The sequence below is a fragment of the Eumetopias jubatus genome, unplaced genomic scaffold (genome assembly GCF_037043125.1).
Source record: "Eumetopias jubatus isolate StellerSeaLion01/CBP00866 unplaced genomic scaffold, mEumJub1_p1.0 scaffold_15, whole genome shotgun sequence".
Classification (NCBI taxonomy): Eukaryota; Metazoa; Chordata; class Mammalia; order Carnivora; family Otariidae; genus Eumetopias; species Eumetopias jubatus.
In genome coordinates, this window is record NW_028274821.1 from 31,659,249 (window position 1) to 31,908,239 (window position 248,991).

Genomic DNA, 248,991 nt, shown 5'->3' on the forward strand with positions numbered 1-248,991 from the left:
GCCTGGGGAGTGGGGCCCAGCAGACCTCCAAGGGAGAATGAAGCATGGGCCCAAGACGCCTCTCGAATCAACACCACTTTCCTGAAGCTAGGTCGTCTGCCCCCTGTGTGCGTTTACTCCGAAGCGCCACCCGCCCAGCCGACAGCAACAAGACGGATGGAGACCCCCACGCCTCGGCCGAGAAGGCCCTTCCTGAGCGCAAACGTCATCTGCTGTGTGTTTGTGTGAGAGCAGGGAAATGGGCCCTGAACGTGTCTCGGACAGTGGAAGCAGCCTGTGAGGAAGGCTGCTCTCGGCTCACCCCTTGTTTTAGGAGCTTAGCACCGCTGGACCCTGTGTGCCTGCCTCGATGCATACGTTCCCGGGTACCACCATGAAGAATCCGAGCTGCAGCGTTACCTAGCGGCAAGTGTTAACCGTGGGGTACAGGGGCCGTGTGGTAGACAGCATCACCCGTGCGGAGGGTGGAAACCCTTTCAAGGGGTGTGCGTGAGAGTCTGGGAAACGATTCTCCTAAACCCCCGGGCGAGAGAAACGTTTCATGCGGAGGCACCGCTCGCCTCAGCTCTAGTTTCTGAAGCCAGCCTTCCTCCGGCATGTGTCCGTGGAGGTCTCCGTTCCAGACACCTCAGTCGAAGGCACAACACGGAGGAGAAACCGTGCTTCAGCTCCCGCCGTTCACCAGCTGGGAGGACGCCGGAGCCTGTGTCCTGGGACTGAGAGCAAGGGGAAAGGCTTCCCTACGTATACCCGAGGGAGGAAAAGGCCAGGGCCGCTGAAGACCCCTCTCGAACTCGGCTCTTATCTCCGGAGCCAGTACCGTTGCCCCCGTCTCTGCGTGCAGGCCGAACGCATACCACCTAACCCGAAGGAATCACACTGTGGAGAGTACTTGCTTCAGCCATAAAGTCGTTCCTGACGGTGGAAGCATCTTGCTCTGGGCATGCAGGCGAGCACTGCCAGCGAGTCCAAAAGCCATCTTCTGAGTGAGAGTCAGGCCGCGGCACAAGACAGAACACGGCTTCCAAATTGAATCATGAAGGCAGGACTGCAGCCCCACTCTTGCCTGCAAATCTAATTGCCAGCGTACCGACTAGAAGCAACAACAGTGGCGAGAAAGCGTGCCCTAGCCACCGTCCACCGCTCTGAGGGCGGAAGCCGTGTACAGTGTACCGTGCGCGAGAGCCCGGGGAACGGGTTCCAGGCGGCAGAGCGACGGCGAAAGAGGCCTGTAGCAGAAGGCACCTCTCGGCTCAGCACCTGCTCCCTGAGGCTCCCGATACTAAATTGCCCCACGAGTGTTTGCAACGCTCAGTGCTCACCACTGACGTGGAAGAAACTAGCCTGTGCCGGAGCCCGGCTGCAGCTTCACGTCGCCTCCCCGGAGGGTGGCCACGATTTTCAATGGTGCTTTTGGACCCGCCTGGGGAGTGCCCCCCAGCAGAACTCCACGGGCGAAAGAAGCATGGACCCACGGGGCCTCTCGACTCAACCCCGTTTCCGTGTAGCCAGGTCGTCTGCCCCTTGTGTGCGTTTAGTCCGAAGCGCCACCCCCCCAGCGCAGAGCAACAAGACGGATCGGATCCCCCACGCCTCGGCCGAGGAAACCCTTCCCGAGCGCAAACGTCATCTGCTGTGTGTTTGTGGGAGAGCAGGAGAAACGGGCCCTGAACGTAACTCTGACTGGGGAAGCAGCTTGTGAGGAAGGTTGCTCTCGGCTCAGCCCTTGTTTTAGGTTGGCATCGCCATCCACTTGTGTGCCAGCCTGGATGCCTAGGTCCCCAGCCACCACCACGAAGAATCCGAGCTGTAGCGTTACCTAGCGGCAGGTGTTAAACGTGGGGTACAGGGGCCGTGTGGTAGACAGCATCCCCCCTGCGGAGGGTGGAAACCCTTTCAAGGGCTGTGCGTGAGAGCCTGGGAAACAATTCCCTAAAAGCACGGGAGAGAGAAACGGCTTCGTGCAGAGGCAGTGCGCGCCTCAGCTGTAGTTCCCGAAGCCAGCCCTCCTCCGGCATGTGTGTGTGGAGGCCTCCCTTCCAGGCACCTCCCTCGAAGGCACAACACGGTGGAGAAACCGTGCTTCAGCTTCCGCCGGTCACCGGCTGGGAGGACGCGGTTGCCTGTGTACTGGGGCTGAGAGCCCTGAGAACGACTTCCCTAAGTAAACCCGAGGGCGGAAAAGGCCGCCGCCACCACCAAACGCCAAGGAACCACACTGAGGAGAGAACGTGCTTCAGCCTGAGGAGCCTTTCCTGAGGGTGGAAGTATCTTGCTGTGTGCATGTGGGCGAGCACTGCCAGCGAATGCAATACCCATCTTCTGCGTGAGAGGCCGTGGCAGAAGGCAGAACACGGCTCCCCACTTGTTTCATGAAGCCAGCACTGCGGCCCTACTCTTGCCTGCAAATCTAATTGCCAGCGTACTGACTTGAAGCCACAACAGTGGAGAGAAAGCGTGCCTTAGCCAACTTCGACCGCTCTGAGGGAGGAAGCCGTGTGCCGGAGCACAGCTTCAGGTTCAGGTCGCCTCCCCGGAGGGTGGGCACATTATTCAATGGTGCTTGTGTGCCCGCCTGCGGAGTGGGGCCCAGAAGACCTCTAAGGGAGAGAGAAGCATGGGCCCAGGCGCCTCTCGAATCAACTCCACTTTCGTGAAGCTAGGACGTCTGCCCACTGTGTGCGTTTACTCCGAAGCGCCACCCGCCCAGCGCAAAGCAACAAGACGGATGGAGACCCCAGCGCCCCGGCCGAGAAGGCCCTTCCTTAGCGCAAAGGTCATCTGCTGTGTGTTTGTGTGAGAGCAGGGAAATGGGCCCTGAACGTGGCTCGGACAGGGGAAGCGGCCTGTGAGGAAGGCTGCTCTCGGCTCACCCCTTGTTTTAGGAGGTTAGCACCGCCGTACCCTGTGTGCCTGCCAGGAAGCCCAGGTCCCCGGCCACCACCACGAAGAATCCGAGCTGTAGCGTTACCGAGCGGCAGGTGTTAGGTGTTACAGCCCTTAGATTTGCAGGCAAGAGTGGGGCTGCAGTCCTGGCTTCATGATTCAATTTGGGAGCTGTGTTCTGCCTTCTGCCGTGGCCTGTCTCTCACTCAGAAGATGGGTTTTGGACTCGCTGGCAGTGTTCGCCCACATGCACACAGCAAGATGCTTCCACTGTCAGGAACGACTTTATGGCTGAAGCACGGACTCTCCACCTTGGGGTTCCTTCGAGTCAGGTGGTATGAGTTCGGCCTGCACGCACAGACGGGGGCAACGGTACTGGCTCCAGAAACAAGAGCCGAGTCGAGAGAGGTCTTCGGCGGCCCCGGCCTTTTCGTCCCTCGGGTTTACGTAGGGAAGCCGTTCCCCGTGCTCTGAGCCCCAGTACACAGATTACCGGGTCCTCCCAGCCGGTGACCGGCGGGAGCTGAAGTACGGTTTCTCCACCGTGTTGTGCCTTCGAGCGTGGTGCCTGGAACAGAGCCCTCCACGGACACATGCCGGAGGAGGGCTGGCTTCGCGAAGCTAGAGCTGAGGCGAGCGGTGCCTCTGCACGAAGCCGTTTCTCTCGCCCGGGGGTTTAGGGGAATCGTTTCCCAGGCTCTCACGCACACCCCCTGAAAGGGTTTCCACCCTCCGCAGGCGTGATGCTGTCTAACACTCGTCCCCTCTACCCCGCCGTTAACACCAGCCGCTCGGTAACGCTACAGCTCAGATTATTCGTGGTGGTGGCCGGGGACCTGGGCATCCTGGCAGGCACACAGGGTACGGCGGTGTTAACCTCCTAAAACAAGGGGTGAGGCAAGAGCAGCCTTCCTCACAGGCCGCTTCCCCTGTCCGAGCCACGTTCAGGGCCCATTTCCCTGCTCTCACACAAGCACACAGCAGATGACGTTTGCGATCAAGAAGGGCCTTCTTGGCCGGGGCGCTGGGGTCTCCATCCGTCTTGTTGCTTTGCGCTGGGCGGGTGGCGCTTCGGAGTAAACGCACACAGGGGGCAGACGACCTAGCTTCACGAAAGTGGAGTTGATTCGAGAGGCGCCTTGGGCCCAAGCTTCTCTCTCCCTTGGAGGTCTGCTGGGCCCCACTACCCAGGCGGGCACACAAGCACCGTTGAATAATGTGGCCCCCCTCCAGGGATGCGACCTGAAGCTGAAGCTGTGCTCCGGCACACGGATTCCTCCCTCAGAGCGGTCGAAGTTGGCTAAGGCACGCTTTCTCTCCACTGTTGTGGCTTCGAGTCAGTACGCTGGCAATTAGATTTGCAGGCAAGAGTAGGGTCGCAGTGCTGGCTTCATGAAAGAAGTGGGGAGCCGTGTTCTGCCTTCTGCCACGGCCTCTCACGCAGAAGATGGGTATTGCATTCGCTGGCAGTGCTCGCCCACATGCACACAGCAAGATACTTCCACCCTCAGGAAAGGCTCTTCAGGCTGAAGCACGTTCTCTCCACAGTGTGGTTTCTTCGCGTTCGGTGGTGGCGACGGCCTTTTCCTCCCTTGGGTTTACTTAGGGAAGTCGTTCTCAGGGCTCTCAGCCCCCGTACACAGGCTACCGCGTCCTCCCAGGCGGTGAGCGGCCGAAGCTGAAGCACGGTTTCTCCACCTTGTTGTGACTTTGAGGGAGGTGCCTGGAACGGAGGCCTCCACGCATACATGCCGGAGGAGGGCTGGCTTCGCGAACTAGAGCTGAGGCGAGCAGTGCCTCTGCACGAAGCCGTTTCTCTCGCCCGGGCTTTTAGGGGAATCGTTTCCCAGGCTCTCACGCACAGCCATTGAAAGGGTTTCCACCCTCCGCAGGGGTGATGCTCTCTACCACACGGCCCCTGTACCCCGTGGTTAACACCTGCCGCTAGGTAACGCTACAGCTCGGTTTCTTCGTGGTGGTGGTCGGGACCTAGGCATTCAGGCAGGCACACAAGTGGACGGCGGTGCTAACCTAAAACAAGGACTGAGCTGAGAGCAACCTTCCTCAAACGCTGCTTCCCCAGGCAGAGTTACGTTCGGGGCCCATCTCTCCTGCTCTCACACCAACTCACAGCAGATGACGTTTGCGCTCGGGAAGGGCCTCCTCGGCCGAGCCGCAGGGGTCTCGATCCGTCTTGTTGTTCTTCGCTGGGTGGGTGGCGTTTCGGACTAAACGCACACGGGGGACAGACGACCTAGCTACACGGAAGCGGGGTTGAGTCGAGAGGCCCCGTGGGTCCATGCTTCTTTCGCCCATGGAGTTCTGCTGGGGGGCACTCCCCAGGCGGGTCCAAAAGCACCGTTGAAAAACGTGGCCACCCTCCGGGGAGGCGACGTGAAGCTGCAGCCCGGCTCCGGCACAGGTTCGTTTCTTCCAGGTCAGTGCTGAGCACTGAGCGTTCCAAACACACGTGGGGCAATTTAGTGTCAGGAGCCTCAGGGAGCAGGTGCTGAGCTGAGCGGTGCCTTCTGCTACATGCCTCTTTCGCCGTCGCTCTGCCGCCTGGAATCCGTTCCCCGGGCTCTCGCGCACAGTACAGTGTACACGGTTACTGCCCTCAGACCAGTGGAGGGTAGCTAAGGCACGCTTTCTCTCCACTGTTGTTGCTTCTAGTCGGTACGCTGGCAAGTAGATTTGCAGGCAAGAGTGGGGCTGCAGTCCTGCCTTCATTATTCAATTTGGAAGCCATGTTCTGCCTTCTGCCGAGGCCTGACTGTCATTCAGAAGATTGGTTTTGGACTCGCTGGTAGTGCTCGCCCGCATGCACCCATCAAGGTGCTTCCACCCTCAGGAACGGCTTTAAGGCTGAAGCACGGATATCAACAGTTTGATTCCTTCGGTTTAAGTGGTATGCTTTCGGCCTGCATGCACAGACGGGGCGACGGTACTGTCTCCGGAGACAAGAGCCGAGTTCGAGAGGGGTCTTCGGCCGCCCTGGCCTTTTCCTCCCTCGGTATATGTAAGGAAGCCGTTCCCCTTCCTCTCAGCCCCAGGACACAGGCCTCGGCGTCCTCCCAGCTGGTGACCGGCGGGAGCTGAAGCACGGTCTCTCCACCGTGTTGTGCCTTCAAGCGAGGTGTCTGGAACGGAGACCTCCACGGACACATGCCGGAGGAAGGCTGGCTTCTGAAACTAGAGGTGAGGCGAGTGGTACCTCTGCATGAAACGTTTCTCTTGCCCGGGGGTTTAGGAGAATCGTTTCCCAGACTCTCACGCACACCCCTTGAAAGTGTTTTCACCCTCCACACGGGTGATGCTGTCTACCACACGGCCCCTGTACCCCACGGTTAACACTTGCCTCTAGGTAATGCTACAGGTAGGATTCCTCGTGGTGGTCGCCGGGCACCTATGCATACAGGCAGGCACACAGTGTACAGCGGTGCTTACCTCCTAAAACAAGGGGTGAGCCGAGAGCAGCCTTCCTCACAGGCCGTTTCCCCTGTCCGAGACACGTTCACGGCCCATATCCCCGCTTTCTCACAAACACACAGCAGATGACATTTGCGCTCAGGAAGGGCCTTCTCGGCCGAGGCGCGGGGGTCTCCATCTGTCTTGTTGCTTTGCGTTGGGCGGGTGGTGCTTCGGACTAAATGCACACAAGGGCCAGACAACCTAGCTTCACGAAAGCGGGGTTGAGTCGAGAGTCGCCATGGGTCCATGCTTCTTTCGCCCTTGGAGTTCTGCTGGGGGGCACTCCCCAGGCGGGTACAAAAGCACCGTTGAAAAAACGTGGCCACCCTCCGGGGAGGCGATGTTGAAGCTGCAGCCGGGCTCTGGCACAGGCTCGTTTCTTCCAAGTCAGTGGTGAGCACTGAGCGTTGCAAACACACGTGGGTCAATTTAGTGTCAGGAGCCTCAGGGAGCAGGTGCTGAGCCGAGAGGTGCCTTCTGCTACAGGCCTCTTTCGCCGTCGCTCTGCCGCCTGGACCCCGTTCCCCGGGCTCTCGCACATGGTACACTGTACACGGCTTCCGCCCTCAGAGCGGTGGACGGTGGCTAAGGCACGCTTTCTCTCCACTGTTGTTGCTTTTAGTCGGTACGCTGGCAATTAGATTTGCAGGCAAGAGTGGGGCTGCAGTCCTGGCTTCATGATTCAATTTGGGAGCTGTGTTCTGCCTCCTGCCGCGGCCTGACTCTCACTCAGAAGTTGGGTTTTGGACTCCCTGGCAGTGCTTGCCCACATGCACACAGCAAGATGCTTCCACAGTCAGGAACGACTTTATGGCTGAAGCATGGACTCTCCACAGTGTAGTTCCTTCGAGTCAGGTTGTATGAGTTCGGCCTGCACGCACAGACGGGGGCAACGGTACTGGCTCCGGAAACCAGAGCCGAGTCGAGAGGGGTCTTCGGCGGCCCCGGCCTTTTCCTCCCTCGTGTTTACATAGGGAAGCCGTTCCCCGTGCTCTGAGCCCCAGTACACAGACGACCGCGTCCTCCCAGCCGGTGACCGGTGGGAGCTGAAGAACGGTTTCTCCACCGTGTTGTGCCTTCGAGGGAGGTGCCTGGAACGGAGACCTCCATGGACATATGCCGGAGGAGGGCTGGTTTCGCGAAACTAGAGTTGAGGCGAGCGGTGCCTCTGCACGAAACCGTTTCTCTCGCCTGGGGGTTTAGGGGAATCATTTCCCAGGCTCTCATGCACACCCCCTGAAAGGGTTTCCACCCTCTGCAGGGGTGATGCTGTCTACCACTCGTCCCCTCTACCCCGCAGTTAACACCTGCCGCTCGGTGACGCTACAGCTCGAATTCTTCGTTGTGGTTGCCGGGGACCTGGGCATCCTGGCAGGCTCACAGGGTACGGCGGTGCTAACCTCCTAAAACAAGGGGTGAGCCGAAAGCAGCCTTCCTCACCGCCCACTTCCCCTGTCCGAGACACGTTCAAGGCCCATTTCCCTGCTCTCACAGAAACACACAGCAGATGACGTTTGCGCTCAGGAAGGGCCTTCTCGGCCGAGGCGCGGGGGTCTCCATCCGTCTGGTTGCTTTGCTTTGGGCGGGTGGCGCTTCGGAATAAACGCACACAGGGGGCAGACGACCTAGCTTCACGAAAGTGGAGTTGATTCGAGAGGCGCCTTGGGCCCATGCTTCTTTCTCCCTTGGACGTCTGCTGGGCCCCACTCCCCAGTCGGGCACACAAGCACCGTTGAATAATGTGGCCACCCTCCGGGGAGGCGACCTGAGGCTGAGGTGTGCTCCGGCACTCGGCTTCCTCCCTCAGAGCGGTCGAAGTTGGCCAAGGCACGCTTTCTCTCCACTGTTGTGGCTTCGAGTCAGTACGCTGGCAATTAGATTTGTAGGCAAGAGTAGGGCCGCAGTGCTGGCTTCATGAAACAAGTGGGGAGCCGTGTTCTGCCTTCTGCCACGGCCTCTCACTCAGAAGATGGGTATTGCATTCGCTGGCACTGCTCGCCCACATGCACACAGCAAGATGCTTCCACCCTCAGGAAAGGCTCTTCAGGCTGAAGCACGTTCTCTCTACAGTGTGGTTCCTTGGCGTTTGGTGGTGGCGGCGGCCTTTTCCTCCGTCGGGTTTACTTAGGGAAGTCGTTCTCAGGGCTCTCAGCCCCAGTACACAGGCTAGCGCGTCCTCCCAACCGCTGACCGGCGGAAGCTGAAGCACGGTTTCTCCACCGTGTTGTGCCTTCGAGGGAGGTGCCTGGAACAGAGGCCTCCACGCACACATGCCGGAGGAGGGCTGGCTTCGGAAACTAGAGCTGAGGCGAGCAGTGCCTCTGCACGAAGCCGTTTCTCTCTCCCAGGCATTTAGGGGAATCGTTTCCCAGGGTCTCTGGCACAGCCCTTGAAAGGGTTTCCACCCTCCGAAGGGGTGATGCTGTCTACCACACGGGCCCTGTACCCCGCTGTTAACACCTGCCGCTAGGTAACGCTGCAGCTGGGATTCTTCGTGGTGGTGGCCAGTGACCTAGGCATCCAGGCAGGCACAGAGGTTTCAGTGGTTCTAACCTCCTAAAACAAGGGGTGAGCCGAGGGTAGCCTTCCTCAGAGGTCACTTCCCCCGTCAGAGTCACGTTCTGGTCCCATTTCTCCCGCTTTCACACAAACACACAACACATGACGTTTGCGCTCAGTAAGGGTCTTCTCGGCCGAGGCGCGGGGGTCTCAAACCGTCTTGTTGCTTTGCGCTGGGTGAGTGGCCCTTCGTTCTAAATGCACACAGGGGGCAGACGACCTAGCTTCACGAAAGCGGTGTTGAGCGAGAGCTGCCTTGGGCCCATGCTTCTTTCTCCCTTGGAGTTCTCCTGGGGCCCACCCACCAGGCGGGCACACAAGCACCGTTGCAAAATATGGCCACACTGTGGTGAAGCGACGAGAGTCGAAGCTGGGCTCTGGCACAGGCTTGTTTCTTCCAAGTGAGGTTTCAGCACTGACGATACTGTACTGCGCATCTTCCATCCCCAGGCTAGCCACTGGTGTGACGTCCCTCAGCGGAGCTGACTTCTAAAAGTTCCGCTATTGTGCTCCAGTGCTCTATCATTTGCCAGAATCGGCCCACGACGGGCCCCTCCCCCGCCGTCTGTCCTCTCGATAATCGCAGTGGATTCACTTCTCTGCACATCCTATCTTCCAGAACGTGGTCGCTTTTCTCTTAGAGAGTTGTTGCTATTCTTTTCTTCGAACTCTTGTTGAGTTCATAGGTGTTCAGAATGGTGTGATCCCTATCCAGCTCAATTCCTGAGACCAGATAAAATCCAGGTCTCCACACCTTTGTCATCTCGCTCCCAAAAACCCCAAAACCATTTTCTGAGTGAGACTCAGGCCATTGGAGAAGGCCAAACACGACTCCCCACTTGTTTCATGAAGGCAGCCTTTTGGCCCTACTTTTGCATGCAAGTCTAATTGCTAGCATACTAACTCGAGGAAACAGCAGTGTAGAGGGACCGTGTTTTAGATCTCATCACTCTTCCCAACGGTGGAAACGCTTTCAGTGTGTGTGCATGAAAGCCTGGGAAACGATTCCTCTAAATCACTGGGCGAGAGGAACGGCTTCGTGCAGAGGCACCCCTCGCATCAGCTCTAGTTTCACGAATCTAGCACTCCTTTTGCATGTGTGCGTTGAGGCCTGAGTTCCAGGCACTTCCCTTGAAGGCACAACACTGTGGAGAAACCGTGCTGTAGCTCCCACTGATCATTGGGTGGGAGGAAGCTGTATACTGTGTACTGTGGCTGTCAGCCCAGGGAACTCTTCCCTATGTAAACCCAAGGGAGAAAAAGGCTGTTGCCGAAGACATCTCTCAATTCAGCTCTTGTTTCTTAGGCTAGTACCATTTCCCTGTGTGTGCGTGTAGGCGGAAAGCCAACCACCTGGCTCAAAGGAACCACAGTGTAGAGAATCCTTGCTTCAGCCAGAATAGCCGTTCCTGAGGGTGGAAGCATTTTGCTGTGTGCATGCGTGCGAACACTGCCAGCGAGTCCAAAACCATTTTCTGAGTGAGACTCAGGCTGCGGCAGAAGGCAGAACAAGACTCCCCACTTGTTTCATGAAGCCAGCACTGCGGCCCCACTTTTGCATGCAAGTCTAATTGCTAGCGTACTAACTTGAAGCAACAACAGTGTAGAGAACCCATGCTTTAGCTACCGTTGACTTCTCTGAGGGAGGAACCCAGTGTAACATGGGTGAGAGCCTGGGGAACGGGTTCCATACGTCAAAGCAAGGGAGAAAGAGGCCGGTGAGGAAGGCACCTCTTGGCTCAGCTCTTGCTATGTGAATCTACTAACACTATACTGCTCCATGTGCATTTGGAACACTCAGTGCTCAACACTGTTGGAAGAAACAAGCCTGTGAAGAAGCCCAGCTTCAACTCTCATCGCCTCTGCACAGGGTGGCCACATTTTCAACTGTGCTTTTGTGCCCCCCTGGGGAGTGGGTCCCAGCTGATTTCCAAGGGAAAAAGAAGCATGGGCACAAGTCGCCCCTCGACTCAACTCCTCTTTCGTGAAGCTAGGTCGTCTGCCCTGTGTGCATTTAGTCCTAAGTGCCATCCGCCTAGCGCAAAGGAACAAGACGGTAGAGACCCCCATGCCTCAGCTAAGAACACCCTTCCTGAGGGCAAACTTCATCTGTTGTGTGTGTGAAAGCAGGAGAAATGGGATCTAAACGTTACTCTGACCGAGAAACAGGCCTGTGAAGAAGGCTGCTCTCGACTCACGTCTTGTTTTAGGAGGTTAGCACTGCTCTACCCTGTGTGCCTGCCTGGATGCCTAGGTTCCTGGCCATTATCACAAAGATTCCAAGCTTTAGACTTACCGAACTTTAGCTAACATTGCTGTTCTTGAAGCTCAGGAATTTGCAGTGTTCGTGTATGAGAGACATGGGAATGGGTTTTTTGTCAAATTTTGTCTTGTGATTGACTTCCAGTTTTAAAGCATCATGTTCTGAGAATATGCAGGTATTAGTTAAGACCTGATTTTTGACCCAGTATGTGGTCTATTCTGGAGAAAGTTCCTTGTGCACTCGAGAAAAATGAGTCTTGTGGTGTTTTAGGGTGGAATGTTCTGTAAATATCTATGAGGACCTTCTGGTCCAGTGTATCATTCAAAGCTCTTGTTTCCTTGTTGATTTGCTGCTTAGATGATGTGTTCATTGCTGAGAGTGGAGTATTGAGGTGTCCTACAATTAACGTATTGTTATTAATATGACTCTTTATTTTGGTTAACAGTTGGCTTATGTAGATGGCTGCTCCCATGTTGGGGGCAAAGATATTTACAATTGCTAGATCTTCTTGTTGGAAAGACTCTTTAAGAATGATATTGTGTCCTTCTGCTTCTCTAATTACAGACTTTAGTTTAAAATCTAATTTGTCTGATAGAACAATTGCTACCCCAGCTTTCCTTTGAGGTCTGCTGGCCTGGAAAATGGATCTCCATCCCTTCACTTTCAGTCTGGATGTATTTTAAGTTCAAAATGAGTCTCTTGTAGGCAGAACATGGGTGGATCCTGTCTTTTTATCCAATCTGCAACCCTGTGCCATTTTATGGGAGCATTTAGGCCATTCACGTTGAGAGTGATTATTGAAATATATGCATTAATTGTCATCATGTTGCCTGTGAAGACGTTGTTTTCATAGATTGTCCCTGTTAATTTCTGTTGTATATCACTCTTGGGGTCTTTCTCCTTTCAAGGAACCCCCCTTAATATTTCTTGCCGGGCTGCTTAGTGGTCACATATTCTTTCAGTTTCTGCCGGTCATTGAAGCTCTGCATCTCTCCGTCCATTCTAAATGACAGCCTTGCTGGATAAAGTATTCTTGGCTGCATGTTCTTCTCATTTAGTACCCTATATATGTCTTGCCAGGACTTTCTGGCTTGCCAGGTCTCTGTGGATGGGTCTAATGTTATTCTGATGTTCCTCCCTCTGTACATAAGGAATCTCTTCTGCCTAACTGCCCTTAAGATGGTTTCCTTGGTTCTAAGATTTGCAAGTTTTACTATTACATGCCGGGGTGTTGGCCTGTTTTCCTTGATCTTGGGAGGGGTCCTCTCTGCCTCTAGGACATGAACGTTGTTTTCATTCCCCAGGTTAGGGAAGTTCTCAGCTACGACTTGCTCAAATACATCTTCTAGTCCTCCCTCTCTCTCCACTCCCTCTGGGATTACTATTATTCTGACATCAGAATGCTTCATGGTGTCACTTATTTCTCTGATTCTCTTTTCATGGATTCTGAGTTGCTTTTCCCTTGGCCTTCTCTTTTCCCTTTTTGTCTATTATATTGTCTTCCAGGTCCCTTATTCGTTCTTCTACCTCACTTACCCTACCTGTTAGATCATCCAGATTGGATTGGATCTCATTGATAGCATTTTTAAATTCTGCCAATTCAGCTTTCATTTCTGCCCTTAGAGACTCTATGTTGCCATTAATTGATTTCTCCATTCTAGCCATTGTCTTCACAATTGCTAGCCTGAATTCCATCTCTGACATCTTGGTTATATCTGCATCCATTTGTAAATCTGTGGCATAAGTAATAATCGATGAGTCTTTCCTATTTTGGGGGCTCCTCCTCCCAGTCATTCTGTAATGGCTGTTTGAGGGAATGTATAGAGTCCAAATTATTGACCAGAACCCAAGCAAGATGCACCTGTTTTCTTGGGACATTAGGGTTGTTGGCCTCTTGTTTTCCCAGCCTGTCTTCTGGGGGAGGGGCCAACCGCGCTGTTCCTCAGGCAACCCTGTTTGGGCAGAGTTGCCCTGCCCCCCTGTGGCGGGGGATGGGCTCAGCAGGGATCAGTTTTGGGGGCTTTTGTTCTCTGAGGGTTTTCCCTGGCGGCTTTCCGCGTCTCTTCCGCGAGTCAGAGCAGAAGAGACCGTTTCCAACTTTCTGCCTCAGAGCCGAGAGACCGCAGTCTCTTCTTCAGTGAGCTCTCCAGGCCGCACTGTCTCCGTTTCTGTGGGGGCTGCTATAAACTGTAGCGTCCTGGGTTGTGCACACTTCCGCAGTGCCCCCAATCCTGCCTCCAGGTCGGAGCACGTCTCTGCCCTTTGTGCTTCTAAAACCGCCAGCTGCTCCCAGTTCACACATGCGACCCCGCCGCTCTGGGTTTCCGTCCTGGGGACTGCCCTAAAGTCCTTTCCCCACCACTACCGGTGTGCGAGTCTGTGCCCTGACCCCAGTGCACGAGGCTGTCGCTCACCGGCAGTGTAGGATTCCCACACCAGGCACCCTCCTGCTGCCGTTTATCCTCCAAAATCTGCCCGTGGAATCAGGGCTTCCCACTTCATACCTCAAAAACAACCGCCTGCGATATTCTGTTTGTAGAGATCCAGATCTTCTCACATCTCAGGCTGATTCCGTGGGTGCTCGGAGTGGTTTGGGAGATATCCAGCTCAATTCTGGGGACCAGTTGAAATAGGGTCCCCTACTCCTCTGCCATCTTTCCTTCCCCTCAAATGAGACCTTTCAGATACTGCCCCAAAGCCTGGTTCCAGACACCTGAGACGTAGCCTGAGCAACCACCTGATAGAACTGAACTAACACTGCCTAGATCCCCTGGTTGGAAGGGCAGGAAAAAACTGCAAGGGCCAGAAGCTTTCCTTCTCTTCCCGAAGGAAGAATGCGGGATTTTTCTAACAGGGTTCCCAGGTGTGGTCAATGGAGGTTACCCTTTGCACTTGCCTGCCACTCTTTCTTAGTCTAGTGACAGCCAGCTCCCTAGGAAATTGTGCTAGTCACTTCATTTTCAACATTATTCCATGCTCCTGTCTAACGAAGGACTATGGCTTCCCAAGTATTTTGTTTCCATCCCTTTGATGTTTTCTCAATCTAGGTCTTCCCTGGGTGCCATCAAGACCCAATGTCTCAGAGCGATACCCTCTGCATTCAACTGGGAATCTGGCCAAGTCCTTGAGACTGTGGGACAGTTTGGGCCACAGGGCCCCTCTTACCATGGCTTCTGAACTATTCTGACCGTGGCAGGATTAGGCATTTGAAGGTACCCAACAGTGAATATTTGTGTGTAGGCATGGCCAGAGGATTAGGGATGGGGAGCTGCCTTCATTTGTAGGGTAAGGAAAGCAAAGACCCCTCATTCCCAGATTTATTTTACTCCCATTTGAAAGGTAGAACTTTGACTCTCATTGCAGATATTCCCATTTTCTTGCTATTATTTTCTAATGAGGTCTTGGGTCACCATCCGGGGCCATGGTGCTGTCACTCACACAGCCAGTACCCTGGGAGGGGTGGAAAGTTTCCAGTCTGGTCATGTGCTAAACAACAGCAGTCAGTAACATATTCCCAGAGGCTCTATGGCACTCCTGTTGCTGAGCCCTTGGTTCTTTGCCAGGAAGGTAAGTGCAGTGGTGGGTAGCCAGCTTGCCTCCACCCCCTGGTTGATTGAGATGCCTTCATTTTGAAGAACAGACCATTCCCACATGAGCAGCATGCCCCTGGGAGCTGGTCAGTGCCGAAAGAACTTTTCCAAGGCATATTGCACCAAGAAACACTTCAGAATACTTGGTCATCAGGTGGGAGAACCAACATGCTATCCCTGAATCACTGCTACTTTAAAAAGCAGGAATAATAGCCACCACCAGAAACATGCCTTCCCTTCATGGAGGAAGAATGTGGGCCTCTGGCTAAAGCTTTTCTGGTGTAGCAAATGGACGTTTCCCTTAACCCAAGTCTCTCTTTCCCCAGACTGCCAACTTGTGAGGACATTGTGCTAGTCACTACATGCTCAACATGATCCCATTTTCATCCCAAATGGAGAACTTTGCTCTCTTTTTTCAAACTAGGGTCTCCCTAGAGGCCGGCCTAGTGTCCCAGAGCTATATCTTCTGCTTGAAACTGAACGGTATGGATGAATGCTTGCCACGATGGGTTAAGTTAGGTCCAAACACCTCTGGTAATCTGGGTTCCAAAGTGCACTGGCATCAGGAAGACTAGGGAATTTGAAGGGGCCCAGCAAAGAGTGTTTGTGTGTAGGCTCCAGCAGAGGTTTTAAGGAGGGAGCTGGACTCATTCTGGGGGCAAGTGGAAGCAGAGGTAGATATCGCCTTGCCATTCCCACTTTGGCCCTCTTTGTAGTTATTCCTATGTCTTTACTCTTTCTCTAACAAGTTCTTGGGTCATCTTCATGAGCCATGGTGTTTTAACTCACACAGCACCCAGGCATTGGTGATGAGTTCCCACCCTGGACCTGTGCTAAGTTATGCAGTCAGTGTCTAATATTGGAAGGGAAAGTTTGTCCTTCTGTCCCTGCGCACTTGGTTCTTGGCCAGCTGAGGAAGAACAGAGATGAAGATCTAGCTTGCCACATTCTCCTGGCTTGTGTGATGCCTGCTGTGCTCAAGGACCTGTTCAGTGCAGAGGTAGCTTTTTCAAGAAATAATGCTCCAAGTAGCGGTTCCAAACATTTTATCATCAGTTGGGAGTTGCAGCCTGGTACCTCTGAATCACTGCTGCCTCTGTGCACTGATGAAAATGCAGGGAAACCTCCAATGTCAGAAGATTTCCCTTTCTTGGTGAAGGAAGAATGAAGGCATCTTGGCGCACCTGAGTGACTCAGGTGGTTAAGCACCTCACTCTTGATTTGGGCTCAGGTCACGATTTCAAGGTTGTGAGATCGAGCCCCACCTAGGCTCTGTGGTGGGGGTGGAGCCTGCTTGAGATTCTCTCTCACCCTACCTCTCCCCTACCCTGAATGCTCTCTCTGTCTGTCTCCTAAAAAATAGACATGAAGGCCACTTCTTTACTTGGTTCCCAAATAGAGCATTTCATTTTGAGCAAAAGAACTGGTGTTTCTTAGTCGTAAAACAGCCAGATGGTAAGGACATTGCGCTAGACACTTCTTTCTCAATTATTATCTCACTGTCTTCTCCATGAGGCACTTTGGCCTTTCATGTGTCCATTTCCACTTCTTTGCTCCCTTTTTCCCCCAAATCGATTCAATCTAGGGGGCCATTCGGGAGAAGTGCCTCAGAACCATATTTTCTGCTTTAATCTAGGGTGTCTGCCACAGTTCTTGGGGCTGTGGGGTACCTTGAACCACAGGGCTGCTTGATGTTGAGTTTCAGAACTCTGCAGACATCATGAAACTTAGGGCATTTGAAGGTGCCCACCAGAGAATGTGTGTAGGTTGGGCCAGAGGATTCAGAAGGGAGCTGGTGTCATTTCTGGGGTGAGGACAACTTAAGTTAGACAGTTGCATCCCGAATTTATTCCATTCCCATTTGAAATGTAGATTTTCCTCCTTGGAGCAATAAAGAACCTTGCCTCCTTGCACACATCCATACATCCTGGTGCTCTTTTTTCTCAAACTACGTTCTCTTTGGAGACCATGGAGAGGCGCCAGTGTTCTCAGAGCAATATTTTCAGATTGAGACTGGGGAATCTGAGTCCGTGTGGCTCTGAAACAGGTTGTGCCACAGGGCCCCTTGTAATTTGGCTTCAGAACCATGTTGACACCAGGAAGGCTAGAGTGTTTGAGTGAGCTCAAAAAGATTGTCTGTGTATAGGCACGGCCAGGGATTTTGGGTGGGAGCTTCCCTTTCTTTGGAGGCAAGGGCAGATGAAGTCAGACATCTCAATCCCAGATAACTTTCATTTCCATTTGAAATGTGGAAATTTGGTTTTCCTTGAAGCCATTCCCAAACTCTTGTTGTTTTGTAAGCTAAGTTGGTTCACATTTCAGGGTAATAGGGTTGGCATTACACATTCATTGCTCAGTGTTGGTGGCAAGTTCCCACTCGGATCCTCTGCTGCTATGTGAGAGCAGTAACTGCCTAATAGCCAAAAGGGAAGATTCCCCTCCTGCCTCTGAGTGCTTTGTTCTTGTCCTGCTGTTTTAAATGCTGTGAGTGGTAACCAATCAGCTGGGAGAACAAATCTGTGAACCTTAAATCACTTGAGTTTTTTCCCCCACTATAGGAAAGGCAAGGGAAATCCAAATCCAGAAGGAAGACTGAGGGCCTCTTGCTTACTTGGTGCCCAGATCGTAGCCAAAGGAGGTTTCCCATTGCCCAAGCCAACAGGCCTTTCTTAGTCCTGAGATTGCCAGCTTGCGAAGAGATTTTGCTGGACACTTTATTCTCAATATTATTTTATTCTTAACACTAAGAAAGTCCTCATTCCCTTGGTGTCCATTTCCATTTTTTGAGCTTTTTTCAAACTCGGTTCTCTGGAATGAAGCCATCTCACTCAGCCAGGGGCGAGGGGTGCCCTGACTATCCATCCACACATTTATCCAAGGCAGCCACACAGGCTCAGGGACAAGAGGACCAACCGTTTTTTATTCGCATCCAGATACTAATTTTCTCACTTCACACAGGACCAGAAGGGGAACTTACCAGTAATCCCTAGGTGCTGGCTGTGAGTAAAAGCACCATCAGGCCTGAATGTGAACCGGTAGATAGACAGAAAATCAACAAGACTATAGGAATGTAAAATGGGAATGGACTAACTCTGTAGTGAGATGTCTAGTTTTTTCCACCACTGAAGAAATGAGGCCAGCACCTTCTAAAATCCTCTGGCCAAGCCTAAACACACACAGGCACACACACACACACACACACACACACACACACATACACACACACCACACACACATACACATTCACTCTTTGGAACCTTACAAGCCTTACGTCTCTTCATGCAAATGTAGTTCTGAAACTAAATTTCAAGGGGGCCCTTTGGCCCATACTTCCCCACAGTCACAAGGAACCTTCCAGACTTCCCAGTTTAAAGAAGAGGATATAGCTCTGAGACACTGGATCTGAATCGCCCACAGGGTTACAAAGAGCAAGAGGATGGAATTTGACCAAATGTGTTTATTAGAGGTGTCTCAATCTGAGACATAGTGTTTTGACTGAAGTGACAAGGACAATCTCCTAGCAACCCAATTCTCACTCCCAGGAATGAGAAACAACTTGGGGCTTAGGTGAAGGGAAATCTCCATTGCCTACACCTGGGAGCTCTGTCAGCAAGAACTCTTCCTTCAGAAAGAGAGAGAAATCCTGTGTTAGGGTCTTTTAATTGCCCTTCCCATGAATGAGTAGAAGCTGCAGTGGTTCAAGTGTAGTAGGTTGAGACTCCCAGGTGATGCTCAAGCTTTTGGATGCAGGCCGTGGTGCAATATGTCTTGAAGGGGCCTTTCCTGAGCTCACCACATCCTATAGCATGCAGCATATTCGTGACAGTTCTGTTCAGAAGGAGGGCATCTCAAGCTCAAGGAGAGGATGGCTACCTTTCCTTTGGGATATCAGACATGGATGCTCTTACATAGCACAGGACTCACAACCAATCCTTGGGTGCTGGCTCTGTGGGTAAAATCCCCTGGGGCCCCCATATGTAGACCAACCCTAAATAAAAAATCAGCAAGGGGATGGAAATTTTACAAGGAAGGCCAAAAATCTACAATAAAATTGGGAATAGGGAATTGGTTTAGGTATTGTGGACTTTGCTGCCATAAACATGTGGGTGCATGTGCCCTTTCAAATCAGTATATGTGCATCCTTTGGGTAAACACCTAGGGATGAAATCGATGAGTCAAAGGGTAGTTCTCTTTGTAACATTTTTGAGGAACTTCCATACAGTTTTCCGGAGGGCTGCACCAGTTTGCCTTCCCACCAACAGTGTTAGATGGTTCCCCTTTCTCCATATCGTCGCCAACATCTGTTGTTTCCACAGTTGTTCATTTTAGCCATTCTGTTTGGGGTGAGGTGGTATCTCACTGTGGTTTTGATTTGTATTTTCCTGATGCCAAGTGATGTTGAGCATCTTTTCATATCACCTCTAGGGGTGTCCTAGGGGCGAACACAAGCAGAAACCTGTTCGACAAATTCTTGCTAGACACATCTCCAAAGGCAAAGGAAACGCATCCCAAAATGAACAATTGGGACTTTATCAAGATAAAAAAGTTTTTGCACAGCAAAGGAAATGGTCGACAAAACCAAAAGACAACGTAAAGAATGGGAGAAAATGCTTAAGCAGCATAGTCGTTAGCATGTGGATAGTCCTGTCTGTGGAACCTGGCATTCCACAAAGCCCACAGATGCCATTCTGATTTTGGGGTCCAAATGGAGCACTGAAATAGGGATGAATGGGCTCGAAGAACCTTACTGACAATTGCGTGAGAAGGGAGAGACACGGAAGGGTTTTAGTCAAGGAACCTGAGAGCTAGTTCATCTGAACACACAGGAAGCCTCCCTGGGTGCTATTCTAGGTGTTCGACCTTTCAGGACAGACTGTGAGATTCGCCAACTGCAGGAAGAAGCCAGCTCCTGGCTTTGCCAGATCTCTTGTGATCTTGGGACAAATCTCACGTGCCCTCAGTCCAAATCCCGTGAGATGTCATTCAAGCCCCATGAGACCTCGGGCCAGCCAGCAAGATTGAGGCCTGAAACTCGTGAGGTTTCTGGCCAAAGCTCTCAGGCCCCTGATGGAACTGGAACTCCCTAGCAGAGCCTGCCTTTGCCCCTTAGGTAAGTAGGGATGGCACATGCCAGAAGTGGACACAACGTCCAATATATTTCTCCAGTTGTAGAAATGCTCCCAGGCACGACATAAGGGAAGAAACAAACTGTTTCACACCTGAATTCCTGGTGTTGCAGCATCCTGGGGGGGGAGAGGTGGGTATTAAGGGAGCATGGAATTCACACCTCTGAAGATCTCAGTTGAAATCTTGAGAGTTCTCGTCCAAATCTCGTGATATCTCTGGCCCAGCCATTGACACCCAGGGCAAAACCCGATGGATCTGTGGCCAAACACCCAGGCCATTGGGGGAAACTGGCACTCCCTTCCCAAGTCTTCTTGGCACTCCTTAGTTCAGCATTGAATGCACATGCCAGGATTGCACAGAATTTCCAGTATGTCAGGTTGAATAATTGGTCCCAGACTTGAGGAGCTGCTGGAAGCAACAAGGGGTCTCCCACCAAATCCCTGGACTTCAAGCATCCTGGCGAAAAGCAGCTATGATGGGAGCATTGAATTTAGAAGGATTGAGCCTTGTATAGTCTTAATCACCCTCAACCAGAGGTGATAGACCCAGGAGAGCACCACTGGGATGTAGAAAAAATGTCCCCCATCTCCCCCTCTCCAAGCATGACAAGTGAGCACACAGGAAGGCTCCCTGAAAAAGAAACCAGCGCCTATCAAAGACAACTCATAGGGTGATGTGACATGGTTCTTGGGTATCCTGTTCGCAGCTCTTTTAGCCATTACTGCTGCACACGCTACCATGGCAACCACTGCCATATCCCTGGCTATCTCCCCCCAGATGGCACAAGTGCAATCATATAAGCAAAACCCTACAACAGATTTAGAAGAAGAGATCAAAATGGATCAACAAATTTCAGCCTACTTGCAGGCTCTAGAAGCAGCCGTTGTCTGGCTAGGAGGAACACCAACAGACACTATGGAACTGATCTCCATTGGCTTGTGATTCGGAGTTGACCTCCTACCGAATTACTTCCACTCCCTGTAACAAGACTTGGGGGCAATTGAAAACTCATCTTAAGCAAGTCTTTTCCTCCCCCTTAAATCTCTCCATTAAAAAAAAAAAATCTAAAACTTAGGTTACAAGTACAAATACAGGAACTCCAACAAGAAATTCAACAAGCTACCACTACTATTCACGACCGTATCTCTACCTGGCTCTAGCCAAATAGCTGGATCACTGAGCTCCATCTCCACTCTTAATGATCTCTCCCGTCATAGGCATCAAGGCAAGGCTCTCCTGGTGTTCTGCTTGGAGGAACAGAAGGACACTTCTAACGACCACACAGATCCGCGCCACCCTCTTCGATAGCCCATCTACAAATCCCAAGAAGCAAAAAGGGGGAACTAAGGAGTTATTCTTAGAAAAATGTATTGTCAGACCCACGGGGTAACTGGAAGCAGCTGAAACGTCAGCCGTGTTCCTGTTCTCGGGCTATGGAATGCAATAGCCTGGTCCAAACAGGATCCCCTGAGACCCTGGGGCAGGGCTATAAAAGAATGTAGCCCTCAGGCCCCCTTCCTGTACCTGACGATTGCTGGCTCAAACATCCCACTCCTCCCTAATCCCAGGACTACCTCCCTGCCTGCTGGCGCATAAGGGAGGGTGCAAACCTGCGTTAAGGCTTTCAGATAATTGCCATCCCTTTGTCCTCCTTTCCCATGCTTTGTTACATCTGTCCTCACTTTTCTGATAAAAAATAAGAGATATGTGCGGCATTGAAGTGCTGCTGATCTCCCTTGCAGAGGCAGTCGTGCCCGGCCACTCAGATCCTCATCTGAGAACTTTATTTCAGTGTGTGAGGACATTAGTCTTCCAAACAGGGACTTCTCCAGGACTCGATAGAATCCTCGACCCACACGGCACTCCTTAGGACAGGGAAAGGCAAATGAACTCCGCTCATCCAGGTAGGAACCACAGCACTGGATGCCTAAGATGGAGTGAGGATTGAACTCATTTTTCTTTCCTTACAAGCACGCAGCATTTACTTTTGATTTCTCTCTGATCGATTTTTCTTCTGTTATAAACTTGTTAGTTCTGGGAACACTTTAATAAGCAACAGGTTGTCCATAAGGAGCAACTGGGTAAGCTGCTGCACTCTACGGAGTGGCAAATAACTGATAAAGACAATACAATTGTCGGTAATCTATCAGCATTGTCCATGGTACACCCCCGAAGGCTTTCTTTCAGTTGAGGACTTAGGAGCGTATAGATGGCTGAAAAATCCACTGGGTCCTGTTAGACTTTCTCATTTGCATACATGGAAACTTTGAGGGACAGCTATCCACTCTTTACAGAAAAAAATAGCTAAAACTGGTTGGCAAGGCCTGATTCCTCCCCCTTCAGATCCACCGCCGCTACCAGTTGCGGCAACAGCCCCTAAGAAGGTAACATTTAACACCCTAACAGAGGCTCCAATATTATCCCCTGATAAATGGCCTCCTCCTCCACCCTCTCTAGCATTTGAAGATAAAGCTGCTAAAAACGATGCCTCCTTTCAAAAAAAAAAAAAAAGTTAAAGGAAGCCCAAGAACCAAAAGGCATTATTGGAGCATTCCTTGTCCTAGAAGCCCAGGGACAATTCCATGGTACAATCCCTTGCCATTACATGTCTTCAAAGAGCTCCTTAGGAGCCTCCATTAAAATGGGCTCTCAAGTACTTTCACAAAGGGAAAACCCCAGTTTTTGTGTCTCCCAGAGAAATCAGGCAAATGGAGATTGTTACATGATTTACAGGCAGTTAATGCTTCAGCGATTCCGACGGGCCCTTGCAGTTTGATCTTCCAAATCCCTCCTTACTTCCTTCAACTCACAATCTCATTGTGATTGATCTCAAAGATTGCTGCTTTACTATTCCTTTGCACACTGAGGATAAAAAAAAAACAACCTGCCGTTTCAAAACTCTCCACAATCAACAATCACAGACCTATTTAAAAAGACACCAATGGAGGGGCGCCTGGGTGGCTCAGTCGTTAAGCATCTGCCTTTGGCTCCGGTCATTATCCCAGGGTCCTGGGATCGAGTCCCGCATCGGGCTCCCTGCTCGGCGGAAGCCTGCTTCTCCCTCTCCCAATCCCCCTGCTTGTGTTCCTGCTCTCTCTCTCTCTCTCTCTCTCTCTGTCAAATAAATAAATAAAAATTTAAAAAAAGATACCAATGGAAATATCTGCCTCGAGGGAGGTAGATATCAGCCCCTCCGCGTCAGTGTTTTGTTATTGCAGCCCTTCAAACTACCACAAATAGATTCCCACAAATACTTAGCATTACATGGATGATACCCCACTTGCTTCAGATAATAACACCCTTCTCCATACATGTGTACAATTTCTTATTGGTTCAGTCACCACTGTCTGTTTGCTCGTCGCTCTTGAAAAAAATACAACAAACAGCTCCATGGGGATATCTGGGGTATAAGCTCATGTCCCACACATTCACTCCTCAACAGATCGCTATCCATTTTCTGTCGCCTCTTCCTCTTAGCTCACTGCAGCAATTCCTCAGGCACATTAATTGACTGCGTCCCATTTTCAGAATTCCTACTTATCAATTGACCTCCCTTTCTAATTTCTTACAGGGAGATCCAAATCCCACAGCCATGTGATCGGTGACGCTTGAAACAGAACAACTAGATCTTCTATCCCAAGAAATAACCTCTGCATCATTTGACCGCAGACATCTCTCTACTCCTATAACTTTTCTGGTCTTAAAGTATGCTTTATTCCCCTACGGGGGTAATCTGCCAGGGGCTGCCTAAAAATACCTTATTCTTAAATGGCTTTTCCTCTCAGCCCAACCCGAACACTCTTACTTTTCTCTCTGATTGCAGCTCCTATTAGATGGTTGGAAAAGAACAATTAACTGGCTTTAGTCCCCATATGTGGATTTAAATACAAGCCAAAAATTTAAATAATCTATAAATACACAAACAGCTCCAAATCAAATGGCAAATTTTTTTGGTCAATTTATCTTCGAATAAATGTATCCAGAGACTTCAATTTTTCCACCTGTTCTCCTATCTCTCATTTCTAATAAATCCTAAATTCTGTACAGAACCACAAAAGACCCTGAATCACCAGAGGATTGTTAAGAAGGAAAACCAAAGCTGGGGGGACTCACAGTGCCTCACTTCAAGCTGTATTACAAAACTGTGATCATCAACACTGCACAGAAACAGACACACTGATCAATGGAACACAATAAGAGCCCAGAAGTAGACCCTCAACTCTATGGTCAACTAATCTTCAACAAAGCAGGAAAAAAAAAATACAGTCCATCCTTACTTCAATAAATGGTTTTTTAGGAATGTAGGACGCCCACAAGTTGTCTAATTGTTATTGAATTTTTAAAAAAAGAAAAAGAAAGGAAAAGGAGGATGGTTTCTGAACTCTGTTCTTAGAATTCACTATATGATACTTTCCTTAAGAGTCCACACCTAAATTTTTTAGTTAAATTCAATTAGACAACATAGAATACATCCATATGGTCCACTCTAGCAATAGTAGGGGCCGATTGGAAGGCAGTACAGAGACCTGCCCTGGGGAGTCACCTGAGGACTACCATGTTTGAGGTTGTTTTCAATGATTCATTATTTGCATATAACACCCAGTGCTCGTTGGATCATGTGCTACACATACATTCGAAAACACCTCTATCTTCACAAATCAAGGTAAAATTTAAAGATACTTTCTATACAGACTTTTTTCTCAAATATGTGGCATCTTTCTTATTCTTCACACAAACAATTCAAAACATTTCTACCTGCATGAAAAAAAAGTCGGTGATAGAAAATCGGTTTCTACCGAAAAACAATGCTTTTACTTAGAGTTATGTACTGTCACAAGCTTTATGTGTTTACACATACATTTGAAAATATCTCTACCTTCATGATAGATGTTATTTGAAAGAGAGTGTCTATAGAACGTTTTTCTTAATGATCCTTATATGGCACTTAAATAGGCTTGCACGTATACACATTTCTATACGTTCTTCCTTTTTAGAGTAGGTAATTGGCATGATCCTTGTGCTTCCACACATACATTGGATATTGTTGTCTTAATGAAGACTGTGTTATTGAAAGTGGCTTTCTACGCACCTTTTCTCAGCGTTCAGTATAGAGCACATTCCTTATGGTTTCGCACATGCATAGAAAAAGCTTCAATCCTCATGAAAAATGTGTTAGTTTGACGAGGTTTTTTATATAATATATACTCTCAGAGTACATTTTATGGCACTTTCCTTATGTTTCACACACACACTCGTAAATGTTTCTAACTTCATGATAGAAGGTGTTAGTTGAAAGATGGTTTCCACACTGTCTTTTCTTAGCATTAACTATATGGTACTTCCCTTACACTTCCATATGTACATTTGAAAATGCTTCTATCTTCCTGAAAGACTTTAATTCAAGTATGATTTCTATTCAGTGTTCTTATTAGACATAAGCACATGGCAATTTGCTTACATTTCCACACATACATTCAAAACACTTCTGTTTTAATTGTGTCAAATCCCTTGTGCCTTTATTCCTAGAGCTCAGGCCCTTTTTGCCCCCACAAGGCTTTTTAGGGTTAGAATGATTGCCCCCGAAGTATTTGTGGCTTATCTGATGGCAGCGCAGAGATCTGCCATGAAGGCTGATTTGAAGACTAGTATTAGGGTGGGTTTCTGGCTTTTAGTGTGGCCTCAGGGGGATGTTGATGGCTGTGGTAAGGGTTTGATATTTGCTAAAATCTTGCTCTTCCACTCAATTCTCGGCGTTGCATGTGGTATTGTTTCCTTCTGTATTACTGCTTGAGCACTCTGACATTCGCCAGATGTCCCAAATCCATGGTGCTGCCAGACTTATGGTTCAGTTCTGGTCATGGCCTCAGACAGTGCTAGGGTTAGGGGTCCACTCTAGCAATAGTAGGGGCCAATTGGAAGGCAGTACAGAGATCTGCCCTGGGGACTCACCTGAGGACTACCATTAAGGTGAAACTGTCTTCAGTTTTGATCAAACCCCAAACCGTCTCAATGTAAGACCTTTGAGAATGAGAGAAATTAGCTTTGCTTGTCTCATGGCTGCTTCTAATAATTTTGAAATCCTCAAAAACATGTAAAACTAAGACTGGTGAGGTGTAAAGGAATCTGAGGGATGTCTTATCCATGGCACGTAGATGAGATGCTGGAGTATCACACAGTGCTCTTGTGAGGAAGCAGGATGAGGGTCTGAGAGACATGGATACAAGCTGAACTCTTTCCTAGTGACCCCTTCCTTCACCAGGAAATCAAAGGCTGATGTAAATAAAAACTCCTATGCAAAGAGTAGATTCCAAGGAATCTGAATCCTGGGCTCCCACTGAAACTGGCTCGGGTCACTCTGTACTTTGGGAAAGTGCTGCTCACTCATTTGCTCTACTGGAACTCCCCTGTCAGCCTCATTTTGGGGCTGGTGACAACCTAAATGAAGACAGACTTGCACCCAAAATAACAGAAGCTGAAGCCAATCCTGATGACATCTGCTGAGGAGACACAGTAAGAGGGTATAATTTTAATTTAGAGAGAGTGGGGTAATGCCTTGGGGTTCCCCAGAAGCCTTAGATCAAGTCCCCTAAGCAGGGAGATCCATGGTCATGGCTCCAAGATCAGAGCTTTCATATGGTACACAGGCTCTAGAGGGTTTGTGCACCTGTGTCCAGCCGGGGTTGCTCTGGGGCTATCTTGAGAAGCAATGGTTCTCTACTCCTGAAGACTGGAAATTTCTCAGGGCTTGGCATGTCTTTTCATCTGGAAACATTTTTAAATCTCTTCCTATTTAAAATAGATCTGTCCACTTCTTATAGCTCTCAGTGTATTTGTTGTTCTAGTCCCTGAAGAGGTGCTGTAGGAGGAGAACTAAGAGTGTAGCAATGGCAGCCCTGGGGGTAGATACCTGTGTGGGGATGGCTCTAGGGGTGGGGAGTTGGGCCCAGGAGGCTTCCTCAATGGGAATAATGTCTAATTTTGGATTTGAAGATTAAGAAGGAGTGAGATAGATGGATGGATGCCCAAAGGACCTGAAAATGCTAATGAGAGCAGAATTTAACATGGGACATTTGGTCGTTACATCAATGGGGAAATCGCAGTGTCCTCTTCCTGGAGGACTGGAGTGCGGGAGATGTGTGATTGTAACAGAAATAAAAAAGCAAATCTGTCATTATAGCTCCTCCGTGCTTGTCCAATGTGCTGGGGAAGGTGGATATACGTTTTTTTAAGTCGTCTTTATTGGCTTATGTATGATTTCATTCAGAAATACTTTTTGCTAACTACTAAGTGACTGCAAGCTTCAGGGCTTGAGGGCCACCACGGTGAAACCAGGTGGTCAAGACCATGGGCATCTTATGGGTTTTGGTTTGAGTCAGTGTTAGAGAAGTTAAGAAGATGATGTTTTCTGTGATTTCTTCAGACCCATTTAACATAGAGGAAGAGATTACAGAAATCCGAGGTAAAAGGCAAGTGTTTGGCTGCAAATACAAGCATAAAATCTATTGCACTTTATTCATGTGATTGTAACCACACACTGGAAGAAATAACAATGTCAATATTGTAAAGTAAGTAGGATATTATCTATCACATGGCAAGTGCCCAGAAGGCTCTCTAAGTCTTAAGACTTGCTCAGACTTACACAACCTTCTGGCTCAGTTAAAAATAATATGTGGACTGTGAGTAGATGGCTTAGGCAAAAACCTCTGGACCTTCTGTGTCATCTTATTCTTGCCTTGCAATTTCAACTCTCCTGTACTCCCTAAGATGCCCAGTCCCACCCTGATACAGACCCCATGTCTTGTGCAGGAGATCCACTCACTCCTATGTCCACTCTTAGGGCAGTGGGCTCCTGGCTGCCTCCTGCGATGGTTGGTGACCTTGATCATCTTCCTCAAAGTAGAAATATTATAGTATTCCCTTTCCTCAGATGGGTAGAATCAGAAACGAAAGGCCTAACAAGTGTCATAGCTGGGGACATTTCTCAAACATGGTCAGAATGGAGAAGTATCGGGAAGATATTTTAGTCCATTTCATAACATCATCATTAGCCTTAAAAAGTGCTCCACTCTTGTAAGCCCACACTGAAGGGTCAACGACAAATGAGAACTCTAAATAAAGAATTGTCATTAGTTTGTTGCCCACCCCCCGCGTTGCATATCTCTTGCACGGCCAGGTAGATAGTGTCAGCTCTCATGCCAGGAATCCCCTCCGTAATGAACTTGCCACTTACAAAGTGACGCCTGGGAGAATGGGTCCTCATTGACACAATGGACAAATACACTTTCCACAGAAAAGGAAGATTGGAAAGAAATAGTCCTTCTTTGATGGTGTCCATTTTGAAAGGCAGCGACGTCACTATGTTGAAATCTTGTATATTTGATTTTCCTTATAATAAATGATTAGTGAATAAATATAAAACTGTAGGGTTATTTTCCGAGGATTGATTGCAGACTATCAATACAGTGTTCTTTTAATGAATTACAATATTATAGAAGAGATGAGGAGATGAAATATAGATAAGAGCAGCAGCGGTGTGTGTATGAGGTGTATGCCTTGTGTGTGTTTGGTCCCTTTTTCTATGGTACAAGCATTGTGAGTTTCTGGTATATAACAGTTATGTATAATATGTGATCTCTGTGTATTTACTAAATGCATGTGATTTATGTTGCATATGTTGTGCGTGTATAGTGTTTTTGTGTATGTTGGGTTTTGTGTGGTGTATCTGTGTGTTTGGCATGTGTCTGGTGTGTGTTATATATGTTGTATTTCTGTGGTAAGTGTATGGCATGTGTGAGGCATGCATGAGGGGTACAGGGGTCATGTGTGGACGGTGTATGAGGGTGCTGTATATGTGGTGATTATTTTGCATGTGTGGTGTGTGAGGGGACTATGTGGCATGTTTTGATATAGGTGTGTGTATTGTATTTGTGGTGTATTTGTGTTTTGCCTGTGTGTCATGTGCGTTTGAGATATAGATTATATGTGTAGTGCATGTGTTGTGTATGGCTGTTTGTGTGGTACATGTGAGGTGTGCAAGTGTATGTGGTATATGTGTTGTATGTGTCGTGTATGTGTTGTTTGTAATGAACATTTGGTAAATGGGTCAACTATGTGTGGAATGAATCTGGTGTGTGCCTGTGCGTTATAGGAATGGTTTAAGTGTGGAATGTAGATGGTGTTTTCTGTTGTTCATTGTGTGTTGGTGAGTTTTTGTGGTGTATGTGTGCTATGTCCATGATGGAGGTGTGAATGTTTGGTGTCTTTTCGGTGTGTGAGTACTCTATGTGTTTTGTGTGGTGTTCATGTGTTTGCGTGCTGCAAGTGAGAGTGTGGTATTTACCTGTGGCAGCTGTGTGTTATTTACATGTGGTGTTGTTGTATGTCTGTTTTTATTATTTTTTATTATGTTAATCACCATACGTTACATCATTAGTTTTTGATGTAGTGTTCCATGATTCATTGTTTGATAACACCAAGTGCTCCACGCAGAATGTGCCCTCTTTAATACCCATCACCAGGCTAACCGATCCCCCCTCCCCTCTAGAACCCTCAGTTTGTTTTTCAGAGTCCATCATCTCTCATGGTTCATCTCCCCCTCCAACTTATTCCCCTTCATTCTGCCCCTCCTGCTATCTTCTTCTTTTTTTTTCTTAACATATATTGCATTATTTGTTTCAGAAGTACAGATCTGTGATTCAACAGTCTTGCACAAGTCACAGCGCTCACCATAGCACATATCCTCCCAATGTCTATCACCCAGCCACCCCATCCCCCCACCCCCACCACTCCAGCAACCCTCAGTTTGTTTCCTGAGATTAAAGAATTCCTCATATCAGTGAGGTCATATGATACATGTCTTTCGCTGATTGACTTATTTCACTCAGCATAACACCCTCCAGTTCTATCCACATCGTTGCAAATGGCAAGATCTCATTCCTTTTGATGGCTGCATAATATTCCATTGTGTATATACACCACTTCTTCTTTATCCATTCATTTGTCGATGGACATCTTGGCTCTTTCCACAGTTTGGCTATTGTGGACATTGCTGCTATAAACATTGGGGTGCACGTACCCCTTTGGATCCCTACATTTGTATCTTTGGGGTAAATACCCAGTAGTGCAATTGCTGGATCGTATGGTAGCTCTATTTTCAACTGTTTGAGGAACCTCCCTACTGTTTTCCAGAGAGGTTGCACCAGCTTGCATTCCCACCAACAGTGTAGGAGGGTTCCCCTTTCTCCGCATCCTGGCCAACATCTGTCGTTTCCTGACTTGTTAATTTTAACCATTCTGACTGGTGTGAGGTGGTATCTCACTGAGGTTTTGATTTGGATTTCCCTGATGCCAAGCAATGTTGAGCACTTTTTCATGTGTCTGTTGGCCATTTGGATGTCATCTTTGGAAAAATGTCTGTTCATGTCTTCTGCCCATTTCTTGATTGGATTATTTGTTCTTTGGGTGTTGAGTTTCATCAGTTCATTATAGATTTTGGATACTAGCCCTTTATTGATATGTCATTTGCCAATATTTTCTCCCATTCTGTCGGTTGTCTTTTGGTTTTGTGGACTGTTCTTTTTCTGTGCAAAAGCTTTTTATCTTGATGAAGTCCCAATTGTTCATTTTGGGGTTTGTTTCCCTTGCCTTTGAAGACATGTCTAGCAAGAATTTGTCGAACAAGTTTCTCCCTGTGTTCTCTCCTAGGATTATAAAAAGATGCTCAACATCACTTGGCATCAGGGAAATACAAGTCTCCAAAGACTAGTGAAGCAAAAGCAAAAATGAACTTTTGGGACGTCATCAAAATAAAAAGCTTCTGCATAGCAAAGGAAACTGTCAACAAAACAAAGAGGCAACCCATAGAATGAGAGAAGATATTTGCAAATGACACTATAGACAAAGTGCTGATTTCCAAGATATATAAAGAACTTCTCAAACTCAACACCCAAAAAACAAATAATCAAATCAAAAAATGGGCAGAAGACATGACCAGACACTTCTCCAAAGAAGACATACAAATGGCTAACAGACACATGAAAAATGTTCATCATCATTAGCCCTCAGGGAAATTCAAATCAAAACCACATTGAGATACCACCTTACACCAGTTAAAATGGCAAATGTTGACAAGGCAAGAAACAACAAATGTTGGAGAGGTTGTGGAGAAAGGGGAACCCTCTTACACTGTTGGTGGCAATGCAAGTTGGTACAACCACTTCGGAAAGCAGTGTGGAGGTGCCTCAGAAAATTAAAAATAGAGCTACCTTATGACCCAGAAATTGTACTCCTGGGTATTTACCCCAAAGACACAGATATAGTGAAAAGAAGGGCCACATGCACCCCAATGTTCATAGCAGGAATGTCTGCAATAGCCAAATTGTGGAAAGAGCTGAGATGCCTTTCAACAGATGAATGGACAAAGAAGATGTGTTCCATATATACAACACAACATTACTCAGCCATCAGAAAGGATGAATACCCAACTTTTACATCAACATGGATGGGGCTGGAGGAGATTATGCTAAGTGAAATAAGTCAAGCAAAGAAAGTCTATTATCATATGGTTTCCCTTATTTGTGGAACATAAGGAATAACATGGAAGATATTAGGAGAAGGAAGGGAAAAATGAAGGAGGGGAAATTGGAGGGAGAGATGAACCATGCGCAACTATGGACTCTGAGAAATAAACTGAGGGTTTTAGAGAGGAGGGGGTGGGGGATGGGTTAGCCCAGTAATGGGTATTAAGGAGGGCACGTACTGCATGGAACACTGGGTGTTATATGAAAACAATGAATCATTGATCACTACATCAAAAACAAATGATGTATTGTATGAGGACTAACATAACAATAAAATAAAATAAAAAAATACAAATCAAAACCACCATGAGATACCACCTCATCCCAATCAGAATGGCTAAAATAAACAACTGTGGAAACAATAGATGTTGGAGAGGATGTGGAGAAAGGGGAACAATCTTACACTGTTGGTGGGAAATCAAACTGTGCAGCCTTCTGGAAAACTGTATGGAGGTTCCTCAAAACATTACAAATAGAGCTACCCTTTGACCCATCGTTGTACGCCTAGGTGTTTATCCAAAGGATGCACCCATACTGATTTGAAAGGGCACATGCACGCCAATGTTTATGGCAGCAATGTCCACAATACCCAAACCAATTCCCTATTCCCAATTTTATTGTAGATTTTTCCCTTCTTTGTACCATTTCCATCCCCTTGCTGATTTTTTATTTAGAGTTGGTCTGCTTATGGGGGTCTGGGGGACTTTACCCACATAGCTAGCACCCAAGGATTGGTTGTGAGTTCCCACTTCAGTCCTGTGCTATCTGAGAACATCCATGTCTGATACTCCAAAGGAAAAGTGGCTGTCCTCTCCTTGAGCTTGAGAAGCCCTCCTGTTGAAGAACAGAACTGTCACCAATATGCTGCATGCTGAAGGATCTGGTGAGCTTAGGAAGGGCCCTTTCAAGGCATATTGTACAACGGCCTGAATCCAAAAGCTTGAGCATCAGTTGGGATTCTCAACCTACTATACCTGAATCACTGCAGCCTCTACCCATTCATGGGAAGGGCAATTAAAGAAGCTAACACAGGATTTCTCTCTCTTTCTGAAGGAAGAATGCAGAGTTCTTGCTGACAGGGCTCCCAGGTGTAGGCAATGGAGATGTCCCTTCACCCAACCCCCCCCCCCACAGTTGTTTCTCATTCCTGGGAATGAGAATTGGGTTGCTAGGAGATTGTCCTAGTCACTTCAATCAAAACATTATGTCTCATCTCACCTCTCATAAACATATTTGGTCCACCATATATCCATTTCCATCCTCTTGCTCTTTGTTGGTCTAGGTTCACCCTGTGGGCCATTCAGATCCAGTGTCTTAGAGCAATATCCTCTTCTTTAAACTGGGAAGTCTGGAAGACTCCTTGTGACTGTGGGGAAGTGTGGGCCACAGGGACCCCTTGAAATTTAATTTCAGAACTGTATTCACATGAGGAGATCTAAGGCATTTGAAGGCATTCCATCAGTGAGTGTGTGGTGTGTGTGTGTGTGTGTGTGTGTGTGTGTGTGTGTGTGTGTGTGTGTGTGTGTAGGCTTGGCCAGAGAATTTTAGAAGGTGCTGGCTTCATTTCTTGGGTAGGGGAAAAAATTAGACATCTCATTACAGATTTAGTCCATTCCCATTTTAAATGTAGATTATTGGCCTTTCTTATATGCATTCCTATAATCTTGTTGATTTTCTATCTAGCCCCTGGTTCACATTTGGGCTGGAATGTGCTTTTACTCACAGCCAGCACCTAGGGATTACTAATGAGTTCCCCCTCTGGTCCTGTGTGAAGTGAGAGAATTAGTGTCTGGCATGCGAGTAAAAAAAACAGTTGGTCCTCTTGTCCCTGAGCCTATGTGGCTACCTTGGATAAATGTGTGGATGGGTAGTCAGGGCACCTCTCTCCGCTGGCTGACTGAGAAAACTTCATTCTGGAAAACCAAGTTTGAAAAAAGATCAGAGGAATGGAAATGGACACAGAGGAAATGAGGACTTTCTAAGTATTGAGAATAAAATAATGTTGAGAATAAGGTGTCTGGCAAAATCTCTTCATAAGTCCTCTTTCTCAGGACTAAGAAAGGCCTGTTGGCTTGGGCAATGGGAAACCTCCATTGGCTACACCTGGGGGCCAAATAAGCAAGAGGCCTTCAGTCTTCCTTCTGGATTTGGATTTCCCTTGCCTTTCCTATCATGGGGGAAAAAACACAAGTGATTTGGGGTTCACAGATTGGTTCTCCCAGCTGATGATGTATTGGAAATGGTCATTGGAGCAGTAGTCCTTGAAAGAGCTCTTTCTACACTGATCAGGTCCCGGAGCATAGTGCACATGTGTGAACAATCTGCTCTTCAGAATGAAGACATCTCTGTCACTCAGGGGAGGGAGACAAGCTGGCTATCAATCACGACATTTAAAACAGCAGGACAAGAAACAAACACTCAGAGGCAGGAGGGGAATCTTTCCTTTTGGCAATCAGACATTTATTGCTCTCACATAGCAGAGGATCTGAGTGGGAACATGCAACCAACACTGGGCACTGGTTGTGTGATGCCAACCCTATTACCCCAAAATGGAGACCAACCTAGCTACAAAAACAAGAGGATGGGAATGGCTTCAAGGAACACCCAAGTTCCACATTTCAAATGGAAATGAAAGTTTTCTGGGATTAAGATATCTAACTTCATCTGCCCTTGCCCCTGAAAAAAGGCAAGCTCCCACCCAAAATCTCTGGCCATGCTTAAATACAGACAATCTTTTGAGCTCATTCAAACCCTCTAGTCTTCCTGATGTCAACATAGTTCTGAAGCCAAATTACAAGGGGCCCTGTAACACAACCTGTTTCAGAGCCACAGGGACTCAGTCAGATTCCCCAGTTTCAATCTGAAAATATTACTCTGAGAACACTGGCTCCTCTCCATAGCCTCCAGAAAGAACCTAGTTTGAAAAAAGAGCACAGAGATGTATGGATGTGTGCAAGGAGACAAAGTTCTTTATTGCTCCAAGAAAGAAAAAGTTCTACATTTCAAATGGGAATAGAATAAATTTGGGATGCATATGTCTAACTTAATTTCTACTTACCCCAGAAATGACACCAGCTCCCTTCCAAATCCTCTGGCCCAACCTACACACATTCTCTGGTGGGCACCTTCAAATGCCCTAGGTTTCATGATGTCCATGGAATTCTGAAACTCAATGTCAGGGGGCCCTGTGGTCCAAGGTATCCCACAGGCCCAAGAACTGTGCCAGACACCCTAGATTAAAGCAGAAAATATGGTTCTGAGACACTTCTTCTAAATGGCCCCCTAGATTGAATAGATTTTGGGGAAAAAAGAGCAAATAAATGAAAATGGACACATGGAAAGCCAAAGTGCCCATGAAGACGACAATGGGATAATATTGAGAATGAAGTGGCTAGCACAATGTCCTAACCATCTGACCATTTTAGGAATAAGAAATTCCAATGCTTTTGCACAAAGGGAAAAATCCATTGGCTCTACCTGGGAACTGAGTAAACAAGAGGGCTTCATTCCTATTTTTTTAAGAGAGAGAGTGCCCTCTGGGTGGGGGAGAGGCAGAGGGAGAGAGAAACTCAAGCAGACCCTACGCCCAGCACAGAGCCTATAAGGGGCTCAATCTCACAACCCTGAAATCATGACCTGAGCCCAAATCAAGAGTGAGGTGCTTAACCACCTGAGTCACCCAGGTGCCCCAAGACACCTTCATTCTTCCTTCACCAAGAAAGGGAAAGCTGACATTGGAGGTTTTCCTGCATTTCCATCAGGGCATAGAGGCAGCAGTGATTCAGAGGTACCAGGCAGCAACTCCCAACTGATGATCAAATGTTTGGAACTGCTACTTGGAGCATTATCCCTTGAAAAATCTATATCTGCACTGAAGAGATCCTGGAGCATAATAGGCCACACACAATACATCTGTTCTTCAGAATGAAGGCATCTCAATCAGCCAGAAGATTGTGGCAAGCTAGATCCTCATCTCTGTGCTTCCTCAGCTGGCCAAGAATCAAGTGCTCAGGGACAGAAGGGCAAAGTTTCCTTTCCAATATTAGACACTGATTGTTCTAACTTAGCAGAGGTCCAGGGTGGGAAATCACCACCAATACCTGGGTGCTGTGTGAGTTAAACCACCATGGCTCATGAAGATGACCCAAGACCTTGTTAGAGAAACAGTAAAGACATGGGAATAACTACAAACAGTGCCAAAGTTCTACATGTCAAGTGGGAATGGGATGCATCTTATAAGACGATATCTAACTTTGCTTCCACTTGCGCCCAAATGAGGCCAGCTCCCTCCCTAAAACCTCTGCTGGAGCCTACACACAAACATTCTCTACTTCAAATTCAAATTCAAATTCAAATTCAAATTCAAATTCAAATTCCCTAGTCCTCCTGATATCAATGCACTTCTGAAGCCAAGTTATCAGAGGTGTTTTTACCTAACCTATCCCACAGTGGCAAGCATTCATCCACATGGTTCAGTATCAAGCACAAGATATAGCTCTGAAACACTAGGCCAGCCTCCAGGGAGAACCTAGTTTGAAAGATCAAAGGAATGGAAATAGATACAGAGAGGGCCAAAGTTCTTCATTAAGGATGAAAATGGGATCATGCTGAGCATGAAATGACTAGCACAATGTCCTCACAAGTTGGCAGTTTGGGGAAAGAGAGACTTGGGTTAAGGGAAACATCCATTCGCTACACCAGAAAAGCTTTAGCCAGAGGCTTGCATTCTTTCTCCATGAAGAGGAGGAATGTTTCTGGTGGTGGCTGTTATTCCTGGTTTTTAAAGGTAGCAGTGATTCAGGGATAGCAGGTTAGTTCTCCCACCTGATGACCAAGTATTTGGAAATGTTTCTTGGTGCAATATGCCTTGGAAAAGTTCTTTCTGCACTGACCAGGTCCAGGGGGCATGCTGCCCATGTGGGAATGGTTTGTTCTTCAAAATGAAGGCATCTCAATCAACCAGGGGGTAGAAGCAAGCTGGCTACCCACCACTGCACTTACCTACCTGGCAAAGAACCAAGTGCTCAGCAACAGGAGTACCATAGTGCCTTTGGGAATATCAGTTATTGACTGCTCTTGCTTAGAACAGGACCAGACTGGAAACTTTCCACTGCTCCCTGGGTGCTGGCTATGTGAGTGACAGCACCATGGCCCCGGATGGTGACCTAAGACCTCATTAGAAAATAATAGCAAGAAAATGGGAATATCTGCAATGAGAGTCAAAGTTCTACCTTTCAAATGGGAGTGAAATAAATCTAGGAATGAGGTGTCTAACTTTGTTTTCCCTTACCCTACAATGAAGGCAGCTCCCCACTCCAAATCCTCTGGCCATGCCCACACACAAATATTCACTGTTGGGTACCTTCAAATGCCTAATACTGCCATGGTCAAAATAGTTCAGGAGCCATGGTAAGAGGGGCCCTGTGGCCCAAACTGTCCCACAGTCTCAAAGACTTGGCCAGATTCCCAGTTGAATGCAGAGGGTATTGCTCTGAGACATTGGATCAAGATGGCCCCCAGAGAGAACCTATATCGAGAAAACATCAAAGAGATGGAAATGAAATAGTGGGGAAGCCAAAGTCCTTCATTAGACATGAGAACGGGATAATGTTGAAAATGAAGTGACTAGCACAATTTCCTAGCAAGCTGGCTGTCTCAAGACTAAGAAAGAGTGGCAGGCTTGAACAAAGGGAAACCTCCATTGACCACACCTGGGAACCCTGTTAGAAAAATCCTGCATTCTTCCTTCAGGAAGAGAAGGAAAGCTTCTGGCCCTTGCATTTTTCCTGCCCTTTCAACCAGCGGATCCAGGCAGTGTTAGTTCAGTTCTATCAGGTGGTTGCTCAGGCTAAGTCTCAAGTGTTTGGAACCAGGCTTTGGGGTAGCATCTGAAAGGGCTCTTTTGGCACTGACCAGGTCCTGGAGCACTCTGCATGTGCAAACCATCTGCTGTTCAGAATGAAAACACCTTGGGCAGCCAGGGGTGAAAGCAAGCTGGCTACCCATACCTGGGCTTACTCCAGCTGGCCAAGAAGCCAGTGCTCTGGGACAGGAAGGCCATCTTTTCTGGAGTTATCAGATGCTGATTGCTCTTGCTTGGCATAGGAACACAGCTGAAATGGTCTACAGTTTCTACATGCTGTATGCATGAGTTACAGCCCCATCACCCCTGAATATGAATGAAGATCAAGTTAGAAAGACAGCAAGAGAATGAGAATTGCAACCAGAAGGGCCATGTCCTACTTTTCACATAGTAATGGAATAAATCTGGGAAGCAAATGTCTCAATTCATTTTCTTTTATCACAGAAATGAGGCCACCTCGCTGCCAAATCCTGTGGCCCAATCTATACACAATCACTGTCTGCTGGGCACCTTCAAGTGTGCTAGACCTCCTGATATCCACAACCTTCTGAAACCAAATTTTGAGGGACCCTCTTGCCCTACCTATCCTACAGTCCCAAGGACTCAGCTGGACTGCTCAGTTTAAAGCAGAGGATATTGCTCTAAGACACTGTCATTTATGGATGTTGAAAATGATGTTACTAGCCCAATCTCCTAGCAAGCTGGCCATCTCAGGAATAAGAAACACCAGTGTGTTTTGGTTAAAGGAAACCCCCATTGGCTACACCTGGGAAGTCTGTCAGCAAAATGCCTGCATTGTTCATTCACCAAAAGAGAGAATGCTTTCAACCTTGCCTCTTCCTCCTGCAATTCCCATCAGTAGATAGAGGCAGCAGTGGATCAGAGGTAGCAGGTGGGTGCTTGCGCCTGATGCTCAAGTGTTTGGAACTGGGGTTTGGGGCAGTATTCTTTGACAGGGCTTTTTCTGTATTAAGCAGTTGTGAAAGCAGTTCTAAGAGCATACTTCACAGGCGTGAACCTCCTGCTTTTCAGAATGCAGGCATCTAGGTCAGTTAAGAGTGGTCTGGAAGCTGGCTGCCAATCACCACCTTTGTTGCAGCTGGTTAAGCAGCAAGTATTCAGGGACCACACAGCCAGCTTTGTTTTGTTTTGTTTTGTTTTTGTTTTTGTTTTTGCTTTCTATGGTGGGGAAGATATTGGACACTGATTCACTTGCATAGCAGAAGACTAGAATGCGAACTCACCAGCAGTCCCTGAGGGTTGGATCTGTGAGTCCGATCCCATTGTCATGGAACATAAACCAAGAACTTGTTAGAAACATAGCAAGGTGGTGGGAATGGCCACAGGAAGACCAAAGTTCTACATTTCGAACAGGAATGGAATACATCTGGAAATGAGATCTCTAAATGTGTTTGTATTGCCCTAGAAATGAGGCCAGCACCCTCATAAAACCTCTTGCCCAGCCTACACATAAACATGCTTTGCTGGGCACCTTCACATTCCATAGGCCTCTCACCATCCAGATAGTCCTAGAACCAAACTTTGAGGGGCCCAGTGGCCACACATATCCCCCATTCCCAAGGACTCTGCCAGATTCCCTAGTTTAAAGTAGGTGAAATTGCTGAGACAATGGCTCACAAATTGCTCGAAAGGTGAGTCTAGTTGTGAAAAAGAGCAAAGGGATGGAAAGGGCTACTTAAAATGCCACAATTCTTCATGACAGGGGAAAATGGGATAATGTTCAGCATGGAACTACTAGCACAATCTCCTCATGAGTTGGCTTTCCCAGGAATAAGAAACACCTCTGGGCTCAGACAAAGGGAGACCTCCACTGACTACACCAGAGAGTTAGTCAGAAAGAGGCTTCCATTCTTCTTTCAGAAATAGAGGGAAAACTTCTGGTCTTGGATATTTTTCCTGCCCTTCAAGTCAGTGAATAGAGACAGCAGTAGTTCAAGGGAAACAGGTGAGTCCTCTCTGCTGATGCTCATGTGTTTGGAACTGGGCCTTCAGGCAATATTCCTTGGATATGCTCTTTCTGCACTCACCAGGACCAGGAGAATACTCTACCTGCCCATACCATCTGGTCTTCAGAGTTAGAGGCATGTCAGTGAGTCAAAAAATAGAGCAAGATGACTACCCATTACAGTACTAAAATTAGAAGAAAGAGCACCGATTTCCTTGGCGATATCAGATACTGATTGCCCTCATTTAGGGCAGAACCAGAATGGAAGCTTGCTGCCAACTGGGTGGTGACTGTATGAGTGACAGCAACATATCTATCCCAAGAATGTGAAACAACGTCTAGTTGGAAATACAGCAAGTTTATGAGAATGGCTACCAGGAGGGCCAAAGTTCCCCATTCCAATGGGAATGAAATAAATCTGGCAAGATGTTTAACTTTGTTTTCCTTTGCTACAGAAATGTGACCAGTTGCCTCTCAGAACCTCTGGCCCAGACTACACACAAACATCCTATGCTGACATATTAAAATCTCCTATCCATCCCAATGTCCATATTTTTCTGAGACCAAATTGCAAGTGATCCTGTGGCCCAACTAATGCACAGGCCCAAGGATTTGGCCAGACTCCCAGTTTAAAGGAGAGAATATTTCTCTGAGACACAGGATCTGAATGGCCTCAAGGCTGAACCTAGTATGGAAAAAGAACCAAAGGATGGAAATGGTACAGAGGTCCAGAGTTCTTCAATAGAGATGAGAATGTGAGTATGATGAAAACGAAGTGACTAGCACAATTTCCTAGTGAGCTAACATATCAGAAATAAGAAACACCTGTGGGTTTGGGCAAAGGGACCCTCCATTGGCTACACCTGGGAGCCCTGTCAGCAAGAGGTCTGAATTCTTCCTGTCAAAAGAGAGAGAAAGCTTCTGGCCTTGGCTCCTTTTCCTGTCCTTCACATTAGTGAAGGAATACAGGTAGCAGTGGCTCAGGGATAGCAGGGGTGCTTTGGGGTGAATATCAAGTGATTTTTTTTTTTTAATTGGGCCCCAGTGCAGGATTCTATGAATGAGCTCTTTCTGTGCAGGCCATGCCGTGAAATGTTCTGTGCATGGGAAACCACTTACTCTTCATAGTGAAAGCCTGTCTAACAGCCAGGGGAGGGAGACAAGCTGGCTACCTATCATCACGCTTAGACTAGCCAACAAAGAACTATGGTATGAGTGTGTGTCTGTGTTTGTCTGTGTTCATTATATGTGTAGTGTGTGGTGTGGTGTATGTGTCTGTGTAGTCAGGGTTGTTTTGTTTCAGTATGATGTAAGTCTGATTGGAGTCTTGCTTGTGTGGTGAGTGTGTGGTATGCATAGGCGTGTTGAATATGTGGGAGTAAATGTGTGTGCAGTTATTGAGTGGTGTGTATGTCGTCTGTGTTTCGTGTGTTGTATGTGTGGTTTGTGTGTGATAGAGATGTGTTTTTTTATGGTGTATATTTGGTGTTTGTGTAGTGTATATATGTGGGGGTATGTGTTGTGTGTATGTATATGTGCAGTGCGTTTGCAGTGTATTTGTTGCGTGTGAGTTATTTGTGTGCTATGTGCATGGTGTATGTGTGGTGTGTTTTTGTGTAGTGTGTGTGCTGAGTACGGTGCATCTGTGGTGTGTGCATGGTGTGTGTGTGGTGCCTTTTTAGTGGTATATCTGTGGTGTGTTAGTGGTAGATGCGTGGTGTTTGTGGTATACTGTGGTGTGTGTATGTGGTGTGTGCCTTGTGTGTGTTTGGTCTGTTTTTCTATGGTGTAAGCATTGTGAGTTTCCGGCATATAGGTGGTATGTATTATATGTGATCTATGTGTATGTAGTATATGCATGTGATTTATATTGCATGTGTGGTGTGCGTGTATACTGTGTATAGTATTTTTGTGTATGTTGGTTTTAGTGTGGTGTATGTGTGTGTGTTTGGCGCAAGTCTGGTGTGTGTGTGATATATGTTGTATTACTTTTTTTAGTTTTTTGTTTTGTTTTTTACTTTTTATTATGTTACTCACCATACAGTACATCATTAGTTTTTGATGTAGTGTTCCATGATTCATTGTTTGCATATAACACCCAGTGTTCCATGGAATACATGCCCTCCTTAATACCCATCACCAAGCTAACCCATCCCCCCTTCCCTCTAAAACCCTCAGTTTGTTTCTCAGAGTCCATAGTCGCTCATGGCTCATCTCTCCCTCTGATTCCCCCCCTTCATTATTCCCTTCCTTCTCCTAATGTCCTCCATGCTATTCCTTATGTTCCACAAATAAGTGAAACCATATGATAATTGACATTCTCTGCTTGACTTATTTCATTAGCATAATCTCCTCCAGTCCCATCCATGTTGATGTAAAAGTTGGGTATTCATCCTTTCTGATGGCTGAGTAATATTGCATTGTATATATGGAACACATCTTTATCCATTCATCTGTTGAAGGGCATTTTGGCTCTTTCCACAGTTTGGCTATTGCAGACATTGCTGCTATGAACATTGGGGTGCATATGGCCCTTCTTTTCACTACATCTGTCTTTGGGGTAAATACCCAGGAGTGCAATTCCTGGGTCATAGGGTAGCTCTATTTTTAATTTTCTGAGGCACCTCCACACTGTTTTCCAAGGTGGCTGTACCAACTTGCATTGCCACCAACAGTGTAAGAGGGTTCCCCTTTCTCCACAACCTCTCCAACATTTGTTGTTTCTTGCCTTGTCAACATTTGCCATTTTAACTGGTGTAAGGTGGTATCTCAATGTGGTTTTGATTTGAATTTCCCTGAGGGCTAATGATGATGAACACTTTTCATGTGTCTGTTAGCCATTTGTATGTCTTCTTTGGAGAAGTGTCTGGTCATGTCTTCTGCCCATTTTTTTACTTACTTGTTTTTTGGGTGTTGAGTTTGAGAAGTTCCTTATAGATCTTGGATATCAGTGCTTTGTCTATAGTGTCATTTGCAAAAATCTCCAATTCCGTGGGTTGCCTCTTTGTTTTGTTAACTGTTTCCTTTGCTGTGCAGAAGTTTTTATCCTGATGAAGTCTCAAAGGTTCATTTTTGCTTTTATTTCTCTTGCCTTTGGAGACGTGTCTTGAGAGAAGTTGCTGTGGCCAATGTCAAAGAGGTTACTGCCTATGTTGTCCTCTAGGATTTTGAGGGATTCCTGTCTCAGATTGAGGTCTTTCATCCATTTTGAGTTTATCTTTGTATATGGTGTAAGAGGATGGTCGAGTTTCATTCTTCTGTATATAGCTGTCCATTTTCCCAGTCACTTTTTGAAGTGACTGTCTTTTTTCCATTGCATGTTTTTTCCTGCTTTGTCAAAGATTATTTGACCATAGAGTTGAGGGTCCATATCTGGGCTCTCTATTCTGTCCCATTGGTCTATGTGTCTGTTTTTGTGCCAGTACCATGCTGTCTTGGTGATCACTACTTTGTAATATAGCTTGAAATTGGGCAACATGATGCCCCCAGCTTTGTTTTTCTTTTTCAATATTTCCTTGGTGATTCGGGGTCTTTTCTGATTCCATACAAATTTTAGGATTGTTTGTTCCAGCACTTTGAAAAATGTCATTGGAATTTTGACTGGGATGGCGTTAAAGGTATAGATTGCTCTGAGTAGCATAGACATTTTAACAATGTTTATTCTTCTAATCCATGAGCATGGAATGCTTTTCCATCTTTCTGTGTCTTCTTCAATTTTTCATGAGTATTCTGCAGTTCCTAGAATATAGATACTTTACCTCTTTGGTTAGGTTTATTCCGAGGTATCTTATGGTTTTTGGTGTTATTGTAAATGGAATCTTTTCTCTAATTTCTCTTTCTACAGTTGCATTGTTAGTGTACAAGAAAGCAACTGATTTCTGTGCATTGATATTGTATCCTTCCACATTACTGAATTGCTATATGAGTTTTGGTAATTTGGGGGTGGAGTCTTTTGGATTTTCCACATAAAGTATCATGTCATCTGTGAAGAGAGTTTGACTTCTTCTTTGCCAATCTGAATACATTTTATTTCTTTTTGTTGTCTGGTTGCTGTTGCTAGGACTTCTAGTACTATGTTGAACAAAAGTGGCAAGAGTGGGCAACCTTGTGTTCCTGATCTTAAGGGAAAGGCTCTCAGCTCTTCCCCATTGAGGATGATATTCACTGTGGGTTTTTCATAGATGGATTTATGAACTTGAGGAATGTTCCCTCTATCCCTATACTGTGAAGAGTTTTAGCCAGGAAAGGATGTTGTATTTTGTCAAATGCTTTTTTTCTGCATCAATTGAAAGGTTCTTCTCTCACCTCTTATTAATGTGTTCTATCACATTGATTGATTTGTGAATGTTGTGAATGTTGAACCACCCTTGCATCCCAGGGATAAATCCCACTTGGTCGTGGTGGATGATCCTTTTAATGTACTGTTGGGTCTATTAGCTAGGATTTTGTTGAGGATTTTGGCATGCATATTCATCAAGGATATTGGTTTAAAATTCTCCTTTTTGATGGGGTCTTTGCCTGGTTTGGGGATCAAGGTAATGCTGGCCTCATAGAATGAGTTTGGAAGTTTTCCTTCTGTTTCTATTTTTTGAAATGCTTCAGGAGAATAGGTATTATTTCTTCTTTGAATGTTTGGTAGAATTTCCCAGGAATCCATCAGGCCCTGGACTCTTGTTTTTGGGGGAGGCTTTTGATCACTGCTTCAATCTCGTTACTGGTTATTGGTTTATTCAGGTTGTCAGTTTCTTCCTGTTTCAGTATTGGCATTTTATAGGTTTCCAGGAAAGCAGTCATTTCATCCAGGTTGCTCAGTTTATTTGCATATAGTTGTTGATAATAATTTCTAATAATTGTTTCTATTTCCTTGGTGTTAGTCATGATATCTCCCCTTTCATTCATAATTTTATTAATTTGGGTCCTTTCTCTTTTCTTTTGGATGAGTCTGGCCAGTGGTTTAATGGTTTTATTAATTCTTTCACAGAACCAGCTTTTAGTTTTGTTGATCTGCTCTACTGTGTTTCTGGTTTCTAATTCATTGATCTCTGCTCTAATCTTAATTATTTCTCTTCTAATGTGTGGCTTAGGCATCGTTTGTTGCTTTTTCTCTAGTTCTTTAACATGTAAAGAATTAGTTGGTGAATTCAGGATTTTTCTATTTTTTTTGGCATGAGGCTTGGATGGCTATGTATTTCCCCCTTAGGACCATCTTTGCAGTATCCCATAGGTTTTGGACCAATGTGTTTTTATTCTCATTCGTTTCCATGAATTGTTTGAGTTCTTCTTTGATTTCCTGGTTGACCCAAACATTGTTGAGTAGAGTGGTCTTTAGTTTCCAAGTGTTTGAATTTCTCCCAAAATTTTCTTGTGATTGAGTTCCAGTTTTAAAACATTATGGTCTGAGAATATACAGGGAAAATCTCAGTCTTTCGGTGTTGGTTGACACCTGATTTGTGACCCAGTATATGGTGTATTCTGGAGAATGTTCTGTGTATGCTTGAGAAGAATGAGTATTCTGGTGTTTTAGGGTGGAATGTTCTGTATATATCTATGAGGTCCGTCTGGTCCACCCATCTATACCAATTCCCACCCACCTCCCTCCATCAACCCCCTGCTCCTCGCTGAGCAGGGAGCCTGATGCAGGACTCGATCCTGGGACTCCAGGATCATGACCTGAGCTGAAGGCAGTTGCTTAACCAACTGAGCCACCCAGGTGCCCAATGGGATTGTTTTCTTAATTTCTCTTTCTGCTGTTTCATTATTGGTGTATAGAAGTGCAACAGTTTTCTGTACCTTCATTTTTCTTTCTTGAATTCATTTATCAGTTCTAGCAGTTATTTGGTAGAGTCTTTCAGGTTTTCTGTATAGAGTATCATGCCATCTGCAAATAGTAAAATTTGCAAATTTTCCCTACCAAATTTGAATGCCTTTCATTTCTTTATGTTGTCCGATTGGTGAGGCTAAGAATTCCAGTACTATGTAGAATAAAAGTGGGGGGACAGGACATCCTTGTCTTGTTCCTGACTTTAGGGAAAAAGCTCTCAGTTTTTTCCCATTGAGTATGACGTTAGCTGTGGGTATTTCATATATGGTCTTTATAATGTTGAGTCTTGTTCCACCTAACTTACTTTGTTGAGGATTTTTATCATCCATGGACGTGATACTTTGGCAAATGCTTTTTTTTTTTTGCATCTATTGAAATGATCATGTGGTAATTATCTTTTCCCTTAATGAAGTGATATATCATGTTGATTGATTGGCAAATATTGAACCACCTTGCAACCCAGGAATAAATCCCACATGATTGTGGCTTTTTAAAATGTATTTTAGTGTACTGTTTAATGATTTTTAGAAAGCGTATCGTTGAATTTGGCTTGCTAGCATTTTTTTGAGGATTTTTGAATCTATGCTAGTCAGGGATATTCACCTGCACCTCCCTTTTTTAGTGATGTCTTTATCCAGTGTTGGTATTGGTAATGCTGCCCTCATAGAGTGAATTTAGAAGTTTTCCTTCCTTTTCTATTTTTTTTGGACTAGCTTGAGAATAGTGGTCTTTTTTTTTTTTTTTTCAACTTCAAAGAAGGTTTCATTTTCTGGGACAAGCTGGCACAGGCCACAGCACAGCAAGACCCTCTCCCAGAGAATAAAAAAGGCCATACCATTGGAGACTTTGAAGTTTAGAGTTTTGAAACAGAGCTGTGCCTGAGATAAAACACAGGTATGCTGGACCATCTGTCAGCTGGACAACTTGGACAGAGACAAGGTGAAGGCTTGTCTTCAGGAAGCTGGTGGCAAAGGAGGGATAATTGTTTTGCTCATTTGTGAGGGCTTCCTCAGGAGTGGTGGGTATGAACTCTCAGCTCCCTGGCCAAGAAGGGGTTGAAGCCATTTTCACCCCCTGCCCTCCACAGCCCAGACTAACCTCAGTGGGCTAAACAGCACCACCAAGTGGAGATCAGAGCTGCTGCACCACGCCCTACACCCCTGCACCCTGCAGGTGCTTCTCCACTAGGGCAACCTGACAATCAGCACAACAGGTCCCTCATCCAGAAGACCACAGGGTCTCACCCACACCAAGTCTTCTGATCATAGAGTGCTACAAACCTTCAGCTCTAGGGGAAATAGGAAGTAACTTCCTTTTAATTTAAATTTTTAAATTTTTTAAATTTTTACTTTTTTGGTTTCATTATTTAATTTTTTATTTTCTAAATTTTATATTTTTTAACTTGTATTTTATTATATGTATATATTTTTAGTTTTACTTTTCGGATCTAGCTTCTTTTTTCTTTTTATTTTATTTACATTCTAGTTACTTGACATACAATTCAATATTGGTTTCAGAAGTACAGTTCAGTGGTTTATTACTTACATATAACACCCAGTGCTCATCATAACAAGTGCCCTCCTTAACACCCATCACCCATCTATACCAATTCCCACCCACCTCCCTCCATCAACCCTCAGTTTGTTTTCCACAGTTAAGTGTCTCTCGTGATTTGTTTCCCTCTCCTTTTTCCCCCCTCCCAAATGTTGATCCCTCTTGTTTCTTAAATTCCACAAATGAGTGAATCACATGGTATTTGTCTTTCTCTGACTGACTTATTTCGCTTAGCATAAAACACTTTAGCCCAACCACATGATTGCAAATGGCAAGATTTCATTCTTTTTGATGGCAGAGTAGTATTCCAGTGTGTGTGTGTGTGTGTGTGTGTGTGTGTGTACTACTTCTTTATCCATTCATTAGTCGATGGACATTTGGGCTCTTTCCATAGTTTGGCTACTGTTAATAATGCTGCTATAAACATCAGGGTGCATGTACTCCTTCAAATGTGTATTTTTGTATTCTTTGGGTAAACACCTAGTAGTGCAATTGCTGGATCATATGATAGTTCTCTTTTTAGCTTTTTCAGGAACTGCCATACTGTTCTCCAGAGTGGCTGCACCAGGATGCATTCCCGCCAACAGTGCAAGGGAGTTCCTCTTTCTCTGCATCCTCACCAACATCTGTTGTTTCTTGTGTTAATTTTAACCATTCTGACAGATGTGAGGTGGTATCTTATTGTAGTTTAGATTTGTATTTCCCTGATACCAACTGATGTTCAACATCTTTTTGTGTATCTGTTAGGCCTCTGGATGTCTTCTTTGGAAAAATATTTATTCATGTCTTGTGCCCATTTCTTAACTGGATTATTTGTTTTTTGGGTGTTGAGTTTGTTATGTTATTTATAGATTTTGGATACTAACCCTTTACCTGATATGTCATTTGCAAATATCTTTTCCCATTCCATAGGCCGCCTTTTTATTTTGTTGATTATTGCCTTCACTGTGCAGAAGCTTTTTATCTTGAAATCCCAATGGTTTGTTTTTGCTTTTGGTTTCCTTGCCTGCAGCAACATTTCTAATAAGAAATTCCTCCATCCCAGGTCAAAGGGGTTGCTGCCTGTGTTCTCATCCAGAATTCTGACAGTTTTCTGTCTTACATTTACGTCCTTCATTGATTTTGAATTTATTTTTGTGTAGAGTGTAAGCAAATGGTCCAGTTTTAGTCGTCTGCATGTTGCTGTCCAGTTTTTCCACACCCTTTGTTGAAGAGACTGTCTTTTCCATTGGATACTTTCTTTTTTTTTAAGATTTTATTTATTTATTTGACACAGAGAGAGAGAGATAGCGAGAGAGGGAACACAAGCAGGGCGAGTGGGAGCAGGAGAAGCAGGCTTCCCACTGAACAGGGAGCCTGATGTGGGGCTCAATCCCAGGACCCTGGGATCATGACCTGAGCCAAAGGCAGACACTTAATGACTGAACCACCCAGGTGCCCCTGGATATTCTTTCTTGCTTTGTCAAGGAATAGTTGCCCATTGAGTTGTGAATCTATTTTCAGGTTTTCTAATCTGCTCCATTGATCTATGTGTCTGTTTTTGTGCCAGTATCATACTGTCTTGATGACTGCAGCTTTGCAATATATCTTGAAGTCCAGAATCATGATGCTTCCAGCTTTGCATCTCTTTTTCAAGGTTGCTTTGGTTATCCAGGGCTTTTGTGGTTCCATACAAATTTTAGGATTGTTTGTTCTATCTCTATGAAAAATGCTGTTTTATTTTGATAGGGATTGCATTAAATGTGTAGATTGCTTTGGGTATTATAGACATTTTAACATTTGTTCTTCCAATTCATGAGCATGGAATGATTTTCAGTTATTTTGTATCCTCTTTGATTTCTTTCATTAGTGTTCTGTAGTTTTCAGAGTACAGATCTTTTACCTCTTTGGTTAGATTTATTCCTAGGTATCTTATTGTTTTTGATGCAATTGTAAATGGATCGATTCCTTGACTTCTGTTTCCTTAAAGGAAAAGCTGCCAGTTTTTCCCCATTGAGAATAATATTAGCCGTGGGTCATTCATATATAGCTCTTATGATGTTGAGGTATGTTTGTTATATCCCTACTTTGTTGAGAGTTTTTATCAATAATGGATGCTGCATTTTGTCAAGTTATTTTTCTGCATCTATGGAGAGGATCATATGGTTCTTATCCTCTTTCATTACTGTGGTTTATCACGTTGATCGATTTGCAAATGTTGAACCACCCCTGCAGCCCAAGAATAAATTCCACTTGATCATGGTGAATAATTCTTTTAATACACTGTGGGATTAGACTTGCTAGTATCTTGTTGAGAATTTTTGCACCCGTGTTCATCAGGGATATTGGCCAATAATTCTCCTTTATAGTGGGGTCTTTGTTTGGTTTTGGAATCAAGGTAATGCTGGCCTTATAGAATGAGTTTGGAAGTTTTCTTTCCATTTCTATTTTTTGGAATAGTTTGAGAAGAATAGGTATTAACTCTTTTTTATTTATTTTTATTTTTTTATTATTATGTTAATGTCTGGTAGAATGCCCCTGGGAAGCCATCTGGCCCTGGACAGAGGGATATTTGTTGGGAGATTCTGATTACTGATTCAGTTTCTTTGCTGGTTATGCATCTGTTCAAATTTTCCACTTCATCCTGTTTCAATTTTGGTAGTTTGCATATTTCTAGGAATTTGTCAATTTCTTCCTGATTGCCCAGGTTTTTGGCATATAATTTTTTATAATATTCTCTTATGATTTTTTGTATTTCTGTGGTGTTGGTTGTGATCTCTCCTTTTTCATTCATGATTTTATTTATCTGGGTCCTTTGTCTTTTCTTTTTGATAATTATGGCTAGGAGTTTATCAATTTTATTAATTCTTTCAAAGAACCAGCTCTTAGTTTCATTGGTCTATTCTACAATTATTTTATTTCAATATTGTTTATTTGAGCTCCAATTTTTATTATTTTCTTCTGCTGCTGGCTGTAGGCTTTATTTGCTGTTTTTTTCCTAGCTTCTTTAGGTATAAGATTCAGTTGTGTATTTGAGACTTTTCTTGCTTCTTGAAGTAGGACTATATTGCTATATACTGCCCTCTTAGGATCACATATGCTACAACGCAAAGGTTTTGGACTGTTGTGTTTTCATTTTCATTTGTTTCCATGTACTTTTTAATTTCTTCTTTAATTTCCTGGTTAACCCATTCATTCTTTAGTAGGATGTTCTTTAACCTCCATGTATTGTGGACTTCCAAATTTTTCTTGTGGTTGGCTTCAAGTTTCAGTGTTGTGGTCTGAAAATACCCAAAAATATGCCTGGTATGATCTCAGTCTTTTTACTTATTGAGGGCTGATTTGTGACCTACTATGTCATCCATTCCATGTTTACTCAAAAAGACGTGTATTCTACTGCTTTAGGATGAAATGCTCTGAATATATCTGTTAAGTCCATCTTATCCAGTGTGTCATTCAATGCCATTGTTTCCTTATTGATTTTCTGCTTAGATGATCTGTCCATTGCTGTAAGTGGGGTGTTAAAGTCCCCTACTATTATTCTAAAGTTGGTGTTTCTGGTGATGTACTCTGGTTCTTTCTAGTCTGTATTGCTTTTGGTCTTCTTTCTTCCCCACTCAAAGAGACCCCGTTAATATTTCTTGCAGGGCTGGTTAAGTGATCACAAATTCTTTCAGTTTCTGTTTGTCCTGGAAGCTCTTTATGTCCCCTTCTATTCTGAATGACAGCCTTGCTGGATAAAGCATTCTTGGCTGCATATTTTTCCCATTCAGCACGTTGAATATGTCATGACACTCTCTTCTGGCCTGCTAGGTCTCTGTGGATATGTCTTCTGCTAGACTTATGTATTTACCCTTGTAGGTTAAGGACCTTTTGTCCCTAGCTGCTTTCAGAATTCTCTCTTTATCTTTGCATTTTGCAAGTTTCACTATGATATGTCTAGGTGTATACCTGCTTTTGTTGATTTTGAGGGGAGTTCTGTATCTCTTGGGCTAGAATGCCTCTTTCCTTTCCCAGATTATGGAAGGTCTCCACTATAATTTGTTTAAGTATACCTTCCATCTCTTTTTCCTGCTCTTCTTCTTCTGGGACTCCTATGATAAGGATATTATTTCTCTTTATAGAATCACTCATTCCCTGAGTCTATATTAATGATCTAATTTAATAGTTTTCTTTCCCTCTTCCTTTCAGCTTCATTATTTTCCATAATTATATCTTCTTCTTCATCGTCTTCTTTTTATTTTAAGATTTTATTTATTTTGTCAGAGAGCACAAACAGGGGGAGTGGCGGGCAGATGGAGAAGCAGGATCCCCGCTGAGCAAGGAGCCCAATGCGAGATTCGATCCCAGGACCCTGGGATCATGACCTGAGCTGAAGGCAGATGCTCAACCAATTGAGCCACCCAGGCATCCCTATAATTTTATCTTCTATATCACTTATTTGTTCCTCTGCAGCTTCCACCCTCATTATGATTACCTCCAATGGGATTGGATCCTGGTTATAGCATTTTTAATTTCAGCTTGACTAGATTTTAGTTCTTATCTCTGCAGCAAGGGTTTCTCTGAAGTCTTCTATATTTTGTTCAAGCCCCGCTAGTATTTCTTATGACTTTATTTTAATTCTTGTTCAGATATATTACTTATATCTGTTTTGAAGAAATCCCTGGCTGTGGTTTATTCTTGCTCTTTCTTTTGGGGACAGTTTCTCCATCTTGTCATTTTGTGCTGATCAAAGAAAAGAAAAGAAGAAAGAGAGAGAGAAAATAAAAATATATAAAAAAGAAAATAATGTGAGAATTTTAAAAATAGTGATAAAAATAAGAATAAAATAAGACTGAAAAGAAAGCTAGATCCTATTTCCCTTAGAGCTAACGTTTGGAGCACTCTTTGATCAGTAGATTTGGTGTGTGCAAGGGGTGTGTGTTGGTCTTCTCGGGGAAGGGCCTGCTACACTGCCTCTCAGGAGAGCTTGCTCTAGTGGAGATGCATCTGCTGGGGTTTGGTGTAATTGGCTCTGTTCTCCACTGAGGGGCACTGTTTAGCTGATATGCAGGGATCCAATCCCACTGGAGGTAATGCAGGGAGAAAAATGGCATAGCCCCACTCTCTGGTCCCTAGAGTGGAAAGCTCTAAGCAGCCACTCTTCAGAAAGCCCTCACAGAACAATATGCAATCACCCCTCTCATGTCCTGCCTTCTGTCGGGTCTCTGTCCGCACCCTGTCTGTATTCCAGCCATCCACTTACCAGGCAGTACAGCCTTCCTTTTTATCTTAGGTGCACGGCTGGGTTTCAAAACTCTAAATATTAGGGACTCCCAAGGTGCAAACCCACACTGTTCCTCCAGGAGATGGACACCACTTTTGCTGTTTGCTGATTTGTTTCAGAAAAGTGGACCAATGACTGATTTGGAGTTTGTGGTAAAGCACAGGAGCAAACCTGATCCAAGGCTTAAGCAAGGTCCCTGGAGAAGCCCTGCCTCCACTCCCAAATGTACTCCAAGCAGGGGAAGTGTTTTTCCCTGTGCAACTGCCCTCCTGTATCATATATCAGGGGCACAGCTGCAGATTTTAGAGATCCAGTCTAATGTGCACCCGTTTTGACCTCTTTGAGGGGAGGTCTCACAGCACTGTGGCCTTCCACTCATTTTGTCCAAGAAATTACTTGTGTTCTCATGCAGCAGCTCAGAATTTCTGGCATAGCCAAGCTGCAAGCCTCTATCAAGATTAGCTGCCTTCCAGAAGCAACCTGTATCTGTGGTAGTGAAAGGGGCTGCTCAGTGGTGACTGTCAGGTCCCTCATCCCTGGAAAGTCAGTCCCCACTCCCAAATATTCTCCACGCTGGGGAAGTGCCTTACCCTGTGCAACCCAGGGTATCCTCAGACCACTTTGTTCCCCCAAGTCTCCACCCTCATTCCCCACTGGACCACCACTGATGTCCCAGACCTCTGAAACTAAAGACTGCTTTCTGCTGTTTATAAAAACTCACAATAGTCCACAGCTCTCCTTTTCTACTCAGTAGTTTTGGTGAGGAGTTTTTCTTTTAATTCGTTATTTAAATTCAATTTAGTTATCATAATGTGTTAATAGTTGCAAGGGTAGGATTTAGTGATTCATCAGTTATATATACCACCCAATGCTCATTACCTCAAGTGCCCTCCTTAATGCCCATCACCCAATTACCCCATCCCCCCACTCACATCCCCTCCAGCAACCCTCAGTTTGTTTCCTATAGTTAAGAGGCTCTTATGGTTTACCTCACTCTCTGTTTTTATCTTATTTTTCCTTCTTACCACTATGTACATCTTTTTGTTTCTTAAATTCCACACATGAGTGAAATCATATGGTATTTGTCTTTCTCTGACTGACTTATTTCACTTAGCATAATGCCCTCTAGTTCCATTTCATTCTTATTGATGGCTGAGTAATATTCCATTGTGTATATATATATATATATCATTTCTTCTTTAACTATTCATCTGTCGATATGGGCTCTTTCCATATCTTCGCTATTGTGGACATTGCTACTATAAACATTGGGGGGTATGTGCCCCTTAAAATCACTACTTTGTATCCTTTGGATAAATACCTAGTAGTGCAATTGTTGGGTCATAGGGTAGTTTTATTTTGAACTTTTTGAGAAACCTCCATACCATTTTCCAGAGTGACCACAACAGTTTGCATTCCCACCAACAGTGTAAGAGGATTCCCCTTTCTCCGCATCTTTACCAACATCTGTTGTTTCCTGAGTTGTTCATTTTAGCCATTCTGATGGGTATGAGGTGGTATCTCATTAGGGTTTTGATTTGTATTTCCCTGATGCCCAGTAATGTTGAGCATTTTTTCATGTGTCTGTTAGCCATCTGGATGTCTTCTTTGGAGAAATGCCTCTTTATGTCTTCCGCCCATTTCTTGACCGGAGTTTTTGTTTTTTGGATGCTGAGTTTCTTTATAGATTTTGGATACTAGCCCTTTATCTGGTAAGTCATTTGCTAAAATCTTCTCCAATTCCGTAGGTCGCCTTTTAGTTTTGTTGACTGCTTCCTTTGCCCTGCAAAAGCTTTTTATCCTGATGAGGTCCCAATAATTCATTTTTGCTTTTGCTTCCCTTGCCTTTGGACACACGTCTAGCAAGAAGTTGCTGTGGCCGAGGTTGAAGAGGTTGCTGCCTGTGTTATCCTGTAGGATTTTGATGGATCCCTGTCTCACATTTGGGTCTTTCATCCATTCTGAATTTATGTCTGTGTATAGTGTAAGAAAATGGTCCAGATTCATTCTTCTGCATGTGGCTGTCCAATTTTCCCAACACCATTTGTTGAAAAGACTGTCTTTTTTCCATTGGATATTCTTTTCTGCTTTGTCAAAGGTTAGTTGACCATAGAGTTGAAGGTCCATTAATGGGTTCTCTATTCGGCTCCATTGGCCTATGTGTCTATTTTTGTGCTACTACCAAACTATCTTGATGATTATAGCTTTGTAACACAGATTGAAGTCTAGAATTGTGATGCCACCCACTTTGGTTTTCCTTTTCAACAATACTTTGGTTATTCAGGGTCTTTCCTGGTTCCACACACATTTTAGGATTTTTTGTTCCAGCTCTGTGAAAAATGCTGATGGCATTTTGATAGGGATTTCATTGACTATGTAGATTGCTTTGGTTAGCATAGACATTTTAACACTTTTTTTCCCCAATCCTGTTTGGGAATGTTTTTCCTTCTCTTTGAGTCTTCATCAATATCTTTCATAAGTGTTCTATAGTTTTCAGAGTATAGATCCTTTACCATTTTGCTTAGATTTATTCTTAGGTATCTTATGGTTTTTAGTGTAACTGTAAATGGGATCAATTTCTTGATTTCTCTTTCTTCTGCTTCAGTGTTAGTGCATAGAAATGCAACTTACTTCTGTGCAGTGATTTTATATCCTGCGATTTTACTGAATTCCTGTATCAGTTCTAGAATTTTTCATGGACTCATTTGTGTTTTCTACATAGAGTATCAAGTTGTCTGTGAAGAGTGAAACTGACTTCTTTGCTGATCTGGATGCATTTTATTGCTTTTTGTTGTGTGATTGCTGAAGCTTAGACTTCCAGTACTACGGTGAACAACAGTGGACATCCTGTCATGTTCCTGACTTTAGGGGAAAAGCTCTGTTTTTCCCCTTTGAGGATAATATTTGCTGTGGATCTTTCATATATGCCTTTTAATGACTTTGAGGTATATTCCCTCTATCCCTACACAGAAAAGAGTTTTTATCAAGAAAGAATGCTGTATTTTGTCAAATGGTTTTCTGCATCTATTGAGACAATGATATGGTTCTCATCCTTTCTTTTATTAATATCATGTATCACATTGATTGATATGCAGATGTTGAAACAATCTTGCAGCCCAGGAATAAATCCCACTTAGTCTTGGTGAATAATACTTTTAATGTATTATTGGATCATACTAGCTAGTATCTTGGTGAGAAATTTTATATTCGTGTTCATCAAGGGTATTAGTCTGTAATATTCCCTTTTTTAGTGGGGTCATTGTCTGGTTTTGGGATCAAGGCAAGGATATATCCTTCCTGGATTAGGGAAGGAAATGATAGAGTGTGTTTGGAAGTTGTCCTTCCATTCCTATTTTCAAAACAATTTCAGAATGATGAGTATTAACTCTTCTTTAAATTTTTAGTAGAATTCTGCTGGGAGGCCATCCGGCCCTGGACTCTTGTTTGTGGGAGATTTTTTATTACTGATTCAATTTCTTTCCAATTTCTTTCTGGTTATGGGTCTGATCAGGTTTTCTACTTCTTCCTGTTTCAGTTTTGATAGTTTATATGTTTCTAGGAATGTATCTATTTCTTCCAGATTGCCTAATTTGTTGACATGTAGTTGCTCATAATATGTTCTTATAATTGTATTTCTTCAGTTTTGGTTGTGATCTCTCCTCATTCATTCATGATTTTATTTATTTGGGTTCTTTCTCCTTTCTTTTTGATAAGTCTGTCTAGTGGATTATCAATCTTATTAATTCTTTTAAAGAATCAGCTCTAAGTTTCATTGATCTCTTCTACTGTTTTTATGATTTCTATATCATTGATTCCTGCTCTAATCTTTATTATTTCTCTTTTCTTGCTAAATTTAGGCTTTTTTGGTATTGTTTTTCCAGCTCCTTTAGGTCTAAGGTTATGTTCTGTATTGGAGAATTTTCTTGTTTCTTGAGAAAGGCCTGTATTGCTATACACTACCCTCTTATAACTGTCTTTGCTGCATCCCAAAGGTTTTGGACTGTCAAGTTATAATTTGCATTTGCTTCCATGTATTTTTTTTCTTCTTTAAATTTTTATTGTTATGCTAATGACCATACATTACATCATTAGTTTTTGATGTAGTGTTCCATGATTCATTGTTTGTGCATAACACCCAGTGTTCCATGCAGAACGTGCCCTCTTTAATACCCATCACCGGGCCAACCCATCCTCCCACCCCCCTCCCCTCTAGAACCCGCAGTTTGTTTTTCAGAGTCCATCGTCTCTCATGGTCCTTCTCCCCCTCCGATTTCCCCCCCTTCATTCTTCCCCTCCTGTTATCTTCTCCTTTTTTTTTTCTTGACCTATATCGCATTATTTGTCTCAGAGGTACAGATCTGTTATTCAACAGTCTTGCAAAATTCACAGCGCTTACCATAGCACATACCCTCCCCAATGTCTATCACCCAGCCACCCCATCCCTCCCACCCCCGACCACTCCAGCAACCCTCAGTTTGTTCCTGAGATTAAGAATTTCTCATATCAGTGAGGTCATATGATACATGTCTTTCTCTGATTGACTAATTTCGCTCACCGTAATACCCTCCAGCTCCATCCACGTCATTGCAAAAGGCAAGATCTCATTCCTTTTGATGGCTGCATGATATTCCATTGTGTATATATATATATATACACACCACATCTTCTTTATCCATTCATCTGTCAATGGGCATCTTGGCTCTTTCCAGAGTTTGGCTATTGTGGACATTGCTGCTATAAACATCGGGGTGCACGTACCCCTTCGGATCCTTACATTTGTATCTTTGGGGTAAATACCCAGTAGTGCAATTGTTGGATCATACGGTAGCTCTATTTTCAACTTTTTGAGGAACCTCCATACTGTTTTCCAGAGTGGCAGCACCAGCTTGCATTCCCACCAACAGTGTAGGAGGGTTCACCTTTCTCCGCATCCCTGCCAACGTCTGTCATTTCCTGACTTGTTAATTTTAGCCATTCTGACTGGTGTGAGGTGGTATCTCATTGAGGTTTTGATTTGGATTTCTCTGATGCCGAGTGATGTTGAGCGCTTTTTCATGTGTCTGTTGGCCATTTGGATGTCTTCTTTGGAAAAATGTCTGTCCATGCCTTCTGCCCATTTCTTGGTAGGATTATTTGTTCTTTGGGTGTTGAGTTTGATAAGTTCTTTATAGATTTTGGATACTAGCCCTTTATCTGATATGTCATTTGCAAATATCTTCTCCCATTCTGTCGGTTGTCTTTTGGTTTTGTAGACTGTTTCTTTTGCTGTGCAAAAGCTTTTTATCTTGATGAAATCACAGTAGTTCATTTTTGCCCTTGCTTCCCTTGACTTTGGTGATGTTTCTAGGAAGAAGTTGCTGCAGCTGAGGTCAAAGAGGTTGCTGCCTATGTTCTCCTTTAGGATGTTGATGGACTTCTGTCTCACATTTAGGTCTTTCAACCATTTGGAGTCTATTTTTGTGTGTGCTGTAAGGAAGGGTCCAGTTTTATTCTTCTGCATGTGGCTGTCCAATTTCCCCAACACCATTTGTTGAAGAGACTGTCTTTTTTCCATTGGACATTCTTTCCTGCTTTGTCAAAATTAGCTCACCGGGCGGACCAAGATGGTGGAGGAGTAGGAGACCTGGATTTCGTCTGGTCTCAGGAATTCAGCTGAATAGGGATCAAACCATTCTGAACACCTACGAACTCAACAGGAGATTGAAGGAGAGAGTAGCAACAACTCTCTCAACAGAGAAGCGACCACTTACTAGAAGGTAGGACGTGCAGAGAAGTGAATCCGAGGCGATACTCAGGAGGATAGATGGCGGGGGATGGGGCCTCCATCGGCCGCTTCTGGCAAGTGATAGGGCCACTGAGCACAAAATTGGAACTTTTAGAAGTCGGTTCTGCTGAGGGACGTCACTCCAGTGGCTAAGCGGGAGGTGGAAACCTCGCGGGACAGTGTGGACTCAGGAACCTCGGGGTCACAGAAAGACCGGGGGTGCCTGAGTGCAGCAGAGCTCCCAGGTATCGGAGCGGGGAAGCTGGCTGCAGAGACCGAGCCGAGGCTCGGGCTCGCAGCTTGGGGTGGCCATAAACTATGATCTGCAGCCCAGTTGGGCTGCTGTGCCTCCAGCAGGGACCCAACAAGCAGCAGAGCCGGGGAGACTCCCCTCCCTCCCCCAGGAGGAGCGGCGCGGGAGTGCACCACAGGAATCTGCTGGGTTTGGAGACTCCACATGGGGTCGGGTGCCAGAGTTAGAAATGCTCGGTCACAGGCCGGGTGAGCACGGAGTGCAGCTGGAGACCGGGGAGACGGGAGTGATTGACTGCTTTTCTCTGGGGGCGCACTGAAGAGCGGGGCCCCGAGTTCTCAGCTCCTCCAGGCAGAGAGTGGGAGGCCACCATTTTCACCCTGGTCCTCCAAAGCTGTACCGAGAGCTTGCAGGGAACAAAAGCTCCTGAGAGCAAACCCAAGCAGCTTGCTTAGCCCGGACCGACAAGGGCGGAGCAATTCTGCCTCCGGCAAAGACATTTGGGAACCACAGCAACTGGCCCCTCCCCCAGAAGATCAGCATGAACAGCCAGCAAGCCAAGACCAAGATTACCGATCAAGGAGAATGGGAGAACTCCAGCGCTAGGGGAATACTGCACATAGAATTCATGGCTTTTTTAGCATGATTCATTAGTTTTTCAAAGTTAATTTTTTAACTGTATATTGTTTTGTTTTGGTTTTGAATTTTTCTTTTTCCCTTTTTCAACCAACATCTTATTAATCCCTTTTTTAAGAAAACATTTTTTATTTTTCATTTTTAGAGTCATATTTTATCCCTTCATAGTAGTTACCCTTATCATTGGCATATATATATAAGTTCTTCTCTCTTTAAAATTTTGATATACAGTTTCTTCTAACAGATCAAAATATACCCTAAATCACTAGTGTATGGCTTTGTTCTACTCTCCTGCCTGATCACAGTCTCTCCCATTTTTTTCTTTTCTTTTTTTTAAATCTTCTTTCTTCTTTCAAACAACTTCTTATCAATTCCGTTTATAAAACCTTTTATAAGTTTCATCTTTACAGTCATCTTCCATCCCTTCATTGTATCAACCCTTATTTTGTACGTATATGTCTTCTTTCCTTTAAAATTTTAGAAGGCACTTTCTTCTAACAGACAAAAATACACCCAAAATCTAGTATGTGGCACTGATATATGCACTAGCCTGATCATATTTGATCATATTCTGTTTTTTTTGTTTTGTTCTGTTTTTGTTTGTTTTTATCTTTTTCTTTTTCTTTTTTTTCCTCTTTCTTTTTTCTTTCCCTTTCTTTCCCCATGGTTTTAGGTCTTTTCTGATTTGTATAGAGTATATTTCCTGGGCTGTTGTTAACCTGTTAGCATTTTGTTCTCTCGTTTATCTGTTCTCCTCTGGACAAAATGACAAGACGGAAAAAATCACCTCAGCAAAAAGAACAAGAGGTAGTACCGTCTGCCAGGGACCTACTCAATACAGACATTAGTACAATGTCGGACCTAGAGTTCAGAATCATGACTTTAAAGATACTAGCTAGGCTTGAAAAAAGCATGGAAGTTATTAGAGAAACCCTTTCTGGAGAAATAAAAGAACTAAAATCTAACCAAGTCAAAATCAAAAAGGCTATTAATGAGGGCCAATCAAAAATGGGGGCACTAACTGCTAGGATAAATGAGGCAGAAGAGAGAATCAGCGATACAGAAGACCAAATGATGGAAAATAAAGAGGCTGAGCAAAAGAGAGATAAACAACTACAGGATCACTAGGGCAGAATTCGAGAGATAAGCGATACGATAAGACGAAACAACATTAGAATAATTGGGATCCCAGAAGAAGAAGCAAGAGAGAGAGGAGCAGAAGGTATATTGGAGCAAATTATAGCAGAGAACTTCCCTAATGTCGGGAAGGAAACAGGCATCAAAATCCAGGAGGCACAGAGAACCCCTCTCAAAATCAATAAAAATAGGTCAACACCCCGACATCTAATAGTAAAACTTACGAGTCTCAGAGACAAAGAGAAAAATCCTGAAAGCAGCTCAGGAGAAGAGATATGTAACCTACAATGGTAGAAACATTAGATTGGCAATAGACCTAGCCACAGAGACCTGGCAGGCCAGAAAGGACTGGCATGATATCTTTAGAGCACTAAACGAGAAAAATATGCAGCCAAGAATACTATATCCAGCAAGGCTGTCATTGAAAATAGAAGGAGAGGTAAAAAGCTTCCAGGACAAACAAAAACTAAAGGAATTTGCAAACACGAAACCAGCCCTACAAGAAATATTGAAAGGGGTCCTCTAAGCAAAGAGAGAGCCTAAAAGCAACATAGACCAGAAAGGAACACAGACAATACACAGTAACAGTCACCTTACAGGCAATACAATGGCACTAAATTCATACCTTTCAATAATTACCCTGAATGTAAATGGACTAAATGCCCCAATCAAAAGACATAAGCTATCAGATTGGATTAAAAAACAAGACCCATAGATATGCTGTCTGCAAGAGACTCATTTTAGACCCAAAGACACCCCCAATTTGAAAGTGAGGGGGTGGAAAATGATTTACCATGCTAATGGACACCAAAAGAAAGCTGAGGTGGCAATCCTTACATCAGACAAATTAGATTTTAAAACAAAGACTGTAATAAGAGATGAGGAAGGACACTATATCCTACTTAAGGGGTCTATCCAACAAGAAGATCTAACAATTGTATATATCTATGCCCCGAACATGGGAGCAGCCCATTATATAAGGCAATTAATAACAAAAGCAAAGAAACACATCGACAACAATACAATAATAGTGGGGGACTTTAACACCCCCCTGACTGAAATGGACAGATCATCTAAGCAAAAGATCAACAAGGAAATAAAGACTTTAAATGACACACTGGACCAAACGGACTTCACAGACATATTCTAGAACATTCCATCCCAAAGCAACGGAATACACATTCTTCCCTAGTGCCCATGGAACATTCTCCAGAATAGATCACATCCTAGGTCACAAATCAGGTCTCAGCCGGTACCAAAAGATTGGGATTATTCCCTGCATATTTTCAGACCACACTGCTTTGAAACAAGAAATCAATCACAAGAGGAAAGTCGGAAAGAACTCAAATACATGGAGGCTAAAGAGCATCCTACTGAAGAATGAATGGGTCAACCAGGAAATTAAAGAAGAATTAAAAAAATTCATGGAAACCAATGAAAATGAAAACACAACTGTTCAAAATCTTTGGGATACAGCAAAGGCAGTCTGAAGAGGAAAGTATATAGCAATACAAGCCTTTCTCAAGAAACAAGAAAGGTCTTAAATACACAACCTAACCCTACACCTAAAGGAGCTAGAGAAAAAACAGCAAATAAAGCCTAAACCCACCAGGAGAAGAGAAAAAATAAAGATCAGAGCAGAAATCAATGAAATAGAAACCAAAAGAACAGTAGAACAGATCAACGAAACTAGGAGATGGTTCTTTGAAAGAATTAACAAGATTGGTAAACCCCTGGCCAGACTTACAAAAAGAAAAATGACCCAAATCAACAAAATCATGAATGGAAGAGGAGAGATCACACCAACACCAAAGAAATACAAACAGTTATAAGAACATATTATGAGCAACTCTATGCCAGCAAATTAGATAACCTGGAAGAAATGGATGCATTCCTAGAGATGTATCAACTACTAAAACTGAACCAGGAAGAAATAGAAAACCTGAACAGACCTATAACCACTAAGGAAATTGAAGCAATCATCAAAAATCTCCCAACAAACAAAAGCGCAGGGCCAGATGGCTTCCCAGGGGACTTCTACCAAATATTTAAAGAAGAATTAATACCCATTCTTCTGAAAATGTTCCAAAAAATAGAAATCAGTCTTAATCACTTGTACTTCAGAATATGACCTTAGTTGGAAATAGGGTTGTAGATACAACTAATTAAGATGAGGTCCTATTCCAATAGGTGGTATGGTGAGCCTTTAATGACTGGTGTCCTTATAATGACTGATGTCTTTACAAGAAGACACAGACACACAAACAGGACATCACCATGTGAAGATAGAGACACAAAGCAGACAGACATGTGACAATGAAGGTAGAGACATGTAACAATGAAGGTAGAGACTGAAATGATGCATCTACAAGTCAAGGAATTCCAAGGACTGCCTAACACTGAAGGTGGAAGAAGCAAGGAAGGATTTTCCCCTACATGTTTCCAGGGAGCATGGTCTTGTTGATGTCTTGATTTCAAACAGCCTCCAGAACTGCGAAATAATGAACTTCTGTTTTTGAAGTCTCTCAGCTTCTTTTACTTTGTTAGAGCAGCACTAAGAAACTAATACACACTAGAAGCCAAACTGGACTTAAGCTGTTCTTTCCAGATGACTGCTATTCCTCAAGTGCCATGACTCTAACTGGAAGGACCAAGGAACACTTCCTGAGCCAAAAAGACCTATGGACATGAGGTGGCCTACTGCAAAGATTGCTCAATGGGAGTGCTCTGTTCTGGATAGTGACAAACCAGCCCAGTCAGATCATTTACCTGTGTAAAAGTGATAAGGAGGTAACAAGATGTATCAGCAGAAGTAGTGGGTGCTTTGCTGACAAGTAACCATAACTTCAGTAATCTCTTTAACAAAGATGGGGCTTTCTCCAGACCTCCATGAAGCAGTTCCCAGTTCAGCCTTGGAAATGTCCTGCCCTTCTTAACAATAACTTCTCTGCCTCATCTGAGGCCACTTGTGTGTCTCTCTTTGCAACCTGGAAGAACGTAGATAAATAAGAATAATCCTAAATATTAAAATTATCTCCATTTTACAGTTGAGCAAACTGAGGCTCAGAAAGATAGGGTAACTTATCCAAAGTCACATGGTTAATAAACTGCAAAGATAGGACTTGAACCCCTGACTCCTATTTTGCCACCCATGCCATCATATTATCTCTCATGGGAAAGACTCAAGTAGAGACTCTTGGGGTGAAGTGGATTCTATTGCTAGCATCCAACATTCCAGTCAGTACCCCCAGAAGAGCACAAAGTGGTCACGCCATGGGCCTGAGCAGGGTGTTTAGCACATAGTGACCTTGACAAGCTGCTAAGAAGGTGGTCACTCCCTTTCTGGCTTTGAGGCCCAGAACTTGACTCAATCCTGTGTATCTGCATGCATTTTTCTATTAAACATTGATTACATACCTTCTGTGTTTCCCAGCCTTTGGGTGGTCATGCAATTCTTTCATTGGAGGCATTATCCTTTCAACTCTTAATCATTGCACAATAACCCCCTCTCCCCAATCAACCAATATGGATTTATACTTCTGATGAATTTATACAGGAAAAGAGTGTATGCCTCACACTGTCCCAGTCTGAGAAGGTCATACTTCCCACATGTCACATAATTCTCATGTGACAGAGAGCATTAGAGATTCAGAAAGGGCAAAAGCAACTCAAATTTTTTGGTGACTACTGAATTCAGTCTTTGGCATTTGGTGGGTGTTTAACAAATATTTATTGACTAAATAAATATTTATTTATTGAAAGAATTTGGGCAATGTCTCTGTTAGGAAATATGTACCATCCCACGGTCAGTTGTAAATACATACCTTCTTTCATTTATTATTTTATTCATGCATTCAAGAAATAGTTGTAAAGAATGGGAGAAGATATTTGCAAATGACACTACAGATAAATGGCTGGTATCCAAGATCTATAAAGAACTTCTCAAACTCAACACCCAAAAAACAAATAATCAAGTCAAAAAATGGGCAGAAGACATGAAAAGACACTTCTCTGAAGAAGACATACAAATGGCTAACAGACACAGGAAAAAGTGTTCATCATCATTAGCCATCAGTGAAATTCAAATTAAAAACACATTGAGATACCACCTTACACCAGTTAGAATGGCAAAAATGGACAGGGAAAGAAACAACAAATGTTGAAGAAGTTGTGGAGAAAGGGGAACCCTCTTACACTGTTGGTGGGAATGCAAGTTAGTACAGCCACTTTGGAAAATAGTGTGGAGGTGCCTCAAAAATTTAAAAATAGAGCTACGCTATGACCCAGCAATTGCACTCCTGGGTATTTACCCCAAAGACACAGATGTAGTGAAAAGAAGGGCCATATGCACCCCAATGTTCATAGCAGCAATGTCTGCAATAGCCAAACTGTGGAAAGAGCCAAGATGCCCTTCAACAGATGAATGGATAAAGAAGATGTGGTCCATAGGGGCGCCTGGGTGGCTCAGTTGGTTAAGCGACTGCCTTCGCTCAGGTCATGATCCTGGAGTCCCAGGATCGAGTCCCGCATAGGGCTCCCTGCTCAGTGGGGAGTCTGCTTCTCCCTCCGACCCTCTTCCCTCTCGTGCTCTCTCTCATTCTCTCTCTCTCAAATAAATAAATAAAATCTTAAAAAAAAAAAGATGTGGTCCATATATACAATGGAATATTACTCAGCCATCAGAAAGGATGAATTCCCAACTTTTACATCAACATGGATGGGACTGGAGGTGATTATGCTAAGTGAAATAAGTCAAGCAGAGAAAGTCAATTAACATATGGTTTCACTTATTTGTGGAACATAAGGAATAGCATGGAGGACGTTAGGAGAAGGAAGGGAAAAATGAAGGGGGGGAATCGGAGGGAGAGATGAACCATTAGAGACTATGGACTCTGAGAAACAAACAGGGTTTTAGAGGGGAGGGGGGAGGGGGAGATTGGTTAGCTTGGTGACGGGTATTAAGGAGGGCATGTACTGCATGGAGCACTGGGTGTTATATGAAAACAATTGATTGTGGATCACCACATCAAAAACTAATGATGTATAGTGACTAATAACATAACTTAAAAAAAGAAAAGAAAAGAAATAGCTGTAAAGCTCCTACTTCATGCCAGCAACTGATATTGCAAAGGTGAACAAGACACAGTCCCTGTCCTTGAGAAGGCCAAGGAAATCAACATAGAGAGTTCCTGAACACATGTTCTAAATAAATAACTAAATCTAGGGAAGAGTAACAAGTCTTAAAGCTGTCTTATGCTGGACGGTGTTTAATTCCTGAGCAGTTTTCCTCTAGGTGAGGCACCATGGTAAAGGATCTGTACTCTAGAAACTACAGAACACTTATGAAAGAAATCGAGGAAGACACAAAGAGATGGAAAAGTATTCCAGGCTCATGGGTTGGAAGAATTAACATTGTTAAAATGTCTATGCTGCCCAGAGCAATCTACACATTCAATGTAATCCTTATCAAAATACCATCAACTTTTTTCACAGAAATGGAACAAACAATCCTAAAATTTGTATGGAACCAGCAAAGACCCCAAATAGCAAGAGGAATGTTGAAAAAGAAAACCAAAGCTCGTGGCATCACAATGCCTGACTTCAAGCTCTATTACAAAGCTGTGATCATCAAGACAGCATGGTATTAGAACAAAAACAGACACATGGATCAGTGGAACAGAAAAGAGAGCCCAGAAATGGACCTTCAACTTTATGGTCAACTAATCTTTGACAAAGCAGGAAAAAAATATGCAATGGAAAAAAGACAGTCTCTTCAATAAACGGTGCTGGGAATATTGGACACCCACATGCAGAAGAATGAAACTGGACCATTTCCTTACACCACACACAAAAGTAGACTCAAAATGAAAGACCTCAGTGTGAGACAGTAATCCATCAAAATTCTAGAGAACATAGGCAGTAACCTCTTCGACCTCAGCTGCAGCAAATTCTTGCAAGACACATCTCTAAAGGCAAGGGAAACAAAAGCAAAAATGAACTATGGGACTTCATCAAGATAAAAAGCTTCTGCACAGCAAAGGAAACAGTCAACAAAACTGAAAGGCTACCCACGGAATGGGAGAAGATATTTACAAATGATGTAACAGATAAAGGGCTGGAATCCAAGATCTATAAAGAACTTATGCAACTCAACACCCAAAAAACAAATAACCCAGTCACAAAATGGGCAGAAAGACATGAACAGATACTTCTCCAAAGAAGACATATGAATGGCCAACAGACACATGAAAAAATACTCCACATCACTTGCCATCAGGGAAATACAAATCAAAACCACAATAGGATACCACCTTACACCAGTTAGAATGGCTAAAATTAACAAGACAGGGAACAACAAATGTTGGTGAGGATGTGGAGAAAGGGGAACTCTCTTACACTGCTGGTGGGAATGCAAGGTGGTATAGCCACTCTGGAAAACAGGATCAAGGTTCCTCAAGAAGTTAACAATAGAGCAATTGCACTACCGGTTATTTCCCCCAAAGATACAGATGTAGTGAAATGAAGGGGACACATGCACCCCAATGTTCATAGCAGCAATGTCCACAATAGCCAAATTGGAAGGAGCTAAGATGAGATGTCCTTCAACAGATGACTGGATAAAGATGTGGTTCATATATACAGTGGAATATTACTCAGTTATCAGAAAGAATGAATACCTACCATTTACACTGACATGGATGGGCCTGGAGGGTATTATGCTAAGTGAAATAAGTCAATCAGAGAAAGACAATTATCATTTGGTTTCACTCATATGTGGAATATAAGGAATAGCTCACAGGATCATAGGGGAAGGGTGGAAAAACTGAATGGGAAGAAATCAGAGACAGAGACAAACCATAAGAGATTCTTGATTCAGGGAAACAAACTGAAGAATGGAGGTGGGTGGGGGATGGGTAACTGGGTGATGGACATTAAGGAGGGCACGTGATGTGTTGAGCACTGGGTGTTACATGGAACTAATGAATCATTGAACACTACATCAAAAACTAATGATGTACTATATATTGGCTAATTGAATTAAAAAAAAAAGAATGGGAGTTTGGTCATCTCCATTCTGCCACTTACTATCTAGTAACCTTGAGTAAATTATCCAAACTTCATAGGCCTCAGTCTTCTCCTCCTCTCTTAAGTGGAGGTAATAACAATACCCACTTGACAGTGCTGCTGTGGAGATTCAAGGAGGAAATGAGATAATCAGTTAATCGCTTTACTCAGTTTCTGGCATACAGTAAGAATATAATACATTTAATATACACCTAAGGACTGGACTGACCTCTTTGTGGAAAGGGACTCTGTTGTGGGCTGTTTGTCAAATACTTAAAGAAAAAAGGCCAACCACACAAGAAACTGGATCTATAATGGCTCTTCATTGTGACATGGCCCAAAAGGCATTGTTTCTTGTAGCACTAGTGTTAGTGAAATCTTACACCATGACAAAACAGTTTGAGAAACTCTGTTGGCAATTGTCTTTCCTTGAAGATTTATAAAGTGCACTAGTATATTAAGGATGTTAGAAGAGTTATAATGAGGAAATCTGTTTAAATTTATTTAGCTCAGTAATTTCCAACATTGTTAGTCTAATAACATATTCTAAACAAACAAAAAACAAAACAAAACAAAAAAAAACCAACCAACCAAACAAAAAAAACTCCTGAAATTTAAACTTGGAAGGAAACACTGGATGAGAGAGATGGTTGGATCCAGAGTCCCTACCTCTCCTCTGGTTTTTTTCCCTCTTCTTGGGATTCTCTCAACTTACATTCTGCTATTGACTCCAGGGCGGTTCTGATGCCTCATTAAAACCCTTCAGTTTCTCCTGGTAGAGCTGATACTGACTGCAATATTTAAAAGACTTCAATGAGTACCTCTAGAAAAATATAAAGAAATATCAAAAAACAACCAAGAACCTGATTTCTGGGGTGCAGTTCCCTGATCCCACCATAGCCAGATGCTCTCAGGTATTGTCCCCCTGAGACTCTAGCTGAGCTGGATTCTTTTGATCCCCTAAAGGCTGCACAAACCTATGTGCACAATAACTGGCAAAAGGAAATCTGCTGTTCTTTTGGTCAAATCAACCCCAATCCCCAAAGCCCTGGTCCTCTATAAAGGCTCACTGCAAAACAAAAGCTGAAGGCTTTCACTTTTTTTTTCATAAAAGCAAAAGTCTCTGAGTTTCTTTCAGTTACCAAAGAAAGGTACTAATGTAGATGTTTTGTAAAAGCCAAGTGGTGCAATGTGAGGTTTTGAAAAACAAGGAATACTCATATTCTAAAAAAACAAAACAAAACAAAACAAAACAAAAACAACAACAAAAAAACCCAAGCTGGGCTCTCTCCTTCAGATGATAACTCAAGTCAACTGGATTATTTCTTATCATAACAAAAAAAAAATGCTATGTGGGGATTTCTTTTCAAAAGAAATCAGGGTTGGGTGCCTGGGTGCCTCAGTCATTTAAGTGTCTAACTCTTGGTTTTGGCTCAGGTCATGATCTCAGGGTCATGAGATCAAGCCCCACTCTGGGCTCTGGGCTCAGCATGGAGTCTATTTGAGATGCTCTCCCTCTGCCCCTCCCCCCTGCTCACACATGTGTGCTCTCTCTCTCAAGTAAATAAAAATAAAATCTTAAAAAAAAAAAAAAGAAATCAAGGTTGGAGATCTTGGAAAGATGGCAGCCTAGGAGGACCCTAAGCTCAATCCATCCCATGTTTACAACTAGATATCACTCACATCATGTAAATAACCAGAGAGTGATCCAAAGATTGGAAGAACAAACTCCACAACTAAATGTAAAGAGGAAGCCACATCTGAGAGGTTAGGAAGGGCAGAAACAGTGGTCAGGAGCTGTCTGCAGGAACGAGGGAACTGCTGGCATGGAGAAGGGAAAGAAATGGTCCTTCACACCAAGAAGCCTACTCAGCAAAGATGAATCACCCTAATATCTGGTGTTGAAAACCAGAGGGACTGAATTCCCTAAGTTTGTATAACCAGCAGGACATGGAGCCTGGAGCTTTAAAAGTCAGCTGACTCAGCATTGGGTGAGTCAGAGGTGAGTGATAGCTGGTCCCTGCCCTTAGAGAGACAACAGCCTGCTGAGAGGCAACAGAGAAGTGACAGCTTGCACAATATCTGTGGAAAATGGGAGGAAGATATGTTTATACTGATTTTGGAGCATGTTGGGAGACTTCCAGGAACAAAGGAGCTGGGCAGGCACCATTTTCCTACCCTGTCCCACAGCATAACACAGGGCCAACTGCGGGACTGTACAGACACTTGCTACCGAACCTGCTAGCAGTGTGCCATGCCCACTCCAAGCTGCTGGCCTCAGCCCTGGGTTCAGCACGAATTTTTGTAACACTGAACAAACACACCCTGCCCAGCCACCAGGTACACAGATGCCTCTCCCACCCTCGGAGTCAATGCCTCCACCTCTACATGCTGCACTCCAGGCAGCCACATGCTTCAGGGGATCCAGCCTAGGACTACCAGCACAGCCCAAATTTTGTTAACACTCCTGCCCTGCCCCTGAGCCCTACTGCAGTCATGTGCCCTCAGAGCCCATCTGCCTGGGTTGCACTAACCCTACAGAGAGCAAGTATAGCCCACAACAAGTACAAAGTTAGCGAAGACATCTAGACTGAAAGAAAAAGACTCAGACACAATAGCAGGATATAAGCAACACAGGAGACTCCCCTGAAGTGCTTCATTCTGGTGAATGGGGGACTGCACTGCAGGGCAATACAAGACCTCTTCTTCATAAAACCAACACTTTTAAGAGCAGAAAATGTAGCTGTAGCTGACTTTCCTAACACAGAGAAATAGACACAAAGAGGTAGACAAAATGAGAAAACAGAGGTCCATACTCCAAATCAAAGAACAGAACAAAATCACAGCAGGAGATTTAGGTGAAACAGAAGTAAGTAATATGCCTGATACAGAATTTAAAGTAATGATCATAAAGATACTCACTGGACTTCAGAAAAGTGTGGAGACAAAAATGAGACCCTTGACAAAGAGATGAAAAATAACATATCAGAGATGAAGAACTCAATAAATGAAATTAAAAATACAATAGATGGAATAAATAGTAGGTTATAGGAAACAGAGGAATGTGTCAATGACCTTGAGGATACAGTAATGGAAAACAATCAAGCTGAACAAGGGAAAGACAAAACAAGAACACTGCATAATGAGAATAGAGAACTCACTCCATCAAATGTAGTAACATTCACATTATAGGGCTCTCAGAAAGGAAAAAGAGAGAAGGGAGGGCAGAAACTGTATTTAAGAAATAATAGCTGAAAACTTCCTGAACCTGGAAAGGGAAACAGAGATCCAGATTCAGGAGGCACAGAGATCCCTCAAAAATTCAACCCAAAGAGGTCCACACCAACACATATAGTAATTAAAATGGCAAATAAATAAATAAATAGGCAAAAAATAGTGATAAAGAATTTTAAAAGTTGCAAGAGAAAGGAAGACAGTTACATACAAAGATAATTTCATTCAGCTATTAGCTGATTTTTCATCAGAAATTTTGTAGACCAGAAGAAAGTGTCATGATATATTAACAGTTCTGAAAGGGAAGTCTGTGGCCAAGAATATTCTGTCCAGCAAGGCTATTATTCAGAATAGAAGGAGAGATAGAATTTCCCAGACAGGGCGCCTGGGTGGCTCAGTCAGTTAATCGTCTGCCTTTGGCTCAGGTCATGATCCCCGCATCCTGGGATCGAGTCCCACATCAGGCTCCTTGCTCAGCACAGAGCCTGCTTCTCCCTCTTCCTCTGCCTGCCACTCTGCGCTTGTGCTCTCTCTCTATCTCTCTGTCAGATAAATAAATAAAATCTTTAAAAAAAAAAAGAGTTTCCCAGACAAACAGAAGTTAAAAGAATTCATGATCACTAAACCAGCCCTACAAGCAATTTAGGGGGGACTCTGTGATGGAAAATGAAAACTGTAAGCAAGAGTAAGAAAAACAGGAATCACAAAAATGAAAAAAAGTATATCTATAAAAATCAGTCAAGAGAAGCACAAAATAAAAGGATGCAAATTATGATGCCAAATATCTGAAACATGGAGGAAAAAGAAGAATGAGTTCAAAATTTAGTGACCATCAGCTTAACGTAGACTGATATTTGCAGAAGATGTTATATATAAACTGAATGGTAGCCACAAATCAAAAAATGGTAAGAGGTATTCCAAAAATAGGGATTAAGGAGTCAAAGTATATCACTAGAGAAAACCAGCAAACAATGAAACCATGAAAGAGAGAAAGAGCGGAAAGGATCAGAGAAAAACTACAAAAACAACCACTAAATATGTAACAAAATGGCAATAAATACATATCTATCAATAATTACTTTGAGTGTAAATAGACTATATTCCAAACAAAAGACATAGGGTGGTTAACTTTCCAAGACAGCAGAAGAGTAGGAGACCTTAGTTTTGTTTGGTCCCAGGAATTCAGTCAGCTAAATAGCTATCAAATCATTCTGAACACCTATAAACTCAACCAAAGATCTAAGAAAAGAATAGGTGCGACTCTACACATAGAAAAGCAACCACTTTCTGCAAGGTAGGAGGTGTGGAGAAGTGAATCTGTGGTGATATATCAGAAGATAAACCACAGCGGGGGGGCGGGGAGAGACTCCGTAAGCTGGCTATCAGAAGGTGATATAGCAGCAGAGCACAAAATTGGAACTTTTAGAATCTGTTCCTGTGAGGGACGTCCCTGCCTGAAAGGTGCTCAGGTGTTGAGCAGGGCAGAATCCTAGGTGGAACAGTGTGGTTTCAGGATCCCTGGGGTCACAGAAAGAATGGGGGTGTCTGAGAGTGGCAGAGTTCCAAGGCATCAGAGCAGGGAAACCAGTTGCAATCAGCAAACCCAGGAGTGGGCTTTCAGCTTGGTGTTGCCATATCCACAAACTGCAGCATGGTCAGGAGACAGCTCTCTGACCAGGTGCCCAGCAAACAGCAGAACATCAGTGAGACCCCTGCTTTCTTCCCCCCAAGAGGAGCAGTACGGGTGCATGCTGCAGGAGTCTGCATGGTTTGGAGACTCGAAACAGGGTCACATGCCTGAGATAGAAATGCTCAGTCACAGGCTGGGTGAGCATGGAGTGCAAACGGAGACCACAGAGACAGGAGTTATTGACTCCTTTTCCCTGAGGGCACATATATGTTTTTCTTTCTTTACAATTTTGAGATGCAGTTTCTTGTAACAAACAAAACAAAATACACCCAGGATATATTGTATTGCTCTGAACTGTTCATATTCTGTTTGTATTCTTTCTTTTTTAAAAAAATTTTCATTCTTACAGTTACATTCTATCCTTTCATTGCATTTAATTTTATTTTTGTACATATACAAGTTTTTCTGTCTTTACAATTTTGGGATCTAGTTTTCTAACAAACAGACCACAATACACACAGGATCCTGTGTATTGCTCTGTTCTCTTCACCTGTCTGAACTTCCCTGGTGGTCTAGTGGTTAGGATTTGGCACTCTCTTCACCTGTCTGATTATAGTCTCTCTTTTTTTTAATTTTTTTTTCTCAGTTTTGGGTCTCTTCTGATTTGTTTAGTGTATATTTCTCAGGGGTCATTGTTCCCATTTTAATATTTTGTTTTCTCATCCATCTATACTTCTCTGAACAGAATGACAAGACAGGAAAACTCACCTCAAAAAAGAGAAAAAGAGGCTGTACTGACTGCCAGGGACCTAATCAGTATGGATATAAGTTAGATGTCAGAACTAGAGTTCAGAATAACATAAAGATAATAGCTGGGCTTGAAAAAAGCTTAGAAGACACTACAGAATCCCTTTCTGGAGAAATAAAACAACTAAAATCTAATCAAGTTGAAATAAAAAAAAGGCTATTAATGACGTACAAATAAAAATGGAAACTCTAACTGCTAGGATAAATGAGGCAGAAGAGAGAATTAGTGATATAGAAGACAAAATGATGGAAAATAAAGAAGCTGAGCTAAACAACTATTGGATCAAGAGGAGAGAATTTGAGAGATAAGTGATACCATAGAGCCACACAATATTAGAATAACTGGGATCTCAGAAGAGCAAAGAGAGAGAGGGACAGAAGGTATATTGGAGCAAATTATAGTGAGAACTTCCCTAATCTGGGGAAGGAAACAGGCATTCAAGTCCAGAAGGCACAGAGAACCCCCCTCAAAATCAATAATATAGGTCAACACCCCATCATATAATAGCAAAACTTGTGAATCTTACAGAGTCAAAGAGAAAATCCTGAAAGCAGTTCAGGACAAGAGGTCCATAACCTAAAAGGGTAGGCACATAAAGCTGGCCCCAGATCTATCCAAAGAGATCTGACAGGGCAGAAAGGACTGGCAGGATATATTCAGGGTGCTAAATGAGGAAAATATGCAGCCAAGAAAAATTCATCCAGTAAGACTGTCATTCAAAATAGAAGGAGAGATAAAAAGCCTCCAAGATAAACAGAAACAAAAAGAATTTGTGATCACTAAACCAACCCTGCAAGAAATATTAAAGGGGATCATTTAAGTGAAGAGAAAGCCCCAAAGTGAAATAGACCTGTAGGGAGCAGAGACAAAATACAGAAACAGTGACAATACAGGTAATACAATGGCACCAAATTCATATCTTTAATAGTTACTCTGAATGTAAATGGGTAAATATTCCAAACAAAAGACACAGGGTATCAGATTGGATAAAAAAGCAAGACCCATCAATATGCTGTTTACAAGACTCATTTTATATCCAAAGACAGCTCCAGATTGAAAGTGAGGGGGTGGAGAACCATTTATCATGCTAATGGACATCAAAAGAAAGCTGAGGTAGCTATCCTTAAAATTAGATTTTAAACAAGAGACTGTAATAAAAGATGAGGAAGGACACTATATCATAAAGGGTCTCTCCAACAAGAAGATCTAACAATTATGAATACTTATGTCTCTAAAAGGGGAGCAGCGAATTATATAAGCCAATTAATAATACAATTAAAGAAACACATTGGTAATAATATAATAATAGTTGGGGACTTTAACACCCCACTCACTTCAATGGACAGATCATCTAAGCAGAAGATCAACAGGGAAACGAGGAATTTGAATGACACACTGGACCAGATGGACTTCACACATATATTCAGAGCATTCATTTTAAAGCAACAGACTGCACATTCTTCTCAAGTGCACATGGAACATTCTCCAGAATAGATCACATAGTGGGTCTATATACTGGATCACAAATCAGGTTTCAACTGGTACCAAAAGATTGGAATTATTCCAATGTTCAATTCCAGACCACAATGCTTTGAAACTTGAACTCAATGACAAGAGGAAATTAGGAAGGAACACAAATACATGGAGGTTAAAGAGCATCCTATTAAAGAATGAATTGGTCAACCAGGAAATTAAAGAAAAAATTTTTTAAAATTAATGGAAATGAAAATGAAAGCACCAGTGTTCAAAACCTTTGGGATGCAGCAAAGGTAGTCCTAAGAGGGAAGTATACAGCAATACTAGCCTTTCTCAAGAACCAAGAAAGGTCCCAAATACACAAACTAACCTTATACCTGGAGGAGCTGGAGAAAGAATAGCAAATAAAGCCTAAACCAAGCAGGAAACAAGAGATAATAAAGACTAGAGCAGAAATCAATGAAATAGAAACCAAGAGAACAGTAGAAAAGATCAATGAAACTAGGAGCTGATTCTTTGAAAGAATCAGTAAGATTGATAAACCCCTAGCCAGACTTAACAAAAAGAAAAGACAAAGTACCCAATTTAATAAAATCATGAATGAAATAGGAGAGATCATGTGCAACACCAGGGAAATACAAACAATTTTAAGAACATATTATGAGCAACTATATGCCAACAAATTAGGCAATCTGGAAGAAATGGGTGCAAACTGAAACAGGAAGAAATAGAAAACCTGAACAGACCCATAACCAGCAAGGAAATTGAAGCAGTAATAAAAAATCTCAGCAAACAATAGTTCAGGTCCAGATGGCTTCTCAGGAAAATTCTACCAATCATTAAAGAAGAATTAATACCTATTCTTCTGAAGTTGTTTCAAAAAATAGAATGGAAGGAAGACCTCCAAACTCATTCTATGAGGCCACCATTACCTTGATTCCAAAACCAAAGACCCCATCAAAAAGGAGAACCACAGACCAATATCCCTGATGAACATGGATGCAAAAATTCTCACCAAGACACTAGCCAATAGGATCCAACAGTACATTAAAAGGATTATTCACCACAACCAAGTGGGATTTATTCTGGGCTGCAAGGGTGGTTCAACAAATCAACATGATTTGTGGTTGAAACAAATCAATAAATGTGATACATCACATTAACAAAAGAAAGGACAAGAACCATATGATCTTCTCCATAGATGCAGAAAAAGCATTTGACAAAATACAGCATACTTTTTTGATTAAAACTCTCCACAGTGTAGGGATAGAGGGAACATATCTCAATATCATAGAAGCCATATATGGAAAGCCCACAGCAAATAACATTCTCAATGGAGAAAAATTGAGAATTTTCCTCTAAGGCCAGGAACATGACAGGGATGTCCACTCTCACCACTGTTGGTCAACATAGCAAGTCAATTCAATGACTTGAATGCCAAGTCATTCAAATTGACAAAGAAGTCAAACTCTCAATCTTCTCAGATGACATGATACTTTATGTGGAAAACACAAAGACTCCACCCCAGAATTGCTAGAATTCGTACAGGAATTCAGCAATGTGGCAGGATATAAAGTCAATGCACAGATATCAGTTGCATTTCTATACACTAACAATAAGACAGAAGAAAGAGAAATTAAGGAATCAATCCCATTTACAATCGTACCAAAAACAATGAGTAGTTATTTAATCTAAGTCCTCAGCTGATGAGAACTGTCACATTCCTTTATTCTGGTCATGTTTTGCTTTGTTTGTTTGTCCATAACAGTTACAGAGAGCTGGTGAGCGCTGTTCTGGCCCACTGAAATGCTTCTGGGTTATATACACAGTTGACTCTCAGGGTAGATTATTTTGTCAGGTCAAATCAGCCCGGGTTTCAGTTAGACTTTAGGTAGGTCATATCTACCTTCAAAGAGAAGATTTTGTCTGCCTCTTCCAAATGCACAAAACCCACTCTCCCCAGGGGACAGTTATTTCTGAATAATGTGACAGAGAAATCAGGGAGCTTAGTGTTACAGGATTTTGTGTCCCCTTAGCACCTGTGGTTCTTGGTCACACTGCTTCGAAGTCTGGTAGACCAGACTAAGAGTGGTGGGCAGCAAAGCAAAGTATATTGAGCAAGAGAATAAAGCTTCCAGAGAGGGAGGGGGACCTGAGTGGGTTGTCCCTGGAGTTTCTAAGTTTAGGGGTTATTATGAGCTCTTTTGCAGAACTTTCTTAAGCAATCAGGGTGTGCAGAATAATGCCAATCAGAGCTTTGGTCATGTATCTGTCAACTATTAGGTGAATCTCCGCATGATGACGATCTTCTTTTTTTTCCCCCCTGATATCTGGGGGCTTAGGTCTTAGCTGCCCTTTACCCGTGAAATTGACAAATGTTTTTGTGGTTGTCTTATTTTAGGATGTTTTGCAGAAGTCATTTCTGTGAAGGTTGCAAAGCAAAATGGCAGTGTGGTCGTAAGCTGCAAAACAGGCTGTCAGTGCTATTTTATTTTAGCTGTCCTGACTCCATATTTTCTTGTTGGGGACCCTGGCCCTGACTACCTAATTGTCCAAATCAATCCTAACATTAGGAAGTTTTTAGGAGGCTTTAGGGATCTTCTATTTCCTCTTTTTGATCAGGAGAGGGTGGGACTAGATGGTCTCCAGGTCTGAGACTAAAGTCTCTTTAACTCTTTGAGGTGGGGATGAGGGAGGGTATATATAGGGTGCCCAGTTACATTTGAATTTCAGATAAAATACAAACAGTTTTTTTAAAAAAGAATTTTATTTATTTGAGAGCAAGAGAGAGCATGAGCAGGGGGTGGGGAGACACATAAGGAGAGGGAGAAGCAGACTTCCTGCTGAGCAGGAAGCCCAACACAGGGCTTGATCTCAAAGTTCTGAGATCATGACCTAAGCTGAAAGCAGATGCTTAACTGACTGAGCCACCCAGCCATCTCACAAATAATTTTTTTAATAAAAATATGTCCCATCTAGTAAGCTGGACATAATTATACTAAAATATATTGCAGGGGATGTAGTTTTACTAAAAAGTATTCATTGTTTATCTGAAATCAAAAATAACTGGGCTTGGGGCGCCTGGGTGGCTCAGTTGGTTAAGCAACTGCCTTCGGCTCAGGTCATGATCCTGGAGTCCTGGGATCGAGTCCCACATCAGGCTCCCTTCTCAGCAGGGAGTCTGCTTCTCCCTCTGACCCTCCTCCCTCTCATGCTCTCTGACTCTCATTCTCTCTCTCACAAATAAATAAAATCTTAAAAAAGATTTAAAAAAGTAACTGGGCTTGCTATATTTTATCTGGCTATCCTATGGAGGAGGGACCAATATTTAAAATAAATGCCTTCCCAGGGAGGAAATCCTGAGATTGGGGAAAACAGAGGCCACAATGAACAATGACTTTTTGAGGAGAGGAATGAAGGTGGTTTCTTTCATGCCAATTAAGTAATCACAGATGACCCTGTCAGAAATCCAAACTCATGACTAACATGGGACTGGAGACAAGGAAAAGCAATTTAAAAGATTAAGAGCCAGAGAAGCAATCTTCACACACAGGGCCAGCCAGCAGACAGAACAGTCCCATCCAGAAAGGTAAGAGCATGGCCTTCTCGCCCATTGTTGTTGTCCAAGAAAACAGGTTTTGGGGGATTCTGGTGGGCTCCTCTGCCCTCCCTCATTGCTTCCTGATGCTTGACTGTCAGCAAAATTTCTCCTCACTGTAAGTCTCCAGCTGCTGAGGGCTCATGAAGTCTCCTCCTAAATCCTGTTCCTAGACTGCCAAGAAGAAAAGCAGAGAACAAGGAAAAGCAGTTATTCAGGCTGCATCCTGCTTGTGATTCTGCTTGTGTATTCTCCTGTCACTTGAAAGACTGCTTCTCTTGGTTTGGGATCAGGTACTGATCATGAGCCCTATTCATGAGACTTGAATGAGGGAGAAACAAAAATTTATTTCAGTGGGAGGGAAAACAAATCATTAGACAAAGTCAGGTTATGGAGTCCTCATCTTGTTTTGAGTAGGGTGAATGAACATGGACAAGCCCAGGCATTTCCTTTGTTGGAAGGTGGACTTGGAGGATGCTGTGCTCAGCCACATACTCATATGTTATCTAACTGTCTATATGGCCAAAGATTGATATCAAATTAATATCTTTGGAGAGAAATTCCTTTATTAACCAGTCTTGTGCCAGAGAAAGTAAGGAATGAATAAAAATGCATTTTATGGGGGTACCTGGGTGGCTCAGTTAAGCATCTGATTCTTGATTTCAGCTCAGGTTATGGTCTCAGGGTGGTGAAATCAAGCCCCACATTAGGCTCCATGCTGGGCATGGAGCCTGCTTAAAATTCTCGCTCTCCCTCTGCTCCTCTCCCCCACCTCTCTAAAAATAATATTAATAATAATAATAATAGTAATAAAATGTCATCTTTAAAAAATGTATTTTGTTTCTCTATGTTTGTGGTATAGAGTCAAATTGAAAGCAAATGAAGAGCACTCCCCCAATAATAACTCAATTTCAAAGTTTTTTGCTTTTGTTTGTAGTTTCTTCTTTGAAATTAATTTTCAGTTAGTGGAAGCAGTTAGAAAACTGAGCAATTTCCACTTGATATCAATGAAAAAAGCAAGTACAAATCCTTTCACAGAGAGAAACCAGAGGGTCCCAGCTATCATTAATGTTCACCTGGAGCGAATGTCTTTGTGGCTTTTTATGAAATGCTGAGTGAGGATGTTCTGAATGTGTTAAATGATGCCTGTGTGCCCCTGCTATTAGGTGTCCTGTGGCCTGTCCCCACAAGATGCCAAGAGAAGAGGCTCACTTCATCCTTGGTTACCCCAAGAAGGGGCACAACCACTCCTACATCACAGCTGAAGAGTAAGTTCAAAACTGAACCCAGTGGGGTTTTCAGTTTGCCGTTTGATGACACAGCCTGATGCTTTCCACAAGCACATGCTTGTCAGTAAGTCTCTCTAGTGTTAATTTCTCCAGAAAATAAAATCCCTGGCAATGTGGTGAGGGGACTCCATGGTCCTACAAGGGGCTCAGTCTTCTGAAGCCATATAGGCAAGGAGATAGGAATGATAATAAGTTGGATCTTGGCTTTTTTTTTTTTTGTCTGTATTCTCAGTTATTAGGCATTTGCTATAGGTTCCCCAGCTAGAAAACATCTGTCTGGAACAAAATGACTCTTTCTTCAAGCCTTGTTCTGTCTACTCCACTCAGGCTGCTGGAGATGGTTTGCAGACAGAACAAAGGTGAGTTGCCAAAGAGCTAGTGAGAATGTAGGGCAGGTATGTGCAACTCCACCTGCAGACTGACCCCAGGGTGAAGATGTTGGTCATAACTTCTGCACCATAATTTTATCCTAAGGAAAGTTGTTTAATAGAATGAATTAATTTTAAATAAGTAGTTATATGATTCAGCATTTTAAAGTGCTAAGCAATGTATAGTCAGTCTGAGATGCCATCCCTAACTTTGAAAAAATCTTACAGTATAGTGCAGAATTAGGCTCAAGAATAATTTTAGCAAAATGTAAGTTCTGTAATGGGATGATAGGTTGCTGGGACACACTCTGCATGTACTAGAGTACCCAAGAGTGTGGTGCTCTAAATCTGGTTCCACCCTCTGGGTGGAGACTCCAGTGGAACAAACGAGGTACCAGGTTTTTATTGGACCATGTCTTAAGTGTTCTAGTCAGAACTTCCTGCAAACTTGCTCTCCCTTGGGAAGGAACTATTGAAAAATCTTTACTAGAGTGAACTAGCAGGGGCAAGCAAGATGTAGAACCCATTAAAGGCACTGAGGAAGAATTTAGGCGGGGAGCATTTCCTCAGAAGACCCTACTGGGATTTTCTAACATCCCTGAATGGTCAGTTGGGAATGGGGATCAGGAGATCTTCTGAAAAAATGTCCCAGGAGCAAAAATATACTCTTTGGGGTATGTTTAGGGTACACATGATATTAGGTAGGATGTTTCAGCTTCTTTCTGATGATTCAACAAACTGTGTCTCTGTGAAACCTCAGTAAAAAGAGGTTGAGGGGTTCTCTCAGTCAAGAGGGCATAAGTCACTCGTGGAGCTTGTAAAATGCAGTTTCCCAGGCCTTGCTTCCAGAGAGGCTGATTTGGTAGGTCTGGGGGTGGGGCTCAGAGTCTGCACTTTAACATGCATCTCAGGTGACTGCTGCAGGAGGCATTTGGTGACACTCTGGAGAGTCCTGCCCAGCTGGGTAGTGGGTTCTTTTGGTGTGTCTGGCCATATCCTGATATTTTCCCCTCTATCAGTCACTGGGTACATGTGTGAATGCAATGTGACTGTGCATAAAAAACTGGAACAGAGCTCTGTCTGTGTCAAGATGTCCAAGGGGGTGAACAGACTTGGTGGGTGAAATTGAAGCACAAGCATTCTAGGAATTGAATCAGCTGCCTTCAGTCACAAGAGCCCACTGAATGCTCCTTGTGACAGCTTCAGTTCAGGAAAGGATGATAGAGCAGGAAAGACACCGGTTGAGTATCTTAGGCTAGTCACTGTGAATGCTGGTTCTGCCACTTACCAGTTGTACAGCCTTGGATATTTTACCAGCTTAAAATCATGGGGATACCAGCTGTGACATGAACATCATATCAACCTCAGAGGATTATTGTGAGGATGAAATAAAAGCCTTTATGTGGTGTGCTTGGCACAATGCTTGGCACAAATCAGTGCTCAATGAATTACAGAGTAGCTGCTAAGGTGGTGGTGATGTTGATGAGTCTTGGTAAGTCTCAGCTTCATGATCCACAAAGTGGGTGGACTGAACTGCATAATTAGGTCAGAGTCTTTATCCAGCACTCTCATCCATCCCGTTTAGAGATGGACAGGATAGACTTGATGCCTGAGCTGCCTTGAGAGGGAGGAGGTCAGGTAGGTGGTATAAGGCAAAGATCTCTCCAGGAGAAACCTCAGCTATATCTTGATTCACCTTCTGCTTCTCAATCTCCTATAAATCACCCAGCTCTGCAGAGCCCTTCTTTAGCAAGTCACAGCACTCTCCACTTTGATCAAGCTGTGATGTGGAAAATCAGGCAGATGTTAGCTAATTGATAGTGTTATACAGGGAAAGCACAGCTTCAGGCCCTATTTCCAGGGCCTTTGTGGTAACTAATCATTCCCATGGGCCACTGGACACAGGGCTCAAAAGGCTGGCTTAGATGTCCAGCTTGCATCCTGCTGCTGAGGAGCAGAGCAGTCTCAGTGACGCTACAGCTTTGTTCTAGGTTCAGCTCAGACAGTTCTTCCCAGGGCTGAGCCCCAGTGCTATATCTTTTAATAGTTCATGCCTGGACAATTGGGAGGTGCTTACTGAATATCTGCAGTCTCTGACTGCAAATGTCAGGTGGCATCTCTGACTTGGCAGTCAAGCAGGCTGGAGAGATCAGGCCTCTTATCTCAGCATCCTCAGGGCTCTATCCCCAACTCCATTCTGAAATATCTTTTCCAGATCACTCAGGTGATAACAGAGTAAGCAGGAAGGACTGACCCATCTGGTTTGGTCCTTGGTGATCCTGAACTGGATTCCTGGAGCAAGCAGAGGCCTGAGAGGAGAGAAGCTTGCCTAGTTGAATGTAAATATGAGACACATGTCCCAAGAGCTAGGCTGTGACATGAACATCATATCAACCTCAGAGGATTGATTTCATCAACATGAAATCCCCATGCAATAGTTATAGTCTTGGAGATCTCTAAATCCCACAAGCCCTACTTCCACTCCTTCAGTCGGAATGCCCCAGCTCTAAGCCCTTGGTGGCTGCTTTACATGTTCTCTCCTTCTCTTCATTACATTTTCTCCATCCCCAAATAAAACCTGCTCTGTGGAAAGTTGTGGATCCTCTCATTTTCACTGGAATGTCAATGACCCACAAGAGGCAAAAGTAACAGAGAATTAAGCTGTTAGGACAAGGAAGGATGCATCTTTAAAGATGGTATTTCAGATCTTCAGTTCCAACTGCAAATGGAAAAAAATAATGATGTTGGGGCTAGCATCATGCCCCAAATCCACACATTTGTAAATAGTTATTTTAAAGAAGACATTAAATGGCTCATTCATTTTGCAGTTTGTTCATTTTTTATTAATATGTTTGGCCATCCATCCAACTGTCCATTCATCCATCCATCCATCTTCAAGAAATATTTTTTGAAACACCCAGTATGCCTGACCTTTTCTAGGCATTGAGGACACAAATTAAAAACCAAACCCAGAACCAAAAATCTCATTTGGGAGCTCCTTTCCTAAAAGAGACAGGTAAGCACACTACCGATTACCACTGAGAGAAGCCAGAATGGGTTGCCATCATCCTGGGAGGGGTAATGCTGAGTCTTTAAACATGATATATTAGTTATGGGCAAGGAGTGAGGGGGCGAGTTTCAGACAGAGGACACAAACACAAATGAGACTAACTCAAGTTCAAATCCTGGCTCCATCTTGTGCTACCTCTGTATGCCCATCGGGAAGGCACTTAACATCTGAATCTATTTCCTCATCTGTGAAATGGGGATGATAAGTGGTGCCTACTTTACAGGGTTGTGAGAATTAAATAATCTAATTCATGTAGAATGTTCATCATGGCACCCAGCTTAGAGTAGATCTTAAGTCAAAGTTAATTATTAATCCTTTTTGTGGACTGATAGTTGGGGAAAATATTTTAAACTAGCCCTGATGAAAAGACAAGATAACTCAGTCTCTGTAAATACATTGTTCACATACGGGTCAGTTGCTAGTGCACCTCTTGTGCCTAGAATTTGGGTGCTTAGGCCATGCCAGTTAGCACTACTTGTGTGGGCACACACCTGTGAGGATCCTAAAGAAGCTCCTATCCCTGGATATAGGTGCTGGAGGCCTGGTGTGTGGTCAGTGTGGTGGAGGGTGGGGAGGAAAACTACTTGGGGAATGGGATGTGTGGCTTTGGGCTGTCAAAGTCCCTGTGAAGATTGAAGATTGATGCATGTTTCTTCACAATCTAGAACAAGGTTTCTGTACCCAGATGGATTTGTCTATTTCTTGGGCCAGGGCTGCAGGGATTGGCATCCTGATGGTGATCCTGGGAATTTTGCTGCTCATTGGCTGTTGGTATTGTAGAAGACGAAGTGGATACAGAAGCTTGAGGGTCAGTAAAATTTCCACTGTTGATCCCAACAGATCCAGGACCCCCTTGCCCTTCTTCCTCTGAATTTCTAGGGAGTGGGATAACATTCTCATGATCACCTTTAGCTCCCATTTCTGGTTCTGATTAGTCTTTCTCTACTTTGTACTTCTTGCAGCTCTTCCTTTGCTTCTGCCTTGGCATGAACCTCAACCAGAAACTTGGCCCATCTCTTTGGTTCCACTCACAACAAACTTGAGTGCTTGACTATGTGTGTAGCTGAGCACTAATAATTTGTGGGGTACAGGGGCAGGGGTCCTGATCCTCTTTGCACAGCAAACAGCAGCATGTGAGATGCTCCAGGTCTTACCAATCCTCCTGGGAATTCCCAATGGTTCTGTTCCTCCATTTAGTGGCCTGCTTATCTCACCTTGCTGCCTTACCCCTTTCCTCCCAGGTTCCCTGGGAGTTCCAAGTTCTAACTCTATTATACCAAGCAATTTGGCATACCTAGGGCCCACCCAGCCATCATTACAATGAGGAAAACATCCACCCCTCAGCAGCACAAAGGACCACTGGGTTTTTAAGAGGGTCCATTCTCTTTTGATGGCCAATATGGTTTTGACAGAATTTTTTCTTCTTTTATTTATTTATTTATTTATTTATTTATTTATTTATTTATTTGTTTGTTTGTTTATTTATATTTAAATTCTAGTTAGTTAACATACAATGCAACATTGGCTTTAGAATTCAGTGATTCATCACTTACATACGACACCCAGTGCTCATCACAAATGCCCTCCTTAATGCCCATTAAACATCTAGCCCATTCCCCACCCAACTTTCTCCATCAACCCTCAGTTTGTTCTCTGTCATTAAGAGTCTCTTATGGTTTGTTTCCCTCTCTCCTTTTTTTTTTTAATTTTATTATGTTATGTTAGTCACCATAAAATACATCATTAGGTTTTTTTTATTTTTTTATTGTTATGTTAATCACCATATATTACATCATTTGTTTTGGTGCAGGGTTCCATGATTCACCGTCTGTTCACAACACCCAGCGCTCCATGCAGAACGCGCCCTCCCCAATACCCATCACCAGGCTAACCCATCCCCCTACCCTCCTCCCCTCTAGAAACCTCAGTTTGTTTTTCAGAGTCCATCATCTCTCCTGGTTCGTCTCCCCCTCTGACTTACTCCCCTTCATTCTTCCTCTCCTGCTCTCTTCTTCTTTTTCTTTTTTCTTAAAATATGTTGCGTTATTTGTTTCAGAAGTACAGATCTGTGATTCAACAGTCTTACACAATTCACAGCGCTCACCGTAGCACATACCCTCCCCAATGTCTATCACCCAGCCACCCCATCCCTCCCACCCCCGACCACTCCAGCAACCCTCAGTTTGTTCCTGAGATTAAGAATTCCTCATATCAGTGAGGTCATATGATACATGTCTTTCTCTGATTGACTTATTTCACTAAGCATAACACCCTCCAGTTCCATCCACGTCGTTGCAAATGGCAAGATCTCATTCCTTTTGATGGCTGCATAATATTCCATTGTGTATATATACCACCTCTTCTTTATCCATTCATCTGTCGATGGACATCTTGGCTTTTTCCACAGTTTGGCTATTGTGGACATTGCTGCTATAAACATTGGGGTGCATGTACCCCTTCGGGTCCCTACATTTGTATCTTTGAGGTAAATACCCAGTAGTGCAATTGCTGGATCGTATGGTAGCTCTAATTTCAACTGTTTGAGGAACCTCCATACTGTTTTCCAGAGGGGTTGCACCAGCTTGCATTCCCACCAACAGTGTAGGAGGGTTCCCCTTTCTCCACATCCCCGCCAACATCTGTCGTTCCCTAACTTGTTAATTTTAGCCATTCTGACAGGTGTGAGGTGGTATCTCATTGAGGTTTTGATTTGGATTTCCCTGATGCCGAGCGATGTTGAGCACTTTTTCATCTGCCTGCTGGCCATTTGGATGTCTTCTTTGGAAAAATGTCTGTTCATGTCTTCTGCCCATTTCTTGACTGGATTATTTGTTCTTTGGGTGTTGAGTTTGATAAGTTCTTTATAGATTTTGGATACTAGCCCTTTATCTGATATGTCATTTGCAAATATTTTCTCCCATTCTGTCGGTTGTCTTTTGGTTTTGTGGACTGTTTCTTTTGCTGTGCAAAAGCTTTTTATCTTGATGAAATCCCAATAGTTCATTTTTGCCCTGGCTTCCCGTGCCTTTGGTGATGTTTCTAGGAAGAAGTTGCTGTGGCTGAGGTCGAAGAGGTTGCTGCCTGTGTTCTCCTTTAGGATTTTGATGGACTCCTGTCTCACGTTTAGGTCTTTCAACCATTTGGAGTCTATTTTTGTGTGTGGTGTAAGGAAATGGTCCAGTTTCATTCTTCTGCATGTGGCTGTCCAATTTTCCCAACACCATTTGTTGAAGAGACTGTCTTTTTGCCATTGGACATTCTTTCCTGCTTTGTCAAAGATAAGTTGACCATAGAGTTGAGGGTCCATTTCTGGGCTCTCGATTCTGTTCCATTGATCTATGTGTCTGTTTTTGTGCCAGTACCATACTGTCTTGATGATGACAGCTTTGTAATAGAGCTGGAAGTCCGGAATTGTGATGCCGCCAGCTTTGCTTTTCTTTTTCAATATTCCTCTGGCTATTCGGGGTCTCTTCTGGTTCCATACAAATTTTAGGATTATTTGTTCCATTTCTTTGAAAAAAGTGGATGCTATTTTGATGGGGATTGCATTGAATGTGTAGATTGCTCTAGGTAGCATTGACATCTTTACAATGTTGGTTCTCCCAATCCATGAGCATGGAACGTTTTTCCATTTCTTTGTGTCTTCTTCAATTTCTTTCCTGAGTATTTTATAGTTTTCTGAGTACAGATCCTTTGCCTCTTTAGTTAAATTTATTCCTAGGTATCTTATGGTTTTGGGTGCAATTGTGAATGGGATCGACTCTTTGATTTGTCTCTCTTCTGTCTTGTTGTTGGTGTATAGGAATGCCACTGATTTCTGTGCATTGATTTTTATAGCCTGCTACTTGACTGAATTCTTGTATGAGTTCTAGCAGTTTTGGGGTGGAGTCTTTTGGGTTTTCCACATAAAGTATCATATCATCTGCAAAGAGTGAGAGTTTGACTTCCTCTTTGCCGATTTGGATGCCTTTGATTTCTTTTTGTTGTCTGATTGCTGTGGCTAGGACTTCTAATACTATGTTGAATAGCAGTGGTGAGAGTGGACATCCCTGCCGCGTTCCTGACCTTAGGGGAAAAGCTCTCAGCTTTTCCCCATTGAGAATGATATTCACTGTAGGTTTTTCGTAGATAGCTTTTATGATATTGAAGTATGTACCCTCTATCCCTATACTCTGAAGAGTTTTGATCAAGAAAGGATGCTGTACTTTGTCAAATGCTTTTTCTGCATCTATTGAGAGGATCATATGATTCTTGTTCTTTCTTTTGTTAATGTATTGTATCACGTTGATTGATTTGCCGATGTTGAACCAGCCTTGCAGCCCAGGGATAAATCCCACTTGGTTGTGGTGAATAATCCTTTTAATGTACTGTTGGATCCTATTGGCTAGTATTTTGGTGAGAATTTTTGCATCCATGTTCATCAAGGATATTGGTCTGTAATTCTCCTTTTTGATGGGATCTTTGTCTGGTTTTGGGATCAAGGTAATGGTGGCCTCATAAAATGAATTTGGAAGTTTTCCTTCCATTTCTATTTTTTGGAACAGTTTCAGGAGAATAGGTATTAATTCTTCTTTAAATGTCTGATAGAATTGCCCTGGGAAGCCATCTGGCCCTGGGCTTTTGTTTCTTGGGAGATTTTTGATGACTGCTTCAATTTCCTTAGTGGTTATAGGTCTGTTCAGGTTTTCTATTTCTTCCTGGTTCAGTTTTGGTAGTTGATACATCTCTAGGAATGCATCCATTTCTTCCAGGTTATCTAATTTGCTGGCATAGAGTTGCTCATAATATGTTCTTATAATTGTTTGTATTTCTTTGGTGTTGTTGTGATCTCTCCTCTTTCATTCATGATTTTGTTGATTTGGGTCATTTCTCTTTTCTTTTGGATCAGTCTGGCCAGGGGTTTATGAATCTTGTTAATTCTTTCAAAGAACCAGCTCCTAGTTTCGTTGATCTGTTCTACTGTTCTTTTCGTTTCTAGTTCATTGATTTCTGCTCTGATCTTTATGATTTCTCTTCTCCTGCTGGGTTTAGGCTTTATTTGGTTTTCTTCTCCAGCTCCTTTAGGTGTAGGGTTAGGTGGTTTATTTGAGACCTTTCTTGTTTCTTGAGAAAGGCTTGTATTGCTATATACTTTCCTCTCAGGACTGCCTTTGCTGTATCCCAAAGATTTTGGACAGTTGTGTTTTCATTTTCATTTGTTTCCATGAATTTTTTTAATTCTTCTTTAATTTCCTGGTTGACCCATTCATTCTTTAGTAGGATGCTCTTTAGCCTCCATGTATTTGAGTTCTTTCCGACTGTCCTCTTGTGATTGAGTTCTAGTTTCAAAGCATTGTGGTCTGAAAATATGCAGGGAATGATCCCAATCTTTTGGTACTGGTTGAGACCTGATTTGTGACCTAGGATGTGATCAATTCTGGAGAATGTTCCATGGGCACTAGAGAAGAATGTGTATTCTGTTGCTTTGGGAACGAATGTTCTGAATATGTCTGTGAAGTCCATTTGGTCCAGTGTGTCATTTAAAGTCTTTATTTCCTTGTTGATCTTTTGCTTAGATGATCTGTCCATTTCAATCAGGGGGGTGTTAAAGTCTCCCACTATTATTGTATTGTTGTCAATGTGTTTCTTTGCTTTTGTTATTAATTGCCTTATATAATTGGCTGCTCCCATGTTCGGGGCATAGATATTTACAATTGTTAGATCTTCTTGTTGTATAGACCCTTTAAGTAGGATATAGTGTCCTTCCTCATCTCTTATTACAGTCTTTGTTTTAAAATCTAGTTTGTCTTATATAAGGATTGCCACCCCAGCTTTCTCTTGGTGTCCATTAGCATGGTAAATTGTTTTCCACCCCCTCACTTTCAATCTGGGGGTGTCTTTGGGTCTAAAATGAGTCTCTTGCAGACAGCATATCTATGGGTCTTGTTTTTTAATCCAATCTGATAGCCTGTGTCTTTTGATTGGGGCATTGAGCCCATTTACATTCAGGGTAACTATTGAAAGGTATGAATTTAGTGCCATTGTATTGCCTGTAAGGTGACTGTTACTGTATGTTGTCTGTGTTCCTTTCTGATCTTTGCTGCTTTTAGGCTCTCTCTGCTTAGAGGACCCCTTTCAATATTTCTTGGAGGGCTGGTTTCGTGTTTGCAAATTCCTTTAGTTTTTGTTTGTTCTGGAAGCTTTTTATCTCTCCTTCTATTTTCAATGACAGCCTAGCTGGATATAGTATTCTTGGCTGCATATTTTTCTCGTTTAGCGCTCTGAAGATATCTTGCCAGTCCTTTCTGGCCTGCCAGGTCTCTGTGGATAGGTCTGTTGCCAATCTAATATTTTTACCATTGTAGGTTACATATCTCTTCTCCCGAGCTGCTTTCAGGATTTTCTCTTTGTCTCTGAGACTCGTAAATTTTACTATTAGATGTTGGGGTGTTGACCTATTTTTATTGATTTTGAGAGGGGTTCTCTGTGCCTCCTGGATTTTGATGCCTGTTTCCTTCCTCACATTAGGGAAGTTCTCTGCTATAATTTGCTCCAATATACCTTCTGCCCCTCTCTCTCTTTCTTCTTCTTCTGGGATCCCAATTATTCTAATGTTGTTTCGTCTTATCGAATCACTTATCTCTCGAATTCTGCCCTCGTGATCCTGTAGTTGTTTCTCTCTCTTTTTCTCAGCCTCTTTATTTTCCATCATTTGGTCTTCTATATCACTGATTCTCTCTTCTGCCTCATTTATCCTAGCAGTTAGTGCCGCCATTTTTGATTGCACCTCATCAATAGCCTTTTTGATTTTGACTTGGTTAGATTTTAGTTCTTTTATTTCTCCGGAAAGTGTTTCTCTAATAACTTCCATGCTTTTTTCAAGCCCAGCTAGTATCTTTAAAGTCATGATTCTGAACTCTAGGTCCGACATCGTACTAATGTCCGTATTGAGTAGGTCCCTGGCTGACGGTACTACCTCTTGTTCGTTTTGCTGAGGTGATTTTTTCGTCCTGTCATTTTGTCCAGAGGAGAATAGATGAATGAGAGAACAAAATGCTAACAGGTTTACAACGTCCCCAGCAAATATACTGTATACAAATCAGAGAAGACCTGAAACCAGGGGAAAAGAAAGGGAAAGAAAGAAAAAAGAAAGAGAGAAAAAAAAGATAAAAACAAAAACAGAACAATACAAGAAAAGCAGAATGTGATCAAATATGTTCAGGCTAGTGCATAGATCAGTGCCACACACTAGATTTTAGGCGTATTTTGGTCTGTTAGAAAAAAGTGCCTCCTAAAATTTTAAAGGAAGAAAGACATATATGAACAAAATAAGGGTTGATACAATGAAGGGATAGAAGATGACTGTAAAGATGAAAAGTATAAAAGATTTTATAAAAGGACTTGATAAAATAAGTTGTTTGAAAAAAGAAAGAAGATTTAAAAAAAAAAAAAGAAAAAAGGGAGAGAATGTGATCACGCAGGTGACTAGAACAGAGCCATACACTAGTGATTTAGGGTATATTTTTATCTGTTAGAAGAAACTGTATCTCAAAATTTTAAAGAGAGAACAACTTATATATATATATATGCCAAAAATAAGGGTAACTACTATGAAGGGATAAAATATGACTCTAAAAATGAAAAATAAAAAATGTTTTTTTTTTTTTAAAAGAGATTGATAAGATGTTGGTTGAAAAAGGGAAAAAGAAAAAAAAAACAGTTAACAAAAATTAACTTTGATGAACTAATGAATCATGGTAAAAAAAAAGCCATGAATTCTATGTACAGTATTCCCCTAGCGCTGGAGTTCTCCCATTCTCCTTGATCGGTAAACTTGGTCTTGGCTTGCTGGCTGTTCATGCTGATCTTCTGGGGGAGGGGCCTGTTGCTGTGGTTTCCAAATGTCTTTGCCGGAGGCTGAATTGCCCCGCCCTTGTCGGTCCGGGCTAAGCAAGCTGCTCGGGTTTGATCTCAGGAGCTTTTGTTCCCTGCAAGCTCTCCGTACAGCCTTGGAGGACCAGGGCAAAAATGGTGGCCTCCCAATCTCCACCCGGAGGAGCTGAGAACTCGGGGCCCCGCTCCTCAGTGCGCCCCCAGAGAAAAGCAGTTACTCCCTTGTCCCCAGTCTCCGGCCGCACCCAGTGCTCACCCGGCCTGTGACCGAGCGTTGCTATCTCTGGCACCCGACCCCGTGTGGATTCTCCAAACCCAGCAGATCCCTGCGGTGCGCTCCCGTGCCGCTCCTCCCCGGGAAGGAAGGGGAGTCTCCCCGGATCTGCCGCTTGTTGGGTCCCTGCTGCAGGAGCAGTGGCCTGACTGGGCCGCGGATCACAGTTTATGACAACCCCAAGCTGAGAGCCCGCGCCTCAGCTCCGTCTCTGCAGCCGGCTTCCCCGCTCCGATACCTGGGAGCTCTGGCGCACTCAGGCTCCCCCGGTCTTTCTGTGACCCCAAGGGTCCTGAGACCACACTGTCCCGGGAGGATTCCACCCCCTGCTTAGCCACTGCAGCGACGTCCCTCAGCGGAGCCAACTTCTAACAGTTCCGATTTTGTGGTCCACGACTCTATCACTTGCCAGAAGCGGCCGGCGGAGGCCCCTCCCCCGCCATCTATCCTCCCGAATATCTCCTCCGATTCACTTCTCCGCACGTCCTACCTTCCAGTAAGTGGTCGCTTCTCTGTTCAGATAGTTGTTGCTACTCTCCTCTTTGATCTCCTGTTGAGTTCGTAGGTGTTCAGAATGGTTTGATCCCTATTCAGCTGAATTCCTGAGACCAGACGAAATCTAGGTCTCCTACTCCTCCGCCATCTTGCTCCCACCGCACATCATTAGTTTTTGATGTGGTGATCCACGATCCACTGTTTTCGTATAACACCCAGTGCTCCATGCAATACGTGCCCTCCTTAATACCCATCACCGGGCTAACCAATGCCCCCTCCCTCCTCCCCTCTAAAACCCTGTTTGTTTCTCAGAGTCCATAGTCTCTCATGGTTCATCTCTCCCTCTGATTCCCTGCCCCCTTCATTTTCCCCTCCCTTCTCCTAATGTCCTCCACGCTATTCCTTATGTTCCACAAATAAGTGAAGCCATATGATAATTGACTTTCTCTGCTTGATTTATTTCACTTAGCATAATCTCCTCCAGTCCCATCCATGTTGATGTAAAAGTTCGGTATTCATCCTTTCTGATGGCTGAGTAATATTGCATTGTATATACGGACCACATCTTCTTTATCCATTCATCTGTTGAAGGGCATCTTGGCTCTTTCCACAGTTTGGCTATTGCGGACATTGCTGCTATGAACACTGGGGTGCATATGGCCCTTCTTTTCACTATATCTGTGTCTTTGGGGTAAATACCCAGTAGTGCAATTGCTGGGTCATAGCGTAGCTCTATTTTTAAATTTTCAAAGAACCTCCACACTGTTTTCCAAAGTGGCTGTACCAACTTGCATTCCCACCAACAGCATAAGAGGTTTCCCCTTTCTCCACAACCTCTCCAACATTTGTTGTTTCTTTCCCTGTCCATTTTTGCCATTCTAACTGGGGAAGGGTGGTATCTCAATGCAGTTTTGATTTGAATTTCCCTGACGGCTAATGATGTTGAACATTTTTTTCATGTGTCTCTTAGCCATTTGTATGTCTTCTTCAGGGAAGTGTCTTTTCATACCTTCTGCCCATTTTTTTGACTTGATTATTTGTTTTTTGGGTGTTGAGTTTGAGAAGTTCTTTATAGATCCTGGATACCAGCCCTTTATCTGTAGTGTCATTTGCAAATATCTTCTCCCATTCTGTGGGTTGTCTCTTTGTTTTGTTGACTGTTTGCTGTGCAGAAGCTTTTTATCTTGATGAAGTCCCAAAAGTTCATTTTTCCTTTTGTGTCACTAGCTTTTGGAGATGTATCTTGAAAGAATTTGCTGTGGGCAATGTCAAAGAGGTTACTGCCTATGTTCTTCTCTAGGATTTTGATGGATTCCTGTCTCATATTGAGGTCTTTCATCCATTTTGAGTTTATCTTTGTGTATGGTGTTAGAGAATGGTCGAGTTTCATTCTTCTGCATGTGGCTGTCCAATTTTCCCAGCACCATTTATTGAAGAGACTTTTTTCCATTGCATGTTTTTTCCTGCTTTGTCAAAAATTATTTGACCATAGAGTTGAGGTTCCATATCTGGGTACTCTATTCTGTTCCATTGGCCTATATGTCTGTTTTTGTGCCAGTACCATGCTGTCTTGGTGATCACAGCTTTGGAATATAGCTTGAAATCGGGCAACGTGATGCCCCCAGCTTTGTCTTTCTTTTTCAACATTTCCTTCGTGATTTGGGGTCTTTTCTGATTCCATACAAATTTTAGGATTGTTTGTTCCAGCACTTTGAAAAATGTCATTGGAATTGATCGGGATGGCATTGAAGGTGTAGATTCCTTTGGGTAGCATAGATATTTTAACAATGTTTATTCTTCCAATCTGTGAGCATGCAATATCTTTTCATCTTTTTGTGTCTTCTTCAATTTCTTTCATGAGTGTTCTGTAGTTCTTAGAGTATAGATCCTTTACCTCTTTGGTTAGGTTTATTCTGAGGTGTCTTATGGTTTTTGGTGCTATTGTAAATGGAATCGTTTCTCTAATTTCTCTTTCTACAGTTGCATTGTTAGTGTATAAGAAAGCAACTGACTTCTGTGCATTGATTTTGTATCCTGCCACATTACTGAATTGCTGTATGAGTTCTAGTATTTTGGGAGTGAAGTCTTGGGTTTTCCACATAAAGTATCATGTCATCTGTGAAAAGAGAGAGTTTGATTTCTTCTTTACCAATTTGAATACCCTTTATTTCTTTTTGTTGTCTGATTGCTGTTGCTAGGACTTCTAGTACTATGTTGAACAATAGTGGCAAGAGTGGGCATCCTTGATGTGTTCCTGATCTTAAGGGAAAGGCTCTCAGCTTTTCCCCATTGAGGATGATATTCACGGTGGGTTTCTCATAGATGGAATTTATGAACTTGAGGAATGTTCCCTCTATCCCTATACTCTAAAGAGTTTTAATCAGGAAAGGATGTTGTATTTTGTCAAATGCTTTTTCTGCATTGAGAGGACCATTTGTTCTTCTCTCTCCTCTTATTAATGTATTCTGTCACATTGATTGATTTGCGAATGTTGAACCACCCTTGCATCCCGGGGATAAATCCCACTTGGTTGTGGTGGATGATCCTTTTAATGTATTGTTGGATCCTATTAGCTAGGATTTTGTGAGGATTTTGGAATCCATATTCACCAGGGATATCGGTCTGAAATTCTCCTTTTTGATGGGGTCTTTGCCTGGTTTGGGGATTAAGGTAATGCTGGCCTCATAGAATGAGTTTGGAAGTTTTCCTTCTGTTTCTATTTTTTGAAACAGCTTCAGGAGAATAAGTATTATTTCTTCTTTGAATGCTTGGTAGAATTCCCCAGGGAATCCATCAGGCCCTGGACTCTTGTTTTTTGGGAGGTTTTTGATCACTGCTTCAATCTCGTTACTGGTTATTGGCCTATTCAGGTTGTCAATTTCTTCCTGTTTCAGTCTTGGCGGCTTATAGTTTCCAGGAAGGCCTCCATTTCATCCAGATGGCTCAGTTTATTGGCATATAGTTGTTGATAATAATTTCTAATAATTGTTTCTATTTCCTTGGTGTTAGTCATGATCTCTCCCCTTTCATTCATGATTTTATTAATTTGGGTCCTTTCTCTTTTCTTTTTGGATAAGTCTGGCCAGTGGTTTATCGATCTTATTAATTCTTTCAAAGAACCAACTTCTAGTTTCGTTGATCGGATCTTCTGTATTTCTGGTTTCTAATTCATTGATTTCTGCTCTAATTTTAATTATTTCTCTTCTAATGCATGGCTTAGGCATCGTTTGTTGCTTTTTCTTTAGTTCTTTAAGGTGTAGAGTTAGTTGGTGAATTCGGGATTTTTCTGTTTTTTTGAGTGAGGCTTGGATGGCTCAGTATTTCCCCCTTAGGACTGCCTTTGTTGTATCCCATAGGTTTTGGACCAATGTGTTTTTGTTCTCATCGAATTCCATGAATTGTTTAAGTTCTTCTTTGATTTCCTGGTTGACCCAAACATTCTTGAGCAGAGTGGTCTTTAGCTTCCAAGTGTTTGAATTTCTGCCAAATTTTGTCTTGTGATTGAGTTCCAGTTTAAAGCATTGTGGTCTGAGAAGATGCAGGGAATAATCTCAATCTTTTGGTATCAGTTGAGACCTGATGTGTGACCCAGTATGTGGTCTATTCTGGAGAAAGTTCCATGTGCGCTCGAGAAGAATGAGTATTCTGGTGTTTTAGGGTGGAATGTTCTGTATATATCTATGAGGTCCATCTGGTCCAGTGTATCATCCAAAGCTCTTGTTTCTTTGTTGATTTGCTGCTTAGATGATGTGTCCATTGCTGAGAGTGGAGTATTGAGGTCTCCTACAATTAACATATTGTTATCAATATGACTCTTTATTTTGGTTAACAGTTGGCTTATGTAGATGGCTGCTCCCATGTTGGGGCCATAGATATTTACAACTGTTAGATCTTCTTGTTGGATAGACCCTTTAAGAATGATATTCTGTCCTTCTGTGTCTCTAACTACAGACTTTAGTTTAAAATCTAATTTGTCTGATAGGACAATTGCTACCCCAGCTTTCTTTTGAGGTCCGCTGGCATGGAAGATGGATCTCCATACTTTTACTTTCAATCTGGATGTATCTTTAGGTTCAAAATGAGTCTCTTGTAGGCAGCATATGGCTGGGTCCTGTCTTTTTATCCAGTCTGCAACCCTGTGCCATTTTATGGGAGCATTTAGGCCATTCACGTTGAGAGTGATTATTGAAAGCTATGAATTAATTGTCATCATGTTGCTTGTGAAGACGTTGTTTTTATAGATCGTCCCTGTAAATTTCTGTGTATATCACTCTCGGGGTCTTTCTCCTTTTTTAGAATTCCCCTTAATATTTCTTGCAGGGCCATCTTAGTGGTCACATATTCTTTCAGTTTCTGCCTGTCTGGGAAGCTCTGCATCTCTCCATCCATTCTAAATGACAGCCTTGCTGGATAAAGTATTCTTGGCTGCATGTTCTTCTCGTTTAGTACCCTGAATATGTCTTGCCAGGCCTTTCTGACTTGCCAGGTCTCTGTGTGGATAGGTCTGATGTTATTCTGATGCTCCTCCCTCTGGACGTAAGGAATCTCTTCCCCCTAATTGCCCTTAAGATGGTTTCCTTAGTTCTAAGATTTGTGAGTTTTACTATTACATTCCGGGGTGTTGGCCTATTTTCCTTGATCTTGGGAGGGGTCCTCTCTGCCTCTAGGATGCGAATGTTTGTTTCATTCCCCAGATTAGGGAAGTTCTCAGCTACAATTTGCTCAAATATATCCTCTAGTCCTCTCTCTCTCTCCACTCCCTCCGGGATTCCAATTATTCTGACATTGGAATGCTTCATGGTGTCACTTATTTCTCTGATTCTATTTTCATGGACCTGAGTTGTTTTTCCCTGGCCTCTTCTTTTCCTTTTTTATCTATTGTATTGTCTTCCAGGTCGCTTATTTGTTCTTCTGCCTCCTTTACCCTAGCTGTTAGATTATCTAGATTGGATTGGATCTCATTGATAGCATTTTTAAGTTCTGCCAATTCAGCTTTCATTTCACCCTTAGAGACTCTATGTTGCCATTAATTGATTTCTCCATTCTAGCTATTGTCTTCACATTTGCTAGCTTGAATTCCACGTCCGACATCTTGGTTATATCAGCATCCTTTTGTAAATCTGTGGCATAAGTTATAATCTCTGAGTCTTTTCTATTTGGGGTGTTCCTCCTCCTATCATTCTGTTGATGGGTGGTAGAGGGATTGTACAGAGTCCAAATTATTGACCAGAACCCCAGCAAGATGCACCTGTTTTCTAGGAACCTTAGGGTTGCTGGCCTCTTGTTTTCCCAGCCTGTCTTCTGGGGGAGGGACCTGCTGTGCTGTTACTCAGGCAACCCTGTTTGGGCAGAGTTGCCCTGCCCCCTGTGGCAGGGGATGGGCTCAGTCGGAATAAGTTTTTTGGGTTTTTGTTCTCTGGCGGCTTTCCCTGGTGGCTTTCTGCGTCTTTTCCGAGAGTCAGAGCAGAAGAGAATGTTTCCAACCCTCTGCGTCAGAGCAGAGAGATTGCAGTCTGTTCTTCCATGAGCTCTCCAGGCCACACTGTCTCCATTTCTGTCTGTGCTACTATAAATGCAGCATCCTGGGTTGTGCTCCCCTCCGCAGCGCTCCCAGTCCTGCCTCTAGGTTGGAGCACATCTCTGCCCTTTGTGCTTCTAAAACTGCCAGCCACTCCCAGTTCGCATGCGCGAACCCGCTGCTCTGGGTTTCCGCCCCGGGGGATGCCCTAAAGTCATTTCCCTGCCACTACCGGTCTGCGAGTCTGTGTCTCATCCCCAGCGAGCAAGGCTGTGGCTCACCAGCGGTGTAGGATCCCCATGGCCAGGCACCCTCCCGCTGCTGTTTATCCTCCAATACCTGCCCGCAGAATCATGGCTCCCTGCTTCATACCTTGAAACCAACCACCTGTGATGTTCTGTTTGTAGAGGTCCAGATCTTCTTACATCTCAGGCTGATTTCGTGGGTGCTCAGAGTGGTCTGGTAGATATCCAGCTCAATTCCGGGGACCAGTTGAAATAGGGTCCCCTACTCCTCCACCATCTTTTTGTCCTCTCTCCAATTTTTTCTTCTTTACCCAAATGAGCAGGAAGCTAACAAATTACACAGTCCAGTCTTAGGGCATCAAGGTCTTCCACAAATGGGAAACATCATTTGAGTCTCCAAACTATAAGAACTACAGGTTTCACATCAAAGCCAGGTAGCACTTTAGCTCTTAAGCATCCAAAGGTATTCTCCATAGTGAGCAATGGAATGAAAGAAGAGTTGCAATTTTTCTCTCTGCCTTTTCCCCTTTTTCTTTTTCCCTTCCTCTTTCTTTCCCTCTCTTTCTCACTCCACCCTTCCTTCCCTCTCTCCTTTTTTTATTACACATCTGAAACTTCTGAGTTTATACATAATGGAAAAAATTATCTTAGCAAAAGATGTTGGAAAGTCCCCTTTCTCACTCAACAAACAATTTAGACAAAAGGTTCTGTGATGGAGGGGAGGGTTGGTGTGGGTGGGGGTTTGGAGCTTGGCAGTCTGAAGAGGAGAAGAAGGTGACAGCTATAGCTTTGACTTCTTCTCCTTGCCAGGAAACTTGGACAGTCCTGTGTGTCCCTTTCCTAATGCCCATTTTGCCAATGTCCCAAATACAAATCGTGACAGACAAAGCAAGTTTGGGGGCTGACACAGCCACTGAGCAGCAGCCCTCCAGTATGTTGACATTTAGTGGAAAGGAGAAGTTGCTGAGTCTGAATAAGATTCCAAATCAAGTACCATAGGAAAGCCTTGGACTAGGAGTTTAGGGATGGACCTTGTGCTCTTATGATACCTCACTGTGGCTGTCCCCACAGATAGGAAGGGACTTTGCTCTCTGCCACAGAACTCCATTTGTGCCTCTAGCATGGAGTTAACATTGCCTTGTAATTGGTTATTTACTTTTTGCCTCTTCCACCCCTTTTCTTTCCCCTATTTATGTACTGGGACAGAGTATTTCTTACTCTTCTTTGTACCTCCAGTGCCTGGCAAATAGCAGCCACCCAAATCCTGGTATCAGGATTTGGTCTCATGGTCTGTCATTGACTTACTTGGTGACCTTAGATTTTAACTTCTCTGAGCCTCATTTGTTCTATTCTACACCTAGGCACATGCGATATAACATGATGTATATCAGTCTTTATTTATGTCTTTATTTAATATATATTTTCTTCTATATTTTTATTTCTGTTTGTATACAAAAACATAATGATTTAGTCTTTTAAGGAGTAAAAGCTCTACAAACTCAGTATGTTGGACCCATTTCTTAACTGTCCACAACTACTAGCTTGATGCTACAAAATATAATGATTTTTTTTCCTTTCTGCTTCAATACTCTCATCTTAAATTTAATTAAACCATAACAGAGAGTCTTTAATGTCATAAGCTCAGACACTGTGAACATTTTGCTAAGTAAGTTCAAGTTCAACCTACCATGTCTCCATTGCTCTAGGTCTACATCAGTGCTTTGCAGAGTTTCTGGAATTTTTATGAGATGGAGCTGTGTTTAAATTCTCTGGTTCCCATAGCGTCTAAAAATGCTGTCATTTATTTTTTAAATTAATATTAAAATTTTGTTTTGAGACTTTCACATGTCCTGAAAAGCTAGGTTAGAATCAGTAGTCTAAGAAATTTATGCAAAATTATGTACAATAGCACACTAAATACTGCATTTAATTGCATGATTATCTCCCTGCCTGTCTTTGGAGATTTTTTTTCATTTTATTTTGTTCTGTTTTGTTTGTTTGTTTGTTTATTTATCTATCTATCTATCTATCTATCTATCTATCTATCTATCTATCTATCTATTTATTTGGCTCCACACCCAATGTGAAGGATTCTTTTGATTTCAAAACCAAAGGACATAGGGGTGCCTGGGTGGCTCAGCTGGTTCAGTGTCCGACTCTTGACCTCAGCTCAGCTCTTGATTCTCAGGGTCAGGAGTTCAAGCCCTACATTGGGCTCTACACTCGGTATGGAGCCTACTTAAAAAAATAATACTAGTAAGCCAAAGGATATAAGTGACAATAAATGCAAGCTTCAGATATCTGAGTTACTCCAACTTTAGCAATCTGCTTTAAGCTTTGAAAAATTTACTCTCCCACTTTCATTGGCCATTGAATGGTAGCAAGGTTGGTTGGAATTAAGATTTCTTAAAATGTTTCCACTGACTCACAATTCTCTTTAGCTCTGAAAAACATCTTTTGAATGGAAAGACTGCTTTTTGCAGCAACTTGTTTCAGCAGGAAGATGATTTGTAAGGGGATTAAAGTTATTTTTGTGTTTACCAACTTTATCCTTTCACTTGGAAGTTTAGAACATAATGCTTTTTGATTCTTGGAGAATTTTGAATTCCCTGCTGACAGCTCAGTTTATACTCATTTCTCATATGTTGTGTTTCTCAATGCATGGTCAGGAGACCCTGTACTCAAATCTCCTGGAGCTCTTGCTAAAATGCAGATTCTGGGACCCTCTCTCAAGGTGAGACCCAGGAAGCTGCCTTTTAAAATGCATGCTGAAGGGTGCCTGGGTGGCTCAGTTGGTTAAGCAACTGCCTTCAGCTCAGGTCATGATCCTGGAGTGCCAGGATCGAGTCCCGCATCGGGCTCCCTGCTCAGCAGGGGTCTGCTTCTCCCTCTGACCCTCTTTCCTCTCGTGCTTCCTATCTCTCATTCTCTCTCTCTCAAATAAGTAAAATCTTTAAAAAAATAAATAAAAATAAAATGCATGCTGAAATTTGAATGCAAATGCAGAGAACTGGCAGTGAGCTGGGGGAGTAGATCATGCTCCTATCCTATGGCAGGTGAGAAATTTATAAATAAGAAAAAGAGTAACAGTGATAACTGAGGTAAAGGGAGAAAATGCATTAAATACCTTACCTGCAGTATATTGCTGGGAGTTGGGGAGATACGCAGAAACTTCCTGCATCCTTATATCAAGATTAGGGCCTTGTGCATATATTCTTCCAGAGGGGTAGCATCAATAATAATTTCAGACTAGAGTTAAGGAAAACCACTTCTTTACAGTCTGCAGACTGTGTAGTTATCAGGTCCAATCCATGTCTGGCTTCACCTCATTGATGTTCCAAACAGTTCTCCCTGAGAAACCTACGTTGATGCCCTCTTCCAACCTAGTAAACCCCAATGATCAGTCACAATCTGCAGAAAAGGCTGAAGAGCTGCTCAGCATCTGCACAGCCTCCCTGTTCCAGCTCTTCTCAGCTGGTACCACAGAGTGTGTGCTGCTAATGCCCTACTGGCTGGATTTGGCTCAATGGTATGTTTAGGTCTGTATTTTTAAAAAAATTGAATTAGGTGTCAACCTAGGTACAATTAGGTGTAAAAGTAACATTTTACATGAAAATATTGATTTCTAGTTTCTTTTTTAAAAAAATCAAAAGATCTGGAAAAACTGGCAACTTTACAGTGGTTGTCCCTTTAGATGAGATATACTGCCTCCTTTTCTATGGCCCCTACCTGGCCCCTCTGAGCCCTATGCATTATCTGCCCAGTCCTTCTAAGGATCAGAGTATAGCTGAGTCACCCAGGTGCAGGCGGTGCTTTGTGTGCAGAGCAGTGGTTCTCCATGTGGCCCTGGATCAGCAGTTTTGACAGTATCACCTGGGAACTTGTTAGAAACGCATATTATGGGCCTCACCCTAGATCTACTGTGTCAGAAATTCTGGATGTGGGCCCAGCAATCTGTGTTTAACAACCCCTCAGGTGATACTGATGCATGCTAAAGTTTGAGAACCACCACTGTGGAGAATTTAACGATAATAATAAAAGAAACTAAAAGTTAGTCTTTTTATTATCACAATATGCCAGCAATTTTAAACTATATCAGTGATGAAATACTCCACCTCACCATGGTGGACAACTCCTGAAGTCCCCACTAGGCTATGTGTCTCTGTCCTGTACAATCTGTTGTCATTCCACTCTAGGGATGTAGAATATCACCCCCTAAACCTATGCAAAGCACCAAACTAAGCTTTCACCCACCCCTCCCCACAATAACTCAGGGTGCATAACAGCCTTGGATTGACTTATGTTGCAACTTGACTTGGAAGCTCAGGTTACAACCACAACATTTCTACCACAACATATGCATTTGTAGTGTTCAAATATTTTGTTGTCATTATGGAAAAGGCAGAAATAGGCAGTGTGTCTCTGTTGCTAAGTTTCTCCTATGCTTGCCCTAAGATACCTCACTAATTTGATCACCTCCACTTGCAATCATTCTCTGAGGTTCTGGGGCGCCTTTGTAGCTCAGTCAGTTATGTGTCTGCCTTTGGCTCAGGTCATGAGATCAGGGTCCTGGGGTCAGGCCCTGCATCAGGCTCCCTGCTCAGGAAAGAGTCTGCTTCTCCCTCTCCCTCTGCCCCTAACCCCCTTCATGCACTCTCTCTCAAAGAGATAACAAAATCTTTTAAAAAGATCATTCTCTGAGGTTCATTGTTCAGATTAATTCTTTTTCTCCTTCCCTTCAAAAATATTTATTGACTAACTAATGGGTGTCAGGCACTGTACTAAGTACTTTATCTTTAGTTTTAATTCCTACAACTCTTGAGAGGTAGGTGGTATTATCTTCATTATTACAGATAGGATTCAGAGAGGTAAAGTGACTAGCCTGAGGACACATTACAGGTAAATGGCAGAACCAAGATTAAAACCTATTCTTAAAAATAACTTCAGCTTTCTTCTCTTTTCTTACTGAACTTAATTCTTTTTTTCTCACCCACTGACCTTCATGCCTTCACATTTCAGGATAAAAATATTCATGCTGGCACTCAAAGTACCTTAACAGGAAGATGTCCTTTTGAGGGGTTTGGTCACCGGGACAGCAAATTGCCTTTTCAAGAGAATAACTGTGAACCTGTGGTAGGTTGAGATCCTGCATCTTGGTGTTTATTATACAGCTGCTTTTAACTCAAAGGAATAAAATTATTACAATTTAAAGAGCAAGAGCAATGTGAAAATACTTGATGCTACTAAACTGTACATTTAAAAATGGTTAAAATGGTAAATTTTGTTATGTATATTTTATCATAATAAAAAAATGCAGAGATTTTCTTAAATTGTGTCCTCTCATACCCAGATTTTCCAGGGTCAATGATGAAATCCCTACATGTAAGATCCAAAGGAAGAACTTGATTCTGGATACAATACTTTTGTCTTATGTCTTTAGTATATTTGCCTTTTTCTGAATGTAGATATATATAAGGGAAGAAAAAAAGCATCTGTGACTAATTGTATAAGCTGTTCAGTCCAACAGGGTAGCTGCTGGCCACATGTGGCTATTGAGCACATAGTAGTTTGAATTAAAATGTTCTAATACATACCAGATTTCAAAGACTTGGTATGAGGAAAAGAATATAAATAATTCATTAATGATTTTTATATCAATTACATGTTGAAATGATAATATTTTGATATGTGGGATTAAATAAACTATATAATGAAGATTAATTTTACCTGTTTCTTTTTATTTTTGTAATGCACCTACTAGAAATTTTAAAACCACATATGTGTTATACTCTATTTCTATTGGCCAGCACTGGTACAGATGCAGTATATCATAATGGTTTAAAGAACAGACTCTGGAGCCAAATTACTGAGAAGTTTATGAACTTGGACAAGTAACTTGACTTCCCTGTAACTCAGTTTTCCAACTCGTAACATGAAAACAATGAAAATACTCCTAGAATTGTTGTGAGCATTAAATGAAGGCCTAACACATTTGTGCTATATTGACAATAGCACTGGCCTTTAGACACAACTACAAGGATCTATGTGGTATAAATGTAATGTGTATTAGTGGCTTTAAACAGTGTTCGAGAATTCACCAGTTAGGGCTTGGGACTTCTACTGACAAGGATAATGAAGGTACAAATAAGTTTCTGAGATTTGGGGAAGGCGGTTGGCTCTATTTTTCTCTACTCTTCCCCTCCCCCCAATGTTTCAACATACACACTTGGAACTTTAACAATGATTATCTTGTTGGGTGGGAATTAAATGTGGGCACTTAAAAGTTTCAGTCCAGAGAAGTAGTATAAATATGATGCTGACCACTAACTTTACCCCTCTCCCAGAAACCTATGCACTGTTGCCAAGCCCATACTCTCCCTTTCTCATTCTCACAGGTTCCCAATGCTCCACCTGCCTATGAGAAACTCTCTGTAGAACAGTCACCACCACCTTATTCACCGTGAGAATGCTGAGAGATGAAATGAATTCCTTTACACTTTTGCTGGAATTTAATATGGACATCTAATGTTCTGCTTCAGAATACTGTAGAAACAGTGTACATCATCTCTAATAATAAGCTTAGTGTTAAATTCTTAGTAGAGCAACTGGCAATACTAATTGAGGGAATGATGAGAAATCTTAAAATGGAAAAAACTTTGTCAATAAACATTGTAATGCCTGATACTATCTGTGCTAGTAGTAATTCTAATAAATTTATGGTGTTATTTTCTGAGACAGAGTTCAAGTGTGTATTCTGGGACCATTCATTTTTAGTTGAAATTTGGCTAATACCTAACTACTATTCTGATTTTTGAAGAAGCAACCTTTTGACCAACATGAACTCTTAGCAGAATTGTTGCAGATGAGTCTGTGCCATGAAGTGCTCACAAAGGATACCTTTATAGGTTTAAGACGAAGAGCTGATTGACTTACCAAATTATAGTCAGATTCATCTGATTAGGAAAGTGTCAGTAATGTCTCTTTGTGTTCTAAAATTTCATGATGCTAAAATAACACATTGCAGAGATCCTATATCTTGAGTAATACATATAATACAGTTTTAATTACATTTCACTTCAAGACTCAATGCTATCACAATTAATGACAAAATGCTTTTGTTAAACCAGAAGGTGGTATAAGGTAGTTTGGTTGATGTCTTGCCTAAAATGTTCCAATGGCAATTTAGCTTCTTTGGGCTGCCAAAGCCCTCTCAAGAAAACGTATAGAAGTAATCATAAAGGATCAAAGATTCTAGAATGGTGTGGAATGGTGGAATGGGGCATAACAACATTAAAATTTTTTTGTTGACAACTACATATCACCTATACTATTATTTATCTAATATTTATTCTTTCAGTCAACTCATTTAAAAAAATTTTTTGGCTTAAATTATCACCACCCTAAATGGAAAATCAGGATCATCTTCCATAAGTAGAAGATAACCATAAAAAAGAAGATGATAAAAGTATTTTTATTCAGACCTAGAAGGATACCGATGATCACAGAAGGCTGAGACCTGCTCTTTTTATTTAAAAGGGAGATTAGCAAGAAACAAAGAGCTTTCTTGCAAGAGAAAGAAATTACTTTCTTGCTATGTGACTCAGTGTTATTTAATGCTGAGTCAGTAAACCACCTAAAATCATCTTGTTTCATCAGAAACACCAGTGTAGCATAACTGCTTCATTTTCTACCCAAGATTGCACTGAAGAGAAAAAACACTGAATAAACAGACTTATACACATTGAAAAAAGTCACTGAAATACTGAAATACCTCCCGACGGTTCCTTATTCTGTCCAGTCTTATCACTTAAAACAAGCCCTCTCCCTTTTCAACTAATAAATGAATTCTAAAGTAAACTTCAACAGAATTTGGCCAGCTCCTTTCCTCATCACAAGTCCTAGTCTAAGCCTCAATCCTCCACATCTATAGAACGTATGGCTTGAGTCGCCTGAGTGGCTGCAGTCAGCATTTTCTCCTTGACCAAATGTACTGGACAAATAATATCACTTATCACTATTTTTGCAGTAAGCAGAGCAAAGTTAGAGAGTTCTGTTTTATACAGTCTGGGCTTCCCTCCTCCTGCTCTGCACTAGCCTTTGGATAGTGTTGTCTGATGCTTGAGACAAGGCCCAAGTCGCTATGTGTTTCACAGGAAATTCTATACTGCTTTTTTTTTTTTTTCACACAGTTAACTGAACAGACATACTTTAAGGAGAAAAAGAAAAAAGAAGATCCATCCCAAAGATTTTCTACCTGGGGTTAAAGTAGGTGAAGAGACTAGACTGATTCACAAACCAATGAAGCCCTCAAGTCACCTCCAGTGAAGACCAGTCCTCTGAAATCATAAACACTTTATTTTGTAGCACTTATAAATATCTGGACTGGTCCACCCAACACTTGAGAAAAAAAACCAGAAGTGAGTCCCCTAAACTTCCATTTTCATGGCTTGACTTTAAAGACAGACAGTCACTTGAAGATGCAGCAAAACCCCTCAATCTCAAGTGACTGATGCCAAAACATCTTAAGAGCATCTCAGAAGAACATCCCTCAGAACATCCCTCATGATTGGTTTGGATAAAAACACTCAATTTTAAGAAAGCCTAAAACTGTTATTCTAAGAAGCTGTGCAATGGAAGAAAAAGTGTGGGGAATGAAGGAACAGAAAAGAATGCTTGACAATTTGAAAACACAAATGAAAGAGGCTTTAAATTATAAAAAGAGCCTGTTAAAATCTCTAAAACCACACTGAAGACAAGTTTGCTTGCTCTCTTCAGAGATTATGTGGATGTGGCAACTTGAAATTAGACAAAGAGAAAATCAGAAAACTGAGAATCTCTGGAATGCCAATTAGAAGTCAATTTGAAGAAATACATTGATGCTGTTAATTTTTTCTTAAAAAGGCTTGAAGGAGAAAAACAAGGACAACTTAAAAAGTGAAGGAAAATAAATGAATCAATCACTTTTAATTCATATGAGGGGTCTCCAAAATGAACAAAAATTTTTGCAGTCTAAAAATACGGCTTGAAATTCAAATTAAAAAACTTCAGTTATAGGGCACCTGGGTAGCTCAGTCGCTAAGCGTCTGCCTTTGGCTCAGGTCATGATCCCAGCTTCCTGGGATCAAGCTCCACGTCGGGCTTTCTGCTCAGTAGGGAGACTGCTTCTCCCTCTGCCTGCTGTTCCACCTGCTTTGTACTCTCTCTGTCAAATAAATAAAATCTTAAAAAAAAAATGGAGAAAAGCAAAGAGAGCATTCAGCATTTGTTTTGCAGTGAGCCTTTGTAGAGGCAGCAGGCTCCCCAATGTTTACATGATTTATATATATGTTGTAGAACTATCACCACATTGTCTGGTTAATGTCCGTCCCCACACAGTTACAATTTTTTTTTAAAGACTATTTGTGAGAGAGAGAGAGAGAGAGAGACAGCACAAGCATGGGGAGCAAGCAGGCAGAGGGAGAAGCAGGCTCCCTCCAGGGAGTCTGATGCAGGGCTTGATCCCAGGACCCTGAGATCATGACCTGTGTTGAAGGCAGACACGTAACCGACTCAGGCACCTGGGCGTCCCTACAATTTTCTTCTTATGATGAGAACTTTTAAGATCTACTCTTAGCAACTTTCAAACATGCAGTACAGTATTGTTAACTTCCCTGTGCTTTTCTAAGACTGAGTCCTTGCAAGCCCAATTCTAAATATACTTTTAGTCCCACCACAAATGCCACCTTTTATATGAAACCTCTATCACCTCACTGCTAAATTCCTAAGAGTTCTTTATTCCTCTGACCATTACTTTTAACTTATTGTTATATTCTTTCATTGTGTTTTGTGTTGAGGACAGGGATGGGATCTTACTCATCTATGTTGTTCCTACATCTTCTGTATTACATGGTTCTCAACAAATGTGTAGAATGAATTTACACCTCTTTGAATTTGAAACTTATATTGACAATGTTTTCCATTTACATTGATAATTACTTTAAGAATGATATTGAGGATTACACAATAAAAACATACATTTGATTCTTTAGTACTTTTTCATATATTACTCAACTACAAAATTTTCTCACACTCAGACTTTGTTCCCAAGTTAAACTGTAAGAACCTGAACTATGCCGTGCCCTTTCAGCTTTGTCAATAAATTTGTGTTAACAAGCCCAGCACTATGACACGCATAATAAATGCTTGTTGAATAAATTAGTAAAAATACCTGGGACAGATGACAGCATTATAGTAACAATGAGGCTTCAGGCTCAGGTGACAGCAAAACAACTTTTGGAATGACTTACAGTAAATTGTATAGTACAGTGTAATTTTGGATAACTCATTAAATTTCTTAGATCATTTTCAGAATTTGCTACATTCTCAAGCTTTTAATATTAAAGATTTCTTAATTCACTAAGTCAATGTGATATATTGGGTCAAGTAAATGTTTCATTTATCTTCGTGTATTGCTTTAGCCATCACTGCTTTAATTATAAAATTACTGATGTCAATTAATTATTAAATGCGCCAAAAAGATTGGAGGCTTGAAATGGAAACAGGGATCTAAAGAGATACTTAGTATTTTATATATAATATTTTTTTTACTACTACAAAGGAGAATTGACTTTTTTTTTTTTCAGGAAAAACCATATAGGAAATGAGAGGAAAGAGCTAACATATCAGAAAGAGATGTTACTGTAGCATGTTTTAACTTAGCATTTAAAATGAGTTGACATCCAAATGTCCTAATTCTATATTTTGTGTAGAAACATACTATTCCAGGACCACGAAGCTATTCGGGTAGCACTGTAGTGACTTTTCTTCCTCTACATGAATGCCTTTATAAACAACTGTTAAAGAATACTTAATGATAACACTGAATACAAAGAACTGAGGAATTTGACTTTGTACTCTTTGGCCAAGGGCCCAGAAATCCACATGACCTACCAAGCTGAAAGCAAAGGAAAAAGAATTTGGCTTTTGATTATATAAATCCATTAATTTAGTCAAATTTCTAGTAAAAAATGGAGTATTACTTTTAAAAAGTAAACCAGACCTTAAATCATGTAAGATGCTATCTAGATTTCTCACTGATTTATTCAACGACTATATATTTAATGTCTATTGGGTGCCAGTTGCTGAGGGGACAATGATGAAGACAATTGACAAGGTCTCTCTAAAAAGGAAGACAGGCATTAAATAACTGCATACAAATAATCTTGTTACAGTAATACAGTACTATGCCCTTCTTGATCTACGTCCTCAATCTATGAGTGACTGTGGTATCTCAATGCTGAGTGTGGTAAGGAGTGAGTTATGTCATATGTAATGAGATCTGTAATGAAACATTAAGTCAAAGAGAACATATAGGAAGACCTTGGTTTGTATGGATCTTTTTAGAAACTGAAAGAAAACTAGAGTGCAATAGGCCAGGGAAGATTAAGTTGAAAAGAAGCTGGTGAGGTAAGCAGGAATAGACTGAAGAGCCTTTTAAGCCCCAAGGGGACTGGGGGTGGGGGCCGGGTCTTCATTCTAAAAAGTTCACCAGAACACAGAGTTTCAAAGGTCATATTAGGATTTTGGATTTAGGAGTTAGAAAAGAATTAGTGGTTAATAATTAGTTTAGGTCCTTCACTGGGATTAAAGTTGAGCCATAAGTAATTCAGTAAATTAGTTTCTGGAAATGGCTCAGAGAATTCTTTTCAGGCAAAAGATGAATAGTTTCAGGTTGTTTTGCTTTACAAAGTTGAGTATGTAAATACATTCATTTATTGAGCACCACCTATGCACAACGCAATGAATTTCCAAACATCACCCACATCCCCTTGAAATTCAAGGTCCATCTAAATGGACAGGGAAAGAGGAGGGTGACTACATAGTAGAGCATAGATTGGCAAAGATACTGTTTTAGAACATTAACTATAGGTTTTTGAGAGCCTTTAGCAACTTTCCAGGAACACCCTCACTACCCTCTCCACTTTGATAACAAATAAATTTCAACGTGTTTCAAAGGTAGTCTTTAGGTCTATTCTTCCTGAACATTTTTTTTCTTTTAAAGATTTTATTTATTCATTTGACAGAGAGACACAGCGAGAGAGGGAACACAAGCGGGGTAGTGGGAGAGGGAGATGCAGGCCTCCTGCCGAGCACAGAGCCCGATGCGGGACTCTATCCCGGGACCCTGGGATCATGACCTGAGCCAAAGGCAGACACTTAACAACTCAGCCACGCAGGCGCCCCCTTCCTGAACATTTTCAAGCCCAGACTCCATGTGATGAGGTTTAACAACATCATTATAAATGTAATGTGGATGAGTATACAATCAGCATCCCAAATAAGTTAATGGATATAAAGATTCAATAAATATAAAATCTTTTTACTTTTTTGACTTTTAAGTATAAAATCTATCTTCTTGCTTTGTGTTTTGTTTTTTAAATATTTATTTATAACTAAGCAATTACACATTGTGTGCATGTATTCCCCATGTTGTGCCTTTGTTTTTTTAATTCTAATTCCAGTATAGTTAACATACAGTGTTATATTAGTTTCAGGTGCACAATATAGTGATTTTAGCAATTCTGTACAATACTCAATGTTCATTGTGATGATAAAATCTATCTTTTATTTAAAATGAGGCAAGGTCTGAAATACCACAAAGTCAAACCCTGAGAATAAGCTGACCCATAAAAACTGTTTGCTTTACAACAGAATATAAGCTCTATAACTGGGGGAAAAACAACAACAACAACAAAAGCAAAAAATGCTTATAAATAATTGAAGGTGTCCATATTCATTTGTTATTCTAAATTAAAAAAGGAAAATCATGTTTTATCATTTTGGAAAATCAGTCAACTATGAATAAACATCCCAGTATAAAAATAGATGGAAACTTAGAAAAGGATACATAGGACCTCTTTATACTACAATCACAACTTCTTGTGAATCTAAGATTATTTAAAAATTAAAAGTTAATAAAAGATATCTGGGGTGCATTAACACAGACCAAAAACATTGGCCTGAAAGAAGATTACTTATTTTGGTCAATGGAGAATTTGGTGGTGAAATAAGAGAAAAAACTTAAAACAATGAAATCTTGAGTAAAATTTTATAACAGAGGTAATGTACAATCATGGAAAAAGGATTTAAAGCATCAGGTCTACCATTAGCAGCTCAGGTCTACCACCCACTAGGTGGGTGACCTTGGATAACATCACTTAACCTTTCAAGAGTACTGTGAAAATTAAATGTCAAGTAAAGTTTGTAAACTGTAAAACCTATACAAGTGCTAGCCATTGATTCAAATTTTCCAGCCTTAATTCCTTTTTGTAAAGGGCTGTCTTCATTTTATACAATGTATTCTTTCAAAGGAATGAGAACGCACTTTAAAAATGGTATTCAAACAAAGAAATACAGCAACTCAATTTATTACATGCAGATTCCTCTGCATTGTTGCTAACAGTTCACTGGTCCAAAATTACTAAAATACTTAAAAAACTATACATTATGTAAACAAAACATAAATAAGACAGCATAGTTCTTTATACATATAGTTTAGTACAGGTTGTTAGGGATTTAGGAATATGTACAATTTTACATCATGGACTGCATTTTCACAATGCATAAATATATATATATATTTATATTTTTACAGAAACAAAAAATAAGATTTCACTAATGACACAGAATACCATATTGTAGATACACGCTGCAATAGTCCAAATTCAAGAAGAAACATGTCAATGCAAGTGTGCAAAAGGTTAGCTTACTCCAAAAACTAGTGAAACTTGACTTTGTTCAATTTATGCAATACAGACAGGTAAATCCTAAATGTCTATTTTAAACATCCTTTTAAAACATACTCATATCAATGAGTGAAATGGAATAGATCTTTTCCTCCCCAAGAAAACAAAGCCTTGTTGCAAGCTAATGAAAAGATATATTAAAACATACACATAACTATGTATAGTGTGTTTTCAACAGTATAATAAAGTTAAAATTTTTATGGGAGTCAAAACAATGCCCCATTATTTAAAAACTGGCTCGTTTAGTCTAAATTCAAGATGCAGCTGTGTCGGGCTTCTCTAAGTCAGATGAGTGAAAAGCAGGGAAGACAGAGGCAGGATTTCGACTGGCAGATACGACAATTTGAGAGAGAGATGGAGAAAGAGAAGAAACCTTAGATGCTGGAGTATTTATGGTATTCAAAATGGCTCCTTCTGGGCTAACCAACAATTTTTTGACTGATGTGTCTAACTGAAATACTGAGGTGCTACTTGGCAATGGAGGATTAGTAGAGCAAATGGCAGAAACCAAAGATGTCTTAGCCAAAATAGTAGCAGGAGGAGACTTAATTACTGAAGTCAATGATACTGTTGGTGTGGGAGGTGGAACAGAAACTTTAGCAGTTGTGTTTATGATTTGTGGTGTTGTATGTACTGTGGGTAGAGGACTGGCATTCCCAAGAGAGTTTACAATTTTTGTAGAGCTTCTTAGAGAATGTTTCACAGGCTGCCCACTTAAAGAATTATTTGATGCTAGTGTAATCTTCTGGGCAGGGTTATCTACTGACATAGGCAGAAGGCCTTGGCCACTGTTAAGAACTAAAGGAGGTCCATATTTTGGATTACTAGATATAAGAAGAACATGGCTGCCAGCTCCAAGACCTTGTGGTGGAACAATAAACCGGGTTCCATTAATCATGATCTGAGTGCCAGGTGCCAAAGGTGTACTGGTGTTGATGACTATTTTTTGCTGAATACAAGGTTCACTCAACTGACCCCCTATCACACTATTTACATTTGATGGTGCTGTAGCAGTGTGAATGGCAGAACCACCTGGAGCACAACTGTGACTGGTGGTTGATTTTACTAAAGCAGGGGACATCTGCTGGTTCGGGAGAGAAGCAAAACTGGAAATATTAATTACTTTACCTGGACTTGGTGAAAGGGGTGGCAATTCAGTCTGAGGTTTATTTGTATTTATATTTGTTGGCACTGTAGTTGAAATCCCTGGTGACTGAAACTGGACAGAAGTCCAAGATTGTCTTTTAGAAAGAGATATAGAACGTGTGGCTCCTGGTACTGCTGCCACTTGTGGAACCGTGTTGATTACTTTAGGGGATATAGTCACAGGTGTAGGCAAAGCAACAGTAACAGGGATTTGCAAAGCTGATGTTAAACATTTAGGAGACACTGTTGGTTGTGTAGTTGAAATCAGAACAGATGATGCAAGATGTCCTGTTTTCACAGTTGATATAGCCACAGTGTTTCCGAGATTTGACGTGCAAAGTCTATTTGACAAAATAGGCATAATTCTTGAAGAGGTATCATTTCCACTGACTAAAACAGGAGGTCGTGTCCCAACTGAAGCAGAGGTTGAGGTCACTGAAAGAGAACCCAAAGACACATTTGCTCCTGTTACTGAAAACATGTTTACTGCTCTTGTTGCAGAAACCACTGATTCATTAACAGGAGTAATATTTTGACTCACAAAATTTGAGCTTACTGGAATTGAATTACCACTTGTTGACAATGGCAAGACATAGCCCTTGGTACTTTTTTCTTCTCCATTTGGGGTTACATTTTGCAATATGTTAATTGATGGTATAGCTGGCACACTTCCTGAACTATTTACAATTGCTTGACCTATGTTTAGTCCAATTTTCACATCTTTTATCTGAGACACAGTTGGTGATGAATTTATTTTTATTGGTGCTCCCACTGTAGATGGAATTAGTACTATCTGGGGTTGTTCTGGAGTCTTAACATATGTTTTATTCAAGGGGGGAGGAAGAGTTTGTTTTAATGGTTCTGCCACAATAGTTGGAGTTGAAGTGCCACTAGGAATTGGAGCATTAATAAAAACTAATTTCTGGGTAGAAACACCTGTGGATGTTGGTGCAGGTGTCACATTAATTGCAGTTCCACTGCCAGAAGAAAGAACTGACGGAGCTGACACAAGCATAAGTTTGTGAACCGCAGTCCCACTGATCACATCTCCACTTGCTGCTGTTGCTTCTGATTTTGTAACAGGGAAACTTTTTGTGAAGTAATCTACTTGTTGCTGTTTACTTGGAGTATGAATAACATTTGCACTGGTTTGTCCAAAATTTCCTGTTGATATGCTAATTACACTTACTGAATTATTTGCTGTTGATGGTAGTAGAGTGCCAGAAGAAACAGAGGACTTCAAGGGAGAAGAAGGCATGTGTGAAGCTTTATCTATCATGTGGCCCAAATTACCACTGCAGGAAGGTTGGCCTAATGTAAGCTTGAGATTCTTTCCCACTGATGGATTAAAGCCAGATGGAATGGAAACAGAAGTTGATGTTTGGCTAAAAGGTGGGAGACTAGAAATAGTAGTCATTCCAACTGTGGGTGAAAAAACAGAGGATGATGAAGTTGTTGATCTGGGCACCAGAAATGCCTGAAGATGAGGAGCAAAAGTGAAAACTGAACTTGCACATAAGCTATTGGGTGAATTTTGATCTGGACTGGTCTGTACTTTTACAACTCCAGTGTTCCCACCTCGTGTCCTAACAAGAATTGACTGTGAATCTCTTATACACACAGTTTTCAGTTCTTGCTTTGCTTCAGAACAATCAGCAGTTTGTTGTGCAAAACAGTTGAGGGAACTACCAGGATTTGGAGACCCACTTAGTGTTGTTGCTGATAAGAGAGGCTGACCTGTTGAGGAAATGGTCGATGAAGCAATGGACTGGGAGAATATAGCTGCTGAAACTGCATTCTTGACTTTTCCTGACTCACTCTGGCTAGTCTTAACTGGAGGTGTTAATAAGTTACTAATGGAGGTTACAGGTGACAAAGGCTGGGGCCTACCACTATTCACATTTGACAAAGGTGTAATCGTCCTATTAGGTAGTTGGTTAGAAACAGTTCCTGCTGAGCTGACAAGAACTGATGCTAAAGAAGAGTTTACATTTGCTGTCTGTGGGAAAGATGAACAATGCTGTCCTGCACCTTTCTGTTGAAGTGGCAGTATTTCTTTTGCAACTGCTTTCCCTTCCTTGTGCTGAATCACAAAATTCTTGGGCAGAATGAGAACCTGCTGCATGATTTTTTCTCCTGTTTTAGGATCTAGCACAGGTTGCATCTGAATCTTCACAGAGCTGTTTTGGAGATCTATGGGCAACCACTGGCCACAAGGCATTTTGTATACCATTTGTAAAGGACCTTTTGTACTGGTGTGGCAGGTCAATGCTGGCTTTATGGGGCTTGCTTCTAGAGGAGATATAACTGGTTTATCCACTGCAGGAGCACTTCTACCTGTGGAAGGGGGCAGTTGATTTGTTAAGGTCACTTTGTTCCCAATATTCTTTGCAAGCAAGGCCTGAATAGGTTTGGTCCCTTTCTGGAGAAGAGATACTGGTGTCGAATCCACTGAGGCAAGTGACTCTGGAAACAGTGACTCTGTATGCCTTACTTCATTCAAACAGTCAATCTGCATCACACCTTCTACATGCTCAACTGTTGTCTCATTTGTGCTTAACTTGGCTTTCTTCCTTGGGGAAAGCTCTTTTGTGCTATCATCCAGATAATTAATTTGTTTAGATGGTCGTTTAAGTGTTTTAGGCAGTATCTTCGGAACATCTTTAGAAGGTAATTCTTTTTTCAACAACTTGCTTCTGGGCATAGGAAAATCTATTTCTGACAGTTTCATATCATCTGAAAATTATAAAAGCAAGCATTTTGTTTAAATAAAACAGCAACTCAATAGCAATAATAAGACTAATTATAAAAAAGCAAGTCAATCTCTGAACTGGCAATTTATTAAGAAATCTACTTTAGGATGATTCAAAATTGGAAATTAAGGTAAGGCGATCTTTGATATTTTGATAGCATAACCATTCCCAAGAACAACTATGTATTAATGAGAGAATTATTTTTGTTCAAACTCTACTAATTCTGCTGCCAATACAAATGCAAAGGAAAATTCACATCTCTTATAGAGATATTCAAACCAGCAATTAGAGCCCGGAATTCTAATCTAGTTTCAGAGACTCTAAAGGATAAAAAAATGTTCAGCTTTTCCTGGTGTTTAATTATTCATTCCTACAGTAAAAAATTTATGTTCATATCTGGTCAAACTGGGTTGATGAGAAGCTACTCTTTTTTAATGCACCAAAGACATGAAAAACAACAGGTTAATACTTTCTAACCACAGATTTTTCACACTAACCTCATATAATGAAAGGAAGTTATTTAACTAGAACAGAAAAAAAAATAACTAGATTTACAGAATAACATAATCTGATAAATTGAAATGAACTACAGATAATCTAATCCAGCCTCCTTATTAGAATTATATGTCCACTCTGAGGTATCATTTGGCCATCAACCTTGGTCACTTCTCATAAAAAAAATCTTCACAGTATTAGGGATTTGTCAAGTTCCATTTAAAACAAATATCAAAAACAGTGCTTCAAAAATAGTAATAATAAAAAGAAGATGAACCTAATTTAGGGGTATTATAGAATCAAAGATGTGTGGTCTGTAATGTGCAAAGACATGCCTACAGTTCAGAGGCAGGCACTGGCTCCAGAAACTCCTAGAAATATAATAATGACTCCAAGGAATCTTTTATAAGAACACAGGACACTTCAAAATATACCAAATTTTCCTAATCAATACACGTCATTACCCAGATTATCTTTTACCTCAACAAAAGATACTAAAACTTTTCTTTATGGTTTTAGTTGTTGATTTAAAGAAAAGTTTTCATAACTACCTGAATCAATATGATCTTTCTCCAGGATATCTAGAAGTTCTGTGGAGTCTACAGACTTACTAATTTCTACTTTAGGAGATTCTTTTCCAGGATCTCCTTCACCTTCTTCAGTAGTCCACAGTTCTCTAGTAAATTTATCATGATCAGGCTGTCTTCTGAAATCATCATAGTCTTTCTTTAGGCGGCTCCTGAAATAAAATGCCCGACATAACAAACAATACATACGTATTAAACTCTTGGAAGCTAAACTAACTTTTATTAAACAATACCTTGAAATACTTTCAATTAAGTCACTAAAGGCTACATTATCAACAACAGCCAAACTATGGAAAGAGCACAAATGTCCACTAACTGATGAATGGATAAGGAAGATGTGGTATATATACAGAACGGAATATTACTCGGCCATCAAAAAGAATAGTCTTGCCATTTGCAACAACGTGGACAGAGCTAGAGTGTATTATGCTAAGTGAGATAAGTCAGTCAGAGAAAGACAAATACCATATGACTTCACTCATATGTGGAATTTAAGAAACAAAACAGATAAACATATGGGGGGGTAGAAAAAAAGAGAGCAAGAGAGGAGAACAAACCATAAGAGACTCTTAATGATAAAGAACAAACTGAGGTTGATGTCGGAATGTGGGTGGAGGATGGGCTAAATGGGTGATGGGTGTTAAGGAGGGCATTTGTTATGATGAACACTGGGTGTTGTAAGTGATGAACCACTGAATTCTACTCCTGAAACCAATACTACTGCACTCTATGTTAACTAACTAGGATTTAAATAAAATTTCAAAGAAAAAAAGTCACTAAAAGCTATATTTTAGGGGCGCCTGGGTGGCTCAGTGTGTTAAACGTCTGCCTTTGGCTCAGGTCATGATCCCAGATTCCTGGGATCGAGCCCTGCATCAGGTTTCCTGCTCAGCAGAGAGCCTGCTTCTCCCTCTCCCTCTGTTGCTCCCCCTCTCTCTCTGTAAAATATATAAATAAAATCTTAAAAAAAAAAAAGCTATGTTTTAATCTCAAGTGTACCTCAGATGCTTTACTCAGTCTTGCCAACATTTATCTTTAAAGAGAAAACCTAGGGGGTGGGTAGGCATAAGAAATTGAAAAAGATTATATATACAATTTCAGAATAGAGTGTTCAAACATATCACCAATTTGTCTTTCTAAAGGCTGCTGATAGACCTATTAAATGAGAGAAAGGTAACTTTTTTTCTAGCTGTACAAACAGAAATAGAGTTGAAATAGTTTTATAATTACTGATTACAATATAGTGAAAAAGGCCATTTAAAAAAGTTAATCAAATTCTAAACACTCCACCAAAAAACTACTAGAACTAATAAATGAATTCAGTAAAGTTGCAGGATACAAAATTAGTACCTAGAAATTGGTAGTATTTCCATACACTAATAACAAAGTAGCAGGAAGAGAAATTAAGAAAACAATTCCATTTACAATTCACCAAAAAGAAAAAATGCCCAGGAATAAACTTAAACAAAGAGGTGAAAGACCTGTACTCTGAAAACTATAGAACACTGATGAAAGGAATTAAAGATGACACAAATGGAAAGATAACTATGCTCATCAACTGGAAGAATTAATACTATTAAATGTTCACACTGCCCAAAGCAATCTACAGATTCAATGCAATCACTATCAAAATACCAAAAGCATTTTTCACAAAACTAGAGGAAATAATACTAAAATTTGTATGGAACTACAAAAGACCCCAAATTGCTCAAGCAATTTTGAGCAAAAACAAAGCTGTAGGTATCACAATTACAGATTTCTAGATATACTATAAAGCTGAAGTAATCAAAATAGTATGTTACTTAAACAAAACTAGACACACAGATCAAGGGAACAGAATGAAGACCCCAGAAATAAACCCACACTTATATGGTCAATTAATTTATGACATAAAAGGCAAGGCTATACAATGGGAAAAAGTCTCTTCAATAAATGGTGCTTGGAAAACTGAACAGCTACATGTAAAAGAATGAAACTGGACTGCTTTCTAACACCATATACCAAAATAAACCCCAAATAATTAAAGACCTAAATGTGAGACCTAAAACTACAAAAATCTTAGAACCAGGCAGTAATTTCTCTAACACTGGCATGGCAACATTATTTCTAGATTTGTTTCGTTTTCTAAAACAAGGGATACAAAAGCAAAAATAAACTATTGGGACTATAAAAATATAAAAAGCCTCTGCACAGCAAAGGAAACCATCAACAAAATAAAAAGGCTGAATGGAAAAAGGTATTTGCAATGATATATCCAATAAAGGGTTACTAACCAAAATATATAAAGAACTTAACAACTCAACACCAAAAAGCAAACAATCTGATTAAAAAATGGGCAGAGGACCTGAATAGACATATTTCCAAAGAAGACATACAGATGGCCAATAGACACATGAAAAGATGCTCAGCATCATCAGAGAAATACAAATCAAAACTACAATGAGATATCACCTTACACCTGTCAGAATGGCAAAAATCAAAAAGTAACACATGTTGGCAAGGATGTGGAGAAAAACGAATGCTTGTACACTGTTGGTGGGAATGTAAATTGGTAGAGCCACTGTGGAAAACAGTATGGAGTTTTCTCAAAAAAGTAAAAAACAGAAATACCATATGATCTGATAATTCCACTACTGGGTATTTACCCAAAGAAAAACACTAATTCTAAAGGATATATGCACCCCTGTGTTCACCATAGCATTATTTATAATAGCCAAGATTTGGAAGCAACCTAAGTGCCCATAGACAAATGGATAAGGGAGATGTGGTATATGTGTGTGTGTGTGTGTATACATACACACACACACACACACACACACACACAGGAATATTATGCAGCCTTGAGAAAGGATGAGATCGTGCCATTTGCAACAGTATGGATAGATCCAGAGGATATTGTGCTACGTGATATAAGTCAGTCAGAGAAAGAAAAATACCATATGATTTCACTCATGAAATCTAAAAAAAAAAAACCAAGTGAATAAACATACAACAAAAAAGCAGAGCCTAACCTTATAAATACAGAGAACAAACTGATGGTTGTCAGAGGGGAAGGGGTGTGGGGGATGGACAAAATGTGTGAAGGAAGTTGGAGATACAGGCTTCCAGTTTGGGAATGAGTAAGTCACAAGAGTAAAAGGTATACCATAAGGAATACAGTCAATGATATTTTAATAGTGTTGTATGGTGACAGATGGCACTTACACTTTGGGTGAGCATAGAATTATGTATAAACTTGTCCAATCACTATGTTGTACTACTGAAACTACTATAACATCATGTGCCACCTATACTCAAAAAAGTTGTTTTTTAAAAAGTTAACCAAGAAATTTTAGGAAACAGTACCTACTATTTTTGATTTATATAGAGTAGCAAATTTTTTAAAAAAATCTATCATTTAATCCTGAGAGTAATCTAAACATTTCAATCTCACTAGAAATATTTTTTTAATTAAGTATAGAGAAAGTTGAAAAGTAATCTTTCAGAGACCCTTTTCACATAAAAACACAACAGCTATGTTTCCATAAAACTATGGAAAGATGGAAATATTTCCAAATGACACAATATTTTAGAGATCCTTTTACTTTCAACTGAGTTTCTCTATCCTACTCCTAAACTTTATCTTAGTTTATTTTGTTTAAAAAAATCTGAAAATATATTTTTCAATTTATATTTACTACAAATTCTTATTTGTGCATACTATGGTTTAAGTCTCACCTCTGACACCACTGAAGAGCTATGAGACTTTGGGGAAGCTCCTTAAACTTTCAGTTTACATCTTACAATGTGGATAATAATAGTAGTTACCTCCTAGTATGTGTGGCATATAGGATAACTGTAAAATTAATTTCCTTTTAGAAATATCTACATGGGGGTTGTATGAAGTTCCTTCCTTTTCAGTCCTCTTCTCGCTTTCAGCTATTTTGTTTTATTTTCTTTTCAGGGAAAATATAAGCAATCAGACAAGCCCATTCATATGCTTGCATCTCATCTGCCACTTAAGACCTTCATTTGTACCCAAGTTCCATCTTCCTATCTAAGCTAATCCCTCTCTTTATGCATCCTCTCTCATCTATCCACGGATATTACTCTACCAAATGTCCCTTCCTTTTCCTGAGTCCATTTTAGCCTCTCTATTAGCTCATTCCTACCAGTATACAGAATGCTATTTCTCCACTAATGAAAACAACTTGACTCCAACTTGTCCTTCCAGCTACTGCCCTATTTCTCTGCTCGACTTTGTAACAAAACTCCCAATTCCTCTCCCCTAATTCTCTTGAACAGACTCTACCTTACTGAACATTCCTTCTCAGTCTCTTCTGCTGAGTCCCTACTCCTCTTCACCATCTCTAAATGTTGGAATGCCCCAGGATTCAGTCTCTCTTCTTCTCTATCTATGCTCACATTCTAGGTGATTTCTACCAGTCTCATAGCTTAAATATAATCTACAGCCTGACAACTCCTAAATTTATGCCTCCAGTCTGGCTTACTCCCTTGAACTGGGACTCATATACTAAACTGCCTACTCAGTAAGTCCAATTGGATATCTAAATATCATATCAAACTTCACATATTGAAGTCCAAACTCCTGAATCCCTTCCCTGCAAACCTGCTACTCCTTTAGTTTCCCTTTTTAAAACTAATGACAATTCCATAATTCCAGTTATTTAGAACAAAAATACTGGACATCATCTTTTTACCCTTCATTTTTTTTTGACACTCTACATCCAATGTTTAAGAAAATTCTGCCAATCCTACTTTCAAGTCACATCCAGAATCCAACCATTCCTTGCCATCTGTGTTGCTATTGTTGGGCAACACCATCAAAAAGATGTTTACCGCCAACTGACCCATGAGCTGGACCTAGGCACTCAAAGGCTCCTTATTCCCTCCCCTTGGCATGTAGGTTCTGATTACCTTTCCTGCTTCCAGAGGCTGCTCCAAGAACACAGCCTTGAGATAGTGATGTGATGCTGAAAACACCTGTATAATGTATGTGGCTGCAACCAGGTAAGGCTTCTTATATAAACTTTTAAGATCTGGTGGGCGGGTGCAGAGATCCATCTGCCACCCAAGACAAGCCTCATTGAATTTAAGTTCCATTTACTTATTCAAACTGTCACCTACAAACCTGGAGTGGTGTGCTTCTTCCTTCATCTCTCCTTGCCCTCTGAATACAAACGCCAGTGTCAGATTATACCAGGGAATCTCCTAAGAGGGTTGCAAATCAACAGCTAGCTACTACCCTGTTCCAAGCCACCATTATTTTTTCTCCCTGGATTATTGCTTTTGGTAACTGATTTCCCTGTTGTCCCACTACACTAATCTCAACACCACAGGCAGTGTGAGTGCTTTAAAAGATAAGCCAGATCATGTCCCTTCTCTGCTTAAAATCCTTCAATGTTTATCTCATCTTAGAGTAAAAACAAAAGTCCTTAAAGACATACACGACCTGGCTATGATTCCCTATACTTCTCTGATTCTTGACCCTTGGCACTTTCTCCTCACTCACTCAGCCCTGGTTACACTTGTCTCTTTGCATTTCCTCTAAGTGCCAAACATGATGCCAATCTTAGGGCTTCCACATCTTCTTTTCCTTCAGATATCCACATGGCTCTCTCCCTTCTTTGTTTCAGGTCTCTGCTTGAATATCAACTTATCAGGGGAGCTTTCCCTGACACCTTGTAAAAGAGCAATCATCATCCCATCCAAACCAGGCATTTCCTATTTTCCTCACCCTACTTTTTTTCATAGCACTTATCACTAACTGACATTTTGAGTTCATCCGTTTCTTCCAAGAATGCAAGCCACAGATGAAGTCAGAAATCAGTAACAGAAGGAAAATTGGAAAATTCACAAATTTGTGGAAGTTAAACAACACACTCTTAAACAACCAATAGATCAAAAAAGAAATTAAAAGAAAAATTAGAAAATACTTACAGATAAATGGATATGAAAACATGACCTACCAAAACAATAGGACACAATGAGAACACTGCTAAGAGAGAAATTTAGAGCTACAAATAAATGCTTACACTACAAAACAAGAGAGATCTCAAATTAACAACCTACCTTTGTAACTTCAGGAATTAGAATAACAAAAACAAATTAAATCTAAAGCTAATGGAAGGAAATAATAAAGATTAGATCAGAGTTCAACAAAATAGAGAATAGAACAAGAGAAGAAATCAATGAAATCAAAAGTTCCTTCTTTGAAAGGATCAACAAAATTAACAAGCCGTTAGCTAGATGAACTTAGAAAAAACTCAAATTAGGAAAATCAAAGATGAAAGTGAGGCCATTATGACTAATTCTATAAAAATAAAAAGATTTATAAGAGTACTATGAAAATTACATGCCACCAAATTGGATAGCCTAAATGATATAGACAAATTCCTCAAAACAAAAATCTACCAGGATTAAGTCACAAAGAAACAGAAAATCTGAATACACCTGTAACTATTAAAGGAGAATGAATCAATAATTAAAAAATCTCTCAACAAAGAACAGCCCTGGATCTGATGGATTCATTGGTGAATTCTACCAAATATTTAAAGAACTAATACCATTCCTTTTCAAACTTTTCCCCAAAAAAACTGAAAAGAAAGACACACTTCTTAATTTTTTTTTTTTAAAGATTTTATTTGACAGTGAGAGACACAGCGAGAGAGGGAACACAAGCAGGGGGAGTGGGAGGGGGAGAAGCAGGCTTCCCGCAGAGCAGGGAGCCCCGATGCAGGGCTTGATCCCAGGACCCCGGGATCATGACCTGAACCAAAGGCAGACACTTAACGACTGAGCCACCCAGGTGCCCCACACATTTCCTAATTTATTCTTTGAGGTTAGCATGACGCTAAAGCCAAAGCCAAAGCCTGACAAGGACACTACAAGAAAACTATAGATGAGTATCTTCCTTTTTTTCTTTTTCATTTTTTTGGTTTATATTTTAATTCCTGTGGTTAACATAGTGTTACATTATTTTGAAGTGATTCAACAATTCAATACATCACCCTGGTGCTTATCACCAGAAGTTCACTCCTTAATCGCCATCACATATTTAGCCCATTCCCCACCCTCCTCCTTTCTGATAACCATCAGTTTGTTCTCTATAGTTAAGAGTCTGTTTCCTGGTTTCTCTCTTTTTCCCCTTTGCTTGATTTGTTTCTTAAATTCCACATATGAGTGAAATCATATGGTATTTGTCTTTTTCTGATAGATTTATTTCGATTAGCATTATACTCTCTAGCTCCATTCATGTCATTGCAAATGACAAGATTTCATTCTTTATGGCTGAATAATATTCCTGTGTGTGTGTGTGTGTGTGTGTGTGTGTGTGTGTGTGTGTGTGCACATGCTTGAATGCCACTTTATCCATTCATCAATCAATGGACACTTGGAATGCTTCCATATCTTCACTATTATAAATAATGCTGTTCTAACATAGGGGTGCATGTATACCTTTGAATTGGTGTTCTTGTATTCTTTGGATAAATGCCCAGTAGTGACATTGCTGGGTCATAAGGTAGTTTTATTTTTAATTTTTTTGAGGAGTCTCCATACTGTATTCCACAGTATCTGCAGCAGTATGCATTCCCACCAACACTGTAAGAGGATTCCCCTTTCTCTACATCCTAGCCAACATCTGTTTTTATGTTGTTGATTTTAGCCATTCTGACAGGTGTGAGGTGATATCTCATTGTAGTTTTGATTTCCAATTCTCTGATAAGTGATGATGAGCATCTTTTCATGTGTCTATTTGCCATCTGGATGTCTTCTTTGGAGAAATGTCTGTTCATGTCTTCTGCCTATTTTTTAACTGGATTATTTGTTTTTTGGGTGTTGGTTGTGTGAACTCTTTATATTTTCTGGATACTATCCCTTTATCTGATATGTCATTTGCTGATATTTTCTGCCATTCTGAAGGCTGCCTTTTAGTTTTGTTGATTGTTTCCTTCCCTGCGCAGAAGCTTTTTATTTTGATGTAGTCCCAATAGTTTATCTTTGTTTTTGTTTTCCTTGGCTCAGGAGACATATCCAGAAAGATGTTTCTATGGCCAATGTCCAAGAAGTTACTGCCTGTGTCCTCTTCTAGAATTTTTATGGTTTCAGGTCTCATATTTAGGTCTTTAATCCATTTTGAATTTAATTTTGTGTATGGTGTAAGAAAGGGGTCCAGTTTCTTTCTTTTGAATGTTTCTGTTTAGTTTTCCCAACACCATTTATTGAAGACGGTCCTTTTCCCATTGGATATTCTTTCCTGCTTTGTTGAAGATTAAAACTGATCATATAATTGTGTGTTTATTTCTGGGTTTTCTAATCTGTTCCATTGATCTATGTGTCTCTTTTTGTGCCAGTACAATAAATACTGTTTTGATTACTACAGCTCTGTAATATAACTTGAAGTCTGAAATTGTGATGCCTCCAGCCTTGCTCTCCTTTCTCAAGATTGCTTTGGCTATTCAGGATCTTTTGTGGTTCCATGCACATTTTAGGATTGTCTGTTCTCTGTCTATAAAAAAATGCTGTTGATATTTTGATAGGGATTGCATTAAATGTGTAGATTGCCAATTTGGGTGGTACAGACATTTTAACAATATTTGTTCTCCCAGTTCTTGAGCATGGAATGTCTTTTCATTTCTTTGTGTCTTCTTCAATTTCTTTCACCACTGTTTTATGGATTTCAGAGTTCAGGTCTTTTATCTCTTTGGTTAGGCTTATTCCTAGGTATCTTTTATTTTGGGTGCAAATATAAATGGGATTGATTCTTTAATTTCCCTTCTGCTGCTTCATTATTGGTGTATAGAAATGCAACAGATTTCTGTACATTGATTTTGTATCCTGTGATTTTACTAAATCTGTAGATCAGGTCTAGCAATCTTTTGCTGGAATCTTTCCGGATTTTTGTATAGAGTATTATGTCATCTGCAAATAGTGAAAGTTTTACTTCTTCCCTGCTGATTTGGATGCCTTTTATTTTTTTGTTTTCTGACTTCCGTGGCTAGGACTTTCAGTACTATGTTTAATAAAAGTAGTGAGAGGGGACATCCTTCCTTTGTTCCTGACCTTAGGGGAAAAGCTCTCAGTTTTTCCCCATTAAGGAGGATGTTTAAAAAAAAAAAAAAAAGGATGACGTCAGCTGTGGGTTTTTAATGTATGGCCTTTATTATGTTGAGGTATGTTCCCTCTAAACCTACTTTGTTGAAGGTTTTTATCATGAATGGATGTTGTACTTTGTCAAATGCTTTTTTGCATCTATTGAAAAGATCACATGGTTCTTACTCTCTCTTACTGATGTGATTGATTTGCAAATATTGAACCACCATTGCAACCAGGAATAAATTCCACTTGATCGTGGTGAATGATTTTTTTAGATGTATTATTGAATTTGGTTTGCTACTATTTGTTCAGGATTTTTCTATCTATTTTCATCAGGGATATTTCCCTGTAGTTCTCTTTTTTTAGTGGTATCTTTATGTGGTTTCAGTATCAGGGTAATGCTGGCCTCATAGAATGAATTTGGAAGTTTTCCTTCCTTTTCTATGTCTTGGAATAGTTTAAGTAGAATAGATATTAACTCTTCTTTAAGTATTTGGTCTAATTCGCTTGTGAAGCCATCATGTCCTCGAGTTTTGTTTGTTGGGAATTTTTTGGTTACTCATTTAATTCCTGCTGGTTATGAGCCTGTTCAAATTTTCCACTTCCTCCTGTTTCAGTTTTGGTAGCTTATAGGTTTCTAGGAGTTTATCCATTTCTTCTAGGTTGTCCAATTTGTTGGCATATAGTTTTTCATAATATTCTAACTATGTACATCTGTGGTATTGGTTGTTATTTCTCCTCTCTCATTTGTGATTTTGTTTGAGTTCTTCCTCTTTTTTTCTTGATAAGTCTGCCTAAATGTTTACCAATTTTATTGATTTTTGTTCAAAGAAACAGCTAATCTGTTCTATTGGTTTTTCCATTTCTATATCATTTGTTTCTGTTTTAATCTTTACTCTATCCTTCCTTCTGCCGGTTTTAGGTTTTGACTGTTGTTCTTTTTCTTGCTTTCTTAGATGTAAAGTTAGGTTGTTTATTTGAGATTTTTCTTGCTTCCTGAGGTAGGCCGATATTGCTATAAACTTCCCTCTTAGAACTGGTTTTGCTGCATCCCAGAGGTTTGGACTGCTGTGTTTTCATTTTCATTTGTTTCCATGTACTTTTTTGTTTCTTCTTTGATTTCCTTGTTGACCCATTCATTGTTTAGTAGCATGTTATTCAACCTCTACGTATTAGTGGTCTTTCAGGATTTTCTTTCATGGTTGCCTTCTAGTTTCATAGCATTGTGTTCAGAAAAGACACATGGTAGGATTTTGATCTTCTTGAGTTTGTTCAGGTTTGTTTTGTGGGCTAATATGTGATCTATTCTGGAGAACATTCCATATGCATTTGAAAAGAATGTATATTCTGTTTTAGGATGGAATGTTCTAAATATATCTGTTAAATACCATCTGGTCCAGTGTGTCCTTCAAAACCATTGTTTCCTTGTTGATTTTGTTTAGATGATGTGTCTACTGATGTAAGTGGGGTGTTAAAGGCCCCTACTATTATCATATTATCAATTAATCCTTTATGTTGTTAACTGTTTTACATATTTGGGTGCTTCGATGATGGGTGCCTAAATATTTAGTTGTATCTTCTTGTTGGATTGTCCCCTTTATCATCATATAGTGTCCTCCTTTGTCTCTTTACAGTCTGTTTTATTTATTTATATTTATTTATTTTTTACAGTCTTTGCTTTAAAGCCTAGCTTGTGCAATATATTACCACTCCGGCTTTCTTTTGAAATTGATTTGAATGACAGATGTTTCTTCATCTCCTCACTTTCAGTCTGAAGGTGTCTTCTGGTTTGAAATGAGTCTCTTGTAGGCAGCATATATATGGATCTTGTTTTTTAATCCATTCTGTCACTCTATGTCTTTTGACTGGAGCATTCAATCCATTTACATTCAAAGTAATTACTGATAGTATGTATTTATTGTTATTTTATTACTTGTTTTGTGGTTGTTTCTGAAGATTTTTTTCTGATTTTTTTGGTCTTTCATGTTTTGCGGATTTTCTTTAGTGCTATACTTGGATTTCTTTCTCTTTATTCTTTGCATGTTTATTAGTGGCTTTTTATATATGGTTATCATTAGGGCTGTACATAATCTCTTATGCATATAGCAGTCTATATTAAGTTGACAGTCATTTAAGTTTGAACCCATTTGTTTCCCCTCTGTTATTGTATTTTATACTTTTTCTTTTCTGTTTTTCTTGACTGATTTTTTTTTTTTTACAGAAATACTCACTTTTACTGCTTTTGTGTTTTCATTCCTTTATATTGTCACTTTTGGTCTCTCCTTTCCACTCAAAGAGTCCCCTTTAATATTTCTTGCAGGGCTGATTTAGTAGTCAACAACTCCTTCAGTTTTTGTTTATCTCGGCAACTTTTTATCTCTCCTTCTACTCTGAATGATAGCCTTGCTGGATAGAGTATTCTTAGCTGCAGATTATTCCCATTTATCACTTTGAATATATCATGCCACTCCCCTGTAGCTTGCAAAGTTTCTGCTGAAAAATCTCCTCCTAGCCTTAGCTTTTATATTATTTTAAATTTTTTAAACTTTTTAATTATTATTTTTATTAACATATGATGTATTATTTTTTTGAGGGGTACAGGTCTGTGATTCATCAGTCTTACACACTACACAGTGCTCCCCACAACATACCCTCCCCAATGTCCATCACCCAGCCACCCCATCCCTCCCACCCCCCTCCACTACAGTAACCCTCAGTCTGTTTCCTGAGATTAAGAGTCTCCTATGGTTTGTCTCCCTCTCTGGTTTCTTCTTGTTTCATTTTTTCCTCTCTTCCCCTATGATCCTCTGCCTTGTTTCTCAAATTCCACATATAAGTGAGATCATATGATAATTGTCTTTCTCTGACTGACTTATTTCGCTTAGAATACCCTCTAGTTCCATCCATGTCTTTGCAAAAGGCAAGATTTCATTTTTTTTGGTGGCTGCATAATATTCCATTGTATATATATACCACATCTTCTTTATCCATCTGTTGATGGACATCTGGGCTCTTACCATAGTTTGGCTATTGTAGACATTACTGCTATAAACATTGGGGTGCACGTGCCCCTTCAGATTACAGTATCTTTGGAGTAAATACCCAGTAGTGCAATTGCTGGGTCATAGGGTAGCTCTATTTTCAACTTTTTGAGGAACCCGCATACTGTTTGCCAGAGTAGCTGCACCAGCTTGTCTTCCCACCAACAGTGCAAGAGGGTTCCCCTTTCTCCGCATCCTTGCCATCATCTGTTGTTTACTGACGTTAATTTTAGCCATTCTGACTGGTGTGAGGTGGTTTTTGATTTTGATTTTGATATCTTTTCCCATTCTGTCGGCTGTCTTTTGGTTTTGTTGACTGTGCAAAAGTTTTTTATCATATGATGTATTATTTGTTTGAGGAGTACAGGTTTTTCTTTTTATCTTGCAAAAGCTTTTTATCTTGATGAAGTCCCAATAGTTCATTTCTGTCCTTGCTTCCCTTGCCTTTGGTGATGTGTCTAGGAAGAAGTTGCTGGGGCTGAGGTTGAAGAGGTTGCTGCCTGTGTTCCCATTAGGATTTTGATGAGCTGCCTGTGTTCCCATTAGGATTTTGATGAATTCCTGTCTCACATTTAGGTCTTTCATCCATTTTGAGTCTATTTTTGTGTGTGGTGTAAGGAAATGGTCCAGTTTCATTCTTCTGCATGTGGCTGTCCAATTTTCCCAACACCATTTGTTGAAGAGACTGTCTTTTTTCCATTGGACATTCTTTCCTGCTTTGTCAAAGATGAGTTGACCATAGAGTTGAGGGTCCATTTCTGGGTTCTCTATTCTGTTCCATCAATGTGTCTGTTTTTGTGCCAGTACCATCCTGTCTTGATGATGACAGCTTTGCAATAGAGCTTGAAGTCTGGGATTGTGATGCCACCAGTTTTGCTTTTCTTTTTCAACATTCCTCTGGCTATTCGGGGCCTTTTCTGGTTCCATACAAATTTTAGGATTATTTGCTCCATTTCTTTGAAAAAAGTGGATGGTATTTTGATGGGGATTGCATTAAATGTGTAGATTGCTCTAGGTAGCATAGACATTTTCACAATATTTGTTCTTCCAATCCATGAGCATGGAATGTTTTTCTATCTCTTTGTGTCTTTCTCAATTTCTTTCATGAGTTTTTGGAGGGCAGATCCTTTGCCTCTTTGGTTAGTTTTATTCCTAGGTATCTTATGGTTTTGGGTGCAATTATAAATGGTATCAGCTCCTTTATTTTTCTTATTGTTGGAGTATAGAAATGCAACTGATTTCTGTGCATTGATTTTATATCCTGCCACTTTACTGAATTCTTGTATGAGTCCTAAAGATTTTTTTCCCTATTACTGTATTTTGCCAATTTAATTACAATATGTCTTAGTGTGGTTCCGCTTTTATTGATTTTGATGGGAGTTCTTTGTGCTTCCTGGATCTGGTTATCTGTTTCCTTCCCCAGGTTAGGGAAGTCAGCTATTATTTCTTCAAGTAAGTTTTCTGTCCCCTTTTCTCTCTCTTCTTCCGGGACTCCTATAATACAAATGTTAGCATTTTTGATGGAGTCACTGAGTTCCCTAAGTCTATTCTTGTTTTGTGTAATTCTTTTTTCTTTCTTTTGTTCAGCTTGATTGCTTTCCATTGCTCTGTCTTCAAGGTCACTAATTTATTCCTTGCTTCTTTCATTCTGCTACATTCCATCAAGTGTATTTATCATTTTGTTTATTGAGCCCTTTATGCTATGTTATTGCTTTTAAGATTTTATTTTTAATTAATCTGTATACCCAATGTGGGGCTCAAACGCCCAAGATCAAGAGTCTCATGCTCTACTAACTGAGCCAGTCAGTTGCCCCTCTATGTTATTCCTTAACTCTGTGTTAAGGGTCTCACTTATGTCTTCCACTCTTTTCTCAATTCTAGCGAGCATCCTTATGATCATTGCTTTAAATTCTCGAGATATCAGGCATGTTCCTTATATTTATAAGGATATCTAAGCCTTGTCTGGCTTAGATCTCTGGCTGTGGCCTTGTCCTGTTCTTTCATCTGGGATAAATTTGTCTCATTTTGCCTGGCTCTCTGTGTCTGTTTCTCTCTGTTAAGAAAGTCAGCTATGTCATCTGCTCTTGAAAAAAGTGACTTCATGAAGGGGAGGTCCTAGAGTCCCCTGCAGTGCAGTGTCCCCTGTTTACCAGAAACTGGCACTTCAGGAGAGTATCCTATGTGTGTTGCTTACATCCTGCTGTTGTGTCTGAGTCACTTTTCCTTTCAGTGCAGTCATCTGCACTGACCCTCTACCTGTTGTGGGATGTGCTTACCCTATGGTGTTAGTGAGACTCAGGCAGACAAGTTCTGAGGGGGACATGCCCACCAGGGAACTTGGGAACGGTTACTGGTGTTAGCTAAGTTGCCTTGGGCCACTCACTAGTCTTATGCCAGATCTCCCAAAGTGCTGTGGCTGCTGGGGATGTGAAGCTGTTGGAGAGCGTTATGACAATGGCTGGGGATGGCCCGCAGCAGTAGGTATGATGAGGGAACAGAAGGCAAGCTAAGGACAAAGCAGAAACTGACACCCCATGACCCCCAACCCCCATGGGATATATGTGACATTCCTCAGGCACTCCTGGCTGCCCTAAAGCTAAGGAAAGGAAAAACAGTTAACCTATAGAGATCACAATCCTGCAAGATCTGAGTTTCCCTCAGTTTACAAATGTCTTAGCAATCTACAAGAACTCATTTCTATCAATAACCTAGCTTCCAGAAGGAAATGTAGATACAATTAAATGTCCTTATAATCTGCAGCCCATTGACAGATACTTGAAGCAGGCAGAGTATAATGTTCCTCCTGGAAGTTCCCAACTATTTGCATGTTAATGCCTTGGTAGAGGGAAAAACCTTAACTTGACAATGGGAAGGCCTCTGGTATCCTGTTGAGTCTTCTTTAACATATGAAAATCCTTTTGAAACCTCCCTTTTTCCTTACCTCTCCCAACCCCATAGTATATAATCAGCCACCCCTCACAACCCTGGGGCAGCAGCTCTTGCTGCCCAGAGGTCCTATCCCTGTGCTTTAATAAACCACCATTTTGCACCAAAGATGTCTCAAGAATTCTTTCTTGGTCCTTGGCTCTGGACTCCACCCCACTGAATCTCACCTATATTCCAAAACCCCATCAGGTATAAACCCAGAGTCTGGGAGGGTCACATGGGCAGCTTTAACAAAATTTGCCCTGAGCCCTGGGTCCAGGCTACAAATATCTGTGCAGCCTCTTCTCCCATAGGGAGTTTATGGTTATGCTGGGGCCTGGGGGAGGAAAATGGTGCCTGCCAGTTCCCTCATTTTCAGAGAAGTCCACCAACATGCTCTGAAATCAGTATGAACAAATCTGTCTCCTGCTTGCCCATGGTGTGTGAACTGCCTATTTTATGTTGCCTCTCCGCACAGGCTGCTGTCTCTTTAAGGGCAGCAACCCAGCTATCACTTTCCCTCCTGGCTCACCCAGTGCTGAGTCAGCAGACTTTTAAAGCTACAAGCTCCAATTTCCACTGGTTTTACAAACTCATAGAATTCAGCCCCTCTGGTTTTTAAAGCCAAACATTTTGGGGATTAGTCTTTCCCATATGAGTTCCCTGGTACAAGTGCCTGTTTCTCTGTCCTCTCCGCATGCACAGCTCCCTCCCTCCTGCGGGCAGCCTCCCTCTGCCTTTCTGACCTTCCTAAACTTTCAGATGCAGCTTCTTCTCTATATTTAGTTGTGGAGTTTGTTCTGCCAGTCTTCAGACTGCTCTCTGGTTTATTGACTTGGATGTGGATGGTATCTAGTTGTAAACATGGGACAGTGTGAGCTTAGGGTCTACCCACTCTGCCATCTTCCCATAAGATAAGAGATACTGATCTGGGGGAGCATGGCAAGATGCCAGAGTGGGTCAACAAAATATAAGCAAATCAAATTCTGCAGCATACTGAAAGGATTATACACCATAACAAAATGAGATTTATTCCTAGAATAAAGGATAGTCCAACATATGAAAATTGATTAATGTCATATACTACATTAACATAATAAAGTGAAGAAACCACATGATTATCTCAACTGCAGAAAAAGCATGACAAAATCCCACATCCTTTCATGATAAAATTACTCAACAAACTAGGAATAGAAGGAAACTATCTCAACATAAGAAAAGCCACACAAGAAAAACCCATAGTGAACATCACATTCAATGGTAAAAGACTGAAATCTTTTCCTTATAAGTTTGGGAACAAGGCAAGGATGCTCACTTTTGCTACTTCTATTCAACATTGTACTGAAAGTTCTAGACCAAGCATTAGGCAAGAAAAAAGAAAAGGCATCCAAATTGGAAAGAAAAAAATAATCTCTTTTTAGATGACATGATCTTATATGTAGAAAACCTTAAAGATTCCACACAAAAAATTGTTAGAATAAATGAGTTCAGCAAGTAGCAGGATACAAAGGCAACACACAAGAATCAGCTGCATTTCTATAGTAACAACAATCAATCTGAAAAGCAACTTGAAACAATTCTGTTTTTAATAGCATCAAAAAGAATAGAATACTTTGGAATTAATCAAGGATGTGAAGGACTTGTACAGTGAAAGCTACAAAACACTGGAGAGTAATTAAAGATGACTAAATAAATGAAAACACATCCCATATTCATGGATTGGAAGACTTAATATTTCGAGGATGTCAATACTATCCAAAGTGCTCTACAGATTCACTGCAATCCCTATCAAAATCCCAATGATATTTGTTATGGAATAGAAAAACTTATCCTAAAATTCATATGGCATCTCAAGGGACCTCAAACAGCTAAAATGATCTTGAAAAATAAAAACAAAGCTGGAATGCTCACACTTCTTGGTTTCAAAACTTACTACTAAACTTACTAATGATTTCTTGGGAACGACACTAAAGGCACAAGCAATAATAAAAAACAAAGAAACTGGACTTCATGGAAATTTTAAAAATTGTTCATCAAGGGCACTATCAACAAAACCGAAAGGTAACACATAGAATGGAACAAAATATTTGCAAATAAGGGATTGGAATAGCCAGAATATATAGAGAACTCCTAAAAATCAACAAAAAAATTCAACAAACTGATTCAAAAATGAGCAAAAAACTTGAATATTCATTTCTCCAAAGATATATAAATAACCAGTAAGCACATAAGAAGATACACAATATCACTTATCATTAGGTAAATACAAATCAAAAGTACAATATACCACCTAGCATTCATTAGGATGGCTACTATAAAAAAAACAAAGACAAAATAACAAATGTTGGTGAGGAGGTGGAGAAACTGGGATCCTGTTGGTGGGAATGGAAAATTGTACAGACACTGTGGAAAAGACTATGGTGGTTCTTTAAAAAATTAAAAATAGAATTACCATATTATCCAGCAATTCCACTTCAAAGTATAAACCAAAAGAACTGAAAGCAGTATCCTGAAGAGGTATCTGCACACCCATGCTCACAGCAACATTATTCGTAATAGCTAAAACACGAAAACCACACGTGTCCACTGGTAGATAAATGAATAAGCAAAATGTGGTATATGCATACAATGAAATACCACATAGCCTTAAAAAGGAAGGAAATTCTGACATATGTTACAATATGGATGAACCCTTAAAATATGCTAAGTGAAATAAGACCGTCACAAAACCTTAAATATTGTACATTATACGAGGTACTTAAGAGTAGTCAAATCATATAGACAGAAAGTAGAATGGTGATTGCCAGGGGCTGGGAAGAAGGAGAATGGGGAGTTATTTAATGGATAAAGAGTTTCAGTTTTACAAGACGAAGAGTTCAGGAGATAGATGGTGTAATAATAACATTCATTATGAATGTATTTAATACCAGTGAACTATACACTTAAAACTGGTTAAGAGGGCAAATTTTGTTTGTCCATTTTACCACAGTAGGAAAAAAGAAGAGAAATATAAGTCACAAATAGGGTTTTATTTAATCAACCCTACTTTTTCAGGGCTTAGAAGTGCCTTGAACAGAGTAGGGACTCAAAAATATCTCCTGAATTATAAATCAAGGGAAAATTACAAAATGATTCCAGGACATCTTTCCATAATCATAAATTAAGAGCCCTAAAATAGGTAAAACAGATTATAAAGCTTAAATTACCGGTTTCTTTGAAAAGCTTTCATCAACTTTGGTTCCCATGGCAGCAATTCATTTAAAAGGCGTATCAACGTTCCATGCAATTCTTTTACAGCTTGCCTCCGATGATACCATTTGCCCTAAAAACACAATGTTAAAGTAAATCCTTTAGATTTAATCTAAAAGTGAATGTCAAGCCTTATTTTCTGAGTAAACACAAAATGAAATGCCAATACCCATCAAATGAGTATGTCTTCTTTAGAAGGCTGTAAAGGGGGAAAATATCCTGAAATAAATCTTATTTGTAATATTTTAAAGATTCGCAATTCTATAGGAGAAATCTAAAACCTATTTAATCAAATAAGGAGACAAAAATTTTTTAAGTTTTTAATTGGGTCAATTATAAATATTTTAATAAATACATGTAAAAATACAAACATATATATAAATTCACTAAACATGTAACTGATAAGCTCACTTCTGTAAAGTTTTTGTAATCATCCATCCCAAAGAGTGGAGAAAAAGAGAAAAAAAGGATTGTTATATCCAAAAGCAGTCTTAACAGACTTCCTTAGGAAATTTTACAATTGTTGTACTTAAAAATGTTTCCAGCACAATCAAGCAGATAAATGGTCATAATTTTCAATAATATAATGCTATAGCTACAGTAAGAGTTAATAATTACTGATACCCCTCTCTCCATTTGCTAAGTATTATACTAAGTATTTCATTCATAGATCTATATCTAGAGGGGGAAAGGGAGGGAGGGAAGGGGAGGGAGGAAGGTAAGGAAGAGGGGAGGAAGGAAGGGGTTGTGTGAGCATGAAAGCATACATTACTCAAGCAGTTATGAAAACCCTCTAATGTATGTGCATTTTAGTCTCACTTAACAAATGATAAAACTAAGGCTCAGAGAGATTAAATGACTTGTTTAAGGTCCCATGACCTGAACCTAGATCTACCTGATGCTGAAGTCTTTCTTAAAACTAGAAGTTCCTAGAACTACAACACCACCTCTTAAAAGCTGTATCACATAATTCAATCTGACATGTTATAAAAACCTCTAATAAAAATATACTTCAGTACCCATAAAATTATTCAAATACCATAGGAACAATAAGTTTATAGAAGTTTTATCTTTAGGTAGCCAACTCCCCACTTCCCCACAATGTTATAGTGTATACCTATCAACATCACCACCATCTTCATTTATTGTTATATAACCATGTTGTATTTTTTTTTTTTTTTTGAGATATAATTCACATACCATTTAGTCCACTCGTTTTTTTCTTTTATAACAAAAAACACACAACTATATATATTGTGGGTCACATTTAACATGCGAAAATTAGACTTCATCTCATAGAAACTGTTCAGTTAATTTGCACGTGTAGAACATTAAGTCAGAAAAATAAAACCACTCCCACCAAAAACAAAAGAAAAAATGGAAAAAAGAAAAACTACTCCCTAGAACAAAATGTATTTTATTTTATTTTATTTTTTTAAAGATTTTATTTATTTATTTGACACCGAGAGACACAGCAAGAGAGGGAACACAAGCAAGGGGAATGGGAGAGGGAGAAGCAGGTTTCCCACTGAGCAGGGAGCCCGATACGGGGCTCGATCCCAGGACCCTGGCATCATGATCTGAGCCAAAGGCAGATGCTTAATGACTGAGCCACCCAGGCGCCCCACAAAATATATTTTAAATCGGTGCATAAATTTTCCAATTTTACATATATCTAAAACTTTCAACATTTCATTCACTGAAATGTGAAATTTTATCTATGTGAAATTTTAGCCACAAACATAAATGATTAATAGTATAGTTCCTACTCCCCCAACATTTTGTGCTTTAAATCAACAAAACGTTTATGCCTGTAGAAATAAATGACTACATTTCTACCTCTGAGGTTTTTAAATTTTTTATTTGAAGAGTAGGAAGATGTGGAAGTATATATGTATGTGCACGTAATGAATATGGAACCTAGGCTCAATAACTAATTCTTGTGTCTTCTTAATGGCATGACAAATGATAATATTGTGAAAAAAATTTCAAGGAAAGTAATTATTTCATATAATAACCTAGACAGACCTTCCCTCTTGTCAAATGCTTTCTCAAAGGACCCAACTTAACAGTAAGTTATACCTCAAAAGTTTGTTTCCCACCACCCCCCAAAAAAAGCTAGGTGAGAGTATAAAGTGCTTATTCTAACCCATGAAAATAAAACTATTAAACAATAAATAATATTTTCCTCTAGGGAGAGCTAAGTGAGGAAGATGAAAAGGCAGATGACAGTCAACCTAAAATCATGTGCGGAATGAGGTAGCATTCTGTTCCAGTAAAAAAAAAAAAAAAGGTAATAGAGATTTTTTTTCCTTTTAACAGGGCACATCAACATTATTTCTCTACTTTTCAACTACAACTTGGCTCAAAAATGAAATGGTGAGAATAAACTTTTCCTCAGCTAAAGAAATCAGAAAGAGGAAAGGTGTGAGTAATTAATTATATCACCTCTGTAGTATAATTAATTGGAAAAATGTTAAAAGACTAGAGAGCACTAGGCATCTGAATTCTTTGTAACTGAGGGTTATAGGGGAAGAATGGCAGATACAGAATTAACCTGGGCAGTATGGCTGCTATCTGGATTAGTGTAGTGGTGATGGTGTGGGGAATGCAGAAGGACTAGCAGTATTATCAGACCTTGGGACTGGGTAGACTGAGGCACAGGGAGAGGAGTCTGTGTAGCTGAATGTCATTATTTCAAGACATCTGTCAGCTGTGTTTGTTTTCTACTAAATTACTGCATTGATTTTTGTACAAAAGAGTTTTAAAAAGATTAGAAGATTTTTATCTTCTGATTTTATTTTGATTACTAAATTTTAATTAATCTAATGCCCAGAAAATATATTACTGAACTAGCCAACTATATATAGAGAAGGGATCATAAATATTAATCAGAGAATAGATTTCTAACTTTCCTATATTTCTGTCTTATCCACTAACCTGTTTAAAAATGTCTATGGCCTTCTAACTTTATATATGTTTTTTGGACTTCTTCCCTTTCTTTATATTGTATGTTCTCAACTTGGGTAGTGATGGTATAGCATTTCATTATTTTAAAATGCATATTTAATCATTTTGTGTTTGGAAAACAAAAAGTATATTATTCTTATAACAGAAATTACAGAAAGTAAAGACTGATAAAAACTAGAGGACACATATAAAGAATACAATGACCTCAATGAAGGATATCACTATATCCTGTCATGGGGTATGTGTGTCCACAGTTTTTATGTTTACCAAAAGGGGACATACATATTTAAGAAGTTCAGAATCACTGCTCTGGGACTGGTATTTTAGGTAAAGTGTTTATCCACTTGACAGTAAAAAAGAAACTCATACTGCCTATATCATTTACCATCTTCTTTGGTCAATACAACCCAAATGGAATTAAAACAACATGTCCCCTTCTACCTAGTGGTGGTCTTGGAGTGTCACAGTATACAATGAGACTAGTGTAAACAGAAAAAAAGTTATGAATTTTTAAAAGAAGTTAGAGATGGCAATGATCTGCCTTAACTTGGGTCTAATGTAAGAATCTATGTAAAATCAAATTATTTCCTGAATTTAAATCAGTTCATTAACTAAAAGCTAACATTAGCTTTTCTGATTTATTAATTTTATTTATATACACAGAAAGGAAAATCTGAGAACAACTACTGTGTTTCTTCTAGGATAAAATTATTAAAGCTGAAGGGAATGAGAAGAACATAATTTTACAGAAGGAAATTGGCTCGGTGAATCACAGGGAAGTACTTGTAGATAGAAGCAGATTTTCAGTTAGAATTCTAGTCTTCTGAATGTTAAAATCTAACTCTCCTTCCACTATATAATGCTGTCCCAATTCGTCTACACTCAGACAATTCCTAAAGAACAAAAGATTGTATTGCGTTAAGTACTTATCTTTATATGCAGGTGTCTCTGTAATGCAAAAACTAAAATCTATAAAACTTATTTTCATTTGCTTAAAATAGTACTTAAAATTATAGTGTTCTAAAGTTTAAAAGTGAATTTAAAAACAAGGAACACAGCACATTCCCCATTCTTCAAATGAATAAGAAAGAATATGGATATAATAAAAATCAGAAAGCTCTTATAATCTTTATCTGTAGTAATCAATATAGAATCAAAGACAGCAGGGAGAAGGATTAGTATAGGCCATTTGTGGAACAGTGTTATAACCATTTCTCAAAAAAATATATTTAATAAGCTAAAAGCTAGCAATAGCTTTGTTTTACTAACAAGTATGTGAAAATGGGGATAAATGAACTGTTTTCATTTAATATTATTTTCTTTTAATATCTCATTCAATATTAGAATTCTCACTATTTTCAGAGATAAAAATTATCTTCTAAGATAATCCCAATGTATTATGTGAACTTAATAATGCAAACATTTACTGCAGGTCACTTTAAAGAAGAGAGTAGTATTTTTCTTTTATGAATTTACTATAAAGTTTAATGTAAAGTATGAATTCAAGCATATACCATGGAACCAAAGGCATACAATATGGTCTAAATCTGAAGCTTACCTTTCAATACTTTCTCATCCAATGTCCACAGCAGCTGCAGATTGCCAGCTCCCTTTCCATGAGATGCCCCAAATGTCAAACAACGGAGGTTTTATAACCTCATGGGGATTACTACAAAAAGAAGCTGGTCTATGGTCACAAGAGAAGACTTTTATTATATTATGCAGTTTTATAAGTTTTTGAATATGATACATTAATGACCTAAGGAACCATATGGAAAAAGAAAGTTTAAAAAAACTTACAAAACTACACAATATTGTAAAATGAAAAGCTGAGTCTATGCGTGTGAAATGAGTGGGGAGGGAAACTTACCTTACAACTAAAGAACGATTCCATTCTGCTGCAGTAATCGGGGATGGGTATGACAGAACTAGCATAATGCTGGCTGGGGTGTTGCAAGGACAGGGAGTTGGCAATCTACTGATGCTGGAGACATTGGACACCTAAAAGGAAGAAAAAAAGGAAAACAAATAAATTCCAGGTTTCTTACATGTCTTATCATCATGGACATATTTTATACATTTTAATAAATTTAGATGCTTTGAATGTTAAACTTAGGTGAAAGTAACTTATTTACACAAACCATCCTGTTACTTATATAGATCTTCTTATAACATTATATGAAAACAAAATAGCTATCAACAGCTCTATGAAGAAAAATAAAATCATATATAAATATACAAAGAATGCTTTTATAAATTGAGAGGGTTAGCACCATTACTGTGGAGATAGTAAAAACATTTTTATTAAGAACAGTACAAAAACAAGATGTATATAACAAAAGTATCAATGCCATTTTTTGGTACACTTTCACTTATAAATGTTAGCTCACAGAAACTGGATCATATAACAAGATATTTTTTGTTACAGGCTTGGCTCTTGTCACATAAATCTTATTGTGGAAAAGGGATTATATAACAATGTATCTCACTTTTCAAATAAAATGAAAATAACTTTGAGAAAAGCCACACAGATTGATACACAAAGATGTCTCATTTAAAATCACTAGCAGTATCTGAAGATAGCTTGTAAATAATTTAAACTCATATGTATAAAAATATAGCACAAATCAAATTAACTATAATTAAGTACATTAGTAAACCAATTATTTGACATTCTCCTTAGTCTAAATAATATTAAAAGTAGTATTCACTTTTTTCTTTCTTACCTAAAGAAACTATCACCATACTCATATATTCCTGCATATTCAGTTTTAGGGGTAAAACATTACATTCATTTTGTTGGTATACAGTCCCTTGAAAAAGTGCTACTTTGACAGTATAGTGAAATGTATACATATTAACATGGGAAAAATTAAAAGTGACTTTAACAGTGCCAGAGGTTCTAATATGAACTATCACATGCTAGTATTTTCTCTCATCCATTTTCACTTGAGATTAATTTAATAGAAAAGGAAAGCATTTGTACTTTAGGCATCCCACACTGAATATTTCCATTATATTTCTAAATTAGCATTTAACTAGAAAACATGAAAACAAACTATATCAATTATTAGAATTTATTGCAAATTTTGATGTCATTTAGCTCTGTAGAGAGGAAAATGTGGATGACATTATATGTTAAAAAAAAAAAGAAGATAGTAGGAAGGGAAAAATGAAGGGGGGGAATCGGAGGGGGAGACGAACCATGAGAGACTATGGACTCTGAGAAACAAACTGAGGGTTCTAGAGGGGAGGAGTGTGGGGGGATGGGTTAGTCTGGTGATGGGTATTAAAGAGGGCACGTATTGAATGGAGCACTGGGTGTTATACGCAAACAATGAATCATGGAACACTACATCAAAAACTAATGATGTAATGTATGGTGATTAACATAATAAAATAAAATAAAATAAAAAAAAGAATAAAAAAAAGTGAATGACAGATCATATTCCTAGTAAGGCAGTTACTACTAGTGGGGAAGAAAATCTAACTATATATATATGCACTAATGGTATACAACCACTTTCATTTACAAAGAAGAAAGAATCCTGAACTGGAAATTAACCACTGGCTAAGTATTTGATTTTTTTTTTTAAGATTTTATTTATTTGACAGAGAGAGAGAGAGAGAGAGAGAGCGCACACGCATAAGCAGGGGGAGTGGCAGGCAGAGGGAGAGGAAGAAGCAGACTCCCCACTGAGCAAGAAGCCTGATGTGGGGCTGGATCCCAGGACCCCAAGGATCATGACCTGAGCTGAAGGCAGCTGCTTAACTGACAGCCACCCAGGTGTCCCTGGCTAAGTATTTGAATTTGACCCTTTTCTATAAATTGGTGGTAGCAAATAAATTGACATTTGATCAAATCTATACCTGATATAACAGAAAGGTGGGTTCCCAAGCAATTCACTGCACAATCTGAATCACTAAGTAATGCTATGTTTGGTATCACTGGAGCACAAAAATTCCATGTAAGTGACATGAAGATTGGGAATATCTTAAGAGCAAGGACAGTGTCCTACTTACTTTCACTTTCTCAGGCTCTATCACAAAGCCTAGCACAGAGTGGGCCCATAGAAAGTATTCAAACTACATAAGTAAATTTCTTAGTTAACTGAGGTTAACTTGCATCCTTTTTTTTTTTTTAAAGATTTTATTTATTTATTTGACAGAGAGATAGAGAGCACAAGTAGGCAGAGTGGCAGGCAGAGGGAGAGGGAGAAGCAGGCTCTCTGCTGAGCAGGGAGCTGGACATGGGGCTCGATCCCAGGACCCTGGGATCATGACCTGAGCCGAAGGCAGCCGCTTAACCGACTGAGCCACCCAGGCACCCTAACTTGCATCCTTAATTGCATTAATCTGAGGTTAAATTGCATCTCCTTAGATGCAATTTTTTTTTTAATTGAGAGAAATATGTCTTCCAGATTTCCTGAACACATGATGAATAAAAATTTAACTCTCGATGATTTGAGTCATCATTATGAACAAGTTATTGTGTTACATTTTAATACAGTGACTCTCAAGCACTGTTCAACTTTATGATCTATATTTCTTTTTTTCAAAAAAATAATTTATTTATATATTTGAGAGAGAAAGAGCACAAGTGGGGGAGGGGCTGGTGGAGAGGAGCAGAGGGAGAGGGAGAAGCAGACTCCCCGCTGAGCAGGGAGCCAGAGGCAGGGCTGGCAGGGCTCAATCCCAGGAACTGGGATCATGACCTGAGCCAAAGGCAGCCACTTAACCGACTGAGCCACCCAGGGTGCCCCTCAAATAATTCTTTTTATGAAAGTTTCCCTAATGGGATTCAAACTATGCCAAATTGTAGTAAGTAGAAACATTGAGCATTTAGAAACATTTAACAAGGGTTAAAATCCTGTTCTTAGCTGAGTAGTTATTAAATGTTAAAAAATACCCAAGGAACAAGATTTATCATAAATAAATGTGGATAATACACTCTTAGATAATTCAGTGATTAACTGATTGAAGCTTTGTCTTACCAGTCATATATTGCTCTGGTTCACATTTCCTGTCATCTAGCTTTTTTTTCCTATTATTTTGGGCATGTCAGTTACCATTTGATTCTTCATAAAATGCAATGTTACCTACCCCTCCACCCTATTCCCAAACATATAAACATATAATTAAAGGAAGTGAGCAAGTGTCTGGAGTGTTTGTTGACTTCCAAACGCTGCTTTCATTGAAAAGAAAAGATTAAGTCTTTTATAAAAGGACAGAAGATAGCCCAACTCACCTAGATTAAAATTTATCCCCAGGGTTGGGGATAAAATTTTAAACTCTTTAGTGAATTCTTTGAGGATAAGGACTTTGTTTTAATTTCAGATCCCTACCAAGTTCCTGGTACTACACATAACACACAGAATACACTGAGGAAATACTTGCCTTATGAATAAGACTTGAATCTGTAACTAAGATAGGTAAAGAAGCTTATTTTATCTATTGTGCAGGCCTTCCAAAAGTGTGTTTTAATTTTTTAAAAACTTTAAATATGGCTAAAGACAAAGTGATTTTCCCCCCACAGCTGAGATTGTTTTGTTTTGTTAACCAGTAGTTGACCAGAAAATCTAGAATAAGAAAATGATATAGGGGCACCTGGATGGCTCAGTCAGCTAAGCATCTGCCTTCGGCTCAGGTCATGAATCCCAGGGTCGTGGGATGGAGCCCCGTGTCAGGCTCCCTACTCAGTGGGGAGACTGCTTCTCCCCTTCCCTCCGACTGCTGCCCCCCCTGCTTGTGCTCTCTCTCTCTCCTCTCTCTGTCAAATAAATAAATAAAATCTTAAAAAAAAAATGACATATATAATGATGTAATTGTAATAAACTTAAAAAAAACTAATTTTAAGGATAATTTAGAGATTATTACAACTATCTACAAGAAAAGCCATTAAATAAAGTTAATTAGGGCATATTCAGGACTCTGCATGTACCTGATACTTCTTATACTCAAGTAAAATAGATTTTGTACTCTAAACAGTGAGCTGTAAAATAATTTTGATTTGATGCTTCACTGTGAACAAATGGATACGGAATGGAGAGGAGGGAAAAATCCTATAATCCTTCATCATAATAAAATTTCTGTTATAGGTGATAGAAAGTAAGAGTAATGTATAAATAGTCTCTTTGTCCTATATTAGCTTATACTATATGCAATTATGTTTTGGGGGTCCATATAATTTCATGTAAGTTTTAAACATAACCTGACTACATTTTTCTATTTATCTCTATTACTTACTATATCTTTACTTTTTAAGGATATATTGCATCATCTTTCTAAAAACAAATAGAGAAAATACATATATAATCATGTTATTTGTAACTTCTTCATTTCCTATACAAAGGAAGATAAAGGTAAATGATGAACATATTTGAGAGGCCATAAATCATAATAAATTGAAAACAGTTGGATATAAAGTCAAGAATTTTTTTTAACTGTCTGATGGACTTATAAAGGGTAAAGGTTAATACTAACATTCATAAAATTCACCAGTCTGAATTAGAAGTATATGATCTAAAAAAGTATTCCCAATTATGGGATCAGGTATCTGATTTCACTGATTTCTACCTAACTTTCAAAAACATCAACTTGTTTTCTCCCCATAGTAAACTGGCAGCAGCAGACAAAGTGAGAGAATAGGGCCCTTAGCAAATACAGGCTTATGCTAGGGTTTTGCAATTTCCACACAACTGACATTTGAGGCTAGACAATTTTTGTTGCAGGGGGGGTAATCATTTGCATTATAGGATCACTGTAATGTAGGATATTTTGGGGAGCATTGCTGGCCTCTATCCATTAAGTGGCAGTACCACCTCTTCAATAACCAAAAATGTCTTCAGACATTGCCAAAAGTCTCCTTGGGGGAGGGGGAGGGATCATCCCTGATTCATAACTAGTGGCTTATACAGAACTCTGTGACCAAAAAATGGGGTGTCACCATCTGATCCAAGCTTCTGATTTCTCTGTTTGGTCTTGCTAATGTACAGCTTTTGGTTAGGCAAGAGAAATATTATTATTGTATGATAAATTTAAATTATCTTAAGAACATAATAAAGATTAATTTTATTCATTACTTGAAATTCCTTTCCAATTCCTTAACAAGTCTTTTTATATATTGTAATCATTAGCCACATCTTCTTTTGTGTATTTAAAAAATTTAACATTTTACAAATACTTCCATATAGTAACAATGATCTACAAATATTTTATTTTACTAGTTACATGATATACCACTGTGTTAATAATGTTTGGTTAGTAATCTCACCACTGTTGGACATACAAGCTTTTTCCAAATTTCCACTATTAGAGGTAGTGTGCTGAACACACCACTGTGTAAATTGCTTTTTTTGGGGAGAAGGGGGCATGAAATGAGGAAAATAAAAATTAAATTCCAAACAGGATTACAAGATCAATGAGCAAGGCAGTTTTATAACTTTTTTTACATACTGACTATGATATTTACCCTACGTGTTGAGTTATTTAACTGCCAAAATATGTATAAGAAAAAAAAGGTCTTATATTTTGAATTTTAGTTTCTCTATATTGATAAGACTATCATTTATCATTATATCATCCAGGCAAAGTTTCTTTTCTTATAAGTAACATTTTTTTTGCCAAATTAGTCACTTTTCCTTATACCCAATTTCTATATGGATCTTTCCTTATTAAAGAAAAATAGGTTGAAATCTCTTTGAAAATCTAAATTAGGACATAAAACACAAGGAAATTAGGCAGATATGAGGAAAAAAAAGGTCACATGAAAAACTCAGAAATACAACACTTCCTTTATAAGCCTGGCAAAATTCTCCAACTTTGATTATTTAGAGAGCAATAATGTCTAATAAATTTCAAATACAATAGGATCAGGCAAATTTATCAGTATCTTAGTTCATCTTTCTGGAAAACTAATACATTTCCTCAATTTAAAAAGATTTTCCAAATAATTAGGCAAAATGCAAATTTCATCTCTTGACTAAAACCACAAAAAAAAAATGTTATTGTGATTTCTCCTTTAGCTTACTCAAGAATCCTATGGTCTGAATAATAATGAGAAAGACAAAATTTAAAAACTGCCAAACTATATACTTCTATTTATCTCAACCAGATGTCTCACTTTAAACAAATCTCAGGTAGATAATTAGGTATAACACTGCAGGATCTAAAGGATGTTGAGCCTTTTTTGAGTAAGTCCCTAGATGAAGTAATGGTACCAAGTGTGCTAGAACAAAGTCAAGAAAACTAAAGCATTTTTCTATCCTTACATTATTAACTACAAATGGAATTAGTTTCCTTGCAAGAATAAGTAAACAATTTAGATTTTAAAAGACTGTAAATCTTCTAATACCATGAATAGCTCAATGGCAAAACCTCTAAGAGGATAGGAAAGCTTTCAGAATGACATGTTGACATGGGGTGAAGAAGTAGGATAATTCTTCCTTGTTGCTTTGGTAGGAAAAACTATCTGGAAAGGCCCTGCAGAGAAATCTTCTAAAGAAGTGAGGTGCTTGTACGAATGCATGTTAAATCCTCTATCACATAAATATTTCTGTCTTTAGCAATGGCATTCATGACAACCAAATGTCTATATGGAATACATCCTCTTTGTTATTGGAGCCATTATTATACATATAAAAGTTGATGATGAGCAACAGAATTGCTTTGACTCTAATAGTTTTGACAGTGATATCTTCTTCTGAAGATCAAAATTAATACTCTGTCTGGCAATAGTAAAGGAAGCCCACAGGCAATGAATCAGTCAAAATGGCTATTACTATCACCAAGTTCATGCATTTAATTATTAAGAAATTATTAAGAAAGTCTCTCAGGTCCTTACTATGAGTCTAATTCTTATAAATATTGTTACTTGTTTTGTAATTCACAGTATATCAGCTAGGGCAAGTACATGGACAAACACAAACACAAAAAACAATAGGTTGACAATGAGGAGAGAGAACAAAAGCAAAGATACAAACACACACACCTTCAAAGGTCTTTTGGTAAATGTTTAATTAGAGTTACTGATATCAATACATTTTAGGATATCAGTATAATTATGGATGTTCATAATGATCCTTGAGTCATCAAAAAAAGGGTTAAAATTTTGTTCAGTATAGTAAAAGGAGGCAGAGAAGTTTGTCATTAAATGATTAAATAAGAAATTTAAAAAAATAAATAACTCTTAAAGTTCAGGTTTCAGTTACCTAGAAAATTCAGTTAAGTGAAACACCTTATTCCCAAATGATGGCAGACAAATAAACTAGTATTTAATATTACTATAAACATCCAATAAAGTTAATTTCTACAACTAACATCATAATCAGTATTAGCTTCTGTAGAAAAATAAGGAATGATACTAAAATGTAAATATTTACTCTCTATTGCTACCATTATGTTTTGTGGCCATTATAAGCTGTTCATGAAAAAACCTTTTAGGCAGTTTAAAGGGAAACAGCTTGTATATTAGTAGTCCCATTAAGATTATCCCTACTAAGTACAGTCCCAAGAATTTCTATTTCTTGAAGAGCAGAAAATATTTTAAAACTAATATGCGGGGCTCCTGGGTGGCTCAGTCAGCTGACTGTCCAACTCCTGGTTTCAGCTCAGGACATGATCTCAGCATCCTGGGATCGAATCCTGTGCTGGGCTCTACACTCAGCACAGAGTCTGCTTCTCCCTCTCCCTCTGCTCCTCCACTCACTCGAGCTCTCTCTCTCAAATAAATAAAATCTTAAAAAGAAAAAAACTAATATGTAAATTCTAGGAGTCATGGATAAGTTAAAAATTTAGAGTCACAAATTTAATCAATTAAACTCTGTGTGTAACCTAAAATTTTCTTATAAACATGCCTTCAAAGACTACAGTGTCAAGTATTTGTAATTTATGTTTTCTTTTACCTTTCTACTCATTTCTGTAAAGGAAGGCAATATGCATATACCTTGTATCACTAACGGAAGTGAGGTGGAAGGCTTTACAGAAAAACTCTAGGATCCTTGAAGAAGTCTTTTTCTTTTACAATGCATGCTATAAGTGAGTACATTATGCATAAAACTATTCATTAAAAACAAATAAAACCCTAGGGGTGCCTGGGTGGCTCAGCTGGTTAAGTGACTGCCTTCAGCTCAGGTCATGATCCTGGAGTCCCGGGATCAAGTCCTACATTGGGCTCCTGGCTCAGCGGGGAGCCTGCTTCTCCCTCTGACCCTCCCCCTTCTTGTGCTCGCTCTCTCTCATTCTCTCTCTCTCTCAAATAAATAAAATCTTTAAAAAAAATAAAAAATAAAAACAAATAAAACCCTAATTTATAATATGGGAACAAGTTAAGATGCATATGTTATGTTTAACTGCAGCATAAAAAGCAATTAGCAAATTTACTTAACAAAATTCTATTTAGAATCATGAAGAACAGACAACTCATTAAAAATAAACAGCTTCTGCAAAAATTATAAATAACACCCTAATTAAAAGACTATCCTTCCTATTAAAGGACAGAATCAGTCCTTTATGAGCATGTAACATCAAATATATATATATATATATATACTTTAAAGATTTTATTTTATTTATTTGAGTGAGAGTGAGAGAGAGAGAGAGAGCATGAGAGGGGGAAGGGTCAGAAGAAGCAGGCTCCCCACCGAGCAAGGAGCCTGATAACATCAAATATATTAAAAATAGCTTTGTTGAGGAGAAAATATTCTAATATAAATGTTTTTTGAGAAATACATCACAGAGGTAAATTTTAAAACAATACCTGGTGTTCCACATCAAGTAACTGCCCATATACCAAAGTGCGTATGTGTACACACACACACACAAACACAAATGTATACGTACACACACACACACACACGTATACATGAATATATAAGAATCTAATAAGTGTCTAAATCATTTTTAGTGGAAATATATCTAAAAATATAGTTTTCTACATTCTCGGATTGTATAGTTCAATATGTTTTCTTATTAATGATTATCACTATGAACATTATTCTATCTCTTAGATTATATCGATATTTTCAAGGATATCACATGAAATTTCTGAAATCCTTAAGGTTGTTTTACGCCTATATTAAATAACCTCAGAAGGTTGTACTTTTATGGCACTTAAGTCTCTTCCCTTCAGAGTGCTACCAATATGTCTTTTCTTGACAGTATTTATATAAAATGACTACTACAAATTGGCTGATATGAGGCTTGCTGTATCATATCCTTATTTTATACATAATTCTAGATTAATAGGTTCTGAGCAAAGACCTAAAACTAAGTGGCTTCATGGCATTCCTAAGGCATAAAACAAAGGGATTTGAAAAATAATGACTGATTTTCTTCCGTGCTTAAAATCTTCCCCATTTATTTACTGGTGTACAATTGTGTTTTGAATCTGTAATATCACTTAATGTCAGTTAAACAAGTATTACTGATTTAATAAATAACATAACTGAGCGTTTTAACAAGTGCTGAGTGAATAAATGTAATGCCTTTATACCCTATTCTCTCAAGAATAAAAAAATGAAGGTAAAATTGTGAATTTAGAATATATAGTGAACGTTTAAAAAAGACCTTCAGCTGATAAAGATGTTTTAAAAAGACATACTGTTAAGCATGTATCAAAAACATCTGGGGCAGGACTTAACAATTTATATGTTATTTATGTCACAGTTAATTAAAATTTTTATTTTACTAAGCAATAAACTTCCATTAAAAGCATATAATTATTAATTAAGAATATCTGCAAGGTAAGCATTACCCAAAAAACTACCAGTCAGAAAACAACCAACCAGTATATTGGGAAATACCTAAAACTATACCCGATATAAACCAGGCAAACAAAATTAATTTACTTGCCTTGGTAGCATTTTTGTCTAAGAAAAATGAAAACTAGACCACACAGGAGAAATAAAAGGAACAATGTTTCTATTTTTCATTGCAAATTTTTATGTAATCCAGGAGAACAAGATTTAAAAAAAAAAAGCTTTAGAAAAAAGCAGGAATAAATTTTAATGCTGTCAATAATAGATAGAATTTTTGGATCAACACCTACCGATTTTTTTCTACTGTTTTCCAGATCTTTGAGTTCATTCTCGATTTTTGTGATTAATTCCCTGAGTTCATCAAGATTAGTGCAAATAAGCTAAAATAAAACACAAAAACACAGCTTGATAACACATAATATAAAACACCCAAAATGTGGTAACAGAAGTTGTTTTAACATACACTAAATTCACAATTATTTGTATTTGTAAGAGCAAAAAGCAAAGAAAGCCCCACAAGTTTATATTTTAAAAGATACTACTTTTATAATGTATGAACTTCAGGCTTAGGATAAAAATAGCTGAAATTTCAACATTGGTGGTTTCATATCACACCTCCCTGTTCTCAGCTTGCTTTATAATCCAGGTACTTTCTTAACATTATTAACGTTCAGCCCAGAATGACAAAGATCTGGAAACTCACCCTAGATTTCACAGGTTACTAAATCACCTTGAAGAAACACTTCATCAGGCAGTCTCCTAGTAGGTGAATAAATGCATCCCTGGAGAACTGTCATTATACCTTTGATATGGTTTGCTAACTATATGATTAAACTAATTATATTGCTAAGAAAGAAGGATTTCCACTGTCTGTAATACAGTCAAAGAATAAATGAAATTAAGTACACATTCTTAATATGATCTTAGTAGTCTTTAATAAACCATCTCCACAGATAGCATCTATTTCCTTTCATAATTATGCAGTTCATTTTACTTCACTTTGGTAATGTTGGCAAATGGCCAAAATAATTGGGTTTTAGTTATGAGTAATCAAACCAGTTTGTCTTAACTACTAAAGCTTTAAACAGTGAAGTGTCAGCAACAACAAAAATATTAATAACTACATTTTAGTTCTCATAAAATTAGAGTTTTTCACAATATGTTGAACTTTTTTCCTAAAATAAACTCTTATTTTAAAAAATCTATAATGAAAGAGAAATGTTTCTAAAACAAAACTACAAGCACATAAAGAGGAAGTTTTAGATTAATGAAAGTCTTGTAATGTTTATACTGTGATAATTAAAAAAATACATTTATAAAGCTGTTAATTCACCATAAGACTTTATCAGCCCATGTTTGTTACACTCATTAATCTTTGTGTAAGGGTATTGTTTTCCTAAAAAGCATATTTCTTGTAAAAGAAAATAAAAACAACAAAAGAAAAGGGGGTTACAACAAGATCATTCCTAGTGACTACTGTGACAAAAATGGGAAAGTAGGACCCCTTTAAATTTCCTTTATTAAGTTATACCATATGAAATCACTGCTATGCCTTTGATCTACATAAATGGCGATATGGTTCAATCTAATAGGCTAAGAAAAAATGATCACAGATATTATAATTAGTATCAACAATTATTATTAGAAATGTCTACATAACTTCAAACTCAAAGAACTGACAATGCAGAGAAAATATGCATTTAAGTAACCCAAATTAAATAATTCCAGAGCAGAAAATAGTACATAATGATGTAGTAGGACAGTGCCGCTGATATTTATTATAAACTACACATTCCCATTTGCCAAATCTAGAGTTATGGAAGAAATGCTGATAGGCAGTGGACTGGACAACTATGTGAGTGCCTCTAGAACTTGGTAATGTCTTCAACTTCTATCTTACTGGCCCCATATCAGATTTTTAGTAAGTACTCAGCAGGAACTGAACTTCCATTGTATAATCTGCTATTTTGACCACTATGTCAAATTTGCCCCAGAACTTGCAGATGTTTACATGCCTTTTCACTGAAATTGGTGCACTACATATCACAGCATAGATTTCTCATTTGCACATATGGCAAAGCTCAGAGGAATTTTCACTTGCATCTTAGATGTCTCATTATACAAGGAATAAAGGTACATTTTGCATATATAGTTTGTAGAAACTTACAGTAACAATGAAAACATACTGCAACTAGCTAGACATACTCTAAGACACTTAAAATCTTTCAATTCATGGGATCAATAAATATTTATATTCTATTTAAAGGAAGAGGTAACACAGTTCCGAAGTCAAACTCAATTATTTCCACAACTTAAGAGCTATAAAAAACAGTACTTTGATGTGGCTTACCTAGTTAGTAAGCAAATCAGTGCTTCTCAAACTTTAATTTAATCTGCATAAGAATCACCTGGGAATCTTGTTAAAATGGAGTTTTTGATTTAGTAGGTCTGAGGTGGGACCTGAGATTCTGTATTTCTAACAAGTTCCCAGGTATGGGCTGCAGATCATACTTTTAAACAGTAAGGTACTAAATGATTATGAATTCCAAATCTACATGGCTCCAAAACATTCTGGTACTATGTAGCTAAGGAAGATGAAGATTCAAAAAGACTAATTTCCAAATAGGGGATAAAATGCTGAATTAAATGCACAATAAGATAAATATTCCTTAAATGACATGACTCTTAAACGTAAATTTTGTTGAATTTGAGGGTGAAATATTTTTAGCAATATTTACTTTGAATTTCTCTTAAAATGAATAGCTACATAACAATTTACAATCTCTTTCTATACTCTCCACAAATAGATATACCTAATACAGATAATCAAAATATAGAGCCAAGTTAAGCTCTGAGAAAATTCTTGTATAGGAACATAATTCTAATTGTGTTACTAATATTGAAAGAGAAAACAATCTGATTCATGCCAATATACCCTCTATTCCTTCTCTTTTACATAGTAAGACATATGTGTGGCCTTTAAACTCGACTCAACTTGAAATGGTGCTTTTAAAAACAGAATCAATCCTCTAATAAAGTTCAACTACATAAGGAGAACAGAAGCATTTTTTTTTTTTTTAACAAAGCAAAACACCTTATTAAAACCTCCTTCTCATTACCTTGAATTTGAAAAACATATCTGAGGCTCAGGGCCTACAGGAGTGAAAAAGGAAAGCTACACAGCAGGTTGGATTACAGTTAGATCACACTGCTAACACTCATGAGAGAAGGTTTTCAGTCATACCGCAGAAATTACAAAAAGAGTTTTATCCCCCAGGAAAACCTCTTGAAGGCTTCACTCTCTCCCTCAAGTTAACATTTCACTTGAGGCAACCCATGACAGTGCCACAAAATCATAAATCTTAGAGCTGAAAAGGACTAAAAATATGTAATTTTTGGACTAAAAAGGTATCTCTCCAATTCATATACAAACTAATTAAAACTAACAGAGGTAAAGTAACCTAAGATGACACACTGGTAGAGGAGACCAGAGAACATAGGACTCATCCACCTCCTGATATATCATAATCTTTAAGGGGTCTTTCTAAACAAAACAAAAAATCTAATAACAATAGAACATGTATTATAGTTTCAAGATTTATTTTATACCTAAACTTTCATTTCTATTAAATGGTAAATATGAAAAGGCCCTCTCTTCAACTCATGAAGCAGGAATGTGTATAGAGGGAGAGGGAAGGTCCTGTTGAGATCAAAAGAATTCCATGACCACATCTCAGAAAAACTGCAAAATGAATCATTCCTTGCTTTATCATTACTTCACACTATAAATTGTGCCCTTTGGGTTTATATTCAATAGATTTGAGAAACAATTACTTTATTTGTTCCAAAAAGGACATAAGGTAGCATACAAGACTAAAACAATATAGTAAATTACATTAAAAAGCAAAGAGAAAACAATGCAGAAGTCAAAATGAATCGCTCCAAACAAACTGGATCTCTCATTCATCACCATGCTAATACAACAAACCTATACTTTATTATAAAAATTGTAAGAATATTAAATTCATGGCATAAATTCAAATTTCATATTGTATTTAAACTAAAATTATATTAACATCTTAAAACTATGAGGACAGAAAAATTCCTTCTCATTTCTTATGATCACCATACCAAGGAGAATGCTTCAAAACCTGCAAATAGGATATCATGTGTGATGTGAAAAATAAGTCTGATTAACAAGATATATATATTTATTAACGAGATATGTTTCTCTCAATGCACAATATTTAAAAATTGAAAGAATTTTAAGAGGGAAGTAAAACCCATACTGTTAGAAATGAAAAAACTGAAGCTAAAAATATTTACATTAAGAGGTAGCAATTCAAAATAATATAATCAAAAGGTCCTTAACACAGTGAAGCAGTTGAACTCCAACTTTAATTTTGGACTCAATTTGTTACACTGAGGGTCTCAATTTGTTACTTTATTTCATATCCTTTAGTTTCTCCACTGGTTAAATGGAGAAATATAGTTTTTTCAGAGGTATGTTAAGGATCTGTGAGTTTATACTTATGTTTGAAAACAATACTACTATGTAAGTCTTAGCAGCTGGATTCTGGATTTCCTCTGCAAAGCAGCCTTTAGAATAAGTCACAGGTATGCAACAGTAGCAAGAATGCATTACGCTCAAAGATCCTGGTTACCAATGAAAAGCAAAGTCATGGTAACTAAGGCTCTTACATTATTTTAAAAACTGATCTTACTAAGACTTAACACACTAAGTTTTAAAAATACTTTCTAAGACTTTGTTACAATTGTGTACAAAATGACAATTCATATAATACTAGATTTCTCTTTCAAATATTAAATTTTAAAAAAAGGTGTTCTGGCAAAAATTAAGTTTAAGAAAAATGATATTTATTTTTCAGTCTAACAGTCTTTCTTATATTACAAAACTGGTAAAAAATAATTTAGTCAATTTAACAAAGTCATAAGTAATTGTTAAATATGATATACAAGCTTAAATCACCAACATGCTAAATACTAAAAATAAAAATATTTCCTAATTTTTTTGCACCTATTGCTAAATAAAAATATCTAAGTTCCCCTATATGCCAACTATATAACCACCATAACACTACACTACGGCTAAGCATAAGTTTTCCCCCTGATTAATATAATGATGCAAATATTACTTGGTTTTTCACTTTTCAAATTATTGTAGGCTTAATCATGACATTTCATGATTTATGAAATGTGACCAAATCAAAGATTATTTCAAGGTCTTAAGTAGTGAAAAAAGTGGTTAACATCAATAATAGAGGCTTTTAAGCCAGTTCTTAATCGATTTTCCTACTCATAACACTACTTATGTCTGAAGCATCTGGCACGCTTATTTGAAAAAAATAAGAATAAATAAAACAGTAAGCTCTATCATTTAATCCTTACAACACCCTATGTGAAGAAGGTACTATTATTACCCAACTATACAGAGGAGGAATTGGAGGCACAAAGGGCTTAAGAACACAGTCAGTGGTAAAGCTGGCACTAGAACCAATGTAGCTTGGTCCCAGAATCCATATGCTTAACCACTATGCACATTACTGGTACCCACCTAGACCCATTGAATCAAGGATGAAATCTTGGAAGATAAAACCCAGGAATTTTCCATTTTTAATAAAAGCATCACATTATTTTTATACTACCTAAAGTTTGAGAACCACTGACATGACTCTTGGAACAAGTGGCACAGATATGGTTAGTCCCTTTACAATACACATACAAAAATAAATCCAATCCACCCTTTGAATATCTATAGTGTATACCTTAAATAAAGGTGGGATAATTATTTTCTAAACTGAGGTATAGATATTAGGTGTACATGTAAGTAAACACGGATTCCTCCTGAAGCCAATAGGCAGACAAGGTTAATTTCTAGCTTTAAAAAAAAGTCGGGGGCGCCTGGGTGGCTCAGTCATTAAGCGTCTGCCTTCGGCTCAGGTCATGATTCCAGGGTCCTGGGATCAAGCCCTGCATCAGGCTCCTTGCTTGCCAGGAAGCCTGCTTCTCCCTCTCCCACTCCCCCTGCTTGTGTTCCTGCTCTTGCTGTCTCTCTCTGTCAAATAAATAAAATCTTTAAAAAATAATTTTAAAAAAAGCCAACAAAAACATTGCCACATTAAAAAGTAATCGAGGTCAAAACAGGATTCCCTTTTTTTATTCATTGGGACTTAACAAAAAATAAACTTCACAATTTAATCCCTCAACACATTTCCCTCTTTGCATGTTTAAATCAATTTAAAGATGGACTAGTCCTTTGGCAGATAAGTCAGGTTTTGCAAAAGGGATCTAATATCTATCCACCAACAGCTTCATTATTTTCAGCAATAAGATATTTTAGAATAAATACTATGAAGAAAATCTTCCAGCTAAACTTTTCTATAAAGTATTTTTATTTCTAATACTAGAAAGGTGATATTTAAGAACTTGGATAAAATGAATAATTTGCAGGGGTGCTTGGGTGGCTCAGTCGGTTAAGTGTCCGACTCTTGGTTTCAGCTCAGGTCATGATCTCAGGGTTGTGAGCTCGGGCCCTACATCAGGTTCCAAGCTGGGCATGGAGACTCTCTCTCCCTCTCACTCTGCTCCTCCCCTGCCTCTCTCTCTCCCTCTCTAAAAAAAAAAGGAATAATTTGCAGAATCTGAGGTGCTAAATGACATATTGCTAGAGCAAAAGCAAAGGAAGGAAATAAACCTTGCTTCTTTATTATATAATAGTTTCTTACATGTGGGGGGGAACTTCCAAAGAATGAAAGAAACAAAGTATATATAAAGTTATTTTGAAAGGCAAAACGATAGGTTTTGTCTGTAACAACAAAGTTTACTAGTGACTAATACTGTCTTATCTGCTGTTCTTTGCTTATTTGAAGCAAATGACCTATTTCCTGGGAGACAGCTGTCAGTTTTCTTTATGAGTAATACCATGTTATTCATGTTATAAACTAGGCATAAGAACCACAGTTCTCATAAGCCTATTCCCCATCCTAGCCACCCCCCCCCCACACACATTCTAGGATACCTTAAGAACTAGGAAGGGGATTTCATTTATTTTAAACAGTTCAATTTGGCTAAATTCATACTTTCACCTTAAGTTTCTGAGAGTGGTAAGCAAACGGTCAGTAACTGATAAAGCATCACTTAGTACTGTGCCTTTCTAACTTTTTGCTCATGACCCATGGTCAAAAATGTATTTTACAATGCATGCCAGTACAATCAACAAAAGATCAAAACCAAAGTTTCATGAGACAATATTATCCTTACTATATTTGACACACTCATAATTTCTTTTCTCTTTTAACTGTTAGCTTAAAAAAGGAATGCTGGTCATGTAATCCACTAGATTAATTTCATGCCTCACTAACAAATACCATTTGCCATTTTAAAAACACTGTCTATGCCACTTATTATATATGAAAGTTTGTCTACTAAGATAGGAATGGAGACAAATATCAACAGCAGGCCAGATCTGTTCTGGTATTTACATTCCCGGGGAATTTTAAGGGATTTGAGGGGGAAAGTGAGTGGGAAAAATAGCAAAGGCTTTGATATCAGTGACAGAATGACAATATACTACTAAAGTATCTAATAAGAGGTATAAGCAATGATTAGAAAGTCCGCCAAGTAAAACAGTAAACACACATTTTCCACTAAATATCCTGTAACCAAGGTTATATTATATAAAATGATTTTGTAAAAGTGTTTGTAATTCATTCTAAGAATGTCATTAAAAATATTCTATCCTAAAATACTAAAAGAAAATATACCTATTTTCTTTCATAGCTCATTTAAAAATATTAAATTTACCAATTAGTAACTTCCATAAAAACATTTCCCAAAATAAGATTTTTACTGAAAAATAAATGTGTCTACATTTTTGAATATATATATTAAACTCACATTATACATTATCAATATTTTCATAGTTATTACTCCTTTTATTTTCTTCTTGACTTGAGACTGACAAAAATTCATTTTAACATCACTTATTTTTTGGAAATTAAGTATTAGATTATAAAACTTTTGAAACTGGATTGGACACAGTAATACAAAGAAATTTTTATAAAAGTGTCATTTGAAGAAAACACATCTTTTATAAAATAGAAAATAAAAGTATTATTTAAAGTGAGATTCTTTGCTTATTCTAGTACCAACTACAAATGAAACACTCTTCACATAATATGGCAGTAAGTATACTTTTTTCCTTTTGCAGAAATGTTTAAAGACCATTCAACTAAATGTTACTTAATACTCTCTCTGAAGTACTCTAGAAATACATTTCTAGAGTATTAAGTTATTTAATACTCTGAGGCCAACCTAATGTAAAAATACTCTCTCTGAACTCTAGCTAAGAGTTAAAAGATTTGTGTTTTAAGTCTACCATTTCTACAGTGCCCAAATAAATGAAAATAAATTTATTTTCAAATTCATAAAATTTATTTACAAATTATTTACAAATTATGATTTCTTCTTGGAAGACTTCCATGTACACATTTACTTTCATATGTTATATAAATATATTTACTAATATATAATATATGTTCTATTAAACTACTTCTACAAAGCAGGATAGCATATAAAAAAAGATTTTTGGCTATCAAAAGACAAAAAGGGAAAAAATTTTGAAACATTAGATTCAATCTTAGCTATGCCTTGCACTTGAAGGGAAAAAAGTCACAGATGGCAACATTTCATTGAAAGTATGTGTGTTACAGTGGAATTTAGCCAATCTCTTGAGGAACAATATAAACACTAAAACAAATAAACTAAAAAATGTTGAGACAAAATTAAAACATTTACCTGGAATTCTGGTACAGTAGGTGACTTTGTGACAGTTTTCCTCTTCTTTGTGATTGCTTTTTTAGATATGGATTTTTTTCCTTTCAAGATTAAAAGAGAAAAGCTTCATAATACTGTTTATAGCACTTCATTAACAAAAACCAAATTACATAGAACCTTGAAAGTTAAAATATAACTAACAGATGGCTGCTAGTGAGTCAAATAAAAATGATGAATCAAAACAAACCCCAGTAAAAGCAAACATTAAACTATAACTACCAGTAACAGACATTATTAACAAACGTGGGTTTCTTTACATATGAACCAAACTATCATAATCTGCAATGAGTTGCACGGAATCAGAATTTATTATAATAAAATTTGGCAAAAAAAAAAAGTTACATTACTATTGCTCAGTTAAAATCTAATTCACAACTTAAAATGAAATTACATAAGAAAAAAAAATCTTACCTTTTAACAATGACTTCCATAGTCAGGAACTTGCATAAAACTATACTCTGAAGACTATGGTCTAAAGCCAGCCTAATGTAAAAATCCTCTCAGCAGCTTAGGAAACAAGGTTTTTCTATCCCTTTAGCTCTGCACTCACTTAATGGGCTGCCTCTGAAGTATTCAATAACCAGTTTTAAAACAAAGTAAAAATCTCCCTTTAAAAAGTACATCTAGTCATCTGTACAATCAGAAAACACTGAGGAAAATCCACATTCTTAAAGAAATCCAATTCATATCACATACTGAAGTATATCTATTCTGTGTATTTAACATGACAAAAGAGATACACACATGCACATAATCTCTTTTTAAAAAGGAACATCTTAAAGCATATTTTGTTTCCACTTGTACTTAGCAAAATCAATTAATAAACTGGTTGTTAATTATTCAACAAACATGAGATACAGGGCACTGTACAATTTATGGGGACAACAAAGAATTATAAAATGGAAATCCTGTCCTCCTGGAGCTGGAAAATCTATGTAAGGAAATAAAAAATTAATCAGAAACAAAAGTTAATTTTAGTTCACAATCATTACTAAGCTAAAATCAGCTTAAAAGTTACTTTTTCAGAAGGGAAAATGAGTACACAATGTAACTCTGCTCAACATAATCCCTATTGCTCCTTTCTAAATATTTTCCTATACAGATATAATCTTCCATGCAGTCATTTGATTGCAACATTAGGCACAATTCCAATTAATTGTATTTTCTCCTGTATTCTTTTTTAACCAGATCACGGAACTGTAATTTGATCATTTCTAACTTTTGACTCAATAAAAATGCATGTATACTATGCTTGAACTACTGCAAATTTCGCATTGCTGAGGTTCACATGGATTTTACTGTCTTGTTCTAGTATCAACCTGTTGTCATTTGACATTTACTTTTAATTAAAATAACCTAACATATCCATATTCCTCATCACTGTTGTTTCTGTGCTTACAGAGAATCTATACCACAACTAAACTTCTACAAAAATAGGTAAGTGGGTGGTCTACTTAACCAATATTCAGGGAGAAATGATTAAATTCTTGGTATCCCTATAATATAGCTAGAGTAATTGATTTCTAAACTGGGTACAATAGGTACCTCTCGAGGGGTCTCATGAATTTGGACAGAAGAATGCTTTTCCTCTGTAAACTATCTTTACCATTTTTTAAAGTTCATAGGAAAAGATTTAATGGCCCTAAGTCTGGGAAAGCTATCAAAACAATTTGAAGGAAATGAAATTCTTCCTTATCCTCCTACCCACAGCACTGCTCTAATTAGCTTTTTAAAAATCACTTAATTTGGTATTCATAAGCACAACAGAGGTCACCCTTGATATTTCCAATAAATTTCACACTGTTGCCACATAGGCACTAAACTCAGGTACTAAATTTTCAGTTAACTCTAGAAGTCACTCTTATTTTAATGGATTAAGCAGCTGTAGTGGTTACTGGGTATTTCCTTTCACCATGCCATTAGGATACTTAAATGTGATTAAGTAAATGGAAGTAGTATTCTGTAGTGGTTTTAAGCTTGTTTTGGAACTAAACTACCTGGGTTTGAATACCAGTTTTAATCACCTACTAACTGCAAATTGCTTTATTTCCTTGTGCAGTTTCTTTATCTATAAAACAGGGATAATGGTATTACCTAATTTCTTTGTGAAAATTAAAGAAATTAAAACATGTAAAGAAATTAGACTACTGTTAGGCACATGGTTAAGTGATCAATGTTAACTGTTATTATTTCCCTTAGCTAAGCCATGATGATAAGGGTCTAAAATAAGTATTATCTTTTGACCTTCTTCAAATTCTTTTATTAACTTACTCCTTTTCTTAGTTCTTCTTGCCCATATGTCCTCTGTGCAACCACTCTACTTTGTAGGTATATTAGTATAAACACTTATCATACAGTATTATAATGATCTGTTTATGTTTCTCATTCTTACTAGCTGAATTGTTGACAACAGAAATCATATTATTCATTTTGTATTTACAGCATTTTTCATACAAAAGTTAGGAGAAATGATCCTTAAAGCGAAGAATCTTACTTTTCAAAGAAATTTCACCAGTCTGGAAATAGGAAAAGGAAAGCGGGTAATTACTTATAATTCTTAGGGTCCATCTGAGTCCATTTTTTTTAAATAAAGAAAACACTGACAACAACTTTAAATAATTTACACATTTTACCAAATAGTTTCACATGACCTAGGAATGGTAGTAAGACCACTAACATTTATTGAGACTCTATTATATATCAGACATTTAGCAAGATAATTTATACAAATTACCTCAGTTAATCTCAAAACAACCCTCCAAGGTAGGCAATACCTCATTTTAATGTGGAATAACTGAAGATCAAAAAGACTACTTAACTTACTCAAGTGTTACACTGTAAGTAAGTACCATAACCAGGGATTCTAACTCCAAAGTCCAAGTTCTTTCCATTATGTAATTCTACCTCTCAAAAATCATGGTTACCATTTATTGACTCCTACCACATGCCAGTCACCATGTTAAGTACTATGCATTTGGTATTCCAATTATTCTTTTAATGATTAGAGCAAGGTAGGTATTACCTCATTTTTCAGATAAACAGGATAGCAATACATAAATAAATTGATCGAGGACTTGTAGCTAATATGCACTGAAACAGTTATTTGCACTAGATCTGTCACACTTCAAACCTATGCTCTTTTTTATGATAAAATATTGCATTCTTTCAAACCTTCTGCAGCAATGTAATCTGATTCTGATTGATTTCAGAGCATCCCTTTTGATTAGGATTAGAAGATTTGTATGTACTATTAATACCTTCAGTCTACACCCTCGGAAGAATTTGAACACAAATTTTCCTGTATTCTTCAGTAAAAATTGGCTCTTCCTTTTTATGATACTACTTTTAAAATGGAGCATGGGATACTACAAAACCACCTAGTCTTTATTTGGTAATTTGTTTTTGTTCCAGGGCAAGATATATACAGGGCAAGTTACATACTGCCCCCTAGTGGGCTTCTGTTCCTCTAACACATGCCTGATCATATTCCAGGTCTTTACCCCACTGCCCTAAGTTACCTGGTCCCATAAAACAGAATACAATTCTCAGATCTAGGATTGTACTAAAGTCAGAAGTCACTTAAAGCATATGCAGAATTTCAACACAATTCTTGGGCCTAAAACATAGACATGGGCAAAAAGTTAGTGTCAACTTGTACCTGGAAAATAGATAAGGAAAACTTAATTTCTAAAACTTAGTAATTAGTGCAGCCTAAGGAAGCTTTTTTCAAACTATGTTGAGAACAGCTGTAGTAAAGGAAGCCCAACTTTAGAGAAAAACAATGTAACTAAAAATATATTTTACATTGTAACTTAGGCACAGAACTCCAGTCTTCCAGAATGTTGAGATACACCTCTTAACTAGAAAAATAATGATTATCATCCCCAAACCAACTCCTCTTTCGTGAGTTTCCTCCTCATCTTTACTCTTCTCCTTAACCTGCTTTCCTTGCCTGTCTTCACTTTTGGCCCCTTGAACTATTCAGAGACTTCCATTTCAAACCCCCCTAGATCTGGCCTTCCCACGTTCAGAAATTATCCTAAGGGGCACCTGTGTCACTCAGTCAGTTAAACAACTAACTCTTGATTTCAGCTCAGGTCATGGCTTTGGGGTCATGAGATCGAACCCCGAGCTGGGCTCCACGCTAAGTGCAGAGTCTGCTGGAGATTCTCTCCCTCTCCCCCCACCTAAAATAAATAAATAAATCTTAAAAAAAATTAACCTAACACATTCACTACTTTCTCAGTGCTTTCATTTTAGGAATCATAGTAAGTGAATAGATACTAAGACTTAATCACTGTTAAAAATAAAATGCCAAGGGCATTTGTATTATTAAATAGTGAATCTGGGAAGTATCTGGAATGTGAAGTCACAGAAATGGAGTCTAAATTTGACTTTTTATTTACTATGTGTGCATGTCTTGAGCAAATATTTACATTCTTTACAAGTTTCAGTAGTGTTTTATCTCTAAGTAAGCCATTTGACCTTAACAAAACAACCGATTTTCCTTCTATTCTTGCCTATAAGCAAATTTCTCATCATACTAGTAATTTTTTTAACACTGTCATATAATTCAGTAACAGCTATTTTTTTTTCCTTTACTTAAATACTAAGTCAGTTGTCAAAATTTGCTAGTTAGTGCAACAACTCTCTCAAAACATTATTTTTTCTGTCAATGGGCTAGAAAAGTCATATAAGCATTCCTTATCTGGATTTAGAAATTTCCTCTTCCTAAACTTACCTTCAACCCCTTCATCTAAACCCTGCCGGTTTCTTTTTATATCTCTTTAATGGTGTTGTAACTACCCTGTAAGATCCTTTCTCCTAATCCTGCCACTTATTAGCTGTGTGACCTTGGGCAAGTTAATAAACCTCTCTGTGCCTCAGTTTTTTAAATCTATAAAATCCATATATTGGGGAACAATATCATTTACTGGAGTTTTTATGGAAATTAAATGAGAAAATATGTATGAAGACTTAGAACAGTGCCTGGCATACACTTAGCATTATGAGTATTAGCTTCTGGAGGGGAAAGAGTACAAAGCATTAAAATTAAAGGACAAGGTGTTCTATCAATCCTTTTACTCTCTTGTATCTTGGCATCTTGAGTTGGTCCTCTAAAAATTTTCCCCATAAAGACACCCATGGTTAGGTTCTATAATCTTATCAAAAAAAACTAAATTCTTTTACAGTAATGGGCCAGAATGTGATCAAATATCATAGATTACACTGCTTAGTTATTCCCTATAAAGGAGCTTATTGCTTTTTATACATTATGTCTTACTTTAAGCTGATTTCCTTGCACTGGGTGCCTGGTTCAATTATTTAAAATAGCACCACCCGCCCAGAAAGAGATCACCCAAAACTGGCATATTCTCATCATTCAAACATTTCTAAAACCTCAACTTTGCAACTTTTTCCTTACGTTTTTCTGTGTTTTTTTCCAGTGACACCAGCTTAATTATACCCCCATACTTTTGCTCACATTAGTAACCATTTTTCATCTATTCAATCCCATTATTCTTCAAAGTCCTTTATCCTCTGTGAAACCTTCTGAGACTACTATAGCACATACTGATTTACCCTCCATTTGACCTTTTATGTTCTGTTTTAACTATATACTTAACAATTATTAAAACAAATTATTTACCACTTTTGAGCCTTAGTTTATTCACTTATGAAAGAATGACACCACCTGCCTTATTTATTTTAATCAGTCTAAAGGAGCTACCACAAAACGATTTCATTAAAAATAATGACCATGTGAGGAGGGGGAAAAACCCTCCAAACCAAATTGGTTGAAATGAATAACTTAAAACACCATAAGCTTTTTCTAACAATTAATGTATCTTTAATCATTTTTGCCTATTTTTTCAGGTTTTATAAAAAGTCCTCTACCTTTTAAAATCTACTTTATTTCAGCCAACTCTACCTCCTCTACACAATCTATAACAGAATATTATTGAAAACAACCAAAATGACCAATAGTTGGTTAAATAACTACAAAATACACATAACAGAATCCCATGCAGTCTTTTAAAATGATACTGCAGATATCTATCACACAAAGATGTTTATGGTATATTGTTATGTGGAAAAAAATAGATTGTAAAATGGTATTAGTCCAATCCTATTCAAAAATATAAATGTTTTAGAAAGACATAAAAGACACATATTAAGGGGTTAATCTGAGTCATATCTGAGTAACCATATTATGTGTGTTCATTTACTTATTCAATAGATTCCTAAACAATGTGTGGTCACTATGCTAACTTCTGTCCTCAAGAATGTTATGAAATAGGGGTGCCTAGGTGGCTCAGGCATTAAGCGTCTGCCTTTGGCTCAGGACATGATCCCAAGGTCCTCGGATAGAGCCCCGCATTGGGCTCCCTGCTCAGCAGGAAGCCTGCTTCTCCCTCTCTCACTCCCCCTGCTTGTGTTCCCTCCCTCACTGTCTCTCTCTCTCTGTCAAATAAATAATCTTAAAAAAAAGAATGTTATTAGAGAGACAATCATCCAAATAATCTAGAAATAAATGCAACCATTATAAATAAATTATTTTATTAAAAAGAAGTATCTGCTATAAGCAGGCACAACAGGGAATATTCCAATGTTTTTCTATTCTATAATGTTTCTAAGAGTAGGAAACAGGCTTAAATAACTCTGGAAAACAGTATGGAGTTTCCTCAAAGTTGAAAATAGAGCTACCATATGACCCAGCAATTGCACTAGTGGGCATTTACCCCAAAGATACAAATGTAAGGATCCGAAGGGGTACGTGCACCCTGATGTTTCTAGCAGCAATGTCCACAATAGCCAAACTATGGAAAGAGCCAAGATGTCCACTGACAGATGAATGGATAAAGAAGATGTGGTATATATATATATACAATGGAGTATTATGCAGCCATCAAAATGAATGAGATCTTGCCATTTACAATGATGTGGATGGAACTGGAGGATATCATGCTGAGCGGAATAAGTCAATCAATCAGAGAAAGACATGTACCATATGATCTCACTGATATGAGGAATTCTTAATCTCAGGAAACAAACTGAGGGTTGCTGGAGTGGTGGGGGTGTGGGAGGCATGGGGTGGCTGGGCGATAGACACTGGGGAAGGTATATGCTATGGTGAACAGTGTGAATTGTGTAAGACTGTTGAATCACAGACCTGTACCTCTGAAATAAATAATACATTATATGTTAAAAAAAAGAAGATAATAGGAAGGGAAAAATGAAGGGGGGCAAATAGGAGGGGGAGACAAATCATGAGAGACTATGGACTCTGAGAAACAAACTGAGGGTTCTAGAGGGGAGGGGGGGATGGGTTAGCCTGGTGATGGGTATTAAAGAGGGCACGTATTGAAAGGAGCACTGGGTGTTATACGCAAACAATGAATCACAGAACACTACATCAAAAACTGATGATGTAATGTATGGTGATTAACATGCCATAACAAAAAAAAATTAAAAATAAATAAAATCTTTTAAAAATGTAAATTAAAAAACACAGGCTTAAGTAACTAAATAAAAATAAATTAAAAAATTAAGAACCAGAAAGAAAACTCTGAAAAAAGGTAAAAATGCTTTAAAGTTGCAAAACTGCCTCATAGTGCTCTAAAATTATCAAATCATTCTCAATTTGTCTTTGTACATTCTACTAAAAATTATCTCCCAGCTACTAAATTCAGAGATTCCACCAAAAATTAAATAGTAATCAACATAAGATGGATATTAACCACAGGTAGAATTTAGTTCATTCTAAGTGAAGGTTCGTGGATGGCATACCTTATTCCAAAGATTATTCTACAAGAATGTTATTACTTGAAGAAAAGCTGTGTGTTCAAATAAACTTGAAAAATACTAGGTTAAACAAAACTAAACAGTTCCTTTTCCCAGAGTCCTTAAAACACAGGTCCAGAATAACTTATCCACAATTTTGAAGTCTAAAAGGTTCTCAAAACTAAAGTTTTAAAAATAATTTATATGGTAGCAAAACCTCACATGAACTGTTCTGAGGTTCTTCATAGTCTTCATCTCATTTAATCTGACCATTCACACATTTTTCTGTAGAAATTATGTGTTTACACATAATTTGTGTTGGCTACCCCAACTCAACAGGGAATGTTACTTACTAAACATATACATCATAATATCCTCCTATAATCTGATGATTTCTGAATTCCAAACATATCTGATACAAGAGTGTTTTAAAATGCATTGTGGACTTATACTAATGCACAATGTGAATCTATCAGAAGAGCATTTCCACATTTTCCAAAGTTGTCACCATGGAGCTCACTTTTAAAAAAGAGTAGAAAGAGGAAATTGGATTAGGGTTTGCCCAAAACTGACTGTAAAAAGCCACAATATCTTATAACTAATAACGGAGCCCAGGGCAAAGCCTCAGAAAGACAAGTGTACTGAAAATAATGTAAAACAAATGGCTTTTTGTTGTTATAACATTTTATGTAACACTGTTGTAACAGAAAGGAGTTTAGTATCTGATAAACGAAGAGAATGGGCTTACCCAGTACTAAGAAGGGAGAAACAAATTGTGTTTGCCAGATTCAAGAATTTTTGTTACTAAAGACTAACTTTCTAAAATCTGCTCTGAAGATAAAATTAGAAAGTATATAGGCAAGAGCATTATTTTCTTTTATTTCATGCCTGTAAGCTTTCTGTACCCACCTAATTACAGGGTACACAGGTACCTGCTGAATTTGCTTCTGAGTTTTTTTCATTCACTCATCTAAAACTGGACATGAAACTCCCACAGATTTTCTCTCTGATCTACAAAATTCTGATCTTCCATTTAAAAAAAATGTAGCAACACTTTAATTGCTTACAACAGAAATTCCTTTTAATCCAATGCTTAGTTAATATTTTTACTCTGCTATTGGTATAGTCTGTATAGGAGCTACATCAGTATCTCCCCCTGTTAAGTCATAATTACCTTTGACACATGAATAGTAGGTCATGAATAAACACTTAATAAAAGGTTTCAGGTGATATTAATAGAACAGTACTGCACACTTTAGAACTGGAAAAATAATTCCAATTTAAAACTATTACTTAATATTTTAGAGGCTAACAATTCAAAGAGAACTTGCCAAATCAAACTAAATTTATATAGCCTAATGGGTTATTATAAAAGTTAAAAGGCTCATTTCTGAAAGTTACTTTAAAAAACTGTAGTTTTTCATCACCTGGGTCATTGTAGACCACTTTGTAATTTTCAGTTTAACAAATTATGCCTGTTCTTAATCGTAAATTCTATGCCTCCTTATCAATGATACATTATATACATTTTAAAATATATTTAATTGCATTTATTTAAATAACTATGGTATAACAGTGACTATATCAGCTAAACAAAATTCACTCCCTCATTTGACAACTCATCAAATTATTGTCAAATTTTAACTATCTTTTTTACTGAGGAAAGACATAAAAAACTGAAATCCACAAATAATCACAATAAACCACAACTCATTTTAGTAAACAATTCAAGTTTTTCCTAACCAGGCAACTTTTATAACTTTTTAATAAATGGAGTTCATCATTTGCTTTTATCTCACCTATCTTCTTGACAAACAAGACATAAACTGATTAAAAGGCAAACAACAGGAAAAGCAAAAACACCTGAATAATGAAAGAACAACCAACCACTGAAGACTTTATAGGATTTTTTGTTATTGTTTAATTAAAGACTTGTTAACAAAACACGTATTTAAATTTGATGTAAGACAAATGAACAAATCCTCTTACAAAAATATGCTTAATGTCCTATTAGTTGATGTAATTTTTTTCCTTGTAATTCACAACATTTTTACTGGATATGAAAATATATACTGAAAACAGAGTGCTAAAAAATATATGATGTGGGAAAAAAACTGAAACCCAGAAAGATAATCTGACTTGCCTTGGTTTAAGTTGCTATGCACTTTATATAGTACTGGGAATGATATCTCCTGATATCAGTGCTTTTTCCATTACACTGTACTGCTCTTAGCCTGGGGAAAAAAAACACTTCTCATAAATGATAGGAACCATTACTTATGGAGAAATTGGTCCAGAGAAATGTAAAAACATAATGTCCAAAGATTTTGCAACTGAAAATTAAATTAAAATATACTGCACCAGTATTTTTTGTTAGTATACAAAACCTCTTCTGCTCTGGGTTTTAATCATGTGGACGAATATAAAACTTGACCCCTTAAACACACACACACACACACACACACACACACACACACACACACTCTCTCTCTCTCTCTCTCTCTCTCTCTCTTTCCATTCTGTCAGAGCCTTCCATGATGCCTAACTGCAAGAACAAATGAAGTGTGCTTAAATGTAATCCTCACCCATTTGTGTTAGCTTACCAGATTTGTGCTTCTTGTGTTTTGCTTTCTTTTTGATGATCAATAACTTATTCTGGATCTCAGGTTTGTAAGATTTGAATGCCAGAGAATGAAGACTTTCACGCTTTCTCTGTAAGTTTTCATTTAAAACATCTTTCAATTTCTTTTTTTTCTTTTTCTTCTTTTTTGCCCTCATTTTAGTTAGTTTGATTTTCTTGTGACTCTGCTCTAATAGAATGTCCCTTACAACTTTGTGGCAGTTAATTTCTGGATGATCACTGTGACTTCCATTTACATGTATTTGGCAGGATTTTAGAGCATTTTCTTTTAATGGACTGGGTTCAGGCTTTACTCTGGAAGCTTCACCATATTTTTCTTGATTTTCTATAAACCTTATTTCACCTGGACTAAGAGGCTCTCCAAAGCCAGTAACTTCCCCTGGACTGCCTGGTTCCTCTAAATTTTCTTTATAACAATCAGTTTTTTTAATTTCACAGGGCCTGCGAATTCTAATTTCATAGCTGGATTTCACATCCATTTCAACAGAGATGTCATGATTATCCAGGTTCATTTTAGCAGAACCCCAAGTTGCATCAAAATTAAGTTCCTGCTCTTTCTTGAAGCCAGAGGGCAGGCCTCTACTACACCTATGTTCTCCATTACTTGTACTAACATAGTGACACTTCAATTTCTCCAGTTTAATCCGAGGTACTCTTTGTATTTTAATGGGTGGAACTGGAAATTCTGGGGCCTGAAAAGGTCTCTGTTTATAAATCCGTACATCTGCACCACAGAACTGTGGAAAATGCACATAAGCATTCTCTAAATAATCATAACCAAGGATAACTTCCCTGCATTCATGAATAGGCTGTCCAAGTACAGCATCTTGAACTTCTTTTTGTGTTTCATACACAAAGTCACAGAGACCCTTAAGTAACCACACTTTTTGGTAAAAAGGCAGTTCATGAAAAGGTTTTTCTTCCAATGGATTAACTTCTCCAAGAACTTTAAAAAACTGAGGACATAACCCAAGCTTTTCAGCACAGTTATCAGGATTTTCAGTCTGCCCTACAGCAGTATACCACTGCTGTACTTTCTGTCTCAGTGCTGCTTCCCAGGTCCTATAAGGCAAAGTAGGTCTTCGATGTAAGGTAGGTCTGCGATGAGGAGGACTTAACAGAGAAGTCATTATTTTAGAAAGAAAAGCATTACACTGAGGCATCAGAAGACAACGTTCCAATTCATAAAAGACTATTTCTGGCAAATTTAGAATTTGCTGGGCTAAACAAAGAAAATGCCCAATAGCTGGAATTTCCCACATGGTCTCCATACATGCTGGAGCTGCTTGAGCCAGTAGTTTTCTTTCCCATTCTTCTATTTCCTTTTGACTAGCTTCTTCTGCTTCTTTTCTTTCCTGCTCTCGAAGCCTAAAGAAAATTTAACAAATTATACTATTATTAAACCATAAAATACCGTAAAATACCAAGTTTTTGGTGTCATATTAACCTTTAGTTAACAAGGCAATTGGCTGTTCTAGTTTTCAGCATCAGTACAAAATGTCCCATTAGATGTACCATTATATTTCTTCAGATGATGAAATACACATATAACTTGACCCTGGGTTTTATCACTGACATTACTGCCACCCAAAGCAAAATTCAACTTATGATTGTATCAACTTCAAAGTAAATGAAAAAAATTTTTAAGCATATTTACTAAACAAAAGCACAGTTTACTTTCTAAAAGTAATGTGCTGTCATATAAGAGCTATAAAGATATTTACATCCTTTGACTCCATAATTCCACTCTTAGAAAGTATACTAAGATTGTGTTTGTCAGTGTTAACTTTTAACCATATAAGAAAATCAAAATTATAAAGAAGTTGTATTATTAAAAATAGAACTACCCTACAACCCAGCAAATGCACTACTAGGTATTTATCCAAAGGATACAAACATAGTGACTTGAAGGGGCACCCCAATGTTTATAGCAGCAATGTCCACAACAGCCAAACTATGGAAAGAGCCTAGATGCCGATCAACAGATGAATGGTAAAGAAGATGTGAGACAGATAGATAGATGATAGATAGAGACTGATAGATGATGAACTATTACTCAGATATCAAAAAGAATGAAATCTTGCCATTTGCAATGACGTAGATGGAATTAGAGGGTATTATGCTAAGCAAAATAAGTCAGAGAAAGAAAAATGCCATATGATTTTACTCATGTTTGGAATTTAAGAAACAAAATACATGAACATAGGGGAAGGGAAGGAAAAATAAAATAAGATAAAAACAGAGAGGGAAGCAAACCATAAGTTAAGGGAGACTTAACTATAGGGAACAAACAGGGTTGCTGGAAGGGAAGGGGGTGGGAGGATGGGGTAACTGGATGATGGGCATTAAGGAGGGCACTTGAAGTAATGAGAATTGGGTGCTGTATGCAACTGATGAATCAGTAAATTCTACTTTGAAACTAATAATACAACATATGTTAATTAAATTGAATACAAATAAAATTTTTTTAAAAAATTGTAATAAAAACAAAAATGCATAAAGGATCTGAATTGACATTTCTCCAAAGAAGATATAAAAATGAACAATAAGCACATGAAAATAATGTTCAACATTATTATCCATTAGAGAAATGTAAATCAAAGCCACTAGAAGACAGCTATTCATACCCACTAAGATAAGAAGTATTCGTAAGGGGGGGGCGGAGCTGGATGGCAGAGGTGTAGGAGACCTGGATTTCGTCTGGTCCCAGGAATTCAGCTGGATAGGGATCAAACCATTCTGAACACCTACGAACTCAACAGGAGATCAAAGAAAAGAATAGCAACAACTCTCTGAAGAGAAAAGCGACCACTTTCTGGAAGTAAGTGGTGCGGAAAAGTAAATCCAAGGTAATATTTGGGAGGATAGACGGCGGGGGAAGGGGTCTCTGTCCAGTGCTTCTAGCAAGTAATAGAGCCGCGGAGCACAAAATCAAAACTTTTAGAAGTCGGCTCCACTGAGGGACGACACTCCAGTGGCTAAGTGGGGGGTGGAACCCTGACGTGACTGTGGTCTGAGAACCCTTGGGGTCACAGAAAGACCAGGGCTACCTGAGTGTGGCAGAGCTCCCAGATATTGGAGCAGGCAAGCCAGCGCAGAGACAGAGCCAAGGAGTGGGCTCTCAGCTCAGGGTAGCCATAAACCCTAATCCACAGCACACTCGGGCCCTTGCTGTTCCAGCAGGGACCCAACAAGGGGCAGATCCAGACTCCCCCTCCTCCCCCAGGAGGAGCGGCACAGGAGCGCACCGCAGGGATCTGCTGGGTTTGGAGAATCCACATGGGGTCAGGTGACAGAGATAGAAACGCTCGGTCACAGGCCGGGTGAGAATGGAGCGCAGCCAGAAACCGAGGAGAAGGGAGTGACTGACTGCTTTTCTCTGGGGGAGCACTGAGGAGTGGGGCCCCAAGTTCTTGGCTCCTCTGGGGTGGAGTTTGGGAGGCCACCATTTTCACTCTTGTCCTCCAAAGCCAAATGAAAACTTCCAGGGAACAAAAGCTCCCGAGAGCAAACCTAAGCAGATTACTTAGCCGGGACCACAAGGGCAGGGCAATTCCACCTCCAGCAAAGACATCTGAGAACCACGGCAATAGGCCCCTCCCCCAGAAGATCAGCAAGAACTGCCAGCCAAGACCAAGTTTACCAATCAAGGAGAACGGCAGAACTCCAGAGATAGGGGAATAGTGCACATAGAATTCATGGCTTTTCTACCATGATTCTTTACTCCTTCAAAGTTAATTTTTTTAATTTTTTTTTTAATTTTTCTTTTTCCCTTTTTAAACCAACATCTTATCAATCCCTTTTTAAAAAACCATTTTTATGTATATTTTTTGAGTCATATTCTACCCCTTCACAGTAGTAACCCTTATTTTTGGCATATATATATAAGTTGATCTCTCTTTAAAATTTTGAGATACAGTTTCTTCTAACAGATCAAAATATACCCTAAATCTCTAGTGTATGGCTTTGTTCTAGTCTCCTGCCTGATCACATTCTCTTCCCCCCTTTTTTTTTTAATTCTCTTCTTTCTTTTTTCAAGCAACTTATCAATTCCTTTTATAAAATCTTTTATAATTTCATCTTTACAGTCATATTCCATCCCTCAACGTATTAACCCTTATTTTTGTACCTATATGTTTTTCTTTCTTTAAAATTTTGGGAGGTACTTTATTCTAACAGACCAAAATACACCCAAAATCTATTGTGTGGCACTGATCTATGCACCAGCCTGATCATATTTGATCATATTCTTTTTTTTGTTTTGTTTTGTTCTGTTCTGGTTTGTTTTTGTCTTTTTCTTTGTGTTTTTTTCTTTCTTTCACTTTCTTTTCTCCCGGTTTTAGGTCTTTTCTGATTTGTTTAGAGTATATTTTCTGGGGACATTGGTACCCCATTAACATTTTGTTCTCTCATTCATCTATTCTCCTCTGGAAAAAATGACAAGATGGAAAAAATCACCTCAGAAAAAGAACAAGAGGCAGTACCGACTGCCAGGGACGTACTCAATATGGACATTAGTACGATGTCGGAACTAGAGCTCAGCATGATGATTTTAAAGATACTAGCTGGGCTTGAAAAAAAATGGAAGTTATTAGAGAAACCCTTTCTGCAGAAATGAAAGAACTAAAATCGAACCAAGTCGATATCAAAAAGGCTATTAATGAGGTACAATCAAAAGTGGAGGCTATAACTACTAGGATAAATGAGGCAAAGAGAGAATTAGTGATATAAAAGAGCAAATGATGGAAAATAAAGAAGCTGAGAAAAAGACAGATAAACTATTAGATCATGAAGGCAGAATTAGAGAGATAAGTGATACCATAAGACAAAACAAGATTAGAATAATTGGGATCCCAGAAGAAGAAGGAGAGAGAGGGGCAGAAAGTATATTGGAGCAAAATATAGCAGAGAACTTCCCTAATGTGGGGAATGAAACAGGCAACAAAATCTAGGAGGCACAGAGAACCCCCCTCAAAATCAATAAAAATAAGTCAACACCCTTATATCTAATAGTAAAGTTATGAGTCTTGGAGACAAAGAGAAAATCCTGAAAGCAGCTTGGTACAAGAGATCTGTAACCTAAAATGGTAGAAACATTAGATTGGCAACAGACCTATCCACAGAGAACTGGCAGGCCAGAAAGGACTGGCATGATATATTCAGAGCACTAAATGAAAAAAATATGCAGCCAAGAATACGATATCCAGCTAGGTTGTCACTGAAAATAGAAGGAGAGACAAAACCTTCCAGGACAATCAAAAACTAAAGGAATTTGCAAACACGAAACCAGCCCTACAAGAAATATTGAAAGGGGTCCTCTAAGCAAAGAGCGAGCCTAAAGCAACATAGACCAGAAAGGAACACAGACAATATACAGCAACAGTCACCTTACAGGCAATACAATGGCACTAAATTTATATCTTTCAATGGTTACTCTGGTGGTAACGGGTTACATGCCTCAATCAAAAGACACAGACTATTAGATTGGATAAAAGGACAAGATCCATCGATATGCTGTCTGCAAGAGACTCATTTTAGACCCAAAGACACCCCCACATTGAAAGTGAAGGAGTGGAAAACCATTTACCATGCTAATGGACACCAAAAGAAAGCTGGGGTGGCAATCCTTACATCAGACAAATTAGATTTTAAACCAAAGACTGTAATAAGAGATGAGGAAGGACACTGTATCCTACTTAAGGGGTCTATCCAACAAGAAAGAAGATCTAACAATTGTAAATATCTATGCCCCTAACATGGGAGCAGCCAATTATATAAGGCAATTAATAACAAAAGCAAAGAAACACATCGACAACAATACAATAATAGTGGGGGACTTTAACAATCATCTAAGCAAAAGATCAACAAGGAAATAAAGACTTTAAGTGACACAATGGACCAAATGGACTTCACAGACATATTCAGAACATTCCATCCCAAAGCTAAAGAATACACATTATTCTCTAGTGCCCATGGAACATTCTCCAGAATAGATCACATCCTAGGTCACAAATCAGGTCTCAACCGGTACCAAAAAACTGGGATTATTCCCTGCATATTTTCAGACCACAGTGCTTTGAAACTAGAACTCAATCACAAGAGGAAAGTTGGAAAGAACTCAAATACATGGAGGCTAAAGAGCATCCTACTAAAGAATGAATGATCAACCAGGAAATTAAAGAAGAATTAAAAAAAATTCATGGAAACCAATGAAAATGAAAACACAACTGTTCAAAATCTTTGGGATACAGCAAAGGCAGTCCTAAGAGGAAAGTATATAGCAAACAAGCCTTTCTCAAGAAACAAGAAAGGTCTCAAACACACAACCTAATCCTACACCTAAAGGAGCTAGAGAAAAAACAGCAAATAAAGCTGAAACCCAGCAGAAAAAGAAAAATAATAAAGATCAGGGCAGAAATCAATGAAATAGAAACCAAAGCAACAGTAGAACAGATCAACGAAACAAGGAGCTGGTTCTTTGAAAGAATTAACAAGATTGATAAACCCCTGGCCAGACTCACCAAAAAGAAAAGAGAAATGACCCAAATCAACAAAAACATGAATGAAAGAGGAGAGATCACACCCAACCCCAAAGAAAGACAATTATAAGAACATATTATGAGCCATACTATGCCAGCAAATTAGATAACCGGGAAGAAATGGATGCATTCCTAGAGATGTATCAACTATCAAAACTGAACCAGGAAGAAATAGAAAACCTGAACAGATCTGTTACCACTAAGGAAATTGAAGCAGTAATAAAAAATCTCCCAAAAAACAAAATCTCAAGGCTAGATGGCTTTCCAGGGGAATTCTACCAAACATTTAAAGATGAATTAATACCTATTCTTCTGAAAATGTTCCAAAAAATAAAATGGAAGGAAAACTTCCAAACTCGTTTGATGAGGCCACCATTCCCTTGCTCCCCAAACCAAAGACCCCACCAAAAAGGAGAATTACAGACCAATATCCTTGATGAACATGGATGCAAAAATTCTCATCAAAATACTAGCCAATAGGATCCAACGGTATATTAAAAGGATTATTCACCACGACCAAGTGGGATTTATCCCTGGGCTGCAAGGCTGGTTCAACATCCAAATCAATCAATGTGATAGAATACATTAAGAAAAAAAAAAAGAACAAGAACCATATGATCCTCTCAATCGATGCAGAAAGTTTTTGACAAAGTACAGCATCCTTTCTTGATCAAAACTCTTCAGAGTATAGGGATAGAGGGTACATACCTCAATATCATAAAAGCCATCTATGAAAAACCTCCAGCGAATATCATTCTCAATGGGGAAAAACTGAGAGCTTTCCCACTAAGGTCAGGAACAAGGCAGGGATGTCTACTATCACCACTGCTATTCAACACAGTATTAGAAGTCCTAGCCACCGCAATCAAACAACAAAAAGAAATAAAAGGCATCTAAATTGGCAAAGAAGAAGTCAAATTCTCACTGTTTGCAGATAATATGATACTTTATGTGGAAAACCCAAAAGACTCCATCCCAAAACTGCTAGAACTCATACAGGAATTCAGTAAAGTGGAAGGATATAAAATTAATGCACAGAAATCAGTGGCATTCCGACAACAAAACAGAAGAAAGAGAAATTAAGGAGTCGATCCCATTTACAATTGCACCGAAAACCATAAGATACCTAGGAAAAAATCTAACCGAAGAGGCAAAGAATCTGTACTCAAAAACTATAAAATAGTCATGAAAGAAATTGAGAAAGACACAAAGAAATGGAAAAACAATCCAAGCTCATGATTTGGAAGAACAAATATTGTGAAGATGTCAATGCTACCGAGAGCAATCTACACATTCAATGCATTCCCCATCAAAATACCATCCACTCTTCTCAAAGAAATGGAACAAATAATCCTAAAATTTGTATGGAACCAGAAACGACCTCGAATAGCCAGAGGAATGTTGAAAAAGAAAAGCAAAGCTGGCGGCATCACAATTCCGCACTTCCAGCTCTATTACAAAGCTGTCATCATCAAGACAGTATGCTACTGGCACAAAAACAGACACATAGATCAACAGAAGAGAATAGAGAGCCCAGAAATGGACCCTCAACTCTATGGCCAACTAATCTTTGACAAAGCAGGAAACAATGTCCAATGGAAAAAAAGACAGTCTCTTCAACCAATGGTGTTGGAAAAATCAGACAGCCACATGCAGAAGAATCAAACTGGATCATTTCCTTACACCACACACAAAAATAGACTCAAAATGGCTGAAAGAACTTAACGTGAGACAGGAGTCCATCAACATCCTAAAGAACACAGGCAGCAACCTCTTCGACTTCAACTGCAGGAACTTCTTCCTAGAAACATCGCCAAAGGTAAGGTAAAGAAGGGCAAAAATGAACTACTGGGACCTCATCAAGATAAAAAGCTTTTGCACAGCAAAAGAAACAGTCAACAAAACCAAAAGACAACTGACAGAATGGAAGAAGGTATTTGCAAATGACATATCAGATAAAGGGCTAGTATCCAAAATCTATAAAGAATTTCTTAAACTCAATACCTAAAGAACAAATGATCCAATCAAGAAATGGGCAGAAGACATGAACAGACATTTTCCAAAGCAGACATCGAAACTGCCAACAGACGCGTGAAAAAGTGCTCAACATTGCTCGGCATCAGGCAAATCCAAATCAAAACCTCAATGAGATATCACCTCACACCAGTCAGCATGGCTAAAATTAACAAGTCAGGCAATGACAGATGTTGGGGTTGCGGAGAAAGGGGAACCCTCCTACACTCTGGTGGGAATGCAAGCTGGTGCAGCCACTCTGGAAAACAGTATGGAGGTTCTTCAAAAAGTTGAAAATAGAGCTACCATACAATCCAGCAGTTGCACTACGGTATTTACACCAAAGATAGAAATGTAGGGATCCCAAGGGGTACGCGCACCCTGATGTTTATAGCAGCAATGTCCACAATAGCCAAACTGTGGAAAGAGCCAAAATGTCCATCGACAGATGAATGGTTAAAGAAGATGTGGCATATATATACAATGGAATATTATTCAGCTATCAAAAAGAATGAGATCTTGCCATTTGCAACGACGTGGATGGAACTGGAGGGTATTATGCTGAGCCAAATAAGTCAATCAGAGAAAGACATATATCATATGACCTCACTGATATGAGAAATTCTTAATCTCAAGAAACAAACTGAGGGTTGCTGGAGTGGCAGGGGGTGGGAGGGATGGGGTGGCTGGGTGATAAGACATTGGGGAGAGTATGTGCTATGGTGAGCACTGTGAATTGTGCAGGACTGTTGAATCATAGATCTGTACCTCTGAAGCAAATAATGCATTATATGTTAAAAAAAAATTAGATAGCAGGAGCGGAAGAATGAAGGGGATATCGGAGGGACAGACGAACCATGAAAGACTATGGAACCTGAAAAACAAACTGAGGGTTCTAGAGGGGAGACGGGTGGGGGGATGGGTTAGCCTGGTGATGGGTATTAAAGAGGTCATGTTCTGCACGGAGCACTGTGTGTTATATGCAAACAATGAATCATGGAACACTACATCAAAAACTAATGATTTAATATATGGTGATTAACATAACATAATAAAAAAAAATGAAAAAAAGTATTGGTAAAAAGGTGGAGAAACTGGAAATGTCTAGCAGTTCCTCAGAAAGTTAAACCTACAGTTACCACATGATCCAGCAATTCCACCTCTAGGTACATACCCAGGAGAAATGAAAAGATATATCCCCAGAAAAACTTGTACATGAATGTTCATAGCAGCATTACTCACAATAGCCAATAACCGAAACACTGCAATTGTCCATCAATTGCTCAATGAATAAAATGTGGCATATCTGTATAATAGAATATTATTTGGCAATTAAAGTGCAGATATGTTACAACATTGATAAAACTTGATACTATGTTACTAAGTGAAAGAAACTGCCCAGAAAAGACTACACTTGTATAATACAATTTATACAAAATGTCCAGAAATCTATAGAGACACAAAGTAAGTTCATGGTTTCTTAGCATTGGAAAGCTTGGGGGAAATGGAGAATGACTATTTTTTTTTTTTTTTTGGTTTTGTTTTGTTTTGAGAATGACTCTTAACAGTCTTTCTTTTTCCAGTGGTTAATATTCTAACAATGACTTAGTTGAACAAGTCTGTGAATATACCAAAAGCAACGGAATTTTACACTTTAAAATAGGTGACTTGTATGGTGTATCAATTATATTGCAATAAATCTGCCAAAAAAAATATAAGGTTTGGGAAGGAGAAATAACAATAACAACAAAGGAGGGAAAATATAATAATTTATCTTACTCGTGATTTTTCGAGAGAACGGTTTCTGTAGAAAAGATATATTAAAGTACCGATATATGACTAATTCCTGGGCTCTAAATGAAAACTGAGGCATGATGTGTGACACTGGCTGTTTGTCTGTACTCTCACATTGTAATCTGCAAAACAAATATACAGTAAGAACACCACTTTGGCAATATCGGAACTTTCTCTTTTATGGAAAAAGCCTACTTTTATATTTTTGGCTGAGGGATCACACTATAACTACCTTGATATTACAGATACAACAAATTACCTGATCAAGTAGTCCTGGTTCATTTTAAATAACTAAAAAACCTTTCATTTGTGATTTGTCATTTATGTATATTGATCATATTTGAACAAATAATGTTAGATATTCTTCATAAAATTCAAATTTTTTCAAATGTGCTTACAGTTTTGAAGACTAAACCTTTTACTAAATGGAGGTACTGGTGGGCTGGTAGAATCTGGCTTCCTAAATACAAAGCTGGGACGCTGAAAGCCCACACTGTGCCAAAAACAACAGTCCCTTCCCCTGTCCCCAACTGGGGGGCTGTAAGAAAAATTGTCTTCATAATAGAAGTGGGAGATGGAAAAAAAAAAATCTCTCCTAAGAATTTGTAACTACAAGCTGACTCTCACTTGGATTTATTGCCCACATTCACATTTCTGGGTGATTGGAAAAACATCACACTAAGAAAAAACAAGTTTAATGTAGTCTCATGCCAAATTTGTTGTCTGGTACTCAAAGAGAAAAAAAAATCAAATCTCTAAGGAAATGTAGCTTACACCTAGATCTTAAAAAATTCCCACTGATACAGTGAGAAAAACTTAGTTCACAGTCAAAGATTAACAAAATATAAAGAGAAATAAAGTACTATGAGGGCCAGGGAAAAAATCTGGTCCCTCAAAACTACCGATATAGGAATTACAGAACATACAAAATACAATGTTTAGTGAAAAGAAACTGAAAACGTGTTAAAAAAAGACTATAAACAACAAAGCAGTTGTAAAAAGGAACTAAAGAGAACTTCTAGATATGAAAAATACAAAAATTAAAAGAAAAAAGATTTACAGTTAACTCCTCAACAGCAACAATGCAGGCCAACAGACAATGGAATATAGTTAACATACTTAAAAAATAACAATCAATGTAAGTTTCCATTCAGAGCAAAAACACCTTTCAAAAATGAAGATAAAAATAAAAATATTTCAGAGTAACAAAAACTCAATATTTGTGATGAACAGAACCCTACCTAAAGGAAATTCTAAAGGATATACTTCAGATGGAAGGACAGTCATCTTTGCCTGAAGATCAGAGACAGTTAAAGAGTAAAAAAGTGGTGTTATATAATCTATATAAATCATGGCATAAAATAATGATAAAAATGCTTTGTGGACTTTATTTTTTAAAAAATATTTTATTTATTTATTTGAGAGCGAGAGAGAGCACAACTGAAACGGGAGGGGGCAGAGGGACAGGGAGAGGGAGAAGTAGACTTCCCACTAAGCAGAGAGACCGACATGGGGCTTGATCCCCGGACCCTGGGATCAAGACATGAGCCGAACGTAGACGCTTAACTGACTGAGCCACCCTGGAGACCACTTTGTGGACTTTAAAAAGAAGACAGAATTAAAATACATTACAACAATGGGAAATAAACTGGGCAAAAAACAAAGTTAAAAGTATTCCAAGGTCTTTGCATTAATCAGGAAGAGGGTAAAAATAGTGACTGATTGGGGAGCTGGACTCAGTTGTTAAGCGTCTGCCTTCAGCTCAGGTCATGATCCCAGGGTCCTGGGTTCGAGCCCCATATCAGGCTCCCTGCTCAGCAGGAAGCCTGCTTCTCCCTCTCTCACTCTCCAAGCTTGTGTTCTCTCTCTCGCTGTGTCTCTGTCAAATAAATAAAATCTTAAAAAAAAAATAGTGATTGATTTTAGACTTTGATAAGTAAACAATGAATGTGAAAATTTCTAGAGTAACTACTAAAATAATAGACTTTATAACATTCAGATTAGGAGAGATGGAAACATGGAAGAAAAAATAATACAATAATAAAAAATGGTGGGGGGATGCAGCCAAAGCAGTATTTTGAAGGAAATTTATAGATGAAGAATGTATTTTTAAGATGGTGGAGCAGGAGGATCCTGAGCTCACCTCATCCCATGGACACCAAGGCAACAACTCCATCTAACTAACTCATGCAACTCACTGAAAATGACATGGAGACTGGCTGAACAGATCTTCTATAGGTAATCAGAGAGAAGGCCACCTATTGAAAAGAGTAGGAGGGGCAGACATGCAAGCAGGAACCAAAGCCCTGGCAAAACTAACCACAAATGGGAGGGACATCACAAGCACAGAGGAGTGAGGGGATCAGTCACTACACCCTGGCCCTGGGGACCCACATGGGAAGACAAGTCTCCATAATATCTGGCTTTGAAAATCAGTGGGGCTTAACTCCAGGAGCTTTAAAAATCAACAGGGTTTATAACCCCAGGAGAGCAAGAAAGTGATAGGAAACCATGTCCGTGCCCCTAAAGAGCCAGCATGCTAAATAGCTTGGTCCTTGCAAGACAGAGCACAGAAGTAGCATTTTGAAAAGTGCCTGGGAAGATTTATTTACTACTCTTAGGATCTTTGCCAGAAGGGCAAGGATACACAAATTCCTCCAGGGATAAAAGTGCTAACAAGCACCATTTTTCTTACCCTCCCCCAGGTAAGAAAAGAGGTCCTGAGGTGCCCTGTAACACAATCCCCCCTAGTCACCGGAACTAGGTGCTCCAGGGGTGTCCCCTGTGTGGGGTGCATGCACCCTCCAGTTGTGGCTGAGCCATGATTGCTGTGAGTGCAGTGCAAATAGTCACATGCAGTTAGAGAGGCAGTGCTATCACTCTTCATCAATCCTGCTAACACCATGGACCTTGCCCTGGCATTACCCTGTAGACCCACCCCACCCAACCTGCCTACATGAGAGGGCAAACCTCCAAAACAGCCCCTTCCCTGCCATACCATCAGGCAGTCCCACTTGGGACTGACAACACTCCAAAATGACTCCATGGATGGGGGTGAGGGATGTGTGGGAGAGAGATCACCCCACATGCCACTGTGTCCATAGTTTCTGCAGTCAGGCCTCTTAGCTGGCTGTACAGTGAACAAGCCCTGACCTTCAATATGCCTGTAAGCTGAGCAGAGGCTAACTGCAGCCAGCTAGGTTGAGGACCCTTGCACACACCCCTGCATTCACAGCAATCATGGCTCAGCCACAACTGGAGGGTGCATGCACCCCACACAGGGAACAGCACCTAGTTCTGGCAACTAGGGGGGACTGTGTTACAAGGGACCTCAGGACCTCTACAGGAAGCCACTTCTTTTTAAATGTTTGTTTGTTTATTTATTTAGGTAATCTCTACACCTAACATGGGGCTCAAACTCACGACCCCAATCAAAAGTTGCACGTTCTTCTGACTGACCCAGCAAGGCATCACTACAGGAGGCCACTTCTTACAAGACCAGGAAGTGCAGCTGACTTACTTAGTACATAAACACAAACACAGAGAGTTAAACAAAATGAGGACACAGAGTAATATGTACCAAAGGAAAGAATAAGACAAAAATCACAGAAAGACAGCTAAACAGAACAGATATAAGCAAAATGCCTAATAAAGTTCAAAGTAATAATCATAAAGATACTCACTAGACTTGAGAAAAAAGTGGATGAACTCAATGAGAACTTCAACGAGATAGAAAATGTAAAGAAGAACCAGTCAGAGATGAAGACTACAATAAGTGAAATGAAAAATACACTAGAAGGAATCAACAGCAAGTCAGAGGATGCAGAACAGATCAGTAACCTGCAAGACAGGGTAATAGAATGCAATCAAATTAAACAGAAAAATTAAAAATCAAAACAAATAACCAAAACAAAAAGAGAGCAGGTTAAGGGACCTCTTTGATATCATCAAATGTTACATTCACATTACAGAGATCCCAGAAGGAGAAGAGAGAAAAAAGGGGGCAGAAAACTTACTGAAGAAATAATAGCTGAAAACTTCCCTAATCTGGGAAAGAAAACAGACATCCAGGTCCAGGAATCAAAGAGGCCAAACAAGATGAACCCAAAGAGGTCCACACCAAAAACATAATAATTAATATGGCAAAAATTAACAATAAAGACAGATTCTTAAAAGCAGCAGAAGAAAAACAATTACATGCAAGGGAAACCTCATAAGGCTATTCCAACAGAAACTTTGCAGGTCAGTAGAAAGTAGCATGATATATTCAAAATGCTGAAAGGGAAAAACCTACAACCAAGAATAACTATCCAACAAGGTTATCATTCAGAATAGAAAGAGATAAGAAATTTCTTAAACAAACAAAAGTTAAAGGAATTCATCATTACTAAACCAGTGTTATAAGAAATGTTGAAATGGAATTCTTTAAGTGGAAAGAAAAGGCCATAACTAGAAAAGAAAATTATTAGAGGAAAATATTTCAGTGGTAAAAGCAAATATATAGTAAAGGTAGTAGATTAATCACTTATACAGCCAGTACAGAGGTTAAAATACAAAAGGAGAAAAATCAATTATACCTAGAAATTAGTCAAGGGATACACAAAATAAAAAGATGTAATATATGATGTCATATACATAAAACATGGAGGGAGGAATAAAAACGTAGTGCTTTTAGAATGTCCTTGAATTTAAATGACCAACTTAATATAGATTCCTATATACAGAGAATGTTATATATGAACCCAATGGCAACCACAAAACAAAAACCTGTAATAGACATACAAAAAGATAAAGAGAAAGGAATTCAAGCACAACACTAAAGAAAGCCATTGAAACTGTAAGGGAAGAGAACAAGAGAATAAAAAAGCAACAGAGAAGAACTACAAAAACAACCAGAAAATAATTAACAAAATGGCAATATGTAAATACACATCAATAATTACATTTAATGTAAACATACTAAATGCTCTAATCAAAAAACACAGGATAACTAGATGGGTAAAAAAACAAGACCTGGGGCGCCTGGGTGGCTCAGTTGTTAAGCATCTGCCTTCAGTTCGGGTCATGGTCCCAGGGTTCTGGGATCGAGCCCTGCGCTGGGCTCCCCACTCGGTGGGAGGCCGCTTCTCCCTCTCTCACTCCCCCTGCTTGTGTTCCTGCTCTCACTATCTCTCTCTGTCAAATAAATAAAATCCTTAAAAAAAAAAAAAAAAAACAAGACCTGTCTATATAACTGCCTACAAGAGGCTTATTGCAGACCTAAGGGTACATATAGACTGAAAGTGAAAAGATGGGAAAAGATAATACATGTAAATGGGAGAAAAAATAGCAATACTTATATCAGACAAATCACACTTTAAAACAAACACTGTAGCACAAGACATAAGGATATTACATAATATTAAAGATATCAATCCAACAGGATATAACAACTGTTAAATTAATATCAATGCCCTCAACACCAGATCACCTAAATACATAAAAGATATATTAACAGATGTAAAGAGAGAAATTGAGAGTAATTACAGAACATTCCATCCTAAAATAGAATGAATTCTTTTCAAGTGCACATGGAACATTCTCCAGGACAGATCAAATGTTAGCCCACAAAACAAGTCTCAATAAATTTAAGAAGAATGAAATCATAGCAGACATCTCTTCCAACATCAATTATAAGGAAAAAAAGCTGGAAAAAACACAATCACATAGGGTTAAATAATATGCTCCTAAACAACTAATGGGTCTGTGAAAAAAAATCAAAGAAGAAATAATAAAATACATGGAAGCAAATGGAAATGGAAATACAATGGTCCCAAATCTTTGGGATGCAGAAAAACCCAAACTAAGAGGGAATTTTAAAGCAATACAGACCTACCTCAAGAAACAAGAAAAATCTCAAATAAACAATCTAAGCTTATACCTAAAGGAATTAGAAAAAGAAGGACAAAGACCAAAGTTAGTAGTAAGAAGGAAATAAAGATTAGAGTGGGAATAAATGAAATGGACACTAAAGAAAATAGATCAATGAAACCAGGAGCTAATTATTTAAAAGATAAACAAAATTGATAAACCTTTAGCCAGATTTATCAAGAAAAAAAAAGCAAATAAGTAAAATCAGAAATGAGAGAGAAAAAATAACTGATACCACAGAAGCTCAAAGAATTGTATGAATATACTATGAAATATTACATCTCAACAAATTGGACAACCTTAAAGAAATAGATGAATTCCCAAAAACAATCTTCCAAAACTCAATCAGGAAGAAATAGAAAATCTGCACAGACTGATTACAAGTAATGAAAATGAATCAGTAATCAAAAAACTCCCAAGAAACAAAAGTTCAAGACCCAATGGATTCACAAATGAATTCTACCAAACATTTTTTTTCAAGGCAGCAAAAGAGGCATTTGATTTTTTTCCAATTTTTTAATTTTAATTATGTTCAATTAGCCATCATTAAATTTTGATGTAGTATTCAACGATTCATTAGTTATGTATAATACCCAGTGGTCATCACAACATGTGACCTCCTTAATACCCATCACCCTGTTACCCCATCTCTCTACCCCCCACCCCCTCTGCAACCCTCAGTTTGTTTCCCGGAGTCCACAGTTTCTCATGGTTTGTCTCCCTCTCTGATTTCTTCCCATTTAGTTTTCCTGCCCTTCCCCTATGATCCTCCACGCTGTTCCTTATATTCCACATATGAGTGAAAGAGTATGATAATTGTCTTTCTCTGCTTGACTTATTTCACTTAGCATAATCCCCTCTAGTTCCATCCATGTCGATACAAATGGTAGGTATTCAGCCATTCTGATGGCTGAATAATATTCCATTGTGTAAATGAACCACATCTTTATCCATTCACCTGCTGAAAAGCATCTTGGCTCCTTCCACAGTTGGGCTATTGTGGACATTGCTACTATGATCATTGGAGTGCATGTGCCCCTTCTTTTCACTACATCTGTATCTTTGAGGTAAATACCTACTAGTGCAATTGCTGGGTCACAGGAAAGCTCTATTTTTAACATCTTGAGGAAACTCAATACTGTTTTCCAGGGTGGCTGTACCAGCTTGCATTCCCACCAACAGTATAAGAGGGTTTCCCTCTTATATCCACATACTCTACCAAACATCTAAAGAAGAGTTAATATCCATTCTTTTCAAACTATCCCAAAAAATAGAAGAGAAAGGAAAACTTAAAAATTCATTCTATGAGGCCCTCATTACCCTGATACCAAACCAAAAACACTACAAAGAATGAAAACTATAGGCCAATATCACTGACGAATACAGATAGGAAAATGTCAACAAAATATTAGGAAACAAAATTCATCAATAAATAAATAAAAAATAAAAAGGATCGTTCATCATGAGCAAGTGGGATTTATTTCAAGGATGCAAGGATGGTTTAATATTTGCAAATCAATGTGATATACATTACATTAACAAGAAGGATAAAAATCATATAATACTCTTGATAGATGCAAAAAAAGCATTTGACAAAATATAACATCCATTCATGATTTAAAAAAAAAACCTCTCAATGAAGTGGGTTTAGAGAGAAAATCTCAACATAATAGAGGCCATAAAAAAAAAAACTCTCACACCTAACATCATAATCAATGGTGAAAAAATGGAAAGCTTTCCCTTTAAGATCAGGAACAAGGCAAGAATGTTCACTTTTACCACTTTTATTCAACATACTACTGAAGTCCCAGCCACAGCAATCAAACAAGAGAAAAAACTAAAAGGCATCCAAATTAGTAAGGAAAAAGTAACTTCTACTATTTGCAGATGAAGTAATAATATATATAGAAAACCCAAAGACTCCACCACAAACTATTAGAAAGTGAATTCAGTAAAGCCTCAAGATACAAAATTAATATACAGAAACCTGTTGTATTTCTATACACTAATAATAAAATAGCAAAAACAGAAAATTAAAAAAAAAAACACATTTACAACTGTACCAAAAAAATACCTAGAAATAAACTTACCCAAGGAAGTCAAAGACCTATACTCTAAAAAAGTTTAAGAAATTGATAAAAGAAACTGAAGACAACACAAATAGAAAGATATACGATGCTATGGGTTGTGATAATTAATATTGTTAAAACAATATTGAATCTATAGATTCATTGCAAGCCTTATCAAGAAAATACAAATAGTGTTTTTCACAGGACTAAAACAAATAATTCTAAAAGTTGTATGGAACCACATATGGTCCCAAATAACCAAGTACTCTTGAGAAGGAACAAAGCGGGAGGAGTCAGGATTCATAATTTCATACTATATTATAAAGCTATAGTAATCAAAACAATATAACATTGGCACAAAAACAGACACATAGATCAATGGAACAAGAGAGCCCAGAAATAAACCTACACTTATACAGTCAATTAATCAACAACAAAGAAGGCAAGAATATACAATGAGGAAAAGATAGTCTTTTGAATAAATGGTGTTGGTGGGAATGTAAACCGGTACAACCACTATGGAAAACAGTATGGAGGCTCCTCAGAAAATTAAAATAGAAATGTATCGTGATCCAATAATTCCACTACTGGGTATTTATCCAAAGAAAATAAAAACACTAATTTGAAAAGATATGTGCACACTATTTTTGTTGTAGCATTATTTACAATAGCCAACATATAAAAAGAACTGAAGTAGAAACTGATAGATGAATGCATAGGAAATGTGTATATATATACAAAGGAATATTACTAAACCATAAAAAAAAGAATGAGATCTTGCCATTTGCAACAACATGAATAGATCTAAAGGGTATGACCTAAGTGAAGTAAGTCTGACAAAGAAAAATACCATATGATTTCACTTACATGTGGAATCTAAAAAAAAACCAAAGAACAAACATAAAAATAGAAATAGAACTCATAAATAAAGAGAATTAATTGGTGTTTGAAAGGAGAGAGAGTGGAAAGATGAGAAAAGAGCTGAACGGAATTAAGAGGAAAATCTTCCAGTTATAAAATAAATAAGTCAAAGATGAAAAGTACATTATAGAATAGTCAATAATGCTGTAAAATCATTGTATGGTGACAAATGGTGACTACATTATCATGATAAACACTGAGTAATGTACAGAATTATCGAATCATTATGTCATACACCTGAAACTAATATACCATTGTATGTCATCAATACATCAATGAGTATTTTTTTAAAAGAATGTACATTTAGGAGAGACATAAGATGGCAGAGTAGGGGATCCTAATTTCATCTGGTCCCAGGAAATCAGTTAGATAGTCATGAAATCATTCTGAACACCTGCAAAATCAACAGGAGATCTGAGAAAAGAATTGCTGCAATTCTACAAATAGAAAAGGGACCACTTTTTGAAAGGTAGGAGGTGCAGAGATGTGAGTCTGAGGCAATATATCAGAAAATAAACTGTGGGGAAGGGAGCCTCCGTAAGCCAGTTACTGGAAAGTGTTACAAGCAGCAGAGCACAAAATCAGAATTTTTAGAAGTTTGCCTGAAAGGTGCTCAGGAGGCAAAGCAGGTGGGACAGCATGGTCTCAGGATCCCCGGGATCACAAAAAGAATGGTGGTGCCTGAGGGTGTCAGAGTTCTCAGGTATTGGAGCAGAGAAACCAGCTGCAAGCAGCAAGCCCAGGTGCAACATTCTGCTCGGTATTGCCATAAACCATGAACCATGGCATGGATGTGCAACCACTCTCCAAGCAGGAACACAGCAAGAGGCAGAACCCCTGGGAGAACCCCCTCCCTCCCTCAGGAGGAGTGGCACGGGTGAGGGCCAGAAGAGTTTGCAAAGTTTGGGGACTCAAAAGAGGGTCCTGTGCCTGAGATAAAGATGCTCAGTAACAGGCTGGGTGAACACAGAGTTTGGAGGGAAGCCAGGTGAGACAAGAGTGATTGACAGCTTTTCTGTGAGGGCTCACTGAAGAGTGGGGGACACGAACCGTTAACTCCTGGGCTAGAGATTAGGATGCTGCCAGTTTCATCTCCCACACCATCTCTGGAGCTGCAAACATGACCTGGCCCCTGGCAAAGGTAGTGCAATTCCGCTTGGGCAAAGACAACTGAAAATCAGCACAACAGGCCCCTCCTCCAGAAGGCCAGCAGAAACTTCCTACTAATACCAAGTTTATCAATCATACAGAATCGTAAAATTCCAGCTCAAGGGAAAAGAACTATATAGCATTCATGTTTTTTTCTTATATTCCTTTAGTCCTTCAGTTTATATTTTATTTTTCTTCTCAGCTATTTGCTTATTTTATAAATTATTTTTAAGTCTTTTAAGTATTTTCATTTTTACACTCATGGTTTATATATATATATTTTCCATTTTTAGCTTCTTTTCATTGTATTCAACTTCATTTTTGTATGTGTGTATATATACGTACATACGTATATAAACACACACACATACATATATATATATATATATATATACATAAATATAAGTTTTTCCTTCTTTCCTATTTTGGGCTCCATTTCCTCTAACAGACCAAAATACACAAATACAGTATCTAGTTTATTATTCTATTCTCTTCAACTTCTTGTTTGATTTTTTTCTCATTTTCTTTTCTTTCTTTTCTTTTTAGTTTCTGTAATCTTCCGATTTGTGTAGTATATATTTTTCTGGTGTTATTCCTATTTTTGCATTTTCCCTCTCTTGGACCTATTCTTTTCTTCACATAAGACCGAAGAACTTGCACCCCAAAACAGGCAGTACTCACTTCCAGGGATTTAATCATAATGGTTATAAGTAAGATGCCAGAAATAGAATTCAAAACAACAATTATAAAGATAGTAGCTGGGCTTGAAAAAAGCAAAGACACTAGAGAATCCCTTCCTGGAGAAATAAAAGAACTAAAATCTAATCAGGTCAAAATCAAAAAGGCTATTACTGAAACGCAATGAAAAAGGGAGGCTCTGTTAGGATGAATGAGACAGAAGAGTCAGTGATATAAAAGACAAAATGACGAAGAATAAGGAAGATGAGAAAAAGAGAGATAAACAACTACTGGATCATGAGGGGGAGAATTTGAGATATCAGCAATACCATTAAGCAAAACAATATTAGAATAATTGGGGTTGTAAGAAGAGGAAAGAGAGAAGCGATAGAAGATTTATATAAACAGATTACGGCTGAGAAGTTCCTAATCTGGGGAGGGAAACAGACATTCAAGTCCAGGAGGCACAGAGAAGCCCCCTCTCAAAATCAATAAAAATAAATTTAATACCAAAAAAATAAATAAATAAGTTAACACCTCAACATATAATTGTGAAGCTTGCAAATTTCAGAGAGACAGAGAAAATTCTGAAAGCAGCTCACAAGAGGTCCGTAACCTACAAGGGTAGAAACATACAGCCGGTAGCAGACCTATCCATGGAGACCTGACAGGGCAGAAAGGACTGGCATGATATATTCAGGGTTCTACATGAGGAAAATATGCAGCCAAGAATACTTTATCCAACAAGGTTGTCATTCAAAATGGAAGGAGACTCCTGGGCAACTCAAAATCAATAAAAATAAGTTAACACCTCAACATATAATTGTGAAGCGTGTAAATTTCAGAGATAAACAGAAAATTCTGAAAGCAGATCACAAGAGGTCTGTAACCTACAAGGGTAAAAACATACAACCGGTAGCAGACCTATCCACAGAGACCTGACAAGGCAGAAAGGACTGGCATGATATATTCGGGGTTCTACATGAGGAAAATATGCAGCCAAGAATACTTTATCCAACAAGGCTGTCATTCAAAACAGGAGAGATACAGAGATTCCAGGACAAACAGAAACTAAAAGAATTTGTCATCACTAAACCAGCTCAGCAAGAAATATTAAAGGGGATCCTGTAAGCAAAGAGAGAGCCCAAAGGTAACAAAGACCAGAAAGAAACAGAAAATATAAAGAAACAGTAATTTTACAGGTAATACAACGGCAATAAAATAATCTTTAATAGTTGCTCCGAGTGAAAATGGGCTAAATGCTCCGATCAAAAGACCCAGGGTATCATTTGGATAAAAAAACAAGACTCATTAATATGCTATTTACAAGAGACTAATTTTATACCCAAACACACCTCCAGATTGAGGTGGAGAACCATTTATCATGCTAAGGGATAAAAAAAAAAAGTTGGAATAGCGGGGTGCCTGGGTGGCACAGTCGGTTAAGTCGCTGCCTTCGGCTCAAATAATGATCCCACGGTCCTGGTATCGAGCCCCATGTCGGGCTCCCTGCTCAGCGGGGAGCCTGCTTCTCCTTCTCCCTCTGCCTGCCTCTCTGCCTACTTGTGCTCTCTATCTCTGTCAAAAAAAATAAAATCCTAAAAAAAAATTAAAAAAAAAAGTTGGGATAGTAAACCAAAGACTGTAATAAAAGATGAAGAGAGACACTATATCATAATTATAGACGCTAACCAACAAGAAGATCTAACAATTGTAAATATTTATGTCCCTAACTTGGGAACAGCCAATTATATAAACCAATTAATAACAAAATTACAGAAACACATTGGTAATAATACAATAATAGTAGGGGAGGTTAACACCACTCACTTCAATGAACAGATCATCTAAGCAGAAGATCAACAAGGAAAAAAGGGCTTTGAATGACACACTGGAGCAGATAGACTTCACACATATATTCAGGGCATTCCATCATAAAGCAACAGAATACACATTCTTCTCGAGTGCACATGGAACATGCTCCAGAAGAGATCATATAGTGGTTCTATACACCGAGTCACAAATCAGATCTCAACTGGCACAAAAAGAATGGAACTATTCCCTGCATACTGTAAGACCACAATGCTTTGAAACGTGAACTCAATGACAAGAGAAAATTAGGAAGGAACACAAATACCTCAAGGTTAAAGAGCATCCTATCAAAGAATGAATGGGTCAACCAGGAAATTAAAGAATTTAAAAAATTCAGGGAAGCAAATGAAATGAAAACACAACTATTCAAAACCTTTGGGATTCAGCGAAGGTGGTCCTAAGAGGCAAGTATATAGCAATAAAAGCCTTTCTCAAGAAACAAGTCTCAAATACATAACCTAACGTTACACCTAAAGGAGCTGGAGAACAAACAGCAAATAAAGCCTAAATCCAGCAGGAGAAGAGAATTAATAAAGATTAGAAGAGCAATCAATGAAATAGAAACCAAAAGAACCGTAGAGCAGATCAAAGAAAACAGGAGCTTGTTTGAAAGAATTAATAAAACTGATAAACCCCTAGCCAGACTTATGAAAAAGAAAAGAGAAAGGATGCAAATAAATAAAATCATAAATGAAAGAAATGTGATGTGCTGAGCACGGGGTATTATACACAACTCAAAGATTGTTCAACGGTACATCTTAAACTAATGATGTACTATATGTTTGCTAACTGCATTTAAGTTAAAAAATTAAAAAGAAAAAGAGATTACATGCAACACTGAATAAATACAAACAACTATAAGAACAGAGTATGAACAACTATATGAAAACAAATTAGGCAATCTGGCTATATGAAAACAAATTAGGCAATCTGGAAGAAAAGGATGCATTGCTCAAAACTTATGAACTACCAAAACTGAAAACAGGAAGAAACAGACAATCTGAACGACCAATAACCAGTAAGGAAATAGAAGCAGTAATCAAACACCTCCCAACAAACAAGATTCTAGGACTGGATGGTTTTCCAGGTGAATTCTACCAAACTTTTAAAGAACTCATACCTCTTCCTCTGGAGCTCTTACAAAAAATAGAAATGGAAGGAAAACTTCAAAACTCATTTTATGAGGACAGCATTACCTTGATCCCAACACGAGACAAAGACCTTACCAAAAAGGAGAATTAGAGACCAATATTCCTGATGAACACGGATGCCAAAACTCTCACCAAAATACTAGCCAATAGAAACCAACAGTACATTAAAAGGATTATTCACAAAGACCAAGTGGGATTCCTGGTCTGCAAGGGAGGTTCAATATCTGCAAATCAAACAATATGATACACTACATTATTAAAAGAAGAGGACCATGTGATACTCTCAATTGATGCAGAAAAAGCATTTGACAAAATACAGCATCCTTTCTTGACTAAAACTCTCTACAGTGTACGAATACAGGGAACATATCCCAATACCATAAAAGTCACATACGAAAAGACCACAGTGAGGATAATCCTCAACAGAGAAAAACTGAGAGCTTTTCCCCTAAGGTCAGGAACACGGCAGGGATGTCCATTATCATCACTGTTGGTCAACATAGTACTAGAAGTCCTAGCTCAGCAATCAGACAATGAAAAAAAATAAAAGGCATCCAAATCAGCAAAGTCAAACTCTCACTCTTCTCAGATGGCATGATACTTTATATGGAAAACCCAAAGACTCCAGCACAAAATTGGTAGAACTCATACAGCAATTCAGGAATGTGGCAGAATATAAAGTCAACACACAGAAATCACTTACATTTCTATACACTAACAAAGAGACAGAAGAAAGAGAAATTAAGGACTTGATTCCATTTACAATTGCACCAAAAACCATAAGATACCTGGGAATAAATCTAATCAAAGAGGTAAAGCATGTGCACTCTGAAAACTATACAACACTTGTAAAAGAAATTGAGGCGACTCTCAGGAAGCTAGACGGTGGTGGAGGGGGCCTCCATCAGCCGCTACTGGCAAGTGACAGAGCAGCAGATCACAAAATTGGAAATTTTAGAAGTCGGCTCTGCTGAGGGACGTTGCTCCAGTGGCTAAAGCTGGGGGTAGAACCCTTGCTGGGACAGTGTGGCTCAGGATCCTCAGGGTCACAGAAAGACTGGGGGTGCCTGAGTGTGGCAGAGGTCCCAGGTATCGGAGCGGGGAAGCCAGCTGCAGAGACGGAGCCGAGGAGTGGGCTCTGAGCTCAGGGTTGCCAGAAACCGTGATCCAAGGCACAGTCGGGCCACTGTTTTTCCAGCAGGGATCCAACAAGGGGCAAATGGGGAGACTCTCCTTCCTCCCCAGGGAGGAGCGGTGCAGGAGCGCACCACAGGAATCTGCTGGGTTTGGAGACTACACACGGGGTCGTGTGTCAGAGAGAGAAATGCTTGGTCACAGGCCAGGTGAGCACAGAGTGCGGCTGGAGACCAGGGAGACAGGTCTGACTGACTGCTTTTTTCTGGGGGCTCACTGAGGAGTGGGGTCCCGAGTTCTCGGCTCCTGCAGGGTGGAGATTGGGAGGCCGAGATTTTCACTCTAGTCCTCCAAAGCTGTACAAAAAGCTTGCAGGGAACAAAACCTCACGAGAGCAAACCCGAGCAGATTCCTTAGCCTGGACCCGTAAAGGGCAGGGTAATTCTAAAGACATTTGAGAACCACGGCAACAGGCCCGTCCCCCAGAAGATCAGCAAGAAGAGCCAGCCAAGACCAAGTTTACTGATCAATGACAATGGCAGAACTCCAGCACTAGGGGAATACTGCACATAGAATACACGGCTTTCTTCCCATGATCCTTTACTCTTTCAAAGTTAATTTTTTTAATTTTCGTATTTTTCTTTCACTTTTTTTTCTTTTTCCCTTTTTCAACCAACATCTTATCAATCCCTTTTTTAAAAAATATTTTTTATTTTTCATTTTTAGAGTCATATTCTATCTCTTCATAGTAGTTGAACCTTATTTTTGGTTATGTATATATTAGTTGTTCTCTCTTTAAAACTTTAGGATACAGTTTCTTCTAATGGGCCAAAATATACTCTAAATCTCTAGTGTGTGGTTTTGTTCTATCCTTTTAAATCCTCTTCTTTTTTCAACCAAATTCTTATCAATTCCTTCCATAAAATCTTTTATAATTTTCATCTTTAGAGTCATATTCCATCCCTTCATCATATTTACCCTTATTTTTGTATATATATGCTTTTCATTATTTAAAATTTTGGGAGGCACTTTCTTCTAACAGACCAAAATACGCCCAAAATCTAGTGTATGGCACTGATCTATGCACCAGCCTGATCATATCTAATCATATTCTGGTTTTTGGGGGGTTTGTTTGTTATTTGTTATTTTTTTCTTTTTTTTTTTTTTCTTTCTTTCCCTTTCTTTTCCCCCAGATTCAGGTCTCTTCGAATTTGTTTAGTGTATATTTTTCTGGGGTCACAGTTGTTACCCTGTAAGCATTTATTCTCTCATTCATCTATTCTCCTCTGGAATAAATGAAAACAAGGAAAAAAATCACATCAAAAAAAGAACAAGAAGCAGTACCGAGTGCCAGGGACCTAATTAATATGGACATTAGTAAGATGTCAGAACTAGAGTTCAGAATGATGATTTTAAAGATACTAGCTGGGCTTGAAAAAAAGCATGGAAGATATTAGAGAAACCCTTTCTGCAGAAATAAAAGAACTAAAATCTAACCAAGTTGAAATCAAAAGGCTATTAATGAGGTGCTATAAAAAAATGAGGCTCTAACTGCTAGGATAAATGAGGCAGAAGAGAGAATTGGTGATATAAAAGACCAAACAACGGAAATATAAATAAATATAAAGAAGCTAAGAAAATGGAAACGGAAAATAAAGAAGCTAAGAAAAAGAGAGATAAACAACTACTGGATCACGAGAGCAGAATATGAGAGATAAATAATACCATAAGATGAAACAATATTAGAATAATTGGGATCCCAGAAGAAGAAGAAAGAGAGAGGGGGGCAGAAGGTATATTGGAGCAAATTACAGCAGAGAACTTCCCTAATTTGGGGAAAGAAATAGGCATCAAACTCCAGGAGGAACAGAGAAGCCCCCCATCAAAATCAATAAAAATGGGTCAACACCCCGACATCTAATAGTAAAACTTACGAGTCTCAGAGACAAAGAGAAAATCCTGAAAGCAGCTCGGGAGAAGAGATCTGTAACCTACAATGGTAGGAACATTAGATTGGCAACAGACCTATCCACAGAGACCTGGCAGGCCAGAAAGGACTGGCATGATATATTCAGAGCACTAAACGAGAAAAATATGCAGCCAAGAATACTATTACCAGCTAGGCTGTCACTGAAAATAGAAGGATAGATAAAAAGCTTCCAAGACAAACAAAAACTAAAGAAATTTGCAAACACGAAACCACCCCTCCAAGAAATATTGAAAGGGGTCCTCTAAGCAAAGAGCGAGCCTAAAAGCAACATAGACGAGAAGGGAACACAGACAATATAGAATTTCTTAAACTCAACACCCAAAGAACCAATGATCCAATCAAGAAATCGGCAGAAGACATGAACAGACATTTTTCCAAAGAAGACATCCAAATGGCCAACAGACACATGAAAAAGTGCTCAACATCGCTTGGCATCAGGGAAATCCAAATCAAAACCTCTATGAGATACCACCTCACACCAGTCAGAATGGCTAAAATTAACAAGTCAGGAAACGACAGATGTTGGCGAGGATGCAGAGAAAGGGGAACCCTCCTACACTGTTGGTGGGAATGCAAGCTGGTGCAGCCATTCTGGAAAACAGTATGGAGGTTCCTCAAAAAGTTGAAAATAGAGGGCGCCTGGGTGGCTCAGATGGTTAAGCGTCTGCCTTCGGCTCAGGTCATGATCCCAGGGTCCTGGGATCGAGTCCCGCATCGGGCTCCCTGCTCCTTGGGAGCCTGCTTCTCCCTCTGCCTCTCTCTCTCTCTGTCTCTCATGAATAAATAAATAAAATCTTTAAAAAAAAAAGAAAAAAAAAAAAGTTGAAAATAGAGATACCTTATGACCAAGCAATTTCACTACTGGGTATTTACCCCAAAGGTACAAATGTAGGGATCTGAAGGTATATGTACACCCCAGTGTCTATATCAGCAATGTCCACAATAGCCAAACTATGGAAACAGCCATGATGTCCATCAACAAATGAATGGATAAAGAAAATGTGGTAGATATATATAGAATTCAATATTAAGCAGCCATCAAAAGGAATGAAATCTTGCCATTTTCAATGATGTGGATGGAACTGGAGGGTATTATGCTGAGCGAAATAAGTCAATCAGAGAAAGACATGTATCATATGCCCTCACTGATATGAGGAATTCTTAATCTCAGGAAACAAACTGAGGGTTGCTGGAGTGGTGGGGGGTGGGAGAGATGGGGTGGCTGGGGATTAGACATTGGGGAGGGTATGTGCTATGGTGAGTGCTGTGAATTGTATAAGACTATTGAATTGCAGACCTGTACCTCTGAAACAAATAATACATTATATGTCAAAAAAAGAAAAAAGAAGATAGCAGGAAGGGGAAAATTAAGGGGGGCAGAATCGAAGGGGGAGATGAATCATGAGACACTATGGACTCAGAAACAAACAGGGTTCTAGAGAGGAGGGGGTAGGGGGATGAGAGCCTGGTGATGGGTATTAAAGAGGGCACGTACTCAATGGAGCACTGGGTGTTATGCACAAACAATGAAACATGGAACACTACATCCAAAACTAATGATGTAATGTATGGTGGTTAACATAACAATAAAAAAATTTAAAAAAAAAGGAAAGGATGAATACCCAACTTTTGCATCAACATGGATGTGACTGGAGGAGATTATGCTAAGTGAATTAAGTCAAGTAGAAAAAGTCAATTATCATATGGTTTCACTTATTTGTGGAACGTAAGGAACAGCAGAAAGGACATTAGGAGAAGGAAGGGAAAAATGAAGGGGGAGAAATCGGAGGGGGAGACAAACTATGACAGACTATGGACTTTGAGAAAAAAACTGAGGGTTTTAGAGGGGAGGGGCATGGGTGGAAGGGCTAGCCCAGTGATGGGTATTAAGGAGGGTATGTATTGCATGCAGCACTGGGTGTTATGTGCAAACACTGAAAAATGGAACACCACATCAAAACTAATGATGTACTGTATGGTGACTAACATAACAAAACAAAGGAAAAACAACCTGAAGTAAAATATTAATTTTTTTGATTTTCCGAAAATAAAATAAAATCTAGTTTGTGTAAGCATTTGTTAATTTCCACTGTATAAATACTGCCACCACAGGCAATTTCAAGCTACCAGTGTAACATTACTGAATGTAGGACTGGGAAGAGATGTACACAATTGGCTGTTGTGAACTGTTGCATACTAACTTTAGCCAACTCTGTAGAGAACTCAAAATCATGTTGAGCAAAAGAAACCATAGTATACACTGTATTATCCCATTTAGATGAAATTCAAGATATCATGTTGCATATAACAGAGGTGTGTTCCTTTTGATTGCTGAGTAGTATTTTTTTTTTTTAAAGATTTTATTTAGTTTTGCGAGAGAGAGAGAGCATGAGTGGGGGTTCGGAAGGGCAGAGGGAGAAGCAGACTCTCCACTGAGCAGGGAGCCCGATATGGGACTCAATCCCAGGACCCCGGGATCATGACCTGAACCGAAGGCAGATGCTTAACCGACTGAGCCACATTTATCCATTCATCTGATGATGAACATCTGTCTTGTTTTCAGTTTTTGGCTATTTCAATAATGTTACTATGAACATTCTTGTGCACGCACAGACACACAGGAATACACATTTAGAAAAGTTGAAAATCAAATGGTCATTAGAGGGGGGAAAAAGAGGACAGCAAATCAAACCCCAAAGTTGAAAGAAAGAAGTAATAGAGTAGAAACCATTAAGACAGAAAACAAATATACAAGAGAAAAATCATCAAATTCAAAAGTTGGGTCTTTGGCCAGGAGACAATTTAAATTAAATAGCCAAGTGTTTTGAAAAACACAAATTAATAAAAGTGACAGTAGAATGAAAATCTGAATAATGTTTCTCTCTTAAAGAAACATAATTTAAAATCTTCCCTACATAGAGAAATTGGGATCCTAAAGCCTTCACTTCAAGAATTCACCTCAAGGGAGGCCTGGGTGGCTCAGTCAGTTAAGTGTCTGCCTTCAGTTCAGGTCATGATCTCAGGGTCCTGGGATTGTGTCTCACATCGGGCTCCTTGCTCATCAGCGAGCCTGCTTCTCCCTCTGTCTGCCACTCCTCCTGCTGTGCTCTCTCTTTCTGGTAAATAAATAAAGTCTTAAAAAAAAGTTCACCTCAAAACTTTCAGTGAATCAGGGCCACTCAGGTGGCTCAGTCACTTAAGCATCCGACACTTCATCTCAGCTCAGGTCTTGATCTCAAGATCATGAGTTCAAGTCTCATACTGAGCTCCACGCTGGGTGTGGAGCCCATTTAAAAAACAAAACAAAAAAATGATGTATTGCATGGAGCACTGGGGTATTATATGCAAACAATGAATAATGGATCAAAAAATAATGATGTACTGTATGGTGACTAACATAACATAATAAAAGAAAAACGAAAAAAAGATAATTGAAAAATAAGAGAAAAAGAAATGTAGAAACTTCAGTGAATGAGAGACGCCTGGGTGGCTCAGTCAGTTAAGCATCTGCCTTCAGCTCAGGTCATGATCCCAGGGTCCTGGGATCAAGTCCTGCATTGGACTCCTTGCTCCTTTACTTAAAGAAGTAAAAGTAGGAATTAAAATAATCAGCAACAAGAAATTATCAGAGAATTTCAAAGAACCATCTTTTAAATTCGGATTTTGTCTAAGGAAATTTGAAAATGAAACAAAAGGAACTTCTTGAAATAAAAAAATATAAATACAAAAATAAAATACTCAATGAATAGCTTAAATAGTTTACACAGGAAAAGGCAGAGCTGAGGAAATTTCAAAGAATTCAGTTAAAAAAGATAAAAGTACAAAATGTATGGAAGAGAGTATAAAGAGTATAAAGAGAGTTTAAAGACCAATGGAAGACAATCTAACAACCAACTGGAGCTTTAGAAAATAAGAATATAGAAGAGGGGTAGGATGACAGTGATGATGGCAATATTTGAAGACATAATGGCTATTTCCCAGAAATAATGAAGGACACCAAATCCTCAATTCAGGAAGCCCAAGAAAATAAATTAAGAAAGCCTACTTGGGCACATCATAATAAAACAATAAATTATCAAAGGCAAAAAGAAAATCCTACAAGCAGAGAAGGAAAAATAAAGATTACATATACAGAAATAACAAAAGAGTTGAAAGATTTTTGAACAGCAACAAAGTAAACCAGAAGCAGTATCATTCATGAATGAGGATAAATTAATGTCCTTTTCAATTGGATGAAAAAAGCAAAACTGCTTCTAACTAAAGTAAAAACTTCTAAAGTGTCTTCTGCTTTCACCCAAGATGAAGTAATAAGGAATCAGATTTACTCTTCCACCTGAACAAACCAAAAAAATTCTGACAAAATAGATAAAAGAACAGTTTTCAGGAACGTAAGCATCAAACAAACGACCGTGACCTCTGAGAAATGGGAAACAGACAAGGTGAGCCCAACAACTGTGGCAATTTATTGCCTGCAGAGAGATTCCAAGCCATGATGCAGGGAGGGAAAACCCAGGCATAGCCCAGCAAACTCCAGGAGTTGAGAAGGGCCAAGAGTTCAGAGACATCAAGGAAGCTAGAGTCTGCAGGACATAATACCAAAGAGGAGAGAGAGCTGAATAAAGTGAGAATACCAAAGATGTACAGAGGGTCCCCCCCCCTTGAATATTCAAAGTACTAATTAGTGCATGCATATAAGGAAACAAGCCAAGGCTGGGTAGGAGGGAAACATCCAAAAGATTAGAAAACTGTAGCTATTTCCAGCAGCCATACTCAAATAACTCACAATTCATGGAACATCTAATAGAATGCTTGGCAGTAGAGAATAATTAGTCCTAAATTGAGCATTCCTCTGGACCCAGATAACAAATCCTAAAAGATCCAAAATCTGTTTCCAAGTAATTTAACTGCATTCTAGAAAAAAGCTCAAGAAGATTTATAGGAATAAAATATAGGAATAAAAATATCTAGCACCCTCCAAGATAAAACAATGTTTGGCATCTAAATCAAAACTAGCAGGCATGCAATGAAGCAGAAACACATGATCCATATGAGGAGAAAAATCGATCCATTAAAAGTGATCCAGAAATGAAACAAATGTTAGAATTAACAAAGAAGACCATTAGAGTAGTTACTGAAACCATAATCCATATAGTCAACAAATTAAGTAGAGACATAGAAGATATAAAATAGACACCAATCAAACTTTGTAAGACGAAACTACTATGTCTGAGATGAAAATTTACTCAGTGGAACTAATGGCAAATTACACACAGCAGAAGAAAAGATCAGTGAACTTGGAAGACAGTAATAGAAACTATCCCAATTTAAAGATATAGAGAAAATTACTTCTATAGTATATATTTCAGAAAGAGAAAAATGATCACAGAAAGAAGTTCTAAGATATAAGGATTAGAGAACAAATCAACTGTTAATCGTGTGGGTAAATATTATGTTACAAAAAATAGTAATAATAATGTCTAGTTTGGGGATAAAAAATGAGACACAGCTAAAGGAGCTAAATTATTATTCAACAGTAATATTTAAGACTGATGAGGTAGAAGAGATCAAAATTAAGAACAGACATAGAACATGTAACTTCCAAATCAGTAGAAATGGTTGTAAGAGAACTAAATTTTCATCTTCCACATGGATGTCAACAGATAATGCCAAACTGAAATATCAAAAAATAGCAATATAGGGCGCCTGGGTGCCTCAGTTGTTTTAAGCGACTGCCTTCAGCTCAGGTCATGATCCTGGAGTCCCAGGATTGAGTTTCACATCGGGCTCCCTGCTCAGCAGGGAGTCTGCTTCTCCCTCTGACTCTCCCCCCTCTCATGCTCTCTATCATTAATCTCTCTCAATAAATAAATAAAAATCTTTAAAAAAATAAAATAAAGAAAAAAGAAATAGCAATATAAGCATGTAGTTAGAAATGTGGAAACAATTACTAGAAGAAATATTTAAAAGTTAAAGGAGCATGTTTCTTGCTCATGGCCTCGAAGTTGAGCTGAAGGAAGGCTGCTGTCTTTCATAAAAGCCTTAAGGGTACCATCTGACTTTTAAACTAAAAAGCTTGTAAAATGAAAAAAAATTCTCAAATCAACTCTTCGAAAGCTAAAGAATATACACCAGGTAATATTAAAGAGCCTGTTTATATTAAATTTATAGATACTGTGTTTCTTACCATGAAAACAAGTTTCTCTACACTCTAGATGCTGAGAAGAGTGTCATTTCTTCTTTAATATTCTGCTGTTAACTACTGAAAAGATTTTTGAATTATTTCTCATGGACTATAACTCAGAGTTCGTTTAAAAGGCTGACATAGAAAACTGTATCTGTTGGAATATCAACCTATCAAAATGCAGGTTCATTTAATACTCTTAGCATTAAAATTGGTTTTGCTCAACCTTGTCACAATTATGTTTCTGCAGAAGTGAAAGAATAACAACTTAGTGCTTGAGAAAGAAAATCAAAGGAGAAATTGGAAGACATCAAAACACTTTTATGAACTTATTTTTACCTAAAATAGAGATAGGCAACCTTTGGCCAATACAGGTTAATGATACAGTAATTTCTGAAATTACTTATTCAACTTATCGATAGGGACATAAGAACATAGAAGGGTAGGAAAACTTCCTCAGGCATATACTGGATTAGTGTAAGTGCCAGAAATACATAGTTTGCCATTGGTAGCACCAAATGAAGCATCAATTGGCTTACTCTTGGAAGAAGAAGAAAATTAGGCAATGGTGTAATATACACATTCTGCTGGCTCAAGTGCCTGCAATATGACATAGTTGGGGTATGATATGACAATTATGACATAGTTGGGGTATGATACTGCCAATTGTGGGGATTGCCTGCAGTTACTAAAGGGCTGCTACTCACACTTCTGTTCCCTATAAATTGTATCTTTCAGAGGAGAATGATGGAATGAGTACTGAAAAGACATAAGATAGAGAAACAAAGTCCAGTTTGGTATAGGCCAGCATACCACAGAATAGTTCCTTAGAACTAGAACTGTGAGTCTCTCTCCCAATCCTTAATAGTGTGGTATAAAGGAAATGGGAGCTTGTTGAAGAGCTCTAGAGTTAATGTTTATAATCTACTAATTTTTAAAACCTTTGTCAAACACTTAAAATATAACAAAAAATTTATTTTAATGCTGTATTATGAAATGCTGAAGCAAACCACATTTTGCTGACAAGGACAGATAAAATTTACCAGCTTTCAAAGTTATTTTCAATTTAAAAATGTGTCCAAAAGTACAATACTAAAGTCAGATCCAGTAGTGCATACTTCTAAAATGTTAGTTCAAAAAATTATCCCTTCACTCCAAGAGCGCTATTAAAAGTTTGTGCTCTTTTCACAATGTTTACATATATCAAATCAGCACATTATATACTTTAAATATCTTACAATTTCATCAATTATACTTCAGTAAAGCTGAAAAAAATGTAAAAAAAAATTAAGGCTTCAGTGTTAGGGAGATGCTAAAAGATTGTCTGAGGATAGTTACAGAAACCACACTAACTAATTAAAAAGAAAATAAAAGGTAAACAACACCAAATGAACAAAAAAGGTGGTCTAAAATTTTTTTTTTGCCTGGATAGGCTCTCATTTTTTATGTTCTTCTTTATTGGCTTAGAGAGTTTACCTGTGTGAAATAATAACAGAAGCTACACCCAAGGTTATTTTGGTCATGTATAACTTAGCAGGAACATTGCTAATGAGTAAACAGCTTCACAAAAAAAAAAAAAAAAGTTTTAAAGTATCCTAACTTTATTAAAAAATAAACTATCTTAAATTTACTAGTTTTATAAATGTTTACTGAATGTTTACCATGTGTGAGGACACAAAGAGATGAAAGCATGGACCCCATTTTTAAGAAGTTACAATCTAGTAAAAAAAATATATATGCTTTAATCCAAAATAATCTATCAATTAAGGAAACAATACAATGTATGCAAATTGATGGCATGAAAAAGGAAAGTAAGGCATTTATTTATACTTTCTAAAATAAATAATAAATAATATGTTCGGAAAACCAACCATTCATATTAGGTGTTCAGTCAAGTTTCCTACTTAGCTGCCAACAAAAGAATCACTTCTGGCTAAAGCAGAAAAAGATTCTACTTAACTATGAGCAGAAGTTTACAAAAGCCCTATTAAGGGCCAAGGATCCAAACTTAGAGAAGATATGAAAATATGAATCCCAACCACATTTTGAGAGCTTCTACAGGAAAAACTAGACTGCCACCAGTATTTGACACCTCTGATACTAAGAACCTAGAAAACCAGAAGCTCCTACCATCATCTTTGCCAAAAGATAAATTCCCCTGCCCAAGATTGCCAACCCATGTTGCTCCCACACAATTTCAAGTGTGAAAGTGTATGACTGGTCATATGCCTCTATCTTAGCTGTGAGTGGGAATGAGAATATAAATTTTCTGGCATCTATATTGGGAAGTCAGGACTTGTAATATAGGAATTTGCCAAAATGGAGGGAAACTATCCAAAATGTTGGGTGGTCACAAATAATGAATTTCTACTGCATTAAGTCATTGTTATTTTATGGTGCAAAGAATCTGAAAATAAGTCACTTATTCATAAGTCATAGTTTTTATTTCACAAAAAAATGTAGAAAATATTTTTAACTCCAGTGATTTCCAAATCAATAAAATACCACTAAGCTTATAAAAATATTTGAAACAAGAGTATAAAAAACATACACACTATTTCTGGAATCCAAACAGTTTTGCTAAAAAAAGAATGGTGAACAGGTCCAATATTTTTAATAGAGCTATAATAGACTTTAATAATCCAAACTGCCACCTAATTATGTGATTAACATGTTATAACAAATTAACAGAAATTTCCTTGAGGAGAGCTAACTTCCAATTTTAACCAATTTCATTTTTTTAAAAATACCTATCTAAAACTGTATTAGATAACATTCATGCTTAATAAATAAGGTATATGAAATGTAATTTAATCTTTCCCTACTGGTTCAAGGTCACCATTATAACCAGAATGCAATGATCCTGACTGACTGAAGGACTATTAATGCAACTATAAATTAACCAGCCCTTTCACTCAATTTTCCCAAAATTTTGGGCTGTAGCTCTCTCTTAAATCAATAGTGCCTCCGTGCACTGATCAGCCCCAACACTGTCTACTGTCCTATCACCATTTACCTGAAGATGGCCAGACTACTAAACTTTACTCAGTCTTTATTCCTTTCTGTTCAACACACATAATCTCTCATCTCCTTTGCACTGGCTTCCAATGCTGTCCAAATAAATAAAGACAGTAACAGAGGAATGCCAGGATTTTGGATTTTTACAATGTGATTTGAGAGACCATAATTTTATGGCATGTATTATACAAGAAAGAGAAACCACCGAATGTATAAAAATTAAAATACAGAATGGAAACTCCCTTCTCTCCTTTAATTGGAATAGATCACAAAACAGAGACCTAACTGTGAAACTTACAAAAGTTTTAAAAATAATTTATTTTTATGTTTATATCTTCCCAAGTGATCAACTAAAAATTATCAAATGCCCATCAGACAACTGAAGTATCACCATATGAAAATATGCACTAAATTGTTCATGTTGCTGCCAACTTGAATTCCTGATATAAAAGCTGTTTTAACCTACTTAACAGTATGTAAAATTTATCTTCTCACTTTTTATGCCATAAGTTTCAACTTAAAAAAAAAAAAGGAGGAGGAGGAGGAGGAAAATGGCAGAGGAGTAGGGGACCCTAATTTGTCTGGGGCCTGGAATTCAGCTAGATAGCTATCAAATCATTCTGAACACTAGCAAACTCAACTGGAGAGCTAAGAAAAGAATTGCTGCAATTCTACAAATAGAAAAGAAACCACTTTTTGCAAAGTAGGAGGTGCGGAGAAGTGAATCCGAGGAGCCTCCCTAAGCTGGCTAACGGAAAGCGATATAGAAGCAGCGCACAAAATCAGAACTTTTAGAAATCTGCTCCGGGGGTGCCTGGGTGGCTCAGTCATTGAGCGTCTGCCTTCGGCTCGGGTCGTGATCCCAGGGTCCTGGGATCGGGCCCATATCGGCCTCCCTGCTCCACAGGAGGCCTGCTTCTCCCTCTCCCACTCCCCCTGCTTGTGGAAGTCTGCTCTGGTGAGGGACGTCCCTGACTGAAAGGTGCTCCGGTGGCAAAGCAGGGCAGAATCCTAGTGGGACAGTGTGATCTCAGGATCCCCTGGATCACAAAAAACAGGGGTACCTGAGTGCATCAGAGTTCCCAAACATCAGAGCAAGGAAGCCGGCTGCAAACAGTGAGCTCAGGAGTGGGCATTAACCATGGTGTTGCCATAAACTGTAAACCATGGCAGGACTGGGCTACTGCTCTCCAAGCAGAGGCCCAGCAAGAGGTAAAACCAAAGTAAGACCCCACTCCCTGCCCTGGGAAGAGCAGCGTGGGTGCCCACCACAGGAGCCTGTAAAGTTTAGAGACTCAAATTGAGGTCACGCCTGAGATAAAAATGCTCGGTTATGGGCTGGGTGAACACAGAGTGCAGACAAAAACCAGACAGACAAGAGTAATTGACTGCTTTTCTGTAATGGCTCCCTGAAAAGTGTGGGGGGAGTGCGAATTTTTGGCTCCAGCGTTGGAGAACAATCACAGCCATTTTCATCCTCTAATGGTACAGAGAGCCTTCAGGGAACAAAAGCCACAAAGAGCAATTCAAAGCCACTTCCACTAAACCCGGGCCCTTTGCAAGGAGGGAGCAATTCCACCTCGGCAAAGACACCTCAGAATCAGCACAACAGACCCCTCCCCCAGAAGATCAGCAGGTACATCAAGCTAATACTAAGTTTACCAATCACACAGAACTGCAAAACTCCAGCACTAGGGGAAAATAGTATACAGAATTTGGGGTTTTCTCTCATGATTCCTTAGTCTTTCAGTTTCATTTCTTTTTTCTCTTTTCAACTACTTTCTTATTTTATCGACTCTTTTTTTAAAAGTCTTTTATAGTTTTCAATTTTACATTTACATTTTATATATATTTTATTCATTTTTGGATTCTTTTCATTGTATTCAATTTTTGAGTATGTATGTATGTATGTATATCTTTATAATTTGGGGATCTAGTTTCCTCTAACAAACAGACCAAAATACACCCAGAACCTAATGTATTGCTTTGTTCTGTCCACCTGTATGATTATATTCTCTCTTTCATTGCTTTTGGTTCTTCTTTGGTTTCCGACCTCTGCTGATTTGCTTAGTGTGTATTTTGCTGGGGTCATGGTTGCTATTTTTGTATGTTCTCTCAGTCATCTATTATTCTCTGGACAGAATGACAAGATAGAAACTCACCCCAGAAAAGAGAACAAGAGGCAGTATTAGCGGCCAAGGACTTAATATGAATATTAAGAATTCAGAATAATGATTATAAAGGTACTACCTAGGCTTAAAAAAGCATAGAAGACACTAAAGAATCCCTTATTGTAGAAATAAAAGAACTAAAATCCAATCAAGTCAAAATAAAAAAGGCTATTACTGAGATGCAATCAAAATGGGAGGCTCTAACTACTAGCATAAATGAAGCATAAGAGAAAATCAGTGATGTAAAAGACAAAATGGTGGAGAATAAAGTTAGAAAAAGAAAGATAAACAACTACTGGATCATGAGGGGAGAATTTGACAGATAAGTGACAGAATAAAGCAAAACAATATTAGAATAATTATGGTCCCATAGAAAGAGGAAAGAGAGAGGGGCAGAAGGTATATTTGAGCAAACTATTGCTGAGAACGTCCCTAACCTAGTGAAGAAAACAGGCATTCAAGTCCAGGAGGCACAAACAAACACCCCCAAAAACAATAAAAATAGGTAAACAGCTTGATATGTAATAGCAAAGTTTGCAAATTTCGGAGATAAAGAGAAAATCCTGAAAGCAGCTCGGGACAAGAGGTCCTTAACGTACAAAGGTGGAAACATAAGGCTGGCAGCAGACCTATCCACAAAAACCTGGAGGGCGGAAAGGACCGGCATGATTTATACAGGATTCTAAATGCGGAAAACATGCAGCCAAGAATACTTTATCCAACAAGGCTGTTATTCAGAATAAAAGGAGAAATACAAGAGATTCCAGGACAAACAGAAACTAAAAGAATTTGTGATCACTGAAACAACCCTTCAAGAAATATTAAAGGAGATCCTGTAAGCAAAGAGAGAGCCCAAAAGTAACACAGACAAGAAGGGAACAGAGAAAATATAAAGAAACAGTGATTTTACAGGTAATACAATGGCACTAAAATAACCTTTAATAGTTGCTCCGAGTGAAAATAGGCTAAATGCTCAAATCAAAAGACATAAGGTGTCAGACTGGATAAAAAAGCAAGACCATCAATATGCTGTCTGCAAAAGACTGTATTTTATACGCAAAGAAAGCTATAGATTGAAAGTGAGGGGGTAGAGAACCATTAATCATGCTAAAGGACATCAAAAGAAATATGGGGTAGCAATCCTTGTATCAGACACATCAGACTTTAAACTAAAGACTGTAATAAGACATGAAGAAGGTCATTATATCATACTTGAGCTCTATCCAACAAGAACTAACAATTGTAAATATTGATGGCCCTAAGTGGGAACAGCTAATTATATACCAATTAATAATAAAATTACAAAAACACATTGGTAATAATTCAATAATAGTAAGGGATGTTAACACCCCACTGAAAGCAAAGAACAGAACATCTAAGCAAAAGATCAACAAGGGCTTTAAATGACACACTGGAACAGATGGACTTCACACATAAATTCAGAGCATTCCATTATAAAGCAACAGAATATACAGATTCAAAAGTCAATTGCTGCGGAGAGGAAAGATGGAGGAGGAGTAGGAGACCCTACTTCAATTGGTCCCCGGAATTGAGCTGGATACCTACCAGACCACTCTGAACACCCACGAAAGCAGCCTGAGATGTAAGAAAATCCTGATCCCTACAAACAGAATATCGCAGGCGGTTGGTTTCGAGGTAAGAAGTGGGGAGGCGTGATTCTGCAGGCAGATATTGGAGAATAAACGGCAGCAGGAGGGTGCCTAGCCATGGGGATCCTACACCGCCAGTGAGCAACAGCCTCACTTGCTGGGGACGGGGCACAGACAAGCAGACTGGTAGCGGCAGGGAAAGGACTTTAGGGCAGCCCCCAGGGTGGAAACCCAGAGCGGCAGGGTCGCACGTGCGAACTATGAGCTGCTGGCAGTTTTAGAAGCACAAAGGGCAGAGACGTGCCCCGACCTGGGGGCAAGAGAGGGAGTGCTGCGGAAGGGCGCACAACCCAGGCTGCTGCAGTTTATACCAGCATGGACAGAAACGGAAACGGTGTGGCCTGGAGAGTTCGCTGAAGAACAGACTGCAATCTCTCTGCTCTGAGACAGAGGGATGGAAAGGGTCTCTTCTGGTCTGACTGGCAGAAAGCCGCCAGGGAGAGCCACCAGAGAACAAAAGCCCCCAAAACTGATTCCCACTGAGCCCATCCCCCGCCACAGGGGGGACAGGGCAACTCCGCCCAAACATGGTTGCCTGAGTAACAGCACGACAAGGCCCCTCCCCCAGAAGACAGACTGGGAAAACAAAAGGCCAGCAAGCCTAAGGTCCCTAGAAAACAAGTGCATCTTGCTTGGGTTCTAGTCAATAATTTGGACTCTATACATTCCCTCAAACACCCATCAGCAGAATGTCTAAGAGAAGGAACCCCCAAAATAGAAAAGACTCAGAGATTATGACTTATGTTGCAGATTTACAAAGGGATGCAGATATAACCAAGATGTCGGAGATGGAATTCAGGCTAGCAATTGTGAAGACAATAGCTAGAATGGAGAAATCAATTAATGGCAACACAGAGTCTCGGCAGAAATGAAAGCTGAATTGGCAGAACTTAAAAATGCTATCAGTGAGATCCAATCCAATCTAGATAATCTAACAGCTAGGGTAAGTAAGGCAGAAGAACGAATAAGCGACCTGGAAGACAATATAAGATAAAAAGGGAAAAGAGGAGGCCAGGGAAAAACACTCAGAATCCATGAAAATAGAATCAGAGAAATAAGTGACACCATGAAGAGTTCCAATGACAGAATAATTGGAATCCCGGAGGGAGTGGAGAGAGAGAGAGGACTAAAAGATGTATTTGAGAAAATCATAGCTGAGAACTTCCCTAATCTAGGGAATAAAAACAACATTCACATCCTAGAGGCAGAGAGGACCCATCCCAAGATCAAGGAAAACAGGCCAACACCCGGCATGTAATAGTAAAACTTGCAAATCTTAGAACCAAGGAAACCATCTTAGGGGCAGTTAGGGGGAAGAGATTCCATACGTACAGAGGGAGGAACATCAGAGTAATGTCAGACCTATCCACAGAGACCTGGCAAGCCAGAAAGGCCTGGCAAGACATATTCAGGGTACTAAATGAGAATAACATGCAGCCAAGAACACTTTATCGCACTAGGCTGTCATTTAGAATGGATGGAGAGATGCAGAGCTTCCCAGACAGGCAGAAACTGAAAGAATATGTGACCACTAAGCCGGGCCTGCAAGAAATATTGAGGGGGGTTCTATAAAACGAGGAAGAACCCAAGAGTGATATACAACAGATATTTACAGGGACAATCTATAAAAACAACATCTTCACAGGCAACATGATGACAATTAATTCATATCTTTCAATAATCACTCTCAACGTAAATGGCCTAAATGCTCCAATAAAAGGGCACAGGGTTGCAGATTGGATAAAAAGACAGGATCCATCAATAATGCTGCCTACAAGAGACTCATTTTGAACCTAAAATACATCCAGACTGAAAGTGAAGGGATGGAGATCTATCTTCCATGCCAGTGGACCTCAAAAGAAAGCTGGAGTAGCAATTCTTATAGCAGACAAATTAGATTTTGAACTAAAGTCTGCATTAGAGACACAGAAGGACACTATATCATTCCTAAAGGGTCTATCCAACAAGAAGATCTAACAATTGTAAATATCTATGCCCCCAACATGGAAGCAGCCATCTACATAAGCCAACTGTTAACCAAAATAGTCATATTGATAACATTACATTAATTTTAGGAGACCTCAATACTCCACTCTCAGCAATGGACAGATCATCTAAGCGGAAAATCAACAAGGAAACAAGAGCTTTGAATGATACACTGGACCAGATGGATCTCATAGATATATAGAGGAAATTCAAACCTAAAACAACAGAATACACATTCTTCTCAAGTGCACATGGAACTTTCTCCAGAATAGACCACATACTGCGTCATACATCAGGTATCAACCGACACCAAAAGACTGATATTATTTCCTGCATATTCTCAGACCACAGTGCTTTAAAACTGGAACTCAATCACAAGAAAAAATTTGGCAGAAATTCAAACACTTGGAAGCTAAAGACCACTCTGCTCAAGAATGTTTGGGTCAACCAGGAAATCAAAGAAGAATTTACTCAATTCATGGTGCAATCAGTGAGAATGAAAACACATCGGCCAAAACCTATGGAATACTGCAAAGGCGGTCCTAAGGGGGAAACACATAGCATCAAAGCCTCTCTCAAAAAAAATAGAAAAATCCCGAATTCACCAACTAACTCTACACCTTAAAGAACTAGAGAAAAAGGAACGATGCCTAAGCCACGCATTAGAAGAGAAATAATTAAAATTAGAGCAGAGATCAATGAATTAGAAACCAGAAACACAGTAGATCCGATCAACGAAACTACAAGTTGGTTCTTTGAAGGAATTAATAAGATGGATAAACTCTTGGCCAGATTTATCCAAAAGAAAAGAGAAAGGACCCAAGTTAATAAAATTATGAATGAAAGGGGAGAGATCACGACAAACACCAAGGACATAGAAACAATTATTAGAAATTATTATCAACAAGTATATGCCAATAAACTGAGCAATCTGGATGAAATGGAAGCCTTCCTGGAAACCTATAAGCTGCCAAGACTGAAACAGGAAGAAATTGACAACCTGAATAGGCCAATAACCAGTAACGAGATTGAAGCAGTGATCAAAAACCTCCCAAAAAACAAGAGTCCAGGGCCTGATGGATTCCCTGGGGAATTCTACCAAGCATTCAAAGAAGAAATAATACCTATTCTATTGAAGCTGTTTCAAAAAATAGAAACAAAAGGAAAACTTCCAAACTCATTCTATGAGGCCAGCATTACCTGAATCCCCAAACCAGGCAAAGACCCCATCAAAAAGGAGAATTTCAGACCGATATCCCTGATGAATATGGATTCCAAAATCCTCACAAAATCCTAGCTAATAGGATCCAACAATACATTAAAAGGATCATGCACTATGACCAAGTGCAATTTATCCCCGGGAAGCAAGGGTGGTTCAACATTTGCAAATCAAACAATGTGACAGAACACATTAATAAGAGGAGGGAGAAGAACCATATGGTCCTCTCAATTGATGCAGAAAAAGCATTTGACAAAATACAACATCCTTTCCTGATTAAAACTCTTTAGAGTATAGGGATAGAGGGAACATTCCTCAAGTTCATAAAATCCACCTATGAAAAACCCACAGCGAATATCATCCTCAATGGGGAAAAGCTGAGAGCCTTTCCCTCAAGATCAGGAACACATCAAGGATGTCCACTCTTGCCACTATTGTTCAACATAGTACTAGAAGTCCTAGCAACAGCAATCAGACAACAAAAAGGAAAGGTATTCAAATCGGCAAAGAAGTAGTCAAACTCTCTCTTCTTGCAGACGACATGATACTTTATGTGGAAAACCCAAAAGACTCCACCCCCAAATTACTAGAACTCATACAGCAATTCAGTAATGACAGGATACAAAATCAATGCACAGAAGTCAGTTGCTTTCTTATGCACTAACAACACAACTGTAGAAAAAGAAACTAGAGAAACGGTTCCATTTATAATAGCACCAAAAACCATAAGATACCTCGGAATAAACCTAACCAAAGAGATAAAGGATCTATACTCTAGGAACTACAGAACACTCATGAAAGAAATTGAAGAAGACACGAAAAGATGGAAAAATATTCCATGCTCATGGATTGGAAGAATAAACATTGTTCATTGTTAAAATGTCTATGCTACCCTGAGCAATCTATACCCTCAATGCCATCCCAATCAAAATTCCAATAACATTTTTCAAAGTGCTGGAACAAACAATCCTAAAATTTGTATGGAATCAGAAAAGACACCGAATTGCCAAAGAAATATTGACAAAGAAAAGCAAAGCTGAGGGCATCACGTTGCCCGATTTCAAGCTATATTACAAAGCTGTGACCACCAAGACAGCATGGTACAGGCAGAAAAACAGACCTATAGACTAATGGAACAGAATACAGAGCCCAGATATGGACCCTCAACTCTATGGTCAAATAATCTTTGACAAAGCAGGAAAAAACATGCAATGGAAAAAAGACACTCTCTACAATAAATGGTGCTGGGAAAACTGGACAGCCACATGCAGAAGAATGAAACTCGACCATTCTCTAACACCATACACATAGATAAATTCAAAATGGATGAAAGACCTCAATCTGAGACAGGAATCCATCAAAATCCTAGAGGAGAACATAGGCAGTAACCTCTTTGACATCAGCCACAGCAACTTCTTTTAAGGTAATTCTCCAAAAGCTAGTGAAACAAAAGCAAAAATGAACTTTTGGGACTTCATCAAGGTAAAAAGCTTCTGCACAGCAAAGGAAACAAAGAGGCAACCCACAGAATGGGAGAAGATATTTGCAAATGACACTACAGGTAAAGGGCTGGTATCCAAGATCTGTAAAGACCTTCTCAAACTCAACACCCAAAAAACAAATAATCAAGTCAAAAAATGGGCAGAAGATATGAAAAGACACTTCTCTGAAGAAGACATACAAATGGCTAACAGACACATGGAAAAATGTTCATCATTAGCCATCAGGGAAATTCAAATCAAAACCACATTGAGATACCACCTTACACCAGTCAGAATGCCAAAAACTGACAGGGAAAGAAACAACAAATGTTGGAGAGGTTGTGGAGAAAGGGGAACCCTCTTATGCTGTTGGTGGGGATGCAAGTTGGTACAGCCACTTTGGAAAACAGTATGGAGGTGCCTCAAAAATTTAAAAATAGAGCTACCCTATGATCCAGCAATTGCACTCCTGGGTATTTATCCCAACAACCCAGATGTAGTGAAAAGAAGGGTCATATGCACCCCAATGTTCATAGCAGCAGTGTCCACAATAGCCAAACCTTGGAAAGAGCGAAGATGCCCTTCAACAGATGAATAGATAAAGAAGATGTGGTCCATATATACAATGGAATATTACTCAGCCATCAGAAAGGAATGAATACCCTACTTTTGCATCAACATGGATGGGACTGGAAGAGATTATGCTACATGAAATAAGTCAAGCAGAGAAAGTCAATTATCATATGGTTTCACTTATTTGTGGGACATAAGGAATAGCATGGAGGACATCAGGAGAAGCAAGGGAAAAATAAAGGGAGGGAAATCGGAGGGAGAGATGAACCATGAGAGACTCGAGACTCTGAGAAACAAACAGGGTTTTGAGGTGGGGTGGGGGGATGGGTTAGCCCGGTGATGGGTATTAAGGAGGGCACGTATTGCGTGGAGCACTGGGTATTATACGAAAACAATGGATCGTGGATCACTACATCAAAAACTAATGACGTATTGTACGGCAACTAACATAACATAATTAAAAAAAAAAAAGGCAACAGAATACACACTCTTCTCGAGTGCACATGGAAAATGCTCCAGAAGAGATCATATAGTGTGTCTATATACTGGGTCACAAATGAGGTCTCAAGTGGTACCAAAAGAATGGAATTATTCCCTGCATATTTTCAGACCACAATGCTTTGAAATGTGAACTCAGTGACAAGAGGAAATTAGGAAGGAACAGAAATACATGGAGGTTAAAGAGCATCCTATCAAAGAATGAATGGGTCAACCAGGAAATTAAAGAAGAATTTTTAAAATTCATCGAAAGAAATGAAAATAAAAACACAACAGTTCAAAACCTTTGGAATGCAGCAAAGGTAGTCCTAAGAGGGAAGTGTATAACAATACACACGTTTTAAAGAACCAATAAAGGTCTCAAATACATAACCTAACCTTATACCTAAAGGAGAACGAACAGCAAATAAAGCTTAAATCCAGCAGAAGAAAACTAATAAAGATGAGAGCAGCAATCAATGAAATAGAAACCAAAAGAACAGTTAGACAGATCAACAAAACTAGGAGCTGGCTCTTTGAAAGAATTAATGAGATTGATAACCCCCTAGGCAGACCTATCAAAAAGAAAAGAGAAAGGACCCAAATTAATAAAATCATGAATGAAGGAGCAGAGATCACAATCAACACTAAAGAAATACAATTATAAAAACATTTATCAGCAACTATAGGGCAACAAATTAGGCAATCTGGAAGAAATGGATGCATTCCTAGAGATATAAACTACCAAAACTGAAACAGGAAGAAACAGAAAACCTCAACAGACCCATAACCAACAAGGAAATGGAAGCAGTAATCAAAAACCCAAAAACAAGAGCCCAGGGCTGGATGGCTTCCCAGGGGAATTCGACCAAACATTTAAAGAAGTATTAATACCACAGTGATTGATTTGCGAATGTTGAACCACCCTTACATCCTAGGAATAAATCCCACTTCATCATGGTGAATAATCCTTTGAATAAACTGTTGGATCCTATTGGCTAGGATCTTGTTGAATATTTTGGCATCCACGTTGTTCAGGGATACTGGTCTCTAATTCTTCTTTATCATAGAGTCTTTGTGTGGTTCTGAGATCAGGGTAACGCTGGCCTCATAGAACAAGTTTGGAAGTTTTCCTTCTGTTTCTCTTTTTGAAACAGCTTCATTAGAATAGGTATGATTTCTTCCTTAAATGTGCATTTGGAATTTTTCTACTTTTTTGAGAGAGGCTTGGATGGCTATTATTTTCCCCTTGGAAACGCCTTTGTAGTATCCCATAGGTTTTTGGAACTTTTGGGATTTAATCAAGATAAAAAGCTTCTGCACAGCAAAGGAAACAACAAAGAGAAAACTCATGGAATGGGAGAAGATATTTGCAAATGACATTACAGATAAAGGGCTGGTTTCCAACATATATAAAGAACTTCTCAAACTCAACACCCAAAGAAACAAAAAACCCAGTCAAGACATGCATGCAAGACATGGACAGACATTTCTCTAAAGACATACAAATGGCCAACAGACACATGAAAAAATGCTTCGTATCACTTGGCATCAGGGAAATACAAATCAAAACCACAATGAGATACCACCTTACACAAGTTAGAATGGCAAAAATTAAAACAGGAAACCACAAATTTTGGAAAGGATGTGGAGAAAGGGGAACCCTCTTACACTGTTGGTGGGAATGCAAGCTGGTACAGCCACTCTGTAAAACAGTAAGGAGGTTCCTCAAGATGTTAAAAATAGAGCTACCCTACGACCCAGCAATTGCACTAGTAGGTATTTATCCCGAAGATACAGATGTAGTGAAAAGAAGGGGCACATGCATCCCAATGTTCATAGCAGCAATGTCCACTAAGCCAAACTGTGGAAGGAGCCGAGATGTCCTTCAATAGATGAGTGGTAAAGAAGATGTGGTTCATACATACAATGGAATATTATTCAGCCATCAGAAAAGATGAATACCCACCATTTGCATCTACATGGATGGAAATGGAGGGGATTATGTTAAGTGAAATAAGTCAAGCTGAGAAAGACAATTCTCATATGGTTTCACTCTTATGTGGAATTTAAGGAATAGCACAGAGGACTATGCAAAAGCGAGGGAAAACTGAAGGGGGAGAAATCAGAGAAGGAGATGAACCATGAGAGACTCTGGACTCTGGGAAACAAACTGAGGGTTTTTGAGGGGAGGTGGAAGGGGAGATGGCATAGCCAGCTGATGGGTATTAAGGAAGGCATGAGTTGTAATGAGCACCGGGTGTTCTATTTAACTAATGAATTACTGAAGACTACGTCAAAAATTAATGATGTGCTATATAGTGGCTAACTGAACATAATTTAAAAAATCATATAAAAAATAAATAAAAATATTTTGTGAGAGAAAAAAAGACAAATTAGTACCTATTCTTCCAAAGCTGTTTCAAAAAATCGAAATGGAAGGAAAACTTCCAAACTCTTTCTATGAGGCCAGCATTACCTCGATCTCAAAACCAGACAAAGACCTCACCAAAAAGGAGAATTACAGGCCAATATCCTTAATGAACACAGATGCCAAAACTGTCACCAGGATACCAGCCAATAGGATCCAATAGTACACTGAAAGATTATTCACCAGGACCAAGTAGGATTCATTCCTGGGCTGCATAAGTGGTCCAACATTCGCAAATAAATCAATGTGATACATTACATTATTAAAAGACTAAAACCCTATGATCCTCTCAATTGGTGCAGAAAAAGCATTTGACAAAGTACAGCATCCTTTCTCAATTAAAACTCCACACAGTATAGGATAGAGGGAACATACCTCAATATCATAAAATATACGAAGACCCCACCCCACAGCGAGTATGATCCTCAACCTAGGAAAAACTGAAAGCTTTTCCCCTAAGGTCAGGAACATGACAGGGATGTCCACTATCACCACTGTTGGTCAACATAGTACCAGAAGTCCTAGCCTCAGCAAAGGGAAAAGAAATAAAAACCATCCAAATCAGCTTAGAAGTCAAACTCTGACTCTTCACAAATAACATGATACTCTGTGGAAAACCCAAAAGACTCCACCCCCAAATTGCTAGAATTTATACAGGAATTCAGAAAGGTGGCAGGAAACAAAAGCAATGCACAGAAATCAGTGGCATTTCTATATACTAACAATGTGACTGAAGGAAGAGAAATGAAGGAATCAATCCCATTTACAATTGCACCAAAAACCGAAAGAAACCTAGGAATAAACCTAACTGAAGAGGCAACGATCTATACTCAGAAACCTATAGAACACTCATAAATGAAACTGAGGAAGACACAAAAAAATAAACATTTCCTAATCATGGATTAGAAGAACAAGTATTATTAAAATGTGTATGCTACTTAGAGCAATCTATATACATTCAATGCAATCCCTATCAAAATAACATCAACTTTGTTCACAGGACTGGAACAAATAATCCTAAAATTTGTAGAGGGACTTTAACACCCCACTTGCATCAATGACAAGATCATCTAAACAGAAAATCAACAACAAAACAATGGCTTTAAATGACACAATGGATCAGATAGACTTAACAGATATATTCAGAAGATTCCAGCCTAAAAGAGCAGGATACATATTCTTTTCAAGTGCACATGGAACATTCTACAAACTAGATCACATATTAGGTCATAAAATAGGCCTCCACTAATACAATAAAACTGAAGTCATACAATGCACCTCTTATGACAACAACACTATGAAACCAGAAGTCAACCACAAGAAAAAATCGAGAGAGACCACAGAAGATGGCAGAAGAGTGGGAGACCTAAATTTCATCTAGTCCCAGGAATTCAGCTACGTAGTTATCAAACCATTCTGAACACCTACAAACTCAAAAGATCGAAGAAAAGAATAGCAGCAATTCTATGAACAGAAAAGCAACCACTTTCTTAGAAGTGTGTATTTTTCTGGGGCCGTTGTTACACTGTTAGCATTTTGTTCTCTCATTCATCTATTCTGCTCTGGACAAAATGACAAAATGGAAAAACTCACCTCAAAAAAAAAAAAAAAAGAGGCAGTACCGACTACCAGGGACCTAATCAATACGGACATTAGGAAGATGTCAGAACTAGAATTCAGAATGACGATTATAAAGATACTAGGTGGGCTTGAAAAAAGCCCAGCTACTTCAAGCAGAAGATACTAGAGAATCCTTTCTGGAGAAATAAAAAACTAAAATCTAACCAAGTCGAAATCAAAAAGGCTATTAATGAGGTGCAATCAAAAAAGGAGTTCTAAGGGCTAGAATAAATGAGACAGAAAAGAGAATTAGTGATATGGAAGACCAAATGATGGAGCATTAAAAAGCTGAGAAAAAGAGATAAACACCTACTGGATCATGAGGGGAGAATTCGAGAGATAAGTGATACAATAAATGAAACAACGTTGGAATAATTGGGATCCCAGAAGAAGAAGAAAGAGAGAGAGGGGGGCAGAAGGTATACTGGAGCAAATTATAGCAGAGAACTTCCCTAATCTGGGGAAGGAAACAGGCATCAAAATCCAGGAGGCACAGAGAACCCCTCTCAAAATCAATGAAAATAGGTCAACACCACAACATCTAATAGTAAAACTCACGAGTTTCAGAGACAAAGTGAAAATCCTGAAAGCAGCTCGGGACAAGAGGTCTGTAACCTACAATGGTAGAAACATTAGATTGGCAGCAGATCAATTCACAAAGACCTGGCAGGCAAGAAAGGACTGGCATTATATACTCAACACTAAATGAGAAAAATATGCGGCCAAGAATACTATATCCAGCTAGGCTGTCACTGAAAATAGAGGGACAGATAAAAAGCTTCCAAGACAAACAAAAACTAAAAGAATTTGAGAACACCAAACCAGCCCTACAAGAAATATTGAAAGGGGTCATCTAAGAAAGAGAGAGCCTAAAAGTAACATAGACAAGAAAGTAACAGATAATATACAGTAACAGTCACCTTACAGGCAATACAATGGCACTAAATTCATATCTTTCAATAGCTACTCTGAATGTAAATGGGCAAAATGCCCCAATCAAAAGACAGAGGGTATCAGAGTGGATTAAAAAACAAGTCCCATCAATATGCTGTCTGCAAGAGACTCATTTTAGACCCAAAACACTTCCAGATTGAAAGTGAGGGGAAGAAAAACCATTTATCATGCTAAGGGACATCAAAAGAAAGCTGGGGTGGCAATCCTTATATCAGACAAATTAGATTTTAAACCAAAGACTAAAATAAGAAAAGAGGAAGGACACTATATATATATCATACTTAAAGGGTCTATCCAACAAGATCTAACAATTGTAAATATTTAACAATGCTCCCTAACATGGGAGCAGCCAATTATATAAGCCAATTAATAACAAAATCAAAGACTTTAACACCCTTGTCACTGAAATGGACAGACCATCTAAGCAGAAGAACAATAAGAAGGGCTTTGAATGACACACTGGACCAGGACTTCACAGATGTATTCAGAACACTCCATCACAAAGCAACAGAATACACATTCTTCCCTAGTGCACATGGAATATTCTCCAAAATATACCATATCCTGGGTCACAAATCAGGTCTCAACCAGTACCAAAAGACTGGGATCATTCCCTGCATACTTTTGGACCACAGTGCTTTGAAACTCGAACTCAATCACAAGAGGAAAGTCGGAAAGAACCCAAATGCATGGAGGCTGAAGAGCATCCTACTAAAGAATGAATGGGTCAACCAGGAAATTAAAGAATTAAAAAGAAATTCATGGAAAAAAATGAAAACACAACTGTTCAAAATCTTTGGGAGGAGCAAAGGCGGTTCTAAGAGGAAAGTATAGAGAAATACAAGTTTTTCTCAGGCAACAAGAAAGGTCTCAAGTACACAACCTACTCTACACCTAAAGGAGCTAGAGAAAAAACAGCAAATAAAGCCTAAACCCAGCAGGGGAAGAGAAATATAAATATCAGAGCAGAAATCAATGAAATAGAAACCAAAAGAACAGTAGAACAGATCAACAAAACTAGGAGCTAGTTCCTTGAGGGAATTAATAAGACTGATAAACCCCTGGCCAGACAAAAAAGAGAAGGGACCCAAATCAACAAAATCATGAATGAAAGAGGAGAGATCACACCCAACACCAAAGAAATACAAACAATTATAAGAACATATTATGAGCAGCTATATGCCAGCAAATTAGATAACCTGGAAGAAATGGATGCATTCCTAGAGACATATAAACTACCAAAACTGAATCAGGAAGAAATAGAAAACCTGAACAGACCCATAACCAGTAAGGAAATTGAAGCAGTCATCAAAAATCTCCCAACAAACAAGAGCCCAGGGGCAGACGGCTTCCCAGCGGAATGCTACCAAACATTTAAAGAAGAATTAATACCTATTCTTCTGAAACTGTTCCAAAAAATAGAAATGGAAGGAAAACTTCCAAACTCGTTTTATGGGGCCAGCATTACCTTGATCCCCAAACCAGTTAAAGACCCCATCAAAAAGGAGAAGTACAGACCAATATCCCTGATGAACATGGATGCAAAAATCCTCACCAAAATACTAGCCAATAGGATCCAACAGTACAGTGAAAGGATTATTCACCACATTCAAGTGGGACTGCAAGGTTGGTTCAACAACCGCAAATCAATCAATGTGATACAACACATTAATAATAGAAAGAACAAAAACTGTATGATATTCTCAATAGATGCAGAAAAGGATTTCACAAAGTACAGCGTCCGTTGTTGATGAAAACTCTTCACATTGTAGGGATAGTTTATGATATTGAGGTATATATCTATGGCATAAAAGCCATCTATGAAAAACCCACAGCAATGGGGGAAAACTGAGAGCTTTTCCCCTAAGATCAGGAACACAACAAGGATGTCCGCTATCACCACTGCTATTCAACATAGTAGAAGTCCTAGTCTCAGCAATCAGAAAACAAAAAGAAATAAAAGGCATCCGAATCAGCAAAGATGAAGTCAAACTCTCACCCTTTGCAGATGATATTATACTTTATGTGGAAAACACAAAAGACCCCATCCCCAAGTTACTAGAACTCATACAGCAATTCACCAATGTGGAAGGATACAAAATCAATGCACAGAAATCAATGGCATTTCTATAAACTAACAATGACTGAAGAAAGAGAAATTAAGGAATCAATTCCATTTATAATAGCACCAAAGACCATAAGATACCTAGAATAAACCTAACCAAAGAGGTAAAGGATCTATACTCTAGAAACTACAGCATACTTATGAAAGAAATTGAACACAAAAAGATGGAAAAACTTTCCATGTTCATGGACTGGAAGAATAAACAGTTAAATGTCTATGCTGCCAAGAGCAATCTACACATTCAATGCAATCCCTTATCAAAATACCATCAACTTTTTTCAAAGAAATGGAACAAATAATCCAAAAATTTGTATGAAAACAGAAAAGACCCCAAATTCCCAGAGGAATGGTTTTAGTTTTATTTTATTATGTTATGTTAGTCACCATACAGTACATCATTAGTTTTCAATGTAGTGTTCCTTGACTCATTGTTTTCGTATAACACCCAGTGCTACATGCAGTACCTGCCCTCTTCAATACCTATCACCAGGCTAACCCATCCCCCCAACCACTCCCCTCTAGAACCCTCAGTTATTTCTCAGTCCATAATCTCTCATGTTCCATCTCCCCCTCCAATTTGCCCCCTTCATTTTTCCCTTCCTTCTCCTAATGTCCTCCATGCTATTCCTTATATTCCACAAATAAGTGAAACCATATGATAATTGACTTTCTCTGCTTGACTTATTTCACTTAGCATAATCTCCTCCAGTCCCATCCATGTTGATGTAAAAGTTGGGTATTCATCCTCTCTAATCTATATGGACCACATCTTCTTTATCCATTCATCTGCTGAAGGGCATCTCAGCTCTTTCCACAGTTTGGCTATTGCGGACATTGCTGCTATGAACATTGGGGTGCATATGGCCCTTTTTTTTACTTACTACATCTCTGTCTTTGGGGTAAATACCCAGGAGTGCAATTGCTGGGTCATAGAGTAGCTCTATTTTTAATTTTTCAGGAACCTCCACACTTGTTTTCTGAAGTAGCTGTACCAACTTGCATTCCCACCAACAGTGTAAGAGGGTTCCCCTTTCTCCACAACCTCTCCAACATTTGTTGTTTCTTCCTTGTCAATTTTTGCCATTCTAACTGGTGTAAGGTGGTATCTCAATGTGGTTTTGATTTGAATTTCCCTGAGGGCTAATGATGATGAACATTTTTTCATGTGTCTGTTAGCCATTTCTATGTCTTCTTTGGAGAAGTGTCTGTTCATACCTTCTGGCCATTTTTTGACTTGATTATTTGTTTTTTGGGTGTTGAGTTTGAGAAGTTCTTTATAGATCTTGGATATCAGGCCTTTGTAGTGTCATTTGCAAAAATCTTCTCCCATTCTGTGGGTTGCCTCTTTGTTTTGTTGACTGTTTCCTTTGCTGTGCAGAAGATTTTTATCTTGAAGAAGTCCCAAAAGTTAATTTTTGCTTTTTTTTAAATTTTATTTTATTATGTTATGTTAGTCACCATACAGTACATCATTAGTTTTTGATGTGGTGATCCACGATCCATTGTCTTCATGTAACACCCAGTGCTTCATGCAGTAGGTACCCTCCTTAATACCCATCACCGGGTTAACCCATCCCCCACCTCCTGCCCTCTAAAACCCTCTTTGTTTCTCAGAGTCCAGAGTCTCTTCTTCCGACTCCCCCCCCTTCATTTTCCCCTTCCTTCTAATGTCCTCCATGCTATTCCTTATGTTCTACAAATAAGTGAAACCATATGATAATTGACTTTGCTTGACTTATTTCACGTAGCATAATCTCCTCCAGTCCCATCCATGTTGATGCAAAAGTTGGGTATTCATCCTTTCTGATGGCTGAATAATACTCCATGGTATATATGGACCACATCTTCTTTATCTATTCATCTGTTGAAGGGCATCTTCGCTCTTTCCAAGGTTTGGCTATTGTGGACACTGCTGCTATGAACATTGGGTGCATATGGCCCTTCTTTTCACTATATCTGGGTTGTTGGGATAAATACCCAGGAGTGCATTTGCTGGGTTATAGGGTAGCTCTATTTGTAATTTCTTGGGGCACCTCCACACTGTTTTCCCAAGTGGCTGTACTAACTTGCATTCCCACCAATAGTGTAAGAGGGTTCCCCTTTCTCCACAGCCTCTCCAACATTTGTTGTTTCTTTCCCTGTCAATTTTTGGCATTCTAACTGGTGTAAGGTGGTATCTCAATGTGGTTTTAATTTGATTTTCACTGATGGCTAATGATGATGAACATTTTTTCCTGTGTCTGTTAGCCATTTGTACGTCTTCTTCAGAGAAGTGTCTGTTCATTCTTCTGCCCATTTTTTGACTTATTTTTTTTTTGGTGGGGGGTGTTGAGTTTGAGAAGTTCTTTATAGATCTTGGATAAAAGCCCTTTATCTGTAGTGTCATTTGCAAATATCTGCCTCCTTGTTTTATTGACTGTTTCTTTTGCTATGCAGAAGCTCTTTATCTTGATGAAGTCCCAAAAGTTCATTTTTGCTTTTGTTTCACTTGCCTTTGAAGATGTATCTTAAAAGAAGTTGCTGCAGCTGAGGTCGAAGAGGTTACTGCCTGTGTTCTCCTCTAGGAGATGGATTCCTGTCTCATATTGAGGTCTTTCATCCATTTTGAGTTTCTCTTTGTGTATGGTGTTAGAGAATGGTCGAGTTTCATTCTTCTGTATTTATCTGACCAATTTTCCCAGCACCATTTATTGAAGAGGCTGTCTTTTTTCTATTGCATTTGCATTTTTTCCTGCTTTGTCAAAGATTATTTGACAATAGAGTTGAGGGTCCATATCTGGGCTCTCTATTTTCTTCCATTGGTCTATATGTCTTCTTTTGTGCCAGTACTATGCTGTCTTGGTGATCACAGCTCTGTAACATGGTTTGAAATCAGGCAACGTGATGCCCCCAGCTTTTTTTTTTTCAACATTTCCTTGGCGATTCGGTGTCTTTTCTGATTCCATACAAATTTTAGGATGGTTTGTTCCAGCACTTTGAAAAATGTCATTGGAATTTTGATCTGGATGGCACTGAAGGTATAGACTGCTTTGGGTAGCATAGATATTTTAACGTTTATTCTTCTGATCCATGAGCATGGAATGTTCTTCCCTATTTTTGTGCCTTCTTCAATTTTCTTCATGAATGTTCTGTCGTTCCTAGAGTATAGATCCTTTACCGCTTTAGTTAGGTTTATTCTGAGGTATCTTACGGTTTTTGGTGCTATTGTAAATGGAATTGTTTCTCTAATTTCTCTTTCTACAGTTGCATTGTTAGTGTGTAAGAAAGCAACTGATTTCTGTGCATTGATTTTGTTTCCTGCCACATTTCTGAATTGCTATATGCGTTCTAGTAATCTGGTGGTGGAGTCTTTTGTATTTTCCACATAAAGTATGTCATCTGCGAAGAGAGAGAGTTTTGACTTCTTCTTTGCCAATATGAATACCTTTTATTTCTTTTTGTTGTCTGATTGCTGTTGCTAGGACTTCTAGTACTATGTTGAACAACAGTGGCGAAAGTGGGTATCCTTGACGTGTTCCTGATCATAAGGGAAATAGAGAAATATTGTAAACGAAAACCAAAGCTGGTGGCATCACAATCCCAGACTCCAAGCTCTATTACAAAGCTGTAGTCACCAAGACAGGATGGTACGGGCACAAAAACAGACACATAGATCAATGAAACATAATAGAAAACCCAGAAATGGACTCTCAACTCTATGGTCAAATAATCTTCGACAAAGCAGGAATGTCCAGTGGAAAAAAGACAGTCTCTTCAACAAATGGTGTTGGGAAAATTGGACAGCCACATGCAGAAGAATGAAACTGGACCATTTCCTTACACCACACACAAACATAGACTCAAAATGGATGAAAGACCTAAATGTGAGATGGGAATCCATCAAAATCCTAAAGGAGAACACAGGCAGCAACCTCTTCGACCTCAGCTGCAGGAACTTCTTCCTGGAAACATCACCAAAGGCAAGGGGAAGCAAGGGCAAAAATGAACTATTGGCAATTTATCAAGATTAAAAGCCTTTGCACAGCAAAGGAAAGAGTCAACAAAACCAAAAGGCATCCAACAAAATGGGAAAAGATATTTACAAATGACATATCAGATAAAGGGCTAGTATCCAAAATTTGTAAAGAAACTTACCAAACTTAACACCCAGAGAATAATTAATCCAATCAAGAAATGGGCAGAAGTCATGAACAGACATTTCTGCAAATAAGACATCCAAATGGCCAACAGACACATAAAGAAGTGTTCAACTTCACTCAGCATCAGGAAAATACAAATCAAAACCTCAATTAGATACCACTTCACACCAGTCAGAATGGCTAAAATTAACATGTCAGGAAATGACAGATGTTGGCAAGGATGCGTAGAAAGCATCCTACTATACTGCTGGAGGGAATGCAAGCTGGTGCAGCCACTCTGGAAAACAGTATGGAGGCTCCTTGAAAAGTTGAATATAGAGTTACCCTATGACCCAGTAATTGTCCTACTGTGTATTTACTCTAAAGACACAAATGTAGTGATCCGAAGGGGCACGTGCACCCCAATGTTTATAGCAGCAATGTCCACAATAGCCAAACCATGGAAAGAGACCAGATGTCTACCAAGAGATGAATGGATAAAGAAGATGTGATATATATATATATACAATGGAGTATATGCAGCCATCAACAAAAATGAAATCTTGCCATTTGCATAGATGGAACTACAGATATTATGCTAAGCGAAATATATCAATCAGAGAAAGACAATTATCATATGATCTCACTGATACGAGGAATTTGAGAAACAAGACAAAGAATCATAGGGGAAGGGAGGAAGAAATGAAACAAGATGAAACCAGGGAGGAAGACAAACCATAAGGGACTCTTAAAATCAGGAAACAAACTGAGGGTTGCTGGAAGGGATGGGGGTGGGAGGGATAGGGTGGCTGGGTGATGGACACTGGGACGGGTACGTGCTATGGTGAGCGCTGTTAATTGTGTAAGACTGATGAATCACAGGCCTGCACCCCCGAAACAAATAATACATTATATGTTAATAAAAAAAAATCTGGAGAGACCACAAATACATGGAGGTTAAACAACATGTTACTAAACAATGAATGGGTCAACAAGGACATCAAAGAAAAAAAAATACATGGAAATAAATGAAAATCAAAACAGAAAAGTCCAGAATCATTTGGATGCAACAAAAGCAGTCCTAAGAGAAAAGTGTGTGTGTGTGTGTGTGTGTGTGTGTGTGTGTGTGTGTGTGTGTTTCTGTGTGTGTATGGCAATACAGGTCTTCCTCAAGAAGAAGGAAAAATCCCAAATAAACAACCTACGCTTACACTGAAAGGAGCTAGAAAAAGAACAAATGAAGCCTAAAGTCAGCAGAAGGAAGGAAAATAATAAAAATTAGGACAGAAATAAATAGTATAGAAACTAAAAAAAAAACAATAGATCTATAAAACCAGGAGCTGCTTCTTTGAAAAAAAATAATAAAACTGATAAACCTCTAGCCAGACTTATCAAAAAGAAAAGGGAAAGGACCCAAATAATTAAAATCACCAATGAGAGAGGAGATATAACAACCAACAACAGAGAAATAGAGTTCTAAGAAAATGTTTTGAAAAACTATATGCCAACAAATTAGGCAATCTAGAAGAAGTGGATAAATTCCTAGAAATGTATAAACTACCAAAAGTGAAACAGGAAGAAAGAGAATGCTTGAATAGACCAGTAGTCAGCAAAGAAATAGAATCACTACTGAAACAAGTCCCAATAAACAGAAGTCCAGGGCCAGATGGCTTCCCAAGGGAATTCTACCAAACATTTAAAGAAGAGTTAATACCTATTCTTCTCAAACAATTCCAAAAAGTAAGAGAAGGAAGGAAAACTTTCAAATTCATTCTCTGAGGCCAGCATTACCCTGATTCCAAAACCAGACAGATATCATTAAAAAAAGAGAACTATAAGCCAATATCGTTGATGAAGACAAATGCAAAAATTATCAGCAAAATACTACCAAAGCAAATTCAACAATACATTAAAAAAATCATCCACCATGATCAAGTGGGATATATTCCAGGGTTGCAAGGGTGGTTCTATATTCACAAGTCAATCAACTTCATACAACACATCAATAAAACAAAGAATAAGAACCATATGATCATTTCAATAGATGTAGAAAAAGCATCTGACAAAGTACAACATCCATTCATGATAAAAAGACCTCAATAAAGTAAATTTAGAGAGAACATATCTAACATAACAAAGGCTATACATGAAAAACCCACAGCTAATATCATCTTAACTGCGGAAAAACTGAGAACTTTTCCTCTACTGTCAGGAACAAGACAGAGATGTCCAATCTCACCACTTCTATTCAACATACTACTGGAAGTCCTAGCCACAGCAATCAGACAATGAAAAGAAATTAAAGGAATTCAGATCAGAAAGGAGTAAGTCAAACTTTCACTATTTGCAGATAAGATATAGAAAACCCAAAAGACTCACTGAAAAACTACTAGAACTGATAGACCAATTCAGTAAAGTCACAGGACACAAAATCAACATACAGAAATCTGTTGCATTTCTATATGCCAGTGATGCAGCAGCAGAAAGAGAAATTAAGGTATCAGTTCCATTTACAATTGCACCAAAAACCGTAAGATACTTAGGAATAAACCTAACCAAAGAGGTAAAAACCTGTACTCTGCAAACTATAAAACAATGGTGAAAGAAAGTGGAGATGACACAAAGAGATGGAGAGACATTCCAGGCTCATGGATTGGAAGTACAAATATTATTAAAATGTCTATACTACCCAAAACTATCTACAGATTCAGTGCAATCCCTATCAAAATAACACTGGCATTTTTCACAGAGCTGGAACAAAGAATCCTAAAATTTGTATGGAATGACAAAAGACTCTGAATAGCCAAAGCAACCTTGAAAAAGAAAAGGAATGCTGGAGGCATCACAATTCTGGATTTCAAGTTATATCATAAAGTTATAGTGATCAAAACAGTATGGTACTGTCGTAAAAGTAAACACATAGATCAAACAGAACAGACTAGGCAACCCAGAAATGGACCCAAACTTACATGGTCAATTAATCCTCGATAAAGCAGGAAAGAATATCCAATGGGAAAAAGTGCAATCTCTTCAACAAATGGTGTTGGGAAAACTGGACAGCAACATGCAAAAGAATGAAACTGGACCACTTTCTTATACCATATGCAAAACTAAATCAAATTCAAAATACCTAAATGTAAGATCTGAAACCATAAAACTCCTAGAAGAGAACACAGGCAGTAACGGCTTTGACATCAGCCATAGCAACTTCTTTCTAGATATGTCTCCTGAGGCAAGGTAAACAAAAGGAAAAATATACTGTTAGGATTACATGAAAATAAAAAGCTCTGCACAGTGAAGGAAACCATCAACAAAACTGAAAGACAACCTACAGAATGGGAGAAGATATTTGGAAACAACACAGCTGATAAAGGGTTAGTATCCAAAATATATAAAGCACTTATGAAACTCAACACCCAAAAAACAAATAATCCAATTTAAAAAATGGGCAAAAGAGATAAGATATTTTCCAAAGAAGACATCAAGATAGCCAACAGACACATGAAAAGATGCTCAGCATCTGATCATTAGGGAAATGCAAATCAAAACTGCAATGAGATATCACCTCACACCCTGATCATTAGGGAAATGCAAATCAAAACTACAATGAGATATCACCTCACACCTGTCAAAATGGCTAAAATCAACAACAAGAAACAAAAGGTTTTGGTAAGGATGTGGAGAAAAGGGAACCCTATTGCACTGTTGATGGGAATGCAAACTGGTGCAGCCACTCTGGAAAACAGTATGGAGGTTCCTCAGAAAGTTAAAAATAGGACTACCCTATGATCCAGCAATTATTCTAGTAGGTATTTACCCAAAGTATACAAAAATACTAATTCAAAGGGATACATGCACACTGATGTTTATACCAGCATTATCTACACTAGCCAAATTATGGAAACAGCCTAAGTGTCCACTGACTAATTTATGGATAAAGACGTGGGGTATATATACAAGGGAATATTACTCAGACATAAAAAAGAAAGAAATCTTGCCATTCACAAGGACAGGGATAGAGCTAGACAGTATTATGGTAAACGAAGTGAGTCAAAAAAAGACAAATACCTTATGATTTTACTCATATGTGGAATTTAAGAAACAAAACAAGCAAAGGGAAAAGAAAAAGAGTGAGAGAGACAAACCAAGAAACAGACTGTCAACTACAGAGAACAAACTGATAGTTACTAGAAGGGAGGTGAAGTGGGGGATGGGTTAAATAGGTGATGGGGATTAGGAGTGCACTTGTGATGAGTGCTGGGTGATGTATGGAAGTGTTGAATCACTACATTGTACACCTGAAACTAATATTACACTGTATGTGTAACTGGAATTTAAATTAAAACTTTAAAAAATTATGTATGGTTAAGCTATGCCATCCTTTAATTATTGATAGGGGGGAAAAACAAAGTCAACCTAGATTTTTCTCCTTCAAAATGTAAAGAAAAGTAAAAACTTTTTTCAAACCAAAAAATAAGTTCTGAAAGATCTACATTATTAGAAATGCTAAAGAAAGTTTTTTAGGCAGTAGAAAAATAACACCAGATGGAGTCATGGATCAATACAAAGGAAGGCAGACTGCTGGGATGAGTAAATGTACAGATAAATTTAAAATACATTTCTGTCAGGTGCCTGGGTGGCTCAGTTGGTTAAGCGTCTGCCTTCGGCTCAGGTTGTGATCTCAGGTTCCTGGGATTGGGCCCCACATCAAGCTCCCTGCTCAGTGGGGAGTCTGCTTCTCCCTTTCCCTCTGCCCCTCTCCCTGCTCCTTCTCTGTCTCAAATAAAAAAAAAATACATTTTTCTCCTCATTCTTAAATTTCTTCAAAAGATAACTATTTAAAGCACATACAATAACAGCATTGGGGTTTATAACATATTGTAGAAGTAAAATGACAACAACAGCACAAAGTATGAGAAGAGATAAATAGTAGTACCCTTTAAAGTAGTATAACATTTGAAGTTAAATGTGTTAAGCACATCTTCTAAAGCCTAGAGAAGCCACTAAAAAAAAAAAATTCAAATAATGATAGCTCATAAGCCAACAGTTGAGATAAAATGCAATATTAAATAATGTCAGAAATATTATCAGGGATAAAAAGAGACACTCATAATCAGAAGGATGTCAATGCATCAAAAAACCGTAAGCATCATTAAATACATACACATGCAATAGCAGACTTTCAAACTACATGAAGCAAAATCTTTCAGAATTCAGAGTACAGAGACAAAGGTCCCTACACTAAAATTAATTGTATTTCTATATGTTAGCAACAAAAAATTGTAAATTGAATTTAAAAAATGACTTACAGTTACATCAAAAACATGAAAATATGTATGGGTACAGTTAACCAAATATATGGAAAATGTAATCACTGAAAACTAAAAAATGGACTGAAAGAAATTTACAATTATTCAGAAACTGATTGATAAATTCCATGCAATTTCAATCAAAATTTCCTCAGATTTTTTTTTGTAGGTGTTTATAATACGATCTAAATCACACAGAAATGCGAAGATGCTAGTATAGCTAACAATTTTGAAAACAAAAAACAAAACACAAAGCTGGAAGACTCATATTACCAAATTTCAAAGCTTACTATAAAGCTATAGTAATCAAATCAATGTATTAGTAGCCTAACGACAGACCTATAGATAAATGAAACAGACTCATAAATATATATGTTCAACTGACTTTCAATAAAGATGCAAATCTAATTTAATAAGGAAAGAACAGGTTTTTTTCAACAAATGATACTGGGACAACGGACTGTCTATACGGAAAAAATAAACCTTCACCTTTACTTCAGACCACACACAAAAATTAACTTCAAATGAATCACAGACCTAACCATAAAAAATAAAATTTAGAGGAGTGCCTGGATGGTTCAGTCAGTTATGTGTCCAACTCTTGATTTTGGCTCAGGTCATGATCTCAGGGTTGTGAGATCAAGCCCATGTGGGCTCTGTGTTGTGCACACCGCCTGTTTAGGATTCTCTCTCTCCTCTCCCTCTGCCCCCACTCTCTCTCTCCCTCTCCAAATTAATAAATAAAACAAAATTTAGAAATTTCTGGGAAAAAAGGGAGAAAATTCATAATCTTGGGTAAGTTAAGATTTCTTAGGTCATAAAAAGCACAAAACATTAAAACAAAAGAATAAACCTGAAGTTAAAATGTTATATTTCTTAAAAAACACTGAAAATGAAAAGTCAGGCAAAAGACCAGGAGAAAATACTTGCAACACATATATATCTGACAAAGTACTTGCACCCATAATATACAACAGAATTCTTAAAATTCGATAATAAAATGCGTGGGAATGAGAAAGTGAGGATAGTGGTTTCTTCTGGGGACAAAGGAGAAATCTAGGGAATCCTGTTTTAAGTATGTTAATTTCTTTAAAAATAGCTGAGTAGTGGGTACGTGGAGACTTTCATTATAATTTTATTCTTTGCTTCATGTTTAAAATATTTATAATTTAAAAATTAAAAGTTAACACTAAACCCAAAGAGAAAGTTTAATTCATATTGCTCCATGAAATTATCATAGTCACTAAGACATTTAAGGTGGATTTTTGCCCGTATCTTATTCACCTATGTCTATTTGACATTAAACACAAGGACACACAAACATGTAAAATTGAAGAAAAGAAAAAGATTCCATTAGATTCCTAGTTTCCTACTATCCATTCCTACTTGGGATGCTTAAATTTTTCCCTCATCAACTTTAAACAACTTACTAAAAACAGTTTGTTGATCTTTCCTCATAGCATGGGTTCAGGCTCTTCTGTTTTCTTTCTTAGTTCCATCATTTCACAAGTCAAAAGGACAGCATATTAGTTAGGAGTACAAGCTCTACAGCCAAAATGCCTGCCTTTAAATCTTGACTACCACTCAAAAATTGCCTGACCTTGGGCAAGTTAATTAATCTCTCTGTGCTTCAGGATAAATGTTAAATACATATAAGGTACTTTGAGCTAAACCTGGCAAATAATCATGTTCAATAAATGTTAATCATTCTTATCTTCTTATTGCTGCTATGACTATTATTACAACTATGTCCTGACTTATTTTTGTCTCTTCCTTTGTCACTCCTTAGTATTAAGGAAGTACTTAGTCTTGTTAGTTGTTCCCAGAACAATTTGACCTCTCTCTCCCTATTTCTGGTCATCAGTAGTGAAGATCTAGACTATTATAAGCTTTCTTCGTACAGGCCTTCCTTTTCTTCATTTTCTCTCTATTTCAATCTATTATACACTACTGTCAGATTAATCTTTATCCCTTTTCATAAAATCCCCTTTCCTTTAGCAGGAATAGCTCTATAAGGTTTTGTAGAAGGAAAAAAAAGTATTTCACAGTGGGTTCTGAATTAATCACTAGAATAAAAAGTATGGTAGGAGAAAGTCTCAAGGTTGAGTTTTAATCAAATATCAAAGCAAGCTAAATTTATTATTATGAAAGTAACAAAGACATTTTATAAATTGTCTTTGAGTAGCATTAGCAGTTCCCTATTACATCAGCAATCACTCCTAATATAGTTTGAGTCTGAGATTTATTATGAAAATCACCAGTCTTTTTTGAGTAATCACCTCTCTCTTTTGTTATAATATGTTATACAAATGCCATTAATCTATGCTCCCAGGCCCTAGGAAGGTAACACTAATTAAGCACAACATTCTTTCCTGATGAGCCCAGGGTAGGGTGAGTTATCCAGAAAATTAATACCAATGGAGGAACTGGCAGAGGTGGACCTATGTATCATTTTGAACTACATAATCTCTGGAGTTTCTCCTAATTTTAAAGGTCTGTGAATCTATTTTAAAGCTATACTAATCTATATAAAACTCTTCTAATTTAAAATTTGACAATACTTCTATTTTCATTTGTAATTCATTTGATAATACTTCTAGAAATCTAGAAAGCATTCTGAAATCTTTTGTAAAAATTTGTGTTTAGCTTCAAAGTAATTTGGTCTGAAATTTAAAACTATATTTTTAAACAAATTTCACTGTGATTATTTCATTATGAATTCAAACTTGAGTGACAATGCATTTTGTTAACACTACTGAAATGGGCCCAAAATTTGATATGGGCATACAAAAGTTATACAGCTACTCTTTGAAAAGTAGTTCCTAGAAATTTGAAAATGACTTTTTTTTTTAACATTTACCTTTTTTCTTCTTTTGCTCTCAGCTGTTCTTCCTGTCTCAAAACTTGAACCATTATAGATTCAAAAACTCCACTTGTCAAGCCTGCCAAACTTCGTGGTGTTGACCGACGCCTTGTTGAGGTACATGCAGTTCCCTTCTCATCCTCCAATCCATAATAGCCTCTAGATGTAACTGCTATCGTTGTCTTTTCTCTCAAGTGCCTTGGAGAAGAATAAGTCAATTCATAAGGTCAAATCTTCTGGGTAAGCAATAAACCCTCTTAACCAGCATCTTAAGAATAATCTCTTTTGCTAACTATATAAAAAGTATATAGTTAAACCTTACTTAGCTATGCTCCAGATTTTTATCTGCCCTACATTAATTTCTAATTTTCCTTACCCATATCATAAAATCAGTCTGAATGACAGACCCTTCCCTACATTTAAAAAATATATAAATCTTGGGGTGCCTGGGTGGCTCAGTCGGTTGGGCATCTGACTTCAGCTCAGGTCATGATCTTGGGATCCTGGTATCAAGCCCCAGGTCAGGCTCCCCACTCAGCAGGGAGTCTGCTCTTCCCTCTACCTCTCTCTCTGTCCCTCCCCCTGTTCATGCTCCCTCTCTCTCAAATAAATAAAGAAAAAAGAAATATATGAGTCTTTCACATTAAAATTAAGGATTAAAACACTATCTCTTTAATGGAAAAAAGTTTATTATTTGCAAAATTAAATGCAGCTTATTTTTACATTTCTTCATATATTTCATACTACCTATCATTGGTATAGGAAAATGCACAATACTACAAAAACATTTTGGAAGAGAAAATCCATGGTACATAAACACTTAAAGAAATTATAAACAAATGAAACATTACAATATACGATATAGAAGTGCAAATTTGGAAACCTGACTAACGTATAAAAAGAATCTAGGAATCAAGATTCCCTTTTCAATGTCACACAAATGTCTCCCTACCCTATAATATTCTATTAATGCACTAAGATACTAATCTAATACTTGAAAACACTGATTAAAAAAAAGTTTCTCAGCAGTTTAATTACCTATAAATACCCTTAATGAATTTGAAATATTGATTAAAACCATTTACACTGGAAAAACACTAATCTTATCAATTTTTTCAGTCTAAATTAAAACCTGACTTCTGAACTTTTATCTGAAAAAAAAAAGGCTAATTATAAAATTAGCATTAGGGAAAATATCTGCTCTTCTACCTCTGTAAAATATGCCAGAGCCTCTGAAGGTTTTGAACATGTTTTTTCTACAATGACAAAATTAAGTCAATACCCCAAGTAAGCATTCAATATGCTGGATGAATTTTATGTAAATTAAAAGTTGACCCTGTAATCAAATTTTCCTGCTTTCCTATAGGCTTTCTTTAATACAAAATAGGCTAAGGTTCAACAAGACAAACTTTTATGGTATGAAATACAATCAAATGCCTTTCCATCCTGGACTTTGTTCACAATTACTCTAAAAACTTTTATAACAATCTTAGTCTCAGGCCATCTGGAGCAAGATTCTACTGAACTATGGCACTATTATATGTTTTCTTTGTTATAAGGAGATAATGTTGTAACTGATTCAGCTTTAAGTAGGGCATGAACTTTTAAATTAGTTTTCAAGTAATCCTGAAGAATTTGGGCTAATCTAACCATACTGTTTCAGGCTGTGATTATTTTATGCATAATAGCATATATATAGATCTGTCTGATGGCTAATTGGGCCAAAAGGAATGTGGGCCAAAAGATAATAAGATGACTGGCAATAACAGATACTGAATGGGTATACTTGGGTTCATTTTACTGGTGAACTAACTAGTTCTATAATTTTAATTACTTCCTCAATACTGATGGAAGAGAACATTAATGAACAATATTGCATTGAAACGTGATGACATCTCAAAGGTCACAGCATATGCAGAGCACTAGGGATAAAAGTTGAGGGAAATAGTAAGTCACATGGCTAAATTATTATGTAAGCAAGTCAGACACTAAATTTTATCTTTTAATTTCACTCTTACAAGTAGAGAAGATGAAGTTATATAAACTACTTTTTTAAACAGTATCTTCTCAGAATAAAGACCAAAGAGAAATTAGTATCCTTTATTACTCATCCAAAAAAAAATGTAAATACTTTGATATTTATCATTCATAATTAAAATAGAAGAAGGAAAACTATGACGTCTCTTTCATTTCAAGGTGTAAAGATTAAAAAGTGTAAAGATTACACTCAGTGTTGGGGAGAATCTAGAAAAGAAAAATTTTCACAAAACATTATTGGATATGTAAAATTGGCACAGCATTTTTGGAAGTCAATTTGGTAATAATCATTAAGATTTAATGTGCGCATATCCTTTGACCCATCATGGTCCTAGGAATTTACCCTATAGACATATCTCCACAACTGTGAGCAATCTCTCTCTCTCACACACATACAGAGTATTGTTATTTAAAAAAAACAACCTGTAAACATAAATGTCCTTTTATAGATTAAACAATGTATACCACAACATGGAATAACATCCATCCATCAAAAGGAATCAGAAGTCTGTATGTACTCACTGTAAAAGATGTCTATATTACACTGCTGAATGTAAAAGTTTCTGAATATATCTTTTAACCCGAAAGTAATTATATATAAGTATATATATATGTAAACATACATATGGCACCAAGTAGTATGTGTATTTGTGTACAAGTTCAAACTCTCACCTAGACTATTGCAATCTCTTCATGACAGGCATCCTGGCTTCTATTCTGATCTCCTTGCAGCAACCCAGGTCATCCTTTTAACAGGTAGTCAGATCATGTCAGATCATGTCATTCCCCTGCTCTGTCTCCTCCAAAGCCTTTTAGTTACACTTAAAATCCAAAGTATCTACCTCTCCAGACCTCATTTTCTACTACTTTGCTCATCATAGCTCTTTGTGTTCTGGCCACTAAAGTCTCTGTATTATTTTCATAATAATAAGCCAACATCAACTTTGCCCTTGATCATCCTTGTCCTCATATAAGGAACTCTTCCCCCCCAATATCTGTATGGCTAGGCATTATCACTTCATCCACATCTGTTCAAATGCCAGCATACTGAGAGGATTTCCCTGACCATCATACTAGTAAAGGATCCCCTATACTCTTTGTCCCTTACCCACTTCTTTTTCTTCCTGTTTATCACTAAATTATATTGTATAATTATCTATTTATTTGGTCTCACCCGAATGAAAGTTCCAGGAAGATAAGGATTTTGTTTTGTTAATGGATGTAACTTCAGAGCCTCAAACACACACACACACACACACACACACACACACACACACACACACGTGCACGAGGGGTATTTGTAAGGATACAGAGCAAGCTATTTTTCATTTTAAATTTATATACATAAAATTTAAGTTGAAAAATTCCAGTCATCGATTTTCTCTATAACATGTGTTACTAACTAGTTGGGCTTCATGTATCAGAGAATAAAATGCAAAAAGATAAAAATAAGTCTCACCTCCAAATAAGAATTGTCAGATAATCAATAAACAAAACACGCTAAAATAACTCTCCCTTTCTAAAATTCAAGCTTTTTTCCCGCCTACTCAGAAAATTATTTTATAAAATCAGTCTGACAACAGTTTGAAAGTAACAGATTGTTACAGATTGTTAGCAAAGCTAAGCAATAGTTACAGCTGACCGTTGAGTTTTAGTTATCCTTTCTTTAAAAAAAAAAAAAGCATGAAAGGTCTTTTCTGTGTTGTTAATGCATTCCAAATTTCAGAATTCAGAGGCTTAATTCTATTTCAAATTATTAGAGTAAGTAGTAAAGAAAAAGTGAATTGATATAAAGCTTTACTTATGGTTAATATATGTACTAACACCGCCCTCCCCCACTAAAAACAGATGTTTGAAAAGGTTTCCATTTTTATGTGATTTTTTTGTTTTTGTTATCAAAACAATATAAATGTTCACCTATAAAAATTATATCTGCACAATTAAAACTTGGAAACAATTATCTAATCTGTTTAAAAATATTCTAAATAAAGAGTTTCATTTTTTTAACCCATTTACTTAAAAAAATTTTAAATACAACTGCAGCCCTCAGGATCCCAGCAAGATAACTAAAAAGAACGTGATGTTTAATGAAGAGACTATTCACAAATGTGTAGCCAGGGTTAAAGGAAAACTAGAAAGGGACAGTGAAGCACTCTTGTGCTAGCTAGGGAGCTGTCATCACTCTGCCCAAAAGGGGAAAGAGAAGGGATAGTTACTGAAACAAAGAAAGCTATAATTATAAAGGGGGCCACAGAATGAAGGAGCACAGTTACTGACAATCTGTAGCCCAGCAAAGAAAAAACTGTTAGAATATCCCAACCCTCTCTGTCCTCCTGTCAGTGCCTCCCCCTGACCGAACCCAATCAGAAGCCAGAACACAAGGCAGACCAGTAGATGCAGTCCTTAGAAATCAGCCTCCTAGGGCACAGAGCACATTGCATAAAGGTGGAAAGTAAATGTGGAGGGGTAAATGAAAATTATCCAGCAAAACAGAACCTGTATATCAGTCTTCATGAGCAACTAACTAATTGAAATTAGGGAAGACAACTCTTACTGGTGAATTTCAACAAAAATTTTTACCTGTTTTGAGGGACGCCTGGGTGGCTCAGTCTGCCTTTGGCTCAGGTCATGATCTCAGGGTCCTGGGATTGAGCCCTACATTGGGCTCCTGCTCAGTGGGGAGTCTGCTGCCCCTCGCCCTGCTCATGCACTCTCGCCCTCCCTTGCATGCTCTCTCTCACTCAAATAAATAAATAAATAAACCTTAAAAAAAAATTTTTTTTGCCTGTTTGATAAACATCACAATGTAGTCAGCCCAGTTTACAATGCCCTTCTATCTGGATTTATGCATCTTTATGAGCTCTGAATTACAACAGTCATTAAAACCAAGTACCAAAATAAACAACATAAAACAAACCTTTCAAATAGCTCTATAGCCAAGTATTAAAAGCAAGATTTTCAAAACAAATGATCACAATGCCTTCACCCACACTAAAGTTTTATATCATTAATGTTAAAACTTATTTTTAAAATTTGCTTATCTCTTGTGTTTAAGTAGATTATAACATTTTACAATATATAAAATGTAATAGGTACAGAATATGATTAAATGATTGATAAATATAGATACATTGAGGGCACATATTGAAAATATTTTGTTTGGGAAAACAGATCACAAAAGTTTGGAAACCACTGCTCTCAGATTCAGCTGTATCAAATACCCAAAAAAATTTTCAGAAAAAAGAAGTCTTCATACCTACAAAAAGTATTTTTGCATTTACAGACTATGAAATTTATTTCTCACTTGATATTCTTTACGTTCTATTCTCCCAGTTGTTACTTATTCCCCCTGCATTTTTTAAAAAAGATTTATTTACTTATTTTAGAGAAAGAGATTAAGCGTGGGGGTAGGGGCAGAGGGAGAGTCTCAAGCAGACTCCGCACTGAGCTCAGAGCCCACATGAGGCTCCATCTCACAACCCCGAGATCACAACCTCACCAAAACCACGCTTAACCATCTGTGCCACCTAGGCAGCCCCTCCCACCCCTCCAACATTTTTAACTCATCGCTGTCATCCAAACCTCCAATCCCTTATTTGACTGCTTCATTTGCTCTAACTAAATTCAGTCTCTTTTAGCTATTCACATAGACAAGTAGTTGGGACCCATCATACATGACAAAGCTCTTATCTCTTGACCAATTATCTGTCTCAGGCATTCCATTTCTTTCTTGCATCTCAGCCAAAAACTCTTTCATTCTTAATACCTCCACCACTAAATATGGCAGGAAAAATCACCATCTTGTACTGTTGCCTATGTAACCTAAACTGAATTCAACCCTATCTAAGAGGACTTTTTGTTGTTGTTGTTGTTGTTGTTTTTTATTATGTTATGTTAATCACCATACCTCATTAGTTTTTGATGTAGTGTTCTATGATTCATTGTTTGCATATAACACCCAGTGCTCCATTCAATTCGTACCCTCTTTAATACCCATCACCAGGCTAACCCATCCCCCCTCCCCTCTAGAACCCTGTTTGTTTCTCAGAGTCCATAGTCTTTCAGGGCTCGTCTCCCCTGATTCCCCCCCATTCATTTTTCCCTTCCTATCTTTTTTTTTTTAACATATAATGTATCATTTGTTTCAGAGGTTCAGGTCTGTGATTCATCAGTCTTACACAATTCACAGTGCTCACCATAGCACATACCCTCCCCGATGTCTTATCACCCAGCCACCCCATCCCTCCCACCCTCCACAACTCCAGCAACCCTCAATTTGTTTCCTGAGATTAAGAATTCCTCAAAGGACTTTTTAAAGAAGGTCAATTCCCTTAATGGTACTCCATAACAGCAATTTCAAAACATAATCATTATTCAAACACTTCACCCCTCTACCCATCATAACTTAGTAGCTGACTTTCCCCACCACTTGTGCTTGTGTTTTTGTCTTTGTTTTCTTTAATTAGGCTCCACACCCAGCATGAAGCCCAACGCAGGGCTTGAACTCACAACCCCGAGATCAAGACCTGAGCTGATATCAAGAATCAGACACGTAACCAACTGAGCCACCCAGGTGCCCTGAAAAACTGGTAGTTTTTATGGAAGAACTCCATGATTTGTTTCATGGAAGAGTTCCCATTTCCTGTTTCTCACAGAACAAAATTATCTAAATGCTACTTGAAACTGCAGTGAAAAAATGTGCTTCTCATTCTCTTACCAAAAGTTAATCCCACCACTGGTTTTCAGAATTCGTATTTCATTTATCTTCTGCAATTTCAACCTCTACATGCTAGCTGTCTTTATCAGACAAACATGTAAAAGTTTATCTTAAAAACAAACCATAACCCTAGGTGGCTCAGTCAGTTAAGCAACAGTCTCTTGGTTTTATTTTTTTTTTAATTTTATTTTATTATGTTATGTTAGTCACCATACAACACATCATTAGTTTTTGATGTAGTGATCCATGATTCATTGTTTTTGTATACCACCTAGTGCTCCATGCAGTACATGCCCTCCTTAATACCCATCACCGGGCTAACCAATCCCCCCACCCCCCTCCCCTCTAAAACCCTGTTTGTTTCTCAGAGTCCATAGTCTCTCATGGTTCATCTCTCCCTCCGAGTCCACCCCTTCATTTGTCCCTTCCTTCTCCTAATGTCCTCCATGCTATTCCTTATGTCCACAAATAAGTGAAACCATATGATAATTGACATTCTCTGCTTGACTTATTTCACTTAGCATCATCTCCTCCAGTCCCATCCATGTTGATGTAAAAGTTGGGTATTCATCCTTTCTGATGGCTGAGTAATATTCCATTGTATATATGGACCACATCTTCTTTATCTATTCATCTGTTGAAGGGCGTCTTGGCTCTTTCCACAGTTTGACTATTGCAGACATTGCTGCTACGAACACTGGGGTGCATATGGCCCTTCTTTTCACTACATCTGTGTCTTTGGGATAAATACCCAGTAGTGTAATTGCTGGGTCATAGGGTAGCTCTATTTTTAATTTTCTGAGGCTTGGTTTTAGCTCAGGTCATGATCTCAGGGTACGAGATGGAGCCCCAAGACTGAGATTCTCTCTCTCACTGCTCCTCCCCGCTTGCACATGCGCTCTCTCTAAAATAAAATAAATAGGGGCACCTGGGTGGCTCAGTCGTTAAGCGTCTGCCTTCGGCTCAGGTCATGATCCCAGGGTCCTGGGATCGAGCCCTGCATTAGGCTCCCTGCTCTGCGGGAGGCCTGCTTCTCCCTCTCCCACTCCCCCTGCTTGTGTTCCCTATCTCGCTGTGTCTCTCTGTCAAATAAATAAAATCTTTAAAAAAAAAATAAAAATAAAAAATAAAATAAAATCTTTAAATAATAAAAAAAAAAATCCCCTTGTAAGGAGTGACATCTAAATTCCTGGCCCATTTCATGTTTCATCCACACCCCTGGCATTTGCCTGCACTTACACTACTGAAATCATGAGTCCCAAATGATCTCCTATTTTAAACTTCAAATAATATTTTTATCAAGTATTTTATTTGAATTCCACTCTAGTTAACATACACTATTAGTTTCAGGTGTACAAAATAGTGATTCAACAATTCCATATATTACTCAGTGCTCATTATCTTAAGTGTACTCTGTAATCCCCATCACGTTTCACCCATTCCCCCACCCCCAATCCTCATGATAACCATCAGTTTCTTCTCTATAGTTAAGACTCTGTTTCTTGGTTTGTCTCTTTTTTCCCTTTGCTTGTTTTGTTTCTTAAATTCCACATAAGAGTGAAATCAGACAGTATTTATCTTTTTCTGACTGACTTATTTTGCTTACCATTGTACTCTCTAGCTTCATCCACGTCATTGCAAATGACAAGATTTCATTCATTTTTACGGCTGAATAATATTCCATTGTAGATCTATACCACTATCTCTTTGTCCATCCTTCAGTTGATGGATAGTTGGGCTTCTTCCATAATTTGGCTATTGTAGATAATACTGGTATAAACATCGGGATGCATGTATCCCTTTGAATTAGTGTTCTTGTAGTCTTCGGGTAAATACCCAGTAGTGCAATTACTGGATCACAGTCGTTATATTTTTAACTTTTTGAGGAAACTCCATACTGTTTTCCAGAGTGGAAAACAGTGGCTGCACCAGTTTGCATTCCCACCAACAGTGCACAAGTGTTCCTTTATTTACACATCCTCACCAACACTTGTTTCTTGCATTATTGATTTTAGCCATTCTGACAGGTATGAGATATCTCATCATAGTTTTGATTCGTATTTCTCTGATGACTGCTGATGTTGAGCACCTTTTCATGTGTCTGTTGGCCATCTTGATGTCCTCTTTGCAGAAATGTCTACTCATGTCTTCCCCAGTTTTTAAACTGCATTATTTATTTTTTTGGTGTCAAGTTTCATAAATTTTTTATTTCTGATACAGACCTTTTATCAGATATTTCATTTCCAAATATCTTCTCCCATTCTGTAGGTTGCCTTTCAGTTTTATTGATGGAAGTTTCTTTGCTGTGCAGAGCTTTTTACTTTGATATAGTCCCAAAAGTGTATTTTTGCTTTTGTTTCCTTTGCCTGAGGAGACATGCTACAGCTGATGTCAAAGATGTTACTGCCTATGTTCTCTACTAGGAGTTTTATGGTTTCAGATCTTACATTTAGGTATTTTGAATTTAGATTTAGTTTTGCATATGGTATAAGAAAGTGGTCCAGTTTCATTCTTTTGCATGTTGCTGTCCAGTTTTCCCAACACCATTTGTTGAAGAGATTGCACTTTTTCCCATTGGATATTCTTTCCTGCTTTATCGAGGATTAATTGACCATGTAAGTTTGGGTCCATTTCTGGGTTGCCTAGTCTGTTCTGTTTGATCTATGTGTTTACTTTTACGACAGTACCATACTGTTTTGATCACTATAACTTTATGATATAACTTGAAATCCAGAATTGTGATGCCTCCAGCATTCCTTTTCTTTTTCAAGGTTGCTTTGGCTATTCAGAGTCTCTTGTCATTCCATACAAATTTTAGGATTCGTTCCAGCTCTGTGAAAAATGCCAGTGTTATTTTGATAGGGATTGCACTGAATCTGTGGATAGTTTTGGGTAGTATAAACATTTTAACAATATTTGTTCTTCCAATCCATGAGCCTGGAATGTCTCTCCATCTCTTTGTGTCATCTCCACTTTCTTTCACCATTGTTTTATAGTTTGCAGAGTACAGGTTTTTACCTCTTTGGTTAGGTTTATTCCTAAGTATCTTAGGGTTTTTGGTGCAATTGTAAATGGAACTGATGCCTTAATTTCTCTTTCTGCTGCTGCATCACTGGCATGTAGAAATGCAACAGATTTCTGTATGTTGATTTTGTGTCCTGTGACTTTACTGAATTGGTCTATCAGTTCTAGTAGTTTTTCAGTGAGTCTTTTGGGTTTCTATATCTTATCTGCAAATAGTGAAAGTCTGACTTATTCCTTGCTGATCTGAATTCCTTTAATTTCTTTTCATTGTCTGATTGCTGTGGCTAGGACTTCTAGTACTATGTTGAATATAAGTCATGAGAGAGATGCACTGTATGGTGACAAACAAAACAAAACAAAACAAAAAACAAAATAAAAAGAAGTCCTGAAAGTTAGACATCCATGTCTTCTTCCTGACCTTAGGCAAAAAGCTCTCTTTGGAAAAATGTCTATTCATGACATCTGCCTATTTTTAATTGGATTAATCGTTTTATGGGTATTGTTTTTTAAGCTCAATGTCACCGATCATCAGGGAAATACAAATCATAAACTACAATGAGAGATCACCTCACACTTGTCAAAATGGCTAAAATCAACAACACAAGAAACAAGTTGGCGAGAATGTGGAGAAAGGGGAACGCTCTTGCACTGTTGGTGGGAAGGCAAACTGGTGTAGCGATCTAGAAAACAGTATGGAGGTTCCTCAAGTTAAAAATAGAACTACCCTACAACCCAGCAATTACACTGCTACGGATTTACCCAAAGAATACAAAAATACTAATTCAAAGGGATACATACACCCCTATGTTTATACCAGCATCATCTACAATAGCCAAATTATGGAAACAGTTCAAGTGTCCATCAACTGATGAATAGATAAAGATGTGGGATATACATACAAGGGAATATTACTCAGACATAAAAAAGAATGAAATCTTGCCATTTGCACAAACATATATGGAGATAGTATTATGCCAAGCAAACTAAGTCAAAAAAAGACAAATACCATATGATTTCACTCGTATGTGGGATTTAAGAAAGAATACAAGCGAGCAAAGAGAAAAAAAAGAGAGAAGCAAACCAAGAAACAGCCTCTTCACTGTAGAGAACAAACTGATGGTACCAGAGGGGAGATGGGCAGGGAGGAATAGGTGATAGGGATTAAGGAGTACATTTGTAATGAGCACTAGGTGATGTATGGAAGTGCTGAATCACTATATTGTACACCTGAAACTAATATTACACACTGTTAACTAACTGGAATTTAAATAAAAACTTTAAAAAAAATCGATCCAAACATACCAAGAATTTAATGTATTATAATGTATTATAAAAATGGTATAACAAAACAATGGAAAAAAATAATGCTGCAACAACTGGCTGAATGTGTGAAAAAATAAAGGTGGATTTCAACCTTACTCCTTGATCAAAACAAATTCCAAACAGATCCATTCATTTGTTCACTCACTCATTTATTCCTTCATTCAATATTAATTACTTATAGGTACTGGGCTTGGTGTTGGCAACAATTTTAACAAGATCAACACAGGCAAGATTCCTATCCTCACTGAAAATACACAAAATGAGTAAGATATGAAAAGTGAGTAAACAAATACATATATACAAACATCAGTTCTAACTATAAGTTACACACTACAAGCTCTGGGAAAGACAGTCAAAAATTTCTCTGAGGAACCAATAGGAGGAGCCAGCCTGACAAAAACAAACCCACAAACCAAAAAAATCTTGGGGATAGAGTTTTCTAGATTAAAAAAAAGAACAAGTATCAAGGCTCTAAGGTGAGAAATGGCTTTTCAGGTACATAAAATGGTAAGCCAAACTCCTTACTATAGCTTAACTGCCAATGAAGCACTTTAAGCAGGATAATGACTTCTCTTAATGTATGTACATTTTTAAAAGTTCACTCTGGCTGCTAAGTAGAAAATGGGACTCTAGGAGGAAAAAGCAGAATAAAGAAAACAAACGTCAGGAAACTACAACAGTATTCCAGGCAAGAGATGATAAGACTTGTAATTAAGTGGTGAGAAACAGAGGAGAGAGATAGGCAAGAGTTAAAATATACTTTTAAGGAAGAGGGCTCACAACTGGTTAATACACTTAATGTGAGAAATAAATGAAAAGGAAGAATCAATGAACAAAACTAGTTTTTTGGCCAGAACAACTTGGTAGACAGTGGAGTAATTTATTCAGAAGGTAAGAATAGGCTTAGAAAAGCAAAACAAAACAAACTACAAGTTCAGTTTTGCACATGTTAAAATCTGAGATGGCTATTAGACACCCAGTTGAAGAAAAGAAACTAGTAACAGCAGTAGTTTCTTAAGTATGACTAGACTGTACATGGACTTTGTTTAGCTATACAGTGATTAGTGTATGTTTTAATAGTTTATTAATTTAAAAAATATGTACATCTGGTGGCAAAAATTTTATTGTATGTAGGTAATACATATACTAAAAAAATGTCTTCTCTCATCTGTCCCTTGCTCCTCTACTATTAAGAAGCCATCAGTGATGCCATGAGGAGTTTGTAAGATTTATAGTAAGAATAGATCTTAAAAATATATTTCTGATGGCTTTAACCTACTTGTTAATGAGTTAGGCTAATTTTTACTGAAGATGGCCTGTCATTTTCTGTTGGTAGCCAAACAAAACAAAAGACAGCTAATCTATATGGCAAAAAATAAATTGTTTACAAGAAAAAACTACAGGGTCAAAAACCAAACCAAACCAAACCAAAAACCACATTACAAGATCTTACTGTTGTTATCCTGTTAGTGTAGTCTCATATGTAACAACATTCACATGTAACATTTGATTAACAAGTAAAATCAGATCTAATAGGTGATAAGAGGGATATAAACCTGTAGATACGGCAAATCCAAATTTTGTATTGAAATTTAATGTGTGAGTAAATAATAAATATGATGTAGATAAGAATGCTACCAAATGATTATCTCTGTCTGATGGGATGGGTGATTTTTTAATTTTTTGACAATTTTCTATTTTATCCAAATCTTCTTCAAAGAGCATGTTAGGCAGATTATTTATAGCATATGGAAAGAAATTAATAAATTTTAACTATCAGTAGAAAAAAGATTTAAACTGCTATTAAAAAATTAAAATAGATCTCAGTTATTCTATAGTCTATACATTCTTGCCATGATACTTTTTTTTTAAGATTGTTTATTTACTGGACAGAGAGGAAGGGAGAGAGGGAGAGAGGGAGGGAGGGAGGGAGGGAGGGAGGGAGGGAGGGAGGGAGGGAGAGAGAGAGAAAGAAAGAAAAGCAGGGGGAATGGCAGGCAGAGGGAAAGGGAGAAGTAGGCTCCCTGCTGAGCAGGGAGCCTGATGTGGGGCTCCATCCCAGAACCCTGGGATCATGACCTGAGCCAAAGGCAGATGCTTAACCGACTGAGCCACCCAGGCACCCGCCATGATACCTGTTTTAAAATAAGACTTAAATATAACTAATCACCTTAGACTTAAATCTCACTACCGACCAAATTCCCTATTGTGGAATTAGTAATTAGAGGAAATTACTAAAGTACTGGCAATTGCACCATAATCAGCGATTCAGATAAACTGGAGGATATCAATGGTTCCCCCACTTCTTCAGTACTCTGTGGATCATCATGAAATATTGTCATATTTAATTGTTTCTTAAAGCCTTTTATTTAAACTGTTATTTATTTGTGATTATGTTCTTATAATTACATTACACATACAGATTTGGTATAAAAACAAAACTGTCAAATTAACTTTATTAATTAAAGTTTAATTAATTAATTTAATTAATTAAATACTGTCAATATGTGTTCACAATTTATTAATTATATTTGCCATATTCTTTTTTTTTCTTTGCTTACTAGCAAACAAAATTGTTAAAAATATCTTGGTAGATAGAGTAACTTAAATTGGTAGAATTCTGTATTGTACATAATTTTTTTTCTCGTGAAGTGGGAGTAGACTGAAATTATTCAATTAAAGAAACCACCCACATCCAACCTAACATTTAGATATTTAAATATAGCATCTTATCTAAATTATTTGGCAAAAAGAGTGCTGTCTTTCTCTTCTTTCTAGCCTTACTCTTGGATTTCTGCTTAATGTAAAACAATTTTTTCCAGATATATTTCTATATAATCCTCCATCAAATCTGTGACTTAAGAGAAATAAAGTCAAATGCAAAATTAAAATTAAGAGAAGCCAAAAATTAAGGTATAGAAAAAGATCAAATTGACATAAATTTTCTTTTCTAATTCACATCATATAAGTGTCCCTTGTAATTCTCTAGCTTAAAAGCTTCTAATAACTTACTAATTTGGAATATCAAACTCTTTATTAGCATAGCATATTAGGCCCTATGTGATCTGGCTCCATGATCTGCTCCCCGCCCCATAACACCTGTCACTACTTTTCTATATATAACTACACTCTAGCCAAACTACTCTCTAGCTATATACAGTGGCTTTTTTGCCTTTGCACTTTTGAAATATTCTATTCTTGTTGCCTGAATGACCTTTACATCAACTTAATTTATCAACTCCTATCTTTCCATATTCATCTTTGAATCCCTCTACAGTGCCTTATCAAATAATAAGCAATGTAAATACATGCTGAATATAATTAACTGTCTTACTACATTAACCACACACTACTTTCTATTATGCTTTTAAATACTGTATCCATCCTTTAAGGGAAGATATGGTTATCTGCATTAAACTTAACCATTATCTACTGAGCTTCTCCACACTTGAAGAGACAACTTCTAGCTATACAAAAATGCGTAAGACAATCTTAAAATTTAATGAGTCAAATACATATGCAAACAGACAACTTCAATATCATGGTATTCAAGAACTTCAATACAAACCATATGAATCTGAAAGGTGTATCCTGTAAGAACAGAGGAGTACACCTAACCCATGCTGAAAAGAAGAGGAAGGAAGAGATGAGCAAGGAAGTTTTTTTGAGATGACAATTGTGTTGTGTCTTTAAAAACAAGTAGGAATTTTGATTTGATATAATGGAATATTTCATTCGATCTTTTTTTCATATGCTCATCTATTTCATTAATTCAAGAATTACCAAACAACTATTATGTATGCCCTAGACCCTGAAGATGCAACGGTAGATAAAACATATTCTCTGCCCTCTTGGAAAGCACAATAAGACAGAGAGCCAGATACACCCTAACATAATTTTCTTACATGCTATAAACAGATGCAAAACTAAGAATCACAAAGTACAGGGAAAAAAGCAATTAATTCTGTACCAGGCTTCAGAAAAACTAAATTATACACCTCCCTAGAAAAACTAAAATATCCACACAAACACACATACTCTTTTGTATACTGTATGGAGGGAGGGGGGTGTGCAGAATTCCAGTTAAAAAATTTCGAATTTTATAAAGGCTTGGAACTCATACTGAATTACAAAAGGAGAAACACAAAATTTAAAAATTAACCAAAAGGATACAAGGTCAACTAATATAATACTTTATCTGATATAGTGCATATCAATTGCTCCCTAAGATCAAATGAGAAACACAAAGAATAGCATTCATGTCCAAAGCTGATATATAAGATCATACAAACAGGTTTAAATGGATACAAACAGATGAGAATAATAAAAATACTGATGCTACTTTATATTAACATATAATATTAGCCCAATGTAGTAAAAGGAAGTACTCCTAGAATTAATCCTTTAATATAATTCTAAGTTAAAATCAATTTTCTCCGATTATATATAAAGTAGTTTGCTCTGGAAATTACTTTCATGTTCTAAACTCCACTAGAGGAAGAAATTGAGAAAAAATTACTTATATAAAGTTCAACAGACAAATTTTAACTGTGAAGAAAAAAAACCCAAAAACCTTATAAAATCACTACTCATTACACCTTTAACAAATTCAGCAAAATTACATTATGCCATCATGCTAAATCTAATAATTCATAATTGATTTAAAAGGCAAAACTAGAAACTGATAAACTCATGATTACCTCTTGACCCTCGCCTCCAAAAAACATTGATTCT

At 39.0% G+C, this 248,991-nt stretch overlaps 2 protein-coding genes across 2 annotated transcripts; one reads left to right on the top strand and one right to left on the bottom strand.

Annotated features, from left to right (window-relative positions):
• Positions 1-78,716: 78,716 nt before the first annotated feature.
• On the top strand, positions 78,717-103,120 carry MLANA (melan-A). Its single transcript, XM_028107235.1, has 4 exons — positions 78,717-78,793; positions 82,964-83,060; positions 101,676-101,789; positions 103,052-103,120. The coding sequence occupies exons 1-4, from the start codon at positions 78,717-78,719 to the stop codon at positions 103,118-103,120; spliced, it is 357 nt and encodes a 118-aa protein (XP_027963036.1).
• Positions 103,121-109,237: 6,117 nt separating this feature from the next.
• On the bottom strand, positions 109,238-233,365 carry BRD10 (bromodomain containing 10). Its single transcript, XM_028107248.2, has 7 exons — positions 233,154-233,365; positions 167,703-169,108; positions 157,276-157,355; positions 148,749-148,838; positions 133,690-133,805; positions 115,386-115,573; positions 109,238-114,322 (listed from the first exon to the last, which is right to left on the bottom strand). The coding sequence occupies exons 1-7, from the start codon at positions 233,204-233,206 to the stop codon at positions 110,694-110,696; spliced, it is 5,562 nt and encodes a 1,853-aa protein (XP_027963049.2). The 5' UTR covers positions 233,207-233,365; the 3' UTR covers positions 109,238-110,693.
• Positions 233,366-248,991: the final 15,626 nt, after the last annotated feature.

Excerpts from the sequence above, each read along its gene's own strand:
- MLANA (XM_028107235.1), top strand. The coding sequence starts at position 78,717 with ATGCCAAGAGAAGAGGCTCACTTCATCCTTGGTTACCCCAAGAAGGGG. Across the intron at positions 83,061-101,675 it reads GTGGATACAGAAGCTTGAGG|GATAAAAATATTCATGCTGG; the intron begins GTCAGTAAAATT and ends TTCACATTTCAG. Across the intron at positions 101,790-103,051 it reads AGAATAACTGTGAACCTGTG|GTTCCCAATGCTCCACCTGC; the intron begins GTAGGTTGAGAT and ends TCATTCTCACAG.
- BRD10 (XM_028107248.2), bottom strand. The coding sequence starts at position 233,206 with ATGGTTCAAGTTTTGAGACAGGAAGAACAGCTGAGAGCAAAAGAAGAA. Across the intron at positions 148,839-157,275 it reads CTACTGTACCAGAATTCCAG|CTTATTTGCACTAATCTTGA; the intron begins GTAAATGTTTTA and ends GTTTTATTTTAG. Across the intron at positions 115,574-133,689 it reads AAAGCTTTTCAAAGAAACCG|GAGCCGCCTAAAGAAAGACT; the intron begins GTAATTTAAGCT and ends ATTTTATTTCAG.